The sequence below is a fragment of the Microchirus variegatus genome (assembly GCF_963457635.1).
Source record: "Microchirus variegatus genome assembly, chromosome: 13".
Lineage (NCBI taxonomy): Eukaryota > Metazoa > Chordata > Actinopteri > Pleuronectiformes > Soleidae > Microchirus > Microchirus variegatus.
This window is the reverse complement of record NC_139814.1, coordinates 14,336,994-14,624,330: the sequence shown is the minus strand read 5'-3', so window position 1 is coordinate 14,624,330 and position 287,337 is coordinate 14,336,994. Positions and strand designations below refer to the sequence as shown.

Genomic DNA, 287,337 nt, shown 5'->3' with positions numbered 1-287,337 from the left:
ATGTATTTTTGAGTCAATGTTATGACTCATTTTATATCACATGTGATATAAAGTAGCAATAAATGTGCAGAAATCACAACATTATTATCATTATTCTTTTCTTTTTTGTTCATAAAAATGAGCTAAGCGAACTCTGAACTGTGACGTATTTCCAAATTTCACAAACTCAATTCCAATTTTAAACATTTTGAGTACTTTTTGTTCAGGCGTGTTTATATAATTGGTAAAAATGGCTGTGCTGAAAAAAAAGCATATAAGACACTTTATATTGCACATTCATACATGCGGTACATTTTAACATAGTATTGGGGGAAAGGCAGCTGTAATGCTCTGTGTTGTAAGGGTTAACTTGCAGAAAGCACCCAAGGCTGTAACGGTAAACGTGTTCCCACTGAGAACGAGCAAAAAACGACTCTGCTCCTCCAGCTGGAATAACAGAGGCCTTAGGCCAGGATCAGCAGAGCAAAAATGATTACATTAACCACAGCAACGATGATTGCAGCAGAGTGACAAACTATGACTTTGACGAACCATGCAGTGAAATTGATTTCAGTGTCCAACCCCAACTGTTGCCCGATCTCAGCTATTGGAGCGATGCATCTGAAAATCTTATCTATCTTCACTGGTGGTGGTGATTGATCGGAGAATCATTCAGAGACTCCTGCAATCAGTCAGCGTTTGCGAGCGTTACGCAGGTGCACCAGCACTAATGCATTTCTAATAGGCTGAGTGAGCTGCATTGACTCCGTATGACGAGAAAGAGGTCAGTCACGTTTACGAGTCTCAGCAATTAGCACAGAGTAAAGTGTCGGATGTTTTTTGCCCTTAGAAAAGTCACCGAGATGAATCTACAATAAATCCAGTGATGTGAATGAAAGATCCAGGAAAGCACTTTAAGAATAATGTGTTATGAAACATGGGGAAACCAAAGCCTCTTAGTAAAGTTAGTAATATTTGTGATATCTCTGTGTGTGTGTGTGTGTGTGTCAGAAAAGTTCCTGTTAGAAACTGTAATTAGACACTTCTTATCCAGGAAAAAAAAAAAATCCTGTTAGCTGTCTAATTAGAACACTGAATAATGGCGGCAATATTCCAGCTACTTTACTTCTTTCTCTTTTTTTTCCCTCTCTCCATTTTGTCATATTCTTTTGTGCCAGGAAACTCTCAAACTGTCAAAAAAGAAATAAACGAAAGCTAACGGAGCACAAAGTGTCCCACGGTGACCTGACATCTACTCGTTATTTTATTTTACTCTTCTTCTGTTTTAACGTCCTCTTTATGTCACTAAACCGCACTCATCTCCCACTTTAACACACACACACACACACACAAACACACATCAAAATTATGTGTTGTGTTGTGTTGTGGAGAAAATCTCTCAGCAGGTTAAACGTGTAATATGCAAGTGTTTTTGTTCTTGTTTGTGTCTCTCAGGATCTAATTGTGGTGAAGGTTGACACCACCTGATGTTGTTAAATAGATGCTTACTTTGCTGTAAACAAGGATCATTCGCGAGGAAGAGGAGGGGTAACAACTCAACGTGTGTTCTGCACATATTCATGCTTTGATGAAGATTTTTCCACCTCCCCTCCTCATTTAGTTCCTTTGTTCTGCACAGGTTTGTCAGAATAGGTGAAGAAAAAAAGAGGGGGGGGTGGTGGTGTTAATCAATACGAGAGAGAAAAGTTTCCCATCGGGCCAATTCCTTTCAAGCTGCATTGTGTGGGACTGACACAAGACTAAGGTGAGCCAGATACAGCTCTGTGTGCGTCTATATTTACTGCTGCAAGAACCTGCCAAGTGTGTGTAGGATGACAGCTGGCACAGTGCTTCAGTAGGGAAATATCATCAAGAATGGTGAACCGCCGCAGCCGAGGAACAGGCTGAAGAACTACCGATGCAGATCTCAGGTAAGAGTCTTTGGATGTTTCAGATGCCCTGGGTCCTTTCAGTCAGGAGTTATTAGGGTGACAGAAACTGCAGAAAGTTTTCCCCTCTACATGTCAACAACTACAACAGAATAACATCTTGAAAATCGTTTTTTTTGTGTGTGTGTGCGTTTACTGGCCTGTAGCTTTTTCCTGCAGCTCAATGCTGACCACATGATATACGACACTCAAAGACACTTAACGTGATGCCTTCAGACAGACGGCGGACATGTTGCCAATTAGCGTCATAGTCTAATGTGCCACGCCTGTGTAGATTCATTATTTAATGTGAGTTTTACAGCCAGAGATTGAACCTTTAATCAAGATGTGTGAAGGCAACGTATTTACAGTTATTTCATTCACCAAAGTCACTACTAACCCCATCTTTAACTATCATTAACACTTCATCTTAATAATTCCAGTAAATATATGTCTACCTTAAAGCTCCAGTGTGCAACTTCTGTCACCGAAACGCTGCCAGCGTCGCTGCCGTCTCACTTTACTAGCGCATCTGTTATGTTTCCAGCGTCGCAGACAGATCTGTTGATATTCAAAAGTTACACATCGCAGCTTTAAACTGGAGGAAACAAGTTTCATACACTGAACTCATTTAAATTTTTTCGACCGAGACGAACACAGCACAAAAGTTGAGAATTTATACTTCTATTCCAGGTGTTTGAATTCATTTGAGCTTAATAACCACCTTTTGTGCATGTTTAAAAGTATTCCAGCTGACTGTAAGTGTATATTTGACTCCTTAATATATAATAATAAAATAATAAAACCATACCTGAATCTTCTTGTGGTTGGTTTAGTGGTTAGCGCACCATCCAAAGGCCCAGATTAACCATAGGTCTGAAGGTGAATGGTTGCTAATCTCCGTGTGACCCTGGATTTTGCCCTATGCCAGGATCAAGCGGTAGATGATGAACTAATATATTGATTTAAAAAAAAAAAAAGAGCTATGGCCAATTTACAGCCACTAGATGGAGACAAAGTCAATAGGAAAAAGGTCAATGAAAAATAGAGGATAAATTGTAAGTGTCCAGATTTTATTACATCATATGTACAGTAATTACATTTTCACATTCAAGTAGAAAAACCCTTCTTATATTCATCATATTAATTATATTAATTAAATTAATTTCCATGAGATATTAATGCTTGTTCAAGCCAGAGTCACACGTTGTCCAGGTTTAAATGTGGCCGACTGAAGAGAACTTCCTTCCCCTGAACCGTCAAAGCTTTCATACCTTTAAAAGAAAGAAAGAAATACTTTTGAACAAGGTTGAATTAATTGATCAGACACTAGAAAGGACTAAAGGAACATCTTTTTTCAACACTAATAACGTGCATTACTAGAACACATAGAAGAGTCAGCATCTATATACAGTATAATAAAATATGCACTTTTTATGTTCTAGTCCAGCTATTCTGCTTAACTAAATAACATAAAATGACTGTAGTTTGGTGCGTTTGCTTTCGTGCGTCTCTCTGATGTCGTGACACTCACAGTTTCGTGTATCTGTTCCAGTCAGACTTGCTGAGAGACGGTTTGGTCACAGCCAAGGCATCGTTCACATGAGTCTGACACAGTAACAGACTCGGGCTGCTCGAGGCTGAATGAACCCGGGAACACTCCTCCTTCAAATACACACACACACACAAAAAAGCATAGATAAGCAATTAAACGACATTTGGTTGCTCACTAGACACGAATAAAGCATTATAGAGTCATATTAAAGTCAAACCGTAATAAAAAAAACTGATATAGAATGTCGCAGAGTACTAAACACTCGAGTATTGAGTTGAACATAAAAGCATTAAACAGTTTCCTGTCCATTGATTTCACTCACATGGGCTTTCCGGTAGTTATTCTTGATGTTGTTAACGTCTTGTTGTAGACGTTCCAGCTGCTCAGGGCTCACGTCTTCATATCCGCTGTGGAGGGAGGACATGTAAGCAGGAGGGACAGAGACGATGGGGTCCCGGACCGATGCGCCGGTGCAGTCCTGGCCCATTGAGTTTGGTCCAGAGATGCACTGGGAGTTCTGTCGAGACGCAGAAGAGAGAAAGTGGAGGAAACACACAGATTATTTGCAGAAATGTTTGCACTGCTGAATCGTAAAAGTGCAGCGAAGACAATAGAAGAACAGCATTAATGTGTGAACATCCTGTGAGTGTCTATCACATGTCAATGACTGGCACTGCACAAGAGGTTTCGAACAGTTGCATCAGTATTACAACATTGTGCATTGATCTGTAAATATCAGTAGTTAGCTCAATATTAGGAATTTTACAGATTACTTATTCAAGATTCAATACGTTTATTTCTTAATGTGCACCCAGAAAAATATAAACACAATACAAATCCACAAGAATAACCACATGGCTACATTCATTCATGATGATTGATACAGTATATATAACACGATTCAAACAAACTTGTATTGTGGTGCCATTAAATGCATTTGTTGTTGTAAATCTATACAGCACGCTGTATACATTCAAAGTGGTGCACTTGGGTGTCGGACATGGATGATGATTTTATTTACATTTTTTACTATCGTGGAGGAAAATAAAAATGTTCAGGGATCTGCTCACCAGTCCTGAAATTGGCGAATTCTCAATCTCTGACTCATAGGAGCTTCCGAAGTAGAGTCTCCAGACGTTGCTGCGATGGTGTTCATCTTCTGCCTGTAGCTCATCCTGCTCTAGGAGAACCATGGACTGGTCCAAACACATGCCCGCATCTGCCTCCCCTGCTGAATAATCTGAGCCGCTGCTGTTGTTTGGGAAGATCATGGAGGACAGGCTCATGTCGCTGTCTGAGCCAGAGGTCAGCTCCTGATTGTCACATAAAAACACAGCGTTTAAGTATTGATAGAAGAACACAGGCAACCAAAAGCATATGAACGACATATGTAGACTGTCTACTTTTGTAGATTGAGGCAGCCTGAGCTTTGCCTGTGGCAGCACTTGCTGTTTAAACTATTTCATTGTTGTCACCGTGGTCGGGACATTTAATTAACCATGAGGCACAAAAAGGCTGCCACAAAATTAATCGTACACAGTTTGAAAACAGTTTAACGCCCTCCTGTTTTATTGTAGCCAAAGGCAAACAAAGAAAAGAATGAAATGGAAAATGAAAATATAATTGACTTGCATTTGCTGTGCTGGTGCCCATGCTGCTGTGAATGGCCTCCAGCTGTGCATTGTAGAGCAGGGCCTTCAGATCTGCCCCGGTGAACTGCTCCGTCACTGCTGCCAACTGCTCCAGGTCCACGTCAGCAGCCAGAGGAATATCTGCACTCAGAGCCCTGAGGATCTCCACACGGGATTCCTGCAGAGGCAACAGCAGAGGACACTTTGACATGGGATGATCTCCACGAAAAAGCTTAAAATGCAGTGTTATGAATAGTCTTAATGACTGACCACGTCAGGAGGGGGACAGTAGAGGGACTTGTCCAGTCGTCCAGGTCTCAGCAGGGCGGGATCGATCAGATCTGGACGACTGGTGGCTGCCAGCACATACACACCTGAAAGAAACAGACAATTTTTTTTAAAACTTCTAACCAAAATGTGAAAATTTAAACCACTCTCATATCTAATAAATATGAAGCTAGAGTGAGGACAGTTTCAAATCCAGGCAGTCACCTCCTGAATTTGTCATTACAAGGTTGCCTGGCAACTGATGAAAAGTCCTCAAACAAGAAATAATTTGGCACATGATACTGAAAAGTACATTTCACTTCACTTAAATGTGGGATTTATTTAAAAACGCCACAGCAGCACTGAATTCATCAGTTAAATGCACAGACAAACTGTTTGTATGTTGTATATTGCTGTATGAATAACCCACCCTGCAGTCCTTCCACCCCATCCAGCTGAGTGAGGAGCTGGTTGACCACACGGTCAGTCACTCCTGTGCTGTCATGGCCCCTCCTGGGAGCCAAAGAGTCAAACTCGTCGAAGAACAGGATACAAGGCTTGGCCGCTTGTGCTCTGGAAGAAACCAAATCAGTAGTAGTAGTCAATTATATGAATATTATAGGCAGCGTGATGTTGAAGGCAGCATAGATGTTCACTCACTTCTGGAAAACATCACGGACTCCCTGCTCACTGGCTCCAATGTACTTACTCAGAAGTTCAGGTCCCTGAGGAGAGGTAAATATCCAGCGTCACTGATTATACACTATATGCTGTACAAATTACACACAGGGGTTTTCTGTCAACCAACCTTAATGCTGATGAAGTTCATACCACTGTCTTTGGCCACAGCCCTGGCCAGCAGGGTCTTCCCTGTACCAGGAGCTCCATACAATAATATTCCTGAACGATGGCGGATGGGAAGATTGGAGAACAAGATCGGATACTGCAACACACCAAAACCCCACAGTCAATTATTGTTAAAAAATAGTTCATAATTTGTTTAAAATGACTTGTACAGAATAGTGCTGGTTTATCTACCATCAAATCACAAATGTTCCAGAACTAGTTTAAAGGTTATATTTGGAATAAAAAACAGATGCAGACCAAGAGGGCCGGTGACTTCATGTATTAAATGATAAAAATAAATTAAATCCTTGAAATCATAACCTGAATTCAGACGTCTAATTAAATGGGATCAACACTGAAGCTCAAATGGCACTTTTAATCATTAAAAACGACTGCAAATTAACACTATGTTGTAAGTTCTTTAGTGGTTAGCAGATTCTATAGATTACATTGAAATCAGTTTAATTACGTATTTTATCACCTGTTTATATTACACATAAATATGGAATTTAGTTACAGTTATTGTTCTCAATTAAAAAATAAAGATAAATACATTGTTATCACTTTTACTGTTTCATTCCTTTATTTCAGACAGTTTTCAGACAGAGTTTCCATTTGTTTTCGTAATTTGCTGCACTGACACTGACCTTGGCTGGGAGCAGTATAGTGTCCATTAACTGCTGCCGCACCTCTCCCAGTCCTCCCACCCTCTCCAAACCAATCCCATTCGGGGGGTGGAGGTCCATCCCCCAGAGTGAGGGAGGGGTGAACCCTTTAAGAGCCTGTGCAAAGTCCCTCCACAATAGACACGCACCTGAGATAAACAGAGCACAGATGGATTAGCTTAATAAGTGGCAGTAATCACTGTTGTGGAAATTCTCTGCTGCTGGTGAAGAAAAAAATAGAGAACTTCTGCCGGCCGACAAGGTTTTAATTTCTTTGCAAGGAAAAGGTCAATCTTCACAGGAGTGATCCTAGCTGGAGAAAGACCCCGAGCATAGTGATGCCTCCACATTTATACCTAAGCAACTCCCCTTTCGCATTCCTCCAATAGACAAGGAGTCTGCCTTTCCAGGCTGTGTTTTCACACCTCTTTGTCTACTGTAGATCTCAGGGAGCCGACTCCCTGCGGATGTTGTAGGAAGGTACAAGTTCAGTCTAGACATGCTAATTACATAATATGCAATACACAATACACAAAAGGACCTGGTATTCTGTGTTAGGGAAAGGCTCTCGCTCTGAGAAAAAGAAATTTAATTTTGCCATTACATCATCAAACAGTATTATACATGCATTTTACTTTTTTTTACCCTGGTCATTGTGTCCCTTTTGTACTGTGTTAGCATGGACAGCTCGCTCCAACAGCAGTGCCAAATCCTGAGGTGAGTAACCCTCCGTCTCCTTGGCAACAGCTGCCAGATCAAGAATCTGCAACGTCTCCTCTGACACAGTAGACTTTTTGAGGATCAGACGGCGCAGAATCTCTGCTCTCTGGGCCTGCAAACACCAACACACAAGCTGCTGATTTTGTCCTTTGTTCATTGATCAAAACCGTATCTGTGTGCGTGCAGTTACCTGATCTGGTGGCTGAATGTTAACAAATCTCTGGATAATGTGGGACCCCTGCACTTCAGTCAGCGACGGGTGGAGAGATTGCTCACTTTGGCTGGTGATGACCAAACACACCAGGCTGGAGTGAAGCACCATCTCATCCAGCACATCCTTCAGACCTGCAGCCACAGAGAGACATGAGGAAATCAAATCACACCTTGAAATAATTATTGTTACAAAGAATGTTTTTTTAAGTGTGATTTACTCTGTGCGATGTGTTGTTGCAGCAGGGCCTCGGGGCCATGCTCGTGTTCAGGAGAAATTGGTGCCCCTGTCACGTGATCCAGGTCATCAAGAAGGACGACTGACGGCTGTCTCCACTCTGCCTGTTCAAAAACATCATGCAGCGTCTGCCTCACACTTTCTGCCCTTTTGCCTGAAAACAAAACAAGTTAATGATCATTTTTGTTTTTTAAAAATCCAGCATTTCCTGATAAATTGAGCTATCATAAAGTATTTGTATGAAATATTAATTAACCTTGTAGCTTTCTACAGTCCACCACCTCCACATAGGCATCCAAATCTTCTCTAGCTTTCCTGCAGAGTGCTCGGGACAGAGAGCTTTTCCCACTACCCTGCAATTAAACAAAAACACTTCTGTTAAACGGTATTTCCTTTAAAAAAATAAAATAAAAAATAGACTTGAAAATTAAGAAAAATGAAAAAGTACCTTGGCACCAGTGATGAGTAAAGCTCCTCCTTGAAGCCCCTGACCCATGGTACCAAGCTCTTGTGAGAGAGGACTACCCAGAAGGCTGTGGGAGATGAACTCAAACCCAGTTCTACTCAGCTCATCGATGCCACTGGAGAAAGAGGAAGGAGTGAGAGGTTTAGAGAGAAATCAACGCTGGAAAAATGTCCTTGTTTAAAAACATACAAAGCCTAAAGAACATCAACAGACTTACCCAAGAATAGTGAGGGAGGGAAGCACTGGTTTAGGGATTTCAGCTACAGCTTTCACAGCTGACATGGTTAGAGACTCTCTGTGTACCTGAAGGTGAGATAAAGTCAACAAAAATGCTTGTCTATCCTTCATCTGCATGGAAGTATTCATTAACAAACGGAGGTGAATACCTGAATGTCTTCCTTCTGGATAACAGTGTGTGCTAGTAAAAATAGCTGGTCTGGAGGATCATTCTCTGGTTCTGGTTTCAAAACAGTTAAAGCAAACTCTAACTTTGCTGTAAATGAGAAAAAAAGAGGGAAAACTAGTTATCTATAATGGTGCATGATGATTTTTTTTTTATATTTTTCATTAAAAAAATGTAAACTGCAGGTTTTTCTGTATGACCTATAATACATTTCTGACAATCTTGTTCAAAGAAACCCAGAAATGCATCACCATCAGTTCCGTGTAGAAGAATGGTGCCAGAGCGTGCAGTTAGACAGGCTAAAGGTTCATGACTCTGAGTGTGCAGCCAACCAAGGAAAGCCGCCTGGATCGCCTCATCATCTTCCTCTAGCTGATGTGTAAAGACCACAAGGAGGGACACCGTTATAATTAGTTAATTGTTTATGTATCAAGGTACAGATGGCTCCTCCAGCACTCACCTGTGGTTTTAAAGGCTGAAGACGAATCATAGAGGCCACTTTGATAGTGGATTTCACTGGCTTAATTCTAACAATCGAATGGGGCATGATATTCAACTGGACAGCCAGAGGCTGTGGGATCTTGAAAGAAAATTGCATCACAATTTTTTAAAGAAATGTCTATTGAAAAATGGCAATTTCTAACTACAGCTTAGAAAGTATACTTACCCATACTGTTCCACTATGGATCTCTGCTTTGCTGTGACTCCTTTGTTTTCCTGTTAGCTTTCCATTACAATGACACACCACCCTGACCACCATGACCTCCTCTTCTTTCAACTCCTTGTCTCCATCCCCAGAGGCTCCAACTTTAGTCACCCCCGCCTTCTTCCTTTTCTCCATGGCCTGTTTGGCTCTGTCCCTCGTTTCTTTGGGGGAAGGAACTTTGGAGAGCAGACCATAAGTCACCGGAGATGAACCTCCAATTACTCCAGAATTCAGTCTATCCCTCCGAGGAAATACATGAATGACACCAGTTACAGCTTGGTTTACAATACAAAGAGGGTCAGGCGGTGCACCATGTACTCTGTAGACAGAGTCAGCAAGGAGGGCAGGGATGGCAGGTACTGGAGGCAACTGTTTTACCGAGTCAATGGTGCCCTTTATCATATAACTTAGGAGGCTTCTCAGGTCAGCGATGCCTCCCCACTGATGGACATGAGTGGTGTTTTCCTGTGGCTGTCCTGAGGAAGAATGATCAGTGTGGTTCTGTCTGTGAAGATGTGGATTCTCACTGCTCCTCATTGGAGAGCCCCTCAGTTCAGTACTTCCAGCACGTCTCCTTGGAGAGACAACTAGTTCTGTGAACTGCTCCAGACGGCCGTAGGGCACAGATGGTGAAATGGACGCTGTGCAGATTAGAAAGCAGATCAAACTGTGTTCATGAATACTGTCTATGGATATGACCAAGACTGAGCAAAACAAATTCTATGGTAAGTCAATTTTATTCAGTGAAAATAAACTGTGAAAGCACCTGATTGTATGAAATATTGTTTTGGAAGCGTGAGGTAATATAAGGTAATTCACCAATAAATGTTGCATAATATTACATTCCTTTACATAGACTTGTTGCTACTAACAAAACAAATACTGTTATCGTTGCATTAACTCTGACCTATTTGGATGTAAATGGATGTGTGGCTGTCCACCCATACAGGAAACACGGCATCTTGGAAGACCACTCTGATCTGATCCAACAGCTGCTGCTCCAGTGCGGCACTGTGAAGCTCCTGGAGGAAGAAAACACCATCATGGGTCATCGTCAAATATATATAAGCACAGAGTGACTGCATTAAATATAATGCATTATTTGTGTGAAGACATTAGAATTCGTAAATGAATAATTATGTTCACACACCAGGATCTCCCAGTCATCAAATGACAGAGGCATCACAAACACTTGATGCACTGATGAAACTTGGTGACATGGTCTGAGGAAACCCTGAGAGAAACAGCACACTCAGTCAGTCAGTTGAAAACAAAATACCTACAGACATTTGTATTAATCTGTCTAAATACTTTGAGAGGGAGTCTAGAGCACTACCTGCTCTCCATCTTTCAAGCCCAGCTTTTCTCCGAGCTGCCGACACAGCTCCACTTCATGGCTGTCAAAGCTAGAGGTTCTCTTATGAGTCCAGCTGAGGTACAGCGGAGGCCCATGGTCCCAGGACAACTCCAACGCTTGGTTCTGAATCACAGACAAAGTATGCAGGTTTGTTGATGTTATTTAAATTCTACATTATATCACGATAGATGCATAATAACAGTGCAGAAATTACAACTGTATCTAATTCTAGTCCAAGACAACAACTACAAGAAATATCTGAGCTGTGCAAGAATAAAATCTCTGTTGACCAACCAAACCAACTTTTTTTGACCCCTACAAATATTAGCTGGTGCACTTTTCTCACTTATATATCGATTACAGGATAGTTAGTGAATTTGCTGATACGTAGCAGAGTGACTACAATGTCATGAAGTCATGGGTGTGTAAAATTCAAAATAGATTTTGCTTATTCAAAGATTACAACAACGTGCATATAGTATAGTATATTTTAGAACTAAGAATAAAGAGTAAGAAACTGATATAATTTCTCATAACGGACAAGTGTTAGTGCACACACAATAGGAACAGGTCAATTCAGATGCAAATCAATTCCACTGCAGTCAAACTATCTGACACTAGTTTCTCTGTGGTCAGACTAACTGACGCTGAATTGTAATGTCCTCCTTACAAAGGCGTTTACAGTAAAACGCCTGTGATCCAATGCATCAAGCTGATTTTTAAGGACATCCTGTTTTCAAAATAAAACCATGAAGGCAATGTAACTGAGTGCACATTTAAAAGGACATTTTTGAATGGGAAAAAATATATTTTTTTAAATCCTAGCAGCTGTGTTTCAGAGACCTTTATCAACCTTTTTTCCATATGTTCTCACCAGGACTGACTAGGTTGAATTCAGGACATCTATGACTACAAGCATACTGCAAATTAGACATTTTTACTTTTTAAGTTTTTTGAGAAGTTCTGTCAAATCAAAATCTCATATTCGCAATTTTTAATCCACTTGCACTCAGATATACGGTGTTCTCAGTGTTTTATTTTGAAAACTGGATGTCAATGCGCTTACAAACAAACTTCAAGCATTGGATCACAAGCTTTTTACCGTAAAAGCCTTTGTAAGGAGAGCGTTATAATTTAGAGTCAGATAGTTTGACCATGGAGAAACGACTGTCAGCTTGACCACAGTTTTAAAATATAGGACACGAACAACAAAACACTACGTTAGCTTTGTTGCATCACCAAACTGGACTTCCACTGAAGTTAGAATGAGTACTCGAACAGCTGGATAGCTAGCTAATAGCAAACAACGTACCTCTTTCAGGGAAAGATGCGATATCACCTTAGATGGGAGGTGAAGAAAGCAGTTTTTTGTGTTGTTAAAAACAACAGTTACGGGTTGAATGCCATGGTTATTAATCATAATGTCTCCATTGCATGTGTTGCTCTGTAGAAGTCAAAATGCTCTGTTGCTCCATACATCGACGTCTCTGAACGCACCGAGCCAGACCAAAGCAATCGATGCGGATGCCGAGCTAAGCGTTCTTTTCAAAATAAGATAGTTTCACGCTGACGCATACTATGTGCAACGCTCACGAAACAAACAATGAGCTTTTAATTTGAAGTGAACCAAACAACAGTTACTTCCTGAAACATGGCGGCGCGCGGTGGTAATAGCTCAGGCTGTTGGGCATCTCCAGAGGTTTATAAACACCACGAACAGCGAAAAGTGTGCATTTCAAGACCAAAGTATAGAGAGGGGAGGAGAGCGAAAGCAGTTAAGGTAAGAGAATCATAATATCTGCATAACTAGAACTAAGAAAACAGACATTTAGAAATGCGTCACTCGAACAGTGTAAATAATCAGTATTTACAATGTCATTAACATCTTGGTTAGTAGTTTTGCTCTTACATCTCAGCCAAGTGTCACAAATGACAATACAGAAGATTTGACTTGAGTTCTAGGACATCAGAGCAAGTGTCACACATTGTAATGTGCTTTATCATCAGGTGTACACCATAAATTTGGAGTCTCATTACCTGATGGTGCAAGGAGTCCCAGCCATTGGAGTGATGACGGAGCTGATCCAGCTGTGTGCCCTGTATGGAGCTGTGCAGGAGTATCGACCTCTGGATGAGTATCCTGCTGAGGAGTTTACAGAGGTCTACCTTGTCAAGTTCCAGAAACTCACCAGTGCCAGGTTTGAGATCTGACTTCAACTTGTTTGTCACGCTGAAGTTGAAAATACCTGTTTTATATATATTTTGTTTTCTTTTAATCTTATTTTTTCAGAGCAGCCAAACGACATATGGATGAAAAGAGCTTTTATGGTGGTGTGCTGCACGTGTGCTACGTCCCAGAATATGAGAGTGTGGAAGACACCAGACTAAAACTGCTGGACCGAAGGAGATATGTCACGAGGACGGCTCGAAATAACGGTAAAATGAACTATCAATATAGGCGTACTAATAAATATGACAATGTGTAGGTACATACTGTAGTACATGTGTTTTGTTAGTTTTTACACTCTAGTCTTATGTTTTGTTTTGTTTTCTTCAAAATTTAAAGCGAGACTAAGGGAAGACAAAGATGGAAGAAATGAGGAGCCGTCAACATCAAACACAGCCACCACCTCGGAGAAGATCATCTTTCAACACGATGAAAGGCTTCGCAATAATGATATAGAAGAGATTTCAAACTCCAACCATTATTCAGACTTTCCTTTACTGCCATTACCTCCCCATGAACACCATTCTTTTGTTCCCAAAAATCAACATGGCACTATGCAGACAGAAGATAAAATGGGGACATTATACAATGCCGTAATCAACACAAAACAGCAGCCAGCACAGAAAAGCATTAGTCAAATCAGCTCAGACGGAGAAAAAAGCAGAGAACACAGACGGACTCCAAATCAAGTTTCTGCAGTCAGATTTATCCCACGGACGACTCGCTTGGAGAACAGGAAGCGCAAAATGGAAGACGGTGCGGGTCAGGCGTGGACTGAGTTGTCTGGAAAAAATGACCATTTGATTGGGCCAAAGCTGCCTGAACCACCTAAACTAGACATGGAGGATGATTCATTGAACACAACTGCCACGCTGATCAGGAACACAATGAAACAGGTGACTAATAATCTGAATCAGAAAAACATTGCTGTCATTCATTCTTTCATTCAAGTCGAACTAAGCCAGTGTCATGTTCCTCAGGTGGGGTCAGTTCCTGACGTCAAACCAGTGGAGAAAAAGATGAAGCCACGTCGTCGGATATGATCGCCTTAGCTCACTTTCCTGTGTTTTTTAATTGAACATTTATTCACTTTTTTTCATAGTTCCATCTTTTCCTGAAATACACGCTGCTCAAATGACGCTGTACTCTGAAAAGGAAGAAAATGTCAGATTAAGAACTTCAGTTTAAAATAAATGTATTTGTATTTCTCAACATCCGGTTTAATTTTGTGATTTTCTACCATTATGTCGGGGAGACAGTTTCCAAAAGCTTCAAGTAACAGGTTCTCGTCTTTCACTGCCTTTTCAAAGTCACTGAAAGACAGTCTGCCGTCGTGGTCATGGTCCTGACAGGAAGAGAAACAATATTGACTTTTCCTGTCGATCACAGTGTTAAAGTTGTAGAGCTGTAAGCAACCTCTTACCATCCTCTTGAGTGTGATCTCCACCAGATCTTTGATTCCCTCATCGGGATCTTCCTCAGTGGGTTGCCTGATGAGGCTGTTCTTCAGCATGTGGAACATTTCCTCCCTTGAAATGTAGTTGTCACTGTTCAAGTCGTACACCTGGAAGCAGTCTGAGGCACACACAAAGAGAGGAGTTATGTTGTGGACAATAAGGCATGAGGAGTCTGGTTTTTAATGTGCAGGTATTAAAACCCTGAATGAGTTCTGATAACTTACATTTTATTTTTTCATCCAAGGTCCCTCGGAGGAAAACGGACAGTCCTTCAACCCACTCTTTCAGACTCACAAAGCTGTCGTTGTCTCTGTCAAATGTCCTGAAGACTGTGGGATTGACAAAGTTATTGAACACTTATAATACTCTGCATCCAAAGTGCCGCTTGTTGCATTACAGCAGTGGTTTATTTTCATAGAATTGGGAGCTTACATTCCATTTAAATCAGGGGTCTCAAACTGGCGGCCCGGGGGCCACATGCGGCCCCCCAATCGATTACATGCAGCACCCCACTTAATATCATGTTATAATGAAAACATGACCGACGACCTCACCATCTTTTAAACACAGTGTGTAGCTGAGGCACAGCTGCCAGCGAGGTGATAGAATATATATATATATATGTTTGCTAGCAATGTTTTTATAACAGTAATAATAAGACAATACCATTATTAAATGTATCATATACAACATTCAATTACATATATAAATACGGTTGTTAGGGCCCGAGCCACGAATGGCAGTGGCCCGAAACGGCTCCTGGTACGAATTTTAATCACAGTTGTCCACACTATTATTTATGTAATTTAAAATAAATGTCTGTTTTTGATATTAATACATTCATTTTGCATCATAAATGTAATTTTAAATGTGTGATATTGTGAACAGTTGTTTTTTTTCCCCACTTTTTGTTCTCTTGACCACAATAGATGCACATTGGCCCCCAGGTCATTTGAGTTTGAGACCCCTGACTTAAATCAATCAAACTTCATTTGTAAAACACTATCGATACATACAACCAACACATTCAGCTCGTAAGTACAAAGACTACGGGACAGAAATTGCAAAAGGAGCTGAGAAAACACCAGGAAACGACAGAAGCAGTTAAAATAAATCAATACATTATTTGATTGTTCTGTAAAATAAAACTTGAGTCAGAAGCCTGTGTGTGTTTACCTTTGTCACCTCTTTAGGACCTTTTCTAATATAATAATATACATAAACACTAACCCTGTCAGGACCAGTGTGAAGCCTTGCTGCACCACAAATTTCCCTTTTGGGGATGATTCAATTACCTCACCAGTAGCCTGGCTAGGGTTCAGCATGAACTAGTTAAGGTTGTGTGAATACCTAAGTCCATGATCATGTCATCAGTCATGCCAAAGTTGTTGTGGAGGATGCTCCTGAACTTCTCCTTGTCCAGCCCATGCACTGCTCTCCCCGAGGCAGCACACTCACCCAGGAGCACGTTGAACTCTCGGATAAGACACTCGACCTCTGTTTTGTTAACTGTAAGAAAGATTGTCCTCTTTTGTTATGTAATATATTATAAAATATAACATACATATCATTGCATAAATAAACACAAGAGTAAATAAGTGAGTACTCACAGTGATCCACTTGTTTGGAAATGGTTTCTGCCAGAGTCTGGATTAACTTTCTGTTCAAAGACGACATGTCTGACATGTTTGAGACCAAAGCACGTCGGACTGGAAAAGAGCAATGTTGACATGCCGTCGCTATGGCAACCGCGTTGCGTCCAATCAGAGATTTCTGCGGTGTTCTGTTAGTTAGTTCTCAGGTTTTAGTGTATATTCCACGGATATTCACTAAGTGGCACATCGGCAAAATTCCATATTTAATGACTTAAATGTGACTCTAGAAACCAAATTGTACCATCACCCTTACACCACAGACGATCTATGTGTGTGCTGTCTCCCCCTAGTGGACCAGGAAAGTACTACTGGTGAGTGAGTGGTAATTTTAGAATGAAGCCCTTAATTTTCAAGTTGATTATATCCTTTAAATATTAAGAAAATATTCTAATGTATAATCAGAAGTAATTGTAAAAAAAAGTCTCAAGATTTAAATTATGTATTGTTCTGACATCTGACCCCTCTGGACCTCGCTGGGTTGCCATGATTTAGCAGTTTACTAAATCTAAATGTATATATATATATATATATATATATATATATATATATATATATATATATAAGTTGGCAGCAGCAATTTAGCAGCATTTATTTAGTCGACTGCACGTGAAAGAAAACCTTTTTTTAACAGACTTTATTTTGAAAAGCAAAAGACATTTTCTGGCTCATATGATAGATTGTACACTTAATAGATCTACTTTTGATAAATAAAGTGGAAGAGGGATGTAGTTTGACTAAATACACAGAGCAGGTACGAGGTCTGACCACATGGTGGGAGTCAGGTAACGCATCAATGAGAAAAGCAGAAACCATGTAACTGCAGGCATTCACAATGATATCCATTTACAGTAAATGGTACCTAAAAATCTATCAGAATAAGATTCTAATCTAATCTGATTCTATTCTAATTAAATGTAGTGAGGTAAATAAGACGACAGTCCTTCCTGACAAACTGTGATTTTGAAAATGATTGACACTGGCAGACAAATCTTGAAATAAATACAAAATAATTACAGTAAAATATGTGGTTATTAAATTCTAAAAAGGTAAACGCTATAATATTCTCCCTAATGAAGTATGAGAAAAATTAATCGAACCGACCTTGGGAAATAACATACAAATAAAAACATTTAAAATGCATTTGGCTTCAAAGTAAAACTATTTATGATCTACTCAAAACATTGCAATAATACGTGTGTGTGTGTGTGTGTGTGTGTGTGTGTGTGTGTGTGTGTGTGTGTGTGTGTGTGTGTGTGTGTGTAGAACAGAGCAGTGTATTACAGAGATGATAGAGGTTAAATGTGCTTTAGTGCTGAGTGTTCTTTCAGTCCAACCAGTCATTGAAACAACTTTGTACACCAAAATGCGTCACTCGGAGCGCTGGGCCAGGTTAGTTCTGATTGGTAGTGTGGTGTCAATCCACTGGTTTGGGTTCTCGATCATGGAGTTCCACGCCGTCACCTCCTGCTCTGTGGAGTCCATCCAGCAGACGGCGTCGCCGTAACTCTGACCTGAAGAGAACGATGCCTTTCTTAACGACGCCGTGCAAACAATCCCAGCAACTAACATGCACGTGCATTTCCTTATATAAGCACAACATAGTGACATACATTGAATGAATGAAGTGTTTATTTCGGGCATGACAGTTAATCAACATCTGCACACATCAACATTTTAAATTCATACACATGACCGAAAGGGAAAGCGGGAGAAGCAAAGCTTATCTAGTCCCGCCGCAGTAAATATTTATTTTTTTATTTTTTTATTTTTTTACTTTTCACCTTACAATGGATATATACTTGCAGTTGTTGTATTGCTTGATTTGTGAGAGCGACAGAGAGGGATTTCTATGCTCTTTAATGTGTTTTTAGAATAGTAAAAACTACACAAAACGGCAAAAACCTGGACTGGACTTAACAATGCCTGACCATTACACCAACAGAGACTGTAATGACGTATTTAAATACATATACAGTAGCTTTAACACTTTGTGGAAGACTTTCCTCAATATTTTGAAGTGTTTCTATGTGCATTTGAGCCCATTCATTGTGTAGAGCACTGACCTGGCTCTCAGTCTCTGTTCCAGTTCATCCCAAAGGTCTTTATATCAGGTATATTATGGCAAAGAATTGTAATGTAAATTGTGTTTTTAGTGTATTAACTAGTGCAGTTTTAGCAAGTTTTATCATACTTTATTGTACTGATTATGCTTTATATTTAACATTTGACAATTGTTAGTGTGTGTATAGTTTAGCTTGTAGTTATTATGTATATGTATGCATTTACATTTAATGTGTTATGTAATCATGTAGTTATGTGTTTTACTGTAGTTTTAACGTGTTTATTATAATGTTCATGTAAAAGCCCAACTAGGGACGAGAGGTGCAAACTAGTAATAGCTATAAACTCTATGGGCCCGATTTACTAAAGCTTTGCGTGTGCAAAAACGTGTGCAAAGTTGGATTACACATGCAAATTTGCGTCGATGCTGCTCTTTTAACAGGGCACAACGAGGATTGCACCTCTCAGACGGGCAAAATAGCACTCACAATCCATTTAGCGGTCTTGCCTTAATGAATATGCAACGTGGGGCGTTTACACGCAATTTAGCGCTTTCTATTTGGGATCTTAGTAAATCAGGCCCTATATGTACAGCACTATTGTATTCACTGGGACACAATCATGTTGGAAGCACAGTATTTAACACACCTGTGATACAATAGTGGTCTTTTACTTTTACTAATACCACTACAACATTGTTCCAGGCCGTGTGTTCACTAAACTAATTAATCATCTTCCTAGACACTCTATCATCGATTTGGTCCTGAGAGGACGCACAATCCCAACAACAGCCCAATGCAGCATACACTCTCATAGCCTAGACATGACCTCGCCCTGATAACATGTCCATCCAAAATGCCTGAAATGCCACCAGAACAAAACGCAGTGCAATGCAAAATACTGCAGTTAAAACACTCAGCAACACCACTGAAGCTTGAAAAAGGCTTTCAGACAAAGAGTGACAGCAGCATCCCTTCCTTACAGTTACACACAGTGTTATCTTTCACTAAACGGGAAGGAGCATCAGACTTATAATTAACCTGCCCGTTTTCACTGCTGCATAATTATGATGCCAGCCGAACACAAAATATAAAGTGCGTTTCTTACCTCACTATAGGTGTTCAGGTGATTTAAAAGAAGAGAAAAAAAAAGGTAATGTTCCTCTATTGTCAAGGGTTTCACTCTCTACTTCCAGCCGTGCTATTGTGTTATTCTAAGTGGCTGAAGGCTCTAAAGTGCTAAGCTCCACAGGATGTGATGTATTTCGTTATTTGCGAGAAACAGAAAAAAGAAACCGCCATTTATATTGGAAAGTAATCTGTGCTTCTTATCACCAGAAATGTCACCAAAAAACAAGATAAAGTCAGGTACGCAGAGGAGAATTCATTCCTTTTTTTCGCCAATCATACAATAGAATTTAAACATTAGAGCCACAATGTTTTTGCTTTTGTTAAAGTGAAGTATTAAAACTCTCACCAGTGCCACAGCTCAGCCGAACCCCTCCTAAGACCTGCCTCTTCAAGCTGTCACGTTGCCAGACCATCAGCTCAGCGCACGCCTCTCTCAGGTCACTGGTGTGGAAGCCGTCGTACACCATGGTGTGGTTGAAATTCGGGCTGATGGAGTTTTTTATCACACGCGTCTTCTGCCCGCTTTGTCGACTAGCGTCTGGAAGGATGTAACTTGTTGGGTAGAAATACATGATATAAATGAGGTGTGAGTTTCAATTCAGTCTCAAACTGGATCCGTTTCATTGTTAAAGGTGCATTAAGTAATAAATCCAAAGCAACAGGCCATAAAATCCTCCTAATGTGTCACAGAGACTCAGGAATAATGTTCATATAACAAACTGAACTCACCAACAACAACAGTACAGCCAAATATTTGCATTAAAAAAAATATTTTGCAGACTGCAAATCATGTTTATGTTTTGAAATCATGTTTTGGCATGTGGCGCCACCTACCACCGTCTACCAGTCATTGCAGTCAGTAGAGTCTCAGCTGCCGAGCAACCACAGGTTGCCAGTTACGTCAGAAAACGAAACCTAAAAGACCTCAGTATTTTGAATTTGAATGTAGTAACCGTTTTTGGCCACATTCTTACATATGGCGCCTTTAACATTTAGCATACAAGTTAAATGTAAATGCAAGTTACTTAAAATGGTCCAGTGTGTCAGAATGAGTGACATGTAATGGTCAAACAAACGCTCCTGTGCAGGGAACTAGGGTGGCCTTCACATCAGAGAATTCATTGTTTTTATTATTTGCATAAGGCTCATTCTAAGGCTATAAAAACCAAGAGATTATTGATTTTGAAGCAATCATACACTTTTTTTTTTTTTTACTACATTTCTGCCAAATAACGCTGCTAAATATTACACACTGGAGCTTTAAATGTTGCGCGAAATCCACTTTGGCGTCACTGACAAATGAGCGATGACGAGTAGTGATGGTGCAGAGCTGACACACCTTCTAACATATGAGTCGATAGCACCTCCTTTGTTGGACAGGAGACCATGAGCCTCCCGAAGCCAGATGTAAAGTTCCCCAGTCAGAGGAAGACCACAACCTTAACACACAACACACACACACACAAAGAACATGGAACAAACGTGGTGTATTAGGTGATTTTCATATTAGTGTATAGTAGTGCATATGTGCATCCATGACGTAATGTGTCCTGCTCACCCTCAGCTCCATTTGGCACGAACTTAATTGAGAGCATGACGGTCCCACGACTGCTAATGGAGTCTGGATTCAAATGAACCTGTGATGGTGGGGAGGAGGAGGAGGAGGAGAAGGAGGAGGAGGGAGAACAAGACGAGAGGCGGCAGCAGCAGAAGTGTGGAAGGGAGGAAAAGATTAGAGTTTGAGTTATATAATCCTTAGTTGATATTCACTGCATGTCTTTGTCTCCCTGCAGCTCTCTCCCAGACACTGAAGGCACTCCTCGGTGCAATCCTTTGTGTGTTTCACCAAGCTGCCAAACGTGCTGCTATACAAACACGCGGGTAGATGCAGACATTTTATAATAATCTGAATAATAATCTGGGAGAATTAAATGACGTGTGCTAATTTACGAGAGTCTTTTCCAAGTCTGATATCAACACTGACATCATGACCGTCTGCTGCTATTTCGAACTACCAAGCTGTGAATAACACATTTGTGCTGAACATTATGACGCTACTGTGATGTTATTATGTAAGTGTGAAGTCTGCACTTCAGCGATGCATTTATATGATATTTTTGGCTTTTCCTTTTTCCGATCTTTGGCCAGTGTCAGTCATTAAACATCTCCTCCTCCTTCTTACCCGTGGCTGCAGGTCCTGCCACAGTGGCTGAGCGCAGGTCCAGTCCCAGTGGCACAGAGGCAGCTCCACCTCACCCAGGAACACGTTCCTGCCGAGGGGTTCGGCGTGCCACACCGACAGGTTCAGTGTCCGACACCGCAGCTCGCTTATCTTCATTTTATACTACAGTAAAAGCATATCATTGGACAGTTAGACAGTTGTATTTATTTGAAGGACACAGGGGATGGGGAGGTAAAGGACATGTAGCTGATGGGGACAACCACTTTATGTCGTATGTAAAAAGAATGTCTCACTCGGAGTGTTTGATCATAGACCGGGTTAAACGTCTTCTTCTTCACTGAAGTTTTCTTCTTGCTGTGACTCGATTTGTCCGGCAAGAGATAGGTTTTAACGTATCTGTGGAACACACACACACACACACACACACACTCTGGCATGAAATGACTGGGTTTTGTCTGTAGGCATCGCTGCTGCTGCTGCTGCAGTATGCAGATTGACGCCATCACTCACGGGTCAGAGCGGTTCTTGCGCGCCGAAGCGATGTCCTCGCAGCGGTACACTTTGACGAGCAGCTCCTCCTTCTGGCTCTCGTAGACCAATGAGAACTGGATGCGGCCTCTCACCTCCACCGTGCCAAAATCCCCTGAGCTGAACAGACTCATCATGCTGCCGCCGAACTACAACACACGCACGACAAAGATCAGCACCGACGTCACCGTCCTCAGCTGAGTCATCTTGCATCACTGTAGGGGCCAGTTAATCAAATGGTGTGTGTGTGTGTGTGTGTGTGTGTGTGTGTGTGTGTGTGTGTGTGTGTGTGTGTGTGTGTGTGTGTGTGTGTGTGTGTGTGTGTGTGTGTGTGTGTGTGCACATACAGTGTGGCCTGAATACAGGCTGCTGTTGGAGCTGCTGGTTTTCACAGACGCGGGGTCCGGCTCCGTCAGGCAGCTGCTCAGAGAGTCAGTGTCCCCGTTGCAGTAGTCAAAGTCATCCTGAACACAGGATGAAGCATTACTACACTCTTAGAAATAAAAGTGCTAAGTAGAACCATATAAGGTTCTTCGGCTTGTCCTCATAGGAGAACCCTTTTTGGCTCCAGGTAGAATGTTTTTATAAAGGTTCCACCTGGAAACCTTTTGGAGACTTCCAACTACAACCCTTTTAAAAACCTTTATTCAGGAAAGGGGTTTTAAAGGGTTCTCTGGATCAAAATGGTTCTAACTGGAACCATTAGTGTTACCAAGATCCCTTGAAAAACTCCTTTCTTCGGGAAAGGGTTTTTCAGAAGCAAATGGTTCAAGGTAGAACCTCAGCCCTTGTAGAAGGACCCTTTTGGAACCCTTATTTCTAAGAGTGTACTCATCCTCTACTCAATGGTGACCATATATCATGACTAGGAATGGGACGATACCACTTTTTTGTGTCCGATACCGATATCACAAACTGGAGTATCTACCGATACCGATATTATTTTGATACATTTCATTTCAAAGACGTAATTCTCCAACTGGGTCACAAAAAGAGGAAATAAACAGCCCAAACATGACTCGGTTAGAATGTTATTCCAGTAACATTTTTGTCTGTCCACTGTCCGATTTTGACCAGTATCGGACCGATACCGACCGATACCGATTCCCATCCCTAATCATGACTATCACGACTAGTGCTGACTATACCTCACCTATAGAATATGCTGACTCTATGTCAAAGTGGAACAACTAGCTTGTTAAAAGCAGTGTTTATCTATTCATTAGTGATAAGTGTTATAATCACCTCAGCTTCCTCTGAGTAGCCAGTACTTCTCCTTTCGCAGTCTTTGAACAGAATGTTTATAATGTCAGTACAGAGGACAACATAGAGACACAAAGAGACGATGAGATAAAAAAGAATGTTGATACCTTTGGATGACGTGGAACCATTTGTATAATCAAGACCCTACAAGTGAAGATGATTTGTTAACGTATCGATGATTATTCAGGACAACGGTTGAATGTGTATAAATAAGAAACACACAGACCTGTATTAGGTGACTTTTTGTTCGAGGTTTTGTATTTTCTTGATTCCTGGCAACACAAGTAAGTCAGTGAATACAGGAAATGCAAAAAAACGAAAAATCCTGCAACAAGTAATGTGATTTACTTCTGCCCTCACTCACCCTTCATGCTTGTCCTTCAGTTTACTCTCTGCCTTAGATGAGCTGTCACTGTGCGGTGTCGCAATCTCTCCATTAAACAGTTCACTCAGGGATCCTTCTGTTACTATGGCAACAAGACACCCCACCGTCATTGGGACATCCTTACTATAACAACAGGGGGGGGGGGGAAACAGCCCCAGCAGGGTATTATCTGCAAAACTGACCTCTGCTCTTCGTCCTCCTGTGGCGCATGGACGCGTGGACAAGGTCACAGCCCGACTTGTGGGTGCAGTGGCGCTTGCCGCGCTCCTCGCTGAACCATTTCCCCGACAGGCTGCGCAGACGCAACGGGTCGGTCTCTGTCTGCTGGAGCACGCTACGGCGATAAAACAATCGGCAAACAGTCACACCTTCCTGTCTGAGAAAGTCACTGATGTCATGGAGATGAGTCAACATGTAAAAGACATCAAAACTTTACCTTACACATTTTTTTATGCTGTTTTCTTTTCTGACAGATTCATTAGACACTAAAACTGAAATTATTCATGAAGTATATACAAGGAATGCTCATGTTCACCTGCTCAGTATTAACTCAAATCACCACAGGAAATTAACCATTAACCAAATTAACCAGCCACCTTCCCCCCCCCCCCTCCTTTCATCACCCTTGAGTATGTTCATAACTGGACACTGTTGTCAAAGAAAAACGACCCTTACAAAGATACACCAACAATCACCTCTGACCTTACACGTCCATCGTCACAGCGACGCAGCGCCGAGTCGCGATCTAAGACCTGAAGGATAACGGACTTCTCCTGCTCCGTCAGGTGGCTCAGGTCAAGAAAAGAGTCGGCCTTGTGCCCCTCCATCCCTGGCAGAGAGGAACATATGACCACAAGCCCTAAACAAACACATAGAGACTTTTATTACTGCTAGTGTTTCATGTTTTTGTTATTCTGGGCCATCATTTCATTCTAATACATTTAAAAAGCATCAGAGTTAAATCTGGTGTAATACTGATACAAACGAGCTATATTTTTCTTGTTCTTAGATTGTTTGTTTTAAATACATCTCTGGACCTAAGGATGTAGAGTTCCTTCACATTCTGTGCTCTGTACCCTTTAATTATCCATTGGAGGAGGACGACGATTACGCAGTTGAGTTTGAAGAGGACACACGCTGTTCCAGGTGGACGTCACCTCCACACAAAAGGCTACAAAAGGGCTTTGAAACAAGTTTCTGTTTGACCGTTTAAGCTGCTCATATGACACCATACACCAGGGGTGTCAAACTCATTTTCACTGAGGACCACATCAGCATAATGGTTACCCTCAAAGGGCCAGATGTAACTGTCATACAGAATTAATGTAACTAAATGTAACCAAATATAATGTAAAATAAAGGTAACTACTCCGTAACATATTGATAAATACATTTCTGTATTCATTACTTATTCAATTTCACTCGTCGCATGACGCATATACAATGATACAATCCGATTTAGTGGCGGTGCCGTCACTTTACGGGTAACACGATCGCCATGCATTGTGGGAAATGTAGTTTATGGTCAACGCACGCCTTAAAGCAGCATAGATTTTAAAGAACAATTAATCACTCGCGGGCCACATAAAATGAGGTGGCGGGCCACATCTGGCCCCCGGGCCTTTTGTTTGACAGATGTGCCATACACCCATTCACTCACACTTGTCATACAGCTATCTATCTATGTTCCATATTCATCCCTTAACATGATCATAATTCATTTAAGTATTGTTTAAAATTATGTTTTCTTCTGAGTACAGTACATTTTCATTTTGGTAATCCGAAATAGATCATTTATTACTTTCTAAATATAGCAAAACGACTCCAAATAAATATTTGGTCTGTTTAACAGACAACACAATTCAAAATGATATGCGTTATTGTCCACACTGAGAGACTGGTGCATGTGATGTATTACCAAAATGGAGTAACAAAAAAAATCCTTCCATACAATGACATGTTTGTATTCAACAGACAACCCCGGAGGGTAGTTTACCTTTGAGTAATTAACGCATGCGCAAAGCAATTATCCTGTCGAAGCAGTTAGGGAGTCTGGCAAACAGGATCTCCTACAAATAGAGCACCACCTCACCTCCGAAAATAATCATACTGTATTGTTTTGAGTACATGTACAGTAGATCATGTCATTATTCAGTATCCTACTATTGAAAAATAAAAAATAAAACATTCACAATCAATACGAAATGAACCTGTTCTCGTCATTATTGACACAAAGGCTCTGCATAAGGAAACTAAACCAGGCCTGTGTTGCAATTCCCTCTCATCACGAGCAGCGCGAGAGAGTGAACACCTGTCAACTGTAAACTTCGCTAAAGATCAGACACTTTACAAACGTCAACTTGAGACAAAACACGGACATAAAAAAAACACACAGAAACTGAGGTCGTTACCTTATTTGACAGAATCCGTCAGCTCCATGTGAGGGAAGGAAAGTTTGGTGAGGGAGGAAAAAAAAAAAGTTGAGCTGAATGCAGTGGGACCTGTGTGTGTGTGTGTGTGTGTGTGTGTGTGTGTGGCTGAGTAAATGAAGTGAACACGCCCTCTAGAGACAGACAGCTGAGAGAGAGAGAGAAGGAGAGAGAGAGGTTTATCCCTAATCTTAACCTTAACCAGTTAATGTATAACCTTAACCTAACCACAGTTTCACTCACTTTAAATCTGATAATTATATAAACTAAATATTACACGTCTAATAAATTCTAACATCCATTCAGAGCCTCAAAAAGTAGATTCTGCCTCTATAGGACTCAGACTTTTGTTCCCATAAGGACTAATCAGTGTTAATACAACAATACAGGTGCTAAAGGGTTAACACAAATGAACACACACACACACACACACAAACACACACGGATGTTTTACCACCAACTGCTGGGTGGAGATGAAGTTGTAACTTTCCTTGTTATGGCCGTCCACACCTGCTAAACACACATTTGTCCCCACAGTGAAGCCACTGCTACTGCTGCACCTATCACCCTGCACACACACACACACGCACACACACACACACACACACACACACACACACATATAGACACTTCTCTGCTTGTTTTAAAGTGGACACTAGAGCTGTTGTAATGTGTGTGTGTGTGTGTGTTGGGGGGGGATTTCCTTTCCCTCACTGGAAAATGCAAATGTGTTTGTGTGAGTGCAGGGGGAAGCTTTAAAAAAAAAAAAATAATAAACACTGGACTGTATTCAGGCCTGTCTTTTGTCAAGAGCCTTGGAAGGCGGCCACAGTCGGCCCCCGGTTAGGAGGCTTTTTTGTGTGTGTTGTGTTGTGTTGTGTTGTGTGGGCTTATTCAAGCCTGCAGGTTCTGGCTCAGACAGCGACTGCTACAGCCGTCCTGCTGCTCCCTTAAAGGCCTCCACCGTCACTCTGTTCACGCTCCACGCTGGGAACCACAAGAGTCCCCGACGTCTGCGAAAGGCACCCGGACGAATTTGTGACGAGAAACTGTGAGATAAAGACATACTGTACAATCTCCTGCAGTGGTGAGCTGTCCTCGTTGGCACGCAAGGACTGACGCCACACACAAAAAACCTGAAATAGGTATTTATTGTATTCATCTAGTGCAACAGTTTCTAGACTATTTCATTCTCATGGCATCACAAAAAAAAAACAGCTCATAACCAACCACACGACAGTGTTAATGTGATTAAACGGGGTCTATTACATCAACCTATAAAAAAGACGCCAAGCTCCTCACAATTCAAAAACAAACACACACACACACAGTACAAAGCAGTGGAGTTCAGCATCTGCTACTTCTAATAAGTCTATAGATTATAACTAAACTCATATTATATCTTCCCATCTTTAAGGTCTGAAGACAAACACTTTCACTCAACATGGTGGTCCAACGGGTTAAAAGGGTTCATTCTGTAGTGATGTAAACAATTCATATATTGAGATGACAGCACAACACAATCATATTCAATGTCACTTAAATCTCACACACTGGACCTTTAAGATACATATAATTTCACTTAAATGCCAATTGACATAAAGAGGTACTCACACATTTGAGTTCTGCAGTTTAATTGTGTTTAGTTTTAGTGTTCTCCAGTCCAGTTTGACCTCCTGTCTCCTGTCTCTCCCATAATAACTGCACTGTTTACAGAGCCGCACAGGAACGGAGTACATTTACTTGAGTACAGTAAAGGTGCCATATGTAAGAATGTGGCCAAAAACTGTTAATACATTCAAATTATAAATACAGAGGTCTTTTAGGTTTCGTTTTCAGACGTAACTGGCAACCCGTGGTTGCTCGGCAGCTGAGACTCTACTGACTGCGATGATTGGTAGACGGCGGTAGGTGGCGCCACATGCCAAAACATGATTTCAAAACATAAACATGATTTGCAGTCTGCAAAATATTTTTTTTAATGCAAATATTTTGTCTGTACTGTTGTTATTGGTGAGTTCAGTTTGTTATATGAACATTATTCCTGAGTCTCTGTGACATATTAGGAGGATTTTATGGCCAGTTGCTTTAGATTTATTACATAATGCACCTTTAAGTGGACATCTGACTGTCATACTTTTACTTGTACTTGAGTAAAATTTAGCAAGGGGTATCTGTACTTTTACTCACGTAATGAAGCTGTGTACTCTGTCCGCCTCTGACTGTTTACACAACAGCTCATTCGATGAACGACATTGTTGTTTGTCTAACTGACGCTTCGCTAAATTTGCTTAGGCGGAGATGTGTGTTACAGTGAAACAATCAGAGTCTCTTTTTATTAGTTCCACTGTATGACTGTGTGAAATATAAATGTGGTGCTACACACTCGCACAAAACACAATACAGAGGGAAAATAAGAGCCCCTTGAAAAACACGACTAACCTGCAGGTGAACACGTGGGAACTAAAGCAAAGAAGGAAAAAAAAATGCAAGGGGCTCATGAACAAAAAAGAAAAAGTGGATGAGTCACTGCTCTGACGTCCTGTGTCCTCATCTGCTTTGTCCTTCACATGTCTTGACTTCACTGTGGCTGCTCTCTGTGCAGGAGACAGACAGAGACAGTTATTGTGGACACACAGACAGTCAGGGTGAGTGATAAGAGTGAAATCTGTCTGAGGAGATTGAAGGTGAATGGTCCATTGGCCTGCTGTTGCTCCCTTTTGCCACTAGAGGCTGCTATTGCACCTTCACATTCACTTATCCCCCCCAACATTTGGCAACATGCACATACTAAATTCCCTGCTCTCTGACACCTACATGCACATATACTCACATGGGGTCATAGTTGCTCTGCTCTTTGGATTTTAGAAAACGCATGGCGAAGAAGCCGCCGGCCTGCACACACAGCACGAGTATGATGCCTCCGATGAAACTGGACATGTCAAACTTGGCCTGGGAGAAGGTTGTGGATGATGTCTTGTCACCTAAAGGGAGAGAGGACACAGTGGCTGATGTTTCATTAAAGTGAGATCAGGTTATGAGGAGAGGAGAGGAGAACGTCATTTATGTATTATCTGAGAAAGTATTGATGGTGGAACATGAGCAAATGGTGTAAGGGGGAAAATTTTACTCAGACTTTGTGGGAATGAATAAATCTGTGACGCAAAAAGGAAAGGGGAGTGGTGTGACGACGGACGGAGATGCTGGATGTAATTTACCTGAGTCACCTTCCCCTCCTCCCTCGGCTCCAGTCTCTACCACTGAGGAATAAAGGAGCATGAAAAAGAGACGAGGATCACCGGGTTTGCACAGACGTGGAGAAGAGTGGCACTTTTCACTCAGAATCTTTTGTACCTGAGCACAATTCAGAAACTCTGGTCCAGCTGCAGTTCATAGACATGTCAGCCGAGTCGCCCCCGTCAACCACACACTGGCCTGTGCCATTATCTGAGGGGAGAAACAAGGGCATTTTAGTGTGTGTGTGTGTGTGTGTGTGCATGTGTAAGTGTCATGTGTGTGTTCCGAGCATGCTAAATAATTCAGTCATCTGGTGCAAACCAGGGAAGCTTATGTTACAGTAACTCTGATGATTGAATTACTGTCAGAGGTCAGCTGTGTGTGTGTGTGTGCGTGCGTGCGTGTGTGCATGTGTGTGTGTGTGTGTGTGTGTGTGTGTGTGTGTGTGTGTGTGTGTGTGTGTGTGTGTGTGTGTGTGTGTGTGTGTGTGTGTGTGTGTGTGTGTGTGTGTGTGTGTGGGGCTTTGTGAGGACCAAAAAGGGTTAGGTTAGGGTTAGGGTAAATGTTGGGGTTAGTCATTTACTTGTGGGACTATGATGTATCATCTCATTATGAATGAAGAGCAAATGTACATGTGTATGTGTATGTGTGTGTGTGTGTGTGTTTGTGTGTGTCACCATCTGGACAAAGCTTCCATACGCAGCCTGTCAGGTTGAGGACGGAGTCTCCGACACATAGGTCACATGACTCAGCTTGAGAGCAATCTGCAGGAGGTTAAAAACTGGCAGTCAATTGAGCGTGTCAGTCATTGCCAATTAAATGTTTCAATGCACAATTATCTTCCCACAGAAACACTGTAAAAGGTCACATTTACTGCCAGACATCACACACACTCATACAGTGTATCGGCTTTGGCAACAAAAAAGTAAGTGGGCAAATGACAGGATTGATGTCAAAGAAATCATTTACTCCTCATACTTTCACCTGTTTTTTTGGTTTTGTACGGAATACAGGAGAACAAAAGCATCGAACACAGCGAATTAGAGGAGATAAATTATAGTGGAAAGACTCAAACCAGGCTGTCGGAGGACAACAGCTGGTTTCCCACAAGACCAAAAAACACCCTGAAACAGCTGTTTAATAAGAGGACGCAGTCTTACCTGACTGAGAGTACACAGAGGGCACAGCTGCTAGAACCAGCAGTGCTGAGCACAGCACCTTCATCACTGACTGCTGCATCCTGACTTCCACAGAGCACCGACGCCGGCAAATGATGGCGATTTGAGTTTAGAGTTATCAACAACAACAAGAACAAAAAAATGTTTTCAATAGAGAATGTCTTTGGTATGTCCCCAGAACAGCATCCAATAGTGGCAAATGGACATATATGTCCAGACTGGGACACTGAGAGAGAACAAGAAAAGGACAGGAGGCACAGAGATCTGTGTAACATGAGCAACACCCAAACTTGGTTGCCTGGCAACCAATTGGCCCACCTCAACCCTCCTGAAATGCACACCTGTGTGGACAGACATGACACGTGTTTGTGTCAGCGGGCCGTGCATTCGCACCGATGTCCTTACAACAGCGAGTGTTTGTGTCCATTGATGCTTTTAAAACTTTCCATGATCGCACAGATGTTGAAACTGGGTTGAAAGCAGGGGCTGAGGACACTTCAAGATAAAAGGAAGTGTTTTACCCTTGAATATCTGTACCAAAGTGTATCCAGTACTTGGTGAGTTAGAAAAGGACAAAGTGGTGGACTCACTGACAGACCTCCATCCCAGGGACCTTTCAGTTACGAGCCCATTTCCTTTCCTCTTGTCCATGGGCTGCCACAAGACAAAAATAACATGTGGTGGGTGATCCACAAAAAAAAGTGTTAAAACAGCTCTCGGTATAAATGAGGTTGGCATGGGAACTGGGTCAGAACCCATGTGATCTAAATTGGCCTGGGCATCGGTTTTATCATCGCCTTCAAATGGGTCACTGGCAGTGCGGATCGGTGCTATTTTATCAGAGGAGAAGGTTTTTAATGCCCCAGTTTGAAGCAAGGTGTTATTTATCAGTGCTACGCTCGTGACGACGTGGCCCTGGGTCTGTCCCCTCCATTTGTGTACTGTGTAAAAGGTTTAGAACACCCCAATTTTTCCAGTTTTTAATTGAAATCCAAGCCATTCAATTCCAATGAATAGCTTGAAATGGTACAAAGGTAAGTAGTGAACTGCTAGAGGTTAAAAAAAAAGTAAGGTTACAAAAAATGAAAAGAAGCAAAGGTGTCAGTGAGTAGAGTTTCCTTCACCATCAAAAGGCATTCAGAAACTGGGAGAAACTCTGACAGGAAGAGGTCTGACAGAGCCAAAGCCACAACACAATCACAAGACAAGTTTCTGAGAGTCAACAGCTTGCGTGATAGGCGGCTCATCATCATCATCACCATCCTTTCACCTACTCGACGGCTTACAAAACTCCTGCGTGATGAACCAAAGATTTCAAACTTTGATTCATCGATCCATAACAATGTCTTCCAGACTTCAGTAGTCCATTGGTGGTGTTTCATGGCCCAGGCCAGCCTCTTCTTCTTGTTCTGACGTCTTAGCGATGGCTTTCTTGCTGCAACTCCACTGTTCAAACGTGCAACTCCAAGTCTTCTCTTCACAGTTGAAACTGAACTTGCTTACTACGAACACTATTAAGCTGTGCTTGAAGCTGTTGTCCTGTGAACCGCCTATCACTCAAGCTGTTGACTCTCAGAAACTTGTCTTGTGATTGTGTTGCGGCTTAGGGTCTGTCAGACCTCTTCCTGTCAGTTTCTCCCAGTTTCTGAGTGCCTTTTGATGGTGAAGGAAACTGTACTCACTGACACCTTGACTTTCTTCTTTTTGATTTGGTTAAACTTACCGGTTTATTTGTTTTAGCAGTTCACTACCTTTGCTTTGTACCATTTCAAGCTATTCATTGGACTTGAATGGCTTGGATTTCAATAAAAAAAATGGAAAAATTGGGGTGTTCTAAAACTTTTGACCGGTAGTGTAAGAAATTAGTATTTTTGTATAATCACTTTTACAGGAAAAGGAAAACGGCAGGCAGAGTATAGGGGAGTGGAGAAGGTGAGCGTTGGTGAGCATCCTTTCTATTCAAAGGTCATGTTTCGAGCTTTTTTCATTATTAAAACAAGATTTCCGATTGTTTCAGCTTTTTAAATGTGAATATTTTCTTCATTTCTCAAAGAAAACATTAAAAGTGAATCATTTTGGTTTGTGGACAAAACAAGTCAACATCAAGATCCACGTTTTCTGACATTTCATGGACCAAACGATTACTCCATTAATCATGAAAATAATCAACAGATTAATCGATTGTGAAAATATTGGTTAGTTGAAGCTCTATACAGGACACTCATAGTTTGAGAGCCCTGCTGTAAACCCACTTTGAAACAGTAATGTAATATTATTCAGTTGTCTCTGAAGTCTAAATCACTTAATTCTATTTCGTGAAAATGCTGACACCACCCCCCTCACTTAAGTTTATTTTGTAACAAAAGCACTGAGGGTGTCTTACTTTAACCAGGGTGTCATCACCTCCTGCTGCAGCTACGCCTCTGCACACACACACACACAAATATACAAAAACATCTACCAAAGAACTACTGGGTGCAGTACCATAAAATGTCTGCAGGTGGAACTCTAGAGCAAAAAGTGTGTGAAACAACAGGGCTGGAAAACTGTTTTTTGTACCAAATTGAGGACCTGTATAGCATGTTTACAACCTAAGGAAGTGATTTCAATGAAGACAAAGTGAGGACCGGCCAAAATGTCCTCACTTTGTAAAAATGACCTCACTTTGTTGGTTATAATCCCTGTGAGTCCAGCATCACGACACACTCTCCTTCACGCCGTGAACGTTTCACCATCACTCTCTCCCACTTCTTCGCTCCTCACTCCGACGCTTCTCATGTCGACTCCCACGTGCGCAGAGCGGCGCTTCTTCTCCCACACACGCAGTCTGCTCAGACAGCGAGGCTCTTCTTGTGTTGGTGTGACTGACGAGGAAATGTGTAAAATAACAAAGGGATATTCCGCAGTCCACGAGGACACGATTTCCTCCCAATGAAGATCACCAACGACTGAACGAGTGGATAAGATTGCGTTAAGAGCCTGTGGTGAGGAGACATGTTGGTATTAATGCAAATAAATGCATAATTACATGTTTGTGGTCCAACTGAACAACAGACTGGATACAAATACATATTAACTACAAATGAGTCACAGTTTAAAAAGTACACATGACCTAATGTTGTCAGAGGTAACATGTTTTGAGACATGAGGCAAACAAACAAACAAAAAAACTCACCTCCAAGTGTGTCAAGTGCTGCACTTCAGATTCTCTCGGTGACGTAGGAGAGGAAGTGTAACCTTATATGGCTCGAGCAGGACGACGCTCCCCTCAGACAGCAGAGCATCATTGATATGCGCGAGCACGTTCGCACCATCCTGCAGCGCCCACGCTCACTATCAAAGCGGGGAAGCCACGAATCCCCCCCACACCCCCTATACACCACCACCACCACCACCACCACCCACCCCACTGCTGCTGCTGTGTTACTGTAACACTCCTGTTTAAATCTGTTTACTGAACTCATGCAACAGGCAGATCGATGCATGACATGAAAGGAATAAGAAGAAGAAGTGTGATGTGTTGGCAACTATCAGACCGCACGTGCTTATCATAAATGGGTTTAAACTGTGGGTCATATTTGTGAGGGCTATAATGTATGTACAGTGCATACCCAGTTACACAAAAGTCGACTAAAGTCGACTAATGTGGAAAATCATCTTCGAACAACCAAATCCAGTCAAACCCAGTCCAGTCGTATCTTTAGAGCACATTCAGAAACAACACTTTTGGCTAAAAGTGCTGCACATTTAAACGATTTAATCCATAAAACACGAGCAAAAAAAACAACCATTGCTGTGTATTATTTGTTACCAAAAAATCAAATAATTTCATCATCATCATCATCATTTTCATAAAGCAACATTTTATACTGAATTCCAAAGTAAATGGGTGCGTTTTAAATTCAGACAGTGATTGGACGTATCTTATGTCCACCGTTATTGCTGCACATCTGTCCATTTGTGTGTAAAAATTGTGTGTGTAGACAGACAGTGTCCATTAGAAGAGTGTCAGTGATTCACACAGATGCTTTCGCTCTGCAGGAGAAACCCCCCCCCCCCACCCCACACACACACACACCCCGTGAGTCATCCTGATGCGTTTCAGCACCGTGGACAGCGCCTCTCCTGAGCTCAGTCCACATCCAATCCACAAAACCCACAGCTCGAAAAACCACATGAGACAATAAACAGTAAAACTGTGTATGGAAACCGGGAAGAGGATAGGAGGAGAGGGGGGGGGAGAGAGAGTAATGGTGGTTATTTAGTATAAGAAACAGGGGCAGCTAATAATGAGCCGCAGTGGGAGGGGCCACAGAGATGCCGCATTTTTCTGAATGAAATTACTCCACGTACATACCCACCTCCTGTCCGTGCCCGCATCCTCAGCGCCGGCTCCCGATTGGCGGAGGCTCCCAGTCGCTGACGTCAGACACACTCTCTTGTGGACGAGCCCGCGCGCAGGAGCATCCATTCTGCCTCCTATAAGCGCACAGAGGAGACTGGAGGAGAGAGAGAGATGCAAAGAGGACAGAGGCCGGACGAGAGTTTGATGAAGACGGGATCACGCAGCAGCGAATTCAACAAAAAGGACTGTCCTACAATTTAAACTGGCTCCGGCCATCGCAGCGGACAGCATCGCCTCTTTTACATCACTGTGTTTGGATTTTTTTAAGAGAGCAACTGTTAAAGTCGTTCAAATACATCACGGGATCGCGTTGATAAGGTAAGAATCATCCACTCTATATATATGTATATTTATATATATTTATATACATATTTTTTATATATATACTGTGTCTGTGTAACTGTGTGTTATTGGGGGAACATCCTCTGTGGTGCAGCAAACCTGCAATTGTTATACAAGATGTGGGATATACCTCCTCTCCTCTGTCTGAGCAGCACAGAAGAGGAGGAGGAGGCTGGAGGGGGGGGATCTTTAACAGCAAAGCAAAAAATAATCTTCACACAAGATTGGATTACTGGTATTTCGTTTGACTGGACGCGCAGTTCATTTTGACATGTGAAGAACAAGAGGATGACACATCAGAGGGAACGAGCATCTTAACCTTGTAACAGGCAGATTCCTCATGGAGCCTAATTAAGTGTGCAGGCTTCACCATTCCAGTCATGCAGCAGTGCATGCAGGGTACATGCACAGTCTGTCCCCAGGGTGAAACACTGTGTGTGTCGATGAACATCAACTCAGACTGTTCCTACCACGATTCATCTGGAAGAGAGTTATTAGTCAATAATAGCTAGCACAAAGCATATTTTTTTTAATACACTGAATCTTAATAAATACAATCCAGGAAACAATGGGTTTAAGGCTGAATTAGTTACACAATGCTTACACCTAAATAAATAACATAAAAAAATATCGCACTAAACATTAATAATGAATGAGCAAAATAAACCACAGGCTACACCATGAGGTCCTTCAGTCATCCATCTTCTCCCTGAAGCCACATCCGGCCTCCGGTGGCTGAAACCACAGCTTCTGGTGAAGGAGAAGCTGTTTAAAGGACATGTGTTGATGCACTGGTCAGTCATCAGAGCTAATAACGAGCATGTTTCCAACTTCCTCTCTCTTTCTCTTAGGTTGTGTTTGTGTAACTGCTGACCAGCCATGATCCTGAACGCCTCTGATCTGGGCTGGGATGAGTCGTCAGGTGCAGCAGAGCCCTTCTTCCCCGTGGACCAGCTGGATAACCCGTCATCGTCATCGTCATATGAGGTCCCGCCCCTTACTGTGTGGGGCGTGGCCCTGTGTGTTTCGGGAACTCTTATTGCTGCCGAGAACGCCATCGTGGTCACCACCATCCTGGCCACGCCGTCTCTGCGCGCCCCCGTGTTCCTGCTGCTGGCCAGCCTGGGCCTGGCTGACCTCCTGGCAGGTGTTGCCCTCATCCTCCACTTCCTGTTCCTCTTCTGCGTGGAGCCCAGTGACTGGTCAGAGCTGCTCACGTCAGGACTCCTGGTCACGTCGCTGACCGCCTCACTCTGCAGCCTCATGGGCGTGGCTCTGGACAGGTACCTGTCTTTAAGCCACGCCCTCACCTACGGCTCAAGCCAATCGCGGCGCAGAGCGGCCCTCCTGCTGCTGCTGGTCTGGTTGGGCGCGTGCGTCATCGGTGCTGGACCAGCGATGGGGTGGCACTGCCTTGGAGAGCCAGACTCGTGCTCTGTAGCCCGACCTCTGACTCGGACATACCTCTCGCTGCTGTGTGGTGGCTTCCTGGTGGTTGTCATGGTGACCCTGCAATTGTATGCCGGGATCTGCCGCGTGGCGAGGCGGCACGCGCACGCCATCGCTACCCAGAGGCACTTCCTGCCAGCCACCCACTCATATGCAAGCAAACACAGCAGTGGCAGGGGCTTCTCTCGCCTGATCCTGGTGCTCAGTGTGTTTGTGGGCTGCTGGATGCCTTTCTCCCTGTGGGGGCTGCTAGGAGACGCGTCCAGCCCTCCTCTGTACACCTATGCCACCTTGGTGCCAGCAGCCGGGAGCTCCCTGCTCAACCCCATCCTCTACAGCCTGAGAAACAAAGACATTCGCAAGGTGCTGCTTCAGGCCTGCTGCCCCAACAGATGCACTAACAACACGCACACACACCATCCAGTCGACGTGTAGAGACTGCCAAACAGATCGAACCAACATGAAACGAAAAACAAAAATCTATGCGAGACATATCACTGATTGTGTGCCAAGACACACACATAGCTGCTTTGACTGTGGACCAGATCCAGAACATGAAGCCTCACTCACACACACACACACACTCCCACACACAGAGGCAGCACTTCTCTGAGAGCAGATGTCCTCCTGCAGATCAGAATGTACTGGACTGTCCTGGCAGGCCGAGGTCTTGGAACAGAGATTTAAAAATGAAAAAAAACAAAAACGTACTGTATTGTGTGTACTTTGTGCCTCATTCCCAATTAACTGTAGCTCCCCAGAATTCCCCAGAATGAAACAATCAATCAGAAAGATGTTATATGTATATTTACAGCTCCAGAGAAACTTAAGAGACAGTGACAATCGGCATCTCTACGTTTGTCACGAATGCCATTTTCATTCCAATGTCTACCGACTTTGCCAAAAATGTGCTAAGTGGTTTATATAATAAAAAAAAGAAGAGTGATCTTGAAATGTCCCTGTTACTAGTACAATAGAGAATTGCAGTGGTCTCTTAATTCCTTCAGAGCGATATACATATACGCATCTAAAAATAAGAAGTTTTTAAATGACCATCGCCACTTAAGGCGAAAGAACGGATGGGTTTGACTTTTTGTATGTGAGCCTATCACAGATAAGATCCAAAGGCCACTTTTTATTTACTTGAATGTCTAGATAACGGTGTTCTAGATCTTTGAGACTCTATTTTGCACATGCTGTCAAAGGCACTTTGAAAGATACTGACCATATATTCATGTTGCACAACCTTTTTGAGATGAATGTTTTATATGGATGAATAAAGAATATGCTTTTTTCTACTGCATGACGTCGCCCCTCTTCTCTTCCCTGCTGCCGAGGCTTTTAGAGTGCGTTTGTCTCTCCTTCTCCCACTCCTTAACTCAATTACAAACAGAAGGCTGCTCTCTATTCCTGCATCTTAAATTATTTTGTAGCTCCACCAGTCTTCCAACGTTATTTTCATCACTCTGCACCCACTGCTTTTCTTTTGAAGTCTACAAAGCAGCCTTTGTAACAAGGATGCAAAAGCCGCTTGCATAACCACAAGAGGATTTTCTCTCCTCCTACTGATTTTTTTTTTTTACATTTATCCAGTCAGTTCATTTTCACACTGCTTACACACAGAGTACTGGGCACAGTAAGGTGGTGTCCGACGCTGAAATTAAGAGGATGAGTCATAGATAAAGCACGCAGCCAAGGCTAGTGGGCGCTTGGTATTCTTGGGAAAGTCTTATCTAAGACAAAACAAAATCCACGATTCAAACATTCTCACAGAAGAAAAATCTAAACAATCACTGTAATATACTCTTTTATTGAAATAACGATCATCATTTAGACATTTAAGGCAAGAGAAGCAGGACTTTGGCAAAGCATGTTGTGTGATTGTGCTTCAACAGAGGCAGACCTAAAATAAAAAAGGCACTTGACAAATCAGCGGTCCACACGACACAGTCAGTCAGTCAGTCAGTTCTACGTTTGACACGTTAATGGCATTTCCTTTTTGAGAGAAGCTGATTGGTGACCAGTGGTGGATAAACCGACAAAAAAAACACTGACAATGACATGGAGAATAGAAAATACACACGTCAGGCAGCAAGACAACGCAAACAACTGTCCTAGCACCACAACCTAGTTTTTCCCCAGAAAGGTTCTACATATAAACACCAGAAATAAGTAAAAAATAAAGGTGATCACGATAATTGTGCTTATTCTCTTATTATCTCAGCAAATACCCCAGTGTTCTGACATGAGCAAATACTTCCCCTGTCATATACTGAATTATTCATCCATCAATTTGTTAATAAGCCACAATTACGTCTCTTCCACAAGTCAATTGTTCCCAGGACAACCACAAAAGATAGAATAAAAAATGAGGGGAGGAAAAGTGATAAAAAAAAAAACCAAGGGATTCAATGGCAATGCGTTTGCTTTCTTTCGTAAATATGATTCAATACGCAATGTGACTTAACATCTATATAATATATGAATAAGGGACAATGGGTAGATGTTAAGATTGTCTGTGTTTATCACAGAGATACATACAAATACTGTGTATAGAAGAGATTAACTGCATGTTAAGAGTGCGTGAGCGCGTGCTCTCTCTCTCGCTCTATTATCCTTTGCCGTGATATACTTAAGCATATAAAATCTGGCACTTGGCCTGCAGCATACAGGCACCTGATTCTAAAAGACACTAAATAAGGAGAGATGTGATGTGTTTACGCCGCGACTCAGCAACAGTGACACGTGCATCACCTCAGACAAACAACCTCACCATCAATAACAGCCTTCTGTTATCAAGTGAGACCAATGAACGCAGACTCATCTTCAAACACCTCTGATCGACTGTATTATTTCCGATAAATAAAATTAAATGAACTAAGGAATGTGGTTAGTAACAGGTCACGTGTACATGTTACAGTACACGTGATCTCAAACTCTCTCTCTCGCTTACTCGCACACAAAGACAGAACACAGATATTCTGACAATGTTTAAGGCCCAGGACAAACTCGAGGGCGCCGGTTGTGGTGAAAAAAATGGAAGACGGATCAATCTGACCATTCGTCATCAAACTCTGAAGAGTCGTCCTCGCTGTCACTGCACTCTACAGCGATACGGCGAGACAGGATGGCGGCCACGTCGTTGCCAAAGTGATCGCGCTTCTCCTGCTCGCGCTGCGCCTCCACCTTTCGCAGGTTGAAACCTAAAAAGGGAGTTAGTTTGACATTTAGGCCTGAAAAAATCAACATAGTCTTAATGCTACAATCACTCTGTTTCACGATATGCTTCGAATATATAATATAATATTCATTCATATAAATATGTGACTGCAGAAGAGATAAAGTTCCTGTTTCACCCACAGTGAGACTTTGCACTATCAACATGTAAAAATACTTCATGCACAAAGACTGTTAAGCATGTTACTTAAAATTGTATTCAATAGTACAAATGATAAATTACTGGTGTTTTTTAAATGTTATGTAATGTAGATACATATATATACAATATTTTTGATTGTCATGGTAATGCTCACTCACATTTCAAATCTACTGGAGACTCAACTTTGCACAGGTGTAAATAATCTAAATAATACAAGTATTAATAATGATAAGTTCAATTTAGCTTATTATTGACTGTTGCACTGTTCTGATTTCATCAATAATCATCAGTAACACCTGGCTTTTCCTGCTAAAACATGTCAAAATGACCCATTATATACTTTCCCTAAATTATTCAGCTCAAGTTAATGCTGCATTTTCCCACACCGAGTACGTGTTAGGTGCACGGAAAAGTTGACTGCACAAATAAGGGTGAAAGTTTCACTTCTCCTGCTAATAATGTCGTTATACAGACTGTTAGTCACTTTTTTACTTGGGTTACCAGAGTCTACTGTGTTTCAGCCAATCAGCAGTAAGGACCATCACATCCGTTTTAAATCACTCCACCTGTGTCTTACCTTGTCGAATGGCCTGCAGCAAGTCACTGCGAGCACCGTCTTCTGGTTCTGGCTCTGGTGCTGGCTGTGGTTTAGGAACAGAGCTCAGTGCTATCCCACCAACGCCAGAGGGAGGAGGTGGAGCAGAGTTAAAGGATGGAGGAGGAGGGGGGCCAGGGGGAGGCGGTGGAGGGGGAGGAGGTGGAGGACCACCACCTGTAAGAATTGGTGGTGGTGGAGGAGGAGAAAGAGAGGACATGGAAAGCGGAGGAGGGGGAGCAGGTGGAGATGAGGAGAAGGGAGGAGGAGATGGTGGGGTGTCAAAGCCAGGTGGAGGTGGGGGAATACCAAAACCAGAGGGTGGAGGAGGGGGAGGAGGTGCAGGGGGAGGTGAAAGGTTGGGACGGGAGCTGAGAGGGGAGGTGGCCATGGGAGGAGCAGGAGGCGGGTGGTTTGGACTGAGCATGCTGACGCGCTTCTGGGTCGGTGCTCCGCCCTGACCGTCATGGTACCTTCAAGTGATGGAGGGAAATGTAGATATTAAAGTGTGTGTGGTGTGTGACAGATGCACGTCACACAGCTGTGGAGCATGTATGTTGTGATAATCACTCGATATCCTTTAAAATTTTCATTTTAATTGTTCAAGTCACTATTTATTGATTACAGATTATAACAATGGACACAATGTTTCAGGAGAGGACAACTGTTATTTTCTTTTAACCTTTAGAGTAAATATTCAAAGACTTAGACAGCATAGAAACACAAGTTAAAATTGTGCAGCATACAAGCAAAAGGAAACAAAAAAACTGTGTCAAAGACTGAGTTGCGGGGGCTGGCTCGGAGGATGGTCGCAATAGGTCAAATTAGCTAGGCTAATGCTAATCGAAAATGAAAACATTTGCGTTGTGCCTAATGAGGTTGCACAGTGTTTGTATTATGTTAGTCCTACGCTAATTCTTAATTAGCGGCAAAGTAGCAGCATGCTAATGCAAAATAAATAGGTGCTTGTGTATTGGTGAATGGACACCGACTTCATCGTTTTAGATTAACACCATTTTCTTCGGTGAACCGTGTGATAATGTCTCCAAAAAATTAAAATCAAGGATGCACACCACCAAGACAGAACTTGCTTTATAGATAGATGTGTGGAATTTTAGCAAAGTTATTTACAAACTCTATACCATATTTTATAATTCTCTCATGAAATGCACTTGTGACGTGGATCTCACACCGGCAGTGTCATCATTAATCATGTGTGCCGAAATAAAAAGCGTGATTCACTCAGCAATTCCTGTTCACTAAAGAATCACAGGTCGACAGTGAAAAGTGGGCGTGCTGTCCACTTTGCACCCCGAGAAGATGTGTAGTATGTGCAGTATGTGCGAGGCTCTTATACATGATGCTACTTACGTCATGTCTGGAGGTGGAGGAGGCAGCATGTCATCAGAGAGAGGGGAGCTGGGATCATAAGCGTAGGAGCCAGTGCTGAGCTCGAGGCCTTCAGAAGTGAAGCCATCTCCAGATCCAATACTGCCATTCAGAACCTCAGTGGAATTCCTTGAAACAAACGCAACACATTATTATAATCTGCCCAAAATACAAGCATCCCAGGGGTTGTCTGTGGCTCCACGTGAGGCGATATACACAAAACCTGGCATTACACTGTTTTCTCAGCTACATTTCCGATAAAAGTATTTAAGAGGAAGTATTATGAATGCTTTAGAAACAGCAGAGACAAACACTGACTTATACTAGTACTTATCTTTTACACATTCATGCTACATCGTGGGACGTACAATAATATAAGAATAACAAGACCTAAGTCCAAATATAAGAAACATGTTTGTTTACTGCAGTTTGCTATTAACAGCAGATCTCTACACCCAGTCCCCTGAGAACATCACAGACAGGACATACCATCCTCACCACTGTGTACTGATTGGCTGATAAGAGAGGGGAGAGTGAGGCTGGTCATGCGAGTGCTCATTCTGTACTTTTACCGTGCTCACTAGATAAAGGATTTATTGTCATTAACTTGATTTTATTGCTGAAAATGCATTTAAAAGCCTCTTAAAGCAGTGGTGGACCACATTTCTGCAACGGTACACACCCCCCATTAATCTGCAGATTTCGATTCACTTCAATCAATTCCTCAACTTACATCAAGTCATTCTTTGGCACCACAAACTCCTCTCCCATCTTGCGGCGTTCCCATTCATCCTTCCTGGTCTTGATCTTTCGGGGATTGAGTGTCCTTAGGTTTGTATGGTCTTTCTTCTCCTTCTGCTCAGAAAAGGAGGTAAAAACGTTATGAGTGCTGTGTGATTTTATTTTGAAATTAGTGGTGTTGACGTATTTTCATCTCAGTGACTCATATGTCTCACTCTGTGCTTGCGTTTCTCCTTCATGATGTCCTTGGTGTCCTGCAGCATCTTCTCCTTCCACAGGTCAAAGAAGTAAGAGGGATCAGTGTAAAACTTCAGGGCCTCTCTTCCATCATCCCTGTCGACAAACATTTTCAACCATTATAATCACATCCGGGTGTCACTTCAAACTTAACGCCATCTCATGTGCAACAGACATAAATGACAGCGAGTGTCACTGCATGAATAAGGTATAAAACTTCCTCTTTCATTTCAACATGAGAGACCTTCACCAGAGACAAGCTATTTTCCTTTGTGACGCTGTCTAAACCTAGTGTGCATGTCAGAACTGCCACTGTCAAATTATAACCACACGTTCACATTCAAAATAGTCACAGACGTAATCTTATGTTATAATTGGACTCTCAGTCTGCTTCACTGGTGCCACTGCTGAGGTTAATAATTATACAGACTTTACTCACTATTATTACCTCCCTCTGTTCAGGTTTCCTCATTAACCATACTTTTATAATGTACGCCTCATGCATAACATATACACACGGCCTGAGTTATGTACATTTGATCAAATATTTAGGGCGAAGTGTTTACATTAAATACAAATAACGTGGCATCATAACTATGAATATAAAGGACTTTACCCGAGTCAATGAATATCTCAACATTTACAGCATAAAAGAAATAGATCATATATGTTTTTATACATTTGTGCACACGTGGGCTTTCCCTTCCTTGCACGTTATGTTTCAGTGACTGGATACCAGCTCTAAGTGGGTATTTGGGTGTCTGCCGAGACTTACCGGTACTGGCTGAGCTGGTTTAGAGGTGGAGGTGGATCGCAGACTGTGTAGGTGTCTTGCACAGGCATTGGCAGAGACGGCCTGGTAAACAGCTGCTGATCCTGGGTCACACTGCTACGGAAGGCCTTACGAGTAGTGATGGCCTGGAGAGAAACTGAGAGAAAGAGGAGATGTGAATAAATGCCAGTTGTATTCAAAACAAGCATGAGAAGCAACAGTAGCGAGGCTCTCATTGAAATGTATGGCACATTTTATGTGAGTTTTCAAAGATTCGATAACAGGGTATATGCAGGAATCCTGAAGTTAATTTCAATACCTTTTTAAGACTTTTTCAAGACCGTATCGTCACTTCAAGCTGTAACCAGCAACACATATTTAACATTCAAAACAGTTTTAGTTTGCAATTAAATCTCATTTCGTCCAATTTTGGATATTATTTGGCGCCAGGAGGAGAGCGTTGGCTGTCGCAAGATGCGTAACACCCCGTGTACATGAGCGGGGGTGAGCCAATCTTGCAGGGTGAATATACCTGCGCAATGTTGTTTTTAACAAGGAAAATAAATACAATCATGCATACTTTTTGCAGTCAAACTCTATGGACAAAATTTAATACCTCATGGGACGCAATTAAGACTTTTTAATACTTTTTCAAGGGCCTTAATTATCCCAAATCAACTTTTAATGCTTTTTAAGAGCCCGTGGACACCCTGGATAAAAGAAAATGCAATTATTTCTGTGTTTCAGTCAACTGTTGCAGCAACAATATTGGGAGTTAGATCACAGTGATAAGCAGAGGGTGAGGGAGTCTGTGTCACTACTGAAGATTAACGACAGTGCTAAATAAAGAGCACCAATAGTTGTTCATATATGGAAGCATTTTGTTGCTGCTTCAATTCATTATCATAGTAATATTTGCTTCTGGTACTCATTGAAGGAATGACCACACATTCCTCCTCTCACATGCATTATCTGCTACTTTCAAGTAACAGGATCTCAGAATGTTGTTGTTTCTTTAAATTCACTATATCTGGACTATTTTACATCTACCTTTAAAACTTAACATCAATGCTACACTGCTTTAAATTGTCTGTGTTTCCATCCAGGTACTTACCCTCCTCCTCTTTGGGGTCCAGCTGTGTGACTTTGACCTGCAGACGATCCACTCTCTCTCCAAGTGTATTAACTCTGGTGGCAAACGCTCCAGCCTGGATAAACAGCTCCCCGAACACATCCTCTGCATACTTACCTACAACACACACAGGTTTATGATTAGCATTTGTTTCACACATGCACAGAACAGATGCATATTCATCTTCCACAAACAGACACCACACAGTTCATGCACGTCCACTCCGTGTTATGAACCATTCACACCATATTGTCATGAATGACAGTGTTGACACCCAGCCACACAGAGCCCACACTCACTCAGGCTGCCCAGCTGGCGGATGATGTTGGCAAGGCTGATGTTGGTGACGCATTCCAGCTCACTGCGAACACTGGCAGGGAGGGTCTGGCGACACACGTGCCGCGGCTCTATATTCCTTGTCACCAAAGGCATGGTGGGGTGTGGTGGGCAGGGAGGCCCAACCCTGGTGGGAAAGAGAGGAAATATCACTTGATTGAGACACCATTAATACACCACTGAAGCACTGATGTAGAGTTATATTATCATATACATCTTTAAAAAAAATCGAGCATGTAAAGAATTAAGTTATTTTTTTGAAAGTCTACTGAGCTATTGAGCATAAATGAACAAGTTAAATAACATATTGGGCAAAAGAGATCTGTATGTGCTTCTTCTTTGAAAACTAATCAAAACAAAATGAACAGATGAACTGCTCAAGGAAATAATCATGTCTCGTTTCCCTGAACAAGTCTCATTATCATGTGACTCACAGGCAGACAGACAGACAGAGCTAAAGCAGAAGCAAAACCAAAGCTTTGCACCACTCAGCAAGTGTCCAAAAATATTTCCCAAAAGTTTAAAAAGAGGGAAACACTTGACTGGGTAATAACTTTGCATCATTCTACTAATAATAGAGTAGATAAATGAAACAATATTGGACAAATCACAGACGTGTGTAGTGTTTGGTGTGTCAGCCATCTACAAACAAAAGTACATTTAGTACCATACGGAGTCTGATCAGTAAACGTTAACCGCCACAGTAATACAGAGAAGTGCAGCCTCGGGCTGCAATCAAATGAATGATTACTTACTTCATCGCCAGCTATTCTTCTATATCAGTTTTAGTGTTATAATTAGACAGAACAAGTTTTTTTCAGCTTGTTCGATGTAAATAGTTTATGGCTTCTTTGGTCCTCTATGACAAAAAACCTGACATAAGTATCAGGAAAACACAGATCCTTTATTTTCTTGCAATTTATGGACCAAACAACTAATTAATCACGAAAATAATAAACAATTCAAAGGATGATGAAAACAATAAATAGCTGCAGCCCTCCTGCATACTGCTAGTGCCTAGTTTAAGAAAGTGCAAGCAGAAGTAGTTCATTTAAGTCACCGTTACTGTAAGTACAGCCTACAGTGCTTCCTATTCCCCATTTCAGTTGCCTATGTTTTTAATGGTAACATTAGGGCGTCCATTAAAAACAAAGATTTCGCTGTCCAGGACCCTCAGTTGTTAGACTCTTTGTCCGACTACGTCAAACGACAAACTGTATCTTCTTTTTTTTTTTTTTTTTTACCTCTGCAGTGTGTGATTTATGTTGCTGTTGTTGTTATTCTGCCTCTGAAACAAAGCATCTCTACAGCATGCTGCAGCCATCATTTGAAAACGTGTTCTGCCAAGCAGTGCAGCACAACACAACTTTTCTCAGAAACGCAGAAATAGCTATGTGGAGCTGATAGGAAAGGTTTGTGTGTGACATCTGTTTATGTTTCAACGTTACGCACTGCGGTTTTAAGTCACTTTCTTTGTATGGTGTATTTTTAATCGTTGACGTGTTTTTTTGGGGCACATTTTAAGTTTAGAAGATTCGGAATTGACTACTTTATTTATTTCAACACTTGCATTACCTGTTTTCAAAGTACTGGTCATTTCCTGTTCATTTTCAATAGGGAAAAAGCAGAAAAACCAAATAAACCATGTTTAAACAATTTTAAAACACCTCATAGTGGACATATACAGCCCTGAGTGAAATTGATCACTTACTGTACGATTAAATAGCAAATAATAACTGTATGGAACAATAAAACGTAAAAAAAATGTGACCAGTACTATACACATGATGACACAACTTAGCACAAAGAAGGCGCATTCGTCCTTAACTCTTCATTCGTCCATAATAAAGTGGACAGTTGTCAGTCACATTGTTATGTGTGTGTCCAAAATAAACGAAGATGTTTTTTGAACTCCTTAACGAAAAGTCGACATTATACGCCTTTACTTTACGCCTGAGGTACAGTCAGCAGCTCTCTGTCACGTTGAGGAATCTCAACTGGAACAGTTTCGCTAACGATAAGTGAAATACTTACGACAAACTGTGAACTGCGTCGTTAAAACGAGTCAAAAACACTCGTTGAATTCGCTATACTTTGCTAACCACTATATTAGCAGTGGTGCTAAAAGTGCTCTGTTGGGATCTCGGCCTTGTCAGAGCAGGAAGTAACGAGAAGGCGCTTCTCGTCTCGAAGGAACAGCCCAATTAAAGTTTCGTTCCGCTCTCTTCACTCAATAAACACAACAACAAATAAACACACTTTACTCACCGTGAAAAGCGGCGTCTGTGTTCTCCCTCTGTACACTTTGTTTGTTTGTTGTCCTGTTGTGTCAAGATTTCCACAGAAATGTTCAGCGGTACAGTACTGGGACAGAGCGAGGCAGCGTACAAACGTCCCGGGATTGTGAACTTCTGATTGGTCGAGCGACCGACGTTCTCGGAGCTGATTGGTTGCTGCGCCTGTCAATGCCTTCTGCTGAATACAGGATGTGGAAATTTCAACGTAAAAAGCGCAACTCCGCCCTAACTAGTGGCAAACATCTGTACGTAGTTTGCGTAGCGGAGGGTGGAGGCTGCGGCGCATTCCAACGTCCGCTTTCCAGCGAGTTGGAACGAGTCCGAGGAATGACTGGCACGAATAGGAAGCTCGCCGAGGAGAGAAGCACTCAAGCGGGTAAACAATAGTCCCATAAACCTCACCTGGTGACCGCTGTGTCAACATAGTCCGGGCTAACTGGCTAACTTTAACAATTAACGGCTGTAAACATGTCATATTTATCCACAACTGTTATTTCAGATAGAACCTCGTTTCCTAGGACACATTATGTCACTTTTTAGATTCAAGTGTCTCCCATCAGAGGTCTTTCATTGACTTGTAGATACTTTCAATTAAATTATGACTAGTCATAATATCAAGGGAATAGAAGATGTTGTACCTCATATTGGAATTATGGATAGTCATATTTAAATAGAACATATATAATTGAAAATGTATCTGTAATGACAAACCTCCCATACACGTGAATATAAAAAAGCATTAAAGGTGCCATATGTAAGAATGTGGCCAAAAACGGTTACTACATTCGAATTCAAAATACCAAGGTCTTTTTAAGTTTCGTTTTCTGACGTAATGGTGGTTGCTCAGCAGCTGAGACTCTACTGACTGCAATGATTGGTAGACGGCGGTAGGTGGCGCCACATGCCAAAACATGATTTCAAAACATAAACATGATTTACAGTCTGCAAAATATTTTTTTTAATGCAAATATTTTGTCTGTACTGTTGTTGTTGGTGAGTTCAGTTTGTTATATGAACATTATTCCTGAGTCTCTGTGACATATTAGGAGGATTTTATGGCCAGTTGCTTTAGATTTATTACTTAATGCACCTTTAAGTGTTCTCATCAATAGTATTAGACACTGTTGTTGCTAACTACAAAATATACACACAGTAAAAGGAATAAATACAATACAATAAAACATATGATATTTTTTTAATTCACATATACATACACACATAATATGAACAGAAAAACAAACACACAACCAATCAGAATATGTTTAAAAACAACACAAACAAACCCATCAAACAGAAACAAAGCAGGCAATCACATAACAACCAGAGATCAACAAACATCAAATGTTCAGAACTGATAAACAAATCCAAAGTCAAGGAATTTGGTCCATCAAAATCTTGACAATAATACATTTCTTCAATCAATATTCAAGATGCAAGATATGTTTAGCGTCATGTCCACATACAAAATAATAATGTTTCTCGCAGCCCAACGTGATGGCCTTAACATAAAAGAATAAAAAATGAGCTACAAATATATGATACGACAAGTAAAAGACTGCATTTATGTTATCTACATATTATATGTTGTCAAGAATATAGCATATCATTAGTAAAGGTTCTTTGGCTTGACTTTGGGATTGTGTTGTTGTATAAAATGTTCATTAATGATTCCACTGTTTCCTTCTTTGCCTTATACAGTACACAGCGCAGTGCAAAATGTATGTTATTCACAGTAGGCAGGCACGGTCAGTCTCCAAATAATTAAAGCTTCTTTTTTTAATGTAAACATTGCACACAAAAGGCCGACAGAAATACATAAAAGTACAAGAGGAAACCGCATAATTGTTTTAAATATACATTCAAAATACTGCTAATGCATACGGAGCGACACCATATGATTATGCTATATGATATGTTATTGATAAAATTTGCAAATCTGTGGTTCAACTAAAGAAAGACATGAACAATAAATTTAAAGTGTTGGTAAGAATGCATTTTGGTATATTTAAAATCCAGTATTTGCTGTTTTTTTTATGTTGTGAGGCACATATTATATTATATTATATTATATAGCCAGCATTGAACACAAGCAGTCATAAAAAGACAGATCCTTCCATCTCCACTAGAGGGAGATGTCATTCCAAGAAAGTCTGAAATGAAAGGGGGCAAAGTTAATTTCAAGAAGCACTAGTTTCAGTCCCGTTTTAAGTGTTTGTCTGCGCTCCTCCACAGTGTCCAGACATGTGTTCTCACCTGTGTCCATGTCAATACCTCGTGTTGACCCAGCTGAGAGTGTAGGAGCTGTGGGCGTGTCCAACCGTTCGTTTCAGGACACTGTGACCGTCTCCTGCAGAGCTGTGGACCAGCTTCAGTCCAGAAGCCTGGAGACCCTGGAGGACGCTGAACCAATAGCAGAGCACTTCCTCATCGGTTCCTCCCACCTCAAACCCTGCCCATTGCAGATGCACTGTAGCAACCAGATGATGGACGCTCTGCAGAGTTCCTGACTCGATCCAGTTCTGGAAAACTCGCCACTCTGCACTGAGCAGGTCAGCATACAAAAAGTGAACCTACAGAGAAAACAGAAACAAAATTTATACAATACAGAACTAAATAATTACATATCAAGTCTAGTTATTATTTTGATATTCAGAACGATTCATGTCATTGTGTTTAAAATAAGAACAAATAATTGTCTCTGATTGTTCTCGACCACAGACTCAATCCACTGTTTTATTTAATATTTCTCAATGTAAATATTGGAGCACTTCAGCCAACATACACTCCAACTGTGTGTATGTAGCTCCCTCTTGTGGCCACAGGATGTAACTGGGCCAGCGTGTGATTCACTCACTGAAATTGTTGCCATGGCAGCCAGGGATGGCGCAGAGCCCTGTTGCCATGGGAATGTACAAGTAAGAGAGCTTTCCTGGTATGTTGGGGAGAAACAACTCTTAAGGTATGTTTGTTTGGCGCCGTTTCTCCACATTTCTCTGTGTGCATACATGTGTGTGTGTGTGCGAGTCTTACTGTGTGATGTCCCAGAGCTGCCATGATGTCTGCCAACGTCTGAGAGACACTACCCAGGTCGCCTCTTGCCTTGTGCTTGCGCTTCCTTGCAGCGTGCCACTCCAGCCACATCTTGTGCTGGCTGACCACACCTCTGTCGCCATGGTTACTAGCCAAACTGTTGCCAAGGTGACCGGCAGATGCATTGGTGCTGCTGGGATCAAAACTGTGCACTTCACACCCCAGTCCAGACACTGTCTTTAGATAGTCGGCATCTCTCCCATCCATACTGGAGAGACAAAAGACAAGCAGAGGAGGAACAGACAGAACGTCAGGGGAGCTCCCGAGGTAGTTTGGAGATTATTGTGTGCATGATTAAACATGCATTGCATTTATTTCCATTCCAGCTCTGTCAGCATCAGGAATGCATAGGCACTCACAGCGACACATGCTCATAGTTTGCAGACATATGGACGCACCTGAAGGAGTACGCCACACACGGTCTGTCTGCAGCAGGAAGCAGCCAGTCCTCGGCACACAGCAGCCAGTGGAGTGACTGTGCAGGAGGCTGTGAGGCCTGAGCCTGAGCTGGACATATAACCCTGGAGCAGTTCAACTGTGAGTGGTCAGGAGAGGACAAACACATAGACAACATGGTGATGTACTTTAAACTAAAGCAGATTATTCTGGTAAAACTTCACTTACACGTAAGATTCTACAAACGTTCTATTCAACAAGACCAGACTTCAGAGTGATTTTACTTCTCCACAATGCACCAGATTTGATTAGATATATAATCTCCCTCCCATTTTCCTCGGCATTTGGTGCAGCAACATAAGTTTTAACTCTTGTTTGGGAGTTTCCAGCCTGGAACTGAAAAGCTTTACTCGCTCCAGATTTGGCAGGATTGCGCTGCCAGCATATTGACACTGCCTGACTGATCATATTACTGCTATGTTAGCCCCCACACTGGAAGTCTGCTGTTTGTAAAAGTGAAAAAGTGGACTGAGGGAGAAGTAGTAGTTGAGAAAGTGAAGTTTTATTGATTACTGTTAAGTCTTGGCAAGCTCTAACTCCTGGCTACGGCATCCGTGTGCGTCCCTGATGACTGAGAGAATAGCCTGAGACTTTCGAGCACAGGTTGCCAATATTAGGATCGTGGGCTTCTCAGAGGGTTACAACATAAATTTGAGGGGGGGTCACATGATGATTGCAAAGACAGACAGGGAGAAGATGATGCACAAAATGGGAAGTGAAGTATTTTTTTTTTTTTTTTTGGTTTTTATTTCTAATAAAACAATGGATAGTTTCACTTCTTCAAGGGGAAAACTTTTGTTTTCACTGGACAACTTTGACATTTAAAGGTTTCCAAGCCACTGTAAGTGATACTTAACTCCGTTATGATTTTGTTTATATATCAATGTCGTTTCACCTACCTGTGGCCTGGTGATGTATGCGACGAGACGACCGAGTTCTGCCGTGAATGACGGCTTACCGGCCGCCCACGGCTGCACCTCCACTGCTCTGGATCCAACCTGGCAACACAGAGGCACATATTGATACTACATACAGTGCAAGGATTACCATTAGATTCATGGCAAAGTGTGGAAGGGGGCGGGGTTGAAGAGTTCCTGACACAAGCTCGAGTTTGCATGCACCCCCATCCCCAGGTATGAGTGCTGAGGAGGCAGGTCACAGGCGCTGACCTCAGTCCTGCTGGTAAGACACTTGCCTGAGGCACTGTAACGTGCGAACACACAGCCAAAGAAACCCCCCCCCCCCAACTCGACTCACCACTGAACCCTGTGGTCACCATGGCAACCTCATTGGGGAGGAGGTGGGGAGGGGTGATGATTCACAGAATGAGTCAGAGAGTTTAGCCTTGGGCAGAGAAAGAGACAGTGAGAGAGAGAAACAAAAAAGAGAATGAAAGAGAGTGCGGGGTGAGGAGTGTGAGCTAAAGAGGGGACAGATGCATCCCACACTCAAACACAGGTGAAGGCTGAGGTGTTATGGGTGCGACCAAAGGCCAAAGAGAGAACAGCTGTCACCTCTCTCTGATCTGGGGTCAGTGCTGTGCCCCACTCCGCACTCACCTGTTCCGTCTTGTCTGGAATAATTCACAGAGCTGTGCATCAACAGCCTCAGGATAGTCAACAAAGTGAATGAGGAGACATCAGCATCTTTTCATATATCTGTGTCTGTGTGGCATTAATGTAACACTGAGTTGTAAGTCAACCCTAACCCCCCCATGGAGGCTCAGCCTCTGTGAAAGACTGAAGGACACAAGGGAAAAAAAGATTTGAACCACTAAACAATAGGTTCACCTAACAACAGAATATGTGCGCGCTTTAGTCTGCAACATCTTAAGAATGTGTGCGACTCTTTATCTCAGCCTTTTGTGACTGTAAACAGAAGTGTGATTCACTCCTGCACCAGAGTTCATCAAGAAAACCAGCAATATTACACCACGGCACACAGGAGCTGTTAATCCACTGCTGCCACATGTATTATTTTGACAAAAACATACAAAGTGAGGCAGCAGTAGATCAGCGGGGACGCTGTGAAGAAGAAAAACAGTGACTAATCATCACCAAAAATGTCCACTTTCACTGCTCTGCAAATCAAAACTCAAATATTACAGATGCTGTCTGTGTTAAGATTTTTCCTAGACGTCTATGAGAAATTTGATGAGGACTGATCGCTAAGCTCTTTATGTGAAATTAACTGTTTTAGAATATCCCTAGTGGTCTACTGCTGCTTCATTTTGCACATTGTTGTCAAAATAATACAGTAGAATTTGCTGATTTGTCAGCAGAAGTTGGACATTTGGTGAATGGCCGCTGTTTTTGGACGTTTGGCTTCTTTACGTTAAGCGTTTTTGAACGTTCCGACTTTGGGCAGTTCAAAAATGTACATTTTCTGCTAGAGAAAGATGTCTAGGGAAGACAACACACACAAACACGTGTCCCAGCTGGCAGCCATGTTTTCAGTGAGGACGAGCCTTCATACACTCTTAGAAATAAGGGTTCCAAAAGGGTCCTTCTACAAGGACTGAGGTTCTACCTGGAACCATTTGCTTCTGAAAAACCCTTTTCTGAAGAAAGGGTTTTTCAAGGGTTCTTGGTAACACTAATGGCTCCAGTAAGAACCATTTTGATCCAGAGGACCCTCTAAAACCCCTTTCCATGGTTTTAAAGGGTTTCAAGGGTTTTAAAGGGGTTCTTGGTGGAACCCTCCAAAAGGGCCAAAAAGGTTTCTCATATGAGGACAAGCCGAAGAACCTTATATGGTTCTACTTAGCACTTTTATTTCTAAGAGTGTATCTCTTTTTGAAAAAAGAAACAACAAAAAACCATACAATATCCCTTTAAGGAAAGCAATGTATAATACAATCAAACTAAATAAATGTAAATAATGTATAATGTGAGTGAGACCTGCTCAGCTCACCTGTATTTCGTTCTCATCCTCGTAGGCTCCTCGTGTCCCCTCCCTGATCCCTTCTCCATCCTCCTCCTCCTCCTCTGCCTCCTCTTCCTCCGGACGCGGTCGCAGGGACGGGGTCCCCCACCGGCGCGCGCTCTTCTCCGGGTCGATGTTGAGCACAGAGAAAGCGACGACAGCGCCTCCCCGCTCGTCGGATCCCAGACTCGCGGCTCGGGGTAACCGTGGACCGACGACGAGCAGCTGCAGCGCGACGAGCAGCGGTGGGATCAGCAGCAGCAGCACGATCCCCGAGCGCAGGGGAAGCTGCTGGTAAACGCGTCCCCAGGTTCGCATACCTCCAGCGTGGCGGCACCGGGGAACATCTCCGGCGCTGTGCCCAACTTTTTTTTTTTTTTTTTTTTTTCCCCTGCAGGGCAATGAGGAAAGTCCCAGCTGAGACCTCCCCTAGTCCTCCTTCCTCCTCTTCCTCCTCCTCCTTGTTTACCCCCAGGGGAGAGCTGAGATGAAGAAGCACATTCCTTGGCCAAAATGTGGCCTTGTTGACACAGTGATCCCAGTTTTATTTTAGAACGTGACTAATGCATCTGGTTAAAATGTAAACCCTGAGAAGCCAGCGAAGACTTTATAAGGTTTTTCCATGTTTCTCCAAAAATAAAAAAAAAGAAGAACATTTTTCTTCCTTAGACTACAAGTAAGGATCAGGGATCCATACTGGTTCGATAAAGGTCAATATCACTGGATCAGATATGGTAAAAATCGGATTTGATCCAAAAACCCTTACATTTCTCAATAATGCTTCACTAAACTCAGGCTGTAAAAATGTGAGGTTTTATTTCTTCTTTATGGGGAACATAATATTTCTTTTACAGTCGGGACATTATGTTTTGAAATGGTCGTCGTTTAAAAAACGTGGCATTTTAAAAGACTTTAAAAACTCATGTGTTGGACTGATATCGGAAAAGTGTTATCAATGTAATATTGGAATGATATTGATAACTAAATATGAGCGCCGATAAAACTCACTTCAAATGGGAGTGGTGCAGATCTTCTCTGTGATGATGATGATTTTTGCTTGCACAGGAGGTGTGTGTCCACAAATTAAAACCAGGAAAAAAAAGAGGGCTGGACATTTGCACACAGACCCACTGTTCTGTTCTCTCTGGGATGGATAAACACAGACACTCCTGCACTTATTTTTAGTCCTGCATTTCTGCAACTACTCTCAGACGCATTTACGAGGTTATTCCATCTGTCGAACATTTTTAGACATTTTTTTGTGTGTGTGATAAATATTCATTTATTGATAATATGAATATATTTTCCATTAGAGAACGATGAGTCACTGCTTAAATCCTCTTTTAAGAAAAAAAAGGTTTAGTCGTTTTACATACCTGATGCGTTGTGGTAATTATTCAACTCAATAGTACATTAAGTAGTTAAATCAGGCCCCATGTTGACCAGCGGCCATTAAAATGCTGCTCACGCATGTTAAAAAGATCCATAATCATATCATGTAATTTATTTAAAACAGATGGGGGGGGGGGGCTCTGACTGCATAATGAACGCTTAAAGGACATTCTGATTGTATTATTTCCATCCTTTTACTTAAGAAATGTTTTCAAAAAAGAAAAAAAACGGTGTGGTGTTTCTGTTTTTTGTTATAAGTAAAAGATCTGAATAGTTTTCCTCCCACTGGTTTTGATTTAAAAAAAAAAAGAAAAAAAAAGAAGAAGAAGAAGTAAAGAAAAGGTTAGAATTTGTGTTATTAAACGTAGTCCGAGTATGGGCTGGAGTCCAGCACGGGGAAACTATCTTTCATATCTAAATGAAACGCTGTGATTATTTTTAGTCACCGTAAAGGAAAGCGTGTAAGAAAGCTGTTGCTCTGCGTCCTCCTCCTCCTCCTCCTCCTCCTCACTGTCTGTCTGTCATGTCGTTGACAGTGTGCGTCTTCTTCCACCATACAGTGGAATGTCACAGCAAATGCATTTCCCCCTGGCCATGTCTGAGTCTATTTAGTCAGCCTGTTGACAAACTGTACACAACATGCAGCCAGTAAACTCCCCCCATCTGCTTTCTCTCTGTGTGGCACACACACACACACACACACACACACACACACACACACACACACACACACACACACACACACACACACACACACACACACACACACACACACACACACACACACACACACACACACACACACGTTGTATAGTTTGCTGTAATACTGCAAGATCCCAAATGAAGACACATGCTAAGAACCCTTTCTGGTACCGCCAGCCTTTACCCTGCATAGCTTCAGTACATTTCCTTATTTGGATGAAGAATCTTGCAACACTGCATTTTTGTGCATTTTGTTTCAGTGGCTTTAAAACCTCTCTGACACTCTTTTCTGATTTCCTGAGTCTGGTTTCTTTCTTTCTCCTCCAACACATCCTCCCCTGCTCTCTCTCTCTCTCTCTCCCTCTCCCCCCACCATCCATTCCTCTCCTCCCCTCCCCTCCCTTTCATTCCCTGTCGAATTGTGTCCTTGACTGAACTCACTTGCTCACAGTCCCAGACAGCCTGGGCAAAGCCCAATACTCAGGGAGGCTCTAAAACACACACACACACACACACACACAACACCCCCCCACACACACACACACACACACACACCTTAATCCCTTAAAGAAGCAGTATGCTACAGACAGGCTTACCAATGGCAAGAACAGAATGTGTATTTAAATATTTTGCACCTCAGATACATACATGATATGTAACAGACAGATATACAATTTTTTTTTTCATCACAAAAACCACCAAACAACACAAGACCACAGAAAAAAGAAGGGAGAGAGTGAAAGAAAGAATGAGGCCCCGTCAAGACGTTGGTGTCAGGGGAGCTCCACTTCTTTTGACCCCATTGGCACTCTCACACACACACGCACACTCTCTCTCACGCACGCACACACACACATATGCACACTTACACACAAATACATGCATTACTGCAGTCACGCAACACACACAACCTCCCCCGATCTCACATTTGCACACAGAAAACAAAAAGTCTCTTTGGGGCCATTTCGTATGATGATGTCTTTTTTTCCCCTTGTAGTTAAAACAGCAAAACACATGATGCCGAGTCTCCATGCTGCAGCCCCCCCACCCCACCCGCCCCTAACCAATAACACCCCACACCAAAAACCCAACCCCCCCCCCCCCCCAACCCCAACGCAGAGCAGAGACACCATGACAGAATGCTGAGGAGGGCACGTTGATGATGGACCTTCAGAGTGACGAGGGGGCCCATGGCGTGGAGCTGGAGTCGTATGTACAGATGCTGGTGTTTCAAGAGCAGGAGCTGTATTAGTCCACTTTTTCTCTTATGGGACACAAACACAAGGAGTGCACAGAGCAGGACATTTGCAAGGCTCATGGTAGTCAAAAAAGTTGGGCTCAGATGTGGTTCAGATTAGAGCACAAGACAGATATGCAGTGTTTGGTGAGTTAAGTGCAGAACACGGTTGCTGGTTGCCGAGCAAAAGAAGGGGAGATGGGGGGGGGGCAGAGGAAAGAAACGGAAAGAGAGAGAGAGAGAGAAAGAGATAGAGCAGTGTGATCCCAGTTTGTCCACACTGCAGATGCACAGAACAGAAAGATTTGGCAAGATACAGTCTTCTGGGAAACAGAGTCCTCTACGTACCACAACAGCATGAGAAAATAGGTTTGTCTGTGTCCATCAGCGTCTGGTTTTCATCTGTCAGCTCCTCTTGGCCATTCCCTCATTCCAGCATAGAGAGTGAGTGAGTGCACACATGATTTTTATGTGTTCATGTTTAGGTAGTGAATTGATCTGCACATGCGTGTCTGTATTTGTGTGTGTGTGTGTTTGTGTGTGTACATGCTTGGGTGTTTTTAAGTTGTGGCTGATTTTGATTGTCATTGCTGGAGAATTAAAGCTCTACTGTCCAAAGCTGGCAGCTAAATTCTCACCCTTCATTTCACAGTCTCTAATAAAGAAGTCAAAAAAAAAAAGAAAGAAAAAAAAAAGAAAAATGTTTGCAAATCTGTAAAAGCTTGGACTGAATGAACCTGGAAGACAAAAGAAGGAGAGAGAAACAGATGAAGAAAAAAGAGAAATAGAGGCACAGAAGAAGCACAGATATAAAACTTTTACAGTATTTAATCGCCCCGTCACATTTTTACATATGAGCAGCAATATGCAAATATGAAGTCCAGTCTTTTTCTGGAACGCAGTTGTCCGACGTATCGACACGGTGTTGCATAACATGCTGGGACGAGGACAAGAAGAAAACAGATTTAGCCACTTAAAAAAGGCTTACCTAATAAAAATCTATGCCCTCTTAAATCCATGATATCTTTAAAGGAATATGTTGCTTCTTATCCTCGCTGTTCGACAGTCTTTTCCAGCCAAAAACAGTTTGCTGACTGCTCGCACTCAAAGTCCAAAGTCAATGGAGGAAAATCAGTCATTTCACATCAGAGTCATCGACCCAGTAAGTGTTCATTTATAACGTCTGTGTTTTCCAGATTTACCTTTGGTGACTCAAGCTTAACAAAACAACATAGCAGTATTGACTTTGGTGCAGAAGAGTGAGCTGTTTCCAGCTGGAAAAATCTGTCTAACAGCGAAAAACATAAAAACATCACAGACCTAATCTGGCATGGATTTTATTTGGTGATCCTTTTGTTGAGTGTCTCAAATCAGCTGTGTCCCTGCTTACAGCCATGTGAGTGCTGACAGTGACTCAGCACCGCACACTTTTTAAAAAACCTGAACTTGTCCTTTTAACCCTGGCCTTTCTAAATATAAATGATCGTTACAAAACTTCCCCCTGTGTTATTTCATCTTTCATTTACTGATATTAAAGGTGCCATATGTAAGAATGTGGCCAAAAACTGTTACTACATTCAAATTCAAAATACAGAGGTCTTTTAGGTTTTTAATTTCTGACGTAACTGGCAACCCGTGGTTGCTCGACAGCTGAGACTCTACTGACTGCAATGATGGTAGATGGCGGTAGGTGGCGCCACATGCCAAAACATGATTTCAAAACATAAGTCTGCAAAATATTTCTTTTAATGCAAATATTTTGGCTGTACTGTTGTTGTTGGTGAGTGTAGTTTGTTATATGAACATTATTCCTGAGTCTCTGTGACATATTAGGAGGATTGTATGGCCAGTCGCTTTAGATTTATGACATAATGCACCTTTAAGCATTGAACTGCTTAAAGCACTTTCAAATGCTTTTTTTTAATTCTAATGAATCAAACTAATAAACTCACCTGCTGTTACAGGCTGGTGACGTTGAAGCTGTCATCATTGGTTGGGTCCAGGAGCTGACACAGCACCCCGCCTCCCTGAGCCACCTGGGAGGGGTAACGGTGTCCCATGCCCTGGTAGGACTGCTGGGACAGGGAGAAGCCACTAGTGTCCTCCTGATGGGGCGAGGAGTCCAGGGGAGGTTTGGAGTAGGAGAGAGGAAGGAGACCTTGGCGATGGCCTGTGCTCATAGGGTGGGGGGTCAGATCCCGCTTGTGGCTGCTCATGGCGGAGGGAGGGCTGCGCTCCTCGTAGAGCGCGGGCGCGGAGTGCGAGAGGAGGCCGGGGCTGGGGTTTGAGTGTGTATGGGACGGGAGGCGAGTGTTGGCGTTGGCGTGCGTGTTGTGGTGCGGCTGACTGTTGCTGTGAGCGCTTGTGTGCGTGAGTGGGTTGCTCTGGAGGTGCGAGTTGGAATGGGCGTTGGCGTGTGCGCTCAGGTTGGCGTGCGGCTGCGCGTTGTGATGGTGCGTGTCGTGGGGGGTCTGGATTATTTGCGAGTGTGCGTTTGCATTGGGGCCAGTGAGTGGATTGCCGTGTGAGTTTCCATGTGGACTGGAGTGCGGGTTGCTGTGCGTGTGCATGGCTGTGTTTGAGTGTGTGTTGTGTGAATGCGGGCTGGGGCTCCCGCTGTGCGATGTCTGTCCGTACCAGTAGGGGGAGCTGCAGTAGCTCGGGGAGTCGTACTGAGAGAACTGTGGGTCTTTAGGAGCGGGGCGATTCGAGGGGCTCAGTGCAGTGCTGCAGTGGGGTGTTACCCGTGGTGAGGGAGAGCAGGAGGGGGAGAAGGTCCTGGAAGGGACTGGGTGGTAGGACTGGGGTGGTGGAGGGGTGGGCTTGGGAGGGTAAGGGGGAGATGAGACACTGGGCGACAGAGAAGAGGAGGACTCTCCTGGGTATAAAGCGGGATATCGTTCCTCAGAGGATGGTGTGGAGGGGTGGGCTGAATAAGGGGAGGGGTACTCACAGGGGTCCTGGAGGTAGCTGGAGGCTGGTGCAGGATTGGGAGTGGCCAGGGGAGAGAGGCTGCTACTGTCACCGCTGTAATAGTCCAGAACCTCCTGGAAAAGCCCAGACCCTTCTGGACCTCCAGCAGACAAAACTCCCCCAGCTCCGGATGTAGAGGCAGCCTTGCCCCTGCCTTTAGCCCCCGATGGCCGCTCTCTCTGACATGGAGACAACCCCCCTCTACCTCCTCTAGACCCTCTGCCCCGTCCACTGCCACCTCCTCGCTTAGGTCCTGGAACCGGTGTTGGTGAGGGACTGGATTGGGAATCGGAGAGTAAAGCAGCGACCACCTCCTTTTCCGATTGTGGTTCGTTCCGTTTCCTGCGTCCACGGCCAGGTTTGTTGTTTCCTCCACCCTGGAAGAGGACGCTCTGGCTCCAGTTGTACGAGGGCCCTGAAGCACTCTCATGCCAATCCATCATCAACTTCTCCAGGCTGGACAGACTCGACTGACCCCCGTCTCCACTGACAGGAGCAGCCTCGGTCTGTTTGTATGCGCCACCTGTAGCAACCGGGCCTGTGGCGGCAGAGCTAAGATGTGAAGAGTCGTTAGAGGACTCAGACAGACTTTCAGGAAACGGTTGTCGCTTGGTCTTCTGGGGTGTGTAGTTGGAGATATCCAAGATGTCTTTGGACTCATTGGAGCCATATTCACTGTAGCCATGGTACTGAGGCCCAAAGCCGTCTGTTGGCCAGCCGCCATATCCATGTCTAAGAAAAACAGCAACACAAATTATAAAACACACAAACATCATTAAGCAACATAATTGCACTTGAAAAACAGTTCATGTTTCACTGAGCCTTGTTGCACTTCCACCAGACATGAATAAGAAAAGGATAAACCTAAAAATATGTGTTCTGTTTATGTATTACTATGCTGTATTACACTGGGTTAACTGATGTCAGGTATCGACTGTTAATTAGCACACAGTGGACATCTTAGAATTTAAAATGACATGTTGTAATGAAATATTACATTTTGAGCAAATCACATCACTTTGATGCTGCCATATATTAGTTGGAACGTCTCTTTAATAGAAGAAAAACATTTAATAATGTATTCATGACAAACAACGAGTCAGATTTTGCGAGAGAAAGCTACTCGAGTCATTTTTTTAATAATCACACGCTGCCACAAGTCATTTACCTGTAGCTCCACTGATTGGCGTTGAACTGTTTGTATCCTTCTGGAGACGGGGAGGAGCTGAACGGGCTTCCTCTGGCCATAGTCATGTACCCTCCTCCAGGTGATGTGGGTCCTGCCGTCTCCCCACGCACCATGGAGGAATGACCTGTTGCAGGATATCCACAAAACCCCCGCTTGGCTGCCTGGTAGCTCGAATAACCAGCCTGACCAACAGGGTTTCCCTTCCCACTGCTGTGCCCGGACCCATATGCAAAGCTGCAGTCTGAGGACCTCTGTGACACTGCAGGAGAAGAGGAGGAGTAGCCAGAGGAGTAGTGACCATAAGAAGCAGGATGGGGGGAGCCAGGGGAGTGTGAGAGAGATGGAGGAGTGGATTTAGGGTAAGCACAAGTGGTGGGCGATGTTTGGGCTAAGCTATTATAGCTGTATAGAGGCCTGGCTGAGGAGCAGTGCGTTTGTCCTGAACCCTCCACGACAGAATTCGCACCCTTGGAGCACCACTTGGAGAATGCAGGTGCCCAGCTGTGAGCGGTAGCCGGGCTGGATGGCTCATAACCAGTGGAGGATAAAGCTTTGCGGGCTTCTGACTGCGACATGTCCATCAGGTCTGACGAGTCATCAGAGTCAAGCAGAGACCGGAAATATCCGGCAAAAAGGCTCTGTGAATCCTCCCCTGCAGGCCCAGCTCCTCTGCCTCCTCCTTGACTGCTGTAGTTGCCCCCCCTCCCAACCTCACAGGAGGAAAAGCCCCCCCTTGGAGAGCCACAGAGCTGAAAGCCACCCAAACCTTTCTCCTTATCCATCCCCCCATCCTCCCCCCATCCACCTGCCCCGTTGGGCCAGTCCTGCCCCATGGAAATTCCCTCCCCTTTAAGCGCACCATTTTTTTTCATCCGTCTCCTCTTGACTATTTTCTCTCCACCAGGGTCAGTTCCTACAGCACCCCCTCCTCTGCCAACCCCTCCCATACCCTTCCCCCTTTTTCTGGGTAATCCATGCTCAGACATGGGGCTCAGTTTCCGCTTTTTGCCTATAGATTCAAAGAAGTCACTGAAGGTGCTCTTATTGCGCTCACTGCCTCCGATCCCTCCTGCCCCCCCTCCACCTCTTCCAATGCCCCCTCCTCTGCCACCCCGCGGACGTCTGAACCCAGTGAGCCTGTGGAGCAGGGTGGATATTCCGGGGTTTTCCGAGGGTGTGTGAAAGCTTTCTGGCTCACTGGGCGTCCAGCACCGAGGTGGAGAGCAGCGGCCCGTGGTCGGCGGCTGACGGTTTAAAAAGGCCAGTTTGGACAGGACGTCCCCATATTCTGTTTTCACATCGTTAGTATCATTAACATAAGACGGAAGAGGAGTAGGGAGCTTAGTCCGACGACGCCTGCGAGGCTTTTTGGGCTGGTCTCCGTTACCACTAGCACCGCTGGCGTTTGGAGGCTCTCCCGGTATTGCTGGCACGGCCTGCTTAGGTGGTCGCCCCCGCCTGCGTTTGAGAATAACGGGCAGCTCTCCTGGAGGGAACATCACCATGACGCTCTTCCCGTTGTTCTTCATGCGGAGCAGTGCGGTCGGCTCTCGGGCCGCCTCCGAGCCCTCCACACCACCGTCACTGGCCTTCTCTGTTCCCGTCACGGTCTCCATATTGGAAATCTTGTAGCTCTTCTGTCTGCGGCTGAGACTGACAGGTATACGAGGCACCTTGACGACAATCCGTCTTACCTGTAAAGACACAAATGTAAGACAAGCATTTCCAAATTGTCAATACATGTATCTCAAATATAATATGACACTATTGTAAGTCACGACTGTGATAGGTAAAGATAAACGAACTTACACCAACAAAACGTCCACATTTCTGGTTATTGGGAGGACAAACCCCTAACCCAGGAACAGGTTCTTCCTTCACAGTTATCAGAGATGCAGGGATGGTGGATGGGTTCACAAGTGGTGGATGTGGGGTCACACGTTGAGACTGTGCTGCCTGACGCCGCTTCATTACACTTTTAGGGGCTGCTTTATGAACAGGCCTTTCCGCGCCTTTCAGTGCAGGCCTTGACCTCGACTTAGGTCCAGGTCTGTGCCCAGTCCTGGGTCCCGGTTTATGTATCGCTTTAGGAGCAAGTTTGGGTTGAACAGTTAGAGCGAGTGCAATGTCTGTGGGGTAGGGAGTCGGCGGGAGAACGTTTTTGACAGGCGGGTGCTCTTCTTTCTTTTGAACAGCCACCTCCTCATCTTTGACCTTCCAGATCTTCTCCGCTAGCGCTTCTTTCTCTTCCTCTGCTGCCCTGTCCTTCACGACTCTCTTCTCCCCGTCCTCTATACCTCGGCGGAGTCGCGAGGATTTACGCAGGTGGCAGGGGAAGCGAGGACGTCCGGAGCTGCGGAGTGCATACTTTTTCTCTGACTCCACGGGAAGAGGGGAGGAGGTCGCGGTTCGGTCTGGACAAATAGGGACGGGACTAAAGGTTGAGGAGATGCCCTTCACTTCTGTGTGGACTGGGGCTGCCAGCTGATTAATGGAGGCAGGATGATTGCCAAGTGCCAAAGACAGGGGTTGAGGTGAGGGTGTGTGTATGGCCTCTGGTGTGAGAGTTCTGGGGTATTCCAGCCCGACAGATACTGCGTGAGAGTTGATGTCATTGTGTCCACAGTTATCTATGTGTGCGTGTGACACTGCTGGTGCTTGCACACCTGGGTCTATGTGTGTCTGCATGTTCCTTAACGCCTCCACAAAGGTACGCGTCTCAGCAGAGGTGTGAGTTTCTGTCAGCCTCCGGCGACAGGTGTCGTGCCCCAGCGTCCTCTGCAGGTTGAGGCCGTTGGCCAGGGCAGAGGGAGAGGGAGAGGAGGTGGCGAAGTGGTCGGACGTCACCTGTGCCAGTCCATCTCTGGAGGGATCCCGGAACTCTGCCTGGAACCCAAGCTCCCCGGGCCAGAGGTCAGGCCCTTCTAGCTCCTCCAGTCCCCCCACGCACCCTTGTCCCTCTGCCTGATTCCCGCCACAGCCCGCTGGAGCCCCAGATTGGCCTGAACAAAGGTGATCTGACAAGCCACTCATTCAGTGTGTGGTTTTAGTGAGGAGGCAAAAGGAGGGATGCTTTTCTGCTCTGTGTAAAACAGTGTATCCTTTTGCGTAGCCGCCTTCCTCCAGCAGCTAGCGAGACGTTTCAAGGACCTAAGGACAGAAGTGGAAATGAAGTCTCATTACAGAGCATCATACATGGATACAAACACAAATCAAACATTTGCAGCGTAGATGGAATTGCGGTTGCATGGGAATCATCAACTTTTTTCTTTTTTTTTTTGGCAATGGGCCATACACCTAATCTGTAATGCACTCTACTCTATTAACCGTGCCACCCACACAGCAGCATTACAACATTAGATTACATTTACCGTTTATTTCCTGTTCGGATGGTTGCTTTTACCAAATAGTTGTGGCGCTGATTCTGATTTTGATTCAGAGTTGAGCCTCACTCTGTCTGCCTGACTGGCTCTGTTCTGCAGGGGATCATTGGGTCATCAATACTGCAGCGGAGAGCTCACATACTTCTCCCTCTCCCCTCTGCTCCTGTTTGCCCATGATTGCTAGAGTAAGAGAAGGAAAGACAGACAGACAGAGGAAGGGACAGAGGATTGATGGTGTTGGGAGGAAGAGTGAGAGGGAGAAAGGAAAAAGAAAGGAGGGTGGAGCCGAAACAAACAAGAGATTAGTTCATGATGTCACAGCGCGCATTCGACAGACGAAAATCAGTATTTTGGTGAGAGCTGCACCATCTCGCATCAGATGCAATTATTTTGGAAGATGACTTGCCAAATGAAATCTAAAAGTCTAATTGTAGGAAGCTTTTCATTTTTATGGCAGCGGGTTGTAAATACACCAGAGCCACTTTACTCTCCTCTGTTGGGATTTTCATGCACACTTTGCACGATGAGTGATGCACGAGTGTGTACGAGTGAGCTCTGCCACATTTTTTTGAACAGACGTATGTATGCTGTAATATTTAGGAATGATAGAGAACACACATACACACACATACACACACACTATTCTTCTCAGGACACTGAATTAACTTCCATTCATTTGCACAGTTCAAACAATGCATTAGCTTTAAACTTAACCACAACCATTATGATGCCTAACCCTAACCATAATTCAAATCGTAGCCCTAAACTTAACCAGTTCCTTAGAAATGAGGTTCTGCTTCATTAGGACCAGGTTTGGGTCTCCATGACGATTACAGCAAACCCACTGCACGTCACATTTCAGCAGAAGCTATTCAAGTGCATTACAAAGCCCTTGACTTGGAGGGCACAAGAAGAATGAGAATGTGTGAATAAATCACAGCCACCAGGGGGAAGCAGAGAGGTGGCGAATAGAGAAGTGTTAAGAGGATGGAGAGATGAAGGTGACAGAAAGACAGGAGTAACTGGAGGATTATTGGAACCCTGAGCAGAGGAGAAGAAGGACAAGACAGCCAGAAGAGACAGAAATCTTGTGAAATCTGGACCACACGTGCCGTCGGACACACGTGACGGCGCGCGTGCACAGATCCACGCACAAACACCACGAGCGTGCGTGCCACTGTTGCACGCATATGCTCCAGCGCTGCTCCAAACTCTCCACACACACACAACGCAATCCTGTCCATCGTCAGATCTCTCGTACTCCTTTTCCAACATATGGCTCTGATTAGTAGGGTGGGAGAAGGACAGAGGGAAAGAGAGGCGAAAAAAGTGGAGTGGAGAGAGGGAGGAGGACACTGAAATTATTGAGTGAGGGAGAGCGATAAAGCATGAGAAATGCCAGGAGAAAGATGAAGTTCAGGTAGGTGAAAGATGTGGTGCAAGGTAGGGACAGTGGGCACAAAGAGACTGAGGCAGACAAACCCCGAGACAAGCTAGAGAGAAAGTTGAGAGAGGTGAGAGGAAGAAGAGGAGGAGGAGGTGGTGGAGGGAGGAGAAGGAGAGTTTTTGCTGTAGCAGAGTTTGGGGCTGAACACATGGAGCAGAGCAACCTCAACGTTCTGCTGCTCTGAGGAATGACACAACTGGGACAGACAAACATGGAGATGAACACACGCACATACTCACACACACACCACACCTACACACTTTCTTTAACCCTCTCACCCATTCGCTTCCATGCCAGTGCTGTCGTCTTCCCCTCTCTCCTTTCCTTATTCTCACTTTCCTCTTGTCTAATTAACAGCATTCATTAATTAAGGCTCCATCTGACCAGTATGTGTGTGTGTGAGAGAGAGAGAGAGAGAGAGAGAATAACACATGCTTTAATTAAAAATCGCTGCACATGTACATAGACATACATGCGCGCGCACACTTTGATGCGTACCAACACACAAAGACACATGCAAATATGCCATCACAGCTCAATCCTCCCACACACTCACACATCCATTTGCACATAAAGACATACATATCGCTAACACACACACACACATACACAGTCATGCACAGTCACACACAAAACAAAGACACACATGCAAATATTCCTCTACTGTGCTCTGCAGGGGGCTTCCTGACAGAGCTTAGATGCCAGCCTATCAAACACTCCCACTATGATTCATTGTTTAAGCAAATACTCCATCAGCCGCCCTTCCAATATATTCACCGTCATACGTAGGGGGGGAAAAAAAGCGTTTTGGTGCATTTTATTGCGAACGGCTCTGGGGCTTTGGAGCACACAGTGGCAAAGTACTGTCTCTGTGAGCACAGTCGACGACGGTGTGTGCATCGATGATCTGTTGACCCTCGTATGACCGGTGCCGGGAAAAGTTTTGTTGTTTTTTTTTTTTTTTACATATTGAATCCACTTTTTTGGTCTTGTTGCCGTGACTTTACAGGATAAAACAACAACAACAACACAACCTGCTGCAGACTTTATGTCTGTGCACGCTGGTGTGAAGTCAGAGACGATAAAAACCAGTTTTGGACGCGTGCCCTGTTGTGCATCGTCTTAGAGGAGGGATGATTCTGTACATAGTAGCTGTACAAGCATATCTATTCTCTTTACCCATCCACAGTGTATATCTCACTGCCACAAAAGGCTCGCAGACTCACAGGCCTGCCAGCAGCAGCCCTCACTGAGGAACTAGACCCTGTGTGCGTGAGTGCGTGCGCGCGCGTGTGTGTGTGTTCCCGTGCGCGCGCGTATACGTGTGTCTTCCTGTGTGTGTTTGTAAAAGCACTCACTGAGCTCTAACGGGTGTGCAGTTGTTGCTAAGAGACAGGCAGCAGCACTGAAACAGCATGGGGGGGCTGTATGGGGGGGGGGGGGGGTGAGAGAGACAGAGAGAGAGGTAGTTAGGAGAGGGAGGAGTGGGTGGGGTGGTGGTGGTGATGGTGGTGGGGAGACTCCACAGAGAGGTTTAGACAGATAAGAGGAAGAGAGTAAGGGAGAGATGGAGGAAATGTATGGGAGAGCAGTGAGGGTGGGGAGGGGAGGGAAGTGGGTCAGGGGGTCCACAGAGACTGAGTGACACCACGCAGCTACCATCAGCGGGCTCATTCCTCCACACCGCCAGAGTCGTGATGCAAAACCTCAACAGAGTCCAAAACCCAACGCAAAATCAACGTCAAAAATTCGACAATGACGAGTTCGATTAAGACGATAAATAACAAAACAAGAGCGGTTGATTGATTAGCCGTGATCAGGTGATTTTCAAATCAGAAATGTCATTTGTCAGTGAAACATCACACTTTAAATGAGATTTTAAAGTGCAAAAAACGTGTCTTATCCACAATTAGTCGCAAATAATCCAAATCACAATCCAAAGATTTGATCAGAAATAAAAATTGTGACAAAACAGCATCATGGTGAAAGTCTGCAGTGCTGCAGAAACTCAGGGTGAGGTATAATCAAAAAATATTGCTCTTCAGATGAGAAAATATATTTTGTTTGTTCAAATCGTAATGACAAGACTTTTTTAAGATGCAATACCAGTACCAATTTTGAATTGTATTACTGTCACAGTATCTGTTAAAATAATCACAGTATGATTTGTGTTTTTTTGACCGCAGCTTTGTATCGTGGTGTAATTTCTCATTAGCTTTAATTGACTTTATTAAACGTGAGTCGTATCATGGACAACAAAGAAAAACGCACATCTTAGAATGATATGATGACATTTTGGATTTGACAACACAAAAAAAAATGAATATAAACTTGAACCAAAGTAGTGAAAGTTTTAATTTCAAATAAATGGGGGGAAAAAAGAGGCAAAATTGAAGTTATGAGGTCTTGCCTTAACTGCGGTGCAAAAGGACGCCCAGCAGGCAGTAGCAGCTAAAATTTAAGCTCATCCAAACTCTTCCAATCAACAGACTTGGGTTGTCTTAGAGCTTGAGGTGTTGTAAGTGTGCCAAACGGGGCGAGGAATGTTATACAAGCAATCATATTGCTCTTTTGGGACAGACAGACATGCCTGCACACACACATCACCACCAGCAGCCCTTCAGAACAGACAGAGGTGAACTCTGGAGAACATCACCTGGCTCACGCACCATGCACGTCACTCAAGACGGTCCCGACAAATACACAAACGCGATGTAAACGTACGCGACCCCTCGTCCCCGGAAAAACCCACCCACTCTCCTTCGCTCTAACCTCTCCTCTTTCTCTTTTTCACCCACTCACATCCCACAATCCTACTCTCCCACCTTCAAAACAAAACAACAAAATAAACACACCACCACCTCCTCCCCAGTTGCAGGAAATTCCTAATGATCTCCATCATCAGTGTGCGCAACGTGTCTCTCCTGCCAAGACCAAGCATGTGCATGCACACACACTCAACACACACACACACACATTCGGTACTGAAAGCATACAAATGAAGAGAGACCAGCCCATGAAGCATATGTGTGGACAAACAAAAAGGCAGACAGACGTTCAGACACACACATCTAACAGAAGTGGACTTCACACACACACACTCACACACACACGCACACACACCAGATACAGTGGTGGCTCTGCCAAGAATGCACACAGGGGAGCTGAAAGAAAGTAGCTCCAAACACGAGACCACATCCAGGCCCTCCACACCCACTCCCACTCTCACCCTCATACCTCTGCCTCACTGTCTGACTGTTGTTTCTGGAGGAACCTACATGCTGTAGTTATTTTAAGGCAAGAAGGAGGACTGTATTACCCCCTTCACCCCCCCATGTCTCCTCCTTACTTACTGTTCCCTCTCTCTCTATCCACACATGCAACTCCCCGTCCCAGCCTTCCTCTGCCACAGCTCACACTCATCTTCAACTCAACCTGACACTCTCTATCCTCTCTCTCTCGTTCTCCTGCAGGCACTTTCCTGGCACTGTTGATGGTCGTCACCCCCCCCCCCTCAAATCAGGTCATGTGACCACTATGCCACACCAGTTGAAAGAGATGACATACAGCTCACGGACACACGGGGAAAATGTAGAAGATGGAACCGAGCACTGAGGTGCAAACACAGAAGCGTTTCCCACTTAGAGTTCACTCAGGTGTGGACGACACACACACACACACACAAGTGGACAAAAACAGTCCACGTAGTCCACGCTGACAAAAAACACACACATGCAAATCTCCCGCACACATAGAGGACACACAAACCAGATGCTTGGCCCCCGACACACACTCAGACCTTGAGGCCAGTGTTTTGGAGAGGGGCCTCACATGCTGCGGCCCTGACTTCCTGACTCCTCCTTCCTTCCTTCCTTCTCCTCTCTCCACTCCTGTTCCACAGTTGCTGTGGGAGACGCTGCTGCTGCTGCTGCTGCTGCTGCTGCACCCGTTGCCAAGGAGAAGGCTGCTGGCTGTTTGAACAACAATGGCTGCCTTGTGAACATTCCAACTGTAGGTAGTGACAGCTCATCAGCCTCAGCCTCAACATACACACCTCTCCAAACACACACACACACACACACACACACACACACACACACACACACACACACACACACACACACACACACACACACACACACACACACACACACACACACACACACACACGTATGCTACTCACATTACACACTGACACTACCACTGTACCTTCCCAGTTCTTGGCCTCAAGCCTGGATGAAGTGACACACACTCAGACACAAACACAAGCAGGTGTGCACACACACACACACGCACAGATACACACACACACACACACACACACACACACAGACAGACACACACACATCTGCACACACTCTTAGAAATTATGACTTTTGCTGGGAGGATAAGAAACCCTTCAGTTCCTCACCATCTACCTGCATCTCCCTATCCCCCCACCCCACTACACACACACACACACACGCACACACACACACAAGCACACACACGGGCACACACACTCAATGCGCAGTGCATTCATCCATCTTCTCCCTTCTCCCCGACTACTCTCTGTCTTTCTCTCTTATCTCTTTCTCTCTCCTCCCCCTCCACAGCCTTCTGCTTTCACTCTCTCACTTGCTCTTTACTTTGCTCATCTCTGCCTCTCTCTCTCTCTGTCTCAGGAAGTGTGTGTTCTCACTCTCTCTCACACACACACACATACACACACACACATGGGGAGGACACACGTTCACATACACAATCTCTTTCTCTCCTGGAAGGGAGCGAATCTTTTTCGTCCCTTGGGGGCAACACTTCCACGGAGAAGGAGGGAAAAAGGGAAAGAAGAAAGAGAACTAGAAACAAGGGTGGAACGGGCAAGGGAGGAAGAGGAGGGAGGGAGGGAGGGAAGAAGAGAGGAAAGGGGTGAAAACTATATTTTATAGACAGGCCCATTTCAGCTCTTATTATCTTTTCATATTGACGGGACGACGTTGATGCCACGGCGCTGGAAGGTTGAGACAGTGCTCAAGTCAAATTGGGTGGTGGTGGTAGTGGTGGGGATGGGATGGAGGGATGGAGGGATGGAGGGAGGGGGGAGAGAGGGGGGGTGTTGAGGAGAATCACTAACAAGTCTCTGCTTATCCTCTGACTCACTGTTTTCAGCACACATACCCAGACACACTCACACACACACACTGCTAAAAACACAGATAACTCTGACGCACGAGTGTGAAGAAAATTCAGCCACGCTGTACATGTGTGAGTATGTAAATGTGCAGATAGGTACAGTAAGAGTGTGTGTGTGTGTGTGTGTGTGTGTGTGTGTGTGTGTGTGTGTGTGTGTGTGTGTGTGTGTGTGTGTGTGTGTGTGTGTGTGTGTGTGTGTGTGTGTGTGTGTGTGTGTGTGAGAGAGCGGGATGGCGAGTGTGTTTCTGTGTGCCAGACACTGAGAGATGCTCTTCTGCGTAAACGTCTGTATGTCTGCGTGTTTTCCCCATCTCTCGCTCCTCTTTAATAATTGAGCTGATTCTGTCCAGCTTGTTATGGAGGTACACACAGCAGCTTCACACTCTGTCTTTCTCTCCCTCTCATCCCCTCACAAGCTCCATCTCTCCCTCCTCATCATTCCATCTCGCAACTCTCCCTTCATTTGTCACTCCTCTTCCTCCCTGACCCCCCCTGTCCTCTCTCTCTCTCTCTCTCTCTCTCTCTCTGTGTTGGTCTCTCCTCTCCCTCGTTCTTCACAAATCCCTCCTGTTCTTTGACCTCTTTTCTTGCACCTCCACCCCCTTGGCTCCACAGCATCCCTCCAACCCCGCTGCCCTCCATCATCCCTCTCCTCTTGCCTCCCCCTCCCTCCTTCCTTCCATCCTCTGGAGGTGAGAGGTCGAAGCTTCCTCTCCACTGTCAGACACAAACCGGCTGCAGCCAGCCTTGGGGGGATGAGGGTGAGGAGGTAGGTGAGGAAGGACACATAGGGAAGAAGGAGAGGAGAAAAAAAAAGTAGCAGTACATGGGACAGAATATAAAGGATATATACATGGAAGGGAGGGGGGGCGTTAAAGCATAGGGGAGGCAAGAGAAAAGAGAAGAGATGTCTTCTATTGAGTCAGTGCCATTGGCGCGGAGGAGCTGTTTTATGAATGTATTGTGTGGGAGGTGACAGAATGGAAGATACACACACTGTTTACACTAAATGGTTGAAGTGTGTGTGTGTGTGTGTGCATCTGCTTGTATTTGTGTGTGTGGGGTAGGGTGGTGGTGGTGGGGGGGGGGTGTAGCTGAACCACGTTTACCTGCCAGTGGCGGAAGCTATTTCACTTCAGGTGATGATTAGATTAATAGGAGTAGTAAAAGACAGTCCCCTTCACTCCAAGGACAAAGTAATGGCTAATTATTTTTTTGCCAGGAGCTCATTTCATAGTAAAAAAAAAAAAAGTTTTTACACATCCCTAAAATGCCCCTCTACTGAATATAAAAGAAGTCTTTTAGTGTGTGGAGTTGGTTGTTTTTTTTTTTTTTAATAGGGAACGTTTTAGTTCAGCTCACATTTCTGATTTTCAATAATTATCCCCCCCCCCCCCCCCCCCCCAAAAAAAGAAGAAGAAGAAATTGATAATTTGCATCACAATATCAAACTTTGCACTTAAAGCCATCTGCTGATTACCTCGATGCCTTTATTAGAGGAAAGCTCTAAGCTCTACCCGACCGGAGTGTGTGTCTGTGTGAACAAATGCAAATGCTGTGCCCTAAAATCAATGTTGGGAGGCTTTTGAAGTGCTGTGTAATAATGGCCTGACTCATTCACAACACGGGTGTAAATTCCCTTTGCCTGAATGGCAGTCACATATCTGCTGTGAGGGAGTTCAAAGATGAATACCAGAATGATCGTCAGCTAACTCTCTCTCTCTCAAAAAAAATCTTGAGCTAAACATTTAAATGCGTGTAATGAGAGGAAAAGCCAGGGATTGTTGTTAAACTATCAGAGTTTGACAGGAACAGTCTCTACAGCAGGGGGGAAAATCCTGTGATTTGCCATCAAAGGTTAGCAGGTGGCATCACAAGTCTGGTCGATGAAAAAAAAACAGGTGATTTGATTACTTCATGTTTAGGTCAGTGTACTGGAACTTATCTAAACCTTAAGTCAACGATTCCAACAGGTGGCAGAGTCTTAAACGTCCTAATGCAGCAGGAAATCAGTGGATGTCTATAAATACTGTGTCAATCAACGTAATATGTGTGTGTGTGTGTGTGAGTGAGTGCAATCCAGGTATTAATGATGTTGTGGGGACCTAGATCTGTCACATTATGGGGACAAAAAGACTACAGTTCCAGGAAATAAGAGCAAGTCAATGTAATGTCCTCTTAGGTAATGGAAACCAGACTGTGTGTACGTGCGTGTCGTGTGTGTGTGTGTGTGTGTGTGTGTGTGTGTGTGTGTGTGTGTGTGTGTGTGTGTGTGTGTGTGTGTGTGTGTGTGTGTGTGTGTGTGTGTGTGTGTGTGTGTGTGTGAGCATACATAAATAAACGTCCATTCTGTCGTCTCCATCTCCATGACGACCTACATATCAAGAGGACGTCTAACTACGGCGACCTCTCACGCTGATAGGCAGAGAGAGAGAAAACAGATGATAGGTTGATCTGTTAGCTGTCACATCAGCGGGGTGCGTCTTTGTGACACACACACAAACACACACATAGACACACACAGTAACAGCAGCAGGCCACAGAGGAGGCTTTTCCACAGCACACACACACAGGTTTGCACAGATATTCTTCTTAGGACACTGTATTGATTTGGACAATGTTATCTCAAGGCTCCGACCAGTAGTCATGGAGGAGGAACTGGTTAAGTTGAGTGTGGTTAGGTTAAGTTTAGGGTTAGGCATCAACTGGTTACGAGTGAATTAAGTATTCTGATTCTGATGACTAAACAAAACCTTATCCCAAACCTTAATCCTAACCCTAACCCTAACCCCAGTTCAAATCTTAGCCAAAACTTAACCAGTTCCTCCGCCATGACGACTGCTGGTCCTGACAAGGTTAGTGTTCATGTCACAAAAAAAAGGTCCTTTGGAGGTAACAATTGCACACACACACACACACACACACACACACACACACACACACACCAACACAGAGTGCTTTCAGAGCTTTGAGACGAGATGTGGTGTGTTAGGTGCGCTGACCCTGCCAATGAGGACAGGCGGAACATCAACGGAGCTACAAGGCCGTTGCTATGACAACTGGGCCCGCTCTTACAGGTAGGAGGCACAATATGCCTAAGCTGTTATATGTTCACATTCTGTGTTCACGCACACACACACAGACACACACACACACACACACACACAGGGCCATGCACTCAAGACAAGTCTGACAAAGCGGCTGCATGCCAAGGTAAGGCCATTTCCTTTTCATTCCAGCATTCAGGGGGTTGAAATTATTCATTATGTCGAAGTGGACCTGCCAATAAGAGAACTCACTCTTCAGCCAGCAACTGGGGGGTGGTGGGGGGGGGGGGGGGGGGTGAGGTTGTGGATGTGTGAGACAGACACACACACATCCACATAGAGACAGTCAGACAGACAGACAGACAGACAGACAAAGCATCACTCTGCATACCAACAGCACCTGCACTAGGGCAGCAGCCTGTGCACGTCTCCGAGGGGCCCTTAAATAACGAACTGTCACTGCCCAGACACTGACATTGACTTCCCTCTTTCCCTGTCCTTCTCTTTTCAGTTTCTCATGTGCTCTTTCTTCCTTTGTCAACCCCCCCCCACCACCTCACCACCACCACCTCCTCCTCCTCCCCCCCCCCCCCCCCTCTAAACCACAGACAAGAGCTGATAATCACCACCATGAGTACGCCGTGTCTCTCCAGCTCAGCGGCCCTGTTGCCACTGCAGGATGTTCTGCTGCTGCTGCTGCTGCTGGTGCTGCTGTGTCCTGTCTGACTGTCCTGATGGCTCAGTGGGGGCTGATATGGGACCTGGAAACCCAAGGAGCTGGAGCCTGACTCTCTGTGTATGTGTGTGTGTGTGTGAGTGTGAGTGTGTCTCCTCCTGTTTATATGTAAAGCAAACATCTGTTCATCATGAGGGGCTCACCGTGCAGTCACACCTCTGGTATGTAAATACATTATTAGAAAAGTCACATCAAACTCACCCACACAGGACCAATCTATAGAGGCAGCACACAGACACGTGTGTGTGTGTGTGTGTGTGTGTGTGTGTGTGTGTGTGTGTGTGTGTGTGTGTGTGTGTGTGTACGCTGTTGCCTTACTGTACTCACTGATAATGAGGCAAAAAGGTGAGAATATGTGTGACATAGATCAAACACGCAGGTTGGGTACACGCAGGGTTCACTGCGCGCACCGCTTTAATCTCATTGCGTGCGTTTGGACATCATCATCAATTAGGATGTAACCACACGCGCGCGCTGGCTGCATACCTACAGTAAAAGCTCAGATGACCCCGCAGCACAGAGGAGTGCGCATGCAGAAAAAAAAAAAAAAAAAGTCAGTGAGAAAGGTATCCAGAGGTGCACTGCTGCACAACTGGCACATTATCTGTGGTGCTGTGTCGATACAAAAGACGCCGCTCTCGCACTCACCCAGAGGCAGACAGACGGAGAGCGTGGAGCTGTTGCGGTGTCAGAGTCAGTGTTGGCTCTGGCTGGCGCGGGCTGCTGTCGGCGGCGGCGGCGGTGCTTCGCTCCTCTCCTCGCCCGGGTCACGCAGCCGTTGCGGGGACGGCTGCAGCCGTCAGCGCCGCGGAGCATTTCCCCGTCATCTGGTCCCCACGCCTCGGAGGGACACGGTCCTCCCACATCGATGTTCGGCTGCCGTGCGCTCCCTGCCGTCTCAACGGGAAAAGCCGCTCACATCGAGATCTGCACCCACAAAAGACGGGGAGGCAAAAAAGGCAAATAGTGAGAAATGGTCAAAAATCGGTAGCGGCGATGCTGGTTCACACTCTTCTGCCCGGTTCAGGCGCTGACATGACCGCGCTCGAACCCTGTCCTCCAGTTTCGGTGACAGGCGCGGGACTCCCCACTATGCGGGAGGCGAAAAGCGACGTGCGCCCTGTGCGTCTCTGCCTCTGCAATTCCAGGTCTGTCTCTCGTGCGCCCCAGTCTCCGATGTGCCTTTCCAACGTGCCTGACTGTCAAAACCATCCGGGCACCCGTAGCTGGCCTCACGCTTACACCCCTGGAACCATGGGAACAGTAGTTTACTGCGGATGTGAATGAACTAGACAGAGAAGAAAGAGAGAGACTGAAGGAGGGAGGAGAAGAAAAAAAGAGAGTGGGTTGAAAGAAAGTAGTTGTCTGGGTTACCGGTTACACAATGAGATGTTTTATATTAAAACTCAAAGATATATAATATATATCATGACACTCCAGACCTGCTTTTGTGTCTGTTTGGATTTTATTTTTCACTAAATAAGAAAAAACACGGAAATAAAACAACATATTAAGGACAATGTTCATTCCAGTGCATTTGTGTTTTGCTTTTATTGAGATTTTTTTTTTTTACTTAGTCACCAAAATTAAAGGTACAGTGTGTAAATTTAGCTCCATTTTATTCTGTGAAGTTGCAGCTTAAACTTACCTTTCTCTTCCACGTGTGTTGGACGTAGCCTCCAGTTAGCGTCAAACCTTTAGAAGACGTTAACATCTTGTAGCACTGACCTGTCTCATTCTGGGGCTAATGATGAAGAACAACTCATACAATCAACTGATCATTTCACCTACATTCTACATACTTGATCTTTAATAAAAGAAACAAAAAATATTAGTGTTTTTTAATCCCCGAAAGCATTATTATTATTATTATAATACACAGAATAATACATGTGCCTTAACTTGGACAAGAAATCTTATCTTTATTAAAATAGCATGACAGGAGAATCTCAACATAAAGTTGTTGTTGTTTTTTCCTCACCAGACAAACACAATGGAACCCCCTGTTACAGTGTAACACTTCACCCTCCCAATGGCTGAAAACACGTATACACGTTAACTCGTTATATAGACGACTGCATGATGTTAAATTAAACAACAGAAGAGACAGCTCATACATACATTGTCATACAAATGAACAAAACAAAATAACATTCCTCACCGTCTCTCAGACTTTGTTAAGACGGCATCTAAAAAGAGATTTTAAATATAAAAACTGCGCTTCGTTTTGACCACGTCTGGGCGTGTGTGTGTGTCGGTGGGAAGCCTGGAACCAGTTGGGATCAGGTTAAAAAGCTCATTTTCTCTCCCTCTCTCTCTCTCTAAATAACATTATAAGGTTTAAAACAGTAATATTCAGTAGTTTTGACGGGCATCATCCTTCTTAAAGCTTATATAAGAGCCACCGGTGTCTGCACACAATCGACTCAGCTACCACACAAGTGCATGAGGTTCATTCTGACGGTTGACAGAAGTCACATATTCAGTGTTCTATCTTAGGGCGAAGTGATTATCCACTAAAACACTGTTCCCGGAGAAGAAATCAACACATATGTGGTAGCTGAATAGATCACGTACCAACTCCACCCACCCCCCCCACCCTCACCACCACCACCACCTCAGCACAACCATCTACATCTTCTTTCAGTTCCTTGTTGTCATGGTTACAGAGTAAAGCCACATCACTGCAAGGCCTGACCAGCAGAGCTCCGACTCTGCTCTTCAACACGGCTGACAGAGCTGTCCTGAACAGGCTGCAGTGATCGATGACCAACGGGAGGAAACTATCTTTAAACAAATAAACAAGGCGATGATATGTATCTTCATATGTGTGTATGTGTGTGTGTGTGTGTGTGCACGTACAGTGTGTGAGCAACAGATACAATGACAGCACGTGCTTGCACTATGATATGCCTGTCAGTGTATGTGTGTCTCTGTCTGTCTCTGCTGGTTGATGTTGCTCCATGTGACCCACGCCTGTGTGTGTGTGTGTGTGTGTGGTCACAGGTTTTCTCCAGGCTGGTACTGCGGCTCTGTAGCGGTGAAGTAATCCTCCAGGAAGGACTGCAGGTACTCGAACGTGTGCCTCTCATCGGCTTCCCGCCTCCAGCACTGCAGCATCAGTTCATGGAGCGAGGCAGGGCAGCCTGGGGCACAGGGCATCCTGTAGCCCCTCTCCACCTGCTCCAGCACCTCACGGTTGTTCATGCCTACAGGGGTGGAGACAGGGGAATAGGGAGTTGGATTAAACAAAACATACAAGATAGGGAATAAAGATTTTTTTTTTTTTTTTTTTTTTTAAACAAAACATGTATGAACAAAATAGTATGAAACAAAGTTTACTATATGTGTTAGCTACATACAAAATACAGCATAAAACAGCCACAAAAAGTCATGGTTAACAGTGTTAACTCCTTTCAGCCCCTTTCCTTCCCAGGTACTTGAACCTGCAGTGCAGAACTTGTCGCCCCCCTCTGGCAGTGGGATTACTTACACAAACAGTGTTGGCACGTGCCTATGACTTGCAGGTCCTCACAGTGATTTTTTTTTTTTTTTTTTTCAGACTGTAAATCTATCCTCTGTACACACAGTTTCATGAGGAAATGTTTCTTGGACACATGCTCAGTTTCCCCTGTCACCATATCACTGTTTGCAGTAGCTAAATCTGTTGTCTCTGTTGTCGCTATGGTTGCTTCTCTCTCTCTCTCTCTCTATCCGGCTCTGGCAAACCAATCAGTGCTGTTTGATGTAAAATGCATACAGATGCACAACTGCAGTGTGTGTGTCTGTCACCACACACACACACAAACTTTGCACAGCTATTCTTCTTAGGACACTACATTGACTTACATTGATTAGGGCAGCCTAAATAAAGTTTTATCCTTGATTTTAAGCATAAACAGCTAAAGCTTAACCCTAACCTTAACCTAAGCACAATTCAAATCTTAGCCCCAAACTTGTGCAGCTCCTCAGAAATCCCAGAAAAGGTCCTAAAGAGAACAGGTAGAGAAAACACACATACACTACACTGGTGGGGTAATTTACTTGAATGTAAGAGACACATATTTATATGTTAAAGGTGCATTATGTAAGAAATCTAAAGCAACTGGCCATAAAATCCTCCTAATATGTCACAGAGACTCAGGAATAATGTTCATATAACAAACTGAACTCACCAACAACAACAGTACAGACAAAATATTTGCATTAAAAAAAATATAGGCCGCCATCTACCAATCATTGCAGTTAGTAGAGTCTCAGCTGCCGAGCAACCACGGGTTGCCAGTTACGTCAGAAAACGAAACCTAAAAGACCTCTGTATTTTGAATTTGAATGTAGTAACCATTTTTGGCCACATACTTACATATGGCGCATTCAAAGTCTCACACACAGGGCTCAGTGACCGCCCAAAAAAACACTATAGTTACCTTTAATGCACATTTATCAATCATTTCCAGACAGTTTATTTGTACAAATATAGCTAAAAATGACTAATCCTGGAGATTTATCAACAAACAAACAAACAGGTGTTGTGTACCTGGGTACGGCACACGTCCCTTGGTGATGAGTTCTGTTAGCAGGATGCCAAAGCTCCAGACATCTGACTTGATGGTAAAGCGCCCATAGAGCGCCGCCTCTGGAGCCGTCCACTTGATGGGGAACTTCGCCCCTGAAACCATGGCAACACAGTGAAGATGCATAATCATATAATTAGGACAGGTTATATATATAAAAATATAGACATGGAGGCAGTCATTGTGTGAGCACACACACACACACACACACACAGTTGTATAACTATCTATGTATCAGGAGGTGATGTCCTCTTATTTCTATCTGTCCTCACATAAGTACAACACACACTCTCTTTAAGATATAACATGTGATATTTGTGCATTAAAATAGCTAAAAACAATGCCATAGCTTTTGCTGAGTAGTATTATAACATTAGCCAGACTACTCTTTACATCCACAGCAATATGTATTTCTATTAAAGCTAATGGAGCGCTTCATTTTTCATCACCATTTGCTTTACCGCCTCTGCTTTAAAGTCCACGACGAACCGTATATAGAACGTCAGAGTGAGGAAGGAAATATGCCACACAACTCGATTTTAGCCACGCCCTTGTCTTTACATTACTGCGTGACGTTTGCCGCACAATCTGCCGCCAAAAATCTCCACGCAAGTGTGTGACCCTGCCTTCCGCCCTATGTCAGCTGGGAGGATAAAGCGGTAGAAAATGGATGAATAGATGGACCGATGACCCAAGTGTGTGTTTAGTATCCCATGATATTACCTTGTCGAGCAGTGTACTCATTGTCCTCAATGAGCCTAGCAAGGCCAAAGTCTGCAATCTTGCACACCAGATTGTCTCCGACCAGGATGTTCGCTGCTCGCAGGTCACGGTGGATGTAGTTCATCCTCTCGATGTACGCCATCCCAGCCGCAATCTGCAACACACATGTCAAAACAGTAGTAGTTCAATATCAGTGTGTGTGTGTTTGTGTTTGTGTTTGTGTTTGTGTTTGTGTTGTACTCACCTGTGCAGCCATGTCCACCAGTTGAGGCAGCTTCAGGTTTTGCCCCTCTCCGTCTTTCAAGAAGTCCAACAAGCTTCCTGGGGAAAAAAAAACGACATCGTATCAGGCCTCGTATGCGATCGACACATCTGCTGCCAAAGGATTCTTATAATTCCTTAACAGTTAAAACATTACAGCTTTTCTGTTTCTTTTCAATGAAGACATTTAAATATTTCTGACTGCTCTTTCCTTTTTATGTGAAAACCAAAGGAATATTTTTTTTGCCTGCCCTGAGGCCACCCTTACAGGTTTTTGCCCCAAGGAAGGTAAAATTCTCTCGGTTTGGCGGATATTGGCATGTTTTTACACAGCGAGGAGGCGCGGGGAGCTCAAACACCGGTCTGCCAGTTCATTAAAAAAGATCTCCCCGATCACTGTATGTACTTTTAATTGCATCAGACAAAGAAATCTGAACCCTGTGTCATTTTTTAAAATTGTTGTACGGGAGCCAAGGAGCACATGAATAAAAAGAAGAATTTCAGATTGTCCCAAAACAATACCAATCCAGAATAAAAAAGCGGTTAAATCATATTCTATTGTTCTATATTAACAAAATTGATTATTCTAATGGTGTAGATGCATGACTTGAAATACAGTCTAACCTCTCGAAACCTCTTTATCGACCGTCTGCCTCTTCAAGTACAAAGAAAATACTTTTTTTTTCTCCACATAACAGCAGTGACTCATACTGTAAAGAGGAAGTCACAGGCACGACAGTTTACTTGGCCTGATACCTTGGCTCATGAACTCGGTGATAATGTAGATTGGCTCCTCGGAGACGACGGCGTAGAGCTGCACCAGTTTGTCATGGCGCAGTCTCTTCATGATTTGAGCCTCCTCCAGGAAGGCCTCGGGGGACATGGTTCCTGGCTTCAGAGTCTTCACTGCTACCTTGGTGGTGCCGTTCCACATGCCTGGCATACAGACAAGAGGGTGTTAGCGCGCGCGCACACACACACTGCATTATACACTCATTTTGATGTCGATCTACCGGGACAATAAATGCAACACATGCAGATGGAAACATCAAAACATCAAATGTGTGGTGCATGCACATGATTGATATGTCGGAGAGCATGCGTGACATGAGACAGCGTGCCGTTATAAGAGGGAGGGAGAGTGGACTGGTCTTACATCAACACACCAGCGGCGTCTGAGCTACAGTTTGGCTGTCTTCAGGGAGAAAGTCTGCACGGCTCAGAAACCCCACACACACACACACACACTGGGATTGAGTCTGGGGAAAGTGCACCACGACAGCTCCAACAAGAAAAATGCGTTTGTCGTGTAATTGTGAATACATTCCTGTGGGAATATCAGCTAATATGCATTTTATTGAGGGGGGGGGGGGTAATGATAATAATCTCTGCCTGGGTACACTGATGAGGGAGTTATGCTGAGCAGACAGTTGACACTCTGAGCCTATAGGGGGCGTGTAAGTCTCACCCATCCACACGTCGCCGAAGCAGCCCTGCCCTAGCTTCTTCTGGAGTGCCAGCGCTTCCCTGCACACCTCCCAGGCATCCCGCCCGAGGCCCATGGTGAGCGGGGTGGAGTTGACACAGGCATGGGTCAGGTAATAACACAGGCCGTCATTATTGCCTAATAGTGGAAGGAGGTAGGGAGGGAGGGAGGAAATGAAAGTGTGGGAGTATGAGAGAGGTGGGTGATGGGGAGAAATAACCGTGCAGTGTCCGGTAGGAAGATGGAAGAAAGATGGGTGGGGAGGGGGATGACAAAGAAGTGAGATGAGATGATGAGACATGCACATGCAACAGCAGGGGAGGGGAGTAACAGCTGCGTACCTGGATAAGAGCTGAGTTTTCCCTTTATTTGTTTTAATAATCTCAGAACATAGTTACTAAAACTTTATTCTTTTCATCCAAAAGTATTAAATATTTAGTTTAGTTGGCCCAAAATTGGGGAGACAGACTCTGTGATCATCAAAAAGTCTGTTTTTGAGTTAAGCCTTGTTTGTTAGCCAGAGGCTGTTATCAGCCAAAGAAAGAACAATATCAGTCGACCTCTAACCTCGATTTTAAAGTTAATTTTTCACTGCTTCATGTTCGAATCAGACTCAGGTTCAAACTAAATCGAACAACTGCCTGTGTGGCAGGATGTGTGTGTCAACAGAACACAGCCTTTATCCAGGTGCGCTTCAACTGTTACTTTACCGCCCACTGCAACACGACTCCTACCCATCCAGACTTCTCCAAACTGGCCGTTGCCCAGTTTCTTAATCAGCTGGAGGGATTCCCGAGGAATCTCCCACATATCCTTGGTCTTCACTGATAAGTCGGCCAGCTTAGGCATGCCCCGTTTACAGCTGCCAATCAAACGGCAGCACAGCCCTGCTGCTCTCTCTGAGAGAGAGGGGAGAGGAATATGGAGACATAAAGAAGGGAGTCGAGCAGACAAGGCGAGGAGAGGAGAAAAGAAAACAGGGCAAACGCAGAGATAAAGACAGATCAAGACAGGCTTGCTTGCATGTGTGACTTATGCAACTCACGAGTAAACAACAACAGCAGCACAACAGACACGAGGACTTTTCAGCAAAAACACACACAACATCCAGAGCAGCAGCATCGTCCTGGTAACTCTGAGCGAGTAAGTAAGAAAGAGCAGGAGCAGCAGAGACCGAGACTGTGTCACGTGAGCACAGATTTCCCAGATTGCTAATGAGGATAGTGTCAGGGAAAGTGCACTCACTGCAGAGTGTTTGCCATATCTGCACTAGCCACTAGGGGGCAGATTCACACTGACACAGAGAGAACAGGAAGTGAAGGGTGTGAACCCTGACTGTTTTTTTAACACAACCACAGAATATTCAAATTAATAACTTGTCATGACAGGGTTTTCTTTTGTCTTTAATGCTTTTTTTTTTTTTTTTTTTTTTTTTTTTACAGATGTAAAATCTGCATCTTAATAGAAACGGATGATGTCAAACACATGTAGTCAAGGTGCATAGAAGTAGCTTTCAAATGTAAATGAATAAAGAACAAACACTACTAAGATGCACTTATGTACAGTACTTGAAACAAAATAAATAAATGTATTTAAGAAAAAGTAATAAAGACGATGGTGAATGGGTCTGTGTGAGTCACCTTTGTAGTGATCGACCAGCTGCGGAACAGTGTCAAACTGTGACCGTGTGGTGATGTAGTAGCCACCGTTGTCTAGTTTGCGGATCTTGTAATGCTTCACGTGATCTCCCTTGTTGTCGTCCCAGTCACGGATCGACAGAGAGTAAGCACCTGTAGGGAGGAGGGAGGAGGAGAAGGAGGAGGGAGGAGGGAGGAGGGAGGAGGGAGGAGGGAGGAGGGAGGAGGGAGGGGAGGAGGAGGACAAGGGAGGGAAGGTGAGGACAAAGACACACTGCACAGAGACACAGAGAAAATGGCAGCTCGTCGCTATAAAAAGACAGTGTGGTTCCGTGTACCTTTGGTGGTCTCACTCTCTCGGATGAGAAAAGTTCCTCTCTGGTTTCCATGACCCAGGAGTTGTCTCTCCGCATCCTTCCTCCCCATCTTCCCAAAATACCACCTGTCACCATAACAACAACAACACAGGTCACCTCGGCAACAGCATCCATCACGGGATCTTTGCTGGAAGATTTCATGTCGATCATCAATCAACAGTTTCTCGACACAAACTCTCTTTGTTTGTGTGTGTGTGTGTGTGTGTGTGTGTGCGCGCTTACTCCTCAGCCTGTATGGAGTCGACAGGAGCCACATAGTTGGAGGGGATGTAACCCGAGCTGCCCGTGTCCAGAGATCGCGCCTCCCACCAGTCGCCCTCTCTGACAAATCAAAACACAAAATGTTTGTTAATTTCCTCGCGGAGACGCAACATTTGGGTTGATTTTATTAATTCAGACGACAGGGAAACAAAAGCAAACGATATCTACCTGCTTAATGCCTGCTTAAAAGTTAATGACTAGAAACGGCTTTTAAGCGTAGCACTCTCATTTTCAAAAAACTACGGGTGGCATTTCGATAAGCAGATCTTTATCGACACGAAACTTCAAGGGAAGTAAAGGGCGTCAAGGTGAGAAAGATAAAGATCCTGCGAGTGAAAAGGATGTCAGGGGATGAGCTAGCAGAGAAACCAAATTCATAGCATATTTATTTATGTTTATTCTCGATTTTCTTGTGTTGTAATCGATGACATTCAAGTGCAGCCTGTAGCATTTCATGGTGGGAGTCACAGCTTAGAGATCTCACAGTCGGCGCATAACGTCGTTTACAGTGATTACACTAGAGGGCAGCAATGTGACAATAAAGATGCTAACTGCAGCACTAAAGAAGAAGAAAGACGTGATTACACCACAGATAGTAAATAGAAAATTGGACAAAGTCTTCCAGTTTCTTCACTGAAGCCAACCTGGAAGTGACGCTATACTGAATAGCCACCAGGGGGCGACTCCACTGGTTGCAAAAACACTTTCAATGGAATTAATTTGATTTATATGATCAGTAAATACTTTCCTGAGAAGTTTAGAGTCTCAATCACTGCTTTCACAGGGTATCCGCTGGGTCTTAAAAAGTCTTAAATACAATAATTTGAATTTAAGGCCTTAAAATGTCTAAAATTCTCCTAAAATTTCATAAAACGTCTTTAATACAATTTGGAAAGGTCTTAAAAATCTATTAACGTTACCTTTATTTAAAACATGCATAAACTTCAGTCTCGCGTTGAAATGTTTCTATTTTTGATATTGCGATAACATAACTACAACACGGAACTAAAGTAGGCCACCTGTGCTGCCCAGTGAGAATTTATCGAGCACCACTAGCTAGTGTGCTGTGCAGCGGTATGTTACAGCTTAGCATAGCAGCAGAGAAAACTTAATGAAAGCCCACAGCTAAGCCAAACGATTTATGGCTCCAATTTTCCTTCATGTCTTTTATACTTTTTTGCCAGTATGGAATTGAACTGGGTCTTAAATTTTATTAATTATGGTCTTAAAAAAAGTCTTAAATTTGACTTGTTGAAACAAACCTGCAGAGACCCTGTTTCAGCTTGTTTAGAGTCTTATGGGCTAACCCCGCGAGCATTTGTTTGTACTCACGTATTGTTGATGATCTGAAATTTCTCTCCTTTCTGGAAAGTGAGGTCATCCTCAGTGCGAGCGTCGTAGTCATACAGAGCTATAAACAGAGTGACTCCACCACCTGCGAACACACAATCACACCAAAAAAATGCACAGCAGAAATAAACATGCAAGACCTTTTTAAATTCGTACACTCGCCGCGACGCAGATGAACTTCAATGCTCTTGTAACTTTTACTGGTTTCCTTTAACAAGCAACCGCCTCTGATGGCGGATCAGTCACGATTAAAAAAAACTTACGCGTTATTAAAAGTTCACAAAACATTATTTTAAAAGCTAGTGTTGATCCCTACAGATACAGATAAATGAGAAAATGACACACATATGACATAATATAATCATAAAGGTTGACTTACAACTGGTATTAATGGGCAAACTATATTGATTTAAGGTCCAGGGTGCAAGAATTAGTGATAGTGAGGCTTTTGTATACCAGAAAAGATGTTACTCTTATTTTTTTGTGTAGTAATGTTCAGATTCAAAATGCAAACTCTGGCTACTTTGTCCAATTGGACTGCTGTAGAAACACAAAGCAAGGCCCTTACAAAAAGGAGCCTCATAAAAGCCTCATACTTAAAGGTGCCATATGTAAGAATGTGACCAAAAACTGTTACTACATTCAAATTCAAAACACAGAGGTCTTTTAGGTTTCGTTTTTCTGACATAACTGGCAAGCAGTGGTTGCTCGGCAGCTGGGACTCTACTGACTGCAATGATTGGTAGGCGGCGGTAGGTGGCGCCACATGCAAAAACATGATTTCAAAACGTAAACATGATTTGCAGTCTGCAAAAGAGTTTTTTAAATGCAAATATTTTGTCTGTACTGTTGTTGGTGGTGAGTTCAGTTTGTTATATGAACATTATTCCTGAGTCGCTGTGACATATTAGGAGGATTTAATGGGATTTAATACATAATGCACTGTATGTGCAGTATATTACATTGGTGACAATAAATCCTCCAACATGTAACACCCTGGACCTTTAAGTGGTGTGTTGACTGTAAGGTTGAGAGAGAGAGAGAGAGAGAGAGAGAGAGAGAGAGAGAGAGAGGCTTACTGGTGCCTCCAGGTCTTTGGTGTGTGTTGGTGTTGGGGAAGATGGTGCTGCATGAAAAGCCCTGGTTGAAGTCAGGGATGGTGTGAGTGGGGTCAGGACAGTAGCGGCCCTGAGTCGCGGCAGCGAATGACCCTCCGTCTGCGTTGCTAGGAGACAGATCCGTAACATCTACTATTGCTGCTGCCGCTGCTGCCGCCGCGAGTTTGGCAGACTTCTTCTGCTTGCAACAGGCACACCCCATAATAACCGGCACAGAGACGGGCGTCTGTGGAAGAAGGAGAGGTGAAGTGAGAAAAAGGGACTTTTTTCCAAGACTTTTATTGCTGCTGGCTGCGGAAAAAAATCAGCTTTATTGGAGCGTGAACTATATAGCCTATAAGGATTAAAATAAGAAGGAATAAATACATGCAAAACAATAAATACATCTCAAGTCACACTATTATTTTCATATTTTAGGAGTGCAGTTCCTTCAGAGCGACAGAAACGAGCAGAAATCCCCCACATTACATGACATTTATGACTTAAATTTCCCCACAGGAGTTCTTTCTTTAACATTGCATCATTTCAGTGAACTTTGGCAGAGATACGCACTGTGCTGAGCTCCATTCTGGTTTACATTCATTCATTAAAAACACAACTGAAAATGAAAACTAATATTATGTAGAGGTTTTTTTTCCACAAGATTCAGTGTAAGAAATAAGCCATTTCATATATAAATATATAAATATGTAAATAGGCAAAATGTTAAGTAATTCTTAGCATTTCCTGTGTGTGCAAGTGAAAATTGAGAGTTCAAAGATAAAGTGACAGAAAGTGAAAGCAGCATCAACATCATCATCAACATATGGTTGAAGAAAAGCCCTTATGAGAACGTGAAAAAATAGCAAAACTTTAAATAAAATTCAACTTCCCGTGAGACGAGGGAGAAGAGGGGGGGTGGAGGTTAGACGAGAAGGAGAAGTTAACTTTTCTCTCACCTGATGTCTTCCTTGTCAGATCATCTGTCAATCACCATTGCCACTGGAAGAAAAAAAAAGAGAGGGAAGAGGTGAGTGACAAGGTTTGGAAAGAGAGAGAGAGAGTGGCAGAGAACCAGAGAGGGAAAAGGAAAAAGGTGGTGGAGAGTGTGAGAGAAAGGCTTGAGAGCAGTAAAGCGTGAATAAAGAGACATGTGAAGGGAGAGTCAGAGACAGCTAGACAGACACAGACACACACACGCACACACACACACACACACACACACACACACACACACACACACACACACACACACACACACACACACACAGAGAGAGAGAGAGAGAGAGATGATGTGAGGTTAGCCACTTCCCTTTTTGTTGTGTAGTTTCAAGAGGGGGCACTCATAGTCGGCCTCTATGGTCAACAGCTGCGCACGCCTGTGCGTGTGTGTGTGTGTCAATATGCATGTGTGTAGGTGTCGTACGGGGTTTCTGATTCAAAGTGACAGTCACGGCACGGTGAGAAATGAGTTTTCACATGGACGCTTGTGTCACCGTCTGCACACACATGTACGCAACTCTGCACTTCCAGTTCGGAGCGAAACCGCATTGTTTCGATAGGACGCACGCTAACAAAGCAGACGCTGGTGCCAACGTCGAGAGGAAATAACACACAGAGAGACGCCTGCATCCATTCATCAACATAACTCTGTTGTGTGTGTACCTTATGTAGATTTAAATCTGTACACAGTCACATTATGGGGACTTGTCTTCCTTATGGGGACCAAAAAAAAAATCAAGATATATTTTAAAGTTAGGCTGAGGTCAAGGTTCGGTTAAAGTTAGGGTCAGGGTCAGGATTAAGCCTGGATTAATTATGGTTAAAGTTCAAGTCAGTCTCCAGGAAATGAATGCAAGTCGATGCAATGTCCTCTGAAACCAGGGTGTGTGTCAGCAAGAACCCCTTAAAAAACCTTTTTTCAGGAAAGGGGTTTTAAAGGGTTCTCTGGATTAAAATGGTTCTTACTGGAACCATTAGTGTTACCAAGAACCCTTGAAACCCCCTTTTTTCGGGGAAAGGGTTTTTCAGGAGCAAATGGTTCCAGGTAGAACCTCAGCCCTTGTAGAAGAACTCTTTTGGAACCCTTATTTCTAAGAGTGTACCTACCTACAGAGTGAAAACAGTGAGTTTGGCCCTTTCCAAAGTTAACTAACTCCTAACATGGTGTTTGTTTAAAAAGCAATTCCTTTAAAATAACACAACAGTCATCAATAAATCAAATCTTCCTAAATGTTGCAAATGTTCCATTTTTCTAAAAAAAAAAGAAGAAGAAAAGGACTGAATCAACAGGGGAAATAATCACTTCCTAATATTTTCTCAGTAAATAAAAAAGCCAAAATTCCAAAAGTTGCTGCTTTTCCTTTGTGAAGTTATATTAAAGTGCAAATCTGAAGGGTTGAGACTATTTGCAAGAAACACACACTTTTAGCAACTTGTATTTCACTTTGTTTCAATATAATTCATATTTTTCATTCAGATTACGATCCTGAAGATAACATTGTGTGTGTTGCTGTTCACAAACGGCCTCTGGGATTCAAACAGACAACTTTTGAAGCTACAGTCCAGTCGACTGCAGCCTCCCCACCTACTGAGGAATGTGAGGGAAATCACTCACAGGAAGAACAATACAGATTATTGCAGCGAAGGCACAAAGGCAAACGTTACTTCTTTTCATTTTTTTCTTAAGTACAGAAGTCCACATGACAACATCCCCTGAAATTCCTCTCAATCTGTAAAGCAACCAAAGCTATTCCAGGCACCATGTCGTGAACCCAGAGCAAAATATGCAACACTTTTTTACATTTGCATGCACACACACTTGTTCACTATCAGGTCAGCCATCAGTGGAGCTACAGGAAGTTAGCCCTGTTAGAGTTTCCTGTCCACCCCTCTGATGGCTCCCCCCTTTTCCTGGAAACTGTAAGGACAGAGTCCATCCACACACACAAAGCAGCTGCAGTGCCACAAACAAACACACACATCTTCCTCTCTGCTTCTCTTTGTTTTCTCCAGCACCAACCTTCCATGTTCCACCTCAGACTGGTAACGAGAAGAATGAGATGTAAAAAAAACCGAGGCCCTCGTGTCGCTGCTGCTGCCCTTCGGCTCGTCTCCTCTTTCTCAGCTTTTTCAAAGATTGGCAAACGACCCCGGACGAGATTGGCACAATAACATGGGGATGTGTTTACACGCTCACAGTGGGGAATGTTTACAGAGCAGCCATACAGTCATTTTTCACTGCTGAGTTCCTGTTGACCAAATTTAGTGTCTCGCACGTCTTCCTCTCTGCACACAGAAGCTAATTCGGTGCCTGGGCTGTTTATGGTGAAAAGAGAGACCATCGTGAAACACGTCAGTCTGAAGAAGCGTATACAACCGCAATACATGGCCCACTGAACTCATCACACTTTAACACAGACAAGTGTGTTCTCCTGCATCTGTACTGTATTTCTTTTTCAATCCAGCGAAAGCATTTAAGGAAGCAACGGGGTGAGAAAGTGTGAGTGTGAAGAAGGAAGAACCGCACAGTCGCTGTCCACCTGTGTACTTGTTGTTACTTTTAGGCGTCGATCATCACACCAGAGAAACTGAGAAACAGCCCGAGTTCCTCTTTGCCTCTTTAAACTAATGAAAACAAGAAGTTTAATTTATCTTGAGCATGGATTGTGCAGATTTAGCATTATCCAGTATTAAAAGAGGCAGCGCAGGGTTTGTCAAGTGTGGTTGCATTGAGGCACCGACGCTTTATCAACAAGGATTCTTCCTGGAACAGAAACACCCACTCTACACCGTCTAGGTGAGCGTTTCATATGTAAGAATTAACAACATCTAAAAAGGTGAGACTGTACATTGTGACAAACAAAAGACTTGGACAGCCCTTCCTTCCCATTGCACGTATACATGAACTGGAGTGGCCTTCACAGAATGGAAGTTGTTCCCCTTTGAAGCACAATAAGCTTTCACATAGAATTAGTGACATCTACTCACTAAAGTGCAACAAACAGAGGTCTATCTATCTATCTATCTATCTATCTATCTATCTATCTATCTATCTATCTATCTATCTATCTATCTATCTATCTATCTATCTATCTATCTATCTATCTATCTATTTATCTATCTACCTACCTACCTACCTACCTATCTATCTTCCAGTAAATCCTTGCTGCAAACATTGCTGCCAGCGAGGACTGAAAGATAATATGTTTGATTCCCGGTTAACTATTTATCTATCCATCTATCCATCTATCTACCGACCGACCGACCGACCGACCTACCTACCTACCAATCTATCCATCAATCTACCTATCTACTACTTGCCTACCTACCTACCTATCTATCTATCTATCTATCTATCTATCTATCTATCTATCTATCTATCTATCTATCTATCTATCTATCTATCTATCTATCTATCTATCTATCTATCTATCTATCTATCTATCTACCTACCTACCTATCTATCTATCTATCTATCTATCTATCTATCTATCTATCTATCTATCTATCTATCTATCTACCTACTTTTCTATCCAACTACCTATCTACCTATCTACCTACCTACCTATCTATCTTCCAGTAAATCCTTGCTGCGAACATTGCTGCCAGCGAGGACTGAAAGATAATATGTTTGATTCCCGGTTAACTATTTATCTATTTATCTATTCATCTACCTACCTACCGACCGATCGACCGACCGACCTACCTACCAACCTACCTACCAATTTATCCATCTACCTACCGACCGACCGACCGACCGACCGACCTACCTACCTACCAATCTATCCATCGACCTACCTATCTACTACTTGCCTATCTATCTATCTATCTATCTATCTATCTATCTATCTATCTATCTATCTATCTATCTATCTATCTATCTATCTATCTATCTATCTATCTATCTATCTATCTATCTAGCTATCTATCTATCTATCTATCTATCTATCTATCACCATCTACCTACCTACCTACTTACCTACCTATCTATCTACCTACCTACCTACATATCTACCTACCTATCTTATAAATATAAATATTTTAGATTCCTGATTTCCCTTTTATCAGGTGGTGAGTTCGACAAACTGGGCGTTGATATCGTGTCAACCGTTCATACGACCGCACCACAAAACCTGAACTAGTGCTTTAAAGAGAGACCGTGTCATGTTTCACACTCACTGTGAGTGTGCGACTGCTGCAACATCGACATATGGTGTAACAAGATAATGTCGCAGTCATTTCTCAATGATGCAACCGCCATTAAAGACGACGTTTATTAACACTATAAACTGACATGTTTCAGCCACACTGCTATGACTGTTCCTCACTCAACACCGAGTGATGGTCATGGCAGACTTCTTTGTACTGTACATAGAAGGAATCATTACAATACTTGATTGTTTCCTGTCTGCAAAACAACTACGAAAAATAACTAGTTTGACTTTCGTGCTGCAAAGGACAGGTACTGGCGTGACACATACAGCATAAGAAGACAATAGCACCAAGCTTGCGAAGTCAAATGAGATTATTCCTTTTATGACTACTTTAATCACACATAAGCTGGGTTTGAGTTACATATGAGCTGAGCTCACGTGAAAGTATTAAAGTCGCTAAAATATCACCAAATATCACCGGGATGCCATTACTTCACGGGTAACACAATCGCCATTGCTTGCCGCAAAGCAGCATAGACCTTACAGGCCACATAAAAAGACGTGGCGGGCAACATCTGGCCCCCGGGCCTTGAGTTTGACACATGTGGTCTAGGGGTTACGGTAATTTGAAGTATGCAAAAAAAGCACCAAACATAAGGGTTAACACTTATTTAAAGGTGAAGTAAGTAGTTTATAGTGCCATCCATAGGAGAGGCTGAAATACAACAAAGAACTGCTCCTCTGCTCACCCCCTCCCTTCCCTGAGCGCTACGGTATCCGCAGCTGGTCAAATGTCGTCCTCGTTGTCTTTCTCCGTGTCAGCAGATGAGGTTCGTGAGGCGAGGGAGAGGGCGAGCTACCGCGGCCGTAGCAGACGAAGCGGAGAGAGAGGAGGCGGGACTTCCGCTACAAGTAAAGAGACGCTTGATTTGTTCTCTCGCGTTTGTCCTTACAGGCTCCGGTAGAAACATGGCGTCTCGCTGCTAACAGTGGCTTTGCAACCACGTCCCGCAACCATGTTATTTTACATGACTTTTTGAAACACTAAGAAAATTAAACAAAAACTATTATACAGCGACTAGACAATGCAGGAGCACATAATATGTATAAAAAAGTGGATTTTGGGTTAATAAACCCATAAATACTACACATTGTCCCTTTAAACCAAAACGTATCACTGAGGGCAGCTTTACGTAAACGGTTTCCTTCACACAAGTGCAGTCATACATTGAGGCCACTTATAGTATAGTCGTCGCTTCCCTTAACTGAACAAATTCAGAAAGCACGCAACACGTGACCAGCGAAGCATTCACATGTAACAAAATAAATCACAATAGCATCACCCTCTGTCGTCACACTCGCAAACATCTAAATCCCGCTGACACACCCTTTTCCTGCACAGTGGATTGCAGATAAGCTGCTCCCAGCGGGGAATTCTCCATGGGAACACTGGGCAACACGCACACATTGTTCATATCTGAGGTTTTTTTTTGTCGTTTTTACACAATTTCTGTGCAACTCTCTTTCTCTCTCTCTCTCTCCACTCCTTCTCCTCCTCCTTCTCTGTCCAAAGTTTCTCCAGCTGTTTTCTCGCCTACCTTTCACTCCGACTCTCTCCCTAGTTAGCAGGAAGCTCGACAGGATGCAGAGTGCGAGTGGAGCAGGAACGATAGGACAATGGGAAGCAGGCTGTCACTGAACCCTCACACACACACACACACACACACACACACACACACACACACACACACACACACACACACACACACACACACACACACACACACACACACACACACACACACACACACACACACACACACACACACACACACACACACACACACACACACCAGCTCCAACACAGAGGAGAGAGGGCGACAGCGCGGGCGATGGAAAAGTAAGGTGTCTCAGTCATCGGGATGTCCTGTTTCCATATGAGGTCATCACTTCCTTCTGATAAAGAGAGCTGAAGCGGTTTGTTGGAAATCGAGCACGAACGTAAACGTGAAAGTGCTTATTTCTGTCGGACAACATGAACGAGACACTTTCTCAGACCACGCCGGGGGGGCTGAAAACATCCGCACTAACCAATCCACGGTGTTGCCATCAGCCAGATGATAGTGATGTCCACTTCTAACCCCCCCCCCCCCCCCATGAAAACATACATATACACGCCCCCTTCCTTCCTGTCTAACCCTGGAGGCTGAAGACAGGAACTGACCTCGTAAAGAAACAGGAAGTGATGAAGCACGGCCTTGGACAGTCTACTTGAAGTTTTCGCTCTGTGCAAACCCAGGAGAACTCCTTCCTTCACGCGTTCCTTTATGGAGAAGGAACCTGAGATTTGAAGATGGAGGTACACCATCATTATGGAGGAAGAAACACCTGCATTAATGCCAACATGGTCACACCACAGATACACAGAAACAAATTTTTATAGAAAATGAATGTGAATGTTGTGTTTTCCATGTTAAGGAAACGTCAAGTCGTGTCTTTTCCTCACAGTGGTTTTCCTGTGTGTGTTAAACCAATCACAGCCATTAAGTTTGGAAACAAAAAATAAACTTACCGACAGAAGAGGTCAAACAGATGAGTGAAACATTTACTGAGAAAAATCCAAATAATACGTCTTATCATACCTTTTTAAAGGTGCCATATGTAAGAATGTGGCCAAAAAACTTTACTACATTCAAATTCAAAATACCGAGGTCTTTTAGGTTTCATTTTCTGACATAACTGGCAACTCGTGGTTGCTCTGCGGCTGAGACTCTACTGACTGCAATGATTGGTAGACGGCGGTAGGTGGCGCCACATGCCAAAACATGATTTCAAAAACATAAACATGATTTGCAGTCTGCTAAAGATTTTTTTAATGCAAATATTCTGTCTGTACTGTTGTTGTTGGTGAGTTCAGTTTGTTATATGAACATTATTCCTGAGTCTCTGTGACATATTAGGAGGATTTTATGGCCAGTTGCTTTAGATTTATTACATAATGCACCTTTAAGTTTCTTGTACAGGAAGAGAGACATCCAATAATAACTTGTGAGAAATTAACTCTGGGGTAAACTTGTGTCTTTCAACACAAAGAGTATCGTCAGTATCGATGACAGTTTGATTTCAAAACATCATCCTCTCTCTGTCTGTCTCTGTGGTATCTGACGAGCAGAGGAGTGGAAGTACTTTACTAACTTCTCATCTGAGCCAAACTTCCTTTTATTGAACAGTGAACACTCCAGAGTTTCATCATGTTCACAGAGTAAAGTTTTAGTTTAAAGATGGACACAGAAGAAGAACTAAAACCACCACGTTCTGATTTAAGAACAGAAATATAACTTGCAGACGCCTACACTGACCTTTAGTAACACAAACGTCATCATGTTCCAGCTGTTGTTAAATCACACAACTTTCATTAAAGAAAAAGTGACTAAATAACAAACACAGCGGACTCACCGCGCACAAAAACACTCCTCGTCCTTGTCCCGGTGAATCCAGGAGTCACGCGCACCGTGGACGGGAGCCGATAGTCTTCGGGTGAGATCCAGAGGCTCGCGAGGGATGAAGTGTCGCGAGCCACTGCTGCTGCCAGTGAGTGAACTGAAAAAGGTGAGTGCGCGCGCCACGTCCGGAAGACTGGAGAACGGAACACGCACGCGACACAGAGGGTCCAACCCAAGACGACCGCGCGCGCGCACACAGCGGACAGTTGTAAAAGCACGACATTGTGGAACATTTTTTTTAATATCGACAACTTTTATTCATCTATCGTGTCTTTAAGTTAAAATGTGTTGTTTAAATGTATTATACTTTCTTTAAACCTCTCTATGTGGTGTTTCCTCATTAACTAACAGGTGTGAACTGAATGTGTGATATGTATTGACGCGTGTGTGTGTGTGTGTGTGTGTGTGTGTGTGTGTGTGTAGTCCTATACAAATAAAGTTAGACTGATTGTAGCTTTAGAAAAATGTACGAGTACTTCTTATTTATTTTATTCTTCTAAGAAAGTTTCCAACTTTAAATTTGAAAAACGACATTAAACTGTTCTTCAATAAATCGCCAGTGTTAAGTGAATGTAGTGCATGAGCAGCTTATTCTCATATATAAAGGCTGCACACACACACACACATACTTTGACAGTTTCCAGTGTGACCGAGCACCACTGCATCTGCTTGTGAAGAACTCTGCATGGTGTGAACTACAGGAAGAATGAATGAATGAGGTGCGAAATCCGAGTAACGACAATGTTTAAGTCGCAAATAAATGTCAACCATTCGTTTTGGTGCACATTCATGACGTCATGACGCATGTTTCTGGCTGGTTTAAAACAAAAGAAACACACAAAAAACAGACGTGTGCCAATGTATATCAAGTTATTCACACAGTTTGATTAAGTGAACAATGTTCCTAAAAGACTTTGTCGCCATCTTGTGGCGTGTCAGTGTAACAGTCGTTTAAAGTTGTTGCAGCATCAATCCTGACACTTGTAACTTATGTATATAATGTTGCTTTAAAACTGGAGAGAGTCATCTTTAAATGTAATGTCACACTGTTTCTGTTGATGAAGACCAAACAGAAACAGAATAATAATTTTGATAATTATCAACATTATCAAAAAAATAAAAATAACCAGAACTTGCACACTACAGCTTTAAAGTCTTCCCAAGCGAATTGTTAGGAGCGCGGTCTAGGGCTGCAACTAACGACTATTTTCATAATTGATTAATCAATTATTCGTTTGGTCCATAAATTGTCAAATATCTTCCGTTTTCCTCAAACTGAAATTTTGTCTAAATCATTTCGTTGTTATATATAAAAGAGAAAATATTTAAAGAAGCAGAAAAATAACTCAAATTGATCCATTGATGAATAAAATAGCCCTAATGTTCTCACTACATGTTTTCAAGCATGAAGTATAACGTTTGTGCGATCACGCAGATTCAAACTCAAACACAGAGTTTCACTTTGATAACAAAATAACTTTTTATTTTATATAAAAAATACAAGTTATTTTGTTGTTGTTTTTCCATCTCAGCCTCGCCGCGCTGCAAAAACACAGGTCTGAGGCACGAGTAGTCAACAAGTGATCAGGAACGGGTCATTCAAATAAACTTAAATGTCTGCAGAGGAAAAACACCTGAATCACGACGACGATGATGATGATGATGATGATAATTTAGTAATACCAGTCCTAATTCCACCTGCTCACCTGGTGAACATGTGGCAAACATGTAGCCACGTCAGGTCTGAGTGGGAGAAACAGAACCTGATACAATTCAGTGCAAAGTTAGTAACACATTTAAATACGAGACATCCCTGTTGCAAAGCAGCATCAAAACATTAACACTTAAAGATATGCATTTATAGACATTCAGTGTAGTGTGTGTGTGTGTGTGTGTGTGGCGCGTGTAAGCTTTACTGTGCATGTGGTGTAATGCATAGGGCTGTGTGGTACGTAACGTCACAGCTGGCTCAGCGTCTGCAAAAACTCCACCGACTGTCATCTCATGTAATGTGTGATGGCTCGTAAGGTGTAAAGGAGAGCTGCCTGCAGTCGAGCTTCCATCACTATCAGGTTTGCATGAACCTGCGAGGGGGGAAAAAAAAAACATGATTTGGTGACACACTTTCAAGTCCCCGTCTGTAATACTCCCTCTCTAATGACATTTAGAGATGAAGGGAAGAGACACGGAAATGTCAAATGATTCATTCCTGGTTAAAAAAAGGTATCACGGAGAGACGGCGACCAGATAAAATGTCAAATGATTGGTATATCGCAGCCTGAAGAGGCCGCGTGTCAGGAGTGGATGTGAACACATTCATACCTTCTCCGAGTGTCTGAAGTGCCTCCAGAAGGAGTGGTAGATGCGTGCCGTGGTCTGCTCAGGGTGACAGGCCATGGTTTTGACAAACACCTTCAGAGAGCGCTCCAGCAACACGTTCACGCTGCCGTAATCGTAATCGTCGTATCTGTACAAGTAGAATACGCACGGGTTGGTGACGGAGCAGGGATCAGAATTATTACTCTACACTCGCTCCGTTATACTGACCTGATCCCGTAGAGGCAGTGTATGTAGTTCCACAGCGCTTTTCTCAGAGTGTGCGTGTCCACACCTTCATGCATGGCCATCCTGTGATATGTCAAGTTGCTCACCACCTTCAATGTGACAATTTAGTCGCATTATAAAACGGCCCACATCTATTCAAAGAGCATCAAAACAACACGTTTGTCACTTTCTCCTCAATGTTTCTTCATGGCAGCGTTTACTCATAATCACCTGGCACTCTATGAAGGAACCTACACATCTTTGCATCATCTGCAAGATGACGGTGAGTTCAGGGTACTCTCGGGCTGCAACTAACATTATTAGTTAGCAACTACATTGTTTTTAGAATTAAGTTATCTGTTGATTGCTTTCTCAATGAATGGAGTATTTGTTTGGGCTGTAAAATGTCAGAAAATGTTGAAAAATGTTGATAAATGTTGATCAGTGTTTACCAAACCAGGAAATTATGATTTTCTCAAATGTCTTGTTTTGTCCACCATCCAAATGTATTGAGTTTTAATGATTTCTTTGTTGCATGGAGCAAAAGAAACTTAAAATAATCACATTTAAAAGCTGAAACAAGCCGTTTTAATTATTAAAAAACACTCAAAACTGGTAAATAATTTAGTCATCAAATAATAATTAGTGTGTAGTCTCCTCTTCCGTCACCATATGTGATGTAAAAACATATAAAAACCCTTGTTTTTTTTTCTGCTTGCGTTCCTTGAGCTCACAGAGCTACCATGTAACCACACATCTTTATAAAAGTACTGGAGTGAATTTGTGTGAATCTATGTCACTGAATTTTGTGCCTACCTGGAATTTCTCATCCAGCAGCTGACCCATGTCAGGCAGTAGTCTGTTGACCAGGGAGAAGCCGTGGTCTTCCCAGGAATAATCCTGCACATCAAAAGACCAAACAACGGTATGCGTTAGTAAGGCTACTTATTTTCACCCTTGAGCAACTATTGGTGGATCATTTAAGTCACCGATAGAATTTTTTTTTATCAAAATGACATATTTCTGTAAGTGAACGACTCATTCAAACACCACATGGTTCAATTATTAGGAAAGAACTGCTTCAATCTACCTGAGCTCTCATGGTGGGCGGAGCCTGCTCTCCTCTGGGTGCAAAATCCTCATATCTGAATTCAGGATCCTCCACCAGGCACAGCACCAGGTCAGGTGGAGCGTCCCGCACCACGGCTGAATAAAAACAAGAAGACGCGAGTGCAATCCAAGCCAACTTTATTTATAAAGCACTTTAAAAACAACAACGGCTGAAACAAAGTGCTATACATCAGAGATGAATAAAATATATAAATACTACCTAAATGACCGCAAAAAACAAACGAAACAATAAAATAAAGAAGAGAATATGAAAAAACACCACAAATAAACTAGTCGTGGAATAACAAGAGGTAAAATCAACATCTCATACTGGGTCGAAGCTTCCGTTGAGATTGTGGTAATTGTAGGAGCAGCTGCTCAGCTGACCTTAGCAGCTGAGAGAGGTAAACCAGGGCAAAACCATATCAAATGAACTCTAAAACGCACGCACAGCCAGTGAAGAGAAGCTAAAATGGGTGCAATGGGTGAATGACTGACACGCACGAGTTAAATCGGCTTGTTTCGTACCTGTTGGTATGCTCTCGCTCCTCTCCCTCTCAAATCGAGTCACCATCTCCTCCTGCGTGCACTCCTCCTCCTGCTGCTGCAGCTCCACCATCCTCTGCATCAACACCTCCACCTCCATCGCTCCCTCAACCAACAGGACATAAAACAGAGAAGTGAGCCGAGGTGACTGTGGGCGGATCAGACTAGATGTAAACCTGGCATATACTTGGACTGTGTCGGCATATGAAACTGAAGATTCAACCTTTCTTTTTATTCATATAGACTAAGCTTCTCGGTCAAAAGATAAGCTGCCTGACAGGCTGCTGAAACCGCTGTCAGACAGAGTTAACACCAGTGGTTTTTTCCCCACTTTATCTGTTCCAACTGCCTGTGATGGGTTAGAATTTTTTTCCGTTTCTCGTCGGGCAAATCTCTCGGCAAACACAGCAAACTGGAGACGCGAGTATGAACGCAAACAGCAGAAACAAGTCAAACTCCCGAGTGAGTTTAAATAAGGCTGGAGTGGCGTGTGCGATCCATAACCGTCAATTTTCTCCATCTGCTCAGCCCCGAAATTATCTTGCAATCCACAAGGGAGTTTAGACTCAAAGTTCGTGAATCACTGATTGAGATTATCGGATAATAGAGTGAGGCTAACACTCGCTGTGTATTAGTGTGTTGGGCACTGCTTTCACAAAAAAAACAACCAAAAACGATAGTTTAATAACTCACCTCTTGTCGGCCGTCCTCGTGAGCAGGGCTATGGGGACTATTGGGACTACGGGGCAGGTGACTGGGCGAAGGAGGACGGAAGGTGTAGCCTCCAATGTGGTCGGGTTCTGGGCTTAAGCCGCAGGCCCACACGAAAGAGGAGAGCGAGTGAGCGTGTGCCATCAGGATCACAGCGTGTATGAGTTCAGCCAGTGACCAGCGAGACTCTGCACCAGGACACACCAGCTCCTGCAGGACGGACGATTAAAATGTGAAACTACTTTTTGTCCATGATCGTCATAAAAATGTAAATATAGTTCTCACTCCTACAGTAAAATACTGGATGTCTATTTATAGCGAGTGAGCAAGAGTCATCCAATATGACAATACATGATGAGCAAAACAGAGAACTGGTGAGTGAGTCATAGAGGGTGAGTGAACAAATGACTTGTGTTTGACCTCGATGTGCTGCTTGGTAATGAGCCAGGGTCGGTGCGCCAGCAGTTTGTTGAGCGTCTGCAGGCTGCGGAGTTTGGTGGGAGCGTGTTGGATTCCGCTCAGCCAGCTCTCCTCTCCCCCCGCCTCCAGGAAGCCTGCGCTGTGCTGCTGCACCAGGTACGAACAGTGATGACGCGCTGCAGCCTGTGAAGCACCAGGAAGAGTCAGGGTTAACGTACGAGGAAACTGTGCTGTGTAAGAGATCTGTTAAAAACAAGGTGAAAACTTTTAGTTAACTTTAAAGGAGACATATTACACCCTATTTCTCGAAGTTAACCTAGTTCCCTGGTGTCCTAATGAACATGTCTGTGACATGCTTTGGTCAAAATACCTTAAGGATGAAGCAGTTCAATCACGCTGCCAAAACAGCCCTGTTCAGAAGGCTCTGTTTTGAGTGCCCGTCTCTTTAAATGCAAATGAGACACAGGAAACTACATCTCTGAGGCTCCGGCAGCTAACAGCAGTTAACATTTAGAAAAGCAATAATTTGCCGACTCCAGACGGCACATTGACGTCATATATAAAATGTATCCACTAGACACGTAAATCCTCTGAGGCTGGAAGTTTGTGTAGAACTCTGTGCTGCACTGTGCAGCCAACAATAGAACACTTCGCGGACTTCTGCTCTTCCAGATACTGTTGCCCTCGCCTGCACAATTCCAGGAATGACTGATCGTGACGTAGCAATGAGTGCGGAAGTCAACATCGCGTGTTTTATCTCCTGTACTTAGACTGAGGCAGACCACAAAAACATGAGTGAGTCATCTTTTTGAGAGGGCCTCCAGAGTCCCAAATATAAGGATTAAAATGATTAAAGAGGAACTCGACCGGAAATTCCTATCAACGCTGTTTTTTTGTACATCTGTGCATCTGCGTCATTACCTTGTTTATGAAGCCCTGAAGTTTCGAAACAAACAGTTCAGCCATTGCTGAGAACGCTGTGTTTTATTGTAATCTCGGGGCTCAGCGAGATCTCTGAAAATCCCGTTATGTTTACGTAAACAGCAGTTCTCCGGAACAGCCGTTCCTCCTGCTCCGGGCACTAGTCCGGGCACATCCGGTTGCGTACATTAAACCGCAGAAGAAGAATAACGTCCGTTGTGGAGGTGTTTCACGTGCGACAGTGTCTTCTGACTCTGGGTCTGACTCCGGGTCAAAGTCATAAAAGGGACTGCGGCGGGGAGTCGCGACGAAGCTACTTTTAAACATTGTTAAAACAATGTTTCTTTTTTATATCGACTCGTTTACAGCAACTTTTTGACCATAAAAACAAGTTAATATATGTAAGTAGACCTCCATAACTAACATATATGTGCAACAGGACCACTCTACAAGTGACCTTTAAATAGTTGATTTTGCATAATATGTCGCCTATAACAATTAACCACTGACTGGATGTAGCGGTAACAAATACATCATTTTCACATCTAAAACTAAAACAAATCCCTGCAAATTAATTTTTAGATGTGTGATTGTTTGATCTTTTTTACGCAAATTAAAAAGATTCTTAATTCTTTCATAATTCATGTAAAATTAATCAAACACTGAGACTTCTCACATCGCACATTTAATGTGGTTTATTAAAAATGTGAGGTATGTGAAGAATAACACTCAGAAGTGTAACAAAAAAAGCTTGTCCCACTCCCCTACCAAACTTAACTTCAATCATTTTATGTGCTGCATATCCACATTGACAATATCCATCACTGTGACTGTAAAAGCAATGGGCTACAGGGGAAACATTATTACAGTGTTATTGATAAAAACCCAATGATTGCAATATTATGATATTGTCCAATTACCTTTAGAGGCAGGAAAAAAAAAAGAGGACAATAGAATACCAAAATTATCATAAAATTCACTTAAACAGAAAGTATAAGCAACAAAGTTTGCCATTATTTTTCATATTATAACCATTAGTACTGTGTCTATGTATAAAAAGGATTAAATAAATGTACCTGAAGCCGTTCACAAACCTATTACAGACTTTATGGCTGTTATTTCTGCCCCATTTAACAAAAAACGACTAATAAATGGAGATGCCAACACAAGGCAAAAACCACTGCCTCAAAAATCCTCTCACCTAGGGTTAAGAAAGTCGACTTGGTGTGTGTGACTTATGTGCTTTGTTAATTTAGATGTTCCACAGCCACAGATGCTGTGAACATCTGTGGCTGTGGATTAGGAGGCAGGGACGGTTTGTACACTCAACAGCGGTTTAAATCCGAGCTCCTCCTGTCTCAATGTAGATGCGTTTTTTTTTTTTTGGTAAACATGCAGAAGCAAAATTGCCCCTGAAGTCTTTGCCATCATTGTGGGAACAGGATGAGTGAGTGACAGAATAATACAATATTAAGAAGTGCTGCATGTGTCTGTAAACAATTCCATATAAATTAGTCAACTTAAACATTGGAATGTTTAACCATAAATGGCTGTTTGTAGCCAGGGGCCACAGGAAAGCATTTAATGTTGAGACAGATCTGAAGTCTTACCATTATAGCGATGTAATGTCTCCAGTGACAGGGCAGGGGGCCATCCAGCTCCAACAAAGCATGCTGGGCCTTCAGGAAGCAGCTGAGGTAGGCAGGGTGCAGCGCCATCACCATGGTGATGTGGTCAACACGACCCAGGGACAAGAAGGACTCCATGAGAATTTCCTGGTCCATGTCTTCTTTCATCATCTTTAGAGGGGAAAGTGAGACCAAATTCAAGACTGAAAACCAATGCTCTGTCTAACTTATTAACCAACAACTATGTTTGCTTGAGGACATTAGCAATGATTCACTTATTAATGTTCCTCCTCCCCAAGTGTTATGAGGCAAAAAACATTCTGGGTTGATAAAACACCCACTTTCTCCTGTGGGAAGTTCATAGACACATGGGAAAACAGCATTTTCACAACACATGTGACATGAGGTAACAGACGCTGCAGTATCTGGCCAAATACTTCAGTTTGCCCTTTAGTATTTTAGGCATAATTAAATGCGGCACACAAAGAAAAGAAATGACAGTTACAAAAACCATCCTGTCATTATTCACAATCATAATTCAATATGGAGACAACACCTGGCACAAAAACTGATTTGTTCTCCCACTATTCTTGCCTGCGGTGTAAAATTACGAGATAAAAGCAGTAACTGTTTAATGACAAACAAGAAAAACACTGGCAACAAAAATACAAACGACTTTGTGTGTCATCCTTACTTCAAATCAACTGAGATATCGAAGATTACACTTTTTTTAAGTTTATGACACTTATAAACAAATGTACACACGTCATACACACCTGTTTTGCAGGAATAAAGGCACTTGGACCGTGGGCCAAAACCCGAGGTACTTCAACTCCTTGTTCCTAGTACGACAAAGGACACAGTCAAATATACAGTGAATAAATATTGATTAAATAGTGAAATGGTGACAAAAACACACGATTCCAAGGCAAAAGTGTTTGATTCATATCAATCACATGAGTCGAGTGTGTTAATGTTAAACTACTATTTATGCAGCACATTTTCTGATATTGCAAAAATCTATAGACAGCTTCAACCAACTGGATCTTGACTAAACTCGGTGACCCGAGCAGCTGCACTGTAACCGGAGAAACTAGTTTCATAACCATAACTCATAGTCAAGAGAAAAAAAAAAATATTGAAATACCAAGCACAAAAACTCACAGCCATTAAACCGACAACAGAGAAGCCACAGCCACAGCAGAGGAGCTCAAAACAACTCTCTGACTTTTCATATTGAGCAGCAGGGAATGAGCCTCGAGGGGGGCGTGTCTGCTGTGTTTCAGGAGACCAGGAGGGGGCGTGTCCGCTCAGCTTGTTTGTGCTCAACGCAGCAGAGTCTTGCATCACCTCCTTTACAGATCAACGTCTGATGAAATAACCCGCAGAAAAACGGCAACCAGCTAGACTGTGCTGTATATATTGACGATTTAATTACTTTCTATTTTGGATAAAGCGTTGGACAAAATAATGAATGAGTAATTCAATATCGAGCACATGAGAGTGGGAAAAGCAAACCGATCTAAACTAAATACATGTTTTCAGTAAACAGTTGTTCATAATGTGCCTCTTGTGACTATAATACATCAATACTTGGTGTTACTTGGTGTCACTATTCTCCCTTGGTTGAAACAATACTGTTATGTAACCGTTAGCACATCATTGGGACAGTTTTGTAATAAACCAGACCTCTAAAATGTCAGTGCTTTTCGTTTAATCAAGCGCACACCTGTATGTTTATATCTCATTATTATTAGAAGAATGTGACACAGAGACAGAGACATGAGCCTGGACATCCCTGTGTCCCTGCACACGTTATAAAGACACAGTAGTTTCGTAACTTTTTACCTGTGCAGTCCGCAGCAGCTCGATTGCCCTCTCCCGCACCTCCCGCAGCGGACACGACCGGGACAACCGAAGCAACTGCAGCAGAGTCTGCTTACTCAGCCGCGCCGAACCTGGCTTGTCCAGTCCCAAACGCACCAGAACCCGCTGGCTCAGCTCCTCCAGAGCCGCTACCCGCTCGTCCTCGTCCCTGCTGCACAGCCGCGTTAAGCTCTTCGCTGTGGGGACGATATCTGACTCTAACTCCGTGTGGCGACGACATGAGCGCTCACCGCCGGACACTCGTCCCGGTGTGTTGTCTCCGTTAGCTCGGCAGATAGAGGCTGCTGCAGGGTAACTGGCCATCTCTTGTCTCAGCCCCAGAAACGTCTCGGGCTGTCTGTCGCTGTTGCAGCTAGCCGCTGTTAGCTCAACCTTTTGGCGTTGGCTTTGTTGCAGGTGCTTGTCTTTATTGCCAAACACTGACGTATCTGCTGCCACTTATTAGCTCACTACGCAATAACGTGTCACACACAAATCATTAACGAAGAAGGACCACCTTCAAATCCGTCCGCTTTTCCGCTTTCATGCCCGGGCTACCTGTCCCGCAGACACGGTATGTTAGCTTTCTGAGCTACCTTAGCCGCTAGCCTAAGTAGAAGCTGCTGCCGTGTTTGAGCAGCGCATTTAAGTTAAATATGGAGACACTTTGAAGCAGAAGTGCATATTTGTGGAGGACTCCCTGAACACAACACGGTTAAAAACTAAATCAGCATGTATGGGGCATCGACAGGACTCAGCAGCAAGGTTTGAGCCGACTGTTCACTTCAGCTGTTCCCGAGAGCCTCTGGCTCACTTATGCTACGTCACGGTGACGTTGCCGTCGCTTTAATTCAAAAACAATTTGTCCAAATCCCTCCCCCCGATTATCTTCATTTCTGCTTGAAATGAATTCTATCGTCTTATTACTTTATCTACTGGACTGCAAAAAAAGTCATACAATTGTAAGCAGGGGCGTGCACAGATATTTGTAAGGGCAAATGTCCCACATTCTCACACGCCTGCAGGGGTCTCAAACTCAAATGACCTGGGGGCCAATGCGCATCTATTGTGGTCAAGAGGGGGCCGGCCTAGAGAACAAAAAGTGTGTCTGTGTGGGGGGACTGTTCACAATATCACACATATACTTAATAATACTATTAATGATGCAAAATTAATGTATTAATATCAAAAACAGACATTTATTTTAAATTACATAAATAATAGTGTGGACAACTGTAATTAAAATTCGTACCAGGAGCCGTTTCGGGGCCACTGCCCTAACAAGCGTATAAATGTTGTATATAATACAGTTAATAATGGGATAATTATGACCAAATGTCTTATTATTACTGTTATAAAATACATTGCTAACAAACATATGTTATATTCTATCACCTTGCTGGCAGCTGTGCCTCAGCTACACACTGTGTTTAAAAGACGGTGAGGTCGTGGGCCATGTTTTCATTATAACATGATATTAAGTGGGGGGGCGCATGTAATCGATTGGGGGGCCGCATGTGGCCCCTGGGCCGCCAGTTTGAGACCCCTGCTCTACAGCACAATATCACTGTCTATCACAGAGATGGACATTTTCTATACAGCAGTGAATATCATTTCCTCTAGAGCACGTGTCAAACTCAAGGCTCGGGGGCCAGATGTGGCCCGCCACGTCATTTTATGTGGCCCGCGAGTGATTAATTGGTCTTAAAAATCTGTGTTAAAATAGGCCTTTGCTGCTTTAAGGCGTGCGTTGACCATGGACTACATTTCCCACAATGCATGGCGATTGCGTTACCTGCAAAGTGACAGCATCCTGCCACTAGATCGCAGTGAATCATTGTATATGCATCATGCGACGAGTGAAATTGAAGAAATAATAAATACAGAAAGTTATTTAGCAATATGTTACAGAGTAGTTACCTTTAGTTTACATTATATTTGTTTATATTTATTTTGTATGATAGTTGCATCTGCCCCTTTGAGGGTAACCATTATGCTGGTTGGGGCCATTTATTTTGGTACTATCCCTAATGGAAACCCTAAAAAAATCTCTTAGTCATTGTAAAATCTCATGTTCTGTACCTCTGTGACTTTCTTTTTATTTAAGATTAATTTGAGTTATTTGTCCCAACATTTAGATCTCTGAAGACACATTTTATTCTTATTATGCTATAATTACGTGTAGCTGTTTTATATGCGTTAGAGTGTTGAGACCTGCTTTGTTATCAATAAAGAAATTGCTAGTTAAAAGAAACTGAACACAATGATTTCCTCTCAGTTTAAAAGTAGATTAATGTCAGTAAAGTGCAATGGCAAAATGCAAATGGAAAGCTGTTTTCTACATATACATATATCTTTAATTTAACAGTAAATATCTGTTCTGTCTGGTAAAGTTATTAAGTAATTTATGTTTTATTCATTTGAATTCATTGTTTATAAAATAGCCACACTGATGGCAAATGACACCTTCCATCCTTCAAAAAACACATTTTATATAATATAAAATATGTATCATAATATATTCATACATTTAGCATTTATAAAAATCGTTATTGAAAACAACAAATGAATAACTTACAAATATAGTAAAATTATAGCCCAATTGATGTCTTTCAAATAAAAGCTGTTTATAAAATGAAGACGTTGACCTGAACTCCAAAGATCAGCAATAGCCTATGGACCCAATTCATTTTATTTTCATTGTTATTTTGGGAGAAACAAAGTACTTTTAAGACTTTTTTTTTTTACCAAACTTAAAAGCATTGACCATTTATATTAGCAACATCCCTCTCGTCGCCTGGTCCCCGAAGCCCATAGATTAACTGAAACCATGGAGATCTGTGTGTGTCTGACCTCCTGAATCACCTTTATTTAGGATAATAAAAAACATCAATGTGTACCAGTTATTACCAGACATATATCTTATATTAATTTATATATATATATATATATATACCATTAGATACCTTCGATTGGGGGTAAGAGTAGAGAGATGAAGTCTTCAGATATGAGGGCAGAGAAGGAAAGATGACAGTGACATTATAACCAGACTCTTCTAGGAACATTCAACACCGTGGCAGTCACTAAGAAAAGAAAACTTTCAGTGTACTGTCACCATTTCCCTATGAGGGAAGAGTTTTATTAACAAACACACAGTCTGGCTATGGAGGACGACCTTCAGAACACACACACACACACAAAGAGGCGTGGTCCCCATGGCAACCAGCGTTTCGTGTCCCAGGAGACCCAAGGTTGAAATAGGTAAGATGGAGAAAAGAGGAGGAGGAGGAATAGGTGGTTTTTTTGAGGGCTCAGGATACAAGCGGAGGTAAGGGTTCATACACACACAGTGTTCTTTTCAGCATTTTACAGGAAGTAAAAACGTGTGTATGTGTGTGTGTGTGTGTACGTGAGTGAGTATGCAGATAAAGATGCAAAGAGTGGGATTTGTGTCCTCAGACGATCTTGTTCTCCAGCATGGCGATCCTCTTCGACATGCTCTCTAGTAAGATTTTGTCAAGGACAACATTAAAAAAAACGATCAAAAAGACAAGAATACATAACAACACCGTAAAGTCCCCTCCCTCTCCACATCAGTTCACTTGTTGTAAAGGATATATTTTTTTGTTAGTGCCTGTAGGGCATCTTCTACTTTCTTTTGGAACTTTACAAGGGAGTCACATTCACAAGGGTCATCCTCTGTGGGATCACAAAGCACATGATTTAAGTTAATCGGTGTGGAAGAGTGACACGATGCAAGTTTCTGTTAATGTCTGTATTTAATAGCAAAGTCTGACCTTGGCAGATGTTAATCTGCAGCTTCTTGGCGATCTGGGTCATAGCCTTGAAGTCGGCGGTGTAGAAGTAGTGCTCTGCAGTCGGCTCAGAGGCGATCTCTTTGAGTTCATCCTCCACTGCATTGCCCACTCCAACGGCGTACATCCTAAAGCCTGAAACACACACACGTGCATTTGTCACACAACACATGACACCACTCTCCTTTATTACAACTTCCTCTCCTTACCGTTTTCCTTGGCCTTCTTTGCAGCCTCTCCAATGTAGTCTTGGCTGCGTCCATCAGTGAAGACGATGCCAACCTTGGTGACTCCAGGCCGGGCGCCCTGACCTGGGGTGAAGCTGTTGTCCAACAGATAGCGAAGGGCCTGACCTGTCATGGTTCCCCTCTCCATGTAGGCCATCTTCTTCACAGCTTCCTTCAGGTCTTTCTTGTTGTTAAAGCGCCCCAGGGGAAACTCCTGCGAGTGAGGACAAGAAACAAGACGTTAAGGAAGCAAAGGAAGTGGGTTATTGTGGTGATTCTTCGTGCAAAAAAAACCCCAGACGTGTACCTGTCTGACTAAGCTGGAGTACTGCACCAGTCCAACATGAGCCTTGTTGTCAGAGACATCCAGCTTGTCAATGATCTGGTTGATCCACTTCTTGACCAGCTCAAAGTTCTCAGGGCGAACGCTCTTGGAGCCATCGATCAGGAAGACCACGTCTGTCGCAGAGTTGCTGCAAGCTGGCGACGACACACACACACACACACACACACACACACACCACAGCATGTGATCAGGACAAATGCCTTCATACGGACATACACTGGACATTAACATACACACTCACCACTGCAGCTGCGACCATTGTCCATGAGGGTAAAGCCGTCTTTGCAGGCACACTTGAATGATCCAGGTGAGCTGATGCATACCTGCTCACAGTCATGATCTCCAGTGGCACACAGGTCCGACACTGTGAGCGTGTGTGTGTGTGTGGGTGCGTAACACACACGTGCACACAGTAAATGTGTTGACACACGAAGGAGGGTTGGGGTGTTTGGGAGTTAGGAGGAGAGAATGAAACTATGTCAGTTTTAGAATCTCTTTTTTTTTTAATGATCCACTGTGACCAGCAGGTGCCTGTTTTCAACAACGACGCATGAATCCAGTGGATCCTTAAAACAATCAGGTGGAAAAGATTGGAGAAGCCTTCATACACATCATCTGTAAATAAGTAAATTTAACGCTCAGGCTTATCCAATGATAATCCAACACTGCAAACATGCGGCTCTGTCCTTGGACGGAAACATCTGCAGCAAGACTGGCTGCTGTAAAAAATGAGGCAGCAGCCAGAACTGCAACAGACTATCAACGCCAAGGGACATCGATAACGAGAGGTTTTACGAATATCACTGATGGATCTGTAATCACAGGTAGATCAGACTTAAACTGATGGCCAGCATCAGATTTCCTTCCAAAAAAAAAAAAAAATCTTGTTCCTGCTCTAATGCCCTCCATCACCGGGAGTATAGGATGAGTTTGGATGGCTTAACTGTCATGGAGGACAAAAGGGAGGGAACAATAATAAAGTGGAAAAGATGACAGTTCTGACACCTTACCCTCAATATACTGTAGGGAAGCCAGCAGAGACCTCTCTCCGTGGGATGAAGGTATGCATGGATTAGGATTGTCCTTCAATGACTCCATCCCTGATTATTTTTTTTACCCCTCTGCATCTCTAACTGTAAACAATCCCTCCTAAACAACCCCTATCTTTCCTTATCTTCTTACCTTCCATCCTGACTTACCACAGAAGGCCTCCTGAAACTTCTTGGTGAGCTTTTCGATGACACTGTAGCTCTCCACGTAGTCCACGTGGTCGTCCAGAGGCTCGCTGGCCATCTGCCTCAGAGTGCTCATGTCCACACGTCCCACACCGATGGCGAAAATCTCGATGCCGGCGTCGCGTGCGCGCTGAGCGACGTCTTTCACGGTGTCCTGGGGGCGGCCATCTGTCACGATAATGGCGACCTGCGACGAGCGAGCGTGAAAAGTGAAGATGCAGCATGGACAAGGATTTGTTTGAGAAAATGTTGTCAGAGGCTCGGTGTAAAATGTGCGTCTCACCTTGCTGACATCGTTAGATTTAACACGAGCGCCCTCGCCCTCACTGAAGGCCACGTTCAGGGCAAACTGAATGGACAGACCGGTCATTGTTCCAGTGGACAGGGGCTCGATCTTAGTCACGGCCTTAACCAGTCCAGCTTTGGTACGGTGAGTTTTGAGAGACACCTACAGTTGCACGGGTGCAAAATTAGACAGGGTTTGTGACACAACGTCGACAAGAACATGATACTAAATCATTCCCGTACCTCGTTCTTGACGCGGCTGGCGTAGTTGACAACTCCCACACGGGTGGCGTTGGGTCCAACGTCCAGTCCTTCAATGACCTTAGCCAGAAAGACCTTGACCTGCTCGAACTCTGAAGGGCGAACGCTGCGGCTGCTGTCGATGATGAACACGAGGTCTGTCGGACGGGTTTTACACAAACCTGCCGCTGTATGTGTAAACGGGGAAAACATGATTATCACAGAATCACAGTTTAAATTATCAATGCATAAGAGTGGAGAAAAAGGGGGAGGGATGGAGACGGATGAGATGGCAACAGGGGTGGATAAGGGCAAGGCGGAGGGAGAGATGGAGGAAAGGTCGGACAGATAAATAAGGATGCTAAAGAAGCAAAGATCAAATGAGAAAACAAGAGCTGTGAATTTAAATTCAAACCATCATTGCACAGATCTTAAGATACAAAATATGAATAAATTCTTAGCATTACTTTGACAACTAAAGAAAAAAAAAAGATAATTTCACAGAGTACGAGCATGAAAAGTGGTTCAAATTGGAATTCCCGACACACTCTTGCTGAACAAACCCAACTTCTGCCTTACGTGTGTCACAAGAAAAACAATAATGTCAAGTCGTCTGTTACTAATGACGCTAAGAGCTGGGATCTATTTTCATTGTGATTTTAGCCATTTTGTGTCTTCGTAAAACGAGCTGCTGGTTTGTTAAAACTGCCAGCGTCTGTCAAACATCACTGATCTCCCTTCTTGCCCTTCACCTCTCTGCCTCCAACCCTCCGGCCCCACCCCCCCACTACCACACACACAGCATCCAAATAGTGTAAGTACACATTTCTGTCCAGCAACAAAATTAAGCAATAAATATAGTAATATTGTCTAATTGTTTACTTTTTTATATGTATTGACAGAGGGGCAGCCCAGGACCAAGAAGAAGAGAATTGGGCTTGTAACCAGAGGGTTGCCAGTTCAAAGCCTGGGATAGATTAAAGGCTGGGGTGCCCCTGAGCAAGTCACCCAACCACCACTGCTCCTGTTCTCCTGATTCACTATCACTAACTGGTGTGTGCAAATAAAACAAATTGCAATTGGGATGAATCTAAATTTGTGATGAATAAATAGTTGAACTTTCCACTAAAAGTCAAAAGGGTCAAACTGAAACACATAAAAAGACTTTTGTCTGTTTTACATAAATACAAACTCTATATAAAACAGGATTTATCAGTTGTGATTCCACTCTACACATCAAATATTAGCAGTGCAAGACACAAGCGTCAAGACTTTTAGGTAAAACCAGTGTCAGATGTGCGATTCAGACAAAACTAGGATCATTTTTAGGGGTTAAAGGTCATCTTTCTTACCCATGGCGGCAGCTGTGCGCATGTCCAGGGTGGCTTGAGCTCCTATAATGCCAAGCAGCAGCAGCAACAACAGCGGGCTAGGCGTCATGGTGACAGCGATGCGGGTGACGGCTAAACGCAGGGGTGCAAGCAGGTCTGCGGACGGTCCTGAAGTGAGAGGCTGGAGAGGAAAGAGGGAGAGAGAGAGCAGGGCGAAGGGAGTTCCAGGCGAGGGGGACGGTCACAGAGTGAGACCAAATGACTGGGAGCTGCACGTTATCAATGCAAGTGCTTCACACCCTCGGCCCCCCTTTACAGATCCTGTGTGTGTGTGGGTAAATGTGTGTCTCTGTGGGTAGGAAAGGGAAATACCTGCTCTGGGAGGACCTAAAATGGTGGCCAAGGAAAGACAAACACACCTTGATATGGGCAAGATGGACAGGTATGTGTGTGTGTGTGTGTGTGTAAGTAGTAAAAAGTGTTGTTGTGTGTGAGCTCAGTGTTTACAGTGTGTGTTTGTGTGAGACTGGCTGGGGGTACAGGAGCCACTGGGGTTTGGTGCAGGAGAGGCCGCCAATGCAGCCACCCCAGGTTGGATTTGGCCATAACTCAAATAAACACCAACATGAATTCCTCTTTTCTCCCGGTGTTCCCTCGTATAGCAAACACACATTTATGCTTCGGAAGTGAGGGAGAGGCGTCCGTACACAGCCGACAGTGTTCCTGCAGCCGCTCCGCACGCTGGCGTGAGCGTTCGTTTCTTCATAGCCACCGAGTTCTGGATAAGTTGAGGCCAATTCGTGGTTGCGCAAGTTCAGTTAAGTTCAGCGCTTCTCAATGACACGTAATAATCTGGTGTTCTGTCACTATTTTTTCATTATTTTACAGCTTAAGTTTGTCAAATCAAATCAATAAAATACATCAGACTATTAATATAAGTCTACCACAAATCAGATCCCACAAACTTAAACAAACTTAAATTTTTCCTGATTACAACCCGATCAAAAACAAATCAATTTCCTCTTTCACCTCAACTCTCCATCCTGACTTTTCCTCCATTACTCTCCACTCCACTGTCAGGTACACAGTGGGCCCCAGTGGAGTAAACACTCTTTCATCAATATGCTCACATACACATCTTTAATCTCTCTATAGGCTTCACACACACACACACAGAACAGAGAGCCCTCTTTTCTCACATCATCCCTCTCCTCCCAACTCAACCCTGCATTCCAGCATACACACACCCTTCCTCCTCCTCCCCAACACACACACACAGCACAAACAAGCTGTAATTGAGGGTTTTTTTAAGGCTGGGAGGAGAAGAGGAGCAGTAGCGTGTGCTGTACAGTAACTGGCCTGATAGATTTTTCCTTCTCATCAACCGTGAGTGTGTCTTATAGTGGTGGTGATGGTTGGAGATGAAAGCTCTGCACAGTGTTGTCATCTCTGAGGATTGTGACGACACATGACAAGTACATGTACACATATTTATGCACACGGTAGACACACAAACACGCAGATTATGCAACGCAGTCATCATCTTATCATCTATCTTCACTGAAATGGAAACAAGATGAACATGGTGTTCTATTGAAGAAGAATTGAAACTAGCCATTTAGACCAGGCCTCTAAGTAAAGCCCATATTCAATAAATATGGGCCATTGGATTAAATCTGTTGGTTAGAAGAAACAAGCAAACTGAATAAAATCAACATTAGCTTTTAAGACATGGACCGAGGCATTAATAGAAAAATAATTGCCACCAATTCAACAGTTTTCTGATACTGAGCACGGACTAAAATACACATTTATGCAGCGACACAAAGTTATTAGTTTAGCTAATTTGTGGTCTGTCGTCTTTTCTGTATTCCCCTGCCTACTTGTCCAAAAACTATGAAGACATGGGATATTTGCTTCCTTCCTGAAAAAGGGGTCATGTTCCTGTAAGTCCTCTTTCACTGCCAACAGCCCAACCGCTCCACGGAGCTCAACATAGAGAATAGTGTGTACAATAGTGCTGCGAGAACCATAGAGTAAACAGAAACACATTTAAGTCAAATAAAATATCTGCAGCCAAGCCACACGTGTGACACTGGGAGGTTTTATACAAAACCACATTTAAATAGAGAAGGTTTTTAGTATCTACATGGTTGGGTGAGATATTCCCCCCCACACTGTTTGTCTTCATTTTTGAATCTCACAAATAAATAGAATATTTGTTTTTCTGCCTGGTGTTCCCTCGCCATCCAATCCCAACACAAGTTTATTTGTCTCATCTTTGCAAAACAAACTAAATATCGACACCCCCGACTCTATTTGAAGCAGAGAGCCAGAGGACTGGTTTCAGTTTTGTCTCACGACCAATATTATTACTTTCAATCAGTTATATCAATAAACTCCATTGCTCGACTGTATAGGAATGGATCCAGGCTTTTCTTTCACCTTTTTTTTTCCCTCAGGCGGCGCGTGAGTGATTGCACACCGTCACAAAGTTTGGAAATTACTGCAAGGACGCCATGTTTGACCACATCCATATATATTGAAACAAGTTCCCTTTCTTCACATGTCAGAATACTGGGTAAATATTGACGCGGAGGGATTCGGGTGGACTGAAGCATCCCATACTATACCTGTGCACTCACAGGTATGGGAACATACATGCACACACACACACATGGCCTTGCAGACAGACACACACTAGTAGTCTCCAGCTGTGCTCTCTGAGTACTCTTTGTTCATGTCAGGGAAGTCGTGGAAAAATTAATTGTCGACTTAAACCTACATGAAGACCTCCTCAGTAACACATGCGAGTTCACTGACACATGAATTTGAGGAAATCTGAAACGTGGGCTTACACAGCAAGACACACACACACTGTGTTAGGCTTTAGCTAAACGACATATAACTAAAACACAGAGGGAAAAACTCCACTGCACTAACTCTGAATAGTGCTCTAATGCTAGTGCTCATTCCTCAAATGAAAGCGTTGTGTGTTTCTTTTTGCACGTTGTGGGTCACACGGTGGAGTAGTGGCTACCACTGTTGCCTTGCAGCAAAAACAAGAGGGTTCGAATGAGGGCCTTTCTGCATGTTCTCCCTGTGTGTGTGTGTGTGTGTGTGTGTGTGTGTGTGTGTGTGTGTGTGTGTGTGTGTGTGTGTGTGTGTGTGTGTGTGTGTGTGTGTGTCTCCTTAGGGTGCTCCAGTTTCCTCCCACAGTCCAAAAACATTCAGAGGTTAATTGAAACGCTCTAAAATGACTGTACGTGTGAATGTGAATGGTTGTTTGTCTTTTTACGTTTGCCCTGCGACTAACTGGCGACCTGTCTAGAGTGTTTCGCCCTGTGTCAGCTGGGATTGGCTGCAGTGACCCTCAAGTGGAGGATAAAGCGGTAGACAATGAATGAATGAATGAATGTTTTCTGATGTGTGTGTACTTGCACTGTCTTTATAAGGACCAGTCTGACTATTAGACCTTTGAGAAATGAGGCTGGTCCTCACATTTTGCAACAAACTAGAAAGGGTTATTTAAGACTTTGTTTAGGTTAGAATTTGGTTCAGGACATAGGTGGGGTTTTGTTTTGGGTTGGGCACATGGATGTTATGGTTACTTTTAGAGTTAAGAGGCTGGATCAGTGATTCCCATTGAATGGTTCAAGGCCCACAAATGGTTTCACCTTACATGGTTTTTGGGTCGGTTAAAATTAAGTTGTAGATTAATGTATTATATCTCTCAGAAAAGGCTGATTTACCTATTGAAAATAATATTAGATGTTACAGAAATTATATTAAAAATTCGAAAAAAACAAAACGTGTTTTATGCTCTTGTATTGTTGCAAATTGTGTCTGTTTGTTATCTTTAAAAGATGGATCCTAAAAAAAGCTTTATAAAACACTGGGATAGAGAATGTCTATCTTCAGTGCATGTGCTCACAAAGATAGAAGTTGGGCTATGTGTGAATGAGTGTTTATGCTGCACTCCTCCTGCCAACAGTAATAACACAGGAGCCAGTGAGCAGGAAGAGAGAGCTTCATTAAAAACCCAAATACAGCCGTTTCATAACCAGCAGTTCTGTTCATCCCAGAACCCCCTGTGCTTCAAACACACTCCTCCTTCATCGTCTTCTTCTCCCTCCCATGCCTGCTGGCAGAGCCCACCCATCAGCCTCTCCTCCTCCTCCCTGAGCATAAGCTCATATCTCGGCTCTCCTCCCTTGTCCCAACACCAACACTGCCTCTTTCCTCTGTCTACCTTCTCCTTTATCTGGTCCCCTGGTCCCTGCCACCTCCTTCTCATTCTCATCAAACATTCAACTCATTCTTTCTCTGACGCCCACATCCTCTTCACTTCAAACTTCACTTTTATATACAGCAGGACTATGAACCGGAAATATTAAATAGAGTTATAACAAAAAACTTTGTTTTACTGTGACAACTGAGAGGGAAAATGACACACAGGTCCCAACTGTTCCGAGTCTCAGGAAAATGCCTTCAGCTCTTTTACAGATGGAGTTTCGTTTGGGGATTAAGTTTCATCTAACCCCTGCAACTGATGTGCATACAAAGAATAAAATCAGCAGAAAGTGCAGTAAATATGTAGGCACAACAGATGGCAACATAGATTTAAGATTTGAGCTATATTCAATGTCATCTGGGATACTTCTATAACTCAGAAACAACCGTATTTATCCTCCAACTACCACCACCATCACAGAGACGTCTGTAACTGAAAACTGATCACACACTGAAGAGCAGTGCCCCCGTGTGGTCTAAGCACCTGCAGACACATCAAACATGAGTCATATGCATCCGTTAGGCAGGGTTCAGATACTCATGTCAGTCAAAGGATCTCACAATCTGGTATATGGACTGTTACCAGGTTTCAGTTTAGGTTACAACAAAGTCACGAGCAAACTGATGGATCACCGATTTGGAAGTTTTTATAGTTTTCACTAAAATCACTAAATACTCTTAATCTGTATTCTGATTCAAATATCCTCATCACTGTGTTATTTCAAAAAAATTAACTTCTTCAAACAACAGCACATCATAAGCATATGTACTAACCATTCCTGCCTATGTATCAGTCAGTGGACTGAGCTGGCTCACAATGTGTGTCTGTAGATTTACAATTTACTTATGTAAGTAACTTTTTAACATGAATCAAATTAAGCTTCTGGGTAACTCTACATTCTAAGCTTTTAAAATACAATACCCATTACCAAATATAACTTCACCCTTCTTCTTACCCCATACAAAATAGATTAAATGGAGAAATATAAAACCTTTACAGAACAAACATTTATTGTAGGCCAGCTAAATGCAGCACAGGTGAGCCTGCTGACATGAACATGTTTTACACCCGTCTATATATGTTAACATACACACGCATACACGCAATACTATATTACTATTTAAGAAAAAAAAAACTCTTTTACCACACAAGCATGCATTCAAAAATGTATGGGGGAGAAGTCACATTGGAAGTGACTGTGTATCTCTCTGGGGCTCTCATACTCAATCTTGACACAAGGGGGCACTGGAGGGCTTTCTGGTGATGCAGGGCTGACCTGAGAAGGTAACAGAGATGCCACCTTGGTTGGTGTGCTCTCTGCTCTGAAGTGTGGGGGGTGCAGTGTGGACACAGGTGGAAGGATGGTGCTGGTGCTGCTACTACTGGTGGTGGTGGTGTGTGAGGAGCGATGCGAGTTTGCTTGTAAGAGCCCGAGATCCCCCTGCGGACAGAATCCAGGAGGAAGCAGGGTTGTGGAGGAGGGTGGCTGATGGTCTCTGGCAGCACCCATGCTGGCAGGGTAAGATGAAGGGCATCGAGTACGCTGGTGCACACCTGGCTGACTGAACATGTTACCCCACGGGTATGACTGATGCGCTGTGATCCCTCCTGCAAAGAAAAGCACACAGATTCACAAAGACGTGACAGTTGAGCTTTATGAGAGATAATTCAGCAGAGGTTCAGCAGCAACATCCCTTAAACACTTCTCTCTCTGTCAAACAACATATATGCCTACTTGACAGGTTTCTTCTTAAATGACACAGTGCAGACCTGGGACTAGCATCCAGCCCGTGATACAATCTAGAGTGTGGCTCGGGGAGCAGCTGCCTGAGAGAATATTGACCGAACCAGACAAGCATCCTGTATTTTTTTGTCCAAGAGTAAGATGAAGCGTAATCATAACAACGATTCCGTCTCCATCTGTCACTCATGTCGATACACAGACGCGCACACATCGCTGCACAGACACCGTCACACACAGAGGTCGCAGGAGACTCAGCAACGACACATCCTAGTGCCAGGTGTGTCCCGGTTGGATGTAACGCTGTTCTCATGTGATCAAATATCTCAGGATATGTGTTAAAACCAGGTCTATACAGGGTCAATGTTACAGCAAGTTAGACTCAAGGTGCTGTAGAATGCAGGGAATGCATGTTCTAGACAAATGAGTCTCACCTCTGTATCTCTTAATTCAAAACGTAGTGTGATTATAAAATGCGGGGTAGTGCATTAATTTACAACATCTCAAGTTAATAATATGCCCAGATCCTCACCATGATGACCAGAGGACTGCAGCAGGATTTGTCCACTACTCTGGGACTGGAAGTAGGCGTGGCCTCCAGTGGAGTATGTCACCACACCTGTGGAGTTTCCTCCAGGGCCAAAGGTCAGGTAAGAGGTAGGGTTGGAATCTGGAGGGTTTGGGGTGAGGTAGGGGGAGGGGGTGAGGTAAGCCATGCGAGGTACTGCTTGGTGCTGTGGTTGGCTGGTGGAGAAGGAGGTCTGAAGAGGGTAGGAGAGACTGTTGCTCTGCTGGCTGGATGTCAGATAGTCGAGTTTCTCCCCAAAGTCAAACAGAGAACTGTGGACAACATAAGGGAGACATTAAGTCACAAAAACCAAAGTAGCGTGGACTTCCACAGACCACATGCACTAGGAGCAGCCACAGAGAAGTTTATATTCAGTGCCAGATGTGCATCAATATGCTTCAAACCGCAAGGCAGTGTACAGAGTTGTCTGGATAAACAGGAAGTCAACAAGATTATGTCTGCCAATCGTTGCCAATGCATAGAGTGGTTACACTGGAATAGATGCAGCCAACACTTTTACCGTCGGTCAGATGTGGTTCGATTCCTGGCTCCGCTAGTCTACATGCCGATGTGTCCTTGGGCAAGACACTTAGCCCCACGATCCTCCTGATGCTGTGGCAGTGTGTGGAACTATGTGTGACTTAAAATGTGCTTTATATACAGTAGATGCACTGTATGAATGGGTAAATGGCAAAAACTGTAAAGCAGCTTTGAGACGAGAAAAGTTCTAAACAAATACAGACCATTTACCACCATTACCACTTTAACCCGCCAGAGGTTAGAACTCTGATAGTAACAAGGATAATTTAGTAAATCACCTGCGAGCTAACACACTAAAGCTACACTAATGGCTCTGTGAGGCTGTGGTTAACAATGCTTGAAGTTAAATTATGCCAGCATGCAAACCTGCTCACAACCCCAGCATTGATTTGCCATCACTGCGACCGTGCATGCAGCCTGTTAACGCTGCTCCAGCTCCTTTTCCTGATTTTGATTGTGTTGCCTCAGTCGTAAACAAATTAAATTTTGACCAGATGATGGCACCAGGCCACAAGCCTATTTAGTTATTTTTCTGATTTACTTGAAAAAACAAATGTTTTGCAGAGAATGCAGACCATAATAATAAGATATGTTTCATAATCTGGGGAAATAAATAATTCAGTCACTTAAAAGTTTTTTCTTGGCTTAATTGTGGCAGATTTTTTAAGTCCTGTACTTAACTGTAGTCCCACAATCACTAAGTAAATACATAGATCTCTCTCTGAAATGTTTAAGAGCAGCAGCAGAAAGTGACTGCCCACTTGTTTTTCACAGGATCCATGGTCATGTCTGCAGTCTGTCCTCCTGTCATCTCTCGTACCAACTGTCCTTGCTCAAATCATCATCTTGTATTCATGTCACAGAGGGCTGAGCTGAGCTAACCTCATGTCTGTCTGCAGAGACTGCGTGTCACGGTGAGCCAAGGTGGAGCCGCCCTCCAGAGCATCTAGAATCAGAGGTGGTGTTGGAGCCGGTGTGTTAAGGAGAGGTGTAGTGGGGTTGGCGGTGTTGTATGCTGTTGTGAAAAGAGGAAGACTGGCTCGCCGCAAAGGAGGAGGGCTGTGCATGGGACGGGGATGGTACTCCGTTAACCCTCCCTGAGCAGAAAGCTGGCTCCCATCTCTCACTCTGGACTGACCTGAACACAGAATTAACACAGACATCAGGCAGTTTTCTTTATGTGGAATTTTACTAAATTAAGGTGCAGGTTGATGGTTCATTGAGCTTCCACTTAGCTCAACTCAAATCATGTGTTTTTATGTCATTAGAACGCTTTTACTCACCATTCAAATAAACAGATACGTGCACCTTGTTTTTTAACAGACCCATCAGTTAAACAATATAAATACCATTGAAGTTACATAATCTATGAAGAGTGTGCCAGAGTCTTGTTGACAGAGAGTGATTTACAGATGAAACGACATCACACTGCAGCAAAACTGAGATATTAGTAACATGTTTGCTGGACAAACCTGTGCCTTTGTGCTCTGTTGGTGTTGTTGCCGCGCCAACTCAGTGGCCTCATTAAATTTAGTAAGTGGGTGGCTTTCCATTTCTTTATATTATACACAACCTCAGATGCAGACACAACAACACGGATCTTCAGAGTCTTTAGATTTCTCTCTTGTAATTGTAATACTTAAATAATAATAATCCCTACAATTTCAATAGGTTTCTTGCACAGTAGTGCTCGAACCCTAATTAATTGATATATTTTAATACTTAAACAATACAATAATTTTCTACACAAATTTGACTAAACCCTCAACTACTGAGAAGAGTACCAGGGCTGGCCAGCAGGTTGTTGAAGGAGGTTGAGGTCTGGGTAGACAGGGTGGGGAAAGATGGCGCTGCATGGGCAAGCTGGGGCAGTTTGGTGGCAAAGTGACCAGGAAAACAGGATGATCCATTACTGAAAAAGAGAAAACATAACATAAAAAAATAAGCCACGCATCAAGTAAAGTTTAAAACAACAGTTCAGGTGTTTTTGAAGCGTGGTTGTATGAAATACTGACTCATTATAGACAGCCCTGCTGTTTCCATTAACCATCCTCAGGCACGGATGCTTGCTCCCACTAAAAACATTGCTGCCAGCAGAGACAGAAGGAAAACAGATTTTGGCCAATTAACGAAAAGGCTCATAATAAAATATATGCCAGCTTAAGCCTACAATATCTTAAGAATATGTTTGCTTGTGTTAATGTTAGACTGCCTTTTCCTGCTGGAAACAGACATTTATAAACCACTCACTCTGCCACAACAATATCCATTTAAGAAAATCAGTGTTTTTTAGCTCTTGGAAGCACATGACCTGTTGGGTCTACCTCTGCCTTGTTTGGTAAATTTGTTTCACTTGCAGCAGTTGTGATGTAAAATAACCTTTACTATACCTCATACAACCACCCATCAAAATAAATAAATAAAGTTAAAAAGATCCCAGTGGCACTGTGTTAGAAATTAAATATACTATAACCTGAGGGGCTTACTGACCTATTAGGTGCCAGAGTGGGCAGTGTGGGATTAATTTGGAGATGTGGGGGGCTGCTGATGCTGCTGCACCCAGCTCTGCTCTGTCTGTGCTCTGCCTTTGCTGTGATGGAGCGCTCCACTTTCCTCCACTTAGCCCTGCGGTTCTGAAACCAGACCTGGGACACAGGATTAGTAAAACAGACGGCACAGATAGGGAATGAGCGACCATGAGAGACAAACAGGATGAGTGTGGATACTGGAGAGAGATTGATAAGTTGATTTATTCCTCACTATATCTGTTCTGACTTTGATGAAGACTGTCAAATTATATATAAAAAAGGAAAAGATGGAAGATGGCTGCCTTACCATTATCCTCTGAGGTGTGACCCCAACTGAAGCTGCAATGACCTTCCTCTTCTCTGCATCAGGATAATGGTCCTCCTGGAACAGGCCCTCTAAATGCTCCAACTGATCTGTATGCATATGCACAACACACACACACACACACACATATGGCAGGTAAATTATTTCCATAGTTAAATATGAAGTCACCTGAACAAACACACAGCATGGTTACCAGTACTGTAGAGTGTTCGTGCTTTCTTCTTGGGTGCAGGTGGCAGCAGGCCACAGTCCACAGTCTCTAACCCTGCCAGCAGAGGGAAACTGAGGGCCTGGCTTCGGCCTCTGGTGCTGTAGCGAATGGAGCGTTGGGTGGAGTAGACCTGGGTTATCTCCATCTGCCATTAACAAGTCAAACATACAGAAACCACCAAGCTCATTACCTCAGTCAAATCCAAGCTGTTGGAATCTGTCTGGTTTACAGTGCTTTCCTTCTAAATGATGAGTTTCTAACATCAACTGTCACATATCTTTGAAGCTGAATTCAATTTTAGAGAATGTCAAGAAATGTCAAAATATAAAGACCAAAAGCCATCATCGATGTTTGTCTGCAAAAGCTTCCCCTGAGGTGTAATAAGAAGTGCACACTATGCACAGTTGAATATTTCTGCTCAAAGGAAGCAGAGCAACACTGACTTTTGTGATTTATTGTAGAAACTAGTAAACTAATTCAAGGAAAGAAATAGATAAATCTATAGATATTAATGTGCAGCCAATCTTCAAATAGCTTATTTTGTCTGACAGTGAGTTGACAACTTACATTTATTAAGTATCTGTAACAGTACAAGACAAATTAGAACCTCAGATGTGGTAAAGCTTTTAGACAAAAAATATTCTATTATCTATCATCTATGCTCACCTCAACAGGCTGCGGTCCCTGCTGGGGGACACCGCGAGATATAAGGGGGCTGTGAGGCCGTTTTGTCCCCTGAGGCTGAGCTGGAGCAGGTTGAATCGGGACAGGAGGTTGTGAGGAGTACAGCAGAGGAATGGGAACTGTGGGACAATACATGCCTGTTCCAAGATAAATGGGGTTGGACAAATCACTACTGTTCACTAGTCCAAAGGCAGGCTCCGACAGAGCCGAGCTCTCGTCAGAGCTCATCGCTGACACCTCCTGTACCTGACTCTTCTTCTTCTTCTTCTCCTCCAGCCTCTCACTACCATCTTTCACTCCTCTGCGGTTTCTCACTCGCTCACTTTGTTTCCTGCCTCGCCTCTTCCTACTCTTTTTCTGCTCCTCTTTCTCCTCTAAACGTTTTGTTTCTTTACTCTGGTGCTCATCAGAAACTGTTTCTTGGTTGTTCTTGGTCTCATTGTCTTCCTTCTGCACCTCCTCCACTTCCACCCTACTCCCCCTCTTCACCTGCTCCTCCTCTTCTCCCTCTGTTACCATACGATCCCTTTCAGACAATTTCTGTTCTTTCTCCCCCTCCTTCCCATCTTGCTCTGCCTCCTCTCCTGTCTCTTCAACCTCTCTCTCATTAAACACTTCCTCCTCTCCTCTTCTCTTCCTCTTCACCCTCCCTTGTTCATTCTTTATTTCCAGATCCTCCTCACACAGAAGGCTCGGACAGTCTGCAACAGAGTGAAAGGGAGAGGCTGCTTACGATTATGCAGGCTCAACTATTTCCTCTGCATTAATGCGTGTGCTCACTTGTGGTATGTCATCTGTATTTTGTGACTAAAACATTCAGTTTTAATCAATCCAGATGTGGAGAGACCGCTGTATAATTATGAAACAGAACACAACACAATGAGAGATTGCAGTAAAGACTGATGCCCTTTTTTTGGATTGAGGACTCCATCAGCTTTAGCGTTATCCATTAATCTGGTCTTTAAACATTTAATCCAAAAAATCGTGTTGAGTTTACTGCCATAGAAAACCAGCTAGATACTTAATATAAGTGGTGCTGGGGGTGGTACCTCACAATATGATATGTGATACATGGTCCACGATACCAATAATACACACATAGATTCTGTTTTAATCAGTATATTGCAAGACAATCATATAGCCATACATCACGATATCTGTCTAACCGAAGAAAACAAAATGTTAACGGGATAAGTTAACATAACATCCACACATCCATAAGTGCAGTGTTTCTCTATTTATTATCAACATAGAGAAAAAGTGCATAAAGTCTATGTAATGAACATGGATGGAGCATTTCTTAACGTAGCTTTATCCACCATTATCCCGCTTTAAACCTCTTCTTCAAAATATCATTATTTGACCTGACGTATAGATTATGGTATTGCCCGAGGAAGGACTTGTGACCTATGTGACCTATCTTAATGATCATGATACTTTTTCATTAAGTGTACGTTTTATATATTTGTAAATATAAACGCACAGGGCTTTGATACTCTACCTAACTCTTCATTCATACAAGTAACCTTTACTGTTCCAAAACATTGTAATCTTACAATGACGTTACAAAGTAAGGCTCCCCCTTGTGGAATGTCAGAATTATCAAGCGGTTTTAGCCATTTTCCCCATTCACGATTATCCCAATAATGATAAATCACCATGATCAATATATTGTGAGATTACAATGCAGGATAACTCTGTAAATTATTCCACCCCAACTCTTTGGCCTCTAAATATGAAACATACAACTTCAAACCCCCTGGAGAAGAAATATTGATAGGCTAAGTTAGTTTACTTATTAATTGTATTGAAAATACATTACATATTATTCATGTTTCATGTTTCCTGCAGGTTGACTAAACCCTGATAAACCCCCTCCTCTTCATCCTCTTCATCCTCAGGAGAAGCTGCAGCGACTTGATTATTAGTGTCCCAGGTGTGCACGAGCGCTGTCCTCGTGCCACCACACCTGTCCATTAATTAACCGAGGCCGGCTAGCTGCTGCTAACCCGGCTAACCTGTCTGCCCCCGTGTACAAACAGGAGGTCGTGAATGTTAATGAATTAAAGTTTTAATTCTTAAAAAGCCTCAGTGGAGCCGAGCAGCAAAGGGAGGCTGCGCCTCACAGGAAGTAGAAGTTTTCAGAAAGTTTGTAAAGTCTTTCAAAGCTAAGTGCAGGCTGAGTGTCGACTAGCTCAAAATGGCCGAAACAAGTCAATAGTGATAATAACATATTGGAGGTCCTTACCCAAGTCTTCGGCCAAATCGTCTTCCATATTAGCGACGTCAAAAACCAATAAACGGGTCCTAATAATCAATTAACCGCTCAGGGTGACGAAGCGAGTAGCTCCGGCATCAGAGGCTAATGAGGTTGATTGGTTGATTGCTTCCTCTCATGAGCACGGACACACAACATTATCGCGTGAAGGGGAAACCGGAAGCAGCCAATCAGACACACACACACACAGGTACAAAAACAACAACTATATCTTTGACCCAAACTTATTAACTCATATGAACTTTAACTTATTTATTCATAATATCCTTTTTTTTATCATAGTTCATACAAAAATGTAATATAAAATATACAGTATGCGAGGTAAACACATACATGAGATAATAAAACTTATATTTTATGTAAATTTGACTATGGGTATATCCTATATGTGAGATATATTCATGTATGTATACAATTGTACACAGTGTTGTAATGTAACAAAGTACAAATACTACTGTACTGTACAAAATTCACATATCTTTACTTTGTTATTTATATTTCAAGCAACGTTTATATTTTGTCTTTGTTACTAGTCTTGATGAGCTGTTTTACACTTCAAATTTCACCCATTCACATTCTTCGACAAAGGGTTAAGTGTCTTGCTCAAGGACACATACAGACTAGGAACAGAACCCACAACCTTCCAGTCGAAAGACAACTCACTCTACCACTGAACTACCATGGCTAAATACTTAAGTACAGTAAATGTCCTATACTTTAAGACTTTTACTTAAGTCATATTATAAAACAACTTCTCCCAGTCATTTTCTGGTTCTTTTACTCAAGTATCAATTTAAGGTACTTAAGGTACTATACAAGACTGCATATATATAATTGTATACACAAGACAATTGTAAAATGAAATTACATTTTATAAAATCTCATTTGTTTTAGTTTAGTTAGATTCAGTTTGGGACACCATGACACAAAGACGTTATTGTCTCACAGTGAAATTAAAAAGTTATCCATGAAATTAAATTCTCGGTTTGTCTCTCTCTGGATGATAACTGGTTTTAATGCTGTGTGTGTGTATGTGTATAATAGAAATATCACACCTGCCATATACTGTATGTAGTACGTGTATGTCCCATATTACATTTCTGTGTGGGGAAATCAGTATTTAGATTGATAAACATAAACATTTCATCACTGTGGAAGGCAAGCATATCATATTTCATTTATTGTACTTTATCTCAATATGTCAGTCGAGCCCAAAACATAATGCATCCGTCTATATTCAGAATAAATGATAACTCCCACAGTGTCACAGCAATACAATATCCAACTATGACAACAGGGATGATATATGTAGTATCAGCCATGGATGTCTGAAATACAAATATGTAAAGACTCTTACTCCTGTAAACCAAATGCTATAATAATATAACAATAAAAAAAACATGCAGATGTTTGTATTGTAAAGATGACTCTTGCACAGAATATACAGAAATATTCCATGTTAACATCATGTCCACAGGTCTTGTCTCCTCTGCAGTTGTTCCTCCGTTACCCAGCAGATGGTGTATGAGCTGGGCCCCAGACACCACCTCCTTCATGCCCCAGCTGAGGGGGCAGAGCTTTTATTATCCTGTCTTCTCCTCTTCAGCAGAGGAGAACAGCTCATACAATCCCCCTCATCCTCTGCATAAAGGAATGTCTCTGTGTGTAACGCAGCAGCAGCAGCAGCAGCAGCCTCACTACACAGCAACACAACACAAGGCCAGGACGGCCTGTTTTCCTCCTGAGGATCCAGGGACGGCCATCTGCACACTGGCTTCACTTCGGCTGACCTCGGCCTCGTCTGATTTGTCGTTAAGAATGTAAACTAAAGACCAATTTAGAAAAGTGCCCTCTCCTGTGTGCTCCTCTACTAATCCCCAAGGACACTTTATCTAATCACTTCATAACTACATTTTTATGTGATGACTTAAGAATTATGACGTCTCTGGCTGTTTGTCCCTCGAGGCCTTACTCTCTTTAGTAAGTGTAAATGGGCTGTTAAGAGGCTGCAGTCACACACACACACACATATGGGGTTGCATGTAAAGTCAGTGGGTTAGAAGTGGTATGTAGGCCACGCTAATGCTGGTGTGTGTGATAACGCCAGAGTGAGACTTCATGTCTGCACGTGAGTTCCTGTGAACGCAATGACACGAAGATGTATTTCATTTTCCTTCATTCACTCATTCACTCAAACAGAAGGAGAGAGAGAGAGAGAGGTGAGGAGGAGGAGGAGGAGGAGGAGGAGGAGGAGCAGAGGAAGAAATTACAAAAACATGTATACAGTGTTTTCACAAACCTCACTAAACCGTGCCAATATTGTAGTTTCTACTTTACCAGTCCAGGTTTGAGATGCGTCTCTGAGGTGTTCCTTTTTCTCTCCGCACCAGCAGAAGAGACAAACTGAATTTCATTTGTAATGCTCACAGCATTGAGGGATGAATAATTCAACAGTCGTCTGTCTTCTCAGCAATGATGTCCTGGTTACTTTGGATAGTTTAAATACCACAATGAATGGCAATATTGTTGTACGCGCCGTGAGCAGAGTGTTAAGAAACTGGACATACAGAATAAGACTATGAGGATGAATATGTCAAAAATGACCTGCAGCTGCAATTAGGAAGAATGCAGTCGTATCTCAAGAAAAAAATCCCAGTTTAAACAGCAGGTGATGTAATTGGTGACACACTCTCCCGCCCTCCCTAACACAGTTATAGGAATCATATTTTACTCTGTGATTTCTGTCCATCCATTCACTCTGCATCGACCACATATTTCTCCTTGAACAGTCTCTCCGGGGCTCAGAGAGGCTGTCGCTGCTTGTATTGGGAACAAAAAAGAGGTGCAGAAAACCTGGAAAGCTCATCAATCCATCACAGGGCGGAGAAATATAGACAAACAGGCCAAACAGATTACACTCTCAGTGGAAACCTACAGGAAATCTTTCTCTTCTTTCTTTTTTAAAAGTCATTTTGAATGCATGCAAAAAAAATGATTCATATATGAAAGAAATGCTTAATTACATTAATGAAAAAAAGCCAAATTCCCATGACTCCCAGAGGCTCCAAAGTTCTCCTATTAATTGGTTTTGATAGTTAGTTTATTATATGGGAAATGAAAGTAAAGCAACATTAATTAAATTAATTATCTTTTAATTAATATATTAAAATTGTTTCATTGCAGTTTTGTCTCCCCCATTGTTTTGTCACGTGATTTATTACTTCAACTGCTCCAGCGCTTGTTTTTTACGCAAAAATATCTCATCAAGATAGGTGATTTAAAGCGACCGAACATGACGCGGTCATTGGTGCACGATGGGGCCGAGGATTTCACAAACTGCTGATCTACAGGGATTCTCGTGCAGCACTTTTATCTCCTCATGTTCACAGAAAGAGGTCAGGAACGAAATGGACATAGACTATGGTATCTAGCTGCTGGTAGTTTCTGAGGAAGACGTTGATGACAGAGACCAAGATTATTATAGTTGATGGTAACTAACGAAATAACGAAAACTAAAATTGAAATAAAAATAAAAACTACAGTTTAAATAATAAAAATAATAATTATTATTAATTTTGAAAGCTTCTATTTTTCAATCATAACAAAATGTTGTCAATTTGTTTTTGTTTACAATTTGGGATGTTAGGCTGTGGAAGTTAAACTTAACATTATTTATGCAGTTGATTGGGTTGAGTTGGTTCATCTAAGTCAGGGGTGTCATTTTCACTGAGGGCCACATCAGCATAATGGTTACCCTCAAAGGGCCAGATGTAACTGTCATGCAGAATTAATGGAACCAAATATAATGTAAAATAATGGTAACTACTCTGTAACATATTGATAAATAACTTTATTACCAATTCAATTACAAATATGATGCATTATAGATGTAACCCGGTCCGCGATGGTGTTTCTTGATAAACTAACAGTTTTAAAAGTCAGTATCTCACACAACTTCTGCATGCACTGCTTCAAAAACACACCCTCAGAAAAAGACTTTGAAGCACGGGTGATTTCTTCAGCCACAATAAAGCGAGCTTTCACTGCCGCATCACTTTTTTTGGTTGTGGCTTTTGTGAACACATTCTGCTGCGATCACAGTCTCAATCTCAATTTCACTCGTCGCATGATGCATATACAATGATTCACTGCGATCTAGTGGCGGGATGCTGTCACTTTGCGGGTAACGCAATCTCCATGCATTGTGGGAAATGTAGTTTATGGTCAACGCACGCCTCAAAGCAGCATAGACCTATTTTAACACAGATTTTTAAGACCAATTAATCACTCGCGGGCCACATAAAATGACGTGCCGGGCCACATCTGGCCCCCGGGCCTCGAGTGTGACACGTGATCTAAGTGAATCAAAACTCTCATGTTTTATTAGGTCTTTTTTTCCATTTTGCTCGTGTTTTTCCTCAGATTGAACTCCTTGAGACTCCTGACTCACAAACAATGTGATTATTATTATTATTTACAGTATGTTGTTATTATTCATGTGTGTCTTCAGTCTGTTGTCTGTACGATTTCTAACACAAACTTCGTCCAACCTCAGCAGTATGATGCACATTTTGCACTTCAGGTTACTTTCAGGTTTTATGACACAATACTTACTGAAAAATAAAATGACCTTTTTGCATCTTGCACCTGGCAAATACTCCACATTACAAAAAACTAACACTAAAACGAAGCATTTAAAAAAAAAAAAATTAAAAAAAAAAAATAAAAACTAGCAGACCCACTTGTTGGAGCTATTTATCACTTTTTGTTCTTAGTGGTAATTTCAGTAGTTCAGCGTATTTGGTTTATATTATAGTTATGTTTTTGATAACATTGCTTTGCTTGAAATGTTTAGTTTTTTATTAGTTTAACTTTATTGCGATGTTTGGGTTAGACGCACTAGTGGACCCTCGTAAGTATAAAGGCAGCAAGCTGGTAGCACCTGGGTGGTGGGCATATGGTTTACTACCAGAGCAGAAGAGACAATGGCTTTGTTTGTGTGCTTTATTGGACTAAACAAACCACCAAGACCTCAATAAACCAGCATGGACATTCAGTTTCCTTTCGCCTGAGTGAGTACACTAGCTGCTCAGGGTGCGATAGTAGTCGTTTGATTAAGTTAAGTTCATTCAGATTCATTTTGAACATATTTTTTGTTGACAAAAGGCCACTACACCGCTCTTAAAGGTCCCACATTATACCGTATTTCTCCAAATTAGACTAGTTCCCTGGTGTCCTAATGAACACGTCTGTGACATGCTTTGGTTAAAGGTCATAAGGCATAAGGATGAAGCACCACAACAGTTCAATCCTGCAAAAACAGCCCTGTTCAGAACGCTCAGTTTAGTAGTATCTCTTTGAAAAAAAAAATATATATATACATATATATAATAAATAATAAATAATAGTCACAGAGGCTACTGGGAGCTAGCATTTGGAAAAATTATCATTTGCAGGCTCTGGCAGGTACATTGCCGTCATATAACATGTATCCACTGGACAGATAAATCCTCTGAGGCTGGAAGTTTGTGTAGAACTCTGTGCTGCACTGTGGAGCCAAGAATAGAACTTTTTGCAGACTCCCGGTTTTCGGATGCTGTTGTCCTCGCCAGCACTACCGTGTGTTTTACGAGCTTTCCAACAATTCCAGGAATTTAGCGCATTGTGACATCCCAGTGAGTGCGGAAGCCAACATCGCGTGTTTTATCTCCTGTACTTAGACTGAGGAGGACCACAAAAACATGAGTGAGTCATCTTTTTTGACACTTTGCCGACTGGTAGGGCATCCCAAATATAAGTATTAAAGGCACCATATGTGAGAATGTGGCCAAAACTGGTTACTACTCTAAAATTCAAAATACCGAGGTCTTTTAGGTTTCGTTTTCTCCACCATTGTAGCTCAGACGTAACTGGCAACCCGTGGTTGCTCGGCAGCTGAGACTCTACCGACTGCGATTATTCGTAGATGGCGGTAGGTGGTCGCCAAAACATGATTTCAAAACAAACATGATTTGCAGTCTGCAAAATATATATTTTTAATGTGAATATTATGGCTGTACTATTGTTGTTGGTGAGTTCAGTTTGTCATATGAACATTATTCCTGAGTCTCTGTGACATATTAGGAGGATTTTATGGCCAGTTGCCTCAGATTACATAATGCACCTTTAAAATGATTAAAAATTTGATTTCGCATAATATGGGACCTTTAAAAATATTAAAACCTTGGTCTGAAAGGGTAATCAATAAAAAAGACAAGAGAGGACATTTTCCCCAATCAGGTTCTTTTTTTTTTTTTATTTGGAACAGAGTGGCAGATTAGTGACAGGGCAGTGGCGCGGAGGATCCGCCTCCTCTCGCTCACTCAGCCAATGACAGAAACTCAGCCTTAAAAAATGCAAATGTATAAAAACAGGAATGGGAACAGCAAACATATAGTGTAGCCTCCATTAGGCTTCACACACACACACACACACACACACTTTGTCACATGCATACCCACACTCACACATATACATACAAATTCACCCTCTCTCTCTCTCTCTTTCACTCACCTTGCACACACACACACACACACACATCTTATTTGGCTACGCAGGCTTATATGGGTACAAACACAACTTTTACATTTTCGACAGTCACTTTAGAAAAGACAGTACATGTGAAGATCATTCCTGCCTGTGAGAGGGTGGCGTGTTTGTCCGTCTGTCTGTCCGTCCGTCCTGCGGCAGAGAGACAGACAGACGGACGGACGGACGGATGGACAGTGATTAAAAAGACACAGTCAGTGTGTGTGAAAAGCCACTGTGAGGGACGAGCTGTCCCACATTCAGCAGTGAACAGACCAAACGCGCGCGCACGCGCACAGACACACACGTCAACAGGCTAGTCAGTGTACACAAGAGTCTGCTGTGAAATACCGAGGTGAAACACACACACACACACACACACACACTCATACACACTCACGCGCTCATACACACACACATACAGGTGGCGGTTTAGATGAGATGTGGACACACTTATTCTCACACTGGCGAGCGGACGGGCAAACACACACACACACGTAGAAGAGGTGCGTTACCTATGTGTGGAAGAGCGTGAGAACGGCTGGAGTAGGTAAACACACTCTCGACCACAGTACATTCCAACTTTAACTCACCCCTTTCTTTTCATTCACACACACACACACACACTCACACTCACACCCACACACACACAGAGACACCCAGACTAGTATAGTTTTGACTCCCATGCATTTTTTTGTTCTACAGTACTGAGTATAATAGAAGCTACTAGCCCAGTCGCACTGGTGTGGTTATTGTTACAATCTCTTAGATAGAAGCACAGCCCTCCTCCTCCTCCTCCTCCTCCTCCTCACAATCCCCCGCTTTTTCCCCAAACTGAATCCTGAACCTGGTCACACTGATTCAAAAAAAAACAACCCTCTCATAACCAACACTTTAAAAATGATGATTTTTGACTGAATAAGTGCATGTGGGAGCAACTTCCTGCACAGATTCACACTTTTGCCCTCATGCTTCCCTGTGACCCCTAAACAGAGAGCCAATGGTGGAGAAGAAAACAAAGTGAGACATGCAAAAAAAAGAAAGAAAAGGGAGCGTGTGAGCTGAGGGACAATGGAGGACGTGTCGTTTGGACTCGCAGTTGTGCTTTTATACAAACAGACCAAACCGTTCAACCAACAGGCAACCAACTGACAACTAACCAACAACGTAAATGAGAACCAACCCCCCCACCCCCACACCCCGATATTCGCCTCGTATCAAAAGTGATGACAAATCACGATCAGGGTAAAGATGACAATGGAGTTGATATGTGTTCGAATGATATGATCTTGAGTATATTCTTTTACGTCCGTGTGGTGCGTTTGTGTGTGTTTGTGTGTATTTGTGTGTGTGTGTGTGTGTGTGTGTGTGTGTGAGGGAGCACAGCTCATCTAACGTGTCGATGACTGAGATGAATAAAAACTCTTCATGATCATGCAGATGGTTAGTGATGGCAGAAAGGATACAATATTAACATATAAACTTTTTTTTTTCTAAACAGCTAAATACACATCCTCCTGATGAAGTGTTATTATTATCATCATTATTATTATAATGGTTTTATTATTATCATCATCATTATTATTATTACTGTTGTTGTTCACCATCATCCAGCCCCAAAACATTTGATATATTATTGATTATTATTACTATATCCATCCATAACTATTCTTTGTACAACTTAAAGAGGAGCAGATGAGCTGAAGAGGAAACCTCGGTGCACGCGGCCCGTGTTTCCACGGCGGCTCCTCTGCGCCGTGGAAACACGCCAAAGGTCGAGCACCGTTTCCTGGTTGGCTGAGCACAGAGAGAGAGGTCAGAGCCACCGTCGAGCAGATACAAGTGTGTGTGTGTGTTTGTGTGTGTCTGTGTGTCTTCAAGCACCAGAGGGACGGAAGGCACAAGAGACCTTTCCTCTTCACCTTTGACCCTCGGGCTCTGTGTGGCCAACCAGACGCTCTCTGTGTTACTTGGAGGGGTGAGGGGCGGCGAGGAGTCGAGAGACCATCACTCTTTTTTTTTGTATTCTTTTGTTTCTCGCTCAGCTGGCTCCGCCCCCTCTCCTCTACTCTTTTCTTCGTAGCCTTTTTCATTCGCTCCGTAAAAACAGAAGTGGGACTCGGGTTAAGCGCTTGTGTTTTGCTTGGTTTTGTTTTGTTGTCGTTTGTTTTTTTTCTTACAAAATAATCATATCATTTCATACAGAACAAGAGAATCTGAGTATTAATAACAACATTTACTTTAAAAACATCTCATGTGTACTGTATGTGTTATTATTATTTTTTTTTTTTCAGAATATATTTGGATTTTTTTTTTTTGTCCTCTTTTTTTTCATTTTCACTGAAAAGAAAGTTCCAAGTCCTCAGAGAGAAAGGCCCTCGCAAGTGTTTAGGAGACAAGAGGAGAGAGGGATGAGGAGAGGCGAGCAAATGAGAGGGGAGCGACTAAGAGGAGGAGGAGGATGATGACGGGGACTTAAGAGTATCTTTCTCTCTTCTCTCTCCATCTTTCCTCTCTCCCTCCGTGTGCAGTGTCTCTCTGGCGTTCTGCGTGTTACGCGTAAAACTCCTCCTGCTTGTCTGGTTTCTGGTAGGTGACGGTGGCCTGCTTGGGCTCCTCCAACGTGTAGCTGCCCTCGTCCTTCTTCTTCATCCTGTACACCAGCAGCATCACCAGGAAGGCGGCGAACAAGGCTCCCACCACGCCTCCCACGATCACCGCTGGAGAAAATGGAGGAGAGAGCACAGCAGATGTGAAGAAAACTCATCCAGGATATTACAGTTTATCCATCAAACAAACACTAAAACAACGACAGCAGACTACATCACTACAGCTTTAAAATCTAGTCTGAAAGCAGAGCTACGACGACAACATCACCATCACCGTGTTAGGACCGATGAGCCTGTATGTGCTAACACACTCCACTTTCCATGTTGCCAGCAGCCTCCTGCTAAATTGCAGGCCTGCAGTGCCACACAACAGCTTAGACCGTGTAACCTATCCACAGCTGCACACACACACACACACCGCTAATGAACTCTGGCTGCGTGCAATAGATTAATGTGTGGTTATCAAATGAGACAGAAAAAAAAAAAACTTTCCCTTGTTAAAGTAATTGGTGTCGATGCCAAAGCAGAGAACAAGCTGTTATTTTCCCAAATGCTTGAGGAGCACTTTGTTTCCATCCATTGTGTGGGAGGTGTTTACTTTGTTTCTTGCATTGAAGTATCTGAACGCACAAGCTGCCGCGTTCCAAACAATATAAGTCTCTGCGACGCGCCGTCACGCACAGAATAAAAGTATCCAACCTTTGTAAACTCGCGCTTTTATTCACACAATGAGGCGTAAGGCGGTCGAGCTCTGCTCAACTATCTGTGTTCTCAGTTTAGAAGTTTTGTTGCCCAGTATCATTCCCGCGCTGCACACAGGAAGTGACATGTTTTATGTCAAGACAGATGGACGCAACTGGTAAAGTGAGGCGACTGCAAACACAAAGCAGAATTGAAATCTACACATCAAGAGTTTTTCTTTAGAAAATTAAATTTGTTCTTCGTTTAAAGGTGCATTATGTAAATAACCGTAAAATCCTCCTAATATGTCACAGAGACTCAGGAATAATATTCATATAACAAACTGAACCCATAAACAACAACAGCAGAGCCAAAATATTTGCATTAAAAAAATCTTTTGCAGACTGCAAATCTGGCATGTGGCGCCACCTACTGCCGTCTACCAATCATTGCAGTCAGTAGAGTCTCAGCTGCCGAGCAACCACGGGTTGCCAGTTACAGTACATCTGAACTACACATGGCGGACAAAACGAAACCTAAAAGACCTCTGTATTTTGAATTTGAGTGTAGTTACCGTTTTTGGCCACATTCTTACATATGGCGCCTTTAAATATCAAAAACATTATACCGTACACAAACATGTTTGTTGATAATGACGAGGATAATTGTAACGTCTGACATCTCTCAAAAGAACACACCATTAACTGCTTTGAACGGCCGACTCACGACGCAGAGCATAATAAACACTTCGCCTGCTAAACACCGTCATGTTAGCACTGGCACTGCTGCCAAGCTTTATATGCAAACATTAGTGTTTAACTCAAAACACTGATGTGGCTCACAGTAGAAGCTGTGCTTTGTTAAGCACTAATGCAGCTATCAAATGATCCCAGGATCTGCAATATTTGGCAGAGTCTGATTGAAATAAGGATTTTATTGAGGTTTTATGAAATGCGATGATTTGTGTTTTGACTCGGTGACAAAAAACGTTTTAAAGGAGCAATATTATGCAAAATCAACTTTTTAATCATTTTAATACTTGTATTTGGGACTCTGGAGTAGTGTAGTGAAAAAAGATGACTTGGTCATGTTTTGGTGGTCCGCCTCAGTCTAAGTACAGGAGATAAAACACGCGATGTTGACTTCCGCGCTCACTGCTACGTCACAATGACAAATTCCTAGAATTTCGCGGAGCTCCACTTTGTCCCTAAAAAACGCGAGAGTGCAGACAAGGGCAACAGTATTTGGAAGAGCGGAAGTTGGCAAAGTGTTCTATTCTTGGCTGCACAGTGCAGCACAGAGTTCTACACAAACTTCCAGCCTCAGAGGAGTTAAGTGTCCAGTGGATGCATTTTATATATGACGGCAATGTGCTGGCTGGAGTGTTCATTAGGACACCAGGGAACTAGGTTAACGTGTAGAAATATGGTATAAAATGAGACCTTTAAGGATTCAAGGATGATAAATAATTGCATGTTCTCTGACATGGTCTCGACTGTATGTGAATGTATGAGGCTGACGTGTGGGTATGACTTGGTTCTATCACACACACAGACACAGTCTACTCTAATGTCTGTTGCCTCCTGCTCTTTACCGATGACCAGGAAATCAGCAAAAACCAGCACCAGCAGTCCACCAATGAGAACAGCTGAAGGAGAGACAGACAGCCAGTCAGGTCAAGGCAAGTTGGCTGCTCCCTCACTTTCTCAGAGCAGCTCTTTGGGATCAAAAGAGGGGATACTTGAAAAGAAATTGGATTTACCCAGAGGGAAAATGATGAGAAAAAGAAGGGTGAAGGAGGGGAGGGAGGGGTGCACAACCCGAGAGGAGGATTGCTTGTTCTCAATGGGTCAAACTGGGCTAAGTAGCACATGATGAATTCGCACTGTGTGAATGCGAAGTGAATGCGGTTTTATCGGGAAAAGCAGGGAAAGAATACAGGAGGCAACAGGGAAGGGAATCCGTCAATCTGCACGGTGATTATCACAGAGGTTTGTGCGCAGAAAGACGGAACCAGACAGACGAGCAGTGAGATAAAGACATGGAGCTGAGCAAACAAATGCAAACATGAACATTTCCTTTACCCGTGAAACGTTCTTACCTATCAAGACCTCTTTCCTCTCCAAAATGTTCCTCTGTGGCAGCTGAGCGGCGGAGCTTCCCGTGTCCACGGTGTTGCCAATCAGATCAGGATCTGCTGGTACTACACCTCGGCCCAGATCGTTGCGGTGATCTTCGTTTATTTCAAAATCTCCACTTGGTCCCGCAGCACCCACCTCGTTATTTCCCTCCTGAGGCAGAGAAACACAAACCTCAGACTAACGATGGGGAAATTTAACTCTTGACGTAATCGCGTTAGTTTCGTGGCGTCGTTACACAGACACTAGTTTTCCATGGCACGTAATATCCCTTTTGAGACAATGAGCACTCTGTATGTTCTGCCCGCTGGAAAGTTGCATATTGTCCAACACGTATACACACATTTCATGAACTATGGCAGTTTAATCACATTGTGGAAAAAAATCTAATCTAAAAAAAAAATCTTCATGTCTTAATGAAGACAAGCTGCAAACAAACACAGGCACACAGCGATCGTACCGACGAGTCTGGTCTGCAAATAATGAAACCGTCAGTATTATAGAAGCTCAATAGTGTATTGATAAGAAGCGGGAAAGTGCATCCCGAACAATCATCCTGTCATTTAGTTATTTATCTTCTATAGAATATGTTCTGCTTTGTCTTGAGAAAACAAATATTCAAGATGATAAAAAGCTCTTGTTTTCTTATCTTCTGCACAACCACAGAAAAGAATTGTTCCCACTGACAAACGCTGTGCAGAAAAAAAAGAAGAAGCCTAGAATAAGTTATTGTTCTGAGGCAGAGACCTGAGCTATTGTACAAAAATGCATACATGGGCTGCACCACTGCAGTCAGTGATACGTTTTGACATTAAAATGTGTATTTATCCACATTAATACTCTAGTTTGTGACACATTAACAGATTACAGTGGCCAGCAGTTACAGGAAATAAGTGAGGATTAAAAAAATAAATAAAACATAAACTAATTTTCTCATAAACCCCGTTAAATAAAAGTCCTTTTCCGTCTTTAGATCGATTCCAGGCTTCGGCCTCATAATGAACTAACAAATCACAGTGCTATTGATCTTCTCATCTCACTCTTGATGAGAAACCTGAACAATTCCTTTGCTTAAATACAAAACAGAGTTTGTGGCCACATGTTTATTTGCGTTTGGTACCAGAAGCAAAGTTGTTGTGGGAATAGAGCAGAACCATTTAAAACAGTATACATTACCATCCTTATTTTTGAAGGAAAATCACTTTTTTCTCCAGTGAATATAACATTAAATGAATCAGAAATGCACTCTATACATTGTTAATGTGGTCAACGACTATTCTAGCTGCAAACGTCTGGTTTTTAATGGAATATGTACATAGGTGTATAGAGGCCCATTTCCAGTGTTCTAATGGTACATTGTGTTTGCTAATCGCGGCTAAGGCTATTGGATTATTATTTGGAATAAAAATCATTATTTCTCATCTTGTCAATGTCTTGACTATATTTTCTATTCATTTTGCAACTCTTTTGATGAATAAAAGTTTGACTTTTAAAAGGAAAACCAAAAAAAAATGTATAGGTGAGCCCAAACTTTTCAACGGTAGAGCATTACCAGGAGGTCTGGATCCTACCTGTGTGGTTGCGGGCTGCTGTGGGGGGGTCGTTCTCTCTGTCGGCATCACCTGAGTGGCTGTCGTCATGGGAACCCTGGGTCTGAAGGGGACCCTGGTCCTGACGGTGGTGGAAGTGGCCGGAGAAGCCGTCGTGGCCTCAGGCGTGGTCTCTGTCGTGGTCGGCGTGTTTTCTTCTGTGGTGATTTCGACATCGAAGACGGGGAAAATGGAGGTGGGATCGGGAGACAGGTACACGTCCTCCTCTTCTTCTGTGGTGCTCAGGTCGTCCGAACCAGCTGAGGGCGCCGCACCTTCTTCGGGGCTGGCCGTCGGGTCGGTGGTCACCGCTGGGACGGCATCAGGCGACCTGGGGGCGGCGGTGGTCTGAGCAGCAGCGGCGGCTCTGATTCTCTCCAGCTCCCTCTCTCGTTCAAGTTCACGCTCTCGCTGCCTCTCTCGCTCTTTCTCGCGCTCTCTCTCACGCTCTCTCTCTCGCTCGCGCTCTCTCTCCTTCTCTCTCTCCAGCTCTCTGACCCGCTCCCTCTCTCTTTCCCTCTCTTTCTCCCTCTCCAACTGTTTCACCCTCTCTCTCTCCATTTCCAGCTCCTTCTGCTTCTCCAGCTCTTTCTCTTGCTCCCAAAATGCACCGCTCTCTCCATCGGCCTCGGTGGTCACCGGCGGCGTGGAGGTGAGGTCCTCGAAGCTGGGGCTGGGGCTGGGCTCTGCCGCAGGCGGGGCGGAGGGGGCAGGACTAGTGGCCTGGGTGGTGGAGAGGAGGAGGAGGGGCTCTTCTGTGGTGAAGGACACGCCCACCGACGTCGGCCTCACGCTGATCTCAGGAACTGACGAGGAGGACAGAGGAGACAATGCTGTGAGTTCAAAAATGATTTAAGGGAACAACAAACTGTTATTAAAAGATGCACACACCTCCCACACGCTGTCACACATTCACAAATCACAGTGAATCAGAAACGACGACATCCACTTGACACGCTGTGGTTACACTCTACTCAATAGTAAACTGATTTCAGACATTATTAAGGTGCAATGTTGCCCGACTTCAGTTGCATTGCATTAATTCACATAGGGTGCATTCACAACAGCCCTTCTTAGTCCAACGCCAGTTTGTTTGCTCGGGAAAGTCCAGTTTTTTGGGGGGGGGGAGTGATTAGGAGGCTACAACGCAGGGAATTGTGGGTAAACACAACCAAAAGATACACGCGTGTAGAACAATAGCCGGGAGAAATGGCTGAGCCCATTGTTTCAGTGCATCTGTAAAACCAAAGACTGACAGGATTTCAGCTTCATGTTTTGTGTGGAGGAAACAAGAGTTGTTCTGCATCATCAACTAACAGATAAGCGAGTTTTCTTGTTCATCGCTTGCCTCGTCTTCTCCTATAATTCTTGATGCAGCGCCACCTCAGGTGAGGAGGGGAATACATAAATCAAAATGTTCGTTTTTGTTACACTAAAGTGCGATGGTTTGAAAAGCAAACTCCAGTGGTACAGAGTCTAGCAGAACTATTAGGTGTGGAAAAAGACCCAAGTGTCAGTCATTACATTAGTGGGTTATAGGTAGAGCTGCAACTAAAGGTCATGTTTGTAATCGATTGATCTGTCGATTATTTTCTCGATTAATCGTTTGGCCCATAAAATGTCAAAAAACGCCGATCAGTGTTTTTCAAACCTGGACATGACGATGTGCTCGAATGTCTTGTTTTGTCCACAAACCAAAATGATTCAGTTTTAATGATTTCTTTGTTATGCGGAGCAAAGAAACGAAGGACATATTCACATTTAAGAAGCTAAAACAATCAGAGATCTTGTTTTAATCATTAAAAAAAAGCTTCAAACCGATTAATCGATTATCAAAACAGTTGACGATTAATTTATAATCGAGTAATTGTTTCAGCTCTAGTTATAGGTTACATTGACAATACTACCATCAGTCTTTTTCCAGGTCACATTGACCTTTGACCCCCAAAAATCTTTCGCCCAAGTCAATATGTGTGTATTAGATCTAAAAGGGTTCTCTCATGGTGTTCCCTCATCATGTTCACAGGGTAAGGAACGGACTGACGGACAACCTTACAAACATAACGCCTCTGGCCTCGGCTGTCTCCAGTGCAAAGGTGTAATAAAAACTATTGACAGCATATACAGCTTGTAGTCCACTTTATAGCAAATAGTGATTTTTTTTTTTGTTCCCGTGTCTGGCAGTTTATATAGAAGACAATCAGGACGGGGCAAGAACAGAGGACGTACTCTAGCTGCTGCGTGACATGTCCTAAACTTTGGACACTCTCCAGAGACTGTGGTGGTGGTGGTTGCATGTGTGGACAGAGAATGTCTGGACTACAATCTCCAGACATGACCCACAGTGCAAATATCCACTAGAACGATGAAGTCAGCGATTAAGTATAGTGTTCGTGGATGGCTTTGAAAACTGCTGCAGCAGAGGCAAACTTTACCTTACATTTAGTCCTAGCAGTACCCAAAACACATAATTACTACATTTCCCATAATGCCACTTGATAGTATGTTTTTATCTCCGTACGTGATGCTGACTTTTTTTTTTTTTAAATCAGGGTTTCTGCTGGTTTAAGGAGACAGCTTTCCAATTCCTCTGTGATACAAATGCAAAATGACAGAAACACTGCTGGTATTTGTTTTGTCTCGATGTCACGAAACTGGGATTTTATAGAACGGCAATCAGAGATGCAATCAAATGTCTACTGTTGTGCCATTTAGCCGTCTGACACAGGGAAAAATGTTGAAATCGAAAAAAATAACATAATGAAAATAATAATAGTGATTTGTGGGTTTGGATCGCGTCGGAACAGCGAGAGCGGGAGCAGGGGATTTAATCGAGGTTTATTCTATTTTTTGTTCTGATGCTTTAATGTGGACAGAGAGTTTGAGACACTGAGAAGAGAAGAGAAGGTCCTGAGTGATTCATATTCTGCTTAATGCTCATAATAGTATTGTAGCACCTTTCATTTCGTTATAGCAGTGAAGCTCCCTGGGTTGAAAGAGAAGCAAATTGAATTTACAGACACAAAGGCATGAAAGCTGACTGAGGTGCTGGAGAGGATATCAAAATATAGCCTCGAACAATGCAGCTACTGTTAAACATATCAGACGTCACTAAATGTCACATTCAGACGCTGCGGCGGCACATAATGCACAACCGTCTGTTGAAAATGAGCCTTTTTTTTTTCCTCTGAAATCAGACGGCTCTGTATCACAGTTTGAGATAAAGCAATTTACCGGGCTGCTGTTTTAACCACAGGGGGTGCCTCTGCTGCACTCTCCTGCTCTGAATTGTAATTTATTTTGAGCATGCTCGCTTACTAGCGCAGTGCCTGAACCAAGGGCAGCCCTCAATGAGTCATGCTTAATAAGGAGAGCTGTGCCTCAGCTTCCACCAGCCGGGGGATCAGGAAATCAGCCTGAATTACACCAACGTGGTTTACATTAAGCAGGTCAGTCCTGCACATGCAGACATAGGTGCGCACAGGTGACTGCTGGCATGCGTGTGATCGTCTAATCTGGTTAGAGTTAATAAGATCTGGGTAACTTCTTGTTTTTTTTTGTAATAAATGTGAGTCTTTGTGATTGTGTGTGTGTGTGTGCACGGTGAATAACCATAAGTGGTGGACAAGGAGGCGACAGGGGGAGGGAGGGAGGGAGGAAGGGAGGCGGTCGGGTCGCCGGGGTCAGCAGATTGAAACCCAGCAGCTGTCGTGTTTGAAAGAACCAGGATGTGAACGTGTGTAACTCGGCTCACACACACACACATACACACACACGCACACTTACAGCCAGAGCCAGAGCCCGAGTAGAGGTCCTCATCGTCGTAGAACTCCAGTCCCGTCGAGCCTTCGTCATCGATAGACGGCGACCATGTCTGTCCCTGTTATAGAGAGACAGAAGGATAGAGATGACAGAGATTAGAGGTATTCATCATGGATGACTGAGTTCTTTGACGTTTCACTGAAAAGACAACACACACACACACACAGCTGTCTAAGAGGAGGTGCAGGCATTGTGATGGTGGTTGTGCTAACATCTGTCTGTCAGAGGAGCATATTTAATGAGTTGATTCCAAAGCTGAGCTTTTGGCAGAGAGACACTAAAGCCTTTAAGAATAGCCAGGGTTTCATCAAGTGTGCTTATGTGTCAATTACATATGACGCTCACGACTGTAAAGCTTCAATCACTTGTTCAACTGTTATTTCTAGGTTTTACTTTGACAAAACTTAAACATTACAACGCTCACAATACAAAACAACACAGTTATTTTTGTCTCTTTGTTGGAGGAGAAACATGAACGTAAGACAGTTAATTGTTTGTTAATGTGGACATAGATTGCGGGATATACCGAGTATAAAAGTAAAATAGTTTATAATGAAAACAAAGGGGGGAAGGCCTCAAAATTATTCTTACTTCCGCCTGTTCCTTTTCTCAAACCACAAGGATGTGGGTTATTTGTTTTTCCTTTCTTTTTTTTTTGCTGGTCTTCTTTTTATTATCGTTTTGTAAAAAAAAAAAACCCATAAAAATAAAACAGATGTCACAAAGAGCCTACAGCCATGCAGGTCTGTGACGTTTTATTTTGACAAAACTGTGCGTGCTGCTAAACGCTCACATTCACAATGTTCCATATCTTTTCGTTTAGCGTGTTTAGTGTTCTCACTAAACATAAAGTGCGTTTACATCAGCGTGTGATAGCTATATTTCAGACTGGTAAAATTGCCAGTGCTGTTATGAGGGAATGATGCCAATAAAGTTATTCCCATGCATTGGATCCTAATGTTTTGTTTGATTTATCTGCGATTACCGTTGCCGCCAGTAAACTGTTTCGGGGTTATTTTGAACTCCTCGTGTGGGAAATATCGATATATATTATGTCTGTATGTATATATATATATATATATATATACATATGTGTATATATATATATATATATATATATGTATATATATATATACATATATATATATACATATATACACATATATACACACATATACACATATACACATATACACATATATACACATATGTATATATATATACATACAGACACATATATATAATATATATACACACACACATTTACACATATATATAAATATACACATATGTATGAACTGAGAAAATCCCATAATAGGTCGTTCTGCACAATTGAACATTTTAACTGTGATATCTGTATTTTTACCGATTGTTGCAGAAATAGTGAAGCAAAGTTGCAAACAATACACTAAAGATCTGTGAATTCATTAATTCACTCACTCACTCACTCACGCATTCATTCATTCAACAGCTCATTCTTAAAACACAGTCACCCACCACTTTATTATTAGGTACACGACATATTCAGCTGCTTGTTGACGCAAGTATCTAATCAGCCGATCACATAGCAGCGACTCTGTGCGCTGAGGCATGCAGACAGGGTCAAGATGACCTGCTGCTGGAGTGAAGACCGAGCATCGGAATGAGGAAGAAAGGCGATTGAAGTGACTTTGAGTCAAAGTGGAATGTTTGTTGGTGCCAGGTGATAATAACGCTCAATCATCGCCAAGGTTTGCGGAAAACGGTCAGTAAAAGATGAGAATCGGCTCCTTGGTCAGGCTGGTTCGAAAATGACAGACAGGCAAAAGAGACTTGAATAACCATTAGTTACAAGCGAATGCCCAGTTTTCCAGAATAACTTTCAATATCTGGCAGTTATTTGCACTTTATTGCATGTTAAAAATGTTCTTTTTAGAAAAAACACGGTAGTTGTACATTAAGACCAGATTTTGCGCGTACAACAGTACAACACTTATTGAAAATAACATTTGTTTGAGTCTTTGTCTGTCCTCTCTGGTGACAAAGACACCGATTCGCCGGCTTCTTGCAACAGCGCGAGTGACGTTACGGTAATAACCACGTGTTGGCTTTGACGCGCAACTTCTCAGCTTTCAGAAACCGTTGGAATGTTTCCGATACCACAAACCGTCGCGCAATTTACGGTTATGCAAAGTGCGCTAATGTGTCGCCTGCGATACACTCTGTGTTAAAGGGTTAATTGTCCTGTATCGTTGATAACATTGATGGCATCATTGTTTAGCATGGCTGTTAAAATTCATATTCATGTTGATAATTATGCACTTAAAATACCGTGTACTAATGTAAAATGAGCTCCGTGCTTCTTTCATGCCTGACGTTGGCCGTGCAGTGATACACGGCCGACAACAAAGGGCTGAGATTTGCTCCAGGTGGTGCTGATAAAGTTGCCGAAGCGAACTTATCTCCTCCATCAATCTTAAGCCCATCCTGAGGCCCGGGCAGAGCCGTGTGTTTTCCTAGCCCATCATGTGATGCTAATTGTACAGACAGACACAGGCGCAGAAGCTCCTCCCCGGCTCCAGACAGAAGAAACCCGATGCCTTTAAAAGCCAATAAAAGCATAATGGAATCTAGAAACCCGAGCATCTAAGTCCATCACGTCGCAGCGTGAGGTGGAGCTGAAACGCTATATGTACCTCCTGAAAATGAAAATTGACTTGAAGTTATTTCGGTGCCTCAACAACACGGTGAGCATACGAGTGTGTGAATCTGCTCGATTTATTTCAAACCCTGAAAACTACTGAAAAGATTTGTGTGCACTGTGCAAACGTGTATATGTGTGTGTGTGTGTGTGTGTCCTGTATTCCATGGGATCACTTTTACAATGAAGGCCGTTGCTATGGGCAACCTTTGCCTTTCACAGAAATTCCCATTTCCCTGAGAAAACTAACCCCCAACCCTGAAACACACACACACACACACACACACACACACACACTCTATAAGAGCGCTAACAAAATAAGCAGAAGCGTTATGTAATGTCAAATAAACAACCTAAAATTCAACATCAAAACAGTCCGCTCCACCAATCCATCCCTCACTCTCTCGCTCTTCTTCTTCTTCTTCTCCCCCCCCCCCCCCGATCCACATACTCCGTGCCAGTGTATCCCCAGTCCTCACCCCATTTTCCTTTCATCTTTAACTCTACTCCGTATCCCAAGGCAAGCTCCCTAAATTCAGCGTGACTCCCAAAAAACACACACACACACACACACACACTTAAATAAACACACACACCCTGCCCCCAAGGCAACACCAGAGTCAACCCCAGGGGCCCCCTTTTTACAAGTCCCCTCACACACCCACACCCACACACACCTTCAGGACACACACTTTTCAGTTTTGGAGGAGGTGTGTGTGTTTAAAAAAAAAAAAAAAAACGTGCATCATCTATGTTTATCCTAACCTTTAACAGTAATGTATAATCACCTCCTGTGCCTCGGCATGTTTTATTTATGAGACAATATTATGAGAGTGAACTCATGGTATGCCAGCCAGTAGTGCGTCAGTGTATGTAATTACGGCGTGGGTATGTGTCTGATTGAGTATAATCACAGGTTTTGTTTGTGGCGTGTATGTGTGTGTGTGTGCAGACCTATCAGTGTGTGTTTTATGCGATTCTGGGGGAGATGAACAGAGCCAGATCTGCATGTTGCCTTCACTTCAGCAGCTATAAAAAGCGTCGCTTTCAGCCTGTGCCACAATGCTAACTAACCACAATGAAGCCTCAATGAGCCTTGGTCTGCTGCACACATAAACGAGAGCCAACATCATCCGTACGTTGCCCTGAATTTCCCTCCACCGCTGGATTTTTTGGTTCCCATTATAAACAGAGACCATAAGATGACAGCTGTATTCCGCTGGATCTGTGCAGTGAACGCAATCCTGGCTTTTTTTCTGGCAACATATGACTAGAGCCATTGTAAGACACATGCCGAGCCATTTTAAAAAACAATCCGGGAGCGTGGAATATATAATTATGCTGCACATAGTTGTGTAAAAAGAGACGAGGGGGAAAACCAAATTGAAGGATAAGAAAGACAAGCTGGGTATAAAAAAAAAAAGAAAATTGGGTGTTTGATGAGGTTGTGGAGTCATGTTCTGACAAAGCAAACACAGGTATGTCTTCTGAGCGGTGACTCAGGTACAAACCTGATTTGTAGCCGACGCCGCTATACGTTTAATCATGTACGCGGCGCGCTGTGAGCGTTACGACTGCGTGAGCCCCCGCTTGTTTTAGTACAAAGTACAAAGCCTGAGTCTTATACCTGAGCCGACAACGCTGCCACTTCACAATTATTAATATTCCACGGGAGATGAGCTGCTCCAGATTTTTTTTTTTTAATTTTCGGGAATCACATGAAAGGAAACGCAAGATTATGAGGGTGAGGGACGGGTCTGGTATTAAAGCTGCAGAAGAAGGTGTGTGTGTGTGTGTGTGTGTGTGTGTGTGTGTGTGTGTGTGTGTGTGTGTGTGTGCACCAAGCACTGTGCAGTGGCAACCGCAGCCTCTTGGGTTACTGAGGAATGTGTTTGATGACATGATCATAATGACGCTTTCTATCCAGGCTCAGCTGGCCTGAGGGGGATCTCTGAACAAATCTGAACTGGACTAGTTTGTGTGTGTGTGTGTGTGTGTGTGTGTGTGATGCTGATTTGGTGAATGTCTGCATGAAACCTCTTCCTCTTATTCTTATCTGACTAATGTGCATCTTTTGGGAATTGTATGTATGCTCCCATTGTCTCACTAGAGTCGCACACTGATGCAGTAGATGCAATGCCGCTCTTCCTCCCGAGGAGGAAATAATCACTCATTTTGCCTTTTTAAGTGATTTTATCTGCGCTGATATCGTCGTCTGCTGCAGCATCTCTCAGCTCTCTGTGAGACTGTGAAGAGAAATCATTTGAATACTCCCTCTGATTTCTGAGACCATCTGTGAGTCCCACTTCTCTATCTGTCCCGGCGTTTATCATATCTGCAGCAATGACGACACACCGGAAATATCATGAACGACACTGGTCATGTCCATTTCTCGGTTCCTTTTTTTTTTTTATCTCATGATGGACAGTTCTTCTCCTGTAGTAGCACTTGTATGTAGAGTGAATAGTTGGGACTTTGTTCAAAAACTCCCGGGCTGTGTTTAAGTCTGGATGGAAACCTGGTTTAACCCACAAGAATTTTAAATCACAGTGGTGTCCACTCATATGTGCTGTCATTTACCACCTCTAAATTGTTAAATAATTTAAAGAAGGGGCCTCAAACTCAAAATGACCTGTGAACTGCAGGGCCACAGGAGATCGATTGGAGGGCCACATGTGCCTCACGGCCCCCGAGTTTCAGACCTCCGATTTAAAGAATTGACATCATGAGTCACTGGAAAAGACCTACAACTAGCAATTGAGACCATTAAAGCTGTAGTGTGTAACTTTTAAACATAAACAACTCAAAAACTGGCCTGGGTCACCCCTGGCTAACACCTTCTTCTATAAAACAATAGGAGAAGTTGGTACACTGAAGAAAAGTAGGTGAGAAGTGGATTGATTTTCCCATACATGTCCATTCAGCCAGAGTTATTTTTACAACCTGAGGAGTCACCACATGCTGGTTATTCAATAAAAACGTACTTCCTGGTAACGCAGAAACGAATCACCAGCCGTCAGCCGTCAACGTAAAGCCTTACTTTCAGTTTCACTCTCGCCTCATCTGTCTCATTTCAACACAGATTGGTAGTCGTTTGCTCAAGAGATGCAGCTCAAAAACAATAATCATCGGCTATAAATCTGAGCCCAAGATCAGACCCAAAGCGATGCATGAAGGTGATCTTTACGAGCCATTTGCCAAAATCCCTGCAGCGTAATTTCACCGTTAGGTGCGGCACCCACGTTTTTTTTTGGGTTTTTTTTGGTTTTCTTTTTGTGTAGCGGCTGCAAATTCACGGTCATCTCTCTGCTCCTCTCCACACCAGTCTGAGCCACGCTGATAAGAGCTAGAGTCACGCTGCTCAGTGACATTACTGTTGATAGCTCTCCACCTTTGAAAGGGTCACACCAGTCGCAGTCCACTTGGCACAAACCGTCGGGCTGGAAAATAAATCACCGTTTATATTCTTCTACACCCACAGGTGATTTTTCCTTGCGCAAACGTGGATCACTGACCCCGCGACCTCGAATCTGTCTCCATCTTTTTTGCCTTTTCTGCCTGCTCTCACCACCTCTCCACACTGCTGTTACCAGCTGGACAGGTTGGACAGCACTGACACACTTAAGAGTCAGACAAGGGGCATGAGTGAGAGAGATAAAGCACACACACACACACACACAGAGAGACTTGGTTACCAGGTGACGGCCTGGTTAAGACACCTGCCACCTTCAGCAGAGATTAACACAGAAAGGCTCTGCACAGCCGCGCTCGTCACACACACACACACACACACACACACACACACACACACATACGCTGATGATAGGATGTCGAGATAGTATCTGATACCTGTGACGTCAGGTGAGCTTTTTGTGAGCCTTCAAACAGCTAACACCTGCACACTACAGCCAAAAGTGGGAGGGGGGAGGGGGGGGGGGGGTCAAAGAAATCCTGTCTTTAAAAAAAAAGAATCACTTCAGGGACAGACATGATGAGTCTCTCCACGCCCTGGAGCGCTGAAGACATGAAAGGCTGCTCTACTTAACGCGAGTAACTTTATACGGCGTATTCAATATTCGCAACGCACCGGGTTTAAAAGGTGAACTGTAACTCCTGAAGCTGCGAGTGCGCACGTTTAGGTGTTTGTTGTCGTCGTTGACATTATTAATCCGCTTCAGTTTGGTCGTCACGGACAGAAAGCACGTCATCTCACACCTCTTTCAGCTCAGAGTGTTTGTGTACACAGGGATCAGCAAGGTCAAGTATTTAAAACATTTTAATTAATATCCTTTTTGTTTTTAAATCACACCTGTTATTGTTTGTAATCTCGATATCGGTTGTAATGATTTAACTAGAAACAATCAGGTAATGTACATAGCAGGTTGTACTATATAAATACAATGAATAAATCCCATCAAACTGCTGAACAACCAGGTTTTTTTGAGCAGTAGAGTTCACGCTGTGGAACTTTACTCGCGCAATGTTGACGTACAAACAAATCACTTCCTGTGCAGAAGAGGAATGTTTAGGAGTAACACGAAACCTAAACACCACTAAACCGAGAGAAACCTGATTAATCAGCACCGTGTAAACTCATTGGACAATAATTTGAATTCAACAGACGTTTGTTTACGTTTAAAGGTTAAACACGACCACTTTAAGTCGAGTCGTTGGTCAACACTACTCTATTTTAACCCTTTATCCCAATCAGCGAAGGTTCGGCTACACAGTCGGACAATCATTACAAATAAATGTGTGTTTCTTATACTTTTCATGTATACATTTCTTAGAAAATGATTTACCATCGATCGGCTAGGAACCATATATAGTAAGTTAGTAACTTTACTTTTCTACATGAAAATTTTACTTGGTTATTTAATCAATTACTAAGTTTTCTGATTGTTCAGCTTCTTAAAAGTGAATATTTTCTTGTTTTTCTGCTCCATATGACTATAAAGAAATCATTATAACTGAAACAAGACATTTGAGAACGTAATTTCCTGTCATTTCCTGTCATTTTCTGGACCAAACGATTACTCGATCAATCAAGAAAATAATCAACAGCATCATCGATTATGGAAGTAATTAGTGTGCTTGCTGAAAGGCAGCACACTATTGTCCAGATTTTTGGTCAGCTCCTGACCTTTTGAGATATCTCCACTGGTCCAACTCTGGAACGTCTGGCCAGAACCGGTGTAGTGCACAAATTGAAGATAGTGTCACTGACCCTTGTCGTTCTTCCGCCATACTGGATCGAAGAGAAAGCGAAACTAAGCTTTCACAGGTCACACATTTTATCCAATCTTCACGAAACTTGACGTACACGATCCTTGGACCAAGCCTCACAAAAGTTACCAGGATTTTTGATATTTCGGAAACATTTGCAGGTCACAGCCAGACGAAATTTAATCCAAACAGGAAGTTAGCTCACATATCGGAAACGCTTTCACGTGTCTAAACCAAACTTTGTAAATGAACTCGAGGGACTCCAATATGAAGTATTGATGACATTCTCAGCTGAAGCATCAACACACCCTATTCCACTAGCTGCACGCATTAGTGAAATACACCCGAGCAAGAACACTCCCCCTGCAGTTCCCCCGGAAATGCATTCTAGTTATTAGTTGCAGTCCTAAATGTATGCATTGCACAACAATACATTTAATGAGCATATACAGTATGGGTATATGTGATGAATATGAATATTTTGAGTGACATATTTCTGTCTACTGTTGTTTTTTTCCAGCTCAAATCCATTTTTTAAATCATCCCCCATGATGATTATCAATACCGACTGATTTAAGAATGCTTTTGCCCATATTGGCCTAATCCCTATTGTGGTAAGTTTGCTGACACGTCTCTCTGCAGACATCTGTAGTAATGATAATAAATAGAGTGTACGGCCATTTTAATCAGGTGCATTGATACTTTAAACCTGAAATATGCATAAATGCCATTTCACCGTGTTGGTCAGAACCATATTCAGCATCGTGTAAATGTAGCTCCGTTATAAATATATACATTTACTGCCATGGATTGAATGTCTGAAATGAAAGGCCCCCTCCCTCCCTTCTTTGAATTGCTGACTATTTGCAGCACATCTTCTTCTTCAATGAACCAAGTAAAATAGCTGCAGATTTTAAAAGGGGGGCAATTCTTATTTAGCGTCGAGACGGTCTTTAGAGAATCAGTGGCAGCGGGGGGTCATCAGAAGTCATCACTTTGCGTTCACAAGCAGGAACGTGCTGAGCAATTTAACACCGATTAGCTGCGTTTAATAAATGAGAAGTGACTGTGGGAGGCGGCACGGAGATTCAGGGGAAAAGCGCGTTAGTTACGAGTGTTGAAACTAATTCTAGGTTTCAAGACGAAAAATAGAGGATGACATTTATAACTGCCTACAAATCGTCTTGTGTAGTGCAAGGAGCTCAAATCCAGTGCTAAAACCATCCTCCTGGACGTGTTGCTGTAAGTATCCCTGTGTGGGAAGCAAGAAAACGCTGATTTTGTCTCTTGCCAAACACATTTGTGATCTCTCTCTGTATGTTTGTGTCGGTTTTTCCTCCCCGTGACCAATAAATAAATGTGAGCAAACAGACAGCCAAACATGCTCACACACAACAGCCAGGATATTTTTTTTTTTCTTCTATTTTTACTTCTTTCTGCTGATCACATTTCAGATAGTGCAGCCATAGCAGATCCACATCGCAGCCACACGGGTCGTATTAATACCCTGCACAAACCTGTGGGAGGATGGCATTACACTGGCTCTAGTTTGTTATTCCAGCTCACTCGGGACCTAAAGCTGCCGCAGAGAGCCACCACACCACAGCTGAAAAAGCATCCGGGCCCTAATATTATCTTTCTAATATTATCTTCCTCCACCAAGTTATAAGGACAAAGATGATCCCTGAAGTGATGAATGCTCTAATGGTAAGTCATGCATTTGCTAAATATGGTATACGGCTTGGTCAGGAAGCTGCAGGGACAGAACAGGTGCACGTGGAGGAAAAAAACAAACCCCTGAGCATCTGGATCACCTAAATCTGAAACCATTTTTATGCATAAAGACGTTTTATTATCATTATTGTTAACATTCATCTGTATAGCTACAAAAAAAAAAGAGACTCAGACTCCAGTTTCTGTAATGTTCTGCCTACCTCCATTAGAGAATGACATCACATTATATGTAAAGCTTTTTGCTTCATCATTAATCCAAATCAGATGAAAAGCTCCCTCTTTTGAGTGATTAATTAAGTAGCTTTCACACTGAGGGGTTTCCCTCAAGCTAAAATTATATCAGAAAACCCTTCATCAGTGCTTTCATTCATAGTCTGATCTAATAATCTGTCACTCAAAAACACACGTTTACCCTTTTGCAAAAGCATTCTCTGGATACTTCAACACCTTCATTTTTCAATGTCGCCCATGGGCGGGTCCTTATAGGACGCTGCCTGCTGATTGGCTACTGAGGTTTGAAGCGACAGCTCAATTAAGGCCACATTATACTTCTCCGACTGCGTAACCACGGAGACCCCTTGAGCCTTCATACTTCTCCATCGTGGTGATGGACACGCACTACCATTCCCCGCACGATCAGTAGGGGTCGCTACGCAATGTTATTGTGCGTTTGGCTACAGTGAGCAATGGCATCCGAGAGAGAAAGACTGTTCTTGCTGTTGTAGCGGAATAACAATGAAACAGTGGCTGTTTCTCACTTTTCTGCGTCCCGGAACGCAGTTTTAAGACAATTTGAGGCGAGAAATTGGCCATTTCGAGTCTAAACATGTGGTTTGTGTATTAAGATATGACGTATTTATAGTTTGGCAGCGACATCGTCGGGCAGCTCCGCCTCTGTGGACGCTCGGTGCGCACAGTGCCCGGCACAGAGCAGCGTTAGCTCGGCCTGTCCTGAGGACCAATCGCAGCCCTTGCCGTCTTCGTTGTCCCTTGACGGAGTGACGGACACAATATTTTGTGCAGCCGGAGACGACGCAGAGGGCTCTGCGTAACCTACGTAGAGCACTTTACGCAGGAGTATAAATTGGGCTTTACTCCCGGTCCATTGAGCCGTCGCTCCAAAACTCAGTAGCCAATCAGCAGGCAGCTTCCTAAGGCCCTCCCATGGTCAGAATCACAAACAAAAAAAAAACACAGCGCACAGAACAAATCAAAAAGAGTTAGAGGAGCAAATAAAATTCCAATCGTTGCAAACAAAAAGTGTATTTCCACACAAATAAAAGAAGCTCGAATGAGAAGAGTCGTTTCGATGCTGCAATCTGCACCAACAACAGCAGTGAGGCTCAGGTGTTACGATGGCTCAGCAGTTAAGAGGCAAACACTGTATCCTCCTCGCTTGCATATTCCCAATTCGATGCTCTCTGGAGAATTTGCACATTATTTTAGGGCTGAACGATTTGTGGAAAATGTGACTTTTGACAGATATTATTGTGTCTGCAGTTTGTTTTCTTCAGCAACAGCAATGAGAACATGTACTGTTTGTATCACATGTTTTACATTGGAAGAGATGTTATGTGAATTTCTGCAAATCAAAAGATGATTCCCCCCCCTCTCTTTCTACATGACCTCATCTCATTTAATATTCAGAGATATTTGGGACAGAGTTCAGTGCTCCACAGTGAGCGCTGTGATGACTTTTTATTTGAAAGCTACTTGCACTAATAACAGCTTCATGCGTTTGGCAGCACTGTAATCAGTGTACATGTGAACATGTTAATGAGTTTTACCGCAGCAGCAAATCAGTCAGGAATGAATGCTTAAGGATTATCATTCTAAATGGGATGATCTTTAAAACAATTAAAAAAGCCTTTTTTTTGTTAAGTGTTTGTGTGCGCGCAGAAATGGATATTATCAAGCACCTCCAGCCCTGGGAAGCAGAAAGTGTTTGAAAACGAGCAGCTGACAGAGAAACCTGCTGCAGACTCAGTGTGTCACGTGACTGTGTAGTGACACATCAGCTGGCCTAAAACTGAGACCGCCACACACACACACACACACACACACACACACACACACACACACTAACACATAGATCCACTCGGCTCAAGGTGGAGTATAGAGGAGAAGTATGATGTATGGGAGGAGGGCGATGCAGAGAGTGGCAGAGAGATGCATATCTGCATGTAGGACCCAGCTGTTACGCTAATCTGACAATCCAGCAGGATTACAATCCACATCTGAGCACACATACACACACACACACACTCACAAAAACACACGAGCGCACACGGGGCCTCTCCGCGTGAAATGCTCCTCCATTATACATGACCTTATAAAACATGCATCTGTGTGTGTCACTGTCCTGCTGCCAGAAATGCCTTGAGATTGTGACACAACTGCAGCTCCCACACTCAACAATACACTGCAGTGTTTGTGTGTGTGTGTACTCCTTTGGTACTCAAGGAAACAAAAGGTGGTCCTAATGAAGCAAAAAAAACTTTTACTCTAAACCAGGGGTGTCAAATATATGGCCCAAGGGCCAGAAGAGGCCCAGCAGAGGGTCCAATCTGGCCCACAGGATGAAATGGTGAACATTTCTCAGTTCATTTCGAGTTAAATAGCTTATTTTTCAGATCCAGATACCTGTGACTAAATGTTTTGTGCCTTTGCAGATCCACTGTGATCTGTGGGTTGTAATGCACATGTGTCAATGGTAAACTTAGGCACAATATTGTTGAAATTGCACATTTTAAACCATTGTCACACAACGCTGGTTAAACCTAGGGATGGGATGATACCACTTTTTTGTGTCCAATTCCGATATCACAAACTCGATTATCTACCGATACCGAAATTAGTCTGATGCCATCATTTTGGACGATTTATGAACTATGAAGCTGTTAATTAATTTGTGCTGAGTAATTTCAAAGAAAGATAATTTTTCAAATGTGTGACAAATATTCTTCTCCCAAAAAGAAGAAATAAACAGCCCAAACATGACTCGGCTAAAATACTTTAGCCGATTATTTACCTTTTTATAAACTGTGCAAAGTGAAGCATGTGCTTTCTAGATTGTATCAGATTTTATATTTTTATCTGACCGATCCAGTGATTTTGACCAGTATCGGACTGATATGGATACAGATGCTGACCAATACCGATTCCCATCCCTAGTTAAACTCCACATAACTCTCTTAGTTTAGAAGTACCAGCAACATCCACACACTGCACACAGGAAGTGATTCGTGTTGAGACAGATGGAGGGAAAAAAAAAATCAACATTGCGCGACTAAAGTGAGACGGTTGCAAAGAAGCTGGGGTACAACCAAAACAAAGAAGACAATAATTCTAATGCTCAAAGGGTTCTTCATCTCTTTGAATGGATCAACACTTCTCACCCTCCCGCCCCAGAGCTGCCGCTGTATACACACAAACGCTCCCTCAGGCAGGTCTGATAGTTTTCAGATGAGAGACGCAGCAACCAAATAATGTTTGTGTGTGCACGAAGACCAAACAAACAGAACAACAACAACAACAACAAATCATTAAGATTATGGATGAGGATTTAGTCCAAATGAATGGAAGTCAATGCAGACTGTGTGTGTGTGTGGTTATGTTTAGTGGAGAAATGTTGCACTGAGCAGCAAACCTGGTGGGTTGGCTGGTGCGTCAATGACTGCGTTTTTGTGGCTGCTTCTATGAAGTAGTGGAAGGAGGGAGAGAGAGTGTGTGTGATGGTGAAAGTGCCTGTGTGTGTGTGTGATTATAGCCTGGCTCAATGGGCCTATTTCTGCTGGGCCAGTGGGAGGGCGTGGCGCCTGTGGCTGGAACTTTTCTTGCGTTTCTAAGGAACTTTTCTTAGGGGGCTCAGAAATGTGGCTGCGTGTGAGAGAGCGAGAGTGCCTCACAGACCATGATGCCTTTGTGCAGCAGAAAGTGAGAGAGAGAGGCACTCAGGGCTCTCTCTCTCTCTCTCTCGCTCAAAAACTAGTAATCAATGGTCTCTTCCTCAGCCCCGAATCAAAAACACACAAACAGACGATGATGAGAATCACATTTCTGTCCATATACAGTGATGCGAGTCACAAGGCAGCATCTCTGTGTGTGTGTTCACATAATTACAGTCTGTGTAATCAGGGAAATGACAGTCATGCGACTATACACAGCCCAAGGATAAAAATCAATGCATGAAAGGCAGAGTTTTTGGAGAGGACATGCACAAATGGAAGACACTTGAAAGGGAGGACAAAAGCAACACCGGGTGCCGGGGATGATGGACCCAGAGGCTGGAGGCAGAGCAAGAGAGGAGCATTTTTTTTGTCTTTGAAGCAGGGGAGGGAGAGAAATCCAATCAGTCATTGTGTAATTCAATACGAGATTGAAATATGCACCTCTGCGAGAGAGAGCGACACACATATACACACACACAAGGCAAACAAATCCCTAGAAGCCGACCTTGCCACAGTCTCATGGCTTTCTCCGACTGGTTGACTAACTCTTGTGAAGATGCAACCAGAGCAGATTGATTTATAGATCAACAGATCAGCGCTTGGTGCAGACAACAGGCGACGGATTGACGTGGAGATAACAGTACATGGTCCCAGTCTTAATGGACCACACACAGCCTAGTAATGCTTGCGACCTCATAAGACATTCATCTCGAGCTTCTGATTAACTCTAATGAATCAGTGTCAGAAGACCGCGGCCGCTTATGAGCTAACGCGGGAAACGAAGTTAAGGAAATGAGACATTTTGCTTTTGGTGGATGAACGGATCTGTTGTTCTCGGTTAATTCCGCTCTGCGCCCAGAAGACGGTTTCTAGTTTGGAGCATGTTCGGAGCGTCAGGAATTCGCTTAAGTAACTTTTCAATCAGACCAATATGTTTACAACAACAAAGTCGAGTTTTTTAGACCGTGTAACAGAATAATTTCTTCTTTCCCAGATGGGATCTTTTGTCTCTGTTTTTCATTATCACAAACACACACACACACACAGAATCTTTAGGCTTGCGATTGTTGTTTAGACAATAAAAGATATTTAAAGATAGCACCTGCTTTTACAGCATTTCCTGGCATTGTATATAGACCAGTTATTCCCAGAGACTGGGTCAAGATTTGTTTTTGATTCATCAAATAGGTTATAAATAAATAAAGGCTATGAATGTTCACATGCAATAAAGCAGCTCTGGTATTCGATCGATAGAAAGGGCTAAAATTTCATAAAAATACATTCTCGCACTCACAGCGAAGAATGTGTGTTCACCGACCACATCTGAAAAGCCACATCATATATACTATGGGATGCTGCACAGAATGGATCAAACACTTTAAAACCACAAAGCAACAGTTTTACATTTTATAGTTAAACAACCAAGATACAGTGTGGTAATGATGATGGCTTAATGGATAAAATGTGAGGGACGTGAAGTCCTAGAAGTCCTGTTCTTCTTCAAAATGATATAAATAAAGATAAACTGTTTAGATGGAGCATTACAGTGCAGTGACAATATGGTAATATTATAATAATAGCACCATACATTGTCTATAGTAATAATGAAAACGAGCATAAACATAGTGAAGGATGAAATTAGACATTATCATATAATAATTAGAAATTCTGATTCCCAAGCATTTTTATGTGAAGGTATTTGACTGGTGGTAGTCTACAGTCATTTTCATTATAAAGCTTTTTTAAATGGATTTCATTTTTATTTATTTTATTTTTTTAAGTACTAAGAACAGAATCAGCTTCTGGGTTTAGACTGGTGATACATGATATACATTTTAGCATAAATGTAGATAACGTGATTTGGTGCCGAAAGGCTCATATGGACACTGATTGTTTTTTCTGAACATGCCATTGTAAAATGTAGTAGTTTGGAGCGTAGATCGACCTGTAAACTGCGAGATTGGCCTTCCTGCAGGGTGGCCGGGCTCAGCCATAAAGGAAACATATATTACACCCCATTTCTCCAAGTTAACCTAGTTCCCTGGTGTCCTAATGAACATGTCTGTGACATGCTTTGGTCAAAATACCTTAAGGATGAAGCACCACAGCAGTTCAATCACTCTGCCAAAACAGCCCTGTTCAGAACTGTTTCGAGTGCCTGTCTCTTTAAATGCAAATGAGACACGGGAAACTACATCAGCGTCACTGAGGCTCCGGCAGCTAACAGCAGTTAGCATTTGGAAAAGCCCTCATTTGCCGACTCCAGCCGGCACATTGCCGTCATATATAACATGTATCCACTGGACACGTAAATCCTCTGAGGCTGGAAGTTTGTGTAGAATTCTGTGCTGCACTGTGCAGCCAAGAATAGAACACTTCACGGACTTCCGCTCTTCCAGATACTGTTGCCCTTGCCAGCACTCTTGCGTTTTTTAGGGACAAATCATCGCTCCATGAGACAACAATTCCAGGAATGTCTCATTGTGACGTAGCGATGAGTGCGAAAGTCAACATCACGTGTTTCATCTCCTGTACTTAGAATGAGGAGGACCACAAAAACACACAAAAATGAGTGAGTCATCTTTTTTCACACTTTGCCTACTCATAGGGCCTCCAGAGTCCCAAATATAAGTATTAAAATGATTAAAAAGTGGATTTTGCATAATATGTCTCCTCTCTGAGGAACTTGAACATCCAGGAGGGGCTCCGGAGTAGAACCACTGAGGTTTCCAGGTCCTGGACATGTTTCGGGCATGTCCTTCCAGGAGGAGACCTCGGGGCTGACCCTGGACACACCGGAGGGATTATATCTCCGGTGTGTCTTCTTAAAGCGGGAAGACAACGGAACAGTAGCTTGGACTTGTAAAATATGAGGCGGTTATTACCCAGGAAGTAGACCGTCTTTGTCATCTTTCACCTACCGAATCACCTCTGCTCTTACATGAATACAGTCACAGGCTCCACGTGAGAGTCACGCGTTCATTCTTCTTCTCTTGTTCTTATGCGGCGCGGTTAAAAGACAGCTTCACGCCTCAGCAGGCAACATTATTCACCGACTAATTAATTAATAGGTGGATTTAAGTAACTAATGGCTCGAGAATGATCGTCTAACACATAGATTAGCTCCTGAGTGCTTGGTATAACAATCAGCAATCATTAATTGCTTGGTAGTGTGTTGGTTCTGTTTAATTAAAGTGTGACTGGGGAGCTTGAAGTGGCAGAGTGGTCAGTGTCGGTGTGAACCAGAGACTATGTGTTAAGGCCACATTATACTTCTCCGACTGCGTATGCGTTATCCGTCTGCGTCACCACGGAGACGCCTCGAGCATTTATACTTCTGCGTCGTGGTGACGGACACTCGCTGCAATTTCCCGCCCGATCAGTAGGGGTCGCTGCGCAAGGTTGTTGTGCTTCTGGCTACAGTGAGCAATGGCGTCCGAGAGAGAAAGAGAGAGAAAGACTGTTGTTGTTGAAACAGTGGCCGTTTCTCACTTTTCTGTGTGACGGAACGCAGTTTTAAGATAATTTGAGGCGAGAAATTGGCCATTTAGAGTCTAAACATGTGCTGTGTGTATATAGATATGACGTATTTATAGTTTGGCAGCGGCGTTATCGGCGGGGATCAGCTCCGCCCTCTGTCAGGACGCCCGGAGCGCACTGAGAGCCGGCACAGAGCAGCTTAGCTCGGCCTGTCCTGAGGACCAATCGCAGCTCTTGCCGTCTCCGTAGTCCCTTGACGGAGTGACGGACACTTAAAAAATATTCCGTGCACCCGGAGACGACGCAGAGGCTCTTCGACAGGTTCTGCGTCGACGCAGAGGACTCTGCGTAGCTACGCAGAGCGCTTTACGCAGGAGTATAAATTGGGCTTAAGTCAAGGACGAGGAAATGTGTGTGTGTTACGATATGATCTAACACCTCTCTGTGCTGTCTGGGTGTAATCCTGTTCAGGTTCTCCTCTTCATTCAATCCGTCTCAGCTGCTATAAGCTCTTTACCCGACAGCAGTAACCGTTTCTCTCTGGTGCTACACAGACACTGATCTTCCCTTCTTCTTCTTCCTCATCAGCTCTTTTATGATTTCACTCAGTACTTCCCTCTTTTTTTCGGACTAGCTTTTAATTTCTTTATTCCACTTTCTTTTTTTTACATTTTAACAAATTCTACTCTCAACTTCCCTCGACTGCTTTTTCGCCTTCTCTTCAATTTTCTTTCATGCTCGCCCGTCCTTCCACCGTGTCCTTTGGTAACACTTTGCTCTGTGATTGCCTCTGACCCCCTTTTTTCTCTGCCTTTCATTCCCTTCAAATCCCCATCTCCCTCAGTCTCCACACAATATCTAATCTCGCTCAAATCTGTCACCACACCTTGCCGTTTTGTTGAGGTTTTTTTTGTGTTCAAGTGTCAAACTTCTCACATCGCAGTAAGGACAGGGTTTCAAACCTCAAAAGGTTTCATGATCATGGCATTTTAGGGCATGGAATGAAATGAGGTAGAAAGAGGAAATGACATCCCCCTAAAAAAGAGAACCACTGGTGTGTGTGTGTGCGTGTGTGTGCGTGTGTGTGTGCATGCAGAAAAATGTGAAGTGGATCTGAAGTTCAGGGTTTTATCTCCGGTCAAAAACAAAACAAAATAAATAATATTATTTTAGCATTTTAAAATGCCAAACCCAGTTCAACCTTTTCAAATAAAAGAACAAGCGGCATGTTTCTGTATTGTGATTTTGTAAATTGATTGTTTTAAAGCCATCTCAAACTTCGCCTCTGGGGCAATTGTATTTTTCACTTCACCACCGTTTGTTTAATCAATTCAAATATCATAAATTGCAGGTCTATTTTGTTTTGTTTAGTCAAAGGAGACACGATCACGTGTGTCAAAGTGAGACGTGATTTAATACTGGGATCAAATTGTGCGCCTCATTGCCGTTATGCCGATCGAGCTGATTGTAAAGTATCAAAAGAAGGAAATGACGTCTCTTCAATCGCCTCATTCATGTCAACATGGGGATAGAATTCTCACTATTGACACGCATGCACACACAGGTGTGCGTAGCTATTCTTCTGAGGACACTACATTGACTTGAGTGTTCTACCTTAACCAGAATTTTAGCCGTAAACTGAACCAATTCCTCAGAAATGAGATTCCGCTTCATTAGGACCAGTTTTACCATGTTCATGTCAGGACATGAAGACCTGGTCCTAAACGGTGCTAAAGAGGTAACGAATACAAGCACACACACACACACAGTCTCAGTGTCAATCAGCCTCAGACCTGTGTTTCTGGCAGCTAAGATTAGGGCTAATCCACAAGTGTTGGAATGAAAGATTAGGGATGAATCACCTGCTGCTGCTGCTGCTGCTGCAAACAGCAGTGTGTGTGTGTGTTTTTATAGAATAGACCCTATGGGAGAAAAATCTTACAGCAACCACCAACAACATGACATAATTCCCATTCTACATGCACACACACACACACACACATGTTCGCACAAACACAGCTTGCTAGCTTCAGTGGCTCATTGAAACGGCTAACGCCTTTGAAAGAGCCCTTTAAAGCAGCAGAGTTCAAAGGTTTACATCACAGGGTCCACACACACACACACAAAGTCTGTATTTAATTGGATCAATGCTCTTCCCTCATGGCTTGCTGATAATTGCGAGGACGTGAGTAGCATGTGGTAAAAGCCTTTTGTTTCCCAGTTCCTGCTTATTAAGACGGACGGGATAAAAAAAAAAAACGAGCAGCTCCGCGGCAATGACAATGGAGGAAGAGGAAGAGGGAGGAGGAGGAGGAGGAGAGGCGGTGGGTGGGTGGATGGCACGGAGATGGATGGAGAGGGGGAAAATGTTGCAGCAATGAGCTCCTGACCTCGTTCACTCCTCTGTCGGGACGTGGGGGGCTAAATAATTCAAACGCACACATACAGTCACATGCCTTTCACACACACACACACACACACACACACACACACACACACACAGAGGGGTTTCTCTCGCTCTGGTTTGGCAGCACAGGCGGCCTCCCTGTGCCTGCTCTGGCTCTGTTGCACGTGTAAACATGCACATGTAACACATGTAACACACCTATAAAGGCTCGCTTTATGCACCACTCAGGAAGCTCTCTTTCGCTCTCCTGATGTGAAGCTTGAAAGCCCCGGTCTATAAATACTCACTTCCTGTGTCCATCGTATATAACCCATGACCAATTAAACACACTCAAAACACACACGGATCTCTGGTGCGCTTGTTTTGAAATGAAAACGTGATGAAATATTACTGTAAGAGAGCATTGTTTTCAGTGAAAACTCGGCGACCCAGATAAGACTTATCTTTATAAGACTTCAAATTAAAAAAAAACAAAAACATGCTGCCATCATTCATTCATTTCATCATTAATGGAAGAAGAAAAACACATCAGAAGCAAACATCTGTGAAAATTGAAACTGACAAAACTCGCTCCCTTATCAACGAAAAGACATGAGATGATGGCGGTTTGGAGTCTGACGCTGACAGATGAAGACAAGGCGACGCTAAATGACAGCACACGGGACGGTGAAACATGCGTGTGTGTGTGTGTGTGTTTTTGTGTGTGGGAATTTAAGCTGATGTTTACCATCTTCCTGCAGGGGCCTTATAGCCATTCCCTTGGGAAAGTGCTCTCTCTTTCTTTCACTGCGTGTTCATTTAGGAGCACTCTGTTCCACTATTAAGAGCAAACAAACTTAGCAGGCTTTGAGAGAGGCCTTTTTTTTCCTTTTCTTTTTTTTTTAAATGTGGAGTCCCAGAGGAGCACGGACAGAGCGTCTAGTCAGAGCAAGACTAAAGAGTCTCGGCCAAAGAGAACGGATGTGGTGTCATTAATAGCATCCGAAAGGTTGATGTTTTTGTTTTGTTTTTTTTAAACTACATTATAAAAAAACAGCACAGTTGATTGTATATACATCGTTTTATGACCCACTCTGTCATTTAAAGGTGCCATATGTAAGAATGTGGCCAAAAACAGTTACTACAATCAAATTCAAAATACCGAGGTCTTTTAGATTTCGTTTTCTGACGTAACTGGCAACCCATGGTTGCTCGGCAGCTGAGACTCTACCGACTGCAATGATTGGTAGACGGCAGTAGGTGGCGCCACATTCCAAAACATGATTTCAAAACATAAACATGATTTGCAGTCTGCAAAATATTTTTTTTAATGGCTGTACTGTTGTTGTTGGTGAGTTCAGTTTGTTATATGAACATTATTCCTGAGTCTCTGTGACATATTAGGAGGAGTTTATGTCCAGTTGCTTTAGATTTATTACATAATGCATATTTAAGTGTTCATGGATTAAAGTTGGGTCAATAAAAAGTGAAAAATCACTAGAAAAGTGCAAAGGCTGTAATTTAATTTGGATTGTTCCAATTTCTATGCAAATGTGACCAAAACATTGTGGAAACCATATCTTTGTTTTAATGGTGAAAACTTTAAAACAAAATGATATCGCAATATCCTCAATATTTTCCAAATCATTCGGCCGCAAACATTACTGACATTATAAATGTTGTTGTCTTTAAAGTCTTGGGCTGCGAGTAAAGATAAAGCATATTTTTTACTGATTAATTATGTTCATAAAATGTGGAAATAATAAAAAATTCATCTTAAAAGTCAAGCCACACTATATATTCAGTTTAATAACCCAGAAGAATGGAGAAATCCAGCATATGGTGCCATTTTAAAAACCAAGGAGCAGATTTTATGTCCCCTTTTTTCCCCCTTTAGTCAATTTAACTTTTGAAGTCATCGTTAAACGGTTAGGCCTAAATAAAGATCCTCAGCACCGAGGGTCCGGGAAACTCGCATGACGACATGCGGCCTCTGCCGTGGCCTCACTGGCCAACTTCTACAAACCTTCAACCGACACAAACGAGTAAATAAAAAAAAAGTTGGCTGACAAAAATCACCTTCAGACAAACAAATGTGTCGACAGATGGAGAGGGAGATGGAGGGAAAGTGGATGGAGGTCAGATGGAGGCCACGCAGCCTCACAAAAGTGCGAGGTCCGGCCTTATCGCAGCCTCTGCCCCCCCCCCCCCCCCCCCTTATCAGCCGCCTGCCAGGAAATACACATTCCAGTCCAGTCCCATTGGACCGCATTGAGTTTCAGCTCTGCATGACCCCACCCATCCGGCCCTTCGTTAACCCAATTACCCCGTCGTTACGGAAACGTGCGAGGAAGGACGGGAGCGCCGATGGGATAGTAATGGATGCGAGGGAAAACCGATAATCACAGCACCGTTAATGTGCAGGTGGGAACATTTCTGACACAAGTGCACACACACACACACACACACACACACACACAGGTTTGTTAGTGGGAAGGAGGCACCCTGTTTCTGGGGTTTTTATTTATAGCAAAGGCTCAAAGACAGAGAGAGATCCCAGAATGCTTTGTGGTTTTGGAAGACAGCACTGGGTTTATGCTCTCTAATTTAGAGTCCTATAATAGCGTGCACACACACACACACACACACACACACACATATATATATATACACGCTCTGAAGTTGAAACACAACTGCTCTATATCTTCCTTTCTCTCTCTATATTTTTAATTTACCGTCATGGAACAGTTGGAAAAGACAGGAGGAGAACAGAGAGAGGAAGGAGACAAGAAAAAAAGAAAAAGAGTAGAGTCAGAAAATAGCGAATGAGACATGAAAAACTGTGAATGAGAGAGAAACCGAGCCAAGAAGGAGAGAAAAGAGACGCGGAGCAGAAGTGGAAAGAGAGGGACGTGGATGCGAGCGAGGAGAGAGGGGGCAATAAAGCTGTGACAACGACAGCCACGGTGGTTGTCATAGCGACGGCCATGGAGAGCAGGTAGAGCGCGGTCCCCTGGGAATGCACGCCTCCCTCCCCCATCCTCTCGACATCCCTCCGTCCCGGCTCCATCTCTCCGTCTGGCCTGGCTCCATCCGCTTGCCGTCATCCCCATCATCCAGCCTCAGTTCTCCTCCCCTCTGCATCACCACGTCCAAATATCCCCCACATTTCTTCCTTCTCTTCCTCCATCTCCTTCTCTCTTTCCTTTCCAGGTCCCCTTTTTTTTTTTTTTTAGACCTGGATCCTCTTCCCTCCTTTCTTCCCCCTCATCTTTCCCCTGCTACATCACTTCCCATCCCTCCATTACCGTAACTCTTTTTCCAGCCCGACCTGTCTCCATTTCATTTCCTCCACTCTTTCCCCTCTTTCTCATCACCCTGCAGTCTTGTGCACTTCCCTTTTTCCACCGCTCTCCTCCCCTCCCCTGCCCTATTGTCTCTATATTCATCTAACTCCAACTCCAGAGAGTACTGTATGTATATGAGCACATCTGCAAAGCAATGCCCAATTACTCCAAGGAAGAATCTGTGTGAGTGTGTGTTTAGCATCTTCATGGCTCCGGGTTGTGACCCACCTAAAAACACCAACGTTCTGCACTGAATCAACAAAAACACAGTGCACCGCTCGACTTACCGTGTACACTCTGAAGTCTGAGCTGCATCTATTTCATTTTCACAATTTTCAAAAAAATTGATTAGACGACAATTCAGTCAAGTAGTGCTGGGCACGGCGTTACTGGTGTAAACGATGTCAATGTTAGCGCATGGCGCGTTTCCATGACGACTGACCCGGAAAAGACGCATATGACGTCCAAATTGTTAAAATGAAAGTTTTTCGTGCCGCGACACCGGACTCCAGGCACCATTTACCAGTTAGCTCCATTAGCTCCATTAGCTCCGTTAGCTGCGTTAGTTTCTTTAGCACCACCTACAGTCTAACTGCAGCGGTCTGTTTATTAAACGAAAAGAGCAGCACAACAAATAACCAGAGTAACTGTGTACCTGCCTCTGTATTTAAAGTTTAGCCTTACTTTAGAGACTCATTTTAACAAATAGGGAGTCACGTAAAGCTTGATGTCACGTGCGTCTTTTTCCGGTCAGTGGTCATGGAAACGCGGCATGCATTAACGTTGGCGGGAACCCCAGCAATATATAAAAGATAACAGAGAATAAGTCAAAACAATTCGTACTGGCTCCATTTGTTTACACGATTCTGGCAAAAGACCCGTTCACTATCAGAATTTGCGGGTGTGGAAAAAAAAAAAAAATCAGTGCATGGAAATTGACGAAATCAGTATATAATAATACATATTCTGAACATACATAATTTGCGGTGTGACCCCAGATAAATAATCATCATAATGCTCAATGTGTCGTCTCCAGAAGTGAGCAATCATATCTAAATGTGTCTGGAGTTCATTTACACCTGTAATTAAAGCTGTACTCAGTGATCGCATCACTGGAGAAAGATGATTTGAATGCATGGGACGAACGTGTCCTGAGTACCGTTTGGTAAATGGTGTCGTCTTGGGCTCTGTGAGCGACGCCGGTTTGCCAACAGTTCAGGCATCCAGACTACTTTAGAGTTTCAACCAACTGGCCGCCAATGGAGAGCGGCCAAAGCTATGTAAGCTAAGTAATGCACTCACTGCACTCTGTTATTGATAGAAGACGAGCTACTTCAGCTGAGGCGAGAATAAAACTGTGTTCATGTAAGTCACCGGGACACAAAAGCTGGGATTCATTTCTCAGCATTTTTCAGCTCATCACTTATCTGCGCTGCCTTCGTTTGTGAACACCAGCTCACGGCGATTAAAGCTAAGGCTGATGAGAGTTTGCTCATAAGCTGTGCATAAAAATGCAAAATAAACTCCTTCATTTAAATAAAAGCCTTGATTCGACCAGCACCGTGCGTCAGTGTTTGAAACTGTAAACCTGCAAACAGGCACAGACTGGATTATACGAGCTAAAAATCTCATGTGTGCCGTACTATCATGTCATTGACAAACTTCTTATCATGTGTTACTGAGGAAGACCTGAAACTAGTATTTATACTCAATTCTTTACATCAGTTTTACATGAATCCGTCTCAATTTGCGTTGTATGGACGTTTTACACAATACTTCTTCTAGAGGTGAGTGCTGAGAACTAAGTTACAGGCATCAACAAACATAGCAAACATTAGAAAAGGGTTATTTTTATTGTGCTTCATCCGGAACGGACTGAAACACAAGCAGATATAGTGGCGGTGGAACATAAGACTACTAAATGTCAGTCGTCCCATTAATGCGGATTATTACTCTACGAGATTATTACTCAACGAGATCTATGACGAGCGGCATTTTCAATATTTCTGTACGTCTGCCACCACAGCTTGTTTCACTGCAACCGTCGATTGCTTCTTCTGAGTGATTTGACTATTGACTATACTTCCCCCATTTCCAGTGGTATAGCCCAATTCCGTCCGTCATCCTAAGCTCTCCTGATGGACGAAATGAACGCAAAGTACGGACGAAAGGCTCCGCCCGTCTACATCTGTCGCGTGGAGTATAAAATGGGCCTTAAAGCCGTCGTGTGTAGCTTTTAAATAAATACAAATGTCGGTAACATTCAAACGTTGTCAAATGCGGTCACACGTTTGTTTTTGTGTCTGTGGAGACACCAAGTGATGCGTTTTACATCACTACTGATGGAGGGAAGGTGGGAAGGCGGAAGCACAACCGCTCTAGTAAAGTAAAGATGGCAGTGAAATTTAGATGAAGGAATTATCGACAGTTCTCAATGGAAACATCATGTTCCATTGAAGAAGACATGAAACTAGCAATGGAGACTACCATTTCCATCTTACTTCTGAGGTATCACTTTTCAATTTAGGATCAAGACCTTCTGGACTTATTTCAAGTCTTTTCATATGAAAAGTGAAGACAAACCAAGACGAGACTCACAAGTGGCAGCTAAACTATTAGTATGCAGCGTGACATTAGAGGTTAAAGGGAGATTGCAGCAAAGTTTATTCACTGTTTGCGGGGCGAGTAATGAGCTACCCCCCCCCCCCCCCCCCCGTGCTCTCCCAATTTAAAAAGATTTCCATTCTTCACACTTTTGAGCTTTTAGTTAAACTTCAGTTTGAGCTTGCAAATTCCGAGCTCCCATTATTCCGTCAGCTTAGAGGGATGACACAGTGAAATAGCAGGTATTGTGAGAGCAGGCTTCCTCAGTCCTTACACGCCGTTATCACTCTAAATAGTAAATTGGGAAATTCCATTTCTATTGAGCCGAGTCAACCACTAAAACTTTCTGTGCGAGAAAGAAAAACTAATTTCAGTCAAATGCAGCACATCTGCCGAGCCAGTCCTTCAAATGTGATAAGAAATTGCTTTCAGATATGGGTGAGCAGCTTGTGTATGCACACACACACACACACACACACACACACACACACACACACACACACACACACACACACACACACACACACACACACACACACACACACACACACACACACACACACACACACACACACACACACACACACACACACACACACACACACACACACACACACACACACACACACACACACACACACACACACACACACACACACACACACACACACACACACACACACACACACACACACACACACACACACACACACACACACACACACACACACACACACACACACACACACACACACACACACACACACACACACACACACACACACACACACACACACACACACACACACACACACACACACACACACACACACACACACACACACACACACACACACACACACACACACACACACACACACACACACACACACACACACACACATCCCTTAAAGGGAGGAGACGGGGAGATGAAGGGGGGTTGAGCTGTTTTTCCCCCGACTGAAGGCTATCATTATTCTCTCTCTCTCTGTGTGTCCACGCTCACCTCCAGACACCAGCCATGTGAATGCAGCTCCGGATATGAACCGTGATCCTTTTCATTTCCTCCAACCACTGGAAGGTAACCGCCGCCACACCGTCACCCATCCTTTCACACACCCACCTGAAATACCTCCTCCACCCAGGGAGTGTTTTCTACCTGCCGGGCTGTGCGTTAATGTGTGTGAGGAGACTTTGTCCTCCAGCAGAGTGAGAAAAGACCCAACTTCCTGTGTCAAATTGCCCTCTCACATTCCTCACTCTCCCTCGATCCGCCTCGTTCGGAGGGCTATTTTTTTTTCCTCCCCTCTTTCTTGCTCCTTCTCTCTTTCTTTCCCTCTATGGGGGGCTTTGTCTGCAGTTGGACGCACAGAACACTGATTCATCCCACGAGTTAAACATGATCCACAACAACACTGTGCATTTCCGACACACACACACAAACACACACTTTTCAAGGAGGACAAGTTTTTGGCAGTGGAGACAGACTATTTTTGAGCCCACACACAGACAGATGGACGGATGCATGCACACACGCACACAGGCTGGGACACAGCAGATGTCTGTGGGAAAATGAGTCTCCCATGTAAGACGCAGTCGCCCGGATGTGTCGTCACAACTTAGATAACAGGAAATATCCATCCACACACACACACACACACACACTTGAGCCCACACGTCGCCAGAACCACTCGCATACGCACGTGCACACACACGTCATTTAAAGATGCGCTTCCACCGCCGAGCGGGAAAAGTCGCAGCTCGGCTCGCCAGCTTTGGAACAGATAGTAAAACCCGACCTGGCTTTGCGTGTCCACTGCAGGGTGTGCAGGTCGGATGGCAAGAGCGGCGCCAGCAGCGTAAATGGCGTGATATCATCATAGTAGTGTTGTTTTCCAATGAATTCGACAAAGAAGAGAGGAATTAGCTCTGCTGTTCACTGATATTAATCTTTAGAATTGTTAAACAAGTGGCCTTGATGCCTCTCTCCTGATGCACAGTTTATCAAAAAGCAAAAGAGCATCTCTCGCTCAGTCTTTAGCCTCTTTCACATTCAAATTATACAAGTATACATAGACACGGTTGGAACAAGGGCCTTTCTGCATGGAGTTTACATGTTCTCCAGTTTCATCCCACAGTCTTAAAACCCTCAGATTTAATTTGGGGATTAGGCAAATTGACCGCGAGCGTGAACGTAAGAGTGCATGATTGTACCCGGCCTTTCGCTCTATGTCAGCTGGACTTGGCACCAGTGACCCTCGTGTGGAGGATAAAGTGGGAGAAGATGGATGGACGTGTATATGTGGGATTTTTGTTAATCCAGATAAAGCTGGTAAAAAAAGGTGATTCTAACATCATTCCTGTTGCAGGCGGGTACGAGCTGCGACTAACGATCAAGTAATCGTTTGTTCAAGAAATGTCGGAAAAATATTGATCAGTGTTTGTCAAACGATGGCGTTCTTATATGTCTCGTTTTTGTCCGCAAACCAAAAATGATTGATTTTTAATGTTTTAATGTGTTGTGTCAAGCAAAGAAAGCAGAAGATATTCACATTGAAGAACCAGAAATCTTGAAATCATGAAATAAACCCCATCATGGAGCTCAGTGACATTACAGTTTGTCACTATTTTGTATAGGCCTCTTTCAATCTATCCATTATCTCAGTTGATCCACACAAAAAAACACAGAGTGCTGTATAAGTTGTATAAAGTAAGGTTCACTTCAACCATAAATGGCTGATGGCTATGCTAACAGCCAGACGATGAGTGTGCATAAATAATGCATCTCTGCCCCCAAAAAAATATGAAGTAAAATTTTTGCTTTTTTCACCCTGCGTCCACTGCAGTCATTTAACCCAAGAGTGAAAGCCAAATAAACACATTCCCACTGGTCAAAAAACTAATATAAACCTGGAATAAAGCTATTTTTTTAGACCGGTGGGAACAGGGGGTATTACTTGCATTAATAAATATGTACTGGTGCTATGTAATGTTGTGCTATTGTGCACACATTAAGACATTAAGTTTCTACAGAAGGTGTCTTAGCGAAAGTTTTGTTCGTTTGCCGTCTGTATCCGGTCGGTCCCGTCCTACCGACCCGTCTCTTAAAATAGATATTGCCCAGAAGTAACAATACTGTGTTGACCAATCAACAGCGAGAGTGTCTCGCTCCACCATTTAGGTGCCAGACCACTGTAATCATTTTGAAACGCAAATATTTGTGTCATGCACCGGAATTAATTGAACTGTATCTCATGGTGGAAATGGAGCTTTGATTTCAAGCCAAGAGTGACATCTAAAGAAAGATCCTGTCTGCAAGTAAATGCAAGCCAGGATGTGTGTGTGTGTGTTCGCCTTGCAATTATTAAGACTGTTGACACGTGTGTGTTTGTGTTTCCTATACAAACTCCACCTGCATCTGTGTCCGTGCACTCGCATAGTATAGCCTGTGTTCTGTAGTGTGTGTAATGTGTGTATGTGTGTCACACCTGTCTCCATCTATACACTTCAAGACGGATTAGATCAGCTGTAGGTCAGGTCAGATCTTTGGCAAAGGCTGCGGCCGACTGACCCTTTAATTAGTGCATCTGTGTGTGTGTGTGTTGTAAAGCTGTATCACCACACCAAGACGTGGTGACATCCATTCAAATATTCCGTTCATAGAAATCACTAGGTGCATTATGCTTCTGTAGCCTTCACATACACACATATATATTTATATATATATATTTATATATATATATATATATATATATATATATATATATATATATATATATATATATAGAGTGTAGTGTAGTAGGGCTGAACGATTTTGAATAAATCTGTAATGTGATTGCAATATGATTTGCGGAATTATTCTCATTCTCATTCGAAAAAACATATGGTTAGCCCAATAGCATAGTTGCCCAAGTCGTATGTGAACATTTTCGGAAAACAAGAAAAAAAATTTTTTTTTTACACAGACGTACCAGACATATGAGAAGAAGAAGAAGAAAAAAACAACAGCAGTTTACATGCATGTTAAAAGTCCTATCTTAGTCAGACTAAGATGATGATTTGTTTTTTCTTAATGTCATGTCATATTAGTCTGACTAAAAAAACAAGCTAGTCTTAGTCGAACTAACATATCTGGATAATGCAATTCATAGTCCGATTACTCCTGCATGTATATGCTTAGTCAGACTGGAGTCGGACTTGGCAAACTGTACGCAATATCTTATAGAGAGATACAGCGCCACCTGCAGAGGCGGAGTCAGACATGCATGGCCAATTAATACATTTTCTCCTCCGCATGTATACTCGGACTCGACAAGTTGTCCGATTGCCTATCTTAGTCAGACTATGGCCTTAGCTAGATTAAACTGTGCATGTGCAGTGGTTACTATTTTTGCATCTTTGGTGTCGCATTAAAAGAGTCGCTGAGATGAAATAACGAATGAAAGGTTTTAAATCGTAAACACTTATGCTGACGGCTGGAAGAGTGAGTAACATTGCACCCAAAACGGTGCATTTCTGGCAAAAATAGTGCAGAGAAAGAAGAAACGTGCACGTTCGTCTGGGTCATTACGGTGACGCTGACCGCAGCCAAAGCTGATTAAAAACTTGCATGCGTTGCAGGGTCATTTGACCCGGGAGTGGATGCAGATTAAACATTTGCACTGAGGGAAAACCTGTGTAAACCTGGGATTAAAATGTTCAATATAATGTACACTTAAGGTTTAGTGCAAACGCACATTTTCCCCTCAAATTAAAGTGCTGTTTTCTGTGAACAGAGAATTAACTGCATGGTGTCTTTAACTATCGCAGACACAAATCACATCCTTTAATTGTCTGACATTGATCACATTATCAATCAACATCAACCGATTTGAAACTTTTTTTAATCCCGATAATGGTTTTGCTTATTTAACTCCAAGCTCTATAAATAGTATTTTCACTTTAGAAGTAAGATGACATGTTCTTATTCTAGTAATATTCAAACAAGAGTTTTAACATGGGATTATACCATTATAACTGGACTTAAACTTAGAAAGCAGCAAGTGCATTGACACACACAAAACATCATGTTATAACGAAATAAATCTACAAGCTCACAGTGGAGCACTAGTGAGATTCAATGTTGTGTTTTTGTCTATATTTAAACGAACATCTGAGCTTTTCTTCTTTTAAGGTCTTTGCTTTTCTTCTTCTCCCAGTGATTAAATTAACTTCCTCCTCTTGCTTCCCACAGGATAAATCTGGATTCATCTCTAACGGGGGTGTGGACGCGCTTGGGGGGGGGCGCGTGAAGGTCGGTGTGGATTGGCCAGAAGGTGTGTGCGCATGTGTGTGTGTGATCGCGCATTCCTGATCAGCCCCCCCCTCTCGCGATTCCCGATGACATCATTCCACCAAGCCGTCGTCGCTCGCGCACCGCATCGCCGTTAACTTCCCCGTTACCCCACCCACATTTCACCACTAACACACACACAAAACTTGTGAGGATGTCCCCGGTCACGTCATGCTATTGGGACATTTCGATCACCGTTATCGATCAAATGAAGCCGCGTGCACCTCACAGGTGCTGATCAGACATCCGACCACACCTCCAACACACACACACACACACCTTCCTCATGCACACACACACACGTACCACAGCGCGGTTGCTCGGTAATAAAGTCATCAAAGCCGCAATATGACTGAAACAGCCGAATTAACGGCCGGATGTGAGCTGGTGACACAGACACCACATACCGAGGCGCCGCACAAAGACCCACAATCAAGCTCAATTAGAGATAACCCGCTAATTACACACATACACACACACACACACACCTCCTGACTCGAGGGAATACAGGCCACAATAAACCCCGACACTGAGACACAAAGGCTGCTGTGTGTGCGTGCGCGTGTGTGTGTGTGCGTATGTGTGTGTGTGTGTGTGTGTCTGGGGGGCACGGGAGTCACGGTCCACCAATGAGCGCAGATCCAGCTTATGTAGGTCGAGTGGAGGATTTCCTACCGATCACCGACAATCACCGTCTCATTAATAGTAGCACACCTCACTCGCTGACACGCGCTCGCACTCACGTGCACGCATGCATACACCCCTCCATGATTAATTTAATGTTTATTTTATTTTTAAATGCCCATGGTTTATGCGAGAACACAAGAGCTGCCCGTGTGTGTATGTGTGTGTCTGTATGTATGTGTGTGTGTGTGTGTGTGTGTCCGGTTAACAAAGGACCGAGTGCAGCAGCAGCAGCTTCTTCTTCTTCTTACCGTGGCGGTGTGCGCGAGGAGCGCCGTGAGCGCGAACAGCCAGGGCAGCTTCATGGTAAGGGGGTGGCGCGTGCACAGCCTCCCGGTGCCGCCGCTGCCTTCACGGGGTTCAGGGAGGTGAGCGGAACAAAAGCTGCCGCTAAAGCTGCTGCTGAAGCTGCTCAGTGTCTCTGTCCAACTTCAAAGAGCGCCGCCAGTGCGCGCGAGCCTCCGTGTGTTCGAGTCGGTCTTTTTAATCCAAGGCTTCACGCGCCGCTGCTGTGTCCACGAGGCCTCCGCGCTGTTCCTCTGTCCGCTCCTGCGAGTTTTTAAGCTCGAGACCCGATAGTGCCGGGAGACTACAGAGCTCGTGCCTCTCTGACTCTCTCTCTCTCTCTCTCTCTCTCTCTCTCTCTCTCTCTCTCGCGCTCGCTCTCTCCTCCCCCTCTCGGTTGAGGGCAGGATGTTCCGTATGGAGACGCTGCTAGGACTGAGAGTCTGGCAGGAGGAGTGTGTGTGTGTGTTTAGAGAGGTGTGTGTGTGGGGGGGGGGGGGGGGTTGTCCTCGCGCAGGGGCGAGGATGCCCCCTGCAGCTCGTTTAGGCACCCGCAGCCCCACACACACACACACACACACACATACAGTTACCCTTTTAAGGACCCACAGCCTAAATCCAGCGTTATCTCTAACATATTAAATCATAACTAGTTAATAGCTAACCCTTACCATAACACAACCATAATCCAATAAGTCCTCATTAGGACCAGGTTTTGGTCTCCACCATGAGGACTGCTGGTCCTGACAAGGTGGCAATAACAAACACAAGTGCGTCGACTCACATTCATGTGTACGTCCCATAACCAGAGGCGATCCTAGAGTCTGTAGGGGCCCTAAGCAAAAATTCCCAGGGGGCCCTTCCTTCCAACCAGTGTTCATCACCATTATGTCATAAATAATCTGACACCAACGAAAAATGTATGAGTTCAAAATAAAAACATTTTTTTTCGAAATGAATGAAATAACATGGAAAAACATTGTAGTTAAAAGGATGTGAAACTATAAATGTAAAGAACAATAAAATACTGTAAATAGCTTTTTAAAAAACGATATAAACTGAGTAGAAACGATATGCATTACACTGTAAATAATCCTCTTCATTTTCCAACTTGCAGAACGATAACTTCACATTTCAGTAAAAACAGCCCTCAGGCTCCGAGTGCTTGGGGCCCCCTATCAGCTCGGGGCCCCAAGCACTTGCCTGCCTTGCCTGTTCACAAACTGTGCCTCTGCCCATAACCAGCTAATGTCTAACAACTATTCAGATCTTTGACCCAAACTTAACCAGTTCATCAGAGCTGAGGTTCAGCCTCATTAGGACCAGGTTTTGGTCTCCATGAGGACTACTGGTCCTGACAAGGTCCTAAAGAGATAAAAAATACAAGTAATAAAACACACACACACACAGCCGCTCCCATTTTTGTGTCTATTGTTCAGGCGCAGGTGTTTCTGGTTGGCCGGCTTCCATTAGCACACCTTCACCTTCAGATCCGGGTGCTGAACCGTGACAGTGTGAGTCACGCTCAGAGACTGGTGTTCGAGTGCAGACGGACACACAGCCGTGCCAGCCGGGGTTATTATAATAATGTGTGTTCGCACTGTAGCCTACTTGTGTCGCCTAGCAACCAGCTGGGCCAACCGTTACTACAGGGCAGGCAAAAAAAACAAAACAACACACAACAGCACCTCAGATGTAAATGAGGGGAATGAAAACGTTAAGTCTGTTGAAGTCCAGTTACAACAACACACACCTGCTCATCTACACCATTAAAACATACTTTTAATTGATTTTGTTTTGTTGTTTTTATTTTTTTTATTGTTGTCTGTACTATAAAGATAAGGGTTTTTGTTTGTCTGGTTTTAACCCTTTAAGGTACGCACCAAGAAAAAAGCAAAGGAAAAAAATGTTTTTTGCATTTTTTCTAATTTAATAAAATGTATTTATGATAAAAATAACGCCAATCAATATATATATATATATATATATATATATATATATATTTTTTTTATTATTTTTTTTTTTAATTTAACCCTACATTATTTTAGATACAGGCCTCGACCAAACGGTTGAGATGTCTGTTCATAATAAACCTGGTTGGCATAATTCATAAAGTACAACATTCAGAGCAAGTCACATTTAGTGTTAGTGAGTTCAGCTTTGATGCATTTTTCAATGAGATATAGTGACTTAAAGTGTGGTCGACCAAATGGTTGAGTAGATAAAGGGTTAAACTCAAATGACCTGGGGGCAAATGCGCATCTATTGTGGTCAAGAGGGGGCCGGCCTAGAGAACAAAAAAACAACTGTTCACAATATCACACGTATACTTAATAATACTATTTATGATGCAAAATTAATGTATTAATATCAAAAACAGACATTTATTTGAAATTACAGAAATAATAGTGTGGACAACTGTGATCTGTAAAATCGTACCAGGAGCCGTTTCGGGGCCACTGCCATTCGTGGCTCGGGCCCTAACAAGTGTATTTAATAATGGGATAATAATTACCTAATGTCTGATTATTACTGTTATAAAAAACATTGCTAGCAAATATTATATTCTATCACCTCACTGGCAGCTGTGCCTCAGCTACACACTGTGTTTAAAAGACGGTGAGGTCGTGGGCCATGTTTTCATTATAACATGATATTAAGTGGGGGGACACATATAATCGATCGGGGGGCCGCCAGTTTGAGACCCCTGACCCCGGAATGACTGACATGATAATACTATTAACATTTTGTTTACTAACTCAACATCTACTCCTGGTCTCCCTCTTTCACCCCAACTGGTCGAGGCAGATGCTGCACAATAAAACTGAATTGAGTTGACATTTGAGAGAGTTTTCTGAGGATCTATAAGGAGTAAATCATTAGATTTAGAGTCTTGTATTTGCAGGCCCTTACTGCTCACATTATGTGTAAGGCTCAGCCTTTGGAACGCACCACTGCACTTTATATTTATTAGTTGGTTGGCCCCCCCTCATTAAACATGCACAGGATGCAGCAGTGGAACACTTTTATTTACAAGGCTATTCTGTGTAACCTGCCTCTCTACATCAGCCCGAAGTTAGAGAGCAGAAAGTACACTTTTAGTCTCAGAGGCAGCATCTGGATCAGATTTAAGACAGCGAAGAGGATGGGGCTCTTTCAATCCCTGCTTTCAACCTGTAACAACGAGGAAGATTGTTTTAATATTTTATTTTATGCTAATGTGTTAACGGCTTAATGCTACCGCCACTGTCCTTGTTCCTTCTTTTGAATCGCTTGTTTTGTATTTATGCAAAAATGTGCTGTTTGGCCAGGACATCCGTGGAAAAGAGAGTATTAATCTCAATGTAGGACGTTTCCTGGATAGATAAAGGTTAAATCAAAATAAATAAATAAATAAAGGGACAGTGAAAGCATGAAACCGCGGATGCTGAATGGAAATGAGCCGTCATTAATGTGATTATTTATTCTCGTCCTGCTGTGACTGCTCTGCAAAGGGCCCATTCTTAATCTTAACATTTAAAAAAAACAATGCAAAGTCACGTAATCTTACTTCATTCATGCACGTCCACATATATATATGGACATGATGCTTGTCTGTGTGGGGGAACTGATCAGCTGCTCAGCCGAGCTCTGAAAACTGTCAGTATCATGTTAACCCTTTAAGGTTCTACTCAACCATTTGGTCGAGCACACTTTAAGTCACTATATCTCATCGAAAAATGCATCAAAGCTGAACTCACTTACACTAAATGTGACTTGCTCTGAATGTTGCACTTTATGAATTATGTAAACCAGGTTTATTATGAACAGACGTCTCAACCGTTTGGTAGAGGCCTGTATCTGAAATACTGTAGGGTCTAATTTCACGTTATTGTTATCATAAGTAAATAAAATAAAATAATAAAACAATAAAAAATGCTTTTGCTTTTTTCTTGGTGCGTACCTTAAAGGCACCATATCTAAGAATGTGGCCAAAAACGGTTACTACATTCAAATTAAAAATTCTAAGGTCTTTTAGGTTTCGTTTTCTGACGTAACTGGCAACCCCTGGTTGCTCGGCAGCTTAGACTCTACTGACTGCAATGATTGGTAGACGGCGGTAGGTGGCGCCACATGCCAAAACATGATTTGCAGTCTGCAAAATATATATTTTTAATGCAAATATTGTGGCTGTACTGTTGTTGTTGGCGAGTTCAGTTTGTTATATGAACATTATTCCTGAGTCTCTGTGACATATTAGGAGGATTTTATGGCCAGTTGCTTTAGATTTATTACATAATGCACCTTTAAAGGGTTAAATGAATCATGGCGCCCTTCTGCGAGACAGTAAAGGTAATGCAGGATCCGTTTTGCAGTCGTGGACTCGAGTGCTGCACATAACGTACTCTCACACAACTTTGCAATCAATCAAATGACTGCAAACCAGCTGACACACAGTAAATACAGGCCTTAGGGGGCTCCTGTGTGTCACGGCCCAGACACAGTTGCCTACTTTCATATGGCTGGTAATTAAGACGACAGCCTACAGGTCTAATGAGTTCTCCTTTCAGCTTGGTGCACATTCCAGTGTGTGTTTTCAAACATCACTATAGATGACCCGGCTTCACCTGGCGTGGTTTCCTGATCAACAAAAGCGTGGGATTACCGCCCGCAAAACATCACACCCAGCCCGACTTGTTTTCTTTAGAGGTAACATCCTCGTTGAAGCCACTCGGGCACAGGACGCATGCGAACAAAAAAGCTGGACAGGTACAAACAGGCCCACTCTGTCCTCCAGGCTCCTTGAAAGATAAAACTAAAAAGAAAAAAAAGGTCCCCCCGAGAGAGCGAGGTGTGTTTTTACAAGATACCAATTCAAAAACGCGTCAGTGTAGTTTGATAATGCCACACTCATTAATCAACGGAAGGAAATCAGTTATCTGTTTATCAGACTGTTGTGTAAACCGGTCTGTCATTCTCCCACTGAAAAAACACCTGATGCAACGACGGGAAAGTTTTCAGTATCACTCGCGTTTTGTAGAAAACGAAACCAGGGTTAAGAAGCAGTGTTGTAATGAGACAAAGTACTGTGTACAAGTACAAACATATCTGTCCTTTACGCATTTCCTTCAACTTTGGTACTTGTATTTATATAGAGCTTTTCCAATGTTGAGCTGTTTTACAATACAGTTTTCACCCATTCACACGCAACATGGGGTTAAGTGTCTTGCTCAAGGACATAATAGACTAGTAGAGCCAGAAATTGAACCCACAACCTTCCAGTTGACAGACAACTCACCCTATCACTGAACCACCAACTACTCACTTTCTTAACACTTTAACTTCTAAGCACAATTTAGGAAAAGAAAAATTACTAAGTACAGTAAATGTCATATACTTTATACTTAATATTATATTTTTTTTTAAAAAAGGGACTTCAACTTCTTAATGGACGTAAACGTTTGACACTGTTGGCTTTAAGTCAGGGGTCTCAAACTGGCGGCCACATGCGGCCCCCCCACTTAATATCATGTTATAATGAAAACATGGCCCACGACCTCACCATCTTTTAAACAGTGTGTAGCTGAGGCACAGCTGACAGTGAGGTGATAGAATATAACATATGTATGCTAGCAATGTTTTTTATAATAGTAATAAGACATTTGGTCATAATTATCCCATTATTAAATGTATCATATACAACATTGAGTTACATATACACTATCCCGAAACGGCTCCTGGTACGAATTTTAGTTACAGTTGTCCACACTATTATTTATGTAACTTAAAATAAATGTCTGTTTATGATAATACATTCATTTTGCATAATAAATAGTATTAAGTATAATAGATGCACATTGGCCCCCAGGTCATTTGAGGAGTTAGCTCCCGTCTCACGCCAAATCGCACCCGACTAAACACTACAACACGTCTCTCTGCTTTTAAAGGGCATCACACACACATGCACGCACAATAAAGCACACTTGAGACAATCAAATTTTCAAAGTTTTTTTTTGTTCAGTTTGGTTTCAAAATAAAGATCACACAATTGTTTAGAGACAATCTACAACAGGAGTTACAAAAAATAGTTGCCCAGGCAATAAGCATACACAGGTTCTGTTAACTATACACATATGGTTACAGGTGTGCTCGTAGTAAATATACACAAGGCTGCTCCAAATATACACCGCGCTGTGGCGGGCTGCCTTTCTCACCCAAAAGAACATGGACAGTATGATACAGCACTTACAGCACTAGAGAAATGCCAAAAAACACAAGAATATCCTCTGTACAATCCATGGGTTTACCCCCTGAAAACTGTCATGGATAACTGAGGGCTTTGGGGAGTTTAAATGAGTAAAAGTTACTTCTCCCACCCGGCCAGCATACCTATACAACATGACACATTTCATGGGGTAATGCATTCTTTATAAAAAAGATCTTAAAAAAAAAAAAGGACAAAAAAAACAAACGACCTTCAACACAAATCTGAAAACACCAAGTCTAACAGAACTTGTCCGATTGGGAGTCAGTGGGAGATTGACGTCTTAAGTTAAGCAGTGACAAGATAAAGATAAAACCAAGCGTGGCGAATCTTTGTACAAGTACTACGCTGTATAGAAAGGGCTTTTCAAAACCAAAATTTGATATTACAATTTACAATATACAACAACTCATATGTCACAACCAAGGAGGTGAGAATATACACTGAAATGCACAGGGATTTTTTTTTCTAACATTTTTTTCCAGGGTGAGCTTTTTTTTTCTTCTTCTTTTTTTTTTTCCTTCTCATACCAAAAAGGGTGGTAAAGCACTTTTACATTACAAGGGTTTACAAATGTACAATTATACAGTCAGAAGTATGTGGTCACTACTAGGATACATTATAGATACAGATTCAACATCAAAAACCAGAAAAAACTACAAAGTTTTATATATATATATTTATATATATATGCAAAGGTCTACACCAAGTATACACGTTATATTTATAGAAGCAAGACCAGAAAAACGAATCTCCCATGCTAAATGATCTGTGTCTGCTGGTTAGCTGATGGCGTGTGTGTGTATTCGTCTATGATTCTGTGAAGTCAGACAAATTAAATACTCGTTTCATCTCATAGTGGTAAATAGCTAGGATGGGAGGAGGAGGAGGGGGTTTGAGGGGGGACACTAGGATTGAGGATGCAGCAGTAGCAAAAAGTCATGTGATTTTTTTTTTCCTTCTTCAGTTTTTCAGAAACGATGACCAGGAGAAAAATAAAATAAAAAGAAAGAATGAAGGGGAGCGATGAATTGAACACGTCTCCCCCCTCTGTTCTCTCCCCCCCCCCCCTCGCAGTCCTTCCTATTTCCACGGCGGGCTCAGGAGGAAGAGCAACAAAATCTAAGGCTGGGCTTCTCCAAGAGGGTCATGGTGGTGATTCACGTCCGTTCAGTGGGCACGACGCCACCTGACACGGACTGCATTAGGCAGATGAAGTGCAGAAGAGTGGGTGAGGGGGGGCGGGGTCATATCAGGTGGTGGGCATTACTTCAAGCCAAGGAAGGGGAGGGGGGGGGGGGGGAGAAGGAGAGGGATGGGGGGAACAACTGGTCTACATGATGCCGTTAGGTGGGCCGCACAGAGGACCCAGGTCAACGCCGTTCTTCATGTAGTACTTTTCCAGCTTGGCCAGGATGTGTTTTCCATAGGTGTACTTCCTCAGAGTGGAGATGTGGGGCCGTATCTGCAGAGAAAACAACACACACACACACACACGTTTGACATTTTCACAACACTGCTCAAACATGCCGTGTTTGGATTTGCCAAACAGCAAACACGCCGTAATCAATAATCACTCGAGCTTCAGTAAACTTCTAGGTCATTGCCTTGGAAACCACCGACACCAGTGACTTCATACGGCAGGTGAATGTGAGCAACACGAGTGGCACTTTTCACTGATAAAACATGAAATCAGGAATAAGTGTAATATTTTTTCGGATAATAGATAATATGATGCTCTCCACTCTGTCCTTATTGCCTGGTTTGGTGCAGTGTGCACATCATTTAGTGAGAAGGTCAACATCGCTAATCGTCAGCTTAGCGAAGGCGTCTGCTCTTCATTTCCTCTAATAGTCAGTCAGGAATACATTACTGACAATGACCATTTTCTTTTTTGTTAAAAAAGAAGAAAAAAGCACATCAGTAAAAAGCAACTAGTGCACTCAGAGTCTCTTTTATCTGGGAAAATACAAGTGTCAGGGGTTTTGGCACATCCCTAAATAGAACAAGTATCCTCAAAATGAATCAAGAAATATTCGCTCAGCAGTTCAACTATAGGTGAAATAGTTTTATTGACACTTTATAAAAAGAAAAGGGACCATAAGTGTATGGTGTGTTAGTTAATATTGATGTCAAAGGCAATCAGTCAATCAGTACATAAGATAACCCGTTATCCTACCTTGTGCATCACGATCTTGCGCTGGGTGGGCTCAGCTACGTCGATCATCTTCTGCACCACGTAGTTGGCGTACTGGTCCTTCATCATAGTGTATAAGGCACTGTGGGGGCCCTCGGTCAGGCTGCACACTTCATCTATCAGTACTGCACGTTCAGCCCGTGACGCGTGGGTCACGCACTTCTCCACCACGTTACTGGACAAATAGGAAGAGGAAGAGGACGGGCATTAACGTTGGATGAAATGAAAGATAAATCAAAACTTATGTCTGGCTATAGCCGAGAAGGAAAATTATTTTATTTTTTTTCAAAAGGAGGAAATTAAAGACTGAAACTTGGTCTTTGTGTGTTAGTTCTGGGTTTTACCTTGCAAATTTGTGCTGGCTAAGTCCCAGTACGTTCCCTCTGATCTCAGCCACGATCTTGCTCTTATCCTCAGCTCGGCCGTGCTCCAAAACGTGCTGGATCACATAGTTGCCGTACTGGTCCTAAAATCAAACAAACCACACAGTCACACTCGAAAGAAACGTGAGGACGACAGCTGGTGCCGCTGACGTCACGACAAACACGACCGAGTTTGAAAATGCGGAGGCTCAGAGAAGGGCTTTATATAAACCAATCTGAGCTGTGATTAGTCTGGGGAAAAGAAAAAAAACACAAGACAGCAGTGAATGCTCGGTGTGCGTTACCTGCACTAGCTGCTCCGTGTGTTGGTGAAGCTCCTCTAGTATAGGCAGCGTCTGTTCAGGAAGGCAGTGTTCGAGAATGCGCTGGATGACTCGGCAGCCATAAGGGTGAGTGGAGAGGGCAAATACCTGAAAACATGTTATTTAGCCATAGTTAGTCTTTTATATCTGCAGGCAAAAGGAAAAAAAGAGAGGCACAAAACTTTTCCCCTCAAATGACGCAGAGAGGCTTCAAGCACCAAATGATTATAGGCAGGCTTTCACTCACCCAGCCCTCCCCTGCAGGGAAGGTGAAAACTAATTCCAAGCCTGCTTTCAGATACACAATCAAATCTGAGCCACTGAGTGAAAAACATCTCATTGCATAATATGGAAATGTGCGAGAAGAGAAACACGCACAAGTGAGATTCACTGTCAAAACATCCTGACACTAAGCTTAAAAGTGAATCTGTTTTTGTTTGCGTTGGACAAATAGGTGCATGCCTGATCACACCAAATCTTTCTCTTAACAGTTTATGCTAATGTAACATTTAGCTGGTGCAGAGGAGATGGCTGCAGCCACTGGGCCAAGGTCTCTGTTGCTGTGGTAACATTGCCGGTGCCTGGAGAGGACTGACGAGGTACTTTGGCGGTGACAATATGTTTGCTGCCTCCAGGCAGCGACAGCGCGTGTGTGTGTGTGCGTGTTTGTGTGGATGTCAGCCATGCAATGGCAGGCTTCGGTGACTGAATGTGGAAATGTTGCATGTGTGGGCGCTCAGAGTGGGACCCACCTGTCCCTTGAAGGCGTCTATGATGAAGTGCAGGGCATGAGGCTGAACACACTCGATACACTTCTGCACCACGTGGTTACCATTCTGGTCCTTCACACACTTCAACACATGGCCATCCAGCTCGCGCACCATCTCGCTCTGAGAGGAGGAGGAAGAAGAAGGAGATGAGGAAGAGAGCAGAGTGTGAGGGAGGTGGAATCAGCAGGGGGGCATGTAATTGTGTGAGAGAAAAATCAAATATTGCCCGAAAGCATTTTCCAAAACTTTCCATTTTTCACTGCGGCTCATAGGCCAACGAATAAACACTGAGCTTTCAACAGCTACACTGAAGCAATATATTGAGCTCCATTAAGGAGACAGGGACACTTGTCAGTCTCACAAACTCTCCTTTTCAAGAAAGCACTGCATTCACAGCCAAATTATTGTGTGTTGCTATTCAGCTGGATTTATCTTGACACCTGCAGTTCACCATTTGCATATAAACTGTGGTATCATTAGCCTCATTCATCGTCGATGATGGAGTGCCTGCGAGGAACCTGCTGCTACGCACAGCAGCTGTAAAATAAAGCCCATAATGTAGACGAAAAATGCAATTTCAGCATGAGAGGCACACCTCTATTGATACGGTATTCTGCTGTGATCCTTGAGCAACACACATATTTCTGAGTGAATTATGGGCACATTATCATGTGATATTAAATTGGAACATCAAGGTGTTTTTCTTCACAATCTCGATTGTAAATCAAATATTGATTGAAATGATGTCGGTAATGTCGACCTTCGAAAGCAAAAGGTGGAATCGAGGATTTAAAACGCCCCTTAGTGTGACGTCCTGCAGGCGTGCCAGAAGGGGGGGAAATGTGTAGCACGACTACACATGACCTCCTCCCGCTAACATGAAGCTGCTGCCAACTAGAAGTAACCACGGCAACTGTTGATTTGGGCGACACATCGACTGAACTTGAACCCCCTTCCTGCTTCCCTGAAATCACTGGTGTGCAAATATTGTGTTCCCCGTGAGTTTTGTCAACAAACAACAGAAATCCACTGTGTAAACTATGTTATGAGTGTGTAGCAAAGCACAGGACACATCCACAAGCATCGTAAGGATGTAGAGATAACTCCGTTACCACAGGCAACTTTTCTGTCCTCATTTAGAGCAAATCTTCCTCAAAATTCATCTCACGCTCAAGTGATAATGAGCCCTATATATGTGTTCGTTAAAAACAAACATCAAATTGAATCGAGGATTTGTGACTCGTTTAAGGTAATTGGACGGTGAAGGTTCCGTCTCTTTTAAAAAAACACTTGCACTGTCCAATAACGACGAGTGTACTTACAATGACCTGCTGGTCTGAGGGGATGAACTCCAGAGCTTTCTGAATGACCCTGCAGCCGTACATCTGCAAGGCCAGAGACAGCACGTGACCTCTGATCCTCTCCGCCAGAGCCAGCTTCTGGTCCAGGCTGCCAAACTGAAATGCACAAATAAAGCCATTTAAATCCACTAATAACACTTTCACACAGGTCACAAAGATCATAAAAGGAGATGCAGTCCCAAGACGACGGCACTGATGCGCACCTCGAAAAACTTCTGGATGACATAATTTCCAAAGACATCCACCATCAGCTGGTAGGCAGCCTGCAGTATTTCACTGAAGACAAGCTGACGCTCGGCTGAACTGGCTCGCTCCAATTTCAACTGAATAAACCTTAGAGAGACAGAGAGGATAAGCTTTGCATGAATGTCAGATATCATGTTTATCAACTCCCACACACACTTTGTACACTCATTTTGTTATTCTTTTGCAAGGTCTATGAAAAAGTGCACCGACTGCCCTGCTTCGAATCAACAGAGCCAAAGATATAAACATATGAGAGAGCGATAGAGATACAGTTGTAATAAGACGCAGAGAAATGCTCTGTTTTTAACCGGAGGGAACCGTCTGGGAAAAAAGAAGATGGAAGTTCAGAGAGGAGAAAAAAACAGGAGGGACTTGAAGGAACCAAGCAGCCTGTGAGGTGAAGTGATGAATGCTAGGCAGAGCAGAGATTAAACAAAAAAAAAGGATAGAGATGCTGAAGAAACCAAGTCAAGGAAATGTCTGGAATTCACAGCCTGGAAAGGCTGTGCTGGTTCAACCAGGGCAGACCCAGAAACCAGGAGGCCAGAGCAGCCTCCTCCAGGGCCCCTGCTCTCATCCATCTGGTGAGAGATCAATTATTTAAAAAAAGAAAGCCCAACTATTTTCAGACACTTCATGAAGAGGCCTTCATGTGTTCATTGTGTCAAAGAATCAAGACCTAAGATCTAAGTGAGAATGATTAAGAAACAGTATAGTTTCAGAATATAAGTGTCATTTTTTGGACACAGTCACCTAATATTTAGCTTGTTCATGTTGTGTGTCATCATAAAAGATGTGTGTACTTTGAAACTGGGTTTAAAAAAAAAACTTTTACAGGATTACTCATCAGGCTTTCTATGCAGTTGAAACGTCTTGATATGGCTCTCGAGCTTCCTCGGAACGAGCTGGGCTTTGTCACCATAAACACTGATGTTCAGAGGAGCCAAAAGCTCCACTGCAGCTACAACACAGCAAGACGACGTCGGTAAACAAGAAAGACAGCCTCCTCTCTCTGTTGTGCAGCGGCACAACACAGGCTTTTATCTACAAAAAGGAGTGGATGCATTGAAATGGTTTGTCGGGTTGGGATTGAATGGGAACAAGTGGAATCAGATGAGTCATCATCATGTGTGTATGTGCAGAGGCTTCTAGTCCTCCGAGAGGCTCGTCATGGGGTTTAAATTTGGAATTGACTTGGCGGGAAGTGATTTTTGTTTGTCTAATTTCTTCTTCAATATCCTGTGTAGGCGGGACTGATACGTGCTCGTCTGTACCTGCTGCCGTGCTGGTCCTGACTGAACTCCATGATGTGGCCAGCAATGTCTCTGAGCTGAAGGTTGGGATAGCGGTTGTTTCTGAAGTCCTCGAGCAGGCGGCTGCGGCCTGAGGGCATCACGTCCGACATGCCGTAGCGTAGCCGTGACGACGGGAACAGCTGGCTGCTGGGTGAGAAGAGGGAGGAGCCTGAACTTGCAGCACTGCGGTACTTGGCCTCTGCCCCTGGAGCAGCAGAAATGAAGCGCCCACTACCATTGGTCAGGCCTCCTGTGGAGTCAGAACAAAGTCACTGAAGTTGAAAATAAGGCTCAAGTGAAAAGGAAAAAAAGCATTGAACCCGTTTCATCAAAACTCTCCTTCGGTGCCTCTGTGTTTGTTTCCAAAAGACCATTTCATAGACTTTGAAATAAGCAGCCCATACTGTAGATCAAACAGAGCCATTCATCATCCCTACATCACAACTGGCCAAAAATGAATATGGATGTAATTGCCTATGTCACGTTGTTGGCGAGGTGATTAATCTTGCTTAGATGGAAACACTTGGCAACGCTTCTCGTGCTGCGTGGATTAAAGCGAGGTTAAACTGCATAAAACGGTTAAAAACTTAGACACATACGGATAGTGTCCAAAAACACCTCCAGTGAAACAAGAGTGAGCAAACTTTTCTATACAGATATAGTAGGAGTGATGTCTGTGAGGGGAGTCATCTCTCCAAAAAGTTTGAATAATTCCCCCTAGATTTGATCATTATTAATTTAAAAATAATTGATATATATTTCATGTAGGCTCATTATACAAGATGTTTTTAAGAGTGATACAAATTGACTCGTTGCTTGATTGTAAATTAACAGTTATTCTCACAACTAGTCATTTATATGACATGGAATAAGGCTTTGATGATTACATGTAGGATTCAGATGCATAACTTAAGCAGAGAGAGAGCCGAGCGGAGATTGTGCAACATGTCAATTTGACTTCTGACACTTTCACATGAATCCGATTCCATTTTTTACACCCTCACAAGACTCCATCTGTCACATTCACTGTTTTCAGGACAATGGCTCGTCAGCTGAGAGACTTTAAATACACAAATAATGTTCCGATGCCTATAATGTTTTTGCTAAGTATGGGATTGAGGGAAAAACTTATGAATTATTACTTTAGCATAAAGTTGCGACATAAAATGTGAAACAAACTGCATACTTCTTCCAAATGCACTGCAGAACAGCTGCTATGAGCAGAGTCACATGAAGTGATGAGGATCAAATCCAGCCAAGTGTTTTAGCACACATGCTCCAGTGAAAGCAATACTTCCTCAAAGGCTGTCTCTGAGCGGATGTACTTCCACACTCTTAGTGGCTATTTTCTGTAAACTCATACTGACATAAGTGTGGCACCATGCAGTGCAGTCTGAGTACTCAGATGGTGCACTCAAAATGGTCAGTTCAGAGTGAAATGTGCGACACTTCCCCCTCTCAGTGGGCGTCATCTTGGCGATAGAGTGGAAGCAGAGAGACCATCAATTTACTTAAACACTCGTTATTTACATGTCATGTTTTACGTGACATGCAAAGTACTGTAGAACATGCATTTTAAGTGAAGTAGGTATAGTAGCCATTATTTTCAGTCAGCACACAACAGCTGCATTTATTTGAGAGAACCTTGCCCTGGCAACTTTCTCCCACCATGCCAGTGTGTATACTTGTGTGTGAACAGAATATGAATGTAAAATGCTCTATCTGATTATTTCAAGGTTTATGATACTGCTCATGTTCAAAATCCAACAAACACTAAAATTCACACCACAATTCACACAAATTAACATTTTAGACTTATTGTATCTACACTTAAAACTGGGACAATAAATACAAACAGGTTAAAGTCAGGACACTGAAGCACTTTCTATGAATATCATGATATTTTTGTTTTTAGCTCGACTGCAGAACAAAAACACAGCACTGGATGGCAGCACTGTCCAAAACATGAAGCTAAGCTGTTGAAGAAATCAAATAAGTGACACCGCAAACTTAGGTCAAAAACCTAAATTTTTTTTTAAAAATGTCACATTTTATGGAAGGTTTTGCCACTTGTTGTGGCAAGATATACAATGTCACAGAAGACTTGATTATATTGACAGCTGAGGAAATCAGAGCTCAGTTTATGTTGCTAATAACAATCCTCAAACTATTTTAGCTTGGAAAATGTAAGGTAGTAGTTTGTTTACTGTCATTTCTACATCTTTCCAAGTCATTAAAGTTGATGCTTGAAACCATCAATCATGGAAACGACAAGAACCAACTTAAGTCTCAGATGGTAATCAATTCCTCAAATAAATGTTTCATAAATCTGTCTGCTTTCATTTTTTTGGATATGAAAAATCTTTATTTGTGACAATAATTTATTACAGGCTAGATTGCCAACATCTACTTATGTTATTTAAAGAAAACTGTAAATATGGACAAAATGTGAGACTACACAAAATCAATGGTAATTATTTTCTCTTCAATCTGTCATCAATGTACACTTCACGTTTACACAACTGATCCAAATATATCAATATTTTAAAAATATAGATTAGTAATTTATACTATAGCTACAAACCAGTCATGCTAAACTTTAATCTACATTTACTGAACCACTCTTGTATGTAAACACCTTGTTTACTCTTGGGTTTGACAAAACTGCACCACACTCCATAGAGTCAACTCAAAAAGCACTTACCAAGATTGAGGTTGGACGAGGAGCTGTGATTGGACAGGGAGGGTGGGGGTGTGAGGGAATGGGAGGGCCCCTGGTTTGGCAGAGGCATGCCTACAGGGCCAGGGGAAGGACTGAAGCCCAAGGTGCCATTGTAGAAGCCTCCATGACCAATTGGGGTGAGGCTGGATGGCGTGCGTTTGTACAGCTCATTGTTGCCCGTCAGGGAGTCCCGTCTGGACCCACTGCCGCCACTTGAGTTGGCCACTAGAGGGAGTCAAACACAAAAAGTAAGTAGATGCATTCTGAGGAATTGTAAAATATTAATCAAGTAAATAAACTCCAAGTCATTCAGAACGCTCTTTACTGGCTCTCAGTAAAACAGAGGGTAGATCTTAAAGTTAACATTTTTTACTGTTATTAATTATTGTTTGCATTTCAATATTTTACTCTCGCCTTCTCTTTGTTTTTATCTTGAGCACATCGAGTCTACAACCTGGTGTAGGAAACGTGCTATGTGAATTATCCAATTGGCTTTTGGTTTGTTCAGCTATCAACAGTGAACTTGCACAGAAGGCTATTCTGTACCTGCAGTGCCGAAGCCTCCCAGTGTGGCCCCCAGTGTGGCACCGAGGGAGGAGGAGTTGGGCTGGCTGAAGCCCAAGGAGGCAGACCCGGGCCCAGGTTGGCCAGAGCCTTGTGAGAAAAGAGAGGAGCTCTGAGAGGAGCTGCTGAGGGAGGAGGATCCGTAGAAGGAGCTTCCTCCTAGAGCACCACCAGGGCCACCCTGCTGCTGAGCCTGCTGGGATGTCATGGTACGGAACGGACCGTTGGCCCCACCACCAAGACCACCATTGGCACCACCTGCTGACGCCGCTGCAGCTGCAACTGAGAGACGACAACGTTCAGTGAGGGGAGTAATCGCAAGGTCTGTCTATGCAATGTTCTGGTGTGTAAATCACATTTGGCGATCACAGAGCCATACATTTTTGGAACGGTGTGACCGACAGACATGTCAGACTAAATCGTTGTAACAAAACTGATGAAAGTGATGACTTTAAGAAAAAGAGGTCAAAAAGGACATGCTGGACTGCCAAACGGAGAACTTGATGTTACTTCATATCTGCTCAATACTTCAGAGCATTCTGTACTCTGCATGGTCAACATCACTGATGTGACAGAGAACAGAGAAGGCAGAAACCATCCGATTGTCGTTCACTTTGTTCACAGTGTAAAACAATACATTCTCCAAGTTTGTCGGATCAGGTTATAATTGTGCTTTGTGCAGTCTGTCATCAGCATGAGTCCTTTTACTGGAGTTGAATCACAACATAATGGTGTACTCAGGTAGATGTCATTTTTAAGTTAATAATCAAACACTTCGACATGACTTAATACTGATCACACTGATTCAAGGAAACTCATTATGAAAAAAGCCTAGACTCAAAGGTACATTCTCATACTGGTTTAATTGCACCTTCTATTTAGCTAGAACATGTTTAAGATCAGATTGTGCAATCCTTACTTTAAATGCATGGAACTACTTGCCAGCAGCAGAAAATTAAAAACCTAGGCGGCGTAGACTCTTCTGAACATGGCCTTTACATGAATTACTGTTACCTGCTTGTGCTGCAGAAGGAGATATGATGACAGAGGCAGGGGCCATGAGGCGGACAGGGCCACTCCTAGCTCCAGTGTTGACCACCAAGGCTCCTGTCTGGTCATAGTAGGCAGCAGGAGCCAGAACTGGATACCCTGAAAGAAAGACAAAAAAAGAGGAATGTTAAAGAGGAGAGTCCAAGCAATGCTTCCCCTAGTTTAATATTGTGCATATGGGAGTTGTGTGCTATTTTAGCTCAATATCAGCACCAGGTTTATAGGCAATGCTGCTACAATAGCAGTCATAATTGGGTTTGTTGGGAGTTTTGCCAAAGTAATAAAAAACAGTTTACAGAGCACTATTCTCACCAGGGACTCCTGCTGCTAACCCCTGCCCGAAGGCAAGGGCTGAGTTGACTGCTGCTGCTGCAACAAGCTGGTCATTCTGCTGACCCTGTTGACCTTGGCTGGGGGTCAGAGGTCTCTGGTTGCCTCCAGCGCGCATAACCTTTACAAATGCACAGGGACAAAAACTGTCATAACATCCACAAATATGCAAAGCAGATAGGATCTAGTGTACTTAAGAGATGGGACTTTATTATGCATGGCTCCAGTAGATAATGCCCCGACACACAGCGCAGCAAGTAATAAATCATCAGGATAACAGAACACCCTTAAGCATCAGCATGTGTAAAAACCGACTGACCTGCTGTTGGTTCTGCTGGCCCTGGTTTGCTGCCTGCTGATTGGCCGAGTTGTTGGCTGCAGCAGCTTGCTGCTGGAAAAGGTTGGCAGGATAAACCCCCCAGGGGGTCACACCATAGTACTGGGGAGGCATCACCGCTGGACCTAAACACAAACAAACGTGCAAAAATACTGGTGAGCTGGGACCAGCAGGAAAAACACTAAAATCAGACTTCTACATAAACTAAAGTGAATTTTTAAACAGCAATTTCATTATTCCACATAATGCGAATGGGAGTCAAATTACTACTGCATGTATATGCTCAGTTGGACTCAAGCTGGACAAGACACATACCACAGTTCAACACCCGGCTTCAACTTGGAAATAGAAGAGGTGGGTACACAGAAGACAACAGTGACAAGAACATGGCAGACTTCTGTGTTTTTGGACTGACAAGACCACTTTAACACTTTATTTACAGAAGACCACAATCCTGCTCTGAGTGTGCATGTACCACTGATGGAGAAAAAGAGGGGAGGCCTGCTGCTAAACCAGCACTCCGTTTGTGTCAAGGTCAAAATGTTGCTTTTCCCTCATGTTTGTTGAACAAGAAGTTTGATACCTGTGCATGCATATTATTCTGTAGACACTGAAAAATGGCAAGTCAGACATTGGTCACCACTAACAATGTACAGTTCAGTGTGGCACAGTCTGGAACGGTAAGGGGCGAGGCTTGCATTTTGACTGAGATAAGTACTTTTACATCAAGCAGCTCTTGATGTAAATATGTCAAACTTCGTATATGAGAATAATCAGTACATTTGCCTCGATTTTCATGGGATATTTACACCGATCACAAGGGAGGGCCATATCTGTCGCCCAGTCAGGCTGGTCTAGCACCACCCTAACGATACCACTTTACTCTGGAACCCAGAGGAAAGGATGCCAAAGAATAGAATGGTTAAGGCCAGTTATTTTGGTACCATTCCTAATGGAAAGGCAGAAAACAAGAATTGTGCCTTCCACTTGTGGAAATAAGGCTCCTTCAGCTGACAAACCCCAGAGTCTCACAACAGAAAATTTTGCTGAATTTAACTTAAGGATTTTTAAACACTTAGAAGGAGAGTATTCCAATTTAATGACATAGCACATGTACAGCTCAACTGTAGATGGAAACATTCTGACTGTTTTTAAACGCTTCATATTTCTATTACAAAATGTTGACTTACCAAGTGTGGCTGCTGCTGCTAGGCCGGCTGCGTAGGGGTCTGTCCCAGGTGGTGCAGCACTGATGATGTAAGGATTGGGCACAAATGCCGGGGCCAGACCTGGTGAAACAGAGGAATTGGGTTATCCAGGGCCAAAGTAGTTCTTTTTATACAATAACAAACTATAGGAGTGACGTGTCAACACATGAGAACTGCGTTAGTAAATCCATTTTACACCAAGTCCAGATTTCAGTCCTTTAAGGTTGGTGCAAATATCAATACGAGATTCAGCATTATTGACCTTTAAGTAAATTGTATGTGTAACACATTAGGAACATACATGTCCCACTTTGGTGCAATATATCAGCTCAGGGTGCGTTCAAACTTAATAGTCTACTTCCTTGGTCTGCACCAGATGGAATTTCAATTATTTCGGTTCACCACCTCCATAGGTAAGTCAGCCAATTTAGCTGAACAGAGTGCCACAAAACCAAGCAACTCCCCACGACCGACAATTTATGGTAAGCCAGCAGCTTTGCTCAGCTTCATTCCCCTTGGGATGATGACACTTTGTTAAATGTGCTAGTTTACCTGCGGAGAAGGAAGACTTTGGACATGTCAGACACAGTGAACGGAAGCAGGGCTCTCATTTCCTTCCATCACTGGCTCTCTTCTATGGGTCTTCCTTCTCCTCAGTCGTGGATTTTGGTGAGAACACTGAGTCTGTAGCCATAAATACTGTGCAATCCAGAGAGATGTGTGGATGGGGTTCATCTCCAGAGTTTACTTGCAAGCCATTTGAGAGCAAACCCAAGTTTGATCCGCTTCAGGTCTCAAACTAGTGTTTGCACCTAGCAAAATGAACCGTACTAAGGGGGTAACACACCAGAAGGACCAGGGTTCGATTCAACCACATTAAACAAGGCTGGTGTGAACGCACCCCAAGTTGTAACTCGTTCAATTCTGTTTTTTTTTAATTACTGAAGATAATAATAAGGGAGTATGTAGTGATCCTTCACATTACCATTAGACTAATAAGTATGTTATTGATTTGATTAGTTCAAAATTCACATGCAGTTTTCCTGCTTATTCGACTGCATCTCAAAACACAGAGGCTTACCAATGTGAGACTGCTGCGCTGCCGCCAAGGCATACTGCTGCTGCTGGGCTGCTGTTAACTGCTGCACCGCTAATGCATTGTTTCTCTGAAACAGCTGAATAAAACAACAAAACAAAAAAAACTGTAAAATAATTTAAATGTCAGTGGAAACTATCGTTTCCCTCAGATCAACAGTGGAGTTTACACCACTCTTACCTGCTGCTGGTTAGTATAATCAAACAGACCCACAGTGGGTGCAGAGTCCATGGGCATCTGGGAGTTGTAGTCAAATTGAAGCGGCTCCATAACTGACTCCATGGGGTCCATGGTGACCCCACCCTGTTCCACACCAGTGAAGTCCTCAGGGGGTTTGGGGCCTCCACCACCTCCCAGGGGTGTCAGACCTTCAGGCCCTACACCACCAGGACCCCCAAGCAGATCGCCCTCAGGGCCAGGGGGTGGCATGTTGCCAGGGGGACGACTGTAGGATGATGAGACAGAAGTTGTCATATTCAGATGCGAAGGATGTGTGTTGGGCAAAGATAATATCTTTACCAATATTTTTATTTTGCGCGAGTGTGTCCCTCTGTCAAAAAGTCATACCCAAACTCTTTGACATCCACATCAAGGCCATTCTGCACAGGCAGTCCGTTGGGGTTGATGACGTCACTGATGACATCTGCTTCATTTTCTGTCAATTCCTTGAGTTTCTCTGCCTCAAATGTCGCTTTTGGCTTCTCCCTCTTCTCCTCCTCCACCTCCCCATCCCTCTGCCCCTGTGTGAAGAGTAGGAGAGAGAAAAATGTCACAGATAAAGTGAAAAACAGATTAAGACGTGCTCAACACCACTGTCATCGACGTTAGACACAAAATGACAGAGTGGGGAGGGAACGGCTGACATGAGCATAAAGAGAAACAACACTTGACAACCCGACAACCACTGGCTGACGAGGGACAAACGGTGAGAAGAATCACAGCTTAGGTGTACGGATGGTTCCTCGAGTCGAGTCGAGTCGAGATCGCTAACGTCATGCAGATTATAGGAATTCAAAATGTGTAATACATGAATGACAATGCAGTGTGACATTACAGAAGGATGAGAAACACTTACATATGGTCCTTTTCGAAGGCAGGAATCCAGTTTGTCCGCTGGTGAGGAGGAAAGGACGTACTCCACCATACTGACTCCCAAACCTCCACTCTCGGAGCGCGGTGACATCACTGAGCCTACCCCAACTTCACCTCCGCCATGGAAACCCTGGCCTGGTCGACGAGACACCATGATTGGCTGAGACACCGAGTGATCTTCAATGAGAAAACATGGAGTTAAAAACTGTTGGTAAGACTACGTGGTCCACAAAAAAATTTGAGCATGAGACTGATAACATTGACACATTTTACCTTTAACAGGGCATAATACCTATATTTCCTGGTTTCAATCAGGTTCTGGGCTCAGTCTCTCCAATGAAGGACAATCTTAACGCTTGAGCATAGCAAGACATTTTGGACAATGATATACTTCCAATTTTGTGTATTGAGGAAGGCCCGCTTCTATTCCAACGTTTGTACCCCAGTGCAAAATACAAGGATTATAAAAGACATGATTTGACAGGTTGGGTGTGGAAGAATTTGAGTGGCCTGGTGAGCCCTTTTGGGATGAAATGGAACAGATATTGTGTCACATGGCGAAGCAACTGCATTTTAAGCTATATGTTTCAAGTCATTGAAATCAAGATTAACTGGGAGTATTCACTTTAAAGTGTTTTTAAAAAAAATGAAAATTGTTTTCTTTGAATTTCAATCAGGAGCTAAATTCAATCTTTATCAGGCGCTTATTGTAAATGATTAATATTGACTGACGTTTTTAAAAATGTAACCTTATTAGCCATACAACCTAGCCCTGATGTAATGTATAGCTGTGAAGTTGCATTGATGATGATTATACGAGTATCTAAAACAGAAGTGGCCACTGTCTCTTTCCTTGTCTCTGGATTCATGAATCTCCATCTGAGAAAACTTAATTTGAATCAGAATAATTCCATGGAATGCTTTGAAATATGAAAGTACGCATCAGCAGAGTAGCCAAATGCTGATTACATGTCTACAGTTTCATTGAAATTTTGTCTGACTTCTACTATTTACCAATCAAAATCCAACAAGTCTGGAGGTTCACAATCATCCATCTTCACCAGTTTGGATATATCCTGCTGACTTTATCTAAACCTCTGAAGATAAAGTCAATGAAATAGCCATCTAAAAAATACCAGAAGCATTTCATTCAACAAACAAGCCCGTTTTGACTGAATTTCCGCATAGAAATGAACTGATTAACAAGAACTTCAGGGTGATTTTATTTTAACATCAGCCTTAGAATTCTCACTGGAATCTAAATATATTCATTTTCAAACCCAAGGTGGTATAATGTCCTGGTGGTTTCTTGACGTACTAATAAAATGTCACCATATCGCTTACAAAAGATAAAATTGGTGCATACCTGAGGCCCCCCATGCACTGTCCCTCCACTGGTCCAGGAAGATTCCCTTTGGTCCGTCTTTCCCAGAGTCATCCGTCTCCCAGAACTTTTTACCAGTTAGCAGCTGCTGCAGAGACAGGGCGAGAGAGTAAAAATGGGGGCAAGAGGAAAAATAGTCACAAGGATTAAGCGAGGACACGGCAGGAAAAATGATGGATACATAACTTGTTCAATTCCATAACTGAACATGAGGGAAATCTTGACCATAGCTGCACTATTAGAAAACACATACACACAGTTGAGCTTAAAATACAAAGAAAAGACGTGTGTGACCTGATGAACATCAGGACTTTTTTCAACAACCCATAAATTATTGAAGGCATTGGTCCAACATTAACAGAGTTACTGAGTGCAGAATGTCTTTATTACATGCCAACAGCCAGTCCAACCAGTTTGCATTAAAAAGCGCCTCGTCCTCATTTTACAGAGCTTTCTATTCTAGAAAAACAATGTCAGCAAGTTTATGCTACACCTTTCACCAAGCAACTGAGCCACTCATTTAATCCCTGTTATTTTAATTTTACTCTTGTCGGTTAAGGCTGTTCCAAATGCTTGGACGCTCAGACTGTTGCCATGGTTACCAACATACTAATGAGTGTTTGAACCCTTTGTTTTTATGTTTTTTCTTCAGCCAGGTGTCCGAATAAGAGGCAGAGTTTTCTGTGACACGTTAACAAACTTCATACAATCGTCAATCATTTTGAATAAACCGGATTTATTTTATGTTTTTGCTGTCACACACTGCGAGTCACTTTGATTGCAAGTCACTACAAACATTAACCCTAATGTCTCACCTCTCCCATCGCACGTCCTTCCAAAGCCAGAGCCTGAAAGTCGTGGTTCAACTCATCCATGGAACGAACCTTTAGACAGAAAGACAAGTGAGACATGAGAAATAAGACACCGCCCCTCCGTGACTCACTCTCAACCACTTTGATTACCTGTGTTAAACTGCAATTACCTTCACTGATGATTTGCTCAAAACATTTAAGCAGGTGTTAAGTTCTTTTTATATTCAATAGCTGCCAATTATCAAGTATTTTAACACTTAAAAACTTGCTTCCCGTGTCAGACCACATACTTAACAGATAATGGTGTCACTATGTTTAAAGGTATGTTTATAAGTTTACATAAAAATGGGAGATGTATTCCAAGCAATACTGCTCCTTTTAATTCAAAACAAAAACTTGCATTTGCATATCTCTTAGCTGGACAAACCATACCATTAGATATTTTCTCAAACTTGAGAAAATAAAATACACATTAAAAGACTCGGGGGAGAAATTTCCCCATATTTGGCAACCTTTCACAACTCATTTTAATCTCCAGCACCGATTGCTCTGACTAATTCCATTGTGTATCTGTCATTTGATTTCTTATTTTATGTATTTTTATCTTTCCTCAAACCATGTAGCCTTGATCTGTAATAGCGCTTCGTGATCTCCATTTGGTCACATTTTACCATTTAACAGTGTGTGTATCTTTATACTGTGTGGGGGTATTATCAGTATTATAAATGTGTTACCTGTGTTCTGCCTCTATGCAGCCATTTCTTATGACTTTATTGTTCATTTCACGTGCAGTAGTTATTTTAATCTTTTATTGCACACGTTTATTGCAAGCCACAAAACACAAAGCATGTTATTGCAGTGATATGTTGTAAATGTACCCCTAATTGCAATAAAAAGATTAATCAAACAAAAGAGAGAGAGAGAGGTTCAGTGCTGCACCAGTGTCTGTATTGTGCAACAGCAGCAAATACATACCTGGCTGTCATGGATGTTGTCTCCAGTGGGCCAGCGATGTTTGCCCGGCTGTTCACCGTGCTGCCGCTGGAAGAAATAATCTACCATGGCATCATCTTGGGAACGTCCAGCACCCGCCACACCCTTAGAGACAAACACACACATGCACATTATCCTGAAATTACCGGCAACAGTAACAAGCAGACTGTATCGGAGCAACAACTGGAGACATGGAGATATACTGTATTTACATACAAGATATACAGACAGACTGCAGGATGTTAACATTTAAAACTATGTTCAAAATCAAATAACTTTTGTCAGTCACTGTGCTCTGACCTGTTCTTCCATATCTACTAGTGTTCCGTCTGCTCAAAATAATCATATGTTTCTGTAAAGGCACAGAAAACAATCAAACATCACATGTTTAAACCTTACAGCAACATGTTACAAACTGTATCCAAATTTATCACTTGTACTTTCATAAATCAACACACTGCAGGTTGACGTATATTCGCAACCACATCCTCTCTTGTCCAAACAGGAGGCAGCAATTCTTTTCAATGGAAAAGCCTGTGCTGACTTCCCGTCTCACCCATTTCAATGGCAAAAACAAAATAACCCTCAAGACGCCATCATAAAAAAAACCAGTCAACATGAAGTGGAAACAAGTGGGCTTAGTCATTTACTGTACACGCAAAACATACACAAGAGAGACCGCTAACCAAGCTGTCATTCTATCAAGCCAAATTATTATTTATCAGATCCAGTTTTCTTTCTGAGGTTAGTCGAGAAAAATGCTAACCTTGTTATCAAGCAATTACATTTCACTGATTAAGCTACTGTGGTTTATTCAATCCAGAGTACAGATACTTTTCTATGCAACTACTGTCTTGAGAGTGAAGTAGAAAGATTTCACTGTTCAGGACTAAACTACAATTAGTTGTATTACTCATTTTACAGTAGCATGGCGTAAGCCTACCTAACAATCAGTATGTTTTCAGGCCCAGCCAGGTCTATGCTGTTCAGTTGGACTGTTGCCCTTGTGCCAATATAGAAAAACAAGTGAGGAATCGATTAATTGAATGACATGTGTCCACCTCTGGTTACTAAGGGGCAAAACACCTACATTCAGCTTGTAAGGATTAGGTGTTAGGATCCGGTTTAGCATGCAGCTAGTTGTTAGCATGTCAGGCATGGGTTTAAACAATATGAAATTCTTTAAGCTGATATCCGTCTCCTCGTCAGTCCAAAAAAAGTAGCAGTCTGAATTTCATCACGCTTTTGTCAAAGTTATTCTTCAGTGTACCAACATAAAACGACCTCCTGACAATGTCAGACAAACAATCACCTTAAAAAACAGACCATTAGCAGCAGCAGTCAATATTCTTTGACAAAGAAGCCTCTCACATCTGCAGTTTTTTTTTGCTTTGTCCTGAATCAGCAGTGGGAAAAAGGGCTTCTTATTCTGATTTTATGTCATGTGTTTGTGACGCAAACTGCAAATTAAAATTCAGAATAGTTATATTTAAACCAGCTGCTTTGAACCCAGTCAACAGAGATTCCATGTGACAAAACAAGACAACAAGACACTCAGCAGTCAGTACATTTCTCAGCACAGTTGCGCTGTCACTATACTATGCCACTTAATTGGACGACTGTCCTTTTCCCAATATACAAGCACTTATCACAGTTAAACCTGAAACAAATGATCGCCGATTTCTTACAGCTTAAATATCGAATTAATATACTCCAAATCACACAGTTGATAAGTGAAAGAGGTTTACAATTCATTATAAACGCTAGTATTGACAGGGGTTGAAATTAACCCTTTTAGCACCATAATAATAGATATATTTATATACTTTCCGGGGCAGATCGAATGATTAAAATTGCACAAAGTAACGGTAATTTAAAATACACATGTGCCGCGGTGTCACCGGTGATCCCCGTGGTTGTAAAAGCATGTCAAAGCAGCTTCACTTGTAATTCAACTCGATTCAATTAATTTAGCGCTCGCTAAGCTAGCTTCTTCCATGATTTTACAACTGATACGTACGACAAAAACGTATTATGTACTTGCATCGTAGTCTGGTGGTTAATTAATCAATGAGCATGTGATTTAAAAATATCTACGAGATATCAACATTATTTGTAAACTCACTTCTCTGTGGTACGTGATGATACATCGGCTCCGGGGTGTCGGCGTTTAACGTGTCCGTGAATCACCGTAGTGCTACGATGGAACGAGCATTTAACGTGTATCGCTGGTTTATTTTCAGTGAAATGTTCCCAAACTTTGGAAACTTTAAGTCAGAGTTTACGAGACTCTTCGTCTGTTTCCGCCATAATTTGTGAGTTCTTCTCTGCTTCTTTGCGGGATGTAAACAGCAAGCAACGCTGCCCCCAGCACATCCTGTAGCTAGTTCTGGATAGCTTGAGTGTGCGTTTGGTCGTGTTCGTTTATACTGCAGTTACAACCGAGCTTGAAGCGGCCGGTGTGTGATTTACAATAACAATAACACGACGCATCGACGCTTAAATGTTATCGTCGACATATTTTTGTAGTCGACGTAATGGTTGCAGCCCTACTCCATAGGCTGAAGCCACTCTACAGGTTGCAAGTATGGTTGCTACTTAGTTATGAGGGAGGGACTGCGTTTGTTCCTGCAACCAAACCTGCTTTGTCTATTTTTTTTTAATGAAGTGGAGTGATTATCGGACGTGCTGTTGAAAGTTTTTTCTAATGATATCTTATTCTTCTGGTGTCTATGGGTGCTTTCACACCTACAGCATTTGGTGTGCACCAACCGGTCCGAGACGAGGTCTTTATCTGCTCTACTTTGGTACGATTCCTCTGGTGTGAAAGCAACCAAACCAAATGGGACTAAACAGTATAGTTTAATGCATTATGGGTATGAAATGAGATACGGGATTACACCGAATTTCCACCGGGCACGTCAGGGCTGCGGTTTTGCACCGTCCTCTGCCCAGCGTCCCCCACCGAGTGACTTGCGAGCCAGTTATATTCATTGAGCCAGTTATCAGCTCCGGTGACTCGCCCGGTAGAAATCGGGCGAGTTAGTCTGGTTCCTGTGCCGTTGGTCTTTGCGGTCAATTTTGGTCCATTTAGAAATCTGCATGTGTGAAAGCAAACCGTACCCACGTCCGCTTGCTACATTTTTCTGACTAGTGCGGACCAAAGCAATCAAACTATAGGTGTGAAAGCGCCCTATCACTGACATTTTCCTCAGGATGATCACACCTATACGGGAATGAATGAAGGTGTAAATGTGCTGGCTATTACCTGCTGGCTGGGGGGTGTGGCTTGAGGGGTCTGCCCCGTTGGAGGGGCATGTCCTCCGCTGCTCAGCACCACGGGCATGCTGGGGGATGTAGTTCTATGGTGGGGGCTGAAGGAATCCTGCCAGAGCACTGCTTTCCTCTTCAACACACACACACTGCTCATTCCACCACAGCCTGTCCAAAGAGAAATACATTGGTGAGTAAAAGTTAAAGATAACTATCTATTTTGGTTTAAAAATTACTTTGACAAAAAAAGCCCTTAAAAAAAGACAAACAATTCACAAAACTGGGGGAAACCATTTCATAGCAATCACGTATTGTGTCTTAAAGGTTGTTTGCAGCCCTAACCAGCAATTAAAATGATAGCTATAATTATTTTCAAAGAAAAATGGCGGTGATAGAAATTTGCCTGATTTTACTATTCCAAAGTTGTTTATTGTCAGCGCTGCTCATCTAAAAGTACTTACTTTTATGCTTTGATACATGTGTACATCATACTCATTTAAATATGGGCCAATATCTGTGTGAAAGGGACAGGACCTCCCAGCAGGATTAACAAAATATGCTAAAACACATCAAATATTGTAGTTTGTGCTAAGTTTTCATGGTTAACTACACTCAGCTGCCGGTTTATTTGGTACACCTTGTTAAAATGCCATCCAATATAGCACTACTATAAAATATCACCTTCACAGACAAACTAAACCTTCCGACTGTTTCTAATACTATTCAATTTGAATCTCTGTAAGAACGCATAACAAAAAAAACAAACACTTGAGCATAACTAGAAACTACAGCCTAAAAAAATAATCATTAAACTGAAACCACATTTCTGAATAGTGAAATAATGTTTTTCATTTTGAAGTCATTAAGGTGGGATTACATGAAGGTAGGATTTAATCAGAGCCTGGTGTATTCATTTTCAACAGGTGTAGCAAATAAAACATAACCCAAGTGTATGTGATACAGTGTAAAGTTTATAGTGAACAGGATTCTTGTAACGCTGGCTGTACCTAAAAACGTCACGGCAGTGAAGGGGCTTTTCGCCTCGTCACCAATAGGTCACTGTACCAGCAGTTATCATTCAGCTAAAAACAATCTGATGTTAACTGGTTTAATATGTAGTTTGTCTACAGACCAGAATATTCCTCTGCAACAAGGCACCAATCAAAAATAATTAAATGTAAACATAATCTATTAACTCTAAAACCCCAAAACATATGACAAATGTATAGAGAGTTAAATAAAGGACAGTGCTTGCACAATCATAATCACGAGGTCCAACATTCACCCCTTTATCCTCTGCATGAGGGTGGCTGGTGCCAATCCCAGCTGAAATTGGGCGAAAGGTAGGGTACACCCTGGACAGGTCGCCAAGCTATCGCAGGGCGCAGACATAGCCCGATAATCTTAAACCATATTTCCATCATCTACCACTTCATCCTCCACATGTGGGTCGCGAGGCCACTGGTGCCAAACCCAGCTGACATACAGCAAAAGACTGAAAGGAAACCGGACGCAAACACGGGGAGAACATGCAAACTGCAGCAAGGCAACTGCGCTAACCACTAACTAGACCTGAGATCAACAGCTACAGATAAGGACTAGATAACCACTTTGACATGAACAAGGCTGGAGGAAAGACAAAAAAGGCAATGTGAAACAAGTGCCCCAAAGCAGTCACTAATTTTAATGCATGAAGTTTACTGCCATATTATGTAAGAGGGAAAAAAATGCAAAGGAGCTTTAGAGTCAGATGTTAAATTGGAAACAAACAATTCTGTTCAAATCAGTGTTTTTGTGTATAAAACCACGTGGATTTTTTAAAAATATAATGTAATGCAAGATGGAAAATAATATACAGTGATACGATTTTGCGATAAATTTCATATTGTATCCAAAAACAAGTATCATCAGGATTGAGTACATCAGTCCTCATATCGACGCATCAAGCATTTTTAATCAATACCCAGTCTGAGACATGGCTGTATATCACTGCCCCAGGTCATATTCAGTTTACACCAGTGCACACTCATTTGCCAGTTTATTTAGTATACTCGGCTGAAACCAGTGTGACATTGTGCAACAATACTGTAATAAACGTCACCATCTTGTTAAAGAAAGGTGTTTATTCAATTGATGGCTGCTGTGGTCTGTCTGCGGTGCAGCTGCTGAGATGTACTGAACCATGCTGCGATTTCTAGATGCAAATACATCTTCACAGTGATGTAATAACACTACAACACTACTAAACCTCCACATTGATTGTACACCAGAGGGAAAAAAATAACGACATTAAACTGAATAACTTAATGACACTTAGCGAGCCGGTGAGGACGATATGCAGGTGTGTATGAAAAAATTGGAAAAACATGCGGTAACAGTGAATATATATAATTTATCACAAATATGGCTAGAGCTGAAACGATTAATTGATTACTAAATTAATCGCCAACTACTTTGATAATCGATAATTCGGTTTGAAGCTTTTTTCATTATTAAAACAAGATTTCTGATTGATTTAGCTTCTTAACAGTGAATATTTTCTTGGTTTCTTTGCTCCACATAAAGAAATCATTAAAACTGAACCATTTTGGTTTGTGAACAAAACAAGACTTTCGAGAACATCATAATTTCCAGCTTTGACAAACACTGATCAACGCTTTTTAACATTTTATGAACCAACATGGACCCCAGTCAGTGAGTAACCTATGCAGATGCTGACACTTTTTATACATGATTTCCATTCCAACAAGCATTTTGTGTTTTTGGCAAGTTATTTTAAACATGAGGAGCAAACATTTACATTTACTGCAATGCCCGTATATCTTTTGACATACGAATATTGCACCAATGTTACATTTACAACAGTTTGTGCAATCGTAGTTTAAACATTTATATCTCATTCCTGATAAACCCAATAAACGTGCAATGTGTACAACCCAAACTGTTTGACGATGACAGGTCAGCAGTGTGCACACTGGTGGTTTCTAGCAGTCATAAGAATATAATTTGTATTTTACAGCCTCCTTTACTTAAGCAACACATTCTAATCTATGCTAAAAATGACCAGCTTCACATTCGTGTCCCCATCAGTCATGTGGACACTGGGCCATAGAGTAATTACCTTAGCAAGGAAAGTCCATCTGATTGAATGTTCACACACATGCAGCTGAAACCACTGTGCAACACACCCCCTCCATAAAGACTAAGCACGAGCTGACCGGCTCCACTGTTCCAGCAGATAAACACAAAACCATCTTACAGCTGATCATTCACACACGTCCGATTTCCTCCTCCACTCTTCATTGAGCAGGAAGGATTCGTTGGATATTTATTCATTCGACACGGCACGAAATCAGGTAGAGAAACACCCGGAAATCCACGACCGTGTGGCCATTCCCCAGAGCGAAGCGCACACGCTTGTTATGCTACAAGTTTAAGTCAGCACCCGGAAACGGACAACCCTGCTCCATGACCGAACCGAGTTAATCATTATTCAATACCGGTGATCAATCCACCGCATACCAGGCACAAACAGGGGTGTGACAACGCGAGCAGGCAACCTGCAGAGCTAGCGGGAGACCGCGTTAGGTGTCTCAGCATATATACACACACACACACACACGCAACCGTATATTTCAACCCCGGCAGACATGACACTTCGACACGAAACTAAATGTGCGGATGCTCCGCGAGAGAAGGATCGTGACAATTACGCGGCGGTTTTACATCTTCATGCATGAACATCCACTCACGCCAGGACTGTGGGGTCTGTTACTGAGGGTTCACTGCCCGTGTCTACCAACAATAACACGGCCTCCCAATACAAGCAGAGCCCGGGCGAACCTGTAGCCAAACATGGACAACACATAGTGATTTAGACGGTCCAAAACATCACCGTAGTCATAAAATTGTTCACCCGGAGGTCTGTGGGCGCCTGCCGACTCTGCATTACCACCGTTCCCCCTGACGCGAATGCTAACAAAGGCCCGAGTGCTGTCTGTCTGGAGCGGAAGACCGACACAACGGGAGGAAGGAGGCAGGCAGCAGAAAGGGAGGCAGTCGCTTCAGCCTCACAAAATACCCCAATTTCACCCATCCAAGAGACCCCGAGAGCAGCAATACGGGCACCGATAAAGGCACAAACAGCACACCGTACAACCGGGGCTGCCGAATAAACCCTACTCACCGGCGGAGAGGGTGGATGGTCGCGGATTTTGGCCCCAGTTTCTCTCTGACACCCCAGGATTTCACTCCGACAACATGGCGGCTCGACGGAGGAGCAGGAGGCGAGAGCGCTGCATGACGGGAAGAGATGAGGGAGCGCGTGCGGTTCATTGCGCCAACCGGGAGGAGGAGGAGGGAGGAGAGGGGGGAGGAGGAGGAGGAGGAGGGACAGTCAAACCGGACCGGTCTCTTTGTTATGTGTGTGTTTGTAATGTCGATTGTGTTCTTACCTTGTTGTTCAGTGTCCCTTCTGACAACGTGTGTCCGCTGCTGCTCTGTACAGTTGTGCGGGGCGACAGACATCAGTCAAACGAGTACATAAACACATGGAATAAATAAACTGTCGCACCTCATTACAAATAATATATAATAATAATAATAATAATTTATTTTCCGTTATCTTTTAACTTGAGAGACAGAATAGTGTCATTACAGTTGGACGACAACTCAGGTCATCAGACAGCTTTGATCTCACTCCAGGACAAAACCCAGCAGAATGAGGCGTGTGACGGTCACATTATTATCATTATTGTTATTATTATTATCAGGAATAACTGTAATACAAAACTATCGTGTTAGTAACGATGAGTAAAACGTCATTGTAAGCCAATCAGAGGCAGAGATGGGCGGGAACACAAACACACACACACAGCAATGATGACGTCTTAAACTGGAACACATTACTTTGATCACATTGAGGTGAAAGTCAATAAAGTATTGTCTTTTATCCTCTTGTATCCGTGAAGTGTGCATTATACCCAGGAACAGTGTTGCGATCGCTCTCTGCTCTCACACTGTCGTAGATTCTGCTGCACAGCGTTCTCTATTTAGTGTTCATTTCATTTATTCAAACATATTTCACATTCACTTTTATTATACTAAGTCCAATAATAAGTCCAAATCTTCTGAAGAACCTCTTGGTGACAGAGCGGTGAAATGGCGCAGGCAGGAGTTCGGCTGCAGAGAGAAACCTTGTCTTGTTCCATCTGTTTGGATCCTCTGAAGGATCCGGTGACTCTTACCTGTGGACACAGCTTCTGTATGAACTGTGTTAAAGACCACTGGGACACAGAGGAGGTGAAGAGCACCTACAGCTGCCCTCAGTGTAGAGAGGCCTTCAGACCGCGGCCGAAACTGAAGAAGAACGTCATGTTATCAGAGTTAGTGGGGGAGCTGAAGAAGACTGAACTCCACGCTGCTCCTGCTCCTCACTGCTATGCTGGAGCTGAGGATGTGGCCTGTGATGTCTGCACTGGCAGGAAACTGAAAGCTCTCAAGTCCTGTTTGGTTTGTTTGGCGTCTTACTGTGAGGAACATCTCCAGCCTCATCATCAATCAGCTGCATTTAAGAAACACAAGCTGGTGGAGCCCTCCAAGAACCTCCAGGAGAACATCTGCCCTCGCCACGACGACCCCGACACAGGTTTAGCCGCAGCAGAGAAGAAGCAGAAGCAGCAGCAGCAGCTCAGAGGTCAACTGCAGCACGTCCTGACCGAGACTGAGACTTTGTCTAAAGCAGATGTTTTATTGACAGAACCAGAACCAAAGACCAGAGCTGAGCTCTTCAGATATTCACAGGCAATCGGACTGGATCCAAACACAGCAAACAATTATCTGTTTTTATCCGAGGCAAACAGAAAAGTGACAGTGATGAAGGTCAATCAGTGTTATCCTCGTCACATGGACAGGTTTACGTATCTGTGGCAGGTCCTGAGTAAAGAGAGTCTGAGTGGACGCTGTTACTGGGAGGTGGAGTGGACAGGAAGAGGAGGAGTTTGTGTAGCAGTGATGTACAAGAACATCAGCAGATCAGGGTGTTCAGATGAATGTCTTTTTGGATGCAATGACAAATCTTGGGCTTTAGGTTGTTACCAAACCAGTTGTAAGTTTGTTCACAACAGCATCGAGACTAAAGTGTCAGATGTTAAAGTCTCCAGAGTGGGAGTTTACCTGGACCACAGAGCAGGTCTTCTGTCCTTCTACAGAGTCTTTGACACCATGACTCTGATCCACAGAGTCCACACCACATTCACTCAGCCTCTCTATGCTGGAGTTCGTCTTTATTCTTCTTATTTATCACCTGCAGACACAGCAGAGTTCTGTAAACTCATATAGAGACGTCTGTCTCTTTGAAAGAACGCGTGTTGTCAAATTGTCGTGATCATGAAGATCATCATTGAGGAGGTGATTTGTTCTTTTCTTTTCTGTCACATCGAGGCGAAACAAAGTGACAGTTTGTTTCTGTCCCTGTCGATCATTAATGTGAGTCTAAAGGTAGAGGAGCAGAGAGTGAACCACTAGGTGGCGACAGAGACAGCCACACAGACATGCATTTATGATGTAAAAGATAATCTCGCCCCGTTTGTTGTCGTTTACGTGTAAAATTACGTTTACTATCGATAACATCATCGTCTGTCACGTGACTAATAATAAATAAAAAATAAACAATGTTAAAGGTGCCATATGTAAGAATGTGGACAAATTACTACATCCAAATTCAAAATACTGAGGTCTTTAAGGTTACATTTCCTGACATAACTGGCAACCCATGGTTGCTCGGCAGCTGAGACTCTACTGACTGCAATGATTGGTAGATGGCTGTAGGTGGCGCCACATGCCAAAACATGATTTCAAAACATAAACATGATTTGCGGTCTGCAAAATATATTTTTTAATGCAAAGTTGGTATGTTATATGAACATTATTCCTGAGTCTCTGTGACATATTAGGAGGATTTTTTTGGCCAGTTGCTTTAGATTTATTACATAATGCACCTTTAAAAATAATTCTTATGTTCTGTTGAAGAAAACATGAAAGTAGTGACCAGTGCAGTCGCCCCCTGGTGGCTAAATTCTGCTTTACTGTTCCACTCTTATATTATATATTTTAGTATATTACATTACATATGCTCCTCCTTGAACCAACACCTTTATTTAGTTAGTTTCTTTTTTTTACGTAAGAAGATTTAAGAACAGTAAATAAATAAATAATTGAAAATACAGCGTTATAAATAACGTTTGATTTCTTTGTAATGAAAGAAGCGTCATCGTGTCTCAGGATAAAGGTGGGATATAGACATCTGGACGGTTGTGCACAATAACGTGACGCCGAGTTTGGCAGCCATGGCAACGCGCTGCGTCACGTGCGTGTGACCTCTGGTCGCTCCGTTACTCATCTGGAAATGAGCTGTGCGGTCAGTGTGGCCGGTGTGTAAAAGAGCGCAGTGTAGTTTGGCCCAAATAACAGAACAAACAAAAATAAAAAATAAACCAGCGGATGTTTGGACTTGAGCCAGCGGAGACAGCGAGTCTGCACATGGGAGAGAAGTCCACATCCAGCCGCTGAGTGGATGACGTAATGTTGGCACAGTCTATCATGGCTGGTCTTTTATGAAAATCTATGGTAATGACATGGAAATTATATAAAACTGAGTGCTATTAAAATTATTTTATGATCCACTAATATACTTTTTACAGCCTGAAGTGAGTGGATATAAAGTAGGGCAAATATGAAAATATGCAGTACTCCATCCTCATATTGCAAAAGCGTACACAAGTGGAAGAAACACATTAACTCACACATTAGAATACACACTTTTGTACTAGTGAACATTCTCAAGTTTTAGATCGCAAAGTAGATAATTGCACGACATGAGATCCTGCAGTGAGAGAAAAGATGCAGTGACACTTCAGAGTAACTAATCCCAATAATTGAGATGTTATTGACATAATTGTAATAATCTCCTCATCACGGCAGCATCTTTTATTGTCCCATTCGCAGTGTTGTGACAGGCTATAAATCACACCACCAATACAATATCACGCGTGGAGAGAACAACAGAAGTCAGGTTTAATGTAGAAAGTGTTTATTTTTTATTATTTCAATCATCACCTTACACCCAATAAGGTTTTCACCTTATACCTGTCTCTCTACTCCCCTCTTCCCCCGTCTCCCATTCCAGGTACAAAAAAAAAAAACTACCCGGTTGTTGTACATGACTTGTTTCTCCAGCGATTCAGCTGCAGGCGTGAATGTAGTTAGCGAGCGACATTGATGGAGGGGGGATTGGCTGCAGATGGGTTAAAAGAGGGAGGCATGGAGTCAAAGAGGGGATGAGAGAGAGAGGTATAAAGAAAATCTTTGATATGTGTTCCCTTCTCCCCCAGTCCCACCCACTTGCTAATGCAAACCCGCCCAACCCCTTCTAAATAGTACCAACAAAACAATCATTGGCTGGTTATTTACATGCACAGTATCCCTCTCCCCCCTCCCCTCCCCTCCCCTCCCCCATAGACACACTAACACCTGATCCCAAAGCCATCTGTATCTCTAGTCCACAGCATCACATGTACAATAGGCTGAATTCATCCTCCTGAAAACCCAGAGTGTCGTCGCTTCCTTCCACTGGACATTTGCGCCGATCTTTGTTTCGAATCCAGAAATATAAAGGACGAGTCTGCAGCTACTCCACATCTTTTGTTATCGTCAACCAAATCCAACAAAGAGACCGACGTCGACGACAAATGGATCCTTAATTTGTGCGTGTCCAAAGATCAACATGGCCTTCGACCCTCCGTCACAGAGCCTATTGTTGAACTGTTAAAACCCACATCTGTGAAACGGTCCCTCATTACAGTGAAGGTGAATTTTGAGGCCGGTGCCACATGCACCGTTCTGCTGCTGTGACTACATATAGTAGTGGAGCTAAAACTACACAGCACATGGTGACTTGAGGAATGATTAAACCTTTGGAAAGATCCAGTGTGTGACATTTAAGAGGGTTTGTAGGCAGAAACTGGATTACTACACATATTTATATGTATAAGTGTGTAATGACTTACTTAAAGCCATAGAATAAGTCTTTTACATATTTAATCAAGGGCCTGTTTACCACATAAAGTCTTACACAGATGGTGATGGTGTTATGGTGCAGAGCCACCATAGTGTCCTGTTGTGCTTTGGAAACGGAGGGGTTTCACCATTAGATGTCACCAATTATTACGCACTGTACCTTTACAAACAATTTTTTTTGTTCTTTTAAAGCTACATGTATGTAGGAATGAATGTGATGCACAAAACAAACGGTAATGGCTGGAACGTATCGCCAGATCAAGGTGTTTTATGGACAGTTTAGGGGGAGGAATTAATGAACTGCTTAAAGTTCATTAATCCCTCCCCATCAGCTCTGCTGTATTATCTCAACAGATCTGGACTTTACTGTAAGTTAAAAATATTGTGTGTTTTTTTTTTTACAGTGATTTTTTTTAAAGGAACGAAAGATGGCTTTGGGAACGGGGAATCATAAGACTGTTCTAATTTGACATCACCACATTCTAAAACGACAACAGGTACAAGCTGCGCCTCTTTTTATAATGTGACCCCATCTACATCCCCATAACCCCCCCCCCCCCCCCTCCCCACACACACATACACACGCACGCACACGAAAAAAAAAAAAACAATCACAACGGCACTGAGTGGTATGAGTCCAGGGTGCAACCACAAAGCATCAGCTAGTCCTGTGGAGTTACACATTCACACACGTACACACGCATACACACACACACACACTTGTGGGAGTGTTGAGAGCTGGCAGTTTAGTGAAGTGTGTCCTCGGTGTGTGTGTCCCCCCCCCATCCCCAGCTCGTGCTCCCCCTCCAGTGCCTCCCACTTCTCCCTCCATCTTATCTCACCACCTGGCATGCTGGTTCATCCCTGAGCTCTGTACATTCTAAATCAGGGCTGTAGTTCTCCTCAGACACAAGCACACATGCACGCACACACACACACACACGCACGCACGCACAGACGCCTCTCCCTCTGGGTGGGGTAAAGTCGATCATCGCTGGGAGGGGAGGGGGGGGGGGGTTGGTAAACCGTGATCACGCAGAGTGAGTGGAATCAGCACGAATCTGCCACTTCCCATCCACAGTGACGCCGTCAGGGTCGGGGCCTGAAGGGGGCGCTACCAAAAATTAACCAGCCCTGGGACACAAAGGGGGAAGAGATCAAGGATGATGAGATCAAGGATGATTTCTATTATTGACATTACTTTGTTATTATATTTTGATATGACTGCATTACACTTTAAGCACAGTTTAATAATTGTTGTATGTCTCAGCCAATGAAGACAGTTTGTAGCAGAGGTCTCGAACTCTGTCACTTGATATATTTTTTAGCAATTATTTTGCATCATAAATAAATTTTTTATTGTGAACTACACTACCATTCAAAAGTCTCACTTAGCAATGTCCTTATTTTTGAAGGAGAAACACTTTAAAAAAAATAAATGAATCAGAAATACACCCTAAATGTTGTTAATGTGGTAAACGACTATTCTAGCTGCAAACGTCTGGTTTTTAATTGCATATGTACATAGGTGTATAGAGGCACATTTCCAGCAACCATCTCTCCAGTGTTCTAATGGTACATAGTGTTTGCTAATCGCGTTAGAAGGCTATTGGATGATTATAGCAATTATGTTGAAAACAGTTTTGCTGATTCTTTGACGAAAGCAGAGTTATTATTTTGAATAAAAATCAGTATTTCTAATCTTGTCACTGTCTTGACTATACTTTCTATTCATTTTACAACTCTTTTAAGGAATAAAAGTGTGACTTTTAATGGAAAACACAACAAAAATCATATAGGCGACCCCAAACTTTTGAACGGTAGTGTACATATCATTCCATGCCAACACAGGCACTTTTAATTTCAAATATCTATCGTTGCAATTTCGTGATGGAATTTTGAGCTCATATCACCAACCCTTCAACTGAATTCAGGATTTTTGCTTGACTTGTCCCGGATGTACTCCGCCTATCGCCCTATGTCAACTGAGATTGGCACAGCACAACTCCCCGCAACCCTCATGTGGAGGATAAAGCGGTAGAAGATGGATGGATGGATGGATGGATGGACCCCCTACTGGCCAGACTAGATACTAGGTGACCCCAAGGTCATTTGAGTTTGAGACCTTTGCTCTAGAGGGAGATTAGGAGGTTTATTATAAGGTGGAGGGTGTTTAATTTAAATAATATTGAGCATTTGTGTGAAAGTAAGGTTCAACTATTAATGTTTTATTAATTTTATTTTCCATTTAATTTTCTATTTAATTTCCATGGGTAACTTGTTCCAAAGTTTAAGACGCACCTGATCGCACCAGGTTTTTAGTCTGGATTTTGTCACATCTAAAAGCAGCCTGTTATTAGACGTCAGGATGGTATCTCCTAAAAGACGAAAATCCACAACAACAGAAGAGGAGAGGAAATAGGTATATTTGTGACTTACGTGTAAAGAGGCTGCAGCTGCAGATGAGAGGACTTCTGAGGAGGCTGGTAACCATAAGAGTCAAAGCCACCAATGAAATCAACTTTCAAGAGGAGACAGGAAAGAGAAACGATGGCATCGTCACACTTTTGACATGAAAACATATGAAGGCATCAGATGGTGATGTCACCACCATGCTTTCAGTATTCCTTTAAAACAATGGAGACTGTGACATCACTGCCTTTGTGCCATGAATACATTTGTCTGATTGTCGCCGCAGTCACAAATGAAAACAGTGCTTCACCAGAAGTTAATTCAATTCTAACATTTACATCTTTACCTGCAATTCTTCCTGTTCCAAATAGCTTTTTAAATTAAACAATGAAAAGTTACCACGACTTGTTTTCATTTAGAGGACGTTAGACATGGAATACAATAAACTGGTGTAAGTGTTAATTAGACAAATAAATCCACCAGGCCACATTATGGCTAATTGTCAGCTAATTGCAGTGTTTCCAATTATCTAGCATGCATACTTAAATATCTGAAGAAGCCGATAGCGGCCATAGTGGCTAATGTATTTTTTCATTCAATTATTTTCAACATCGCGGCATAATTAGCGAGTTAACCAGATAAATCCATCTCAGGATAACAAAACCTGTTTCCCCGGTGATGATGTGATCACTTATCGTGTTATCTGGTGATAAGATAACAATAATAGACTTTGACACTGATCAGGGGATTCTCCATTTTGTGACATTTTCAGCTAATCGTAGGTGACTGGTGGTGGTAATACTCGCCGGAACAACCTTTTATTATCTTATTATCCCGTTATCTCGTAATGTCGAGTTGATTATTCCCCGATCTCGAGATAAAAAGAAAATACAGAAGCGACCAACTGTTCTGTTGATATCAGTCCATGAGCAGCAATAAATGTTTGTAGATCTCTCTCTCTGTACAAATATTGACCACAAGGTTTAAAAAGAAATCTTATAGATGCATCACAAAATATTGTTCATTATATGTTATATTGTAAAAAACCCTTTAGATAAGGCAACACATATTCACCATTAACTAGGTTCTTACTAACTAAGTTGCATACTAGCCCTTTATTAGTAAATATTAAGCACATTCCTTATGTAGGAAAAATCTGAATTCTTGTTGTAATATCGGTAGAATAAAGTTATGTAGAATAAGGTGTTAATATGTGCTTAATAATTACTAATAAAGGGCTAGTATGCGACTTATATATGTTAATAATAAGTGTTACCAATATTTTAAACCCAAAATCAAACCCGATATTGACATTGAGGATTCTGTATCAGTCAGACTATGTTGTTCAGTTATAAATAAAAAGCAATAATATTACATGTCATGTGATTCTTATCATGATCCCTATGTGATGACATGCATATATAATGGTCGTCTGCTGTTAAATCGTGACTGGCAGGAGAGCCTCTGTCTGCACTAAGCAGCAGACACACAGACTCTGGTGGTGGGAATATTCTGCCAGACGTCTCCTATACTTCCCTACAGATGGAGCTCTGTGATCACCCAGAGGGAATCCTCTGCTGTGATATCACTCAGCATGACTCAGGCAAGAGGGAAAAAAAACAACATCGAGCGGGCGGACGAACGAACGAACGAACGAACGAAACGGCAATCGCTTTTCCAAAGCTGTGGATCGCTACGTGCAGAATGCCACTCCACAGTAGTAATAAAAACAGTTAAGTGGAGTTATCTGAACAAGACGCGGCGAGAGCATCGACACAAGATAAAAAGCACTCACAGCTGTCCTCGTCATCCTGGAAGACTTTGCTCACGTAGCAGGCGTACACGAAGCCAAAGAGCTGCAAGAGAGAGGAGACGGACAGAAATGCAATGAATGTTGGTGTTGTTTTGGCACGTCATTTCTGAAAATGTTTTAGCATGAAAGCTAGTGTAAGCAATAAAGCAATGGGGGAAAAACGACAGATGTTAGCACTTAGTGTATACAACGTGTTATTGTGTGTGTAAATGTTAAATGGTTTGGATTTATTAGGCATAGTTATTGCCTTTTCTTTAGATTATTAAACGTAAAGGGGGCGTTGCAAATAGGACACATGTTTTAGCGAAAAATAAGGATTTTTGAATAAGATCATAATAAATACTGCTGCACAGAATTGCTCTTTAACTGAACATACTGTATATACTGCACTTGGTGCTCTTTGCACTTCTGATTGGATGTTAAACTGCATTTGCCCTGTACGTGTACATGTGTCATGGCAATAAATTTGAATCGACTCTAAATCATCAGGAAAGACGCACACAAATAAATCACTAGGACTGTATGTTGTGAGGATCACAATGAGCGATAATATTGTATATTGTTCCATCTCTAGTATTTATATCGCAAAAATCGATTCACATGAGAAACCACGGTTTGTGTTATTTGTGTACAGCTTATTTTTGTAACTTCTGGGAGAAAAAGTCAGCGACCCTAAGCCTTTATTTATGAAAGTTATTTTTTTGTACAGTGAGTAAGTTTTTAATTGTTTTGAATTAATGAACTTTTGTCTTTGTGTGATTACATCATTGGAATCAGTTTATTTAAAAATCACATTATCTGATACAAACTGTATTGTTTTGATGGCAACATTTGCCTTAAAACACTATGCATTGTATCATTTTTGAATCGAGAATAAATTTTGAATCGAATCGTGACCCTAAGAATCGGAATCGAATGGTGAGACAGCCAAAGATTCACATCCCTGGTGTTTTTTCTAGTGTTGACCACTCAAAGCACTATTCACACCCATTTAAACACCCAATCAGACACTGCTGCTGACACAGCTGCCAGGAACAATTCAGGGTTATGTGTTTCACCTAAGTATACAGGAGCATGTAGACTAAAGGAACTAGGGATCAAAACCTCGACCATCCAGTTGAAAGATGGCCCACATTTTTCTACAGTGTGTGATGTTGTAATGAAGGCAGGCAAACGGTTGTATTATTTCAAAGTGTGTGTATGTGTCAGATGCTTACAGCCAACAGGATCTGAACAGCCGAACTCAACACCTCGATGTACTGGTAGTCCAGAAGACACCCGGAGACGGTGATGACATGGTGGTCATCGGGGGCCATGTGTGAGTCTAGTACCGGCGTTACCAGGCAACCAGGGCCGTGCTCCATCCACCAGGAGCGATGGAGTGACGTGTTGAACGTCATGAGGAAGTCCCTGTCCTGATCACACACACACAGGTTCCAAGGAGAAGAAAATTGAATTTAGCACAAAATCTCATCAAGGACAAGCTGAAAACAGTGTTTATTTTGTATGGCACATGAGTTTGAGTGGCTCCCAATCGGGAGTTGAAGGTAACTTCAAGACATGAGCTTTATTGAGGTAATTGGGCTTGTTCCCCTCAGATTTTGTCTTCCTTTTTATTCTAATTACATGATTCTATTTCAGTGGGAACATGACGGTAACTGAAGAAGGAAAACAGCCTGTAGATGTGTGCACACTAGAAATAAACTCCAAAAACTCAAACCAAGAGGACCACATATTTGTCCAGCTAAAATCCAAACCCCAAATATATACACTACCGTTCAAAAGTTTGGGGTCACTTAGAAATGTTCTTATTTTTGAAGGAAGAGCACTTTTTTTTCAATTAATATAAAATTTTATTAATCAGAAAGTCTGGTTTATAATGGAATATGTACATAGGTGTATAGAGGCCCATTTTGCTGGTTCAAAGCAAAGTTATTATATGGAATAAAAATCATTATTTCTAATCTTGTCAATATCTTGACTATATTTTTCTATTCATTTTGCAACTCTTTTGATGAATAAAAGTGTGACTTTTAATGGAAAACTTGGAAAAATTGTATAGGTGACCCCAAACTTTTGAACGGTTGTGTACATGAAGGTATTATGGAGGACAAAGAAAAACAAATAAAAAAAATCTATACATTTAATAGTAGCAAGCATCTTTGAGTCTCTAAAACTACTTTACATGGACAAATAGTTTAGTTACTTTGTTCTTTGATTGATTCACCGTCAACCAAGTAATTTACCTGTGAGAGGTTTCCGACCTCCAGGTAAAAACAGATGATGAAGGAGTTCCAACCCACCCAGAGGACCAGCCATACTGCATACTGCAAAACACACACAAACACACACACACATACAGATCACTTCCTCTGTGATTGTAACCTCACACCCAGGCTCACAAGGTGCCGTGACATCATCACAAGGTGATGGATATACTCACAAAGATGAGGTATCTGAAGCGAAACTGCACGGTGCCAAACATGCCCAGGATGACCGCCATGATGTGCAGGAAGTTGGCCAGAATGGGAGCCCACTGGTAGCCCAGAAAATCAAATACCTGCCTCTGAAGCGCCGCCACCTACGGGACAAGGAGGAAAGGGGGGGGGGCCACGGGGCGTCACATAAACGCACATACACGTATTAAAGAGGAATACCCGCATAGATAAAAAACCCTCACATATGAGGATACAAACACAACACACACACACACACACACACACAGAGACAGTGACAGGGACACACATACATAGGTCTGCCGCAGTTGTTTCCATGGTAACTGCCTGGAGCAGCCAGTCCAGTGACTGTAAAAGACGAGCAACCCCTAAAAGCTCCCCCAAACTAATGAGAATCTATGGGCTGAATCCCCCTGCCACACAACAACTCATCAGCCCGACAAACAATAACCTGGACGGGCCAGCTGCTCACACTGCTGCTGCTGCCCATGCTCATTACAGGAATAGATGATACCGGCTCATATTACATACTTATTACATTTTAGAGGAATAGTCTGGCGCTATTTGTGGACACAAGGAAAGGCTAACTTTAACTCCAGAATGGAGACCAGATGGTGAGCAGGGCCCTCCTCGTCCCTCCCATGCTTCACATTCACATGGTCGATTATCACAATGATGGATTGACCCCTGATCAACTTATTGTGCGTTTTTCAATTGCGATAACATAGTATCGAGCATGACGTGCCCACCCTCCCCTACTACTTAACATAAACGTGGTTCTCTCTCTCTCTCTTTCTGCACACATGCAGACCACCCTGACACCAGAGCGCACCCCCTGCACTGCTCCCTCTGCTTCAAAGGCACACAGGCTCGCCTGTAATGTGGCGTGGCTGAACCAGCAGCTGCAGCTCAAAAACCCTTTTTCAGTGTCAGTGCAGAGAGGGGCCGGACAAAAATGTCTGATTACAACGTCTGTAGCACGCTGCTCTAATTATATCTTCATGGTGAGTGATACAGAGGCAGCCACACACACATACATTAACACACAAACATGCGCATACTCGGGCTGCAACCATGAATCCATTAGTGGATACATCACCAACGTGGTTTTTTTAATTGATTAATTGGTTTAAGAGGGTTATTTTTCATGAAATAAACACATTCTATGGTTTCAGCTTCATCAATATTAATAGTGTCTGGTGTTTAGTCGTGTATGACTGTAAAATGAATGTGTCTGTGGGCAAAACAAAACATTTGTGGATGTCAACATGTGGGGAAACTGATTAAGATCTTTCATATTTTATGCATTTATTTTTTTAAATCCTAACCACTGATCAGGTAAAAGAGAAGATTATGCGATTATGAAATAAACTGTTAGATACACACACTTCTATTGCACACCTCTCTGTCCTGCAAGAGGGATTCCACCTCTCTAGCTCTTCCTGAGGTTTCTTCCATTTTTTTTTCCTCTGATAAAAGTTTTTTGGGGGGAATTGAGATTTGTGAACTGGTTTGATTTGACACACACACACTTGCACACACATATATTTATGCAGGTATTCATGTCAGGACACATGCATGTACTTTGGTAGCAGAGTCTTATCCCTAACCTTAAGCAGAGCCTCAGAGATTAGCTTCTACCTCAATAAGACCAGGTTTTTGTCCTCATGTGGACTAGTGGTCCAGTAACAAAACACATAACAACACACATACATACACAAACTCACCAACTGTAGTGAGCATATCACTAGCAGCGTGCATCTGCCATCGCACTTCCCCATCTTTGAAGGCTCAGGACGCGGCTTGGAGCCGCGGAGGCTCCGGGGAAACGACGAGTCCCCGGTCAGATCCAGAATGCCTGGCCGTCTCAGCTCACACCATTACCGGCTAAACTGACCAGCCCAGGGCCGCCGCCGTCACCGCCACCACCGCCGCCGCCTCCTCCTTATCGACTCACAGTGTGTGACCCATCGCGGCTGCTAGTTTTGTCGGTAAATAACCAGCCGCGGGTGGTTTTCAGGAGAATGAGAGTAGGAGGAGAAGAAGGAGGGAGGTTGAGGGGGGCGTCCACTTCACGCCGGCCCGCTGCGGTCCGACCACCGCCGACCACCGAATCACCTCGGCCACACCTTCCGGGGGGGACACACAAAGACACAAAGAGAGACGGAGAGCTGTCACAGCAAGGCCCGGGCTACAGACACGGAATGAACATCATATGATACCGGATCACACGGGGGAGGCGGAGGAGGAGAGGAGGGGATCGACCCCGCAGTGCTACCACACAGCTAACGCTGGGCTACATGCGGACACAAAGCAGCCCGCTGTGACTCACGGTTTTCCGGGAGCGGAGGAGTCGCTCGTCCCGGTCCTCTCCTCCTCGTGCTGTTCAGGGAGAGAAGTTGAGTTAACGGGTAGATATACTCACCGGTACCGGGGCTCTGGGCTCCGTTGCTCCGTCTGAAAGCAGCGTCTTTTGTCAACAATCGGTGCCGGGGCGGGCGCAGGAGGAGTCGGGGATGAGGAGGAGGAGGAGGAGGAGTCACCGCGACCCCCTCGAGGAGAAGCTCTGCTTGGATTCTGCAGACCCGCGTGCGTGCGTGCGTGCGCGTGGCCGCGCGGCAGCCCCGCCGCGAGGCGTTCAGAGGAGCACAAAAGAAACGGAGGAGTCGGGATGGAGGAGGGAAGAGGAGGAGGAGGAGGAGGAGGAGGAGGTTCAGACAGCCGAAAATAATAAAGTCTGCTCCCACCATCTCCATCAGAGAAAGAGAGGGGTAGAGAGTGAGCTGTGGCCCGCAGCTCCGCTCAGCCTGCGGTTATTCAGAGCTGAAAAACACACTATTAACAGCCATGTTTAATCAATCTCAGCTCGTCACCACGGGCTGTGGTTTAATGCTCTCTGATCACAGGGCAGATTTGAGCACCACAGAGGTGGTTAGCGCAGGGCCACGACAATCAATAAGACAGAAAACCATTTCATGCTATAACTAGGTAATTAAAACAAATACTTAATATTATAATTTAATGATTTTTGAATAGATAAGGATTAAAAAATAACAAAGGACAAGTCATACTCTAGACTCGGGCCTTGCTTAATGGAGGCGGCCATCTTGCGGCGCCATTTATCTACAGCTGCGCGACAAACAAACCAACCAGAGCACGTATTTTACATTTATATGCAAGTGTTTTAAGTAGGCCGCCGTCTTTGAACTGCAACCCAAACATAGAACATAACAATAAAGAGCATTTAGCATTTTCAAGCTAAAACTAACAAGGTTTCTCGTAATTGAAGGCCAGTCAGTACATTTACATTCTAATCGGGCTATGGCCATAGTCCGAATAAGACGAGCAATCGGAAAGTCGAGTATATTCCAGGTATACATCCAGAGGAATTTTTTATTTATTTATTGGCTGCGTACGTCTGACTCCACCTCCATAGGTGGCGCTGTGTCTCATTATAGCAGGGCTATTCAACTAAAATTTCCGGAGGGCAAGCTTTTCGGAAGGCTGTACTACTATTTTGAGTTAAATGTACAGTAAACGGATACAAATAGATACAAAATGTTTTAAATTATTTAGCACCTATGTATTGAAATAGCTGCTAGTTATGTGCTTAACAGGTAAGTAACAAAACCACCAACATTCAGGTACAATTTGCGTATAGTGCAAAAAGGTTACAGTTACAGTACCACCAACATTTGGGTATAACAGTCACAATTGGAACAATATAAACAACATTAAGGTGTAATGGCCAAAATAGGCTATTTTTGCTGAAATATAAGTAACCGTACCAACAAGACACAGGTACCGCTACAGAATATAAAATATTCTGGTACATACATAGGCTGCCTACAATTACAGTTGTACTAGTGTTTGCCAAAAAAGGACACAAAGTATCACAAAGTGTCAGAAATAGGCAAAGCTATGGTTTTATTGTATTTTTAATAATACATTCATTATTTATGGGTTAATGGGCCATGGGCCGGTCCAAATTGCTTGAAGGGCCTGATCTGGCCCCCGGGCCTTAAGTTGAATAGCCTTGCTCCATAAGCTGGTGCGTATTGAGTCGGTTTAAACATTTACATTTTAATCGTGTTGTTTCTCTTACGACAACTGTACTGTAATTTATACATCGTCTCCTTCTACTTCTGGGTCAAGGACCGGGGAGGGAATCTTGGTGCGAGTGCGGTAGTCCGACTAAGAACATACAGTCCGGAGTAATCGGACAATGAATCGCATTATCCAAATACGTTTTCCGATAAAGGCTAGCTCAATTTTAGTCGGGACTAATGTGTTTATATGACATTAAGAAAACCAAATTATTATCTTAGTTGGACGTAAATCAGACTTTTAACATGCATATAAACTGTAGTTCCCTGGCAAACTTGGGAAAGGAAGTGGAGTGGAGGGTCTTCCATTTGTTATAATCTGCTGTCTCAACATCAGATTGCACCAATTTTTTTTACACACTGCACCTTTGAAACTGGCTCTCTTTGTAGTCATTGTCAGAGGCTTTTTTGAGAAAAGTTTGGGGCCTGAGGCAAAAAGGTCCCGGGGACCAAAATAAAAAGCCATTAATCTGCTGTGAATGCATTAAAGGTTCAATAGCTGTAGCTCTAATGGTGAGACAGTTCACAGCTACAGTTACTCGGCAAAGACGTCAAACACAGGAAAACTTCAGTATGACAAACAAATGTGATAGTTTTTTTTTTTTTTACAGAATATTGAAGTTTATTAAAAAGAAACAAATCCAGATTAAAAAAAAACATGTGAGGTTGTTGTGCCCGAGTGTAATAAACTTTACACCAGCTGTAGCACATGCGACTACATCGACTCTTAACCCACACCACCTCTCTACTTCCACAGTGGGACAATTACACACACACACACACACTGTACATACGTATCCAGGCTTCTACACAAAAATCCTACTGGATTTCTCCCATGTAGAGCCGTTTATCACTGGCTCCAGAGAGCACTGTGTGGAAGGAAAAAAACAAAACAATTTGCATTAGTTATGTTTCCGTTACCAAATTTGAGCTGAGCTACAAACTAAGATTAAATAAAATAATAAATAACTCGGGCAAAGCCACATGAACACAAAAGAGATCTTCTCGCCAATGTGTCCATGAAGTTTAAGAAAGCCCACAAACCTGTTCCTCCTGCCTTCACAATTGTTTTGTGCTATTCTTTTTAAGTGTTTTACAGTGTGTAATCTGAGAGTAAAGTGGCTCTTTAACTCACCTACTGGCTCCTCAGGGTGGAAGACCACTTCGTTGACAGAGCCGGCATGGCCTGGCAGCTTGTACAGGATCCTACGTGATGTTGTGTCCCAAATATACACAAACCTGTGAACACAGACGCGATCAATGGCGGTCAATTTTGATATTGCTCAGGCTCATTCACTGACCCATGTCACTTTCAAAATCTTCAGGAAACCTTCAATCACTCAGCCGAGAGACTTCTATTAAGTCTCTAAGGAGACTTTGGTCCATGTTATACTACGTTGTTGTAGTCGACCCTCATTTATCATACAATATGAATCATAAGGCCCAGGAATGTCTCATTTGTTGTGTGAGACAGATGAGAGAGGAGATCAATGACAGAGAAGTGGAACCTGAGGAGTCACCTGCAGGGAACATCAGGACTTTGGCAACAAGAATGTTCCCAAACCTAATAATTAAGTATACCCTGGCCTCTAGCCAGCCAGCCAGCCAGTGTGTACACTTGTATTTGTTACCTCTTTGGGACCTTTTTCTGGCATAAACACTGACCTTGTCAGGACCAGTCGTCCTTATGGAGACCAAAACCTAGTCCTAATGAGGCAGAACCTCATCAATGTGTGTGTGTGTGTTGGCAGGGGTCTTCTTACCTATCAGCGGAACCTGCAGCGATCTTGCTGCCGTCAGTCGACCAGGAGCATCTCAGTAAATTCTGAACGCACAACAACAGGAACAGATGTTAGAAACACGACGCAAGCATCCGTCCACTCTACATGTGAGCTACTGTTACTATAATTAGATGAAAGACAAGACTTTCTTTATTAGAAAGGAGAGCAGAGTGATGGGAGAGGCAAGGGAGAATGAAAGGCGATGTCCCACAGCTGTGGTCGGCAGCACACGCAAACTCTGCCAGCAGGATGGCAGCTGTGAGTCACTTATGTACAAACAGATTCAATTAACAAGATAAAAAAAGCATTAAAATGCTAGTTATGCATTAATAATTTAAGAACTTCTTTAACATGCCTTGCAAAAATCAACAGATTTATTAAAAAAAGTGTGCACTTATGCGTTTCCATCAACTTAAGTGATTCCCCTGAGATAAACAGTAGGTGACGCCAAAGTCCATGTCACCACAGAAGGATAACAACAAGATGCAACACCTCAAGTTGTTGATATGTTGATATACAGTGGTGTTTTGTTGCTGCTTCAATTTATTAATGTAGTAATACAGGCTTCCTGCACCATTCCTCCACTAGGACAACCATTTACTCTCACACTTTCGGTAAATTTAGTGTCCAATCTGCCTAATTTCCATATCTGCAAGGAAACTGAAGAGCCCGAAGAAAACCCATGCACACACGGGGAGAACATGCAAACTTGCAGAAACACAGGTCTTCTTGCTGCCACTACACCAAGCTTGTGGTCCCAAAAATAATTTCAATCATCCACTAATTTTCATCTACCATTAACTGGCTGTGTCTACTATTTCCCTCAATGATTAAACCTTTAATGCAATATTTCAAGTCTTTATCAAATGTTTTGTTTCTATTCAGGTGCACAAATCTAAAATGCACATTAATAAAAAACACTTAGCTTTAGCTCTATTGACTCTGCTGGATTGTAAAAAATATATTCTACTTCCCACATCTTCAGTATATAAAGCAGTGCATCAGTCCTAAACATGCAAGGACACTGAATGTGTCTTAATCCACAAAGTGCTGCAGAGCTTCTCATTGTATACCTTCTCAAAGTTGTGAACATTGCCCTGGAAGATCTTCACACATCTCTCCTTGGGCGCAAATGGTCGAACATCCCAGATACGCACTAAACACAGCGACACACACAAAAAACCCCACAAATGAAATATTTAACAACAGAAAATCGAGCAACGTGTCCTGAGAAAACATCCATCATACACATGTTCTACCTGTGTTGTCCATGGAGTTTGAGAGAAGATAGGATCCCTCAGAGCTCAATGCAAGTCCGGTTACCGAGTCGCCATGGCCGTGCATATTGTAGATTAGCTTGTTCTGCCTCAGGTCCCACACCTGCACAACACAAACAACACCACCTCACAGTTTTGTTTTTCGATAAGGAAATGTATTATAGGACTATATGAGTACAAACAGAGCAAAGAGAAGATTAAAATTCAACAGAAAACCATCCATCATACATGATGAGCACCAAACAGTTATAATATATATATAATAATTCACTGACAAAAATGCAAATGCGGTGGCTTTCATTACTGACAAACACTACTTTAATTAGATAAAAAGCACACTGAATGACCCCATTCATTCCCTTCAGCAGATGTTGCCACAGTGCCACAGTGGTGGGAAAACAAGATCAAAACTAAAAGATCAACTTTATCTCTGTTGCTCTCACAGTTTTTGACATCTGTAGCCATGCATGGATGCTGCAACAAACTCTACAAGCACTTTTGTTCATAACTAATAACTAGAGAAGATAATTTCTGGTTTGGGGGATTTTTGAGCATCATGACATGACACAATCAAGATGTCTGCACTAACCTGTATCTTATTGCAATGATAACAACAACTTACACATTTTAATTTGCATAAAATACAGCAATCAAAAATTAAGAACATAGAGCATTCATGGTTCATCAATATGCAGGACTGAAATCATTTTTAATGCCACATTTTCTGCATAAATTGCAGCTCTGTACCTTGATGTCATTGTCGATGCCTCCAGACAGAATCTGATCGCTGGTGTCGTTGAAGGTGACGGCCAACACTTGATAGGTGTTCTGGAAAGTGTGGATCGCCCCCTTCTTACGAATATCCCACAGCTACCAGGGTGACAAACACAGAGAGAGCTCAACAAAGGCGCTATGAGATAACAACATTTTCCTCAATCCATCGTCAGATTCATAATTCTAAACAATAAATCTAACCTTGACTGTCCCGTCATCACTGCCGGTGCAGACGAGCTGTGGCCCTCTGCGAGCGGGGTAGCAGGTGTTAACGAAGGAGGTGTGTCCCTTCAGACGCTTCATCCTCTCACCCGTTTCACTGTCCCACACACCTACAGTCTTGTCCGTGCTCGCTGAAAAGAGCATGCTGAAATACAAAGCAAGACATCACCGGTGGGCATCTCTTTCCTGAAACATTTATCAGTCCAGTCAACGAAACCACTGACGTAGAAGAATTTATTTCACATGTCAAGAGAAGTGAGTTTTCATGCCTGCCATCTGTGTTGTAGTGCAGCTCCATCACTGCTCCACTGTGGCCCTTCAGTGTGGCAAAGTTATCACAATCTCCATACACATTCCACATCACTGCAGCAAAGAAACACAGGGCACAACAATGCATTCACGAGCGTGGCCGAATAAACCATTTTTAACAGACATGTTAAAAAATTGTTGCCAACAACTCACATATGAGCCTGTCAAATCCTGAGGAAGCCAGCGTGGCACCATTGGGATGAAACTTGCAGCAGTAGACTTCGCCCTCATGGCCAGACATCAGCATGATTGGAGCCTGAAGACTGGATGTTCGTGGAGGGCCCTAAAGCAGGAGACAATATTAGTGGTTAGTCATTTTAGGAGCACAAACTGACTGATTCCAGTCCCTCACTAAAGTGGTTTTCAGATGCAAGCTTGGGGGGGGGGGGTTATCTGGAGTTAGATTTTTGAGTGAGACACATTCACATCAGCAGGAGAATCCCCAGATCCAGAAGAAAGGACACTCACCAATTCCCCTGCTGTGGATTTTCCACAGTTTCTCCTGCTGCGTTGTCACATAAACTCACTTGGCCCATATATTATACTGGGGAGCTGGAAGGAGAATCTCTTGAGCAACTTCTGCTGACTAGTTTAAAGACCATAAATCAATCAATCTCTGAAATATAGTGCATGTGTGTGAAAGCAGCTCTCAAGTGTTTTGTTGTTATGTTATATGATGTAGAACACTGAATACCATTAGGTTTTAGAGAACATAAAAAGACAATTTCAACACACCACTTTTGGGAAATTACTGTGCATTTTACACAATTATTAAAAGGCAATTATTTTATAAATTTTACTGATTGCAAATTTTTAATTGAGGAAAAGGATAATGACGACAATAACAATCATAGTTGTTCCGTCTACACGTGAAGCACATCATCCAAAAGTACCATTAACTAATTAATTATTTTACCTTAGTTGTCCCATTTTGATCAGCATAAACTGAATCGGTTTGTTGTTCTGTGTCATTGACATATACGTGTTTGTATGATTGTGGTTGAGGTAATCTGCAAATTGAATGGCCTAGGAGATATTACGTAATTTGATTCTGAATTAAATGCTTCACCAGTATCAGTTTATTGGTAAATCTCAGCCCTAAAGAGATCGTAGTATTTACGTCTCTGAATGCTCGTTTCCTGCTCGACTGTAAATAAGCAGCTCACTTCCGTTAAAATTAAATGTAGGCATCATTATCATCCATTTAATGCACTTCACTACAGATTACAGGGGTTAACAATGACTGTGGGTTTGTTTTATTCTGTCTGCTGAGTTTCTCCCACTACTTTTCTTCTCACACGACACGGGGTTACTCTGTCGTTACCGTTGCCACGAGTTGCTGAGACTGAGCCGCCGCCACCAGCTCCGTCCGGGGCCGTTTCACGTCGGCAGGAACCACCGCCATGTCCGCTGCTCTCTTCTTCGGGTCAATCATCTCCGTTGAAACGAAAATAAACAGTAGAAACTATTAATTTTCAAAGCTACAATTCAGGAAAAAACAACGGGCGCCTTTCGTGAACGGACGTCCAGCGGAGTAACACCGTCGAACACCAGACAGTAACTACTTCCGGCGGCTATAAGGCGTGTCATTGGCTAGAGTCTGAATAGACTGCGTTGATTGGTTGTTGTGGTTGTTATCGTCCTTATTTGCACCGGAAGCGAAACAGAATCGGCTCCGCTCTCAATAAAGGTAACTAAAAAATAAGGTTTTATAGTAATATTTCACTTTGATATATACTTTAATTCCGTCTTGTTTTCTAAACCGTGTTTTTTTTTACTGACTGGAATGGTTATTATCTGTTTATGTGTGTTATATTTCTTTAAGCTTGGAAGAAGACGATACTTACTGGCTAACGTTAGCCTAGCCTCACTGCTGCTGTTCACAGTGTGTTAGAACAAATGTATCGTTACTACCGTTTTATTATTCTATTCAATACCTTATGCACACTTTTAATGCTCTGCATGTTTCATACTTTTAAATACAGCCAGTCACATATTTGTAAAAGAAGTTCGCAGCATCCGAGCAGGGTAAACTGTGCAGAGGGGGACATTTACTGGTTTAACGGGATTTTAATTCAGAGTTGTGGTGCATAAGCACCCAGTAAAAACAAACCATTTACAGGGGAAAAGAAGGGGAAAGAAAACAAATAATCAAAACAGTTACTTTAGTTTAAACATAATTTACAGGTTTGAGAAACACAGAACATTATCGGACATTTTATGGCTCAAACTTTTACTTGATAAATCGAGAAAATAATCAACAGATTAATCGATCATGGAAATAATCGTTAGTTGCAGCCATACAAATCAGTATGATTGATTATGACAACCATGTAAGCCTCAAATTATTCATCCAGGTTGTAATATTTTATTTGTCAACCATCTTTAAACTACAGCAGACAACTTGGTGTTGGTATAAAACCTTTATGACCAAGTACAGAGTACCAAGTACACTCTTTGAATAACAAATCATATTTAATGCGATTGTGCTCAGTGATATTTACATTCCAAGTTTTAATAGTGAACATATCTTTTTTTAAATTGATTTTATGAATTTATTGATAGATTGTTTTGTTTTCCATAATTCCTGCACCAGAACGTTTCATTTTAAAAGTGTTATGTGATTGATTTCTTTATTGTAGATGGATAAACAGAACCATCCATTTGAGATCTGAGTTGCAAACAGGAGATTTTATCCCATGTTAGGATACTACAAGTGATTAATTATGTTTCCTTATCATTCTTCAAGACTGGTCTGTCTCCACTGACACCATGTCGGACAGTGATGGACAAGCACATGAGCCTGCTGGACTGGAGGGTCTGCCTCCGCTGTTCAGCATCGCCAAAGGAGAAGTGGTTTCTGTGCAAACCTACGGAGCTTTTGTCCGACTCCCAGGATACAAGAAGGAAGGTTTGTGCAGTGGCGATGTCACGTACAATATTGTTATATCTCTTTTCTTCTTTTCTGTATCCACATAAATGATCTATAAAGAGGGAAAATTAGCAAACTAATTTTACTAATAGTAGTAGTGGTAAGACAAAGAAACAGGGCAGTGACAGTTGGTTTAAAATATTGATATAAATAAGTAAGCAGCACAAGATACAGTATAATGCAAACAGGAACTTGGCAGAGCAGTCTGACTGCCAGATGATTCTGGTTTCCACAGTTAGTGTCTGTGTTACAAAGGAACAGATTGGTAGAGTGGATTTCTCAATTTCTATATTTGCAGTAGGATTTACCCTTTTTTTTTACATGCATGTAAAACCAAACACCAAATTCTCATTATCACCACTGGAGGGCAAACTGAGCAACGTTTCATGAGTTTACATTCAACACCACCTGCTTCTTGGTATTCAGATGATAAAAAAGGTTTTACATCTTTTGAAAATTTTGTTGGACAGGCCATTCTGTACTCACATTTCTTGTTTTTTCCCTGATGTGGATGTCAATATATCTGTGAATTGGTCAGTCTGTAATTTCATTGTCAGCAAAAAAATTCAATTATTTCTTTAAATGAATGACTGAACATGTCCACTTGCTTCTGTTGTTCGCTCAGGCCTGGTACATGTGAGTGAGATGTCAGCTTCACGGGTGGAAAGTGCCTCAGAAATTGTGGATGTGGGGGAACAGGTGTGGATTAAAGTAATTGGGAGAGAGGTAACAACACTGACACACACACATACGCACAATTATATGTAAAACAACAAGGGTGATCATAACACTGTCCTCCACTTATCAGATTCGGGGTGACAAGGTGAAGATGTCCTTCTCAATGAAATCTGTCAATCAGGGAACAGGACGGGACTTGGACCCCAACAACGTCATGGCAGAGCAAGTGTTGTCATATTTTTTTGTTTGTTAGTGTCTGTGCATCATGTACAGTCATGTCTTACGGAAACCTGTGTGTGACTGTAGGCAGGATTCGAGACGACGTAGGCAGTTTAGAGACCAAACCGGCAACAGGATCACACTGGAGGCCGTGCTCAACACGACTTGTTCAAAGTGCGGCTGCAAAGGTAGGAACGCCGACTTTACAATACAACTGTCATTTCTTAAATTCAGCAACCATTTGATTTTATGATTATTTCTGTTTCAGGTCACTTTACAAAGGACTGTTTTTCTGCTCCGGGCTTGCAGTACGCTCTTTTGCCTGAAGAGGACGATGTAGGGACACAGCAGCCACAGCAACAGACCTCCACAGCTGCACTCCAGCAAGACTCGGACAAAAAGAAGAAGAAAAAGAAGGTGAATTTAACAGCTTTATTGCCCAACGTCGTTTTATTCCAACTGTCTTCCACAGTACTTTGTGTGTCTTTTGTTTTTTGTGTGTGTTTGAGGTATTGAAACTGCTGCCCTCTTTTTTCCATATCGCTTCATCATCACTATGCAAGTTCCCTTTATTACCGCACTTTTTTTATCTTTATTATTCAGGAGAAGAAAATGAAGAAGAGAAAGAGGGAGAGGAAGGAGTCGGAGAGCGACAGCAGCAGCAACAGTGGGGAGTGTAAATCCAAGAGGAGGCGCCACGAGCGCTCGCACGACAGAGACGACAAAAAGAAGAAGAAACATAAGAAACACAAATCTCACAAAAACAGCTGAGACAGCGACACACAGTACACTAACAGCAGCAGCAGCTATCTCCCAGGCGCAAAAATGGGAAGTGGTTAGAAACAGACAGTGACTGACTGACACTTGTCTTTTCTGGATCATTCTTCCACCACAAGCTTTTTTAAAATAGAAACATTCAAGCACATTTAGACCCCCCTTTAAAGATGGAAACTGAGCAAACACAGAAATCGGAAGACAAGCCCCACTTGTCCTAATGAAACCCCAGTCTCCCTCAAGGGAGAAGGGGGGTTCATTCATCATTTGAAACCTGATACTTGTGAGCAATACGGCAGCAAGTGGTTATCCCTCCTCAAACCCAGATATCCTGTTTCTAATGCTCTGGGAAATCCATCAAGCAGAAATGAGGCAGTAAAAACAAATTTATAAGAGGATCAGACATGGACAAAACCTTGAAATAATCCACAAGAAGCCACACACACACACGCAGAGAGAAAGAGAGGAAGAGGTAAAATATACACACAGGAAACTTCATGCAATGCCGATATCCTTAAGTTGTCTGCCGCTTATTGTGTACTTGTGTGTACATCCATGCTTGTGTATTTATATTGTCTCCAGGACTTGGTCACAGTACACACGCACACACAACCCACTTCCTGCATGTCTACTGTTAACCCCATTAAAAGGTGTTTTACTTGGAAAGGTAAAAAAAGAAAAAGCCTTTGATGTCTTTGTTCTCGGACCTTGAACTCATAATGTTGCTGCTACAACATACTGTTAGGAGGGTCTCTGAGGGGTCACTTAAGGTTCATGTTTTCATGTGAAGGATGGATTGAAGTATTTACACAACATCAGGTTGGGTCATGTTCCATTAGGGTAAAAAAACAAACTTTCTTTTACAAAAAAAAAAGGATTAACCTTTGTCAACGTGTAAGGTAAGATAATTTAAGGTTAGGTTTTTGACCCAGATACCATGTTTCTACATGTGGGACTCTAGTGTGATAGATTGCTTCCAGCTGCAGGTGTTTGATTGAACTCTGTGAATTCCCACGGGAATGACTCCACTTTGTTGGTCAGTCTCAGTCGCCCTCGTCTCCTTTTGCACCGGGCAGACACGCAATGACTTTGTCCTCCTTTGCAAAACGTCAAAATAGTTAAACATCACAACCCCTGAAGAGGTTAAATTAATTGCTTCTAATTAAAGCTTTTTCTGAAAAAATAGAAAATCATTCAAATAGATTGTGTTGCTAGAACTCACAGTGTTTGGTTTGAAAAAAAAATAAAAATTACTGCTGTTGTCATGGACAAGTAAATACTGGTAAAATAACTATTATCATATTTTCAGAAGCCCTAATTCTTAAAATGATGCACAATAAATATTAACAGTGTGTACACTGCCATTCAAAAGTTTGGGGTCACCTATACAATTTCTGTTTTCCATAAAAGTCACACTTTTATTCATCAAAAGAGTTGCAAAATGAAAAGAAAACATAGTCAAGACATTGACAAGATTAGAAATCATGATTTTTATTCCAAATAATAACTTTTTAATAACTGCCCTTTTGTCAAAGAACCAGCAAAACTGTTTTCAGCTGTGTAACATCATTGCACAAGGGTTTTCTAATCATCCAATAGCCTTCTATAACGCGATAAGCAAACACAATGTACCATTAGTACACTGGAGAGATGGTTGCTGAAATGTGCCTCTATACACCTATGTACATATTCCATTAAGAACCAGACGTTTGCAGCTAGAATAGTCGTTTACCACATTAACAATGTATAGAGTGTATTTCTGATTAATTTAATGTTATATTCATTGAAAGAAATGCTTTTCCTTAAAAAATAAGCACATTTCTAAGTGAGCCCAAACTTTTGAACAGTAGTGTATCTCACAAGCATTTGTCTTCTTAACAAGCTGTTCGCTCAAGGCAGCAAACGTAGTTTTTTTTGTTTCTGACTGCAGACGTTTTAAGGCACTTTGCTTGATGAGGAAACAATGTTTTGGCCCAATCTTCAATTGCTCACTAAAAAAATTGGCCCTGGGCCTCGTGTACTTGCTGACCCCTGCTCGATGAGGATGCATGTGATCACTTTCACCCATTCACCCTGCTTCTAGTTGGCAACAAGCGGGCCCGAACACAATACATCGACCTACTGTGCGCAGGAACTTAGGTCCAAATTTAGATGACACGTATGCGCGTGCATTATGTTCAAGCGCAGGACACAACAGTACACGCACATCTCACAAAACACTTTCCTCTCACTTAGCCAGAGCCATTCACATGCACATACAACACGGCTATAAATAACCTCTGAGGTCCTGTAAAACCAGCAGTGATGGAAAGTGTGTCTTGGATCCACCCAGATGTACCTATGTATTACTACTGAGCTCATACACCATGTGTTTGTTTTTTGTAACCTTCAGAGATCAGAGTGGAGTATTTTCAGTTGCCTCATGGCACAAGATTTAACAACTCGATTGTTAAAATCGGAAAACTTAGTTCTGAAAGTGTGAAAATGTAGGTGAAATTATTTTCATTTGGAAGAAATTGAAGATTAAATAATAACAATTCGTACACGTGCAGAACGAACTGTCCAGGGTGTACCCTGCCTATCGCCCAATGTCTGCTGAGATAGGCACAGCACCCCCCGTGACCCTCTGGTGGAGGAAAAAGCGGTAGATAATGGATGGATGGATGGACACGTGCAGAACCTGAATGTATGAATTTGTTCTTCATTTTCACCAGAATAAGTCACCTTGGCTCAGATCAGCTCTAAGGAAGTGACCATTTTAACCCCCATGTTAATAGCCCACATTGGACAACTACATATCCTATGCTTTTTGTTGCCAACATTAAGATAAACAGGTTATTTAATACACTTAAAAAGGAAGTGTGAGAACACGAAACTCCTCAAAAGTTCACCAGTAGAAGCTTACTAATTATGTCAGTAATGAATTCCACAGTTTTGCCAGTGTGGTCACTTTTTTTTATTTTTCAGTTCTCAATACTTAGAACAAATCGTCAAACACTTTTCCAGACTTTTATCACAGGCACTGTGCAGAACACATTTTCTAAAAAACAGAAAACAAAAATAAAAACCAAAAAGGCCATTTGAGAGAACATTAAAAACAACAAATCATTGAAATGGGAACTCTTCTTCAGGTGTTGAGGAACAACACAAACGGTATATCGATATGGCGTGTGATGATGTCACGGTCAGCGGCAGTGCTGACTGTATACAGTATACAGAATGAGGGGGGGGGGTTGATTCTGCAGCCACCATGCTCAGCCTGGGTGGAGGTGGTGTCAGTGGAACCAGAGCTTCAGCTCACTATGCCCTTTCATAGCGACGTGTACAAACAACGGTTCCGATTGTGAGCGTCTGTGTCGGAGAGAAGAAGAAGAAGAAGAAGAGCGATGAGACGACAAGCAGACACTTACGGAAAGTCTAATATGTAACATTTGCTTAGAGCACTCACGAGTATGAGGGCGTCTCCGTCGACCTCCCTGACCAGTGACGTCTCTTTGCCGTCCCACTTCTGTACGTGCACCATCTTACCGTCCGCTATTGTTACAAGGGACTGCGAACAACAGGAGACAAACATACGGTTAAAGGCGCCATATGTAAAAATGTGGCCAAAAACAGTTACTACATTCAAATTCAAAATACCGAGGTCTTTTAGGTTTCGTTTTCTGACGTAACTGGCAACCCGTGGTTGCTCGGCAGCTGAGACTCTACTGACTGCAATGATTGGTAGACGGCGGTAGGTGGCGCCACATGCCAAAACATGATTTCAAAACATAAACATGATTTGCAGTCTGCAAGACAAGATTTTTTTTTATGCAAATATTTTGTCTGTACTGTTGTTGTTGGTGAGTTCAGTTTGTTATATGAACATTATTCCTGAGTCTCTGTGACATATTAGGAGGATTTTATGGCCTGTTGCTTTAGATTTATTACATAATGCACCTTTAATATAACTGGGGCTACAACAGACGATTATTTTTCCACTATTACCAAATAATAGTGCGTGAAGCATGTGTGTAAAGCTTGAACACTGAGTACAAACTCCAAACACGCACAAAAGAATGAGATGATTGTTGACAGGTGTTAACCACTATGAGTCAGCTAAAGTTGTTTTTGGTCATGTGACATAATGGGTCTACCGGAAAATGCTGCAAGAGTAGTGGAGTAGGACATGGTTCATTCAAACTATCGATTCCCTGCTAGGTTTACTATGACATGGACAATTAAAACCCAGTTATGTACCAACTTAAATCATTTTGAGTGTTGTTGTTTTTTTTTTAGAAGAATAAAACCATTTTTGAGATTTCTTAACTGTGAAAGTTTTCTGGTGTTGTTATATGCCAGTTTAGAGTCCTTTTTGGGGCCATCATGCAAAAAAGGATTTGAAACGATTTGAATGCCTTAACATTTGAAAATTGCAGTACACCGTATTGCAATATTTATAATTTTTTTATTAATTGTTCAGCCCTTGTGTTGACATTTTATTATGCACAAAGGCGGTGATTTGTTTGATGTCAAGACGGACTGCGACAACAGGAACATTGCGCAAGTAAAGCAAACAGCAAGACTGAAAACACAATGATGCACTTATGAAAAGATACAGAACTGAATTACACTGCAAAAAACTCTGTCATTCCACTGTTTGATAGGATAAACATGTGCACAACTGGTGGATACACACAAATTGCTGCCCAGGTCAGGTCTGATAGTATTGCTTGCTAAAGCCTGTTTTCATGTTGAGGGTGCAGCTAACGAATAACGTGACATTGTTTCTGCTCACTAAGAGACGGAATAATTTTATCGACGACGACGACGAAAATCACCAAAGCTTACACACACGATAGCTTTAAGTTTAATCGAGGACTTGAACGCGTAACTCATTCACCTTGACATTCCTGTCGTCGGCCGTGGTCTCGTCAAACTCCTCCCCCAGCTTGAAGGTGAGCTGTGTGTTCTTTAAGGTGCTCTGGGTCTTCACCGTCACACTGTCCCCCTCCATTGAGATAATAGTGGTGGGCTTGGTCATGGAGCCCAACTTGCGTAGAGCATAGCCCACACCTGTGGAAAAACAAAAGCCACAAAATGTGAGTTAATTGCTATGGTGGTCATACATAAAACCCCATTAACCCCATTATTTCTTTTTTTACAGGGTTTATAGTAAGAAGCATACAGGGGCTGGCTCAACAATCCCTCACTTTTCCACTACATGGTCCCAGCACGGCTCAACTCTACACAGTTTGGTTAATTTTCCATTACTACCTCAGACTTGTAAAGCAGTTGTTTTCGCCGTGTACTGAATCATTAGAATTAAAAAGATTAGTTCAGTACTTCCTGCGTGACCAGAGCACAGACTCAGCAGTGCTGTCACTAAATACATCAGACTTCTCTGTTAAATATTGAGATTTGAGATTTGATTTCCTTCCCAATGTTGGAGATAAACGTACATTTTCAGATTTTTTTTTTGTCTTTTTAACTTATCTACAGTTCGGAATTGTTCAGTTTGATTCTAGTGTCGAAACTCTTCCAGTGACGACACACTCTGACCAATCAGTGGTCCGAACCTTGGAACTAAAAAATAAAAGTACCTGGTATTATCGCTAATGGAAAAGCCAATCAGGTGGTTATAACCATTATTGGCTATAGTATTATATCAGATTGACTCATCCTGGTCTGCACATGATTCCACAGTCATCTATCCAATTGTTGTTGATTTATATTAGAGTGTGGATCATCTGACGCCATAAATCATCCCTGAAGCATTGTGGAACATTTCAAATGTGTACATTAAACATCCCAGAGCAGATACAGTGTGTTGACAAACGGTGGAAATCAGTAGCAGTGACTTTGCCCTCTGGCTCCCTTTCATCTGTCACGCTCTCTAATCTCCTGTTTGTCTCCTGTCAGTTCATGCAACATGTTCTTTAAACACGGCTGACCTGACAGCCTGTCCAGACACGCATGTGTGCAAATAATGACTGATGTTCCTTTCAGTCTGTGTGTGACTGACTGACTGAGGGACTAAGTCAACTCTACTTCATTGGTTCACAGAGACGTTGCTGCCAGAGCAAAAAAATGAGACAATGACAATCCAGTTTACACACAAGTTACTGCATGTGTGTGTAGGAGTGTGTGTGGGCTGATTTTAACCATTTCCGTTCCCATACTCTAACCCTAATCATCTCAGCTGCTCAAATGCTGAGCAGCCAATCAGTGCTTCCCAAAATGTGGGCCTTGGATGTACTGCACGGGTGTAAAATGTTGCATATGTTTGGCTACAGATGCGCCTGCAGTCCACATTTCCCTGGTAGTTTTGAGTCTCCAGAACAGGGATGTTTGAGGAGCAGCTGCCTCGTGTTTTGGTTTAAAAACTGTGTGGGGCTGCAATTTAATCCTAATTTAGACAATAACGCAGTTACAACTGCTTCCTGATTGATAACTTTCAGTTTCCCCTTCTTGTTGGTCTCCCAACACAAATGATTGTACAGAGTGGGAGTGAAGTATTGTTTTCAGTGGCGTTTGTTTGTGCTTCCACACTTGCACTTGCCACTTTGGCCAGCAGAGGCCGCCAGAGGCTTGTTGCGTGAATGGGGTGTAGTCTGCCATCTCTGATTGCCTTGTTTTTTGTTAGTAGTATTTTCCAAATCTAAGGAGAGATTTACACATACTTAACGAAAGTTAACTGCTCACATAATAAAAGTTTTCAGTTAAATTTTTATAGTTTATTGACCTCCGCTAAGGTGGTATATTTTTTCGTGTTTGTTTGTTAGCAACATAACTGAAAAAGGCATGCACGGATTTGGATGAAATTTACAGGAAATGTCCACAATAACACCATGAACAAGTGATTACATTTTGGGCGTGGTCTGTGGGGGAGCTGAGCTGCCTTGGAGGAGGTCTGTGCTCTCCGTGTGCTTTTCTAGTTGCAGATAGTTTGTTTGTACACCATTTACAACGGTAACATACTGTAGGTGTGGCACAGGGCTGGGCCAAAAACAAAAACATGGCCAAAACGTTACATCACATTATTCCAAATTATATTGCTAATTATCACAATAAATGTCAGGTAATTACAGATTGGGTTTTGCTCCTGTGTGAGAGTTGAAGAAACGGGTTCACTGTGGTTTCAGACTTTGGTCTGCAAATATTGCACCAGTATACAGGGTTACTTGATTTACTGACCAGCTCTAATGTAGTATGAAAGGCTGCTATAAACTTAATATTTTTCACGCCAGTGTTTTGCATTTACTTGCATTACTTTGCTGTTGTGTTGTGTGATCTGGGCGTGAGCTTTGGAGGTTTTGCTGAATCTTTGGGGGCCTAAACATCTTCCCGAATCCTAAAACCAAGTCTAAAGAAATTAGTTCTCTCTCTCAGGGCTGCAAGAAAAGAATGATGCTTTTGGGAGTTAACATTTGTTTAATGCAGAAATGTTTGTCATTCCCTATGATGACTTCCCAGGAGTTCTGCACTTTTCTTTTCTTGAGAGGTCGAAAATGTCCTGGCCAGGACTAACGTTGATAACGTTCATGCCTGGAGAAAAAGACCACATCATGTCTCTGTTCTCGTGACGTACGTAACAACCCTGAGAAGGTGCCTCTTTCATGCTGTGAGAAAAAGAAATCCTTAAAACAACAATAACCACCCCGCCTCGCCCTTCAGTCTATTTACACACACAGACACGATGTGAATGAGTGGACGCCTGCGTTCTCCTCTGTGTCCTCCTGTCCCAGCAGCTCCTTGGTCTTGAGACCAATCACTGAGCTCCACCCATGGACGGGGTCAGGACAATGAGCAGCTTTCAACAAAAGGTCACCCACATTGTGCTAAAGTGTGTGTGTGTGTGTGTGAAGGCCATCTACTTGCCATTCACATTTTCTCACAGAGAGAAACAGAGAGATCAGCCCCTCCCTTGTTTCCAGCACTCAGACCATGCGGTCAACAACTACTCCATCTATCTTTGTCCTCATCCCTCTTTCTTTCCACCCTTATCCTTTTTTCCTCCCTCTTTCATTCATTCATTCATTCCCCTCTCATGTTGACTCTTCTCCTCCCCCTTGATCCCCTGTGTTAACACCTGCTTTAAAACACACACAGCGTTTATGTCTCTGCAGCACCATGTACACATGTGCTCACATGCAGCACCAGTCTGGCACCATTGCATCCTCTCCTGATACAAACACGCATGCGCATACGCCAAGAGAGAGAGAGAGAGAGAGGCGTATTCAGACTCTCACACACTTACCTAGTGCCGTCATATATTCTTCAAATTTCTCGGTCGTCTTCAGGTTCCATGTGCCAACGAAAGCTTCAGCCATGTCTGCAGCAGTGTGTGTGTGTGTGTGTGTGTGAGAGAGAGAGAGAGAAAGAGAGATAGAGGAAGAGAGGGAGCAGCAGAGTGAAGGAGATTCAGAATGAGAGAGGGAGGAGAGAGTCAGCCTGAGTTTAGTCAGCGCCTCACACCGCACTGCGATGCTACTGGCTGGATTTTTAACTGCTGTTCGTGACGTCATCAGGCTGTGCAGAGAGAGAGAGAGAGCAGGGGTGGAGGGTGTGTGTGTGTGTGTGTTTAACAGGTTCTCACACAAATGGCCCATCATGCACAGAAAGTGCTTTACAAACAAAGTCAAGTCTATTTATTCAGGACAACAGTTGAGTCCAAGTGCTTTGCATGAGTCGAATGGTTAGTTCAAACAGAGAATGCATCATGTTAAGTCAATATTAAAGCCACAGTACGTAACCTTCAACATTGTCTTCATCGTTGTCGTGCAGTCAGTGAACAACAGAATTGTCAAAGGCAACATCGGTAATGTGCATTAACCCCGTCACCGACAGGATTTGACATGCGCAGTATCATTACCGTAACTCTTAGACCAGGGGTTCTCAAAGTGTTCATACCTGAGGGCCAATTTAGGAACCCAACAATGGACTGAGGGGCGCCAAAGGAAAAAAAACAGAAAGAAATCCCATTTGTTATCATTTTAATGACCAGATTGCAGTTCTAAAGTTTACACTTATTAGTCTGTATCCAGTAATGTCCAATAGATATTTAACAAGCTTAGTAGCTCCTGGATTAAAACTATCAACTGTAATTCATTGCGGGCCGCCAGAAATGTTTCTGTGGGCCGCCATTGGCTCACGGGCCGCACTTAGATATCTAGATATCTCGAATGGTCTAAGACTTAGACCATTCGAGATATCTAGAAAAGTCGAAAATGATGAACTGACCAATGATCTGTGATCTGTCCAAGGTGTGACCCCAGCCTTTCGCCCTATGTCAGCTGAGATTGACACAGCAGCCCTGTGTGTGTAGAAGATGGATGGATGGATACAGGAACACAGAGAAATAGATCTTTGCACCCATATACTTGTCATTGTGGTACACTCTTAGAAATAAGGGTTCCAAAAGGGTCTTTCTACAAGGGCTGAGGTTCTACCTGGAACCATTTGCTTCTGAAAAACCCTTTCCTGAAGAAAGGGTTTTATAAGGGTTCTTGGTTGATCCAGAGAACCCTTTAAAACCACAATTCTACAGCCATAAAAATCAGTATAAATCCAGACTTGGTGGTCATAAGAGGTTAAACATAAAAAACGATGCAAACAAATAAAGCTATGTGCAAAATTGCACATCATGTTCAAAAAAACAAAAATGTGGTCTGTGATAATTGCTTTGTTCTCTAAAAAGGTACCAGGACCATGCAGTGGTGTCAATAGAGTGGACAGCTGATAGCCTTTTCTGCAGTTCTTGTTATCACCCTCTGAAAGTCACAAGTATGTTTGACTGCAGTCTGTTCCATCTAAGGACCCTCAGGAAGTGATAGAGTTGCTGCGCCTTCTTAATGACGACAGATGTGTTTGCTGACCACGAGAGGTCCTCAAAGATGTGAGTCCCCGGGAATTTAAAACCCGCTCTACAGAGTCAACTTTTATATTAACAGGGTAAGGGGTCAGTTTTGTGCCTCCTAAAGTCTGTGACCACTTCCACACCAATAACTTACACACAATGTTGATTAAGCTTATCGTCTCCATGTATGCAGCGCTGTGTTTCTCAGCATATCTGTGGTTTGTTTTCATGTCTCTCTGACACATTCTCACGCTACGCACAGAGTGACGCATTTCACGTCATGACTGAAAGGTGATTTCTACAGCTCAGTGTTTTTAAGTGTTTTAACTAAACTACTTAAACTAACTAAAAAGACAATGCTCTAATAGGGGAAGTGGTTGAGGTTTAATGGCGCTTTTCCACTGTAGCGTTCTAGCACAGCTTGGCTTGACTCTACTTGGGTTTTTTTGCTTTTCCACGAGGAATAGTACCTGATACCTGATACTTTTTTAGTACCTGCTCTGTTAAGGCTCCAAGTGATCTGCGACGATACTAAAATGTGACGTCGTCAGACTGATTCGTCACAGAGCGCAACGTCTGACACAGGAATCAAACAATGTTGAACTGCAAATCAGTGAAAAAGACTTAAAAATCCTGAAAACATGCGTTTCCCCAAGGAAATGTCTGTAATCTCAATATTCTGGTGTATTTTTAACGACTGCACTGCTGCTGAAAGCCGGCGATCGTGAGCCGAACCACAAAGCGTTCAGCTGTATTTTACTTCAGTGTCAGACCGAGTTAAGCCGAGTCGTGCTAGATCTGTATAATGGAAAAAAACCCACCATAAGTTGCTCAGTGGAACTCTGGATGGGAAATACATTTCAAAGCAATCTCTTTGAAACTATTACGATGCCTTTAATTAAATGTTCAATCCTTTGTGTACCAACACGTTTTGGCCTCAAGCCTTGATCAGGGAGTCAAACCAGTTTGGTACAAACCATAATACTCATCAGAAGTAGTAAAAAACTTTTCCGGTATAGTGGTCATGCAGGAAGGGAATTCTCTCTCTTCACAGTTCAAGAACAACTCCTGCCTGTCCAGACTAAGACTTTTGTAGAAAACACAAACCAAGCCAGTTCTGCAAGTTCTGTTTTTGTGGCTTAAAAATTGCCTCGCCGATTTGTAAACAGGAAGTCAATTATGTCCTCAGATGCAGATCCGCTACGAGAAACAACGTGGATCGTCATTTTCAAACGACTCTTTCTGCCAGTCCAGACTAAAGCAATTTTCAAACACCTGTGGTATTTAAAAAAAATAACTTTTTCAGGACTCTAAATTGACAGATATCCTGCGGGGATTTTCAAAATAAAAATGGTGAGACAGAGGGTCGACTTTTGTAGATTTTGGAAAATAATTGTAAAATAAATCACAAAGGTACTTTTTTTTAACACCATTAGGAAAAACAGTACTTATTTCTGGCTCAGGCAAGTCTGAATTTGCAGGTTTGAGCAACACAGATTTAGAAGAATAAAAGGAGAGTAAAGACTTAAAGAGGGGGGAGGAGATGTTAAACAGACCCCTGCTGTCAAAGACACAACAGCCTGAGTGGAGGATGGGGACATGATTGACTTTTTTCCACTGGGGTGGGGCTGATGGGGGGGTTGAAGGTTGAAAAGAAAGTCATGATTGTCCTCGCTGCCCTTTCTTCTACTCCACACTGCTTTGCTCTTTTGTTAGTTTTCTCTCTCTCTCTCTTTTCATGTTTTGAAAACCACTTTTGCACTTGTCTCAGTTGTGTTCCCCCCCGTCTGTCTCCACATGAAACCAATCACTTTCTAATGTCTCCGGGCGACACGAGATCTAAACACAGAGAGAGAGAGAGAGTCGTGTGGAGCTGATTGGCTGAATCAACACTATTTCAACTAACTTGACAATAGTTTGAATGTAACAGACATTTGTTTGTCTTTAAAAGTACCATCATCAATGCAAACCCTGTGAGCTTGTATATCACAATGAATGATTTTCACAGCTTGGTTCGGCCCCAGCACAAGGTCCAGTTCAGGTTCTGGCCTCAAGGGTCAGGAAACATCTGGTGTAAATTATGAAAGCAGTAATGATGCTTGTATCTAGATGGAAACACTGTACATGAACGCTCCGAAGATGTCAAACTGCGCCTTTAAAACCAGTTGTTAATTGTCCCGATTGTACGGCGTTCTTGAAAGACGTTAAGAGGGCAGATTTGACGTGTTCTCACATGTCCGAGCTTCACACGAGTGAAAATGCAAATCGAACACAAAGACGGAACGCGCAAACACACACGCATATCACAGCATTTGTGTCCTCTCATTGCCACAGTCTCTGTGTCTGACGACATCACCCCCCCCCCCATTCTGCAGCCGGTCAGATGATCTCTTGAGGTTGTGTAATCACACACACACACACAAAGCAGGGTCTGGGGCGGTGGGGGAAAAGTCAATATTGAAAGCTGTTAGGCTCCATCACATCACACCACTACACACTCTGTGTCCCACTGACCCTGTCCTCCACTGATCCCCCTTTGGCCGCGTCTGTGTTTGTGGCGTAAACACTGACCTTGTCAGGACCAGTGAGTCCAAAACCTGGACCTAATGAGGCAGAAACTTAATTTTTGAGGACACGGTTTTGAATTGTGATTAGGTTGAGATTAGGATTAGGCATTAACCGGTTATGGTTATGGATAATGATTTCCTCAGGCTGTGCAAATGACTGGAAGTCAATGCAGTGTCCTTAGAAAAGTATCTGTGTAAATCTCTGTGTGTGTGTGTGTGTGTGTGTGTGTGTGTGTGTGTGTGATGGAATGAATTTGTGGTGCTGGTATGACATGGACATGGACAGGTGTGAGGGAGGCATTCGCTAAACGAGCCATGAAGAGGTGAGAGGTGAAAGTCGTATCGCCCTGGCCTTGAGTGTGTTCACAGGCTGCCTGTTTCTGGGTAAGCAAGTGTGTGTGTGTGTGTGTGTGTGTGTGTGTGTGTGTGTGTGTGTGTGTGTGTGTGTGTGTGTGTGTGTGTGTGTGTGTGTGTGTGTGTGTGTGTGTGTGTGTGTGTGTGTGTGTGTGTGTGTGTGTGTGTGTGTGTGTGTGTGTGTGTGCGCCTGATCTTTCGCAATTCAATGATATAGAGCTCTGGGAAACCACTGTGGTTTTTGACTCACAATCATCCTCCAGTTTTCTCCAGCAGTTTTTCACAGGAAAGTCCCAACATGTACACTTCTTAATCAACCCTGGATGAAGGCATACATTTAGTGACTACAATTATGGATTAACCAGAGGTGGAAAGTAATGAATTACATTACTGTAATTGAGTAGGTTTTCTGTGTAGTCTGTAGTGTAATTTGTAATTTTTCTTCTACTTGAGTAGTTTTTTTGGAAGTACTGTAGTTCGCTATGTTTTAAATCACATCTGTTACTGAGTAAAAAAGTAATAATTTACGCTCCGGAAACTTTGGCAGTGACTGACGAGAACAGGTGAACTGGTGCTAATTAAGGTCCCTGAGTGAGTGACATTTGTGACCTTTGACCCATTTTGACTGACACATTATGGGTTTACATGTTTTTTTTTTGTCAGCACTTTAATTTGTTTTAATTAAAACCAGTTAATGTGAGATTTGACAAGAAAGAAACCCAACCTTGTTAAAAAAAAAAGTACTTTAGACCTGTACTTTAACTTGTACTTGTTATCCCAATTGTGGTACTTAAACTTGAGTGCAATATTTCCACCTCTAGCTATTAAGTTGAACTTTGAACTGTGTACATAACAAAAAAATCTATTTTTCAGGCTAGACTTGCTCGTCGTTGTTGACTGAACATGTGATGATTGCACCAATACTGTCCAGGAAAGCCGTGCGTCGTCTGTTTTTGGCCTTAGCAAACAGTTGGTATCTATATGTATGTGTGTGTGTGTGTGTGTGTGTGTGTGTATCAGTCTGAACAGATATACACTAAGCTGACATAAGCAGAAGCTGCTGGGCCTGGGCTGCAGAACAGCCTGAGAAGAGGAAGGCAGCTGTAAATCAAAGAAGGGCTGATCTTTACAGCTTTTACAGAGCCCTCATGTGAGTATGTGTGTCAATGTGTGAATAATTCACACATACACACACACGCACGCACACACACACACACACGCGCGCGCGCGCACACACACACGCACACACACACACACACAGAGACACACACAGGGTATAGACACTCCCTTCTGTATCACGCATTCCTTTGTTCATTGTGCAGCCCCTCTCTCAGCATCTCCAGCTGCTTTACTTGAACTCATTCTCACTGCCTTGTACACATGGAGCTTGAATACCAAGTGTATTACTTTAATTTTATTTTATGAATGGGAAAAAAAGTAATATTTTAAAAGATGCATGCATTTATTAAAGAAAGTTAGAATACAGCTTTATTAACAATTTATGGCTAATAACGTACAGAGACTACAGTGTTAAATGTTAACAATCAGGCACATTAAAGATACAGTAGGCAGGATGTATCTGGCATTGTCCTTCATTGTTTATTGCTTTATCCTCCACATGAGGGGGCGCGGGGGCCGCTGGAGCCAAAGGAGGAGTCACACTTGTGGACGGGTCATCACAGGACAAACATATGTGGTGCTTTTCCATTACAGTACACAGTTCTACAGGATTTTTCAGAAGCAAATGGATCCAGGTAGAACCTTTTTATAAAGGTTCCACCAAGAACCCTTTTAAAACCCTTTATCCAGGAGAGGGGTTTTAAATGGTTCTCTGGATCAAAATGGTTCTTACTGGAACCATTAGTGTTACTAAGAACCCTTGAAAAACCCTTTTTTCGGGAAAGGGTTTTTCAGACGCAAATGGTTCCAGGTAGAACCTCAACCCTTTTAGATTTTAGACATTTCTTTGCTAACTGTTGGAGATCAATGCTGTTTCGATGTGTTTTAAGTCTTTTTAACTGATCTGACGTCGCACTCATGACTCTTCCACTGACGACACTCTCTGCTCCTCAGTGGACAGCAGCCTGACGACATTTCAGTATTGGCTCAGCTCCCTTGGAACCTTGCCAGAGCAGTTCCAAAAAAAAATCCAGGTACCAGGTGTTATTACGAATGGAAAAGCAAAATAAACCAAGTAGAGTAGAGCCATGCTCGAACTGTGTAGTAGAAAATCACCATTTGACCAATGCCTGGACAGTTTAGAAAGGCTGTTCCTCTAAACCTATTCTGCATGCAGGTCCTTTGCAGTGCTGCAACAGGGATTTAAATTTAAAAAAATAAAATAAAATAATACTAATGCTGCAAAGAAATCTAAGAAAGGGAGCGTGTCAATCCTGGCAAAGATAGAGAGATAGTCTTGGGTGTGTCTGTGATCATGAGAGGAGCTCAGTCCAGAGACAACAATCCAAAAATGAGATCTTAATCTTAATCATTTGCAGATAAAACTCAACAACCAACTGCTTTGTAGCAAGCCTGCCTACTGCAGCTTTAATTGTTGTGGCAATTTGTGGCAGCAGTGAGTTGCCATGGACTTAACAACTACAACATGTGTGTGTTGAGACATCAGTTCCCTCTGCATATGGACTTCACATCACAGTCCTGCGATAAAACCCCTGGTGAGCGAAGAGCTGACAAAAACGTCGGAGAGGAGAGGAGTTAAACATAGATGGACGGAGTTATTCCAGGTCAACACCATCGACTCTGTCAGTCCGTCAGATTTATGTCCTCCTTTGGTATTTTCTTTGGAGAGCAGACAGAAAAAGAGTTTCGACATAAGGATTAACAGAACAGAGCAGTACATGTGCAACACAACAGCGACACGTAGACAGATACAAACAAGCAAAAGTCACAAGTGGCTGTAATAGTTCACATTAATGTGTGTGTATCCAAGTGAGGACAATCAGTATTAATACTAAAACTGTTTGGAGGGGAAAGAACACACATTGGAAAAATAAATCCAGATACTTCATGATTTAACTTGTCTGATAGATTTTATCTTGCTCTTTAGAGATTTCTCCATCCTCAGTGGCTGTGAGTCACGCGGACGACACTTGCCCTTTAGAGGGAGCATTCATCACCCATTCATCTTGTTTCTTCCCACGTAAATCCATCTTTATCTCGTATCAAATTAACAAGAATCCAACAGAGTTGATTTTCCAGGGAGTCAACCCTTGGACTCTGGCTTGGGTGACAGAGTTCCTGTGTAGTTACAGAGACATGAGGTAGTAGGTACACTTGCCTCCTCTGCTGGCCAGACACTGTTAGTGCACTCTAGTGTAATCACTATCAGTCATGAAATCCATCAGAAGAAACACTTCAGACAAGGTAAATATGAGGAAAAATGTATTTAATGATAATGGATTATTAATTGTCAGCATGTTTGTTTTCCTCTGAACCCCCCACCCACACACAGTTGTTTGCTCTTCATCCATAGTGAGGACCCTCATTTAAAGGGATACAGGTTTGTTTCCCTCATTTTCAGAGATAAATGTGTCATGTGATCATCAAACGGCCCCTCTGACACTCACGTCTCATTCCAAAAACCAACAGAGGAAGTTGGGATTGAAAACAAAAATGAATAAAAAATTGACTATTAGTCGACGTCAGAAAGAAGAAGAAAAAAAATCCTCAATAAGAAAATACATTATATTCCAGCAGTGTAAGAAAACGTGAAATAAAGAAACACAGCAGCATCACGAGGATCATACGTTTATCCTTCACTTGAACAAGTGGAAAAATACTACAAAAAAATGTCTAATCCTAACCTTTACCCTAATTTAAACCTAATTCTAGCCCTAGTCGAGATCTTAATCCCCCAAAAAATCCCTTTACAGATGTGAGGACCAGCCAAAATGTCCTCACGCCGTATGGTATATACGATTTTTGGTCCTCACAAAGCCACACACACACACACACACACACACACACACACACACACACACACACACACACACACACACACACACACACACACACACACACACACACACACACACACACACACACACACACACACACACACACACACACACACACACACACACTGTTTATCTTAACAGAGAGTCCAGGATATGGAGCGGTTACTTCCTGATCCAGTATTAACTGAGTTCTTGGAGACAGAACCACGGGGGGCAGTAACTGGACACTGTGTGTGTGTGTGTGTGTGTGTGTGTGTTTGTGTGTGTGTGTGTGTGTGTGTGTGTGAGTGTGTGTGTGTGTGGGGGGGGGGGGGGGGGGATGTGCGTGTGTGTGTGTGTGTGTAGCAGAATATTGGATTCCATCAGTGAAACCAGGGTAACGGCCCTGCAGACTGGCAGGTTCCTCTCCCCCTGCTGTCAATTTGATTTTCCAGCATAACTTTCCTCCAGTCATTGTGATATAAAGGGTTTTGTCTGAGCCTTAAGGGTTTTTTCCTCTCCCTCACTGTCAGAGTAAACAGCAGCAGAAGAACTAAAATCAGGCCCTGCAGTATTTCTAAACATTAGTTGTTCTAACAACTTGAGGAAGAGTTTACTTTTTCTAATCACAACGTCGTTTATATTCACATGAACTAAGCACTGATAATTCCGTGCATGTATTAAAAGCGTCCTGAGGGGAAAGTGATCCTGTCATTTACAAGAATAAAGCAAAAAACTATTTTTCAATAATCTTTTATACCACGACTGTGTCCCATGGGGTTTTTGCCTCTTTGTTCTCTGCTGTTTATAATCTCAAGGCCTTTTTTAATTAATCTCAATTATCCTCGTGATGCTCCTGAAGCTTTGGTATAATAGAACTATATTTGTTGACTTTAGTCTATTTTAAAACTTATGAAAATCAAAACACAAACAGAATTCATAAATTAATAATGATGATCAAACAAAGGTCTTATTTTAATTTCAGATTACAAAATAAGTATGTAGCCTATTTATAAGTTCAAATGGGCACTAAGCTTTTACAATGGCCTTGGACCAAACATGGCCGACAAGCATATTTGTGTTTTTGTTATTTTCATAGCATCACAGCATTAGCACTGTTTATCACTGCATATTATTGTATTGTAATGTAAAAGTATGTGTCTGAATACAGAAAACAGTGGCTTATAAAACCTAAATGTTTTCATAAATTCAATTATGTGGCAATAATTATTCAATAAGAGTATGCATCACATTTCACATTATGTTTTTTAATTATGACATAAATGTGAAAATGGACCCACAACAAACACAACAACTTAAATGACACAATACACTCAAATGCATTATTTTTAATGTACTTTTTATATTTGTCCTCTCCTGCTCATTACTGGCTGCAGGAAATGTCTGCCCTAGCTAAATGTCTTGATTTTATAATGTAATAGTCCTGATCTGGCGCATTTTTGAAGCTATGCTGTGGTTTCATCAGTTTGTTTTATTTTTATTATAACCTTTAACCCCTTCATAATAAAAGTCCCATCAGTCACGAAAGCATCCTGGTTCCAGGACTGTTGATGTTACACTGAGCTTGTTGTTTACCTCATTTCACTTTTCTGACTACACTACACACTCTTCGTCTCCTCGTTCATTCACAAAATGAAATGTTGTTTTTCCGGTTTCTTCCTTCAAAATAAAAGCTAACTGCAGCGCGTCGGCGGCTAGCTTAACATGTGTCGACATTAGTGGAAAAAGTAAGCGTCAATAAACATCCAAAAACTGATGCTTTACACATAAATATATGATGCTAAACAATTCTTGCATCAACACTACAGCTGGTAAACTACGCACAGTCTTTTATTTTGATTGCGGGATTGTAAACTCCGCCACTTCCTGGTACTCTGGCGAGTCGACTTGACACGTATCCATGGCAACCATGTAGCCACAGCAGGTCCGGTCAACTCTCACCGCATCCCGTTACTTTTTTTTTATCCTGGACACAAAGAGCCGAGAATATGAAAGCAGCAGCAACAACAACAACAACAACAATAACAACAACAACAACAGAGGAGGAATAAAAGTGTAGTAGACAGGTGAGCGTGTTTGTTTGTGGAGGAGGAATGACGCCCTCACAGAGAACACGTCACGCAGGATGCAATAAATGGAGAATGGCAGGTGAGTTAATGCCGGATGGAAAGGATCAAATAATGGGAAAAAAGATGACTTTATTATTAATATATTATCAGATGATTTTATTATTACTAAATCATTATATTACGTTGTTTCTGTATTGTCAGAGTACTTTATTCCTATTAAATCCTGAGATTACTACATTATATTATTATCATTACTATATTGACAGATTAGAGTTGTAAACATAATTAGCAACATAATTATCACCTAATCACACACACTGTCTATGAGCTATGGGTAATTACAGCCTCACAGACACACAGTCATCAACGCATTAGTGAATGCATTATTTTACACCATAAATGTACATAAATGCAAAGTTTCAACACTCTACAATCTGACTTTGGCATCATGGTCGCTGCATCATTTTTTGAGATATTCACAGAAATGTCACAAATGTCATGAAAAAGGGTGAAATAAAGTCCTGTGTCCGTCCACTAATGAACACAAATGTAATTGTTCTTTCATGGGTCATGGGCCCTAAACCCTGCACCAACAAAACCTCCTCTTCAGTGGTATAATTATGGGCCAGATTAATTATCTTTCAAGTAGTTAAATACAGTACAAGAAAAGGCCCTTTAAAGACGTAAAGACAGCCAAAATGTCCTCACTCTTATGGTTCATATACGATTTGGGGTCCTCACAAAGCGACAGATACAAGAACACACACCTGCACCCCAAAGTAAAGGCAGATTCAGTCTCTGGTGATTGGCCACAGCTGGCTTTTTATGAGCTGTTTAAGCTAAAGGACGTGAGGGGTTTTCTGTGTCCACTCTTATTGTGTGTGTGTGTGTGTGTGTTTCCCACTCTCAGAGGGTCAGTGGTGTCTTGTTAAAAGAGGGGCCCTGGTCAGTGTTGGAGGTTTAGGCTCTTGTGTTTTTGTCCGTTGTCCTGTGTCTGGAAATAAACCCTAAACACAAAGTCACTGAATAGAGAGATAACATCTATTTCCCTCGGTGCCAGAAAGTGAAACGTCAAAGATGCTCGGTGTCTCTCATGTTTCATTAGTCGTGCAGATTCAGCTAAGCCCTAACCAGGTCAAGCAACCTTTTGTTAATGTGTGTGTGTGTGTGTGTGATTGACTTAAGGAAACCTAAATAATTCAGGCAGTGGGGCGAGGTGCTTGAGGAATCTCAAATGGCCCTTGCACTCCATGTGATGGAAAACACTCAAATCTGATCAGCCGGATTTGTTTTCACTCACGTACGCGTGCACACACTCGCACAAAATGAGGAACTGGTGTTGTGTTACTTATGAGTTTTACTTTGTGTACAGGTCAACATGAAACCCACCAATGGACAGTGACAGCATCAGCATCACTTTCAATTGTCCGTCCTTGACTTTCTTGTCTTTGTCCTTCCATCCCTGTCCTCCTCTCTGGCTGCTTCAGCTCCTCCTAACATCCCCCTGTTGAAGTGTCCCGGTGGGATTCCCCAACCGTGGCCCATTCACCCCCGTCCCACAAGACAGAACCACAGGTCCCACTTCCTGCCGCCTCCTCCACCTCCCTCTCACCTGCCTTTTTTCCACACTCGCCACGCAGAGGAGAGCGCTGAGCGACCCCATCTAGTCACCATCGTCCGCCCCAGTGGTCAGACTTCACTGCGAAAGGTGACTAAATTATTATATATCTTTTGCCAAGAGTAATAATGCAGTTATATTAACCCCCTTGAGCACAGAACTATAGGCTATAGAAATGTGCAATACACTACCGTTCAAAAGTTTGGGGTCACTTAGAAATATCCTTATTTTTTAACCCTTTATGGCACTACTCATCCATTTGGACGACCACACTTTAAGTCACTATATCTCATTGAAAAATGCATCAAAGCTGAACTCACTAACACTTAATGTGACTTGGTCTGAATGTTGTACTTTTGCAAACCAGGTTTATTATGAACAGACGTCTCAACCGTTTGGTAGAGGCCTGTATCTGAAATACTGTAGGGTCTAATTTCACATTATTGTTATCATAAGTAAATAAAATACTAAAAAATGCTTTTGCTTTTTTCTTTGTGCGCACGTTAAGGGGTTAAGGAAAATGACTTTTTTTCAATGAATATAGCATATAATATAGCATTAAAGGTGCCATATATAAGAATGTGGCCAAAGACGGTTACTACATTTAAATTCAAAATACTGAGGTCTTTTAGGTTTCTTTTTCTGATGTAACTGGCAACCCGTGTTTGCTCGACAGCTGAGACTCTACTAACTGCAATGATTGGTAGACGGCGGTAGGTGGCGCCACATGCTAAAACATGATTTCAAAACATAAACATGATTTGCAGTCTGCAAAATATTTTTTTTAATGCAAATATTTTGGCTGTACTGTTGTTGTTGGTGAGTTCAGTTTGTTATATGAACATTATTCCTGAGTCTCTGTGACATATTAGGAGGATTTTATTACTTTAGATTTATTGCATAATGCACCTTTAAATTAATCAGACACTATACACTATCACTATCACTACACTACACTACACTACACTATCAGACTATTCTAGCTGCAAACGTCTGGTTTTTAATGGAATATGTACATAGGTGTATAGAGGCCCATTTCCAGCAACCATCTCTCCAGTGTTCTAATGGTACATTGCGTTTGCTAATCGCGTTAGAAGACTATTGGATGATTAGAAAACCCTTGTGCAATGATGTTACTACAGCTGAAAACAGTTTTACTGGTTCTTTGAAACAAGGGCAAAATTATTATTTGGAATAAAAATCATTATTTCTAATCTTGTCAATGTCTTGACTATATTTTCTTTTCATTTTGCAACTCTTTTGATGAATAAAAGTGTGCCTTTAATGGAAAACGCAAAAAAAATTGTATAGGTGACCCCAAACTTTTGAACGGTAGTGTATATAGTGTCTTATATTTTAATTTTCTGCACAACTTGGAGGCAATCTGATGAAAAAATACAATACATTTTCACCAACTTTATGGGCACACCTGAGCAAAAACTACTCACAATGTTTAAGATGGAAATATGTCACAGTTCAGAGTTCGCATGGCTCATTTATATGAACAAAGATGAAATACAAACGGTCTGATTTTGTGACTCAACTGCACATAAGATGAGGGTGAAGTATGTGATCCCCATTCCCAGGATGTCCATATAAGGAGTTATGTAGTATTGCCACAGCGATTTACCAAGTGTGCACATTGCGGCACTGATCTGTGCCATGTGAGCACTAAGGGTTAAACATTTAATTAGTTAAGTTAATTTTCTAATATTCTACCCGATGCAAAACATGTATTTTTGTAAATATGTATTTGGGTCCAGATACTTTCAAGTATTCAAGCAAATACTTATTTTCTCATGAAGTGATGCAACAGTCAAATAAATTCTGCCACTAGGAGTCTAGTTTGATGATGTCAGGCATTTGCACTTCAGTGATTAGTTAAAAGTGCACACAATAAAATGCAAAAACAAAAAACTTTTTTGCCTGAAGACTGCAGAAATGTTACATATCATATCTTTAAAAGTTGAGGTGTTTAGTAGTTCTTATAAAAAACCTCTTCAGAGATCAATAAGTTACACTTTATAACTCTTTTTAGGAAATTGTATCAAATGATCAATTGCTGTGATGGCAGTTTTCACTTCTGTTTTCCCCCCCCCAAGGTGACTGTGTTGTTGAACCGCAGAGGTGTGGTCTCCTTTGAGCAACTGCTCCTGGATATCTCTGAGGCTTTGGGGTTTCCTCGCTGGCACAGATCTCGCGTCACGCGCCTTTACACAACCCGCGCACGAGAGGTGAGGCTCCACAAACGGTCACATTACGTAACGGCAGAGACAGAACTGAAGTGGAACCCAGGTGCAAACACTGAGCGTGTAGCCAAGTTGAGCAGGAAACAACAATTAGACATAATGTTTGCAATTCAGAGCACAAAGAAAAGCTAGATGTAGACCGACTGGTGGTTGCTGGATCTACGATCTGGCAGAGTGTGGAGGGGAGAGCCAGGTATTTGTAGCCTGTGCTTGATTGATGTCAGCTGGTGACCTGGCTCCTGCACAGCTGACTCCACTCCTGCAATCACACAGAGGGTAGAGGAGAGAGGCCCTGACACATTCACCTGCATCTCAGGACAAAGACGCACTGATGAAGCCCATGTAACTTCTCTCTGTAACGTCTAGTTCTTTCCAACACCTCTCTATCTGACAGGGCCTTGAGGTGACGAAATAACACAGGATTCAGCTCAAGGCCCTTTTCATTAAAGCTCACATAAAGTGGTCCTGTTGCACATATATGTTAGTTATGGAGGTCTACTTACACACATTAACTTGTTTTTATGGTCAAAAACCTCCTAGTTGCTGTGAATGAGCCAACAGAAATCTCTCCTTACTGACGCTCTCCTCAGCCGCGATATTTCAGACTGAAATCTCACACCCAGAAGACAGACTGTGTTGTGATTGGCCAACCAGCGTAGAGCCTTCCCAACTGTCTTGTGATTGGAATACCTGGAAGTGACATATTCAGCACACCCGCTCTCAGAAGCGCAGCTCCCCCCTCTGGAACGGTGGATGCACTGCTACTCATTATTAAAACATTGTTTTAACAAAGTTTAAAAATAGCTTCTTCACGACTCCCCACCACAGTCCCTTTTATGACTTTGACCCGGAGTCAGACCCAGAGTCAGAAGACACTGTCGCTCGTGAAACACCTCCACAACGGATGTTATTCTTCTTCTGCGGTTCAATGTACGCAACTGGATGTGCCCGGACTAGTGCCCGGAGCAGGACAATCTGCTGTTCAGGAGAACCGGTGTTTACGTAACCGGACCAGGTTTTTTCAGAGATCTCGCTGAGCCCGAGATTACAATAAAACACAGCGTTATCAGCAGTGGCTGAACTGTTTGTTTTGAACCTTCAGGGCTTCTTAAACAAGGTAATGACGCAGATACACTAAAAAACAGCGTTAATTGGAACTTCCGGTCTAGGTCCGCTTTAAGTGTTAATGTTTGTTGTGCACTCTTTCCCCACAGTAACTCAAAGTACCTGCAGGCCCCTGAAGGTTTCATCCCCCCCATGGCATTGTCCTGCTTTTTTCTTTTCCAGTCAGTAATCCACTCACAAGGTCAATAAATGCAGTTGATACTCATCTGTTGACTGGGACAAATAAAGTACAAGTACAACACAGGACAATAAAATGAAGCGATATGTGAACACTGAAGATTTAGAAGTGTGATTTCGTACAATGATACCGCGAAAGGTCTTAAATGCTGTTTCTCAGAATCAAATTATTTGGAGGCTGCTGCTAAGGTCATTCTCTCCTTGGGGGTCTATTTGAACACTCAACGATGAGAAGAAAGTCCTGCAGTACGATAAATGTCACATATTCTATACAATCTTTGGCCTTCCAGCTCGACGTATACATAAATCATACCAGGAGATGAAATTTTGCTGTTGACATGTTGTTATTCTTTTTTATTTTCATAGGTGAAAGGTGTGTGTGACTTCTTCCGAGGTGAGGTGGCTTTCCTGGCTCTGGGTAAGGCTCGTCCAGAGCTGAGCAGTGTGCAGGAGGCTCTGGAAGAGCTCTTTCCAGATCATTCCCATTTCCGGGCCGACGCACTTCGGGCTTGGGAGAAAAGACTTACCTCCACGCCGGACAAAGCCGCGAAGGCCGACAGTGGATACAGCGAAGGGGCAGAGAGCATCGACACTAACCAAGAGATAAATAAGGGAACAGCTAAACACGGTGGTACACACACACCTCACCATAAAGAGACACACAAGCCTGAAAATGATGACGCAGATGTTCAGAGGTCACATAAGAAGAGCTCTGGTAGGAAACCAGCTCAACCTCCAAACCACCTGCAGAGACTGAATATGAGGGGTGGGATTAGAGAGCGACAGCCTTCCGTCGTCGGTTCATTTAAATCCGAAGAGGGTCCTAAAGAAGCAGAAATACCATCTCCTACGATGTGTGAAAACTGCTTAGCAATAAGAGCCAAACACCAGGGTCTAGAATGGATCAATGCCCTGTCAGGGAGGGCCCCACTTCCTCCTGTGTCAAGAAAGCACAGGGGTGGATCTCATCAAGAACAAGAGGTCCCTCTCAGCATTTCACCTCCTCAACCTGTCAGCATGAAGGAGGAGAAGAGTCTTACACACTTACAACTTTCAAAACCACTCCCACATGTAGGTCCAGCACAGAAAGACAAAACGCAGACAGCGACGACGACGACCTTTGACCTTCCCACAGATGGCAGCGATGTCACCCAGTCAGATATTGAGCATTGCTATGAAATAGGGCGAGTGGTTGGAGACGGGAACTTCGCAGTGGTGCGAGAGTGCCGCCGCCGTCACGACGGACAAACGCTTGCCATGAAGATAGTCGAACGCTCCAAGCTGGTTGGTCGAGAGCACATGATGCAGAACGAGCTGAGCCTCCTGGGCAGCCTGTGTCACCGTCACATCGTGCGCCTTTTCTCGCACCACCACACGCACACTCACTCGTACCTGGTGATGGAGCTGGTGAGCGGAGGCGATCTGTTTGAGGCCATCAGTGAGAGAGGGAAGTTTTCAGAGGCAGAGGCAGGACTGATGGTGTCCGACATGAGTGACGCTCTACATTACATCCACAGCAAGAGTATCGTTCACCGAGACCTCAAACCAGAAAACCTACTGGTGGGTATCGCTGTCAGTGAAAGTGGGTGGAGTGTGCAAGTGATACAATAACACCAATGAAATTTGAAAAGCTTGTAAAGGTACAATATACAATATGTTTGCGTCAAATAAACATGCATCTAATGATAGAAAGGTAACAGTCATATAACTTAAATTAACCCTCAAAATGTAGTGAGCTCTGATGCGGGCTTAAAACGAAGTGGAAGATGACATTACCCATGATGCTTTGCGAATTCAGCGAGCCGGCTGATTTTTTTCAACAAAGATGGCGGCCAACATGAACAATTTCGTTGTAATTTATTTCCACAAATAAGCATGTTACAATATTGAAATGTGTTGGAATATGTTGGTTTGATATACATCCAAAGGACTGTTTAGCTTTCAACACTAATGTCAGAAAATAACAATTGACGATTTATGAAAGCAGCTAGCTAACTAGCTAACTAGCTAGTTAGGTTTAGGGCACTCAAAACAAAGTGGAAATTTTAAGAAAGAGAAATGGGACGGGGCCTAAATGTAAACATCAAGATATCTATGAGTCCGAGCAGATAATGCTAGTTCTGAGCCACTCAGGAGTCCTTTTTGCGGCTCATATGAGCTCTACATCGCCAAAATGCCAGACCAATATTAGCCCTAGCTTTATCAATCTTCTTGTCTGAGGCCAAGTATTTGGTTTTTTTTGGAAGTAAATGCAGAGATTCTTCTTCACCTGGATGCTTTTAACATATTTCATGGTGTCTGTTGCTTTGTTCAAGTGGAATCTGTGTATTCGTAATCATGTCATACATAGCGTATACAGGTTGTCCTGAAAACTTTAGCGTTAACAGGCGTGTAATATGGGAGAGAATGTTTAAAAGGAGTCGTCCCAGGAACACGGTAATCAACTTGAGATTAATTTGACGTCACACTCTGCTCAAGATGTAGTACTTACATAGTACTATACATTTATCAGTTTCCTGATATCTTGTGATGCAGAATGTTGCATATTGCACCTTTAATCTGCATATGCTTTACTGTCTTCCAGTATCTGTTTTTACATTATCACCAGGGGAGCCAAATAACAACATCTACAATTCCTAACCTAGTAGTTTTAATATTGTACAAAGTGGTTGGTTACTAATTCATTTCTTTGGCTAATATTAGTGTTGAGACTTAGTAAATGAAGCTGTCTGAACTGAATTTTCTTGCCTCTTTACTGGATTTCTGTTTGTATCTTGTGTCTGTGGTTCTCTCTTAGATAGAGCGAATGGCAGGAGACGTCTGCAGGCTGAAGCTGGGAGACTTTGGTCTTGCCATGGTTGTAACTGAACCGGTTTTTACCATTTGTGGGACACCGACATATGTTGCCCCGGAGATTCTCTGTGAAACAGGTTGGAGCTGTTTTATGCAGAATCAAACAGCTTGCTGTCTTGGCTTTTTTTTGGGGTGTTTGGTTGTTTTAGGCATCCTTTCCAAAATTATTTTCACCTGAAGTACGTCTATGTTTTTAATCCAACAGGTTATGGTGTAGCAGTGGATGTATGGGCTCTGGGTGTCATTCTCTACATACTGCTGTGTGGCTTCCCCCCTTATCGCAGTCGGGAGCGGGATCAGGAGGAGTTGTTCCAGTTAATAAAACAGGGGCAGCTCCACTTTCTTCCCCCCTACTGGGATCCCATCTCAGAGGGTGAGAGGCACAGAAACATAGTGCATGCTGGTATAAATGCCTATACATTCACACACAAATGCACCATAAATTTCTGTATGCTTTTTTGTGTGTATTTTTGTTATCCTGTAGAAGCCAGAGGCCTTGTAAGAGGTCTGCTTCACCCAGATCCCACAGTGAGGCTGACGGCGGAGCAGACCATGCAGCATCCCTGGGTGAAGGCTATGGTTTCACTTTGCAAGCAGGGGGCGTTCACGGGCAGAACTCAGAGGAACACTGCAGACACCGGAGAGGAAAGTGAAAGAGACAGAGGAGCAGCGAAGTCAAACACAGCAGAAACAATGACAGACAAAAGACCAAGACACATCGGCAGCGAGAGAGAAAGAACGCACAAAGAGCTCAGCAGAGGCGATGAGGGATTAAATGAGATAATCAAAGGCAGATGGAAAGACGAGCACAAACCACATCAACAAAAAAGAGTCGCAGGTGCAGTGTCAGAGGACACGCCCAGGCAACAGAAACCAGACTGCACCTCACCAGACTCTGGCTCACCCAGCAGAGAGCCCAGCAGAGGAGAAATACAGGATCCAGGAAGCAAACTGTCGCACACAGGCTGTAAAATAGGCAACACAAACACAGATTGTGAAACAGGCGGTGCATTTTAGTGCCCCTGTGGCCAAAGATGAACTCCCATCCCAGATTGACACAGTCAAAACGAAATAGCCACCAGCAGTCAGTCACCACATTCAACCAATACAGCAAAAGACACCACAGCAGGTCCCCTCGACACAACACCATCCATACTTTAACCTGAAATCTTCTTTAACTCACTCTGCACCATGACGAGCCAAATCTTAACCCCCACTGTGGACCCCACGGTTAACTGTGTGATTGGATCAAGGTCATCGCTTTCATTGATTCAGACCACTGCTTTCTCGGTCCTTGAATGATTGACAATGAGCTCTCGAGGAATTGACTAGCATCTGATTCACTGGATTAGATAAACCTCATAAATGTGTGTGATCCATTTATTCTGTAGTCATAAACTGTCATGATATGTTGTGTCCATCCAGGACTGCAAGAGGAGGGTGGGGATGATAGAAACATAAGCTGGAGTGAATAGAAACACATTTTTTTAGTTTATTTTTTTATTGCAAGACACTGTATGTTTTTGTTTTGGTAGAACATATAGCCCTCCCAGTCACCCATGTTTATCTTTAAGGATATATAATATGTGATCATGTCTGCCATTTCTACGCATTGCTATTTCCACTAGTATGTAACTGATCCGTCCTCCTTCACACAGCTGAAAGTTCATTCCTAGAAGTCTGCCTTAGGATCATTTGCCTGGCAACATTAGTTTACTAGACATTACTAAACTAAAAATATCTCTATGTAGAACTTGTTCCTGTGTATTAATGAAAAGGTTTGAGATATTTACCATGTTTGTTGTTGCATACTATCTTTGTTTCGGAGTGCTTACTACACATATACAAGCCAATGTTTTCTTGAACTGTAGAACTGTGAGTAAATTTGAATCATTTGGTGAGAATTTAAGGATCCATTGGTTAATAATGGGAATACTTGACCACACTGACTCTCTGTCTGTGGTAGCTCAGGGTGATATACTGTAGCTTCTGTAGCTTCATTGGCATTCCTCACACACCAAACAAGGCATATGTGTCTGTCCAATGGGAGTGGTTAGTCCTGTTCCTCCCAGATAGCAAACAGCTGAAACTCTGACGTCCTGCTCCACCTACTTACAATCGCATAACCCCCCATCCTGTAAACACAGGCGCCCGTCCCAGCCCTCAAGGCTGTCAACCCTCAAATCTGGGCCACTGACGAGATGAAAGTATCAGAGGACAAGGGCACTTAGGACATCCTTTGATTACTTTGACGTTATTTTCTTATTATGTGTAGATTCTCCAAAGGCCTGACCTGTTCTTTAATGAAGGTTTCCACTCATGACCATACACACACTCCTTTGCTCTTTTCTTTTATTTGGACAATGTATTAAAGTATGGGACAATATGCATTTGTTACTACACAATCGTATCATGATTCTTGGGTGCCGATGCAATTCGTATTGCGGTTCTACAAGTATTGTGATTCAATAGTGTTGATAGTTTAAATGTTATTTTCCTCCTTAAAGCAAAAATAAATAATAGTACATTAATTGAGACTATAAACCATGCCATTTTGTAAAATCAATGCACAAAGTATACATAACATGCCCTGTCTGCATAATTTATACAAGTCTAAATTAAAGCTAATCACTTTGGATGGATTATTTAGTTGTTTGGGCAGCTGTTCTTGTTAGGCCACTGCATTGACTTCCATTAATTTTGAGGGACTTTACAACCAGTTGAACCACTTACAGGGTGATTTAAGTCATTAAATGCTGATAAAAGTTGTGGTGACAACGTCACTAAGGTGTTATAACGTGCTTGTGATAAAACTCCGCACGCGTGACGTAGCCTACGTGGGGGATGCGTCCTTACAGTCGATTGGTCGCATACCGTGTTTTGGTCACCTTTCAAGTCCAGTGTTGTGCATTGACCGCAGGTGCCCACTGCGCATGCGCACTTTAAAACTCTTTAAATACCCCAAGTCATCAGCCACAACAAAACATTCCGCTGTCAGCTAAGTAACGGCTACTGCTGGCACACAGGTACACGCCAAACTACTTACTTTAAACGCGAAAACTATCTTTTTAGTCGCGTTTGACGAACCGACAGAGTGATAACGAATCTGACCCGGAGTCGTCGTAAAGGCTGTGCGGGGTGAAGTCGGGGCAGACGGACAGGTCGAGAAAAAAAAACCTAAAAAAAAAAACCTAAAAAAAAAAACAAAGATGGCTGTGTAACCAGAGAGACGAGTTCCAACCGAACTGTCTCCAGCCGTGGATTCAGTCACCGACAGGTCCCGTGAGTTCCGTGGACAGTCCGTCGGTACCGAAGCAGAGGGGTTAGACGAGCAGTCGAGCCGGGCCTAGGCTGCTCACAGCTGTAATCTGCTGTCACTGCGAATAACGGCGTCGGGAGCGAAACGACAGCTGAGGGACGCCCGAGTTGTTTTTGTTCTGCCTGGGCGCAGGGAGAGACACTCACACAGAGGACTGCTGTGTTTGTGCTAGCACACAGTCTGCTGGCCTCGCTGTAAGTCAACTAAACTAGTCAATAAATAATTCAGTCGTTATTACAGTTTATTACACAGTCATTCGCTTGTGATAGCTTCAAGTTGATAGTAATAGTTTCAACTTAGCCCGCATTCCTGTGTGTGACAGCCTACTGCCGTAGCGTTAGCCTGGCTAACGCTAGCTAGCTGTCAGCTGACCGTTAGCTTGACAGGTTGCAAGCTAGTCCTGAGCTAACGTGCTAATATTTTGGGCTCAGCGTGGCCAGTGCCAGCTACATCCCAGACATTTCTGGATATTTCTTCGCCATGTCCTCGCTGGAAGAGAGAGACGTGGGCGTTGCGGCCGCCCCTGGCTCCTCCTCGGGAGGCATGGGGGTCGGGGCCGTGGGGGCAGCGGTGGAGTCTGTGGCCGGGGTCGCTGCCATGCAGCAGGAGGAGGTCGGGATACGACGCGAAGGGCCCGAGCCTGATTCAGACGAGCCACCCAAGAAGAGGGTGAAAATACCCGGGGGAGAGTCAGGAAAGCTGGAGGAGAGACTGTACTCAGTCCTGTGCTGCACCGTGTGCCTAGACTTGCCCAAGGCGTCTGTGTACCAGGTAAACGTGGTGTAAATCATAAACCTCCCCTTTTCATACCCCCCCCCCCACACACACACACACCTTTCGTCTAAACAACAGTAAACCAGCTGGACCTCTTACTACAAGACTGCCATGTGTTCCAACCCCCAACCCCCAGGGTCAACTTGTTGAATGTATTCCTTTTATTTTTAGTGATACTAGATCCAACACAGGCCCAAGTGCCTACTGCTTACTGAGCCAAGCTGGGACCAGACACACCTGGGTGTGGTCTGGTGGTCAGCTGTGCAGTCTCAAATTCATAACATTATACTGTCAACTAAAGACATCACCCAGAGAGCACAAAACCCCTTCCACAGTGTCAGTACACTCCCCTATTATACAAAGTAAACAATAGTCTTAAAATAAGAATTTATTCCTTTGGACATAACCTACATCCCCAGAAAATTTGATTGAAATCCGCACTTTGCTTTTTGAGTTATGCTGCTAAATATCCTCAAATGACCCTCAGCAAAAGACACATTCTCAGCCCCCATTTAGTAAAATACAAACATCCAGGTCTGAACAATAACTAAATGTTAAGAGTATATTTCCACCGACCCTTCAAACCACTCCAGTATTTTCCATTATTACCTGAAATGCCTTTTTCAATGTCACATGTGTAATTTATGATTACTATACAGCACATACATTTTAAACAAGTATGTAACATTTATACATAATAATAAACTAGCAATATACCTTCCATTAGCAAGATTATGCTGTATTCATGAACAATAACATACATTGTTACAAATGTACAAATACAAATATTTATAAATTATACAAATACAAATTACATTGTACAAGGCATTATTCATAGAACAACGCACACAGAACTGCAACTTTTCCCTATATACTCTGTTTATAGTAGTAAGTATGTAGTACATAAGTTGTAATCTTTTATATTTCTAAAAGTTTTTACAGTTGTCTTTGTTGTTGCTCACATTTTTAGTGACTTAAGCAAGTTTGGTAAAACTTAAATTATGTGAAAATAGACATAGCCGTAGCCAAACGTGCCCTTTGGCATTTTCAACAAACGTGAAACAATGTTTCTCTTGACCTAAAGATCAAATTTTATTCCTCCTAAGAAATTAAGTCGGTTTTTGACTAGAAATAATTTGTCTTATTCCAGATAAACTAGTCATGGTACCCTGCCTCTTTCCATTAAAACTATGTTTTTTTTCCTTTAAATCACACATTACATTGACCCTGTTAATCTTTTCTCCACCACAGTGTACCAATGGACATCTGATGTGTGCAGGCTGTTTCATTCACCTCCTTGCCGACTCTCGTCTCAAGGAGGAACAGGCGACATGTCCCAACTGCAGGTGTGCACAGAGGAATTTAGCGAATCGACTCAGACTAAAACAGAAGTTAATGTCTTAGGGGAAATCTGTTGATCGCTGTGTATGGATAGCGTACATCTTTATTATTCAATTATTGGTTATATTCAAATTCAAGTGTAATGCTTTATGAAATGAAAAGTGTGTTAAGACTGTCACACATTTTGTCACATGGGAAAACATTAATTCACATTATTTTCTTCACTTTAGAGTACTTTTTTCTGCTTCTGCTATGTTAAGTTTTCTGTCTTGATTAGACTTGAAACGATCTTGCAAAGTGATGTGTAGTGTAGTGTAATTTTAACAAATACAACATCAGGTGACATGATATGACAAATTATGTTCCTACATTATTTTACAAAATCAATTCTGCGTCACTAATGTTTGGGCCCAGGGAAAAAATGTACATGAAAATGAATTTGTTCTGCTGAATTTTACTGTATACTTTGACTCCCTCTTTGCACAACAGCCATTTTGACACGTCACAGTAGGAAAGTCATAGGTGTAAGTTATCAGTTAATCATTGCTGAGTTCCATGTAGCTTCCCCAGTTTCAGGGTGCATTCTGGTTCACTGTAACACTGTCCTAACATGAATTAAACAGAACCACTGTAAATTTGATCGGTAACATCCATGCTTTTCCTGCTGCAACACGTCAAAATGGCTGCCGTGCAAAGGGTTCATTACCACCAGCAATTTTTCCGCTGACCAGACAGCTGCTCATGGTTGTGCGTTGTTCACAAACTCACATGAACAAACTGAACATGCTATGAATGTAACACACACAGTGCCGTGTCATGACTGGGATATGACTTTGTGGGTTTCTCTTGTTTGTGTAGGTGTGAGATCAGCAAGAACCTGTGTTGCAGGAATCTTGCTGTAGAGAAAGCTGTCAGTGAGCTACCGACAGAATGTACCTTCTGCCTAAAACAGTTCCCCCGCTCCAGCTTAGAGAGACACCAAAAAGAAGAGTGTCAAGACAGGTATAGCACACACACACACACACACACACACACACAAAACCAGTATCACTTTTTCATACTGGAAATGTAAACTTAAAAATGTGTGCACACAAGTTACTCATGTAATTACACAAATGAAAGTGAATGAATGAAGTATGACTCGTGTGTGTACTTATGTGTGAGTGTGCGTGCATGCACGCTCAGATTAGCACACTCGCCTGTCCCATGGGATTAATTTGGTGAAGCTGGATGAGCGTGTGATGTGGAACCTCTGAGAAGGAAAAAAAAAAGAGTGCTGATGTGATTACGGACTGTGTGTTTGCTGTCTGTGACGCTCGGGCCGTTTGAATTCGCATGCAGGAAATCCTATGGGGTTGTTGCTATAGCAACAGGTGACCCTGCTTAAGTCAGAGGAACTGCTGGTGTTGCCATGACAACAGTTACCAGGTGTTTTTTTTGTCAGGTCAGACAGAAAAACTTGCTGGACTCTCTTGATACCTACGGTCATGTGTGTCATATTAATGTTTTCAACCATCGCACCATCAAACTCAACATTTATTAAAATAGAATAGAATAAAATATTAAAGTTGTCTGTGTGAAACACATCCAGCAGGCAGAAAACAATCAATAGATAAAAATGACAACTTCACAATGATTGTCATGTGAAAACAGTCAGCATGGGTTCAGTTACCCTCTCAACATTGAAGTTAATATAGTTCTATAGAAAATGTATAATAAAGTAACAGCCATTCTTTGAAAAACACCCCTATCTACCTCTTCCACTTCTCTAAGCGAACACTTATTATTATTACACTGTTAATTAGCCTCAGTTCACAACATAGATTAATTAGCACCTTTGATATTTTTAGTCCCTTCCACCCACAGCAGGAAAGTGGCATGTTTTCTCCACAATTTATCTATGAATGCACTAATGTACAGTATATGATTCCATGTCCTCTCTTTTCCTCCAGTTTGTCTTGTAACTTCTATTTCCTCATGTTTCCAGGGTGACACAGTGCAAGTACAAGAGGATCGGCTGCCCTTGGCAAGGTCCATTTCATGAGCTGCCAGCACATGAGGAAGAGTGCTCCCATCCCACTAAGACTGGTACAGAGCTGATGGGAATCCTGGGAGAGATGGACCAGAGCCACCGCCGAGACATGCAGCTCTACAACACTATCTTTAGTCTGCTCTGCTACGAAAAGATTGGCTTCACAGGTATTTGCAACACAACACGGAGACGTAGAAAAATGGCGGCAGCTATATAATTTACTTGGTGACTCCCACGCATGACACTCCTCACTGTCTCAAATCTGTCTCCGCTTATGTGTCCATACAGAGGTGCAGTTCAGGCCATACCGTACTGATGACTTCATCACCCGCCTCTACTATGAAACACCACGATTCACTGTCCTCAACCAGACATGGGTGCTGAAGGCCCGCGTTAATGACTCAGAGCGCAACCCCAACCTCTCCTGCAAGCGCACCCTCTCCTTCCAGCTCATCCTCAAGAGCAAGGTACAAAGGTTTAGTTTGAACACACTGGTGTTTTGGTTTAAAACCTCTCCACGTGATCACTGTCAACCATTCTCAAAACAGTTGAGAATAATGTAAGTCAAGTGAGCTGAGAAACGTTGACACTTCTGGGCTCTGTTTAGTGCCTCACCACTACATTTGTATGGTGACAGGAGGCTTTGATCGATAAGATCACAGCAGAGAGAGAGACAAGTACTCAGATAGGCTTTTTCCAGTACACCTACTCTGCATACAGGACCATTCTCATGCTGCAGCACACAACACTGCTGCAAAGAAACCTTAGCACAGGAAAGAGTCCAAAAGAGTCAGACAGTTTTGCAAGTATCAGTATCAGTAGATAGTTTCTGAGATCACCTCAGGTCACCTCCAATGTATGAAAAGAGAACAGTAAAGAGCTGCGTTCTTAGATTATTTTAATAACCTGCAGATGAAACCCAACAATCATCTGTTTTTCCAGCAATCCTGCCTACTGCAGCTTTAGCACAAGTCAGTGGCCATGTCTGCTGCCCTGGACAGTGCTTATTATTATGTCTATGGAAGATATGAACTGCAATACATAATTTTCCCACTAGAGAGCATCGACAAGTTTAATATTCAGCTGAAATCTTGGTCACAACCAAATAATAACAAAAAAAATACATGAACAAGGAGAAGAGAAGACGATGCCTGTATCAGCTTCTATAAACACTCTGTAAATCAAGAATATAATTCTGAATCCTCCTCCTCGCATACAAAGCCCATCATAGTCTCATTGCATGTTCCCACATTCTGTCACAGAGGAGACTGCAGTATTTTATTCACAGACACACCAGAACATGTTTAGAGGAAATTACAAAAGTTCAGTAGTAACAGTTGTTTTTTTTATTTTCGATGGGTTTCGTGTGTAAGGAGAGTTTATGTCAAACTTTTTACGAACAAGAAAAAAGAAAAGAGTAGAACATAAAGGGTAAGTTTCCGTGTGGATAAAGCCTAAAGCAACAGTCGTCTTCGCTCAGCGTCAAACACTTTCAATTTTTGTCCTGACGGACTGCGCTTGATTCATTTTCTTTGGATTTTTATGCTTTTGTGGGGTTTCTGTTGACTCTTTTTCAAAGCTAACTACAACTCACAAAGTCAGCCTCTCATATTTATCCTGAGGCACATAACCTCACATAAACCCATTCCAATTTATATAAGTCTGTCTACAGGCCACAGAGGCAAGGGAGGCGGTTGCAGGTTTCATTTTTTAAGTGGTGTTATGATCTATACATCCATTAAATACAAAAAGCCTCTTTAAGACCTTCCTCAGTTGTCCTGGACCAGGTGGAAGTTATGCTGCCCACCGAGACAACATAATCAAGTTGATTTGATTTTTGTATTCTGCAGCTGTTTCTAATGAAACCTAATGTTTTCTGTATATGCAGGTGAACTCTGCTCTGGAGTGCTCCTTCCTGCTGCTGAAGGGACCGTACGACGACGTGCGGATCAAGCCCGTCATCCACCATCACTCCTTCAGCAACGACACCAATGAGACCGAGTACGTCCCTCTGCCCATCTCAGATTCAGTGGAGTGCAACAAACTGCTGGCCGCCAAAAACATCAACCTGCGTCTGTTTATCTTCCAAGTTCAAAAATAAAAAAAAGCCAGCGAAGAAGAAGAGGAGGAGGAGGATGAAAAAGGACGAGAAAGAAGAATGATGCTGGACAAGATGGAAGAAGAGAAGATGAAGATAAAAGACACCACTGAACCACTGATACCTCTTAACACCTACACACACGCGCAGGGTACACACACACATGCACACACAATCACACAGGGTACACACGCTTCCACACACACACACACACACACACACACTTATTACACTTACCTCCTTTTCCACGATAGTGAGACCCCCTTGTGGGGGGAGCTGTAAATTGCTATGGAGATGGATGGGCATGGAGGGGGTGAAACCTGTGATCGATGGCACAGGTGTGGGGGTCAGAGTGTGGTGGGAGGGGCTTGTTGAGGTGGTTGGTGTGTAGCTGAGGAGGCCCTGACACACACACACACACAGCCAACGGTCGCATACACACACACCAACCAAAGCAGGATTTGCTGGGTATATTTGTTGCGTGCGTGTGCGTGTGTGTGTGTGTGTGAAGTGGAGTTAATAGACAGACCGTGGAGTTTGGCCCACTCTCAGCCTGCATGTTCAAATGTCCCAAACACATGAGATAATGTGAAAAGGAGCATCTGACTTCACTCAGTTGTTCTCTGGACATGTGAAGGGACGTGAGAGCATGAGCTTGTGTGTGTGTGTGTGTGTGTGTGTGTGTGTCCCCTCCCCCCTCTACACTCCCTTTTCGTCACTTCCTGTTTTGGCGAACACTCTCCTTCTTTGCATCTCAGACTTCATCAGAACAGACGTGAGACGACACAAACCCTTTTTTTTTTCTACCAAATTTCAGCAAGAGGAGAGACGGCCTGGCTGCATGCATATTTTAGTTCTTTTGACTTGTTCGTCCAGCTGTGGTTATATATAACCTTCAACACTAATATTGTTTTTATTTCTCTTAACCCTGACTATTTAAGTATCTATGAACTTTTTTTTTCTTTTAAAATTCTTTTTTTAGCGTGTGAAAGGCTGCCTACGTGAGTTCATATGAGTAGAGTACAGAACTTAAAAGATTATCAACCTCATGGAGCCCCAGGTTCACTCTGTGTCACTTTTTCACTTATTGGCCCGTCATAAGTCAAAAACCTTAATATATAGGATTTATTCTCATATACTGTAAGACAAAAACAAAATCCTCATATTTGTAAAGCTGTAACCAGCAGGTTTCTGGCATTAAAAAGTGACAATATAAAGTGATCAAGTGTTATTCCACAATGAAAGGATATATAAGCTGTTATAATATAGTGTTTAGTTTTCTTTTGCTTTCTTTTTTTGCTCACTGTTGCAGCTCTGGTCAACTGCTTCTTTGTAAATTGATTTCTTGCTAATTTGTGTGGTGATTGCACACGTGTCAATTTTAATGCATATTAATTTAATCCATGTCCATGACTTTAAGTATTTTATAAGTCAGTGTGTGAGGTAGCATTTGTACACCTGGTTTGCTACAGTTACCTTTTTTAATATTAAAAATATTGCAGTACAATACAATTTGATGAGTCAACAGCTTCCAAAATCCAAAATTACAATTAGATTAGATGGGGCATTCTTTGTTTTTTCTTGATGAAACAAAAGTGACACACAGAAAACATGGGGCCAGCTAGTTTGACAGTACCAGAGTCCTGGTTGGATTCAGGGTCTTGCTACAAAATACAATTAAGCTGATGGGAACCAGGGGACAAAGCGGCTGATCCGGTCTTGCATACGAGTCAGCAGCAGCAGCAAAGGCATGAAACCCAAACTGTGAGCACAGAGTCTCAGGGCGATCTGACATCTTTGTGTTCTTGGAGCCCTCCGGAGAGGACTTTTCTGGACTTCACTGAACTTTGTGACGGTGACGGATGAGGCGTGCATGTGTGCATGCGCCAGTGTGTGTGCGGTGGTGGGGGTGGGGAGTTTTACCTTAACACAGTGACATATTAGTGTTAGACTTACTTGAAAAAGAACAAGAAGATGTTACTTAAGTAGATTCTACTGTAAAGCAGATAGATCTCTCTCCTCCTGACCTCTACTTCCTGTATTTCTGTGTTTTAATGCTTTGTCTCTATGCCAGTGGACTCACTCATCTCACTATGGCTGTACATGTGCCTTTTATTAAAGATCATGGAACCTGCACTGCTGCTGCTCAAGTGTGTGTGTGTGTGAGAAAGTAGACAGGACAGGAATAGAGCTGGCTTTGTGAAACTGTTAGTTGGTATAAATTATGCATTCAATATCTCAGTTATGAAACCTAAATTTAATTTTAAAGCCTTGTGTGGATGAAGGATGTGTTGTATTGAATTTGACGGTGAGAGTATGAATCACGTTCAGTACAAAGTGAATTACAAACATTGGAACGAAAACACATCGGCTCATCAGTTAATGCCCACATGGAAAAATATTTATTATTATAGAGGCGTAAAAAGACTCAAATGTTCCGTCAGCTGCTGATCGACTTGACCTTTAACAGAGTGACTGTAGAAAAAGAGCAGAGGTGTAAATAATTAAGGTGATGACTGAATTCCATTTAGCTGCTTCAATGTATTTAAAGGTCCTGGTGTTGTTCACGCTGCCGTCACTGCAGTAGAACAGAGGCCATGGTAACAGCTGAGTCAAAAATACATAAAAATACATTAAGCTGAAGAAAACATTTGATTTCCCCTGCTTGTTTTGGACCAAGCAAATGTGTGTCCTCTATTTCCTGGATTCAATTATGTACAATAATTAATAATAGAGGATGGTTGGTTAATGAAACTGTAATGGAACAGTAACTGTCGCTGTGTTCCTGCACAGAGAAAAGAGATGCTGCAGTTATTCAGCACAAAGATTACATTAGGCGGTGATGATACGATCGGTGTTGATAAATTAACATATAAGATTCTTTCAATAAATGCATATATATTGTTATTGTTTTCACTTTTTAAATATTTGACTTAATTAATTTGTATTCAAATGTACAATACCATGTGGAAAATAGATAATATATCCATATCATTATATATTATTATAATAATAATATTTAAATACATATATAACGTCAGAACGACTTTAATATAAATCTAAAATTCTTTACGCCCACATGAGGACGGTGCAGAGAGGCTGTTGAAGCAGGAGGGGGCACTGAAGCTCTAAGATGGATGTTCTTCACTAGTTTTATAGGGTATAGTAACTGCAAATGTTCTTTGCTATTTATATAATTTCTAACAGATGTGGCGCTGACTTGAAATACAAAAGGCAGAACGTCATCTGTTCCTTGTCGCCAACTCTTTTTAGTGTGACGGTCTCGCAATAAAAGCCCCAAAACTAAAAAGCCTATAACAATCAAACATTATCAATACATTATATTTAATGCCTTGTTATTCAGATATAAAACATGATGAGATTCATAAACTCAGTAACACACACGTGTGTCTTTTTAATGTTAAGTATGGAGAGCATGTGCTTAAATAATGCACCAGTGTTAACATAATGGGTAGATAGAGTCAGGATGAGACAGAAATGTGACACCATGAGTCCAGCCATAGCACTTTATTCTCTTCACACAGTGCATTTCCTTAAAACACAATATATAATTTAATATAATAATTATAAAACTCCATTTATGTATATAAATAATGCATTCAAGACAGCAGCTCTGATATATACTATTAAGCTTTGGTACAGTGGTACATTTATGTATGTGAGTGAGTGTGTGTGTGTGTGTGTGTGAGCATTGTCAGGAAGAAGGTGGGGGTGGATGAGAGAGGAAGGGGGGGGGGGGGGGGGTGGAAAGGTGTTCATGTTAAGTGTGTGCAGTGAGTTCACGTAGGAACCAGAGTAACAATCGCTCCCTTCCACCGAGGCTTCATCATCAACATCAGTACTGTGCGTTCCAAGCCGGCGCGCTGAGGCTGCTGCAGCTGGGAGGATGGCAGCTGCTGTGATGGGATGGTGGGGGCGCCACGCAGCAGTAACCCACCTCCCCACCACCGACACCAGGCACAAATTTACTTGGCGGATAGGGCACTGAAACTCCTCCCTGAAGAAGACAAGAGACAGGAGAGAAAGTTGGGGGAGAGCAGGATTTGCTGCCACAAGCACTTTGCACAAGTGTGAAACGCTTCTTTTTTTCGGAAGGGGGAGCTGCGATTGTTACACTCTGGCGCATAATGAGACCTTTGGGTGCTCTGTGTTTACCTGAACCATGCTACATTGATGAGAGGCCATCGGTGAGTACGTCCCCAGCGCAGCCGGGGCCTGAGTGTGGGAAGATTGCTGCACTCCAATGGTAGGAGCATAACCTGCTGCACACACACACATGTATATATGAGGTTATATGAACAAAAAAAAAAAACAATAACACAACTATTTAAGAATGTATTAAGAGGAACTATGTGGAGCTTCTATAAAACACTGGAAAAACATCACATTATTGTAAGCTCTGACTTTTAGGGTCAATTCTATAATCTCTATTACACCTTTATTCATTACTTTGTGACTCAGTGATTGCTTAGGTAATTTCCTTCTCTCACTTTTTTAAAATTATCATTTCATTTAAACAACTGTCTTAAAACAATGCAGAATTGTTCCGGTTTGTTTATAAGCAGTAGATTTATGTGGTCACAGATCTTTATTGGCAACAATTAATCAGAACAACAACAACAACAAAAAAAAAAAAACAGATTCACTTCTTCGTTTAATTATTCATGCATTGTTGTTAATAGAATTTTATGCATCTGCTCCGGCGCCATTGTTTTTTTTCTCCCCGAGCCGTGTATAATTTCAGCCTCTGGTGCCTCCTGTTTGTTTTTCGTCATGTTTCAGATGCATTCACACGCGACCGTGCTGAAATGCGCGCTGACAAGAAGCAGCAGGAAAAGAGACCGGTTCACTGTGAGACCCTCAAACTACATCTCCGACAGTGTAACGGCCCCCTCCTCTACTGCCACAGCTGTTCCCACACACAGACACACACACACACACTCATAAACACACAGGTAGGAAGTATTGTACCTGTTGGTTGTGCTACTTGGCTGTGGACGTGCTGGCTCGGTGAGACGGGCCTGCATCCATGCTGAGCTGAGGTAGGGTACTGGCCAAAGTAATACACAGGCACCTACAGTACAGGAAAATATATTACATTTAACTACTACTTTTTTTTCCCCCTCCTAGCATTAAATTCTTCTTTAATGGAGCAGCATTCTGGTGTCAAAAATATGCCAAATCAATGCTGCCGTGATAAAATGTCAACATTTAATGCTGCACATCAGTCACAGTGTTAGGAGTCAGCAAAGAAGTGAAAGATGTGTCTTCCTACCTGAGGTGAGGGCTGGCAGTAGCTGGGCGGGTTGGGAGGAGGAGGAGGCGGAGGAGGGGCTGCATAGATGTAACCCTGACTGGGAGGGTACAGAGGCGGGGCTTCACCCGTTGACTGGCAGCTCATTGACACATGAGCAAACTGCGACGAGAGGTCTTCAATCTGTAGATCAAGACGCACACGGATGACGGTAAACACACACACACAAACGCGTATGGTTGAGCTGTTGTCTGACTGAGCAGCGGTACATACTGTGGAGTATGGCTGCGTGGGAGTGACAGGCAACATCTGTGGCGCTGTGTAAGAGACAGATGAGTACTGAAGCACCTGAGAGAGACACACACACACACACGGAGATAAAGACACAAACACTGACAATGTGTGGCTTTACACGTGTGAACACATCCTGCATGTCGAACATGTCCTGCTGTGCGTGCGCTACCTGCTGCTGCTGCTGCTGCTGAGGTGGAGCACTTTGAGGCTGAGTCTGGCTCCTGATTGGCTGCTGACTCTCTGGAGGGATATACACAGCAGGGGATCCGTCGGGGTTCAGGAAAGGTTGCCCTGCGAGGTTCCAAGGGTTGATTGTTAAGTGTGTACAGAAAACTCACTGGTATGCAATGTACGGCCACTTCTTTATTTATTATGTGTATCTAATAAAGTGTCCAGCGTGGTCCTCTGCTGCTGTAGCTCCTGCGCTTCAAGGATCGACAAGTTGTGCATACCTTGGTTATTTGAGATACTGCTGCCTTTCTATCTTTCGGTAAAAGTCTGGTCATTCTCCTCTGACTTCTGACATCCACCAGAAAACTGCCATATTTTTCTCTCTTTAGAAATAACCTTAGAAATAATTGTGCGTAAAAATCCCAAAAAATCTTGGGCTACCGTTGCTAACGTGTTGGTTCAGCATTGCTATAATGACTATATATATATATAGTTATCTGTCATTGTCTTTATTAGAATATAAGAAAATAAATACAGGCAAATGGCAAGCAGTGTTAAAATAATAGAAGGAAAAAGAATTCCAAGCACGATCGTAGCTTTCTTACACCTGGATTCAAACCCTAAATAAAGTCAAAAATGGCTGCTGTAAAGCATTACATGCACATGTTGTACGAGTTTAAACTTGCTAATGTAACTTCCAACCACATAATTTCGTACCAAATGCATCAGCAAAGCCAACAAAGCTAGTGTGTGTGTGTAAGTGTGTGTTACGTACCAGTATGTGGGTTGACCAATATGCTTCCAGGTGGGATCCCATTCTCCACGATGTAGGCAGAGCTGTGAGCCGGCTCTTCTCTTATGGGAGGAGAGGAGGGGAGAGGACAAGTAGCTGGCAGTCTGAACAGAGAGATGGAGCCTGAGAGAGAGAGAGAGAGACACGTGATAAGTACAGATGAGTAGAGAAAGCTTAATTATCGCGCTACATAACAAATTCGCTTCACATGACACACTCCACGTCCCTGTGCTAACAAACATACTGAGTGATGATGTATCTTTTCCTCCTGAATATGCGAGAACGTCTGGAGGTGTCGTGTGAAAATTTGCAGTTCTGGTGTGAGCGTTCGTAGATTGGGTTCCATTTTCACACCAGAAGCACTTCCACTGGTTTTTGTTAATTAGACGCTACCGAGTAAAACAAGTGTGATGTGGTGATGAAGTCTGGGAATAAGTTTTCCTGGCACACAGGTACGGAGGAGTGAAGTATCTCACCCTCGTCGACGGAGTTTGCACATCAAAGGTGCGACATGAGATGCGTTTGAAAAGTTGCAAAATGGGATTCCGCGAAGACGCACCTGAACCTCGTGGTTCCCAGCTGTGGCTGGCAGGCTGGTGTGGTACGGGGGCGGGACTCGTCCACTGGAAGGAGGAGTCGGAGTCTGTGCTGCTCCAAGGTTGGGGGTCGTTGCTATGGCGACAGTCGATCTCGGTGCTGCTCTGCTTGCTGCTGCCTGTCCAACTGGAGCCCGAGCTGTCGCGGCTCCTCCTGTGAGGCACATCCAGAGAGTTATCCTTCGTCATTTACAAGATTGCCCGACTAATGTGGTTCCACAACGGCTAATAAGCCGCGCGCAGTGAAGCGCAGAAGGTTTTAGGCAACGTTTCGTTGGCGTAAATGATCTATAAAGACTCACAACACCACACACACACACACACACACACCAAGGTCCTCTCTCTGTTTCTGCTGCAGACTCTGACACAAGGTCTGTGTCAGTCAGGCTGATCAGATTAAGATGATGAATGGCTACACATTATGTGCAGACAAAGCTTTACCTGAAGAGCAGTCTTCTTCGCTGGGTTTCAGCATATGGATTGTACTCCTCCACAGCCCTGCACACAGCAAACACACACATTAATGTCCTCATCTAAATATAATAAGTTCAAAAAAGGTGCATGGAGTAAACCCACTGCAGGCAAGGTTACCTGATTTCTGCCTGGATGTTCTCCTGGGTGCAGATAGGCTGCAAAAAAAAAAAAAAAAAAAAAGAGAGAAAAGAAGAAATAAATGAGTGAGTGTCCTCTGTCTGTGTGTCAGCACTGCACGTCGTCCTCTGTCTCCCTGTCTCACCTCTTGGTTAAAGATTCGGTCTCGTGCTTTTTGGTACTCTTCCTCCCTCTCCTCCACTGATTTGCTTTTCTTCTCACGAAAGGGATGATTCCTGGTCTGTAAAGCGCCAAACAAGAGCAGATAGTCAAAATAGCTGATGAACACAACAGCCGTAAAAACATACACAAGGACGTTTCCTGAGACGAACCTGGTCTTCTGAGCTGTTGTCTCTCTTTAAAATATATTTCCAGCAGTTTATGTCATCCGTCTTGTCCTTCAGCACCTTGTCCAAAAAATGCTGCTCCGGTCTTAGAAGACAAAAAACAACCACTGTTAATTCAAACTAAAAAGGGCGAGGATTTCCAGGCACATACTGGCTCAGAGACATGATGCATGCTTACATGCGTGTGCTGCTGGTCCGGTTGATGATGACAGACTTGCCTGTGTGGTCTACATTGTGCTCCATGCCAAAGTAGGCCGCCACCCGGTGGACCAGCATGCGGTGGTAGGATGACATGTGAGGGAACTTCTTAAAGGCGCTGAGGGCAAATGGGGAGGGAAAGACACGAGAAGGACAACGCGGGATGGAAGAGAGGAAATAGAAATTAGAAAGAGACAGAGGTAACATAACATGGTTATAACACACACACACACACATACCTATTGCTGGTGATGAAGTCAGTCATGTCCTGCTCCAGTTTCAGCAGCATCATACGGTCTCTGGGGTTACTGTTGAGGGTGTCGACAATAAACTGGTGCAGGTCTATGCCAGTGGAGTCCGTGTACTCCATGCTGGACTCTGAGAGAAACACAGGCAAGGATGTGTTACAAGACAATAAAATAAAATAAAACTGCAATATCAAAACACCCCGGGAGAACTAGTGTGCATCTAAATAGTAGCAGCATTTCTTTTTTATTACATTTTATTTGCTCTCTTCTGTTTTTGGACACACACACACACACACACACACACACACACACACACACACACACACACACACACACACACACACACACACACCTCTGGACAGTTTCTTTGGATCTGGGCTCTTCCCCTGCTCTTCTTCCTTACATGATGTCCTCTCATTGTCGTGGCAGCCAGATGAGAAGTTTGCGTCTGGAGACGCCTGTTGGAGGAAAATACAATGTCATTTGAGTGTGATGATGAAGAGGAGGAGGAAGAAGAGGAGGAGGATGATGTGTGTGTGTACCTGGATTTCTTCATATGGTGAGGACTCTTCACAGACGGCCTTACATCGCATTAACTTTCCTTTAGCCTAAAACGCACACACACACACACACACACAGAAGGAATATTACATATTCATAGACTGTAATGCAATCGATATTGCAGTAAGAATGAATAATGTGCGGCAGAGTTTTTTTCAGCTTACCTTAACTTTTTTCTTTGGTTGCACCTGGTTACAGTGTTTCTGCGAGTGAGAACACAATTTGTCAAGGCGTGAGCGCGTGAGGCAGGAAGGGGGGGAGGGCGCATAATTTTGCCGGGGGTGTATTATTAATGTGGTGCTTAACACAGGAGGTAGGGTTAGTGTCTCTTACTTGCTGCTCCAACTTCTTATTGTCATGGAGACCCTCCTCTTCTTTCTCCTCCTCCTCCTGATCGCAGAGGGGCAGACATGGTGTAGGGGAGGCGCAGCTGACGACGTCACACGATGTCACACCGCAGGGTTTTAGGAGGACATCTGTGCTTTCCGCGGCAGCTTCGGTCATTCTTCTAAAACGACACAAAACACTGAGTATGATTTTTTTTTTTTAAGATTTTGCTATGTAAAATGCCTTTGCCTGCCGTGTGTTTGAGTGTTTTTCGAACCTATCTGGAGTTGTTTACTGGAGAGCCTCACAGGTAAATGATGAGGTCATATATCCCATGTTCCCACGGGGCAGCCAGAAATGCAATTATCCTCTCTGCGCCTGTGCTCCTGCTCTATAGTGTTCGTCTGTGAGCCGGCTCTTCACTGGTCAATGTGGGATAAAAGCCTGAAGAGTATGAAAAACACAGGAGGAGAGAAAACAGTGTAAGTGGTCATTGTACAACAGCAACACCACTCTTCGTCTCTCTCACACACACACACACACACACACACACACAGACACATCAAGCAGTTACCAAAGCATAGCTGCTGTAATGTAGTTCAGCTAATGTTGTGTGTGTGTGTTAACCTCTATCCCAGCATGAGGTTTGACTCTCAACTGCTGCTTTAAGTGTGCAATACAAGTGAGCTTATGTATCTATGACAGTGATATAAAGGCCTGTTCCTGCTTGTGTATTAACATGAGTGATACCAATGTAAACACATGTCATGTGTGTGTGTCTGTGTGTGTGCGCGCACATGCTTGAGTGTGTCCTCAAGCTTTTCTTAGAAACAGCAGCTGTGGATGGTATCATCCGACCCGGCAGCACAGATATTCCCAGAATGCCAAGCTGAGTTCTGTAAAGCCTGTGATGAGAATATTACCGCGGCCAAAAAGAAAGACAGACAGACACACACACACAGACGCATTCCACCATCTTTCCCAAACACATCCATCGGGGACACATTCCGCTGTAACTCAGAGCTCAAGGGGACACTTATTCCTGTAACACCTGGGACAGAATAACGAGCTTAGAGGATGCAGAGTCCCATAACATGGTTATTTAACACCCTACTAGAGATAAAAAAGCATTTTTTAAATGTGCAACCAAAGTGGTGTTTACATCTGATACCTCCTCACTAAAACGGTGAGTTTTACAGTACAAGTACAATGGAAAGAGAGGTATCTAAAAATCTTTTCACGTGTTGCTTTTAAACATTTATGCCAGGTTATGCATCACTGCAAAGACGGGTACAAAACAAACATTAATTTTTATTTGACACTGAGTGATTTTAAATTAATTCCAATGAAGATATTCCAATGAAACGAGTCAAGTGATTGATGACTCAGAGTTTTGAGGATGTGTACTATGTACTGTTCCAGTTTCTTTGTATTTTTTCTATTATGTATGACAATAAACATAGAATCTAATATTTTGCCTGTAAAAAAAAGCCACGTAAGGGCTGCGTAAATTGTAACAGATGCATTTGTTCTACTCTGACAAGACAAAATATGATCAGTGAATTAATGGATGATTAGAATACTCATTAACGTTGGCTGTGTTGTTTGTGTGAGCAGGATGCTGCAGTGATCTGTATCTCTGTATCTGTTGGTCTACTGCAGCCCAGGGAACAGATACAAGACACGGAAACAGTCAAAAGGACGTAATAACTTGCGAAGCTCCCTAATGTGCTGTTGACAGCCTCTTATTGAGGTGTCTTTTAACAAAAGGGATCAGCTGAACTTGTGCTGCACTCTAGCTGACCTCAGGCAGAGGAGGCGGAGCAGGTGAGAAAAGAATATGAATTATCATTACAATCAAAATCAACTCTGGTATTGAGCTGCGTCTCTGCAGCAATCAGAGGAGAAGAATTGGAATCACTGCATAAGAAGACAGAGACGGAAAAGAAACGACACGGAGCAGATACACGGCGGACAAAACAAGATTAATGGGGGGGTGAAGGAAGCAGGGATGAAGAGAGATGAACAAACAGTCTGCGGGGACTCAAAAGGTGAGGAGGGGTGAAGGAAGGCGATGGAGGGAAAAGTGAGGAATTGGTGAAAGAGAGGCTTGCAGCACAGTCTGTCTCCGGGCTTTTCAGCCAACAGCCGTGAAGACAGGATCTGAGTGGAGCTACCAGTTTTTGAGCTGAGCGCTGCAGAAGCGGCCTGCCGCCCTGGGAGAAGGTGTGACACGATCATTAGCGTGTGACGGATGGCGGCGGGGAGGCAGGGAGCGCCAGTACCCGCTACATCATCATCCATCTGCTGCTCTCCCCAAAGCCTTCAGCCTCTGAGCCACTTACTCACCAGGACACCTTTCTTCTCCGGCCAAAAGCTGCCTGGCTCATCTACACGGGCGCAGACAGCCAATGGGAAAACCTCCAAAAGCTACTTTAGATGACCATTGTCAGCTGAAACACGTTAAATGAAGTCCTTAAAGCCAGTACCATGCAGTTCATACTGAAGGCCACTGAAATAGCTATGTCTGAATACCAGAACGATGATGATCAATGTGTTCATTGTTTAACCACTGTGCACTGGGCTGTTGTGTTCATTTTCGGATCCCCTCTCCACATGTAGAGATTTATCTGCCATACTTTCTTTTCTTTTAGTGAGCATCTTCCCAGTACAAGAAAACCTATACAAGAACGAGAAAACAGTATTGCCTGCAGCCACAGAGGCTGCTGTTTGTGTTTTGTCTCTACGGTTGCAGCTGAATTTAAAACGGGACTTTCTGTTTTCTCTCCCTCAGAACGGAGCTCATTATGAGATGATTCAGCAAGAGACTGAAAACCGAAAGAGCAGGTCTCTCTGGGTTGAAATAATAATCGAGGATTTTTACTGGGATCCTTCAACACTTTTTAAAAAAATCAATAACGTGCACAGGCTTTGCCCCCAAGGCTCTAATTGTGCTACTTTTTTTTATTTACTTACATTTTGGGGGGGTTTATATTTGCAGCTGTATTTTTTTGGGGGGGGGGGTGGCAGGTTCTGTTTTTATCTTCTTGCTGCTGCGTATTAAAGTCAAATAAAACAGGTCATGAACTGATTCACCCTCCACTTTAAGATAAGCAAAGAACAGAGAGGAGAAAGTAGGCTACTCTTGAAATTTAGGTTACATTGTCCTTTGAGTCATCAGCACAGCAGCACCTGGGCAGCCACAGCAGCTTCATAACCAAAGTCACTTGTGGGTGCGACAGCTGTGCTCCTCTGCAGCTGAACTCAAACCCAAGACGAGGGGGGGGGGGGGGGGGAACTAAATGATAGTCTTAAAGGAATACTTCACACAGAAGTAGTCTTCTTAAGTCAATTAGAAAAAAACTGATGTCATTCAGATGTTGAAGCTGCTCTCAGACGTTTAAATGGACGATGACGAACAGGTGTCATCTTCATGCACACGTTTGTGGCATCCTGTTAACCTACATAACGGGACCAGCCAATAACGACGCTCTACACTTCTGTTATTGGGGGGCAGAATGCAGAGAGCAGGTGGAAGCCATGTCTGACTGTGTGTGTGTGTGTGTCTTTCTGAGACATTTTGACCAGTCCCTTTTTTTTAGACGTGGGACGATGATGATGATGAACATTTCTTCTTATATTTACCATAACCATTGGTCCATATCTGTAAGCTTCATCAATTTGTGCACAAATATGGATGAACGTCAACGTATTGCTTTGAATCGTGATGTACGTTTATATCGTATATTCATCCCGTTCCTAATCCTCACAATTTCTAAAACAGTTCTGAGAATGAAGACTTGGTTTAAGGGTAAAAGTCTAAGTCAACGTTAGGGAGAAAATATGCCATGTTTTTGCACATTGTGATAAATTTCAAGTTTTATTATCGTAATTGTGAATGGACAGCATCATTTTCATAAATAGAAATACTGCCAACATACAGTCCTAGTAATTTATTTTTGAAGCACCACAAGGGGGAGCCTGCATCTTTCTGCTAATTCCATAAATATTATATTAAAGATTCCGATGTTTCTACATTAGAAAGTACAGCAAAATATAAGTATTTTTATTTTTGTTTCTATTTACTTGTTTTAAACAAATGTTTTTCAAACAATTAGACAATTAGTTTTTTGTTTAAAAAAAAAAAAAAAATGGTTTTAGTAACAACAGACATAAATCAAACGGATGTAAGGAAAGACGACCCTGCACATTTACTTATCTAATTATATATATATATATCACAATTACCGCAATGACATCGTGCAATTAATGCAATTATTTTGGTCACATTATTGGTTCGAGAAAATGCCTGGAGTCCTCACAAAGATAAAAATGTTTGTGTCGCATTACAGTGACCCAGCCAGAGCTCAAACACCGGACTATTTTTACACCTGACGGCCGGGGAGCGGACCTCCTGCTCCGGGACTTCACCGTGCTGTCAGCTGCGTGTGCGGAGCGGAGGACGGAGGAAACACAGCGGCAGAAACACAGCGGAGGAGTGGGTTTATCTGTTTATATTATGTGCTCACACTCTTCAATATTATGACAAAAAAACACAGTCAAATCTGTCACTTTAAAGTCACATTTTCTACTTTTAAAACCCCCACAAATAACTAGATATAGAAAGACAGGCGACGCGTTGCTGAATTCCCATTAAAACTACTAGATCCTATCATTCACGTATAAATTAAAATCTGAGATTATTAAAAGTATAATTCATTCAGCGGTGTCTCCGGGGGGAGAAGACAGTGACAGCGGCAGCGCTGCGGGGCGCACAGTTAGCTCGTTAAAGCTCCTCATTTAGCCCTTTTCACCGCACTTTCTGACTCATTACACGCACATTTAAAAACATAAAGAAAACATCGTTCTTGGATGACTTCATACACAAAAAAGACGTATTTGATGTAAAAAAAAAGAAGAAAAAAAAAGAAGAAGAACACCACCAATAGACAAAAAGAAGGCGGAAAAAGATGTGAGTAACGGTTACTCGTGCTAATTTAGCAGGTGTAGCTAGCGGCGAGAGTCAGCGTTTCTTACCGTGAGCTTGATGAAGTCTCTCCCTCTCTCTCCCTCTGTGGACTTGCGCCGGCGATCGCTTCTCTACAGACCCACGGACTGCTGCTACATTCACCCGGCGTCTGTTCGGTGTTCACTGTGGGTCTCCGCGGCTCCTCCTCCGCCTTTTGCCTGTCTGTGTCTGAGCAGGAGGAGCGGGGCGGCGGGGGTGAGTACAGGGGGAGAGAGGGGGAGGGGGGGCGGGGGCGGAGAGGAGGAGGAGGCGTGTCCACAGTTCTGAACCCTGAGCCACGCGCCCACACACACACACACACACGTGCGCGCGAGGAATGCACGAGATCCAGAACCTGCCCACTTATCTCCCCGTGTCCTGTCTCGCTCTCTTGTACTGTCTGTCTCTCTCCACTGTAACTGTGTGTCTCTGTATTGTCCCTGTCTCTCTCTCTCTCTCCTGTATCTACTGTATGTCTCTCTACCATTCTCTCTGTCCTTGTCTCTCTCCTCTGTCTTGTCTTTTTTTCCCCCTCTCCATCCCTGTCTCTCTGTCTCTTTTGTGCGTTCCCTCTTTCCGTCTCTCTCTCTCTCTCTCTCTCTCTCTCTCTCTCTCTCTCTCTCTCTCTTTCTCTCTCAATTCAATTTCAATTTCAAAAGGTCTTTATTGGCATGGGAAACATACATTTCCATTGCCAGAGCCAGTGTAAAAATACAACATTGTGTGTGTAAGGACAAAAATGAAAACAAGATATGGCATGACAACAAAAATAATGTATGAAAAATGCTGCAGGAATAAAAAAAATGTGTCTGTTTTAAAGAGGAAATCTAAATAAGTAACCGTGTACACTCGGATATACAGATATGACCATGTCGGACTATTGTACAGGATAATTGCAGGAAACTGTAAAACACATGGTGTGCATATAAAATGAATCTCTCTCAGTGTGTGTGTGTGTGTGTGTGTGTGTGTGTCCTGATTCTCTCTCTGCTGAACTGTACAAGTCTCTATCTCTTGTATTATCTCCGTCTCTTCCTCTGTGTCTTGGTCTCTTTCCCCCTGTAATTACTGCAGTAACTGACGTGAACACATTAGAGGACACGAAAAAAAAAAAAAAAAAAAGTCTCCCGTGTCTTTATAAAACCCACTTTTTCCCCCACAGTGGTGGGAGTACAGGAGACGACATTTAACACAATAAAGAGTACATGCACATCCATGTTCTGAGCATATTTTGTCTGTGTCTCTTCGTGGTCATTTTATTTGTCTTTGTGTTGCTGTGTTTGCTTGCGATGGTCAGATTGTACAGTTCAGGGCTGCTGAGGCTGCAGCACCTGTGTAGATCAGGCCTGTTCACCTCTGTAGTCCATTATCATTCATAGAGTATTTCTCTATTCACTCATCTGGATTTATTTACTCACTAAGGTTTTACACACACACACACAACCCCTGACGCACTGAGCTGCACCGCCGTTAACAACACATCGGTGTATGAAGTGGTTAAAATAAGCACATTCGACTATAGCTAAAGCGCCATGCTGCCTACACGGTCACAATAATATCAGTGGAGTAACACTGGGCTATTTTATGCATTAGTAGAGTTACATTATGTACATTAAAGGTGCATTATGTAATAAATCCAAAGCAACTGGCCGTAAAATCCTCCTAATATGTCACAGAGACTCAGGAATAATGTTCATATAACAAACTGAAGTCACCAACAACAACAGTACAGACAAAATATTTGCATTAAATAAAATATTTTGCAGACTGCAAATCATGTTTTTGCATGTGGCGCCACCTACCGCCGTCTACCAATCACTGCAGTCTGTAGCGTCTCAGCTGCCGAGCAACCACAGGTATTTTGAATTTGAGTGTAGTAACCGTTTTTGGCCACATTCTTACATATGGCGCCTTTAAATGTTACATTATTATTAAAACCACTCATGTAAGTTTACCTGCCCTTATGTTTTCAAATGCAGCAATATATTTACTGGTAATGGAGTGTTTTATTGTACTGATTTTACAACTATAATAAAATAAAGGAACGATAACATGGTCACAATAAGTCACCACAAATTAACCAACACCATATAACTTTATATATATATAGTGTGGCAGTAATTGGGTGCATGTAATTCATGTAGACGCGGTCAAGACAACCTGCTCTCAGAGCTGAAACTGAGCATCAGAAAGATTTGATTTTAGTGACTTTGAACAAGGCATGGTCGTTGGTGCAAGACTGACTGCTCTGAGTATTTCATAAATTGCTGATCTACTGGGATTTCTGCAAAAAAAAACAAAAAAAAAAAACATCTATAAAGGGTTTACAGAAAAATGGTCTGAAAATGAGAAAATATCCAGTGAGCAGCAGTTCTTGGCGGGGAGGCTTTGTCGAGTGACTTACAACAAAAACATCAAATTATTTTTCATCAACTGTAGAGAATAAAAAAAAAAGGTGTAATATCTCCTGAGAATATAATCCAGTAGCCTTGCCTGATTATTATCAACCTTTTTATTGTCATTAATTATATATTCCCCGTTTAACTCCCTTGCATCTCTGTGTTTTTATAGTGTATGAGTTCAAATGACTTGTCCCCAGTCTAATTAATAAAGCTATTCATGTTCATTCATATTGTCAAAACTAAACTCTCTTCACATTATGGTCCAGATGTTTTAGGAGCAAATTGCCAGGTCGAAATATTCGGACAAGTCCAAACTAAAAAAAAAAAAAAAAACTAAAAAATGTCATGACATGATCTGTATTAGTGTGCATTTGTGGGACAAGAGCACAGTGTTCAAATATAGCTGCAGCCCAGGCCTTTGTCACCATGTACTGTATGTTTACACCCACCACACAATCCGTCCAAATCTGAGTCACCAACTATGGTTACGACACAACAGACTCCCCCCCCCCCCTCCCAGAGTAATAAGGTATCTTGTTCCACGGCTGACATCTCATTAAATGTTTTCCAAGCTTTATATATCATGATAGCATTTTCAGAACGACTGAGGTCATTAATGTCCAAGTTTGGTGACATTGCACAAGCCCAGACGACTACAGACAAGCGTAATGATTCAAACTCTGAGGGCAGTCTGCTCTTCAGACTTTCACTTTGGACATTGCTGTTAGTGTTGCTTTGGTTTGATTTTTAAGTTACTTTTGGACATTCAGGTTCTTCTGATTGGACTTATATTACTCTTATGACGTCGCCTGCTCTGTTTTACTCAGTAGTTCCTCCTCATGTGTGTTTTCTCTGCTTCACCTTTAGCTGCCATGATGACTCACACCTGTGTCTCATCATCTCAGATGCATTCACATTATTACCAAGCCAAAGTGACTTAGAATTGCTTTCTTCTCTTGATGTAATTCAGATCTGATTTTGATTTTTACAGTGTTGTGCGGACACTATATCATCCTAAACCAGGGGTGTCCAAACTGAAGATTTCTGGGTGACAATGGTCCCTTCAGACCTTTCAGAACTCTCACACAACTCCTTATCATCTAATGAAGATGACATGTGATGTCCTTTTCACGATATAAATAATACAATATAAAACTGAACAACATCTCATGGGGTAGGACTTTGGACATGTCTGTCCTAAAGTCTATATATTTCTGGGCATTGGTGACATTCACATAAGCAGACTGACATTACTCATACCCAATCTTTTCTGTGGCGTTCATAAAATATAAAAAGACAAACTGAACCCAAAATAAACAGAAGTCAAACTTGCTTCTTGACAAAAAAAAAAAAAAGGTAAGAAAGGATTTATTTATTTATTTGCTGGCAGGAGACTGAGCAATTAATCCATGGGAAAAGTAACAAAATAACAAATACTAGTTGTTGATATCGAGATTAAGTGAATTACTGAGGAAGTCATGATGCAGCGTGTGGAGACATGACACACTGGTGAGGAGTGAATGGGAAAACCAGAGTATATAGAGCAGCAGGTGATGGGATGATGGTTTGCAGGTGTGTGACTCCGCCCAGCCGACCGGCCAAAACACAAAGCTAGAGACAACTGCACGAGAAAACAGGAAACAGGAACTCGACAAAATAAGACACAGAACATGAAGCCATAACACTTTTCCATTAATGTGACTTAAATCTGATTTTCTAATCAGATTTATATACACAGACGTGCGGCGTATCTGCTGTGAGGTCATGTGACAGGAATAAAAACCATCACATTGGAATCGGCGCTCCTGTTTGTCTGTAACTATGCACTGAGTGTTGCTGTTATCGACCTGCACCAGCAGCACTGCAAAATCAAACAACAATGGAGGGGAGTGTTGTCCTCTAGAGTTACAGCTCACTCACAAATTCGTTGCGATAGTTTCCATTTCTGAATTCCCCCCCCCGTGGGAGATCGATAAAAGTACATCTTACCTTATGTGTCCCTCACTTCAACACCGAGGGTTCTCACAAATATCTGTCGTTAATGACACTTGCACAAAGGTATTTATGTGCACGTCTGCCTTATGAACAGTCAGTAATGTTCAAATCACTTCAGTTCTGAATCTCATCTGAATGTAGCCTTAGTGAGAACAGTTTTATCCGAACCCATGAGGATTTTGGTGCATATGTAT

The 287,337-nt window shown here is 42.8% G+C and overlaps 22 protein-coding genes across 28 annotated transcripts; 6 read left to right on the top strand and 16 right to left on the bottom strand.

Annotated features, from left to right (window-relative positions):
• Window positions 1-3,090: 3,090 nt before the first annotated feature.
• pex1 (peroxisomal biogenesis factor 1) lies at window positions 3,091-12,391 on the bottom strand (the record flags this gene model as incomplete). Its single annotated transcript, XM_083899426.1, has 24 exons — window positions 3,091-3,181; window positions 3,442-3,572; window positions 3,785-3,979; window positions 4,533-4,775; window positions 5,095-5,271; window positions 5,364-5,467; window positions 5,791-5,933; window positions 6,021-6,085; window positions 6,169-6,303; window positions 6,854-7,020; window positions 7,517-7,703; window positions 7,782-7,936; window positions 8,023-8,193; window positions 8,296-8,392; window positions 8,488-8,620; window positions 8,723-8,808; window positions 8,892-8,998; window positions 9,160-9,280; window positions 9,369-9,488; window positions 9,576-10,255; window positions 10,522-10,636; window positions 10,765-10,848; window positions 10,951-11,094; window positions 12,284-12,391. The coding sequence occupies 24 exons, from the start codon at window positions 12,389-12,391 to the stop codon at window positions 3,097-3,099; spliced, it is 3,753 nt and encodes a 1,250-aa protein (XP_083755552.1). The 3' UTR covers window positions 3,091-3,096.
• A 231-nt stretch (window positions 12,392-12,622) lies between these two features.
• On the top strand, window positions 12,623-14,317 carry rbm48 (RNA binding motif protein 48; the record flags this gene model as incomplete). The annotated part of the gene is made up of 5 exons (XM_083900207.1): window positions 12,623-12,751; window positions 12,979-13,169; window positions 13,262-13,407; window positions 13,538-14,094; window positions 14,179-14,317. The coding sequence occupies 5 exons, from the start codon at window positions 12,623-12,625 to the stop codon at window positions 14,239-14,241; spliced, it is 1,086 nt and encodes a 361-aa protein (XP_083756333.1). The 3' UTR covers window positions 14,242-14,317.
• Window positions 14,295-16,341, bottom strand: clxn (calaxin; the record flags this gene model as incomplete). The annotated part of the gene is made up of 6 exons (XM_083899507.1): window positions 14,295-14,345; window positions 14,439-14,543; window positions 14,622-14,773; window positions 14,880-14,984; window positions 16,006-16,164; window positions 16,266-16,341. 6 exons carry the CDS (start codon window positions 16,339-16,341, stop codon window positions 14,295-14,297), a joined length of 648 nt encoding a protein of 215 aa, XP_083755633.1.
• Window positions 16,342-17,664: 1,323 nt separating this feature from the next.
• sytl1 (synaptotagmin-like 1) lies at window positions 17,665-26,376 on the bottom strand. The gene is made up of 15 exons (XM_083899950.1): window positions 26,271-26,376; window positions 24,562-24,718; window positions 24,042-24,193; window positions 23,839-23,941; window positions 23,701-23,746; window positions 23,582-23,618; window positions 23,457-23,497; window positions 22,559-22,675; window positions 22,194-22,360; window positions 21,977-22,079; window positions 21,684-21,845; window positions 21,060-21,138; window positions 20,841-20,940; window positions 19,848-20,053; window positions 17,665-17,821 (listed from the first exon to the last, which is right to left on the bottom strand). Exons 2-15 carry the CDS (start codon window positions 24,684-24,686, stop codon window positions 17,679-17,681), a joined length of 1,581 nt encoding a protein of 526 aa, XP_083756076.1. The 5' UTR covers window positions 24,687-24,718; window positions 26,271-26,376; the 3' UTR covers window positions 17,665-17,678.
• A 2,741-nt stretch (window positions 26,377-29,117) lies between these two features.
• cd164l2 (CD164 sialomucin-like 2) lies at window positions 29,118-30,764 on the bottom strand (the record flags this gene model as incomplete). The annotated part of the gene is made up of 5 exons (XM_083899506.1): window positions 29,118-29,272; window positions 29,507-29,548; window positions 29,643-29,735; window positions 30,203-30,289; window positions 30,686-30,764. 5 exons carry the CDS (start codon window positions 30,762-30,764, stop codon window positions 29,118-29,120), a joined length of 456 nt encoding a protein of 151 aa, XP_083755632.1.
• A 5,565-nt stretch (window positions 30,765-36,329) lies between these two features.
• On the top strand, window positions 36,330-37,334 carry gpr3 (G protein-coupled receptor 3; the record flags this gene model as incomplete). The annotated part of the gene is made up of 1 exon (XM_083899897.1): window positions 36,330-37,334. The coding sequence occupies one exon, from the start codon at window positions 36,330-36,332 to the stop codon at window positions 37,332-37,334; it is 1,005 nt and encodes a 334-aa protein (XP_083756023.1).
• Window positions 37,335-38,713: 1,379 nt separating this feature from the next.
• wasf2 (WASP family member 2) lies at window positions 38,714-47,840 on the bottom strand. Its single transcript, XM_083900122.1, has 9 exons — window positions 47,749-47,840; window positions 45,444-45,607; window positions 45,127-45,261; window positions 44,016-44,169; window positions 43,219-43,336; window positions 42,996-43,117; window positions 42,245-42,391; window positions 40,856-41,346; window positions 38,714-40,102 (listed from the first exon to the last, which is right to left on the bottom strand). The coding sequence occupies exons 2-9, from the start codon at window positions 45,574-45,576 to the stop codon at window positions 39,948-39,950; spliced, it is 1,455 nt and encodes a 484-aa protein (XP_083756248.1). The 5' UTR covers window positions 45,577-45,607; window positions 47,749-47,840; the 3' UTR covers window positions 38,714-39,947.
• A 2,201-nt stretch (window positions 47,841-50,041) lies between these two features.
• On the bottom strand, window positions 50,042-54,566 carry LOC310935901 (putative methyltransferase-like protein 24; the record flags this gene model as incomplete). Its single annotated transcript, XM_083899898.1, has 5 exons — window positions 50,042-50,347; window positions 50,808-51,075; window positions 51,266-51,402; window positions 52,223-52,321; window positions 54,237-54,566. The coding sequence occupies 5 exons, from the start codon at window positions 54,564-54,566 to the stop codon at window positions 50,042-50,044; spliced, it is 1,140 nt and encodes a 379-aa protein (XP_083756024.1).
• Window positions 54,567-59,537: 4,971 nt separating this feature from the next.
• ahdc1 (AT hook, DNA binding motif, containing 1) lies at window positions 59,538-64,774 on the bottom strand (the record flags this gene model as incomplete). Its single annotated transcript, XM_083899330.1, has 3 exons — window positions 59,538-61,284; window positions 61,721-63,435; window positions 63,551-64,774. The coding sequence occupies 3 exons, from the start codon at window positions 64,772-64,774 to the stop codon at window positions 59,538-59,540; spliced, it is 4,686 nt and encodes a 1,561-aa protein (XP_083755456.1).
• A 13,419-nt stretch (window positions 64,775-78,193) lies between these two features.
• Window positions 78,194-94,789, bottom strand: yrk (Yes-related kinase). Its single transcript, XM_083899716.1, has 13 exons — window positions 94,673-94,789; window positions 88,252-88,294; window positions 87,275-87,539; window positions 86,178-86,280; window positions 84,807-84,905; window positions 84,546-84,649; window positions 84,211-84,360; window positions 83,305-83,469; window positions 81,841-82,020; window positions 81,068-81,144; window positions 80,824-80,977; window positions 80,064-80,195; window positions 78,194-78,735 (listed from the first exon to the last, which is right to left on the bottom strand). The coding sequence occupies exons 3-13, from the start codon at window positions 87,513-87,515 to the stop codon at window positions 78,527-78,529; spliced, it is 1,614 nt and encodes a 537-aa protein (XP_083755842.1). The 5' UTR covers window positions 87,516-87,539; window positions 88,252-88,294; window positions 94,673-94,789; the 3' UTR covers window positions 78,194-78,526.
• A 2,623-nt stretch (window positions 94,790-97,412) lies between these two features.
• On the bottom strand, window positions 97,413-106,497 carry sesn2 (sestrin 2). Of its 3 annotated transcripts, none has more exons than XM_083900113.1 (11): window positions 105,680-106,497; window positions 104,608-104,673; window positions 103,814-104,002; window positions 101,283-101,465; window positions 100,845-101,072; window positions 100,134-100,257; window positions 99,586-99,701; window positions 99,312-99,395; window positions 98,499-98,605; window positions 98,274-98,418; window positions 97,413-98,035 (listed from the first exon to the last, which is right to left on the bottom strand). In XM_083900113.1, the coding sequence occupies exons 1-11, from the start codon at window positions 106,019-106,021 to the stop codon at window positions 97,949-97,951; spliced, it is 1,671 nt and encodes a 556-aa protein (XP_083756239.1). In that variant the 5' UTR covers window positions 106,022-106,497; the 3' UTR covers window positions 97,413-97,948. The 3 variants fall into 3 exon arrangements, with proteins under 3 accessions (XP_083756239.1, XP_083756238.1, XP_083756240.1); XM_083900112.1 differs by having other exon boundaries at window positions 100,134-100,264; window positions 100,846-101,072; XM_083900114.1 differs by lacking the exon at window positions 105,680-106,497 and adding an exon at window positions 104,996-105,066 and having other exon boundaries at window positions 100,134-100,264; window positions 100,846-101,072.
• A 2,655-nt stretch (window positions 106,498-109,152) lies between these two features.
• On the bottom strand, window positions 109,153-113,285 carry matn1 (matrilin 1; the record flags this gene model as incomplete). Its single annotated transcript, XM_083900048.1, has 10 exons — window positions 109,153-109,195; window positions 109,300-109,396; window positions 109,495-109,647; window positions 109,722-109,953; window positions 110,047-110,219; window positions 110,327-110,449; window positions 111,285-111,507; window positions 111,604-111,768; window positions 111,849-112,033; window positions 113,198-113,285. The coding sequence occupies 10 exons, from the start codon at window positions 113,283-113,285 to the stop codon at window positions 109,153-109,155; spliced, it is 1,482 nt and encodes a 493-aa protein (XP_083756174.1).
• A 21,780-nt stretch (window positions 113,286-135,065) lies between these two features.
• sdc3 (syndecan 3) lies at window positions 135,066-175,614 on the bottom strand. The gene is made up of 5 exons (XM_083899895.1): window positions 175,426-175,614; window positions 143,716-143,809; window positions 139,912-140,735; window positions 138,304-138,493; window positions 135,066-135,632 (listed from the first exon to the last, which is right to left on the bottom strand). Exons 1-5 carry the CDS (start codon window positions 175,477-175,479, stop codon window positions 135,466-135,468), a joined length of 1,329 nt encoding a protein of 442 aa, XP_083756021.1. The 5' UTR covers window positions 175,480-175,614; the 3' UTR covers window positions 135,066-135,465.
• A 5,819-nt stretch (window positions 175,615-181,433) lies between these two features.
• Window positions 181,434-207,406, bottom strand: pum1 (pumilio RNA-binding family member 1). Of its 2 annotated transcripts, none has more exons than XM_083899388.1 (23): window positions 207,305-207,406; window positions 203,114-203,286; window positions 199,828-199,950; window positions 198,856-198,924; window positions 198,023-198,128; window positions 196,640-196,833; window positions 196,132-196,304; window positions 195,745-196,009; window positions 195,550-195,643; window positions 194,451-194,549; window positions 193,243-193,385; window positions 192,906-193,044; window positions 192,558-192,692; window positions 191,526-191,825; window positions 190,962-191,204; window positions 188,237-188,507; window positions 186,920-187,049; window positions 186,678-186,812; window positions 185,338-185,475; window positions 184,568-184,693; window positions 184,245-184,366; window positions 183,883-184,075; window positions 181,434-183,168 (listed from the first exon to the last, which is right to left on the bottom strand). In XM_083899388.1, the coding sequence occupies exons 2-23, from the start codon at window positions 203,273-203,275 to the stop codon at window positions 183,037-183,039; spliced, it is 3,492 nt and encodes a 1,163-aa protein (XP_083755514.1). In that variant the 5' UTR covers window positions 203,276-203,286; window positions 207,305-207,406; the 3' UTR covers window positions 181,434-183,036. The 2 variants fall into 2 exon arrangements, with proteins under 2 accessions (XP_083755514.1, XP_083755515.1); XM_083899389.1 differs by having other exon boundaries at window positions 198,023-198,125.
• A 1,085-nt stretch (window positions 207,407-208,491) lies between these two features.
• LOC310935575 (tripartite motif-containing protein 14-like) lies at window positions 208,492-209,457 on the top strand (the record flags this gene model as incomplete). The annotated part of the gene is made up of 2 exons (XM_083899505.1): window positions 208,492-208,704; window positions 209,050-209,457. 2 exons carry the CDS (start codon window positions 208,492-208,494, stop codon window positions 209,455-209,457), a joined length of 621 nt encoding a protein of 206 aa, XP_083755631.1.
• A 3,698-nt stretch (window positions 209,458-213,155) lies between these two features.
• On the bottom strand, window positions 213,156-221,365 carry nkain1 (sodium/potassium transporting ATPase interacting 1; the record flags this gene model as incomplete). Of its 2 annotated transcripts, XM_083900116.1 has the most annotated exons (8): window positions 221,300-221,365; window positions 220,602-221,003; window positions 218,862-218,999; window positions 218,665-218,745; window positions 217,636-217,833; window positions 216,401-216,461; window positions 214,633-214,714; window positions 213,156-213,327 (listed from the first exon to the last, which is right to left on the bottom strand). In XM_083900116.1, exons 2-8 carry the CDS (start codon window positions 220,653-220,655, stop codon window positions 213,318-213,320), a joined length of 624 nt encoding a protein of 207 aa, XP_083756242.1. In that variant the 5' UTR covers window positions 220,656-221,003; window positions 221,300-221,365. The 2 variants fall into 2 exon arrangements, with proteins under 2 accessions (XP_083756242.1, XP_083756243.1); XM_083900117.1 differs by lacking the exon at window positions 213,156-213,327 and having other exon boundaries at window positions 214,629-214,714.
• Window positions 221,366-223,634: 2,269 nt separating this feature from the next.
• Window positions 223,635-228,852, bottom strand: snrnp40 (small nuclear ribonucleoprotein 40 (U5)). Its single transcript, XM_083900040.1, has 10 exons — window positions 228,668-228,852; window positions 227,497-227,626; window positions 227,304-227,397; window positions 227,014-227,179; window positions 226,786-226,908; window positions 226,021-226,141; window positions 225,835-225,917; window positions 224,744-224,805; window positions 224,116-224,219; window positions 223,635-223,849 (listed from the first exon to the last, which is right to left on the bottom strand). Exons 1-10 carry the CDS (start codon window positions 228,776-228,778, stop codon window positions 223,800-223,802), a joined length of 1,044 nt encoding a protein of 347 aa, XP_083756166.1. The 5' UTR covers window positions 228,779-228,852; the 3' UTR covers window positions 223,635-223,799.
• Window positions 228,853-229,002: 150 nt separating this feature from the next.
• On the top strand, window positions 229,003-232,594 carry zcchc17 (zinc finger, CCHC domain containing 17). Its single transcript, XM_083899773.1, has 7 exons — window positions 229,003-229,033; window positions 230,093-230,254; window positions 230,901-231,001; window positions 231,084-231,179; window positions 231,264-231,360; window positions 231,441-231,589; window positions 231,776-232,594. The coding sequence occupies exons 2-7, from the start codon at window positions 230,116-230,118 to the stop codon at window positions 231,941-231,943; spliced, it is 750 nt and encodes a 249-aa protein (XP_083755899.1). The 5' UTR covers window positions 229,003-229,033; window positions 230,093-230,115; the 3' UTR covers window positions 231,944-232,594.
• A 2,299-nt stretch (window positions 232,595-234,893) lies between these two features.
• On the bottom strand, window positions 234,894-240,381 carry fabp3 (fatty acid binding protein 3, muscle and heart). The gene is made up of 4 exons (XM_083900276.1): window positions 240,186-240,381; window positions 236,829-237,001; window positions 235,395-235,496; window positions 234,894-235,297 (listed from the first exon to the last, which is right to left on the bottom strand). The coding sequence occupies exons 1-4, from the start codon at window positions 240,256-240,258 to the stop codon at window positions 235,247-235,249; spliced, it is 399 nt and encodes a 132-aa protein (XP_083756402.1). The 5' UTR covers window positions 240,259-240,381; the 3' UTR covers window positions 234,894-235,246.
• Window positions 240,382-250,823: 10,442 nt separating this feature from the next.
• dclk3 (doublecortin-like kinase 3) lies at window positions 250,824-259,790 on the top strand (the record flags this gene model as incomplete). The annotated part of the gene is made up of 7 exons (XM_083899504.1): window positions 250,824-250,830; window positions 252,239-252,459; window positions 254,472-254,603; window positions 256,287-257,480; window positions 258,718-258,850; window positions 258,979-259,146; window positions 259,258-259,790. The coding sequence occupies 7 exons, from the start codon at window positions 250,824-250,826 to the stop codon at window positions 259,788-259,790; spliced, it is 2,388 nt and encodes a 795-aa protein (XP_083755630.1).
• A 1,981-nt stretch (window positions 259,791-261,771) lies between these two features.
• Window positions 261,772-270,576, top strand: zftraf1 (zinc finger TRAF-type containing 1). Its single transcript, XM_083899435.1, has 6 exons — window positions 261,772-262,863; window positions 264,118-264,212; window positions 265,066-265,209; window positions 266,195-266,406; window positions 266,528-266,706; window positions 268,128-270,576. Exons 1-6 carry the CDS (start codon window positions 262,573-262,575, stop codon window positions 268,338-268,340), a joined length of 1,134 nt encoding a protein of 377 aa, XP_083755561.1. The 5' UTR covers window positions 261,772-262,572; the 3' UTR covers window positions 268,341-270,576.
• A 1,281-nt stretch (window positions 270,577-271,857) lies between these two features.
• On the bottom strand, window positions 271,858-282,919 carry arpp21 (cAMP-regulated phosphoprotein, 21). Of its 3 annotated transcripts, none has more exons than XM_083899661.1 (20): window positions 282,776-282,919; window positions 278,016-278,182; window positions 277,745-277,919; window positions 277,576-277,614; window positions 277,393-277,458; window positions 277,203-277,308; window positions 276,842-276,980; window positions 276,583-276,720; window positions 276,390-276,489; window positions 276,203-276,298; window positions 276,058-276,095; window positions 275,908-275,964; window positions 275,430-275,620; window positions 274,853-274,993; window positions 274,076-274,197; window positions 273,886-273,960; window positions 273,634-273,795; window positions 273,330-273,432; window positions 272,514-272,620; window positions 271,858-272,355 (listed from the first exon to the last, which is right to left on the bottom strand). In XM_083899661.1, exons 3-20 carry the CDS (start codon window positions 277,913-277,915, stop codon window positions 272,194-272,196), a joined length of 2,013 nt encoding a protein of 670 aa, XP_083755787.1. In that variant the 5' UTR covers window positions 277,916-277,919; window positions 278,016-278,182; window positions 282,776-282,919; the 3' UTR covers window positions 271,858-272,193. The 3 variants fall into 3 exon arrangements, with proteins under 3 accessions (XP_083755787.1, XP_083755789.1, XP_083755788.1); XM_083899663.1 differs by having other exon boundaries at window positions 272,514-272,617; XM_083899662.1 differs by having other exon boundaries at window positions 277,745-277,916.
• Window positions 282,920-287,337: the final 4,418 nt, after the last annotated feature.

What these genes read in the sequence shown, in the direction of transcription:
- fabp3 (XM_083900276.1), bottom strand. Translation starts at nt 240,258, where the DNA reads ATGGCTGAAGCTTTCGTTGGCACATGGAACCTGAAGACGACCGAGAAA. An exon ending in AGAATATATGACGGCACTAG is followed by an intron (nt 237,002 to 240,185) that starts GTAAGTGTGTGA and finishes GTTTTTCCACAG; the next exon opens with GTGTGGGCTATGCTCTACGC. An exon ending in CCGACGACAGGAATGTCAAG is followed by an intron (nt 235,497 to 236,828) that starts GTGAATGAGTTA and finishes TGTTGTTCGCAG; the next exon opens with TCCCTTGTAACAATAGCGGA.
- pum1 (XM_083899388.1), bottom strand. Translation starts at nt 203,275, where the DNA reads ATGAGCAGTGTGTGTGTGTTGAAGAGGAAAGCAGTGCTCTGGCAGGAT. An exon ending in GCCAGCAGAACCAACAGCAG is followed by an intron (nt 193,045 to 193,242) that starts GTCAGTCGGTTT and finishes GCATTTGTAAAG; the next exon opens with GTTATGCGCGCTGGAGGCAA. An exon ending in CTCGTCCAACCTCAATCTTG is followed by an intron (nt 188,508 to 190,961) that starts GTAAGTGCTTTT and finishes CTGACTCCACAG; the next exon opens with GAGGCCTGACCAATGGTAGT.
- arpp21 (XM_083899661.1), bottom strand. Translation starts at nt 277,915, where the DNA reads ATGACCGAAGCTGCCGCGGAAAGCACAGATGTCCTCCTAAAACCCTGC. An exon ending in ATAAGAAGTTGGAGCAGCAA is followed by an intron (nt 277,615 to 277,744) that starts GTAAGAGACACT and finishes TCTCACTCGCAG; the next exon opens with AAACACTGTAACCAGGTGCA. An exon ending in ACAACAGCTCAGAAGACCAG is followed by an intron (nt 276,299 to 276,389) that starts GTTCGTCTCAGG and finishes GGCGCTTTACAG; the next exon opens with ACCAGGAATCATCCCTTTCG.
- snrnp40 (XM_083900040.1), bottom strand. Translation starts at nt 228,778, where the DNA reads ATGATTGACCCGAAGAAGAGAGCAGCGGACATGGCGGTGGTTCCTGCC. An exon ending in GCATCGACAATGACATCAAG is followed by an intron (nt 226,142 to 226,785) that starts GTACAGAGCTGC and finishes TGTGTTGTGCAG; the next exon opens with GTGTGGGACCTGAGGCAGAA. An exon ending in CCACCCTGAGGAGCCAGTAG is followed by an intron (nt 223,850 to 224,115) that starts GTGAGTTAAAGA and finishes CCTTCCACACAG; the next exon opens with TGCTCTCTGGAGCCAGTGAT.
- zcchc17 (XM_083899773.1), top strand. Translation starts at nt 230,116, where the DNA reads ATGTCGGACAGTGATGGACAAGCACATGAGCCTGCTGGACTGGAGGGT. An exon ending in CCCAGGATACAAGAAGGAAG is followed by an intron (nt 230,255 to 230,900) that starts GTTTGTGCAGTG and finishes TTGTTCGCTCAG; the next exon opens with GCCTGGTACATGTGAGTGAG. An exon ending in AAAAGAAGAAGAAAAAGAAG is followed by an intron (nt 231,590 to 231,775) that starts GTGAATTTAACA and finishes TTTATTATTCAG; the next exon opens with GAGAAGAAAATGAAGAAGAG.
- wasf2 (XM_083900122.1), bottom strand. Translation starts at nt 45,576, where the DNA reads ATGCCTTTGGTGACAAGGAATATAGAGCCGCGGCACGTGTGTCGCCAG. An exon ending in CCGCCAGCTGGGCAGCCTGA is followed by an intron (nt 45,262 to 45,443) that starts GTGAGTGTGGGC and finishes TGTGTGTTGTAG; the next exon opens with GTAAGTATGCAGAGGATGTG. An exon ending in GTGCCAAAGAATGACTTGAT is followed by an intron (nt 42,392 to 42,995) that starts GTAAGTTGAGGA and finishes GTTTGTTTCAAG; the next exon opens with GAATTCCACTGAGGTTCTGA.
- sdc3 (XM_083899895.1), bottom strand. Translation starts at nt 175,479, where the DNA reads ATGAAGCTGCCCTGGCTGTTCGCGCTCACGGCGCTCCTCGCGCACACC. An exon ending in CTCGGGCTCTGGCTCTGGCT is followed by an intron (nt 140,736 to 143,715) that starts GTAAGTGTGCGT and finishes CCTCCTCGTCAG; the next exon opens with TTCCTGAGATCAGCGTGAGG. An exon ending in GAGGAAAGAGGTCTTGATAG is followed by an intron (nt 135,633 to 138,303) that starts GTAAGAACGTTT and finishes CATTTTCTCCAG; the next exon opens with CGGTGATCGTGGGAGGCGTG.
- yrk (XM_083899716.1), bottom strand. Translation starts at nt 87,515, where the DNA reads ATGGGGTGTGCCTGTTGCAAGCAGAAGAAGTCTGCCAAACTCGCGGCG. An exon ending in AGAGAGTGAGACCACCAAAG is followed by an intron (nt 84,361 to 84,545) that starts GTACACGGAACC and finishes TCCTCCCTACAG; the next exon opens with GTGCTTACTCTCTGTCGATC. An exon ending in TGGTGGACATGGCTGCACAG is followed by an intron (nt 80,978 to 81,067) that starts GTGAGTACAACA and finishes TGTGTGTTGCAG; the next exon opens with ATTGCGGCTGGGATGGCGTA.
- sesn2 (XM_083900112.1), bottom strand. Translation starts at nt 106,021, where the DNA reads ATGGCCAGTTACCCTGCAGCAGCCTCTATCTGCCGAGCTAACGGAGAC. An exon ending in CCTTTATTCCTGCAAAACAG is followed by an intron (nt 104,003 to 104,607) that starts GTGTGTATGACG and finishes TCCCCTCTAAAG; the next exon opens with ATGATGAAAGAAGACATGGA. An exon ending in CGCCCACCATGAGAGCTCAG is followed by an intron (nt 99,396 to 99,585) that starts GTAGATTGAAGC and finishes TTTGATGTGCAG; the next exon opens with GATTATTCCTGGGAAGACCA.
- zftraf1 (XM_083899435.1), top strand. Translation starts at nt 262,573, where the DNA reads ATGTCCTCGCTGGAAGAGAGAGACGTGGGCGTTGCGGCCGCCCCTGGC. An exon ending in GCGACATGTCCCAACTGCAG is followed by an intron (nt 264,213 to 265,065) that starts GTGTGCACAGAG and finishes TTGTTTGTGTAG; the next exon opens with GTGTGAGATCAGCAAGAACC. An exon ending in CGAAAAGATTGGCTTCACAG is followed by an intron (nt 266,407 to 266,527) that starts GTATTTGCAACA and finishes GTGTCCATACAG; the next exon opens with AGGTGCAGTTCAGGCCATAC.
- sytl1 (XM_083899950.1), bottom strand. Translation starts at nt 24,686, where the DNA reads ATGGAGGGGCACAAGGCCGACTCTTTTCTTGACCTGAGCCACCTGACG. An exon ending in CTGAAGGACAAGCATGAAGG is followed by an intron (nt 23,747 to 23,838) that starts GTGAGTGAGGGC and finishes TTGTGTTGCCAG; the next exon opens with GAATCAAGAAAATACAAAAC. An exon ending in CAAAAAGTCACCTAATACAG is followed by an intron (nt 23,619 to 23,700) that starts GTCTGTGTGTTT and finishes CTTCACTTGTAG; the next exon opens with GGTCTTGATTATACAAATGG.